General features: G+C 43.2%; 3 protein-coding genes across 6 annotated transcripts; 2 read left to right on the forward strand and 1 right to left on the reverse strand.

Moving 5' to 3' along the window:
- The first annotated feature begins 25,777 nt into the window (after nucleotides 1-25,777).
- Mettl24 (methyltransferase like 24) lies at nucleotides 25,778-150,848 on the forward strand. Of its 2 annotated transcripts, XM_041654650.1 has the most exons (5): nucleotides 25,778-26,163; nucleotides 69,223-69,321; nucleotides 79,341-79,480; nucleotides 91,296-91,524; nucleotides 150,238-150,848. In XM_041654650.1, exons 1-5 carry the CDS (start codon nucleotides 25,858-25,860, stop codon nucleotides 150,550-150,552), a joined length of 1,089 nt encoding a protein of 362 aa, XP_041510584.1. In that variant the 5' UTR covers nucleotides 25,778-25,857; the 3' UTR covers nucleotides 150,553-150,848. The 2 variants fall into 2 exon arrangements, with proteins under 2 accessions (XP_041510584.1, XP_041510585.1); XM_041654651.1 differs by lacking the exon at nucleotides 79,341-79,480 and having other exon boundaries at nucleotides 26,132-26,163.
- A 15,523-nt stretch (nucleotides 150,849-166,371) lies between these two features.
- Cdc40 (cell division cycle 40) lies at nucleotides 166,372-218,042 on the reverse strand. Of its 2 annotated transcripts, XM_041654619.1 has the most exons (16): nucleotides 217,991-218,042; nucleotides 217,536-217,787; nucleotides 200,668-200,754; nucleotides 191,548-191,677; nucleotides 187,732-187,815; nucleotides 185,640-185,779; nucleotides 184,676-184,772; nucleotides 182,304-182,443; nucleotides 181,477-181,551; nucleotides 179,548-179,593; nucleotides 177,492-177,593; nucleotides 175,602-175,717; nucleotides 175,252-175,385; nucleotides 170,749-170,825; nucleotides 168,703-168,847; nucleotides 166,372-167,859 (listed from the first exon to the last, which is right to left on the reverse strand). In XM_041654619.1, the coding sequence occupies exons 2-16, from the start codon at nucleotides 217,722-217,724 to the stop codon at nucleotides 167,682-167,684; spliced, it is 1,740 nt and encodes a 579-aa protein (XP_041510553.1). In that variant the 5' UTR covers nucleotides 217,725-217,787; nucleotides 217,991-218,042; the 3' UTR covers nucleotides 166,372-167,681. The 2 variants fall into 2 exon arrangements, with proteins under 2 accessions (XP_041510553.1, XP_041510554.1); XM_041654620.1 differs by lacking the exon at nucleotides 217,991-218,042 and having other exon boundaries at nucleotides 217,536-217,979.
- Nucleotides 218,043-218,194: 152 nt separating this feature from the next.
- Wasf1 (WASP family member 1) lies at nucleotides 218,195-265,020 on the forward strand. Of its 2 annotated transcripts, none has more exons than XM_041654181.1 (9): nucleotides 218,195-218,728; nucleotides 249,812-249,972; nucleotides 253,415-253,549; nucleotides 257,486-257,639; nucleotides 258,742-258,859; nucleotides 259,991-260,160; nucleotides 261,156-261,335; nucleotides 262,484-263,112; nucleotides 264,161-265,020. In XM_041654181.1, exons 2-9 carry the CDS (start codon nucleotides 249,840-249,842, stop codon nucleotides 264,316-264,318), a joined length of 1,677 nt encoding a protein of 558 aa, XP_041510115.1. In that variant the 5' UTR covers nucleotides 218,195-218,728; nucleotides 249,812-249,839; the 3' UTR covers nucleotides 264,319-265,020. The 2 variants fall into 2 exon arrangements, with proteins under 2 accessions (XP_041510115.1, XP_041510114.1); XM_041654180.1 differs by having other exon boundaries at nucleotides 218,197-218,728; nucleotides 259,988-260,160.
- The last annotated feature ends 23,338 nt before the right edge of the window (nucleotides 265,021-288,358 follow it).

A 288,358-nucleotide genomic window follows, 5' to 3' on the forward strand; every position in this document is an offset into this window, starting at 1 on the left:
CAAGGAGCCCGTTGCAATAATGCAGAGGGAAGTGTGGTGGGAGTGGTAAGGAGTAGTGGTATTCCGCATCTATTTTGAAGGTAGTCTAGGATTTGCTAGGGATTGGATGTGGAGTGTGCAGATTAAAAAAGAGGTGATGCTGACTCCAAGGAGTTTGGTCTGAGCAGCTGCATGGATGAAACTGCTGTGTTCTGAGGCAGAGAGGAGAACATTGAGCAGCAGGGCAGGGGTAATGGCTAATCAGAAGTTTGGGGTATAGTATATTTGAGAATCAGTGGGTATGTGGAACATGCAGGCAGACAGGGGCAGGGTGGAGGTATACATTTTAGAACTGTCAGAATACTTGATGTTATGGGATTTTATGGGCCACTTGGGAAGTGTAGTAAAAAAGGAAAAGAAGATGCCTGAGAAGGCACCTGAGGTTAGTCAGTGATGTGGGACGTCTTTCTGAACACTGTGAATATGCGTTGCTCTCATTGGTTGATAAATAATGCTGCTTTGGCCTTTGGCAAGGCAGGATAGAGCCAGGTGGGAAATCCAAGCAAAGATACAGGAGAGGAAGGGTGGAGTCTGGGAGATGCCAGCAGCCTCCCAAGGAGCAGCAAGTCAGATCGCCACCAGTAAGCCACGGGCCATGTGGCGATACATAGATTAATAAATATTGGTTAATTTAAGATGCAAGAGCTAGCTAATAATAAACTTGAGCCACTAGTCAAACAATTTTAATTAATATTAAGTCTCTAAGTGGTTATTTTAAAAGCAACCGTGGACCAGGTAGGACAAAAGGCCTCTGGCTACAAATGGTGTACCAATGTGGAACTCTCAAAATCCATAAGGCCTGAAGAAGCTTATAAAAGGGCTCTAGTCACACATAAATGAAGCCAAAGCCACGTTCCTAGTTGTTTCTCTCATGCAGGCCAGGGTACAGAGATGCCACAGCATGCCGGCTTGAGCATGGCATGGCAGATTTCTGCCATGATACACAGAGATGTCTCCAAGCTGGCAGCATGCTGCATGTAAGGTTTAGCTTTTGCTCATGTAGACAAAAAAAGGCTACAAGTTACACAGTAAAAAGATGTCCAGACAGAAAAACCTCTAAACAGGTTTCAATGTGTTTTACTAATGTACACAGGCTTAAGAAAGGAAGAAAATAGGTACAGGCAGTTATAGAAAGAAAGAAATAATTTTATTTATTTTTTTTTTTTTGGTTTTTTGAGACAGGGTTTCTCTGTGGTTTTGGAGCCTGTCCTGGAACTAGCTCTTGTAGACCAGGCTGGTCTCAAACTCACAGAGATCCGCCTGCCTCTGCCTCCCGAGTGCTGGGATTAAAGGCGTGCGCCACCACCGCCCGGCGAAAGAAATAATTTTTAAAAATAAAATAAAGTCTATAAATAGACAGTAAAATTAATATAAAAGGAAAAAGCCACATAAAGATTAGAAACACACAAGGAGTCTGGGTCCTATATGTTATTGTGTTGATTTTGAATTTTTTGATGGTTCATGGACAAGAGACATCTTCTGGGAGACTTAGGATTGAAAGAGAGTCTCAAAAAATATATCAGCCAAAATATTTTAAAAATGTCTTAACATTAAAACGGAAGTGAAAAATGCATGTTCATAAAATGGAACTTAAAAGATGCACTGCTTAGAAAAGCAGTTTTGCTTTTGTTTTCATGGGAAACAAGAGGCTGTGGATTCCTTCCAGGTTAAGAGGGACCAGTTTTGATCAAGGTAGACCTCCGGATACTTAACAGGTGATATATTTCAGTAAAGATTACCACTTGTCTTCCCAGGACATGGGTCATTATCTCAGAGACCCTAAAGATAACTTTGTCCACAAACAACAGGAAGCAGTTTGGAGAAAACAACATTCACATTCCCAAGAGTTGGGAGGTATGGATGGTCTTTGGTTATTTGGTGGGTTATAGAATATGGGAAGGTATAATGATACAAAATTATATTTAATTTTGTTACACTGTGTTTATCTTTCTATTCTTGTTTAAAGGACTTTTGTATATTATTATAAATTTAAGGTTATTTTTTGTTATACTGTATATATGTTTCTACTTCTGTTTAAGATATTTTTGTATATTGATACAAATTTAGGGTTATTGTCTCTATACCACACACCTGTTTCTATTTTTGCTTAAGATATTACCTATACAGCTCATACCTAGACAGATTGTTTAATTATGCAAAATGAAGTTTTAGTCCTTAGAAGCTATTCAGGATAATAAAGAATACAGGCTAATAGTCACCCATTATCTATCAAACTTACAGTCATGCTAGTTAAATCTTCAAGGTAATACAGAGATATATTTCAGATAGATAGTCTTCAAATACTTCAAAGACCTACAGAATATGGCATTTAAAGTGTTTAAAGAACTTAGATTGTTCTTGACAGTGAGACACATCTGCTCCTGGCATCATCAATTACTTCAAAGATGATGATGAGCATCAAAGAAAGTTCTTATGGAATTGTGTTCATTGTGGCAAGATTAGCCACTTGGCAAAGAAATTGTTCCTGCCTTTGACTGTTGACAGTGTGCTGTATGAACTGGACACACAGGACCCACAGGAAAATGACTGCTGAACTTTGTCAAAACAAGGTGGGGTGGCCCTTCAGGGTTTTTGCTTCATGGAAGAAACTACCAGACATTCTGCAGGACACAGAGGAAAGTGACAGACAAACTGCCAATGTTGGTGGGACAGTGTTTCAAATTTCCTGCTTCATTGAAAAGTCTGCCAGATACTATGGGCCTGTAGGCAAAAGATGTGTGCCCCAATGTTACAGAAGAACTTTGGGTGGCTGTCCAGGCAGTGAGATGCCTCTGTTAATTCTAGAGTTTTAGAAGTTGTTTACAGTGCACTTCCTGTTAACTTAAGTAATATTGTATCCTTCTGGGGTCTTTGATGGAGTTGAAGACTAGATAGTTATAATTATAGTTTTCTTTAGTTATGATAAAAGATAAATTAGATAAAAAACTTTAGACTTACAAAGATAGCATAGATGAGAGTATTTTCTTTAATATTGTCAAATAGAAATAGAATAAATATTGTAACTGTAATTCTCGCTTGATAACTGTTTTGTTATATGTAATTTTACTGTGGTAAAGTTAAAACCTTCCTTTTTGATTAGACAGAAAGGGGGAAATGATATGGGATGTCTTTCTGTATGATGTGAATATGTGTTGCTCTCATTGGTTGATTTAAAAAAAAAAGCTGCTTTGGCCTATGGCAAGGCAGGATAAAATCAGGTAGGAAATCCAAGCTGAGATACAGGAGAGGAAAGGTGGAGTCTGGGAGACTCTGTCCAGCCTCCCAAGAGATAACATGCCAGAATACCACCAGTAAGCCACAGGCCATGTGGTGATACACAGAATAATAGAAAATGGTTAAGTTAAATATAAGAGTTAGCTAGTAATAAGCTTGAGCTATCAGCCAAACATTTATAATTAATATTAAGCCTCTGAATGGTTATTTTAAAAGTGGTTGCAGGACTGGGTGGGATGAAAAGCCTCTGGTTACAGGTCAACACTTAAATGTGGGATGAGAAAATGGCAACAGAATAGAAGAGAGAGTAAGATGCTTCCATGGGTTGAGGAAAGCCTGGGAATTGGTTCTCTAGAGCTGAATGAAGAAGTGTGTGGCCACTTGTGTGGAACACTATTGGCAAATGAGGCCTCAGGATTTGGTAGGCGAAATCACTGGTCATGAGAACCATTTCTTTCAAGTGTTAGGGGAAGATTCTGACTGGAGTGGGTTTAAGAGACAGCAAGGAGAGAGGAAGTGAAAACATCAAATGTGAGACAACTCCTAAGGGGTTTGCAATGACCAGGGTCAGCGAGAAAAACAGGCATCCTGAAGAGGTAGCTCAGAGAGCCAGTGAGCTGTTTCCCAACATGAAGGATGTGGAAAGTGGCAACTAGGGCAGTTCCTGGCTGAGGGACGGTGGGGTGAGTACGGTATGAGTGTGTGTGTGTGTGTGTGTGTGTGTGTGTGTGTGTGTGTAGTGTGTACATGTGCGTGTGTGAGTGTGTGTGTATGTGTGTGCATGCGTGCATGTACATCTGTAGGCAAAACTGCCTGGGGCACTGCTCAGAGTCCCCAAACTGGGTCCCCAAAGAGGGGTTGGATGGGATGGCCAAGGAGAAGAGTTTGTGTTCCTTGGGAAGAGGGAAACAATGGAAACAAAGACAGGATGTTGGGGGGCTGGAGAGATGGCTCAGTGGTTAAGAGCATTGCCTGCTCTTCCAAAGGTCCTGAGTTCAATTCCCAGCAACCACATGGTGGCTCACAACCATCTGGAATGAGGTCTGGTGCCCTCTTCTGGCCTGCAGGCATAGACACAGAACATTGTACACATAATAAATAAATCTTAAAAAAAAATTTAAAAAAAATTTAAAAAAAAAGGGCTGGTGAGATGGCTCAGTGGTTAAGAGCACTGACTGCTCCTCCAGAGGACCCGGGTTCAATTCCCAGCACCCACATGGCAGCTCACAGCTGTCTGTAGCTCCAGTTCCAGGAGATCTGACATTGTTCTACCAATGCGCATGAAATAAAGTTAAAAAAAGAATATTCTTTAAAAAAAAAAAAAGACAGGATGTTGTTTCTGTACACCTTAGCCTATTTCAAGTTCCTGTAGTTTCTTGAAGTGTGGGTGCCCTGCAGTTTCAAGTGATTGACTGTTAGATAGTGAATCCACGATGGCCTATGCCAGATTCTGCCCGTGAGGCTGTTAGATGTTGGAGGTTTGGGAAGTTCGGGGCTTACACACTTGTCTTCATTCCCTCACAGTTTAAGATTCTGGCAAATATCGTGGGAGGAAGACCGCACACTCAAGGAGCCACCCTTTAGCTGTAGGCCTTTGACTTTTAAGGACCAAGATTATAAGAGAGTTCTCACTGCCTTGTAACTTTCTGTGTAGCCTCCTGGGCATACTCCAGCACACAGCAAACTCCTTGTAAGGGAAACGAGCTACCACTGAGGCTGACAATTGTTTCCCTCAGTCTCGGAGGGTCCCCGGAAATGTCACTTAACACCCCTGGTCTTAAGTGACACACCAAACCACTGACAAATGTTTCCAGGGGAAGAAAATCTCCCAGAAGTTTGCCTTTTGTCTGGAATTCAGCTTTTCCTTTCTTCAGTCTTTAAAGCTCCTACAGGTCTCATCTGATGTCTTTTAGAAGTTTTTTTGGTTACTATAACATACTATGAGCCATGCACAGGGAATGAATAAGACAAAAGAATATGAACAAAATGTACCTGAACAGAAAAGAGAGAAGGGGAGGGAGAGATAGAGAGCGAGCGATGCTTCTGCTCTGTCTCTTGCCCTTTGTTCTTGGACAGAGCAAAAGCATCACGCTCTCTCTTTGGTTATACTAATGAAATTTGAACCCAGGACCTTGTAGCACAAATTCTAATTGGTCTTAATAATAAAAATCCAGAGTCAGATATTAGGGGGTGAAAGCTGAAAGAACAGAGAAGCAGAGCATCCAGTCACTAAAGTTCTTACCTCTATGGAATCTTCAGACCGAAAGGGGCTAGAACTTCTGCCTCCTCCTGCCTTATATTTCTTCCTCTGCCTAGCCACATCACTTCCTTTCTGTCTGTACAGACCTCCAGACCTCTATGGTTAACTAGTGGATAGCTCCACTCTCTGATTTTCAGGCAAGCTTTATTTTTTAGAGTATAAACAAGATATCACCACAGAACTTCACACATTTTAGGCAAGAGCTTCACTACTGAGTTCTATTCCCAGATGACTTTTTCCCCCTTACTCTTGAGACTGGGTCTAAGTTTGGCTAGGCTGGCCTCGAACTCATGAGCTTCTGAATAGCTGGGATTGTAAACTTATGCCACCGAATCTGGCTTCTAAGTATCACTGAGCATGATTCAGGAACTGCTACACTGTGAACCTTTCGAGGATGGGTCTGTGTGACACCTACTTCCTATTGTGTGGGAGGAGGGCATGCGCAGAAGCTAACCAGCCTATGTTATACCCTATGTGGGTTGAGCCCTCTGAGCTAGGAAGGCTGGTTTGGAACTTAATTAAGCTCTTGCTACTGATTTTCTGGTTGGCAACACAAAACAAATGGGGTTTCTGTCTGAGATGGAACTGGAATGAGAAGATCTCTTGATATTTTATGAAGAACACTCTTCTGTGTCTTCTAAGGGTTCTGGTGCCAATTTCTGGCAGGTGAGATGTAAGCTAGTGGCCATACACTCTAGTGACTAAGGCAGAAATATTCAACTGTGAGAGAAGAAGGGAAATGAGGGTGACGATGCTGTTTACCCCTTGGGGCTAGATTGTGATTTTCTAGATTTGGAAAGTTTGAAATTCACAAGATCTTACCTGTGATAGCTGTCCTTGGTTGTCAACTTGACTACATCTGAAACTAACTAAAGACGCAAGCAGCTGGACACACCCGTGAAGGGTTTTTAGTTCACTGGATCATGGGAGTTCTGAGGACCCACCTTCCATCCCAATCATTTGAAACTGGAAGACCTGCCCCAAATCTGGCCTACACCTTCTCTGGCCACAGCCTATAGAAAGGACAGGGAGGGATGCTGGTTTTTGCCTTTTTCCTGCTTGTCCTTACTCTCAGTGGCAGGTGCATCCATCCTGCTGCTGAGATGTTCCTTCACTGGTGGCAGAGCCTGCTTCTTTGGGACACTGACATACACCGAAGACCACCTGAGCCATCCAGCCGTGAGGACAAAACAGCACTGGGTTCTTAGATTTTTCTGTCAGAAGGCAGTCATTATCGGGCTAGCTGGGCCACGACCTACAGTCGGTCTAATAGGTGTCTCTCTTGCTCACGCTGTTGTCCTATCACTTCTGGTCCTTTAGAGAGCCCTGACTAAAACGCTACCTCTCCTGACTTTAAAACCAGACTCGTGTAATTTGGAAACTAGAGCAGTTTTGTGCTCTAACTACTCTTTAGTCTGTCTTAGTTTTCTGTTAGTGATACTTGAAACAACAAGTTATTAAGGCTACACCAAGAAAACCCAAAGAGGGTTGCTTGACACTCAGAGAAAAATACTGTGAACATTGGCAAACTCTGGGAGAGGATCGGGAAAGGAAGAAAGACAAGGGAGAGGTGAAGTGGGGGGGAAAGAGAGGGAAGGGGGAGGGAATTAGACTACTGTGCCTTCCCCTTTGCCTGCTCTCTCTCTGTCTGCTGGGGAGCAAACCCCGGGCCTTTGGCGTACTAGACAAGCGCTCTATGACTAAGCTACATTCCCAGCCAATCTTCTTTTCTTTTTAATGAGAAGCTTGATAGACAACTGGCCTATAGTCCTCAGAGAAACCCTGGGTAGCCAACCATCTGTGAGGGAAGAGAGAGGAAACTAACTCAGTACTTGCAGGATGTGCAGCTGAGGGGACTCTGTCCCTCCCTATCTCAACAGTTATCAAGGACATGGCCATTTTGTACCACAGTGAAATACCTGATGTTTATGGATATGATCTAGGGGCTATCCAGGGAAAATAAAACACACTGTCTTTGCTTTCTTAAATGAATCCAGAAGGAGTAGAAGGTGTAGTAGGCCACACTCCAGTTTCCATCTGGAGTCCAGTCTGACCTAAATGTCCACTTGAGTCCAAGCTTGCCTGCTCTGCCTGCATCTTTGGGGGCTGCGAGAACGTTTTGATTAAGTCCATGGGAATGAGCATTGCACCTACGAGAAGTAACACAGTATGTACTAAAACTCAGGCTGGTGAATGCCAGCTGGGGGCACATCCAGACAGAAGGAGAAGATGTTTGCTCAAGGACAGGGATAGGTTTGTGGTTAGATATACTGACTGCCTAGGCTGTACTTTGTTCTGCTTCTGTGTATAAGCAGGCTCTGAAATAAACTTGGGGCTGTTCAGAGTAAGCTGGCAGTCCCCCCCAGAGTCTTCGCTGTGTTTTCTGTCTCAGTTTCTCTCCATCTAACATTTCTTTAGCCTCAGCGTCCCCTTCCAGGTACCCTGGCTGACTCTGTCGGAGCAGGCTCTGACAAGAAGGAACTTGAAATAGTCCACAGTTAAAGTGTTTAAATACTTTGACTGGTCTTCAGTTTAACTGAAACTTTACTAGCTAGAAATACTACACAGAAGACCCTGTGAATTGCGGGACACTTATTTCAAACTCTGTATTATGGGTGCTTTCTATAGAGTCTTGAAAACTGAAACATTTCCTAAGTTTCCTTGTGGCTAAGACTCCATTTATGACTTAGGTTCCCTTGGACTAATGCCTTAGCCTGAGGCTGTATTTGGAACTGAGTGAAGCCTGGGAAGAGATGGAGCTAGAACCCTCTACTCCTACTGATGCAGAACGGGACAGAGGGCCACTGTTCAACCTCAGCCACTTCGTAGTTCTGCTGCATGCTTAAGGCTGGGAGAAGCTGTAATAATACGCAGTGCGAGGTGGGACCACGGATTCCCATGGTGGGGGTCAAACACGCCATCAGGCAGAACTTATGTGGAAAGTTTATTGAGGGACAAAGAGAGGGAAGAAAAAGACAGAGAGTCAGAGAGAGACAGTGATCTGCCTCCTCAGAGAATGGGCAGAAAGAAGAGAGGGGGAGTAGGCGGGGCTTGTCTCTTAAAGGGACAGGGTACTGTCTGCCTTGTCAGCAGGCTTGGTGCAGGGTGTAGGGTGTGATGCACTGTGCCAGGTTCCCAAGGGACACAGCCAAGGTGGGCCTGGATGCTATCAGATGTAAATGTTTGGGAAACTCACATGCATGGGGTATCTGCCGGAGCTAGAAGCTTTGTTGCTAAGGGTGATGGTACTTGAAACACGGAGGTTTATGAAGACAGGTTCAGCTGAAGGAAGGCCACACCACTAGTAACCAAGGCTTCAGTGACAGAATAGAAGGTAATGATATGGACAGATGTGAAAAGGGTTCATGAATGGTGGGCAGTGCATTTGCTAGTTCTTATATTTGGAGGCGACAAAACGGCTTGCCTTGTGAGAATAGGAATGAAAGGGTGGAAGGGATTAACTCCCTTTCAGTCCAGGCAAGGCTGGTGGGGATGCTCTCCTGAGGAATCTGGGTGGGAAGGGCTTAGAGAGCCGGTGCGCCCCTCTCCCTGGCTACCTGTCATGTATTTTTTTTTTTTTTTTTGGTTTTTCGAGACAGGGTTTCTCTGTAGCTTTGGAGCCTGTCCTGGAACTAGCTCTTGTAGACCAGACTGGTCTCGAACTCACAGAGATCCGCCTGCCTCTGCCTCCCGAGTGCTGGGATTAAAGGCGTGCGCCACCACCGCGCAGCCGTATTTAATTCTTTTAGGGTATGGATGGGAAGATTTAAAGAGCTATTCAGAGACCAGGGAAGCAGCTTCTCGGTCAGCAGAACTGAGAACTTTTAATGTCTGAGACGGAATCAGTAGAATCCTTTGAAGGTTACAATGAGACGTTCATCCACAACGCTCTTCTTCAGTCTTTCCTAGGAGACTTTGGAGTGATTTCACAACTATCTAATTTTAATTTCTCCAACAGTCTTGTGAGGTAGGTAAGAACTCTACTTACACTTTTTTTTTACAGTTCATAAAATTTCAAGACAAGTATTTTTCAAAGAAAGCACAGGGGGCCAAAGTGTGAAGTTAGCCGGAGAAGTTTGTCTCCTCTCTGCAAGCCGTGATTCCTGCTGCTGGAGGTGGTTTTACTCTGTGCTGTCCTATTTCCATTCCGACCCCTGGGCCACCAACGGCCTTCGGTGTAGTCACACAGGGCTTGGTGCTGACTGTAGACCCTAGGAACATTAATCATAAAGACTTTCCTATGGCACCAGCCATGGTCTGTGCAAAGAGAATGCTTTCTTTAGCTGGGCGTTTAGAGAGGTCTCAGAGTTGAAACATAAAACTCTGGACCCTTTAGGGTGGTCTTTGTTGGGCAACTAAAAAAGGCCTTCTCAGAGTGGGAACTACTCAAAAAAGGCAGGTTGTTTTAATGATGTTTGTCATTGCCTGCTAGAGAGAAAATGGTCTGTCAGTTACGCTAGGCCATAGCCAAAGTTGGTTGCTTCAACAATCGTCTTCTTACTACTTCTATTGTCTGAGGAGAGAAATAATTCTGCTGCTCCGCTCAGCTAAATTTACTCCCATCAGCAGCAAAAGCTGGCAAAATTTCTAGCAAACTTTAAACAAAATTTCTAACACTGGTGATGACTAGCAGACGCAGTCAGTGTGTCTGAGATGGGTAAGGCCGGAAAGAGAATGGAACTTCTTCCTCTTTTTTTTTTTTTTTATTGAGAAAAGGAGATAAAAAAACAAGTTTCCACCTCCTCCCAGCCTCCCATTTCCCTCCCCCTCCTCCCACCCTTCTCCCCCTCCCCCCACTCCTTTCCCCCTCCCTCTCCAGTCCAAAGAGCAGTCAGGGCTGATGAGACGCCAAGGACAATGGCACGGGGTTTTGATCCTACTTAATGTGCTGGCTTTGTGGGAGCATAGCCAGTTTGGATGTTCACCTTCTTAGATATGGACGGAGGTGGGAGGACCTAGAACTTCTTCCTCTTTTTAGCCCAGGATTTGAAAGAGGCTACATGGAAACAGCTGTATTTCATGAAAGCAGGCAGCTTTGTGTGAGACTGAATTTCTGTGTTAAAGAGGTCAGGTTGCGACGGGCTATGGATTTAGTTTTGATTTTATTTCTTATCGATGAATGCTTAAGGCATCTCCTTTTCATATGTGATCGCTAAGACGAGCTTAGGGCTGGAGTCCTCTTGGGAAGTTAATTATGTCTTTGCTTTTAATCTAGAATTGGCGAAATGAAGGGTTTAAGAGGGCGTGTGTAATGCCCAACGCTTGCTGGAAGGGAACTCTGGAAAAGGTTGATGTGGCTTCCAAACAGTTTTCTTTATATTGTCCACAAAACTTAGCAAGTAAGTAATCTACTAATACTAAACATACACACGTGAGACTCTCTTACAATTTCATCAGGAGGGGTTGGGGAGGAGCCCTTGGGTGCGCAGCAGGGGGTGTGGTGTTATTGATCCTTCTTTGTGGATGCTGAAAAGCTGAGAGGATTTAGGTGGCAATAATTGCACTAGATCATGATCTAACTTTGTGCTGAAAAGGTGGGCAATGACCACACTATTTTGTTAAATCCTTATGATCAAACCTTATGAATTTATGGCAGGATACTCTGCACTAAAGGGAAGAATTCAGCCTTGTGTGCTAATGTAAAGTCCCTGTCTACAGCCATATTCTTTCCCCAGAGGATCCAGAATCAAGTTGCCATTTCCCCATACAGCCATCGTAGCTAATGTTGTGTGCTCTCAGCAGTTTGGTGCTGCTGTTATTTTGGAGTCTGAAGGACAGGGCTTTGGAAAAGTCGTTGCCTGCACATTTAGGTCAATGAAGGTCTTTGTCGGTGTCTATTCCACGTCATGCCAAAGTATTCTGCTTAACCATCAGTGGCTGGGGCTGGAAGGATGGCCCTGAGCTAAGAGCACCTGCTGCTCTCTCAGAGGACCTGGGCTTGGTTCCCAGCACCTACATTGTACCTCACACGATCATTTGTAACTTCAGTTTCTGGGGATCTGGAGCTCTTTTCTGGCCTCCCTGGGCACTGGGCACCCATGTGAAACACAATGATGCATGTAGGCAGAATGCTCATATACATCAAATAAAAATTAACCCCCCCGCCCCGAAACCAACAGTGACTCCCTGTGCCCAGAGTAAACCCACACTCCCCAGAACATCCTTTTTCAAACCGACTGTGACCATCTCACTTCTGACACAGGGCTTTTTAGTGTTTTGTTTCAGGCACAGAAAGTGACCAGAGCAAAGGCTTAGAGGCAGGAAATCACAGTGAGTGTTGGGATAGAATGAATGAAGGGGCCTGAAGATTGGTCCTGGTGTCACGTGTGGCATTGAAAAGCCCCTGAAATTCTCTGTTGCATGTACTGTACTGAGTTACTGCCAGGGATAGGGAGGCAAAAACAATGATTCCACCATGCTTAGGCCAGGCCCTATATGCTGTGGGTTTAGGGCTGGTGAACAGTAGGCATAAATGCAGTTAACGGTTTTGAGAGATGTCAGGTCATGGTCTTAGCAATGATAAGAATTGTTTCCTTGATTAAATAAATATATAATATATATTTATTATATATTAAATATATATATATATAATTTTCTCATATTATGGCAGGATTTAAAAACCACAAAGACCTTAAGATACTTGGCCATTAGAAACTTAGAGGTGACCCACACTTCAGTGGCTGAAGCAGCACACACACAAACACACACAGGCACACATGGACACACACACACACACACACACACACACACACACACACACACACCCCTCTGCTCTCTTTGCCGCCCAGTCCAGATTGCTAGCTTTTCTCCTGGCTATCATTGTGACAGGAGTGATTTCTCCTCTCTCCTAGCAACAGCAGAAATCTTTCAGAAGGCTTTTGTCTCCTCTTCTGAGCGACTAGCTCAGTCGTTGGGGAAGGTGGAGGAGCGGGAGATGAGGAATGGGAAGCTCCTGCTCTCTCTTGGTGGAAGCTGCTCTCAGCAGTCTTAAGATTTGGAAAATTCCAGAGGGAAGGATTGGAGGTTGTGTGCTCTGCAAGTGGTTTGCATCTGATAATGAAGACGTAAGCTCTAGTCCAGTGATCTTTGCCAAGGCCTCTCAGGGAGGCAGGTGGAAGGCACGCAGAGGTGATGAGGCTAGAAGTGCAAAGTGTCTGGGGAGTGAGCCTCAAAGAGGGAGGAAGTGTGCTGTGAGCCCAAGAGCAGGAGGGGCAAAGGAAGGAGAGAGGTGAGGCTTTGTGGCTGCAGGGCACACAACAGCCCCAGGGATGGAAATGAATGAGACCTCTACTACCACAGTTCAGATCAAAGGGGAAGGGAGGATCTGCGAGTCAAGTCTGGATCAATACACTTTCTCAGAAATTTTTGAGAGTCATCCCCTGGCAGAGGGCAAAGCCCCCACAAGGAGAAAGACCACAGGCTCAAGGTTGGGGGGCAATACCCTCTTCTTACGTCAGGCCAGCTGAGACCCAGGGAGTCCAAGCTCCAAATAATTCAACTGAAGGCAAGGGAAGGAAAACATAAATTGCTGCAAAACACAATGTCAGTAACAAATCACACAACATTAGCACCGTGGCCAGGCACAGTCCTCAAATCTCTATAAATATAAGAACTCACACAGGCTCAGAAGCGCTAAGCAGTTGTCTCGTCAATAGATGAGCTCATTTCATCATCACAACGACCCCGTGAAGTCATTTTTGTTATTCTCTTTTCTAGATGGGGGTGCTGAGGGGCTAGAGGAAGGCAAACTTCTGAGCTGCGGGGTATTCCATCTCACTCAGCCAGGGTGGGCTGATGTCCTGTGCAAGTGCCGGGGGATATTTGCACACTGTGTGAAGGTGTGTTGCTGTGATTGGTGTAACCAAAACTGAATGGCCAATAGCTAGTCAGGAGGTTATAGGCGGGACTTCTGGCAGAGAGAGGAAGTAAGAGGAGGAATCTGGGAGAAGGAGAGAGGGAGGGAGGGAGAGGGAGGGAGAGAGGGAGAGGGCGAGGGAGAGAGGAGCAAGGAGGCATGGAGGAAGCAGGTTGGGCAGATTGGTACAGAATTGCCTACTTCACAACTCTTGGGAAATCTGAGGGCAAATTGGGAAAGGAAAAATGGGGGGATGGAGGCAGGGAAAGGAGACAAGAAGGGAGTGAGGGGGGTCTCATTTTTGGCAATCTCTTCACCTCCCCATGAGAAGAGATGGAGAAGGGAAAGCTGCCCAGCGACCTCCAGAACTTTCAGACATGAAGGCACCCTGTTGATGCTGGGAACTTTGTTAGTGTTTGTACTTAGGGGACTCGATGGAGGACATTTGTACCCACGGATACAAAGGAACCTTGTAAAAACCACTTCTACATGTTCTGCCACCACAGTGGGGAACAGAGTGCCAAGGCAGCTATAGATTTGACCCTGGACCACTTGCCGCTTGTTTAAAAGGACATCCCCTGGGACTTGCCTCCGACTGGAACTCCCTGAGGTGGGGCTTTTGAAGCTGCAGTTGAGCAATGCCCCAGCGTGATTCTGAAGCATTCCTGGGTTTGAGAGCCTGTGCATTCTGTTCTGAAAATAATACAGTTCTTATGTTTTCCCTAGGGCTACTTTTGCCTTAATGTGGGGAGAAAATGAAATGGCCTTTGACCTCAGGATTTTTAATATATTCACAAGCCGAGCTGAAACGACAGAAGCCTGAAATTTTTGCTTTTGAGCAGGCTGTGCCTCTCTTTATCCTGTCGGTTTCCTGGTGATCTTTTCTGACCTTGAAAGGTTTGGTGAGCCCTTCCGTTTGGGAACGTTTAAATCAGGAATATTTTTTACTTCAGAGTGATCTATAGCTGGGAGATTATCTTTGGTGTGTGTTATAATGATAAGATTTGTGGAGGGTGTGGGAGGGAAGCGCTCCCTAGGTGGTCCTATGGAAAAGGATGTATTTTGTTCATTCTTAACCCAAGTTCCTTTATTGAAATCTAGGAATGTCTCATTGTGGAAGCTAATTTATAGAAATCAAATTTTCTAAGAATGCTTTTTTTCTAGAATGTATCTAGAAAGTGTGTGTGTATGTATATATGTTGGCCTCTTTTGTAGGCAGAGACTGCTTTTTTGTTCCTGGCTGCCCAGACTCAAAATAAGCACACAGAAACTATATCAATCACAGCACTGCTCTGTCAGTAGCTGAGACATATTCCTGGCTAACTCATATTTTAAATTAACCCATTTCTATTAATCTGTGTATCGCCACGTGGTTGTGGCCTATTGGCAAGGTTCCATTCAGTGCTTGTCTCCTGCGGTGGCTATATGGCATCTAGTTGATTCTGCCTTCTTTCCTCCTCTATCTGCTTGGAATTCCCGCCTTATTCTGTGCTGTAATAGGCCCAAATTAGCTTCTTTATTAACCAATGGTAATAAAACGTATTCACAGCATACAGAGGGGAATCCCATATCAAGCTTTGTCAGTAAAACTTCCTGTCAGAAACTCAGGAGCTAGCACTGACTTAGCAGCCACTGGCCACTGTGCCTTCCACCCTTCCAGAGCTCTGTATTGCTGCAGTTTCTTTGATCTTTGCCTGTTTTCCTCCTAGTGACTTCCATGAGGACATCTCCGATTCTTCCCCAGGTTCTGCAGTGCAAGAGGTAGGGTCTAGAAGTGTAGTCTGTGAGTAGGCAGGCTAGGTTTGGCTGGGATTCTTATTTGGTTGAGATGGATATGATCTACATGATAGAAGAGATTTGGTGTGCTGCATCCAATCCCTCCACAGTGTGGTTGTGGGAAGATGCGCTGGAGATAAAATCTTTACCCCTAAGTTTGAGAAACATCTCAGAGGAAGGCTACAGCATGTCTCCAGGTGTTAGACCAACACCAATAATGTGAGAACACAATGTAAGAGGTTGCAAAAGAGACAAGCAGGTTCTTGTCAAGCAGACTGGGGTACCCAGACACACTGCCCAGGTGTTTCCTAAGGCCAGCTCATAACCAGCTTCCTTAGGTTGAAACCTAGGCTGTGGTACGATATTAGGCAGGGCTCTGGGTCTCAAATGGGTCCAGGAACAGTCAATCTGTTACAACTTTAGTTTTTGTCTTGAGAGCTTTCAACTTGGTGGGTTTGACCTTGAACATGGATGCTTCTGATGCATGTGTGAGTCATGTTAATATGTAGGTATGACTCCGGAAGATGTTGTGACGAGGAAGCTAATTGATGAGCAGTGAACACAAATCCCGTCTGAAATGTGGCCTTGGGGAGGCATTTGAAGGGAGTTTAAGTGAAGAATCGGAGGAAGTAGCTGTCAGCACTGCTGATGTCATTCTTCTGTTGGGGGATGGCTCAAGGCTGGCTACTCCTTGATGTCTCTAAATCATAACAGAGAAATATTTTATGGTATTTAAATAGGATTAGTACAGTCTTTTGTGGTATGCTTAAAATTAATAAAGCATATTTCACCAAAAGACAAATTTCCCTAAATTAGCACTCTACTCTTAGGATTTAAGTATGACAAAATAATTATAAATGCCCAAAGACTTGATGCTTTATTTGCTTTTTATTTCAACACTTATTTCTCAAGTTACTAAGCAGCTGTTCTAACTATTGGGGTTATAGAAATAACTAAAATAGATAAAGTTCTTGAGTTCATGGAGCTTCTACTCTGGCTTGGGAAGACAAAGGAAAAGACATCACACTGTTAATTCTCGTGGGCAGTTTTCCGTCTACCTCCTAATAGACCCCTCAGCTTCTTCACTCTACAAATACGTTTTCCGCTTTGTGTCACTGTGGGCAGGCTTTGAGGTTTCAAAAGTCCGTGTCAACCCCAGTTATCTCTGCCTTGTGCTTGTGGATCAAGATGTAAGCGCTCAGTTACTGACCAATACCATGCTCACCGCCATCATGGCCATAGACTTTAACCCTCTGAAACTGTAAGCCCTCAATGGACTCTTTCGTTTATAAGTTGCCTTGGTCATGGTGTCTTATGACAGCAATAGAAAAGTAGCTAAGACAGTGGCTTCTGGGACCCATATTTTCTTATCATATTGCTTATCTATCTCAGGGCCTAGATTGAACTCTCCTTATGTTTCTGCCTTTTAATTGGTGAATATCAGAGCTAAATTCTCAAAAACATCTTACTTTCTTTCTGCTCTATGCTGATGGTGTAAAGTCATGTTACTGCTTCTAGGAATTTTAATTTCAAATCCAACTGCTTTTTACTCTGTTTCTTCACTTTAATTTATAGATAGGCTTTCCAAACTGTATAATCAACCTCTTGGTTTTCTTCCTCAAGAGTCTTTCCCTTTTCAGTCAACGGAAACTTCATTCTTATAGTTACTCAAGAAAAACCTTGGAATCATTCTTGACTTCTTTTTCTCATACTCTATATCCAATTCTTCAGATTTAGCTGCAAAAGTATTCACCATTGTGTTGTCTTAAAATGTAGAAACTTGAAAATAATAAAACTTCCACAACAATAGAAGAATAGATAAATCATGGTACTTCTAGCCATTAAAATGATATTGCAATAACTAAGCCCAGAAGGCACATTAAAAACTGCTATGTGATCCACAAAGATGCTGTTAAAAGATGAAAAGAGATAAAGTCTGTTGATAACAACTGTAGGCAATGATGTGGGAATCCCAGGCTACTGCTGGTGAGATTATAGACTGGTACACTGACTATGGAAACTGTAGGTAGAGACTGCTTGTTCACTTCTTGGCAGCCCAGACTGGAAATAATTATACAGAAACTATATTAATAACAACATTGCTTGGCCTATTAGCTCAGGCTTCTTATTAACTAGCTATTACATCTTGAATTAACCCATTTCTATTATTTTGTATTTTACCACAAGGCTCATAGTTTTCTGGGAAGGTTCCTGGGGCGTCTGTCTCCTTTGGCGGCTACATAGCGTCCCTCTGATTCTGCTTTTTTCCCCTTCTCTATCTGCTTGGAATTCCTGCCTTACTCTATTCTGCCCTTTTGTAGGCCAAAGCAGCTTTATTCATTAACCAATAAAAACAATACATATATAGAAAGACTATGAACACCAGAAAACTATGGCAAATTTTTTTGCAGAAATTAAAAGCGAAATTTACTAACCTCAACCCCTCTTCTGGGTATATACCTAAAGAATACAAAAGCACCACCTTGAAAAGATACTTTATCTCCATGTTTTCTGCTGTATTGTTCACAATAGCCAAGGAACATAAATGCCCACCAACAAACATGTATAAAGAAAATGTAACGTATTGATCAGATGGGATGATATTGCCCTTAATAAAGGATGAGATTCTGTTATTTTTCCACAGCATAGACGGTCCAGAAGACATTATGCTAAGTGAAAAAAGCCACAGGCAGTCATAAAAATGCTACATGATTTTTACTACAGCAGAGTTCAAGTACACAGATAATGAAATAATGGTTACTATTAGTGGAAGAAGAGAGAAAAGAAAGTGGGGAGAAGCAGGTCAAAAGACACAAAATACAGAGATGTGTGGTGACCAGCTTTCGAGACCTAATGTCCAGTGTGAAAACTGATGAAAGGACTTGCACTGACTGCATCGTGTTAGGCATTCTTGCTAGATAAACACACTATCTCTCCCTTACCTGACTTTTGATTCCACAGTTTCAGTTTCCTGAAGACAGTGTAGGTGGGAAAATATTTAGTGGAAAATTCCAGAAGTAACCACTTCATAAGTTGTCAGTAACATGCTGTTTTGGTAGCATAATGAATTGGTCATTGTTTTCCTGAATACTCTCTCACCAGTCATGGTGATGTCTCAGTAATCAGACTGACCGTTGTGCGTCAGCAGTGTTAGTATAGAGCTTGGGTCTATCCAGTTTGAGTATTCATTGCACGTTTTTGGAACAGGTCTTCTGTGGGTGAAGGGCATCTGGACTATACCGTAAATTTTAGACACTCTTGGTCTCCCCATGTAGGAACTATGAGAGAGAACAGATGTCTCAATCTTCTTTACTATACTGACAATATAGCCATCCAAATCCTCTCAAGTGTTATAAATACAAACTGTCAATTTTGTTTTTGAGAGATGTAGCTAATATCTCACAATTTAAAACATTTGTTGCACATAACTTTAAACAAACTCAGTGATAAAGAACTGTGAGTTCATTACCCAGCTTTAACAATGATCTACTTACAGTTTTATACCCCAATTCATCCCCTACCTCGCTCCATGGGATTATTTTTAAAGCAAATCTTATATGTATTATTTACAAGGTGGTGGTTTTTGTCTTCTTTGGATATATATAATAATTTGGGTATATAATAATATAAATACTATGCTACAAAAGAAGATCACAGTAGGAAGTACGTGGCTTCCCTTTGGTAAACAGGGAAGTCTGTCAGGATACGCACCTCTGAATAGGAAATGACAGCTTGCATCTTCTTTGGCTTGTATATATTTCTCACAGTGTACATGTGGAGAAAAGATGACAGCAGTTGGAGGAAGATGTTGATGCCAACACTCCAGCTATTTTCCTCTTGAAAATCTAATTTCTGTGGTTCAGCGCGGGTGCTTTTTGTGGTAGAGCAGGCATAGCCCTCTACAAAGGCAAGGATGGTTTCTGTTGGTCTCTCTTTTCTCCTTGGCATGTCAGTAACTTAAAATTTCGATATCAGCATCTATTATGACAGTGTGGTTTCTCATAGTCAGCTCTCCTGACATCTTGTGCTGGAACATTCTTTCCTGTGGAAGGTTGTCTTTTCCAATGGAGAATGTTTAGTGGCATCCGGCTTTTTACCCTATTAGGTGCTAGCATTATCTTCCCATACCAGCTGCAATAGTCAAAAGTGCTTTAGACATTGACAAGTGTGTCTTTGTATGATAAAGTTACCCCTGGCTGGAAATCACTGCACTCCTATGTGTGTGTGTGTGTGTGTGTGTGTGTGTGTGTGTGTAATGCATATATGAATTAAAATACATAGTGTTGGAGATCAGCAATAAAAACTTTTTCATTCATTTTATTGGCTAAAACCCCACGGAGAATATAGTTTATGACCTGAAAAAGGTTACTGTTGTGTTTTGCTGATACCCACATCTAATTAACAAACCTACGACACAATGGCTAACAGTCATCTGCCTATTTGAGATATCCAGGGACAACCTTGACCAGGTCAACTTTGAGATAAGCAAAGGTCATGAATGAAAGATCTCTTGTCAGCTATGACAGTGGTGTCTCCAGCTTACCAATGAACGGTTTCATTATCATTCACAACACAGGGAAATATTGTGTGGAAGTTAAAAGTGGGAGATTTCTGCCTAGAAAATTAATGATGTTACATACATACCATAGGTCTTTTGATTAGTAATTAACACATAAACATGGTTGCCAAATATAAAGGAAAAGTGTATTTATACATCGCACATAATTTGGAAGATTCCCCCCATAATGGAAACATTTAATTAGAGAAGCATTAGTGTGATAAGTCCTTCTGTATATGTGCTGCTTTTATTGGTTAATGAATTAAGCTGTTCAGCCAGTGACTTAGCAGAATAGAGCTAGGTGGGAAAACTAAACTGAATGCTGGGAGAAAGAAGGCAGAGTCTAAGAGAAGCCATGTAACTGCTGATGGAGACAGATGTACTGGAACCTTGCTGGTAGGCCACGAGCCTCATGGTAAAATATAAAATAATGGAAATGGGTTAGTTTAAGATATAGGCACTAGCTAGAAGTATGCTTAAGTTATTGGCCAAACACTATCGCAAATAAAATAGTTTCTGAGTGATTATTTCATGGTCTTGGCAGCTGGGAATGAAGAAGAGGTCTCCTACTACAGATTAGCACACCAATGTGTTCTAACTAAATCCACATAAAACCTGAGAAGGCTTGGAAAGAAATTCTAGACACACAAAAAAACAAATTTTAGCTGTGTGTGTGTGTTTTTTTTTTTCCCAGATGGGCTCTGTTTGCTGGCAGTGTGCCACAGCTCCTTTAAGAGAGGTATTCCTGATTTAGTGGTTGCAGAAAAAAAAAAGGCAGGGCCTCAAAAAGGCAGCTTCCTAGTCCATGCTGCCAGCATGAACTCTGGCTCTTTCAGGAGCCTGAGCACTTGAAGGAGATTTGTGAGCAGAGTGCTACAGCTTCCATAATGGCAACATAGACCCACTGTTTGCCTAAAATGGGGCAATGTGCATGGCTCTCAGAGACAGCGAACATGCCTCCACCATGCTAGACTAGGCCAAGCGAGCAAGCAGGATGGAGGAGCTGGTCCTAATCAGTCCTGCTTAGCATTAAAAAAAAAGTGGTCCTGATCAGAAAAGAATTGCAATTATACAATAAAGACAGATTCAGATGAAAAAGAACTCTAAATGTGTCAGGGTGTTGGATAAATGTATGTAGGCTTGGAAGAGAGAAGAAAAAGAATATAGATAGTTATAAAAAAGAAGTAAATGATTTTAAAAAATAAAGTCTTCAAAGAGACAGAGTACAGACAATCATAGATTAAAGGAATAAAGAAAAATAAGCCACATAAAGATGAAAAATACACAAAGAATCTGGATTATGTTTATTATTGTGTCTTCTTTGAATTTTTTTTTACTGTAAATGAGCTAAGTACAGAGAGACATTTCATTGTTTGGGCTGCTAAGCTAAACCAACATATATACTTTAAAGGTATTTTGACTTCAAAATTTGGGTCTAAGGATAAGTTGCTTTGGAAAAGAGGTTCTGCTTGTATTTTCACTGAAGGTGAGAACCTGTGGAGTCCTTCTAGACTAATGTGGTTTGATGGACCAAGACCATCTGAAAGGTCTCCAATGAAAACCCCCCATAAGGAAATAATTTGCCCAATGAAAAGCAAGAAGCAGTTTGGAGAGAACTACACCAAAATTCCACAAATGATTGTTTATAAATGTTTGTTTATGTTTAAAGGGGGATATGATATAGAGATGGATATGTTACATTGGTCTGGATCTTGGTTTATTGATGTAAATTTTAGGTCAGTTTTGTTATATGTATATTTCTGGTCTTGATTAAGGTGTTGCATTTGTGCATCTCATTTGTAAATGTAATGTATAATTAAGAAATATAGGTTAATAGATAGTCATCTATAATAGTCAAGCTTCTAGTCATGTTAGATTTTCTAGATATATAGAGATATATTTCAGTTAGATAGGTATTCTTCAATTCTTTCAGAAACCTTCAGAATACAGCATTTAAAATGTTTTAATAACTTAAGTCTTTCCATGACAATGAGACTCGTCTGCTTCTGGCAGCACCAATCTACTTCAAGAGGATGATGAGCACTGAAGAGGCTCCTTATGGAGTTTGTTAGCCATTTGGGGGGGGGGGAACCTGTTCTTGTCTGGTCTGCTTGTTGTTATGCTGAATGAACTGGACATGTAGGACCCACAGAGAATTGACTGCTGAACTTGTCTAAAGGTAAGATTATCTTTTGGGGTTCCTGCTTCATGAAAGAGTCTGCCAGATATTCTGCAGGACACAGAAGAAAGCGACTGACAAACTGCCAATATGGATAGAACTGTCTTTGAAATTTCCTGTTTCATGGAAAAGTCTGCAAGATACTATGGGCCTGTAGGCTAAAGATGGATGCCCCAATGTTACAAAACAACTGCGGGTGACTATCCAGGGAGCAAGATGTCTCTATCAATTCTAGAGTTTTGGAAGTTGCTTACAATGTACTTTCTGTTTACTTAGGTAATATTATATCCTTCTGGAGTCTTTGATGGAGTTGAAGAATAGTTACAGTTATAGTTTTCCTTAGTTATGATAAAAAATAAAGTAGATATGAATATTGTAACTAATTCTTTCTTGATACCTGTTTTGTTATATGCAATTTTACTATGTTAAAGTTAAAACCTTCCTTTTTATTTTAACAAAAAGGGGAAAACAATGTGATAAATCCTTCTGTATATGTGTTGCTTTTATTGGTTAATAAAGAAGCTACTTTTGGTCAACGGCTTAACAGAATTTAGCCAGGCTGGAAGAGATATATAGGGAGAGAGTAGGTGGAGTCAAAGAGAACCCATGGAGCTGCCAGAGGAAAAAGATGCAAGCCGCCAGCTAGAACCTTGTTGGTAGGCCATGAGCCTTGTGGTACAATATAAAATAATAGAAATGAGTTAATTTAAGATATAAGAGCTACCTAGCAATACTCTTAAGCTATTGGCCAAACAGTATTGTAATTAGTACAGATTTCTGTGTGATTATTTCAGGGGTCTGAGCAGCCGGGAATGAACTAACAGCTTCCCCTAACAAAGCATAAAATGAGAGAAGGGAAAATATGAGATCATCTTCCCCATTTTCTTCAAGGGCTACACTGTTCTGAGTGTATCCATGCCTGTGCTGTGTTCTCCTCCCAGCTTATTAAATACCCCATTCTAGTAATAGAGGGGCATCTTCCTGAGTCCTCTTTGTAGAGAAACTTGCAGAGGGCATGTGTTAGTGGCGCCGTGATCTTGAGAAGATTGCTTCTTTACTTTACGCAATATGTAGACATTGTGTTAACTGCTCAGAAAAAAAAAAAAACAAAAAACACTAAACTAAACTAAACTACTTCTAGTGAAATCCACAGCAGACATTGCTGAACCATGTTTAACAAACACTATACACGTTGTTTTAAATAGTGCTGTGTAAGTATATAACTCGTTAAAGAGCGTTTGTAGAATCTTGAGTCTGGGGATGGAGCACAGGGTTTGCATGTTCTAGGCAAATGCTCTTCCATTGAGCTACAGCCCCAGCCTCAGGATCATGAGTCTTACATGTTCTTGAAAGCGCTGGTGTTTTAGTCGGGTTCTCTACGGGAACAGAACCAAGTGTATAAATACATTATCAAGCAAGCTTTAAAATAATGTAGTCAAGTCACATCTGAGACTCTGAGAACCCAGTATTCGGTTCTTGAGGCTGGGTGCCTTAACAGTGGGAGTAGTTCCAGATAGAAGTCTCATACTGACAGCGTAGTTACCCAGTCCCCAGGACAGGGACCTCAATAGTACCAGTCTGATGCTGGAGGCTTGCGAAGTCCCTGGAGAGCACTGTCCTTATTCCACAAGGAAAGCTTGGGAATGCTGGTTCAGCCCCTCTGCCCTGGGAGCACAGCGGGGTAGATCAACTCAGAGGAAGGTCAAGGAAGCAAAAGGTGGGAAATCACGCATTCTGAAATACTGTCATTTAATCTGGGCCACTACCCAAAGGTGTCACCCACAGTTTGGGTGGGCCATTCCACATCAATGGAGACAATCAGAGTTCTTCAGGTGAGGCTCCCTGCCGAAGTGATTCTAATCTGTGGCAAGATGACATTAAAACCAACCATAATACTTAGCATATGCTGGTTATACATAACAACGGGTGTCAGATGGTGTTTTCATACATATAAAGAATGTATTTTTATCATATAATTTGGAGTTCCTAAGTCAAGAGAAGATATTTATAAACCTCAAGTCAATGGTGTTTATAGATCACCTTGTCTTTTCTTGTATTTTCCATTTTTAAAAAATGCATACTGTTTTATAACAATATCCAGAATTTTCTTTATTGGTAAATGATAAATAAAATAGCTCCTGAGGGCTAGGTATTACTCAGGCACGGAATATATAATAGTTATGTGATGTTTGTAACCTTCAATATAGGTCTGTCTCCCCACAGGAAGCAGAAGCTCAGACAAGCCAAATTCTTTATTTAATGTCTCCTGTCGCTCAATGAGAAGGTTGTGATTCAAACTCAGTTCATGTAAATAATTACAGGATGTAAGACTGTCTCTTACAGTTTGTGTGAATAAAATGGTATTTGTTTATATTCCTTAAAATAGACTTTATCTGAAAGTTTTCTGGAGGTAAGCAAGTGGATATCTGGTGGATATCTGTTCGGTTGTTTGCCTGCCTATCTATCTATCTATCTATCTATCTATCTATCTATCTATCTATCTATCTATCATCTATATCTGTTTGCCTACCCACCTAATCTATCTATCTATCTATCTATCTATCTATCTGTATCTGTTTGCCTACCCACCTAACATATCTATCTATCTATCTATCTATCTATCTATCTATCTATCCATCTGTCTATCTTCCAATCATGTGTGTATGTCTTCAAGCATAATGAAACCTTCAGGAGCCTGAGGACTGGATTGGCCAGGGAATGGTCAAGATTGGGTTGCGAAGTTCTGTGGCTGGAGGAAAACAAGTTAAGTGCTCTGTGACAAAGAATAAATTAAATCTTCAGCTAAAAATGGATGGGCATTTCAGAGAGCAGAGCGCCCTATGGAAAAATCCCAAAATTCAAATGGGGCAGGGGTGGGAGCAGACTTCATACTAGGTCTCTGTTTTCTATGTTGCAGGCTGGGGGAGAGAACAGACAACAGAGACGGTCTGCAGAGCAACATGGGAACTATATATGTGCATGTGTGTGTGTGCGTGTGTGTGTACCTGACCATAGTTTAGAAAAGCAAAGGACCCAAAAGAACCCAAATGTAAGTCTAGAAATCAAACTCACCCCCACACAGGTGGAGGAAAAGAACCCTAACAACTGAAAGTGGAACATCAACCCCGGGCTTCTAACTGTGAGCATTGAGGTCAAGGTGATGATGGCAGTACCAGCTGGGGAGCATTTTTGCCCAGAGACAAATTTGTCCTTCTGCCTTTCTGCCAGGCAGCGGGGAAGTGTGTGTGTGTGTGTGTGTGTGTGTGTGTGTGTGTGTGTAGCTAAATTAATTTGATTTGCATCATGCCACGGTAACTTCTGTTCCCTCTTCCCCGGCTGTCAGATGTCTCAGCTGGCTTTCCCCTTCCCTTCTCCCCCACACATTTCATAACACACAGAGAAAGCACGGATTGGCTTCGGGCAGATTTTAGAAACGGAATAATTCTAATTTGATTCTTCTGCAGTGCTATTCTCTCTCTCTCTCTCTCTCTCTCTCTCTCTCTCTCTCTCTCTCTCTCTCTCCCCCCTCCTTCCTTGAGGGAGAGAAGTTGTAGACCCGAGCATAAGTATGCTTTATTTTTATATCAAGCTTAATGGCACCAAACCGCTTGATAGAACTTTTTCTTTGCTGCAAAACCTGGCAGCTCACCTTTTCCCCCTCCTCTGTGTCTAATAGTAACACTAGCAAATGAAACCAGAGCCCAGCACCTCAGGAATGTGTCCTTGCTGTCTCTCTGCAGGGTGCGTGCCTAGCCCTCCGCCCGTCGCTCTTCCTGCTGGGCAGGATAAGGTTACGGCCCGGGCCTCCTCTGTGACAGAGTGGAAGGCGGGCCGACACCCGGCCCGCTGGGGAGTTGCCACAGTTGGCAGCCCGGGGCCAGTGGGGACGCTTCTGTGCTGGCGTCCCGGAGCTGAGGGTGGGACCCAGATTGCAGCCTGAGGCCGGGGTCCTCGTCATGGCCACAGCCAGGCCTCCCGGGCGCGGCTGCGGAGTCGTGCCCCGGTGGCTGCTCGGTGCTGCCCTGCTGCTGGGCCTGCGGCTCTGCATGGAGTTGCACCGGGCGGGTTCCGGACTCCCGGGTCTCCGTGTTCCCCCGGAGCTGCCCCGGTCGCACCTGCTGCCAGCACCCGACCCTCCGCGCGGCACCAGAAGGAGGCAGGTGACCTACGTGCGCAGCGGGCGCCGAGCACTGCCCCGGAGTGGCGGGAGCACAACGCCTGAGCTGAGCTGTTGCGCCCCAAGCGGGCTTTCCCGCAGGAAGGTCAGTTGCAAACGGTGCAGACCTGGACTTTGGTGTTGAGCTGGCACCCTGACGGCGCTGGGGAGCCTTTGGCGCAGGCCGGTGGACCTCCCCACTGGGCCCTAGAGACTCTTCCACTTCCTTTTTAGTCTGTTCAATGGCCCCATTGACTGAAGTGGAATTGAGCAGAGTCCATCCACACCCAACCACTGCTAAGCGCCCAGTTTGGCAGGCCTCCTTCCAGGAACAGAGCACCCAGCAACCATACCCATCCCAGTGAGGGAGGGGGTGCTGCGTAGCAGTAAGGGAAAGCAAAGGAAGCATGGATACCCTTGTGTTTTCCCACCCAGGCCTGGACAAATCGGATGAGTGGATTCTGTGAATGGCCCTTCCACCAGGTCTAGGTGATGGTGAGGATCTGCCCTCCAGCTGCGTTCCCACCAGTCCCTACCCAGGGGTTGGGACTGGCACAGGGTGAGAAGACAAGGCCCCAGCACCACTTAGTGGAAAAATAATTAGACTCTCCAGGGTCAAACCTAGGTTTGTCTTGCATCGCTGGCTAGGCTCTCTCTTCCTTGCCTCGCTAACTTCCTGCCTCACGCTTCATCGAGTAGGTCAGTTTTAAGCTCTGATTGTTGAAGCCTGAACTTCCCACCTTCTTTTGGGAGCTCATCATTTACGTGGTACTTAAGAGTGGAAAGACTGGGAACTGAATGCTGGAGCTTGCCAGACGCTTACGCCCATCGCCCATCACTCCTGCTTCCGGCCGCATCCTCTGAAGCAATGCTGAATGTGCTGGCTAGAGTCATTTCTTTTTCTTGATGACATCTGTCCCGCCCCCACTTCTACCAATCTACTCCTACCTCCCCCTTGGTTCTGCTGCCCCCTCTCCAATTCTAATACCCTCCCCATTTTTTCAGGGCTTTCCTTCCCCCACTTCCTCTACGTGCCTTGCCCTTCGTCTTCCCACACGGCTGTAGTTACTCAATAGGCTACCCTGTTATCTTCTGGGAGAAGCACAGATCTGTTTTCTGTCTCTAGAATGTGCCTCCTAGAAAGACTTACTTAGCGAGGCTTACCCTAAAAGATCCACTCCCTTCTCACGCTGCCCATGCAGTTCCTGTGATGCCGCGTTAAGCATTCACAACTCTTGTCAGGGACTTCCACTAGATGTGGGGTCAAATGTTGTGAGCACAAACTGAATTCTAAGTGGTTGGGGGCCCAGCAAAGGAGTTCTATATGATGCAGGCCTTGAACCTGTGAAGGAAGATCAGAAAAAGAACAAAGGGGGCATTTGGAGCTGGGACGATGTTTTTGAAGAGCCTGGCTTCCTTTGTCCCTCTGCGAATGTCCTGAAACACCCTGTCTTTGATACTCCTTTCCCTTTCGGAACCTTTCTCCATGCCGGTTGTCTGTTGTTCAAGGAGTCCCAAGGTTTTGTCTCCATAGTTGTTGGTGACTAGAGCCTGTTTTACAGCGTCAAGGTTTGGAATGCATAGACTCAGGTCACTGTGTGTGTGTGTGTGTGTGTGTGTGTGTGTGTGTGTGTGTGTAATGGGGTTCACCTCTGTGCCCTATAGGAGGCTGGAGCAGAGACCCGTTCTGGAAATGGAGGTGGGAAGTAGATGTGGGGGTGGCAAGAAGAGGAGGACATTGGCTGTGTTTGGAAGGCACATGGAGAGGCAAGTGGATTCCGTTTGCCTTTGGTGGACTATAGAAAGGAGGTCCCGACTCCAGACAGCTTCAAATATCCTTTAGATAGTCAGTTGGAAGTGTCAAATAGATAGTCAAACACTGGAGGCAGTGTCCAGGCTGAATTAGTCATTTGGGATCATTGCATGCAAGTGGTACTACAGCTATAAGATTGTGTGAGGTCAGCTGGGGGTGAGTGTGGCTCACGGGATAGGGGTCTGAGCGCCGGTGTTCAGTCATTATAACTAAATCAAAAAGAAAATGTTAGCATAGTGTCTAGCATAATATAAACACAATATAACAGCCTTTATTTTCTCTAGGTTGTCCCAAGTCTTCAGCCTTAGCTCTTTCTCAGTTGTGAACGATCATAACTTGCTTGCATTCCTTTGCCATACCCCGAGTCCCGTTCTGTGTGGCCCATTTTGCCAATCTTCTGCTCTTTCCTACTACAAACATTCAGGTCAAGGGTCATTTCTATCCATGACCATTCAGGTCAAGGTTCATCTAGAATCTACTGCTATTTCCATGCTGATCTCTCCGCAGTCTGCAGTGACAACAGCGATGCCTTCTGTGAGACTGAGTTGCTGTGTTCATGTCAAGACCTGAGAATCCATCTCAGGTGGAAGTGTTCTCAAGTGGGAGGGATTTAATTACCCACAGTGACACTGGGAAACTCCAGAGACACTAACATATGAAAAATGAATACCGTTACATCTTGTTTCTCAAGGGTGATTCTAAATAAATGTCATTGGTTAAATGATATAAGAAGTAGACTTATCACTGTTGTACATATTAAGTTCTTAGCCTCCTATGGAATCATTGTCCTTAAATTATCGTCTCCATGGTCATTTACTTATTTTAAGAATATATATCTCATCTTGCCTGCTTCCTAGGCAGGATTATGGATTATTTCACTTTGCTAGTCTTTTACAGCTGAGTTAAAATTGTCCTCAAAACTGGAAAGGCCAATTATTTGTTTTCTGACTTCTGTGTAACTAGAGGTTTCTCTCCCACCTGCCAGTTCCTGAATAACCACTCAGAGGCTTAATATTAATTACAAACTGTTGGTCTATTAGCTCAGGCTTATTATTAACTAGCTCTTAAAACTTAAATTGATCCATTTCTATTGTTCTATATTTTACCACAAGGCTCATGGCTTGTTACTTCACATCTTGCTTCTCTGACAGCTATTGGCATCTCTCAAACTCTTTTTGTTCTTTTTCTTTGTATTCAGTTTGACTTTCCCGCTTTGCTATATTCTTCCCTGCCATAGGCCAAAGAAGCTTCTTTATTAACCAATGATAATAAAACATATTCACAGCATACAGAGGGGCGTCCCACATCACTTCTGGTAACAGAGTTCACCATCTTACACCCCTTTGGGGATAAACCTTATTCCTTTTGAGCATTACAAGACACAGTATAATTCAAGGTGAATGCACCATTGATAAACTAAAATTGAGTTTGGAAGTTACCTGTTGAACTTTTATGTTTTATTTTTACTATTTTAATTTAATTGCTTGAGAATACCAATTAACAGTTTGGCTCTGGGCAACTTCCATGTTAGTTAAAGGAGAGCACATTCTGTTCTGTGGGCAGCTTTCTGGGTGGTGAGAGCCTGCATGGAATGCTCACAGTGTTGCAGAGTGTTTCTTGCCACCAAGCTTTCTTTGCAGGAGCAAGAGATGTAAACATTCAGCAATTATATTGTCACCTTAATCAGAGCTTATGCTACCTTTAAAGGAAACAATCGAGAGAGACAGACAGACAGAGACACAGGGAGATGGCATAGTCTTCCTGTAATTTGCTCCCTCTTCCTATACCCCCTTTACCAGACTGTAGAACCATATAGATGTCCTCTTGCACACCAGGAGTTCCAGCCTTAGAGCAATGGGAGGTGAGGATGGATAAGAGGGGTGGGTAAGCACCGCCCCTTTTGATTGTGGCAATCTTGGAACCTGCCTATTTCTGTGAGTTACAGACTCCGAGCATCTCATCAGTGCTCGCAACCTCTCAACTTTGCACAGTGCGCCTTTATCAAAACATCTCTGACGCCCCTTTCTCTGCTTTCTGTTTCCTGCGTGTTTCTGGATTCTGTTGTTGCTTTCTTATGATTCTCGTGGGTGAAGTTCTCGGGGAAATTTATTTACAGAGGATTATATGTGGTTTCTGTGATGTAGGCTTCTTATGTACTCTTGGGTGTATATGGGACCCCTTAGAGGTTGGCAGCCCATCTACAAGGAAGCAGCTTTTTAACATCTAAGCCTTGCTTGTTCAGGAGAACTTCACTCAGGACCAGGCTTCCAGGAGAAATGTCTTTTCAGAGCGATGTCACTTGACATTTAATATTCTGGCAAGCAAAGTGACTTCTGAGTCACTGGGCTACGGAACCCAGCAATGTGCTGCCGTCTTGGCTGATGAGTTACAGATCCTTTGGAGGAGTGTGCGTGTGTGTGTGGGGGGGTACTGTTTCCTCTTCTGAAAAACCATATGGCAAATGTGGGCTTATTTCTTGTCATCTTAGTTTTCTAATTCTGTAGCTGTCAGCAAGAAGATGGGGAAGTGTGTGTAGGTTCTCCCCTGTTTACGCATTCACCTAAAGAGCCTTATTGTCCTCAGATTCCTTGACGGGTGGGTTGAGTTGCCTGTGGCACTAAGAGAAGGCATGTTTCTCCTGTAATCGCTCCCTCTTCTTGTATTCCCTTTACCACGCTGTATAGAACTAGCTCTAAATTTGACGTCCTCTTGCTCATCAGGACTTCCAATCCTCAAGCCCTGGGAGATGAGGACAGATGACAGATGGGGGGTAAGCACCAACTCTTTTGATGGTGACAATCTTCGAACTCAGCAGTCATATCCAGCCCTTTTGGTTTTGCATATGTACCCATACTTCTGATGTACAGGGAGCAGCATGAATCAGCCCTCTCCCACTACCCAGGAAGCTGAACATTTTCATTTGAAACAAGGTTGGCGGAGAGGATTTGAATGGGTTCCAGCAGAATGTGGGTGTGAAATAGCAGTTGCTTAGTTTCATTCCAAAAAGCAGGGTTTTATTACAGTTTTGATGTGCCTTCAGTGGGGACCAGGGCTCTGCTTCCACCCAAATCCTGCAGTTAGTTTCTTGGAGAGTGTTCTGTGGGCTGAGGGCTGCTGATGGAGCCTCTATTGTTTCTCAACAGCCAGTGGTGGAGATATTAGGTTTTTGGGTATAATTTGTGCGGTCCATTTTCTCTAAGGAGAAAAATGACCTGCCAGTTTTCTCAAATAGAATTGGATTTCCTTTTTCAGTCTGTGAAGAGAATCAGGGCCTCATAGTTAAACGGGAGACTGTCAAGGGTGGAGGGCCCTTGAGTTTTTCCATCTGTGCAATGATAGCCTTACAGGCCTGTTTCTGAGAAGTTGGACTCTTTGTTCTGCTATACAGGGGAAGTCACAGGAGCCTGCTTCATTTACCATCAGACAAGTCTCAGCATAGCAATCTGCCAGCAGTGATAAGCATCTTTTTCAAACAGCACCTGGGTCCTCTAGATATGTCACAGTGGACCCCTCAGTGTCCTGTGGAGGTTTCTGGAAAAGGAGGATGGGGAAATTTGCTCTTCAACAAGCATTTTTATCCTACTCAAGTGATTGAAGGAAAATTGAATTTTAGAAGCCTTGCAATCTAGGGGCATATGTAATTTAAACTAATAGCAAGCGAGGCTGTTAGTTACTCAGAAGGTAAATCTAGCCAATGATTTTGAATCACAGCTTTTTTTTTTCTGGTAGTGGGAACTGAACTCAGAACTCATACATTATAGGCAAGTGCTCTATTACTGAGCCCCACCTATACCCTCGTGTAAATGTTTTAGGTGAGTTATCCAGTGGGCTCCAGCACTGAGCCCCACTTATGTCCTAATGTAAACTTCTTTAGATGGGGTACCCCGTGGGAGCCCACTTAGCATCCTCTCTATTCTTTTTATCTTTATAACCTCAGAAAGCATTTGAAGTCACAACCTTGAGCCAAATGCTTGCAAAATGAGCAGGTGTTTTTCCTAAAAAGTGACAAGAAAAGTTAATACTTCTTAGCTCCGTGACAGTACGGCATATCCATACCATCTACAACAAAGGAAAAGGTCCCTTTGCACTGTCATTATTAAGAAAGATGTCGTGATGATGGTTGACCTTCAAAGTAAACTGGACTGGATTTCGAGTTATGGAGGAGGCATAGCTGTAATACTGACCCATATTGACACAGGATTTTCTGAGGTGGGAAGACCCACTCTGAATGTGGGGGGCACTGTTCCATGGGCTGGGAACTAAGAAAGACAGACAAATCAAGTACCCTAGTTACCTTTCTGTTGCTGTGATTAAAACACCACAGCCAAGACAACTTGCAGAAGAAAGATTTTATTTGAGCTTATGGTCCTGGAGGGTTCGAGTCCATCTTAGAGGGGAGGAGAACGCAGCAGACTCGGTGGCCGGAGTAGAATGCTGGGAGCCCACCTCCATTATGGTAAGCACCGAACAGGGAGAACAAAGTGCAGGTAAGTGAGGCTTCTTACACTCAAAGCCTGCCTCAGAAATAAAATTCCTTCAGCCAGGCCTTGTCTCCTTAATGTCCCCAAAGAGCACCACCAACTGGGGACCAAGAGTTCAAATGCCCAAGACTATGGTAGCTAGCATTCCTTCCTCTCTGTTTCCTGTTCCTGATCTTCAGAGATGTGAGGAGTCCAAATTCATGATCCTGTCACCATAAACTCCTCCATCCCGTCCTCTGTGCTTTCCTCATCACATTGGGTGGTACCCACGAAGGATGATACCCAAGAATGATGGTACTCATGATGGGTGGTACCTATGATGATGGATGGTGTCTGTGATGGATGATACCCATGACAGATGGTATCAACAGTGGATGGTACTCTTTGAAACCATAGCCAGAGTGAATGAATGCTTCTTGTGTTAACTTGTCTCTGTTGTTATTTTGCCCTAAGAAAATGAATGGATATAGATGAATTATTGAATCATCCAGGGCCAGAAGTGGATATTGGGGAGGATGTTCATAAGAAAATATATTTAACCAGTGTAGCACTGTTTGGGTTTTATAACACTACCCTCCAGTTTTATTTTTTTTTTGTTTGTTTGTTTTTTTTTTTTGTTTTTGTTTTTTTTTTTTTGGCCTAACTTAAAATAAAACAGGACGGGAAACAAAAGAGAAGTAAGGAAATGCTGGAGATTTCTCACTGGGTTGGAAGAAGAGTTCAGTCACCTCATTTTGGAGGAGGGGGCTGTTCAGCAGACCCCAGTTTTCAGAGCCTATTGTCTGTCTTTCTGAAGGGCCACCAGAAGGCTCCCCTTGCTCCACTCTGGGGCTAGCTCCCAGATGTCCACTTAGAATCAGGCCATTCTGAGCACTTGCTCTAAGCACAAGGTTCTCTCCTGTCCTGAAAGCCAAGCTTAGAGTAAGTTGCCCTAAACAGCTGAGCCCTTGCTCCTCCCTAACGACTCAGTATCATTTTTGCAGCTTTCCCTTAGGCTATTTGTTTCTCATATTTTATATTATTCCAATTGACCCATTTTGGAAATCTTGAACCTGGGACCTAGAAAGAGATTGTAGGGATTTTGTTTTTACTGAACCCAGACATTGTCCTCTATATATGTCCTGAGAGTTTATATAGCTATGAATGTCTCTAGCTATCTTCATTGTTTAATTATTTACCTGTTAATGGTATTCTTTAGTGTGTATGTGTTGTGTGTCCCTATATGGAAACCAGAAGTTGATGTCTTATGTCTTCCTCTATTGCTTTGCCTTTTTGAAAAATAAAGATTTATTTATTTTTATTTTCTGTGTATGAGTGTTTTGCCTGCATGGATATATGCATCACTTGCAGACTGGGTGCCTGAGGAAGCCAAAGGCATCGGATCCCCTGGAACTGGGGTAACAGACAGTTGTGAACTGCTAGGTTGTGGGTGCTGGAAGTTGAACCTGGGTCCTCTAGAAGAGCAGTTAGTGTTCTTAACTATTGAGCAACCTCACTGTCCCTGGTCTCCCACCACAGTTTTGAGACAGGGTCTCTTACTAAACTTGATGTTCATCCATTGGCTAGACTGCCTGGACATAAAGCTTCAGGGATCCTTCTGTCTCTGGCTCCCTAGGCTGGAATTATGGTATGTGATGCTCAGCTTTCTGCATGAGTGTGGGGATATGAACTCGGGTTCTCATGCTTGAATAGCAAGCATTTTACCCACGGAACCATCTCCCCAGCCCCTGTCCACTATTATCCTATTTCCAGGTAGTATTCGGCAGAAAGCTGGCATCTGGTGCACAAGATTTTTCAGCCAATGGGTTGAAAAACACACAAGATTCATATGTTGTGTTCCATTCGTTCTTCTATCCCCCACCTCTCATTTTCTCCTTCCCTTTATTTTTTTTTCTTTTTGCAAAAAGTTACTCGTGAGGATTTGTGGTAGAAAAGTAAATAGCAATAGTTGGCTCATTACCTCAGTTCAGGTTCTCAGACCAAAACTAGAGTCTTATGATATTGTTTTCTGTTGTTGCTGTTGTTAATGCAGTTACTTTTCAAAAAACATCCAAATTATTGCTCAGCACATCTGGTCTGCATCTTTACAGCCTCCGTTTCCACTGGCTACTGTAGGATTCCTTAGTGTTATGCTGCTTCTGCATCAGTTAGGACTCTGGGATTGTGAGTGACAGGCCCAGTTGAAACTAGTAAAACCAGAGACTGTTTGGAATGGTCTGAGAAGACAAAGAAGAGCTACAGAACCCAGGAGGGCTCTGGAAAACCAAGCAGGAGCTAAAGCAAGCCTGAATACCCCTGCCATCCAGATGACCCCTACCACAGACGTGGTGGGTACCAACCTTTGTTTTGGTTGTATCTTTTCCTCCTCCTCATCCTGTGTTTGCAGAACTATCTAGTTTTCTAAGAAAATGTTTCCCTTTGCATCTGATATTCCTTTACGGGACCCCAGTGTCACCTCTCACACATAACTGTGAGGGAGTTTGAATGGTAACTTACAGATGACGTGAGGATTACAGAGTAGCTCTGCAGACATGAATCTGGTGACGGAGATGTGGGAGGTGCGGGGCTCCTCTACTCAGTCTGTCCTAGTGTGGACTGCACCATGATACCCTAGTGTCGACTGCATCTCTACACCTAGTGTGCAATCTACACTAGTATGTCTGAAGTGGTGCTCCCACCCTTGGATAGCTGTAAGCCAATAAATCTTTAATCAATTCCCTTTCTGCTTAACTAGCTAGAGTGGTTTCTGTTGTTTACGACGAAGAACCTTGACAGGACAGTAAATTAGAGCTGGCTCTTTGGAGGGTTAGAACTATAACTTTCCCTTTTCAGTTTTGCCTGGGTCTGTTGAATTCAGGGCTTGAAACATAATGGGCGGAGTGAACTATGTGTGGAGGGATTTCTCCCTGACAAGATGATGACATTTAGTTTCAGATAATCAATTACGCAGATCTGCGGCTCATCTCCAGAGACACCAAACCGTGTTTCATAGCACCATTTGCCTGCGGTAGCAGGGAGGAGGGTTCAAGTGCATGTGGCTGCCACAAACAACACCCCAGGCTCAGGGCTCACACTATTGCAAGTTCATTTCCAGAGGGGCCACATAGCCCTTGTGGGTTGGATGGGTATGTGCTGTGCTGCCCTGTACTGTAATTGTCCCTTCCTCTGGACTCCAGGCTGAAAGTGCGGCCACCATCTCTCCATTCACCTGATAGAGGGATGGGGGCTCTAGTGAGTCTTGCCTGGCATCATCGAAAGCCCAGCCTGGGGCCTGGAAAGATGTCTCAGCAGTTAATAACCAAGTGCTCTTTGAGGACCTGGGTTCAGTTCCCAGCAGTCTCAAGGCAGTTCACAATTACTAGTGACTTCAGTTCTCGGGGTTCTGATGCCCTCTTTGGCTTCCCTGAAGTCTTGCATGCACACAGTGCACACAAACATATGCAGGCATACATACATACATACATACATACATAAAAACATATGCAGGCATGCATACATACATACACAGAAACATATGCAGGCATACATACATAGAAACATCATATGAAGGCATACAAATATACACATAAATATGTTGAAAGGAACCCAGCCTGGAAGTGACATATCTTTCTCTTGCACACAAAACCATGTCCAGAGTCACCCAAGGCTAGCAGTACCATCTTACCATATAGCAGAAGACAGCTGGAATGTTTGATGAACAGGACAATGTCGTCACAGAATGTAACTCTCAATCATGCATGTCTATGTGGACACAGTCTAGGCATGTTTTGTGTCTCTGTTTTAAGCTGCTGGCTGATTGGTTGTTTGACAGTACTGAAGGAAGCACAATTATTGGTTTCCAGGGGCTGAGATCTGAAATGAAGCAGCCGTCTATATTTAGTAGCACTCTTCAATACAAACAGACTCACTGTGTAACTTAGGAACTGTGCTGGAGCCAGTCCTGGAATCTGTTAGACACAGTGATTCATGTTGACATTGCTATGCTCACTCTGCTCAGGGCCTATGGACGAAGCCAATTATTAAAATCGCCGTGAAAGCAAAGGAGTGAAGGGATGGCTCAGCAGTGATGAGTGCTTGCTGCTCTTCTAGAGGACTGGAGTTTGCTTCCCAGCACCCATGGCAGGCAGCTCACAACTGTCTGTAGCTCTGGCTCCAGGGGAATCTGATTCTTTCTTATGACTTCCAAGAGTATTAGCATGCATGTGCTCATAGTCACACACAGACACAGACACAGACACACATAAGCACACGAAGACAGACACACAGACTGACATATACATAGAGACAGGCACACAGACAGACATATACATAGAGACAGGCACACAGATAAACACACACGCATACACACACACACACATAAACACACACAGACAGACACACAGACTGACACACACATACAAACACACAGACAGATAGACACAAACAGACGCACAGACACACAGACACACACACACACTGAATCTATAAAATAAAAAGCCATGAATATAAAAGAGTGGAAGGCCTGTAGAGTCAAATGTCATGTCTAAAACCAACATCACAGTGATCATTTTCTCATTTTTACTTGGAATTAAGGGAATGACTTCCCAGTGGAGTTCTAGAATATGGGCACAGGTCAGTGGCCATATTTGAAGCTTGTATGCACAATATGACAGCAAGCAATTTAGTTCATTTCTCATCTACTCTGAGTGTAGAACAGAGAATCACTTAAACATCCTGCTTAGTAAAATGCATGGCCACTCAGAGCTCAGAGTGATGAGGTTCTAGAAGTGGTCTCTCTGTCAGCTCTCTTGAGAGTGACATATGGAAGAAGAAGAAGAATACACGAGATCCCAGGATTCCTGCGGCATAGATTTATTCAAATGTCATACAAATACTCTGATAAACGTAGCTTGCCTGGGAGATGGACTTATGGATTCTCTGGACTTCTGTGTTTGAAGTCTAACCCAGAGACCTGTATATGTTAGGCCTAAAGATCCTATTTTTATGCTTGAAATCAGAAGGTTGAATTCTGCTACCATACATGTTGAATGTGTGGAAACACAAATACATACATTGAACAAGAGATGTATGTTTTCTGAATTTCAGTTTCTTTTTTTTTTAAAAAAAAAGTTGAAATTTAGTATTTTTAATTATGTATGGGTGTGCATGTCTAACTGTCGGTGTGTGCACACAAGTGCAGGTGCCTTCCAAGGCCAGGGACAATGGACCCTCTGGAGTTACAAACCACTGTGACTGCAAGTTGTTGGCAGAGGCTACTTGTCCATTTCCCGGTTGCCTAGACCCAAAATAATCACACAAAAACTTTTTTAATTAAAACACTGCTTGGCCTATTAGCTCAGGCTTCTTATTAACTAACTCTTACATCTTAAATTAACCCATTCCTATTATTTTGTATTTTACCATGTGCTGTGGGACAATGGTCTTGTACTCTGTCACTTGCATTGTTTTAATAAAATGCTGATTGGCCAGTAGCTAGGCAGGAAGTATAGGTGAAATGACCAGGCAGGAAGTAGAGGCAGGGCAATGAGAACAGAAGAATTCTGGGAAGAGGAAAGACTCAGTTTGCAGTCATCATCCAACCGCAGAGAAGCAAGATGAGAATCCCTCACTGACAAAGGTACCAAGCCATGCGGTTAACACAGACAAGAATTACGGGCTAATTTAAGATGTAAGAATTAGTTATAATTAATGTAAGACCTCTGTGTGTGTCTTTGAGATGAATTGCTCTGGGACTGGGTGGGACAGAAACCTCTGTCAACAAATGGTGACAGTGTGGACAACTGCATCCACATAAAACCTGGGAGAGTTTGAGAAGTGATGGAGGAGGGTCATCTGTCTATGTGTTACTCTCGTTGGTTAATAAAGAAAACTGCTTGGCCTGTTAGGGCAGAATTTAGATAGGCAGAGTAGACCAAACAGAATGCTGGGAAGAAGGGAAGTGAGGTAGACGCTATAGCTCTCCTCTCCAAGATGGATGCAAGTTAAGATCCTTCCCGATAAGCCACCAGCTTGTGGTGCTACACAGATTGTTAGAAATTGGTTAATCAAGATGTGAGAATTAGCCAGTAAGAGGCTAGAGCTAATGAGCCAAGCAGTGTTTAAAAGAATACAGTTTCCATGTAATTATTTTGAGTAAAGCTAGCCGCTGGCCAGGTGGCGGGAAGCAGCCTGCTGCCTCATCACTACAGAGAAGGAATTCTAGACACAAAAGGACATGGTTAAGCATGGCTTCTTGGTAGCAGCATTTTCTCGGGTGGCTCTGTTTGCTAGAGGCAAACGCACCTCATTTAAGAGAAGCTTCCTGACTCAGCTTTAGCTGCAAAATCTTTGCAGCTCTTTTAAGAGGTCCCAACACCAAATATATAAATGGTGTTTATAAATAGCTGACAGCATGCTTCTTGGCAGTGACAGGAACCTTGACACTCCATAGAGTTTTGGCAATAAACATGGCTCCAACCAGTACTTCCACCATGAGGCTAGATGCTCAGAAAGCTAAGAAATGGAATGGATCCAGCTGTTAAAGTCATGTCTTTAATCCTAGTCCCATTGCTTAGCAAATTAAAGATTCATGCAGTCAGAAAAAGAGATATATAGTAGAGATAGACTCAAAGATGAAGAAAACCTCTAAACAGTTTACAGTGTGTTTAAAAATATATAGATCAGCCGGGCGGTGGTGGCGCACGCCTTTAATCCCAGCACTCGGGAGGCAGAGGCAGGCGGATCTCTGTGAGTTCGAGACCAGCATGGTCTACAGAGCTAGTTCCAGGACAGGCTCCAAAGCCACAGAGAAACCCTGTCTCGAAAAAAACAAAACAAAACAAAACAACAACAACAACAAAAAAAAGATTTGCCGGGCGGTGGTGGCGCACGCCTTTAATCCCAGCACTCGGGAGGCAGAGGCAGGCGGATCTCTGTGAGTTCGAGACCAGCCTGGTCTACAAGAGCTAGTGCCAGGACAGGCTCCAAAGCCACAGAGAAACCCTGTCTCAAAAAACCAAAAAAAAAAAAAATATATATATATATATATATATATATATAGATCAAAATCCATATAAATGCAAAGTATTCATCTCTATATCATATCCCCCTCTAAATGTAAACAAACATTTACAGACGATATTTAGGAATTTAGGCACGGATCTCTCAAACTGCTTCCTGCTTTTTGTTGGGCAAAGTATTTTGGTGGGGTTATGGAGACCTTTTGTAGGATCTTGGTCCATAAACTATATTAGTCTAGAAGGAATCCACAGGTTCTTATTCTCTGTGGAAAAAAAAGCAGAACCTCTTTTCTAAAACAATACATCCTTAGACCCAAATTTAAGTCAAGAGACCTTTAAAACATTGATGTTTGTTTAGCTTAGCAGCCCCTACAATGAAATGTCTCTCTGTACTTAGCTCATTCACAGTCAAAAAATTTACAGAAAACACAATAATGTGCATAATAAGACTCTCTGTGTACATTTAATCTTTATGTGGCCTATTATTCTTACTCTATTAGTTTTTCTATAAGTTTAATGTTTATTTTATTATCTTTACTCCTTTAATCTCTGACTGTACTCTTTTATGTTATAACCATCTATACTCTTTTCCTCTCTCTCTCTCTCTCTCTCTCTCTCTCTCTCTTTCTCAAGCCTATGTACATTTCTCTAACACTGTGACCCACTCAGAGGCCTTTTTAATCTGAATTTGTCTTTATTGCATGGATATCTACAATTATTTTCTGACCAGGAGTGCTTTTGTAAAAATGCAAAGCTGGCCTGACTAGGACCAACTCTGCATCCCTGCCTACTGACTCTGCCCAGTCCAACATGGCTGAGGAATGTTCACTCCCTCTGAGAGTTATGTATACTGCCCCAACTCCAGGGTCATAGGGGGTCTATTAAGAAGTTTGTAACAGGCTGCTCACAGACCCCATTTAAGTGCTGGGCTTCTCGAAAGAGCCAGAGCTGTTCATGCAACTAGCACTAGCTAGGAATCCCTACCCTAAAGAAGCTGTGCAGCTTTGCTGCCAATGCTGGGTCAGGAAGGCTTCTCTTAAAGGAGATGTGGCAACCCTGCTTGCCTCCAGCAAATAGAGCCCATCTGAAAAAAAATATGGCTACCAAGAAGCTGTGCTAAACCCTGTTCTTTTGTGTCTAGAATTCCTTTTTAAGCTCTCTCAGGTTTTATGTGAACATAGTTGCCTCACGTTGGTGCTATTTTGTTGGCAGAGGCTGCTTGTTTGCTTCCCAGCTGCCCAGACTCAAAACAATCACACAAAACTATATTAATTAAAACACTGATTGACCTATTAGCTCAAGCTTCTTATTAAGTAACTCTTGGGTCTTAAATCAGCCCATTCCTATTACTTTGTATTTTACCACAAGGCTAATGGTTTATCAGTAAGGTTCTGGGGCAGGTGTCTTTCTCCTTTGGCAGCTACATGGCATCTCCTCAATTCTGCCTACTTCTCTCCTCCATCTCTGCTTGGAATTTTTGCCTTACTCTATTCAGCCCTGTCATAGGCCCAGTGGTAACAAAACATATTCACAGCATGCATAGGGGAATCCCACATCAGTGAGCTGCCCAAATGTGGGTGCTGGGAACTGAAGGAGAAGTTTGGGTCCCCTGCAGGAGCAGTGAACACTCTTTAACTACTGAGCCATCTCTGCAGCCCCTGCTTCCTTTCTTTGTAAAAGAAGATTACTAGTATATTGTAGTTAGTTTTTTTTTTTTTTTGGTATTCCAGCTCAAAAAAGAAACAACATGGAGACTTACTAATTATGAAAACTGGGTCTTAGCCTCGGCTTGTTTCTGACTAACTCTTAGGACTTAAATGAACCCATTTCTAGTCATCTACGTGCTGTGTTGTAGCTTGTGGCTTTTACCTGCATGTCCTGCTGCATGTCCTGCTGCTTGTCCTGCTGCTTGTCCTGCTGCATGTCCTGCTGCTTGTCCTGCTGCATGTCCTGCTGCATGTCCTGCTGCTTGCCCTGCTGCTTGTCCTGCTGCTTGTCCTGCTGCATGTCCTGCTGCATGTCCTGCTGCATGTCCTGCTTGCCCTGCATGTCCTCCTGCATGTCCTGCTTCCTCTGCATCCAGCTGGAAACTCTTCATTTCTTCCTCTCTGGGTCCTCCCTGTCCCCAGAAGTCCCACCTAACCTCTTCCTGCCTGGCTATTGGTCAGTTGGCTCTTTATTAAGTCAATCACAGTGACACATCTTCACACAGTGTAAAGGAATATCCCGCAGCAGTGCATACCTCACAGGGCTTCTGCGAGGATGAAATGAGAGCACGGAGGCAGAAACACCAGCAGGCATCCTGCAGGGCACAGGGACACACTTCTGAAATAGTCACTGCTCTGCGCTGGCAGAAAGTTTCAGGTGTGGCTACTGAGGCCCAGTGTTTGCTGTAATTTTGTTTCCTCAAAACTAAGCATAAGTTTTTTTAAAAACTTACAACAAAGTGCTATTGAATAATTTTGGTTTGTAGTAGTGTTGTAATGTGATTCTAAGTTTTGGCAATGTAATTTTTCCTCAAAAGTATTTATAAGTCAATTAGCTGCTATATAAGCATTCTACTACTCCCTTAGTTCAAGGGAGGTCGACTGGAGCACTCAGGTTAAAGAGTTAATTGATAGATTGTTTTTCTGGCTGAATCGTCCATATTTTAGCCAAGCTGAGTGAATATTATTATACTCAGTACTTTATATGCCTTTTAAAGATAAGCTCAGTCTAGTCTATCAAACAACACGAACACATGAACTTTCTGCCTGGCATTGTGGGGAATACAATTCCTTCAAGCAGCACATACTTTAAATGAACTGGGAAGAGTCCGTTGTGCTCAGTAGGAATGGTCCTCATTCTGCACACAAGGAAGCCAATGCTAGTTAGAGGAACTAGATCACTGCGGGCCCTAGGGGCCTCTGTTTTGCCTTGGTCTCTTCCCATCTGCTCCTTTTCCCTACATTCTGGTACCATGATGGGAATTATGTAGCCCAGCCACATCCTCTTTAGATTGACACCTTTGAAACAAGGAGCAGCAGGGACATCAATCCTTCAATTGCTTCAGCCCGGTACTTGGATGCAGTCATGCAAAGTCAGCTATCCACCAAGAGGAAGAAAGGGGAGAAATGAAAAACAAGCAAGGGTTTGGCAGGGGTTATCACTGGAAGAAATGCCTGCGGAGGCAGCTCAGGGACAGAGGGCTCACTCAGGGCAAGTAACGCCCAACTCTGCCAGAAAGATTTCTTTATCACAAAAAAATCCCCAAAGTACAAAAGAACGAAACGACAGAAATAATGCACACATAGCTAAAGGTGGTCCGTTCTACTAATATGCCGGGCAGGCAGATCAAAATAAATGAGAATCTAGTTCACCCCTATTTATTTGGGAAAAAATATGACACATCTGATGAAACCTGGACCGATGATTATGTGAAGAAGAGCACATTGTATCCCTTGCTTTACTCAGGGTGAGCCCAGCTCCCACTCTTAGTACATTTATTGTCTCTATAACACCACCACGCTCTCTCTGTGTGTCTCTGTATCTCTCTGTCTCTGTCTCTGTCTCTGTCTCTCTCTCTCTGCCTTGCCTCTCTCTGTGTGTCTCCGTTTCTCTCTGGGTGTCTGTCTGTCTCTGTCTGTTTCTGTCTATCTCTCTCTGCCTTGCCTCTCTCTCTGTCTCTGTTTTTCTCTGTGTGTCTGTTGTCTCTGTCTTTATGTCTCTCTCTGTCTCTGTCTCTCTCTCATTCTTGTTTGTAGTTTCACCCCCATAAATTTAGAGGGCTCTTCTGACTTGCTCACAGATCTACAAACTGACTGTGATCGTATTAGCACATAGTAGGCACTCAGTAATACTGGCTGCAAAAATGCTTTTCTTTATTGCTCCTGGCACTAGCCATTGGGTTTGAAACCACCTGAATCTGTTCAGTGCTGCTCTGCATTCCCTTTGAGGTCACTCATTTTCAAGACAGGGTGAAACACTGCAGATTTTGGCACAAAGCAACCAGCATTTACTTGCTTCAGACTGCAAGAACAGGCTGGGAGCCACATCCTCCCTGTACCTGTCCTTGTGTGGTCTGTGAGCTTGGAATTACTTCTACAGGCAGACATTTGCAGACATTTTAATGTTAGAAACATCAATCCTGAATACCCTTGAGACAAAATAAATAATAAAAGTTCTAGTTTTTTCATTAGTATGTCTGCTTTACTAAAAACAGTGTCTAATTGCTGTTATGGCTTGCATTCTTCACTAGAAATGTAAAATGGTTCTTTTATCTTGTCTAATAAGCACCTAAGTAATATCCTTAATTTTGCTCTTGGCTCATGAAGTGTTTGTTCCTGACTTTTTAAATTTTTTTTAAAAGAAAACAAATTATCCTTTTCTCATTATACATACAAATCCAAGTTTCCACTCCCTCTCCTCCTCCCATTCCCTCCACATATCCGACCCCTATTGCTTTGGGAAGGTCCAAGGCCCTTCCTACTGAGCAAAGTATCCCTCCAGAGAGAACAGGTTTCCAAAAAGCCAGTACACAGAGTAGAAATAAATCCTGGTGCCACTGCCGGTGGCCCCTCAGTCTGCTTCAGCCATGTAACTGTCACCCACATTCAGAGGGACTAGTTTGGTCCTATGCTTGTGCCTTCCCAGTCCGGCTGGTGTTGGTGAACTCCCACTAGCTCAGGTAGATTATTTCATTGGTGTATCCATCATGGTGTTGACCTCTTTGCTCATATTCTCATTCCTCTCACTCTTCAACTGGACTTTGGGAGCTCAGTCCAGTGCTCCAATGCAGGTCTCTGCCTCTGTTTCTGTCAGCTGCTGGATGTAGGTTCTATGGTGACATTTAAAATATTCATCAGTCTGACTACAGGGCAAGACCAATTTGGGCACCCTCTCTTCTATTGCTTAGGGTCTTAGCTGGGGTCATCTTTGTGGATTCCTTGGAATTTCTCTAGATCCAGGTTTCTTGCTAGCCCCATAATGGCTCCCTCAATCAAGATATCTCTTTCCTTGCTCTCAGCTCTGTCCTTCCTCCATCTTTGCTATCCTGTTCCCTCAAGTTCTCCTAGCCCCTCCCCTTCTCCCCTCTTCTTCCCCTTCCATTCTCCTTTCTCCCCCCATCCCTATACTCAGGTGATCTTGTCTACTTCAATTTTCCTAGTGGATCTATAAATGTTTTTCTTAGAGTTCACCTTATTACTTAGCTTCTCTAGGATTATGAACTATAGGCCCAATATCCTTTATTTATGGCTAGTATCCATTTATGAATGAGTACACACCATATTCATCTTTTTGAGTATGGGTTTCCTCACTCAGGATGGTATTCCATCCATTTGAATGCAAAATTCAAGGTGTTAGTTTTTTTTTCTAACCTTTGACTAGTACTCTAATATGTAAATGTGCCATATTTTCTTTATCCATTCTTCAGGTGTTTCCATGTTCTGGTTATTACAAATAATGCTGCTATGAACATAGTTGAACAAATGTCTTTGTAGTTAGATTGAACATCTTTTGGGTATATGCCCAAGAGTGGTTTTGCTGGATCCTGAAGTAGATTGATTTCGGATTTTCTGAGAAACTGCCATACAGATTTCCAAAGTGGCTTTACAAGTTTGCATTCCCTCCAGCAATGGGTTCCCATTACTTCATATCTTCTCCAGCATAAGCTATCATTGGTGTTTTTGATTTTGGTCATTCTGACAGGTGTAAGACGGTATTTCAGAGTTGTTTTGATTTGCATTTCCATGATGGCTATGGATGTTGAACATTTCCTTAAGTGTCTTTTGGCCATTTGAAATTCTTCCATTGAGAATTCTCTGTTTAGCTCTGTTCCCCATTTTTTAAATTGGCTTATTTAGAATTTTGATATCTAATTTCTTGAGTTCTTTATATTTTCAAGACCAGTTCTTTGTCTGATGTGGGGTTGGTAAAGACCTTTTCCCATTCAGTAGGCTGCCTTTTTGTCATATTGACTGTGTCCTTTGCTTCACAGAAGTTTCTCAGTTTCAGGAGGTCTCATTTATTCACTGTTGCTCTCAGTGTCTGTGCTACTGGGGTTATATTTAGGAAGTGGTCTCCTGTATCCATGCGTTGAAGACTACTTCCCACTTTCTCTTCTATCAGATTCAGTGTTCTCGGATTTATATTGAGCTCTTTAATCCATTTGGACTTGAGTTTTGTGCATGGGGATAGATATGAATCTATTTTCATTCTTCTACATGTTGACATCAGTTATGCCAGCACCATTTGCTGAAGATGCTTTCTTTTTGCCATTGTATAATTTTAGCTTCTTTGTCAAAAATCAGTTGTTCATAGGTGTGTGGATTAATATCTGGGTCTTTGATTAAATTCTATTGGTCAACTTCTCTAATTTTATGCCAGTAACAAACTGTTTTTATTACTGTAGCTCTGAAATAGTACTTGATGTCAGGGATGGTGATGCCTCTGAAAGTTTCTTTATTGTACAGGATTGTTTTGGCTATTCTGGGTATTTTTTTCCATATGAAGTTGACTATTGTTCTTTCAATGTCTGTGAAGAATTGTGTTGGGATTTTGATGAGGATTGCATTGAATTTATAGATTGCTTTTGGTAGGTATGCCATTTTTTATTGTGTTGATCCTACCTATGCAAGAGCATGGGAGAGCTTTCCATTTTCTGGTATCTTCTTTAATTTTTTTCTTCAAAGACTTAAAGTTCTTGTTGAATTAGTATTCAACTTCTTTGGTTCATGTTACCTCTAGATAGTTAATGCTATTTGTGGCTATTGTGAAAGGTGATGCTTCTCTGATTTCTTTCTCAGCTTCTTTATCATTAGTATATAAGAAGGCTACTGATTTTTTGAGTTGATCTTGTATCCTTCCACATCACTGAAGGTATTTATCAGCTGTAGGAGTTCCCTGGTAGATTTCTGGGGTAACTTATATATACTATCATATCATTTGCAAATAACGAAAGTTTGACTTCTTCCTTTCCAATGTGAATCTCCTTGATTTCCTTTTGTTGTCTCATTGCCCCAGCAAGAACTTAAAGAACTATGTTGAATGGATATGGAGAGAGTGGATAACCTTGTCTTGTTCCTGGTTTTAGTTGAATCACTTTGAGTTTCTCCCCATTTAATTTGATGTTTGCTGTCGGCTTGCTGTAAATAGCTTTTATTATATTTAGATATATACCTTGTATCCCTGATCTCTTCAACACCTTTATCATGAAGGGATGTTGGATTTTATCAAATGCTTTTTCAGCATCTAATGAGATGATCATATGATTTTTTTCTGTCAGTTTATTCATATGATGGATTACATTGATAGATTTTCATATGCTGAACCATTTCTGCATCTCTGGAATGAAGCTAACTTGACCATAGTGGATGATTTTTTTATGTGTTCTTGGATTCCGTTTGCCAGTATTTTATTGAGTATTTTTGCATCCATGTTCATGAGTGAGATTAGTCTGTAATTCTCTTTCTTGATTGAGTCTTTGTGTGGCTTTGGTATCAGGGTAATTGCAGCCTCATCAAAACAGTTTGCCAGTGTCCCTTCTGTTTCTATTATGTGGAACACTTTGAGGAGTATAGGTATTAGCTTTTCTTGAAAGCTCTGGTAGAATTCACACTAAAACCATCCAGCCCTGGGCTTTTTTTTTTTTTGGTTGGGAGTTTTTTATGACAGCTTCTATTTCCTTGCTGTTTATAGGTCTATTTAAATTGCTAACCTGGTCTTGATTTAATTTTGGTATATGATATCTTTTTCCAATTTTGTGGCATACAGGTTTTAGTAGTATGATCTAATGATTCTCTGAATTTCCTCATTGTCTGTTGTTACATCCCCCTTTTCATTTCTGATTTTGTTAATTTGGATGTCCTGTCTCTGCCTTTTGGTTAGTTTGTCTAAGGGTTTGTCTATATTTTTGATTTTCTCAAAGAACTAGCTCTTTGTCTCAATGAGTCTTTGTATTGTTTTTGTTGTTTCTATTTTGTTGATTCAGCCCTCAATTTGATTATTTCCTGTCTTCTACTTCTCCTGGGTGCATCTGTTTCTTTTTGTTCTAGAAATTTCAGATGTGCTGTTAAGTCATCTTAACAGATGTGACTTTCTTCACTTTCTTTATGTGGGCACTTAGTGCTATGAAATTTTCTCTTAGGACTGATTTCATAGTGTTTCATAGGTTTGGGTATGCTGTGCCTTCATTTTTGCTGAATTCTAGGTAGTATTTAATTTATTTTTTCCTTGACCCAGGGATGGTTCAATAGTTCGCTGTTCAGTTTTCTTAAGTTTGTAGGCTTTCTGAGGATAGTGTTGTTCAATTCTAACTTTAAACCATGGTGATCCAATAAGATATAGGGGATTACTCCAATTTTTTTGTATCTTTGGAGGTTTGCCTTGTTATCGAGTATATGGTCAATTTTAGAGAAGGTTCCATGAGGTGCTGAGAAAAAGGTATATTCTTTTGTGTTTGGGTGAAATATTCTATAGATATCTGTTAAGTCCATTGATTCATGACATCTGTTAGTTCTCTTATTTCTCTGTTAAGTTTCTGTCTGGTTGATCTAGCCATTGGTGAGAGTAGAGTGTTGAAGTCTTCTACTATTAGTGTGTGGGGTTTGATGTGTGACTTAAACTTTAGTAATATTTCTTTTACATATGTGGGTGCTCTTGTATTGGGGCATAGACATTCAGGATTGAGACTTCATCTTGATGAATTGTTCCTGTTATGAGTACAAAGTGTTCTCCATTTCTTTTGATTGGTTTTAGTTTGAAGTCTATTTTATCAGATATTAGGATAGCTACACCCGCTTGTTTCTTGGATCCATTTGATTGAAAAACCTTTTTCCAACCCTTTAATCTGAGGTAATATCTGTCTTTGAGGTTGAGGTGTGTTTCCTGTATACAGCAGAAGGCTGGATCCTGTTTTAATATCCATTCTCTTAGCCTGTGTCTTTTTATAGGTAAATTGAGTCCATTGATATCTAGAGGTATTAATGACTAGTGGTTGTTAATTCTTATTATTTTTTGGTAGTAGTGTTTTTTTTTCCCCCTTCTTTGGGTTTTGCTGGTGGGAGGTTATCTGTTGCCTGTGTTTTTGTGGGTGCAGTTAGCTTCCGTGGGTTGGGGTTTTCAGTCTAGTACTTTCTGTAGGGCTGGATTTGTGGTTATGTGTATTGTTTAAATCTGATTTTGTCATGGAACATCTTGTTTTCTCCATCAATAGTGATTGAAAGCTTTGCTGAGTATAGTAGTCTGGGCTTACATCCGTGTTCTCTTAGTGTCTACAGCACATCTTCCCAGGACCGTATGGCCTTTATGGTTTCCATTGAGAAGTCAGGTGTAATTCTGATAGGTTTATCTTAATATGTTACTTGACCTTTTTCCTTTGCAGCCCTTAATATTCTTTCCTTATTCTGTATGTTTTGCATTTTGATTATTATATGGCAAGGGGACTTTTTTTTTATCCAGTCTATTTGGTGATTTGTAATCTTCTTCTACCTTCATGGGGATATCCTTCTTTAGGTTGGGAAAGTTTTCTTCTATAATTTTATCAAATATATTTTCTGTTCCTTTGAGCTGGCGTTCTTCTCCTTTTTCTATCCCTATTATTCTTAGGTTTGGTCTTTTCATGATTCCCAGATTTCCTGAATGTTTTGTGTTAATAATTTGTTGGATTTAATGTTTTCTTTGACCAATGAATCTATTTCCTCTATAGTATCTTCAACACCTGAGATTCTTTCTTCTATCTCTTGTATTCTGTTGGTTATACTTGCCTCTGTAGTTCCTGTCTGTTTACCCAGATTTTCCATATCCAGAATTCCCTCAGTTTATGTTTTCTTTATTGCCTCTATTTCAGTCTTCAAGTCTTGAACTGTTTGCTTTACCTGTTTGATTATTTTTGTCTTGGTTTTATTGGGTTTCTGTGAGGGATTTATTAATAAAAACAACTCTTTGTTTGTCTTTTCCTTTATTCTTTAAGGGAGTTTTTCATATCCTCTTTAAAGGCCTCCATAATCTTCATAAAGTTACATTTAATGTCATTTTCTTCTGCTTTTTCTGGGTTAGGATGGTCAAGTCTTCCTCCACTGGGTTCTGGTGTTCCCATGTTGCTTCTTAGGTTGTTGGGTGAATTTTTGCATTGACACCTACCCATCTCTTCCTTCAAATGAGGCTAACAGTATCTTTTCATCTTGGTCCAATTCTTTCAGTGGCTGTCTGAGTCTTTTGGAATTATTCTTGGTCTGCTCTGTACTGTCAATGTCTGTGTTTCAGGGAGCCACTGAGGTCTCTCTAAGCCTGCTCTCCTGGTCTTTTCTCCTGGGTCACTCTTTTGGTCCTCTCTCTTGGTCTCCTCAGTGTTGTAGCAAGGTGTGTTTCAGAGTTCCACTAAGATTACAAGAGGACAAGTAAATTTGGGGGCTGGGTGGGACTAGTAGCTTGTGGGGTCCAGTGGATGGGAATGGGTATTGGGGCAGCCTCCCTGCAGGAAACTCTCCTGCTGGCTGGCTAGAGAAGCCGAGGCAGTTGGGAGAGGGGTTGGGGTTTTGGGGAGGTCCTAGAGAGTCGGGTGTCCCGCTGCATTATACCTGGCTTTTTAAAGAATAATTTTTGCCCGCCTTTATTGTGGCAGTGGCCTCAAGCCACCTGAGTATGACTGTTTTGTGTGGGTGTGAAAACACAATTTCAAGGGTCCCACCAAGTCTTGGAGACACTCACCCCAGAGTTGTGTCATCTGCTAAATGAAGAAAATGGTCCTGCTGAGAATTCATGAGACCACCTCCATAAAGTCTTGAGGGTCTTTCTCACGTGGCCATAGCTCTGTTGTGAGCATCAAGTGGTTTACAACAGGTTTGGCCTACTGGGACCTGCTCTTGACTTCTAACATAACTGTAGGGTTGTCAGACAGAGTCTGGGGCTACTGTTCCCTTAATACTTAATACGCAAATGGCAGGAGCCACGCAATCGGAAGTTGGTATCTTTCCTTCTGTTATAATATTCTGATAAGGTCTGGATTACATTTTCTGGCCGCATCTCTAATTCCTATGGCTAGTTCAGTTTCTCTTCTCTGACCTGCATGGCCCATTTCTTATACCAATGCAGGCCTAGAGAGACCAATCAGTTCAAACCAAGCACCATTCTAAAATCAATTCTTCACAGTTTTCCTGGTTGTGGGGTCTTAGTGGCTGTCCTTTCTTCTCAGGCTCCTACTAACAGTTCTTGCCTTCTCTCATAAACCCACCAGTTCTTTTCTTCCATTGTCAAGCTTTCAGTCTCTCACAACCCCCTCTACTCTGAGCTTCTAACAAACAAATTTCCAGCATATGCCCTTTTTGGTCTTATTGAGCTTGTGTGATTTATATCCCTCCTTCCCCTCCCCTTGCAGGCCTGGCCTAGTGATGAACTATGCTGCCTCAGTGGCAGTAGGCAGAACGGTGTTTATTCTTTGGTGGTAATGGGGATCGAACCCAGAACTTGTGTGCTAGACAAGGGTTCGACTGTTAGACTAGACCCCTGCTCTAGCAAGCATGTGGCGGTGGCGGGAAATACTCGTGTCTAGCTTTGCTTCCCATCTCTTTTGAGATAGAGTCTCCTGCTGTTGGGCACTGCATCTGCCAGGCTCACGGACCCATGACCTTCTGGGGATTCTCCTGCACCCATCTCCCATGTGTCCACGGGAGCATGGGGGTTACAAAGTGTGCCACCACGCCTGGCTTTACACGGTTTATGGGGCCTTGAGCACAGGTCCTATGCATGCAAGGCAGTGCTCTGCCCACTGAATAATCTCCCAAGCCTATAAAATGTACTTTTTTTTTTTACACAAAGCTTGTGCAGAAAGAGAGCAATATTATAATATCCAGAAATAAGAAACCACCAGCGTGTCTCTCAACTGATAAACGAATAAGTAAAATGTGGTTTAGCCAACCAGTATTATCAGTATTGATGTGTGCTAAAATGCAGATAAACCGTGAAACACTGTGTTAAGTGAATGAAAACAGTCACACGAAGATCATGTATCCCATCCAATGACAAATGTACAGTCAGGAGCTATGCGCAGGGAGGGATAGAAATGATGGCCCTTGGGAATGGTTTCTTCTTGAGAAGATGAAAACAGTCTGGCAGTGGCCATGGTGGTGTTCGCACAACTTGTATACATACACACTCTGTTGGAATGCACGCTTCAAAACGGCACATTTTGTGCTATGTGACTTAGAAAGATTCCTAGGAACCCACAAGTGAATAACAGATGTGAGGCCTCATGATCTCTTCCGTTCAGATAAAGATAAGTGAACCGTGAGCCGGCTCTGGTACCCCAGCCACTGGTACTCACTGATTGGTATGACCAAGTTCAGCAGGGATGTGCAGTCCGTGTGTTTGCCAAGCTACACGGCTCCTGGCATGGCCTCTCAGAAGTTCCCAAAGCTTTTCAGGCCTAGCAATGCATTGCAGAGTCTGGCACACCCAGCCCTGTGTTTGGAGATGAAGGAGACCTCAAGGTACCATTATGAACTTGCTGGCGCTAATTTATTCAGTTTTGGTGGAAAGGATGGCACAGAGCACCGGGTTTTGCTACAGACAAATAAACAAGTGTCTGCGTGTTGCATCTCTTAGACCAGCGGCTTCTCACTCGGCTTACACCGGCTTAGGATTTCTGCTACACTGACTTCTTCCTCATTCTTTCTCACCTAAATGACTTCTTGTGTTTGCAGTGGGTTTTGTGTAGAGGCCCAGCCAGCCCTTCCTACCTTACAAAGGTTTGCACTGTTGTTACCCCACCGGGGCTTACGTAGGCTTTTGTGTGTGGTGGTCATTGTTCCCCTTCCATCAATGGGGAGCCTGGCTGCATTCCTGGTTCAGGATGAAATGAGCGTGTGACCGAGCCTGGCCGAGGTCAGACGGTGTCATTTCTACTCTCTGCTATCGGTTATTACTGTTGAAATCTAGTTTGCAGAGAACTATGTTGATTCCTGTAGATTTCAGGTTCTGTACTGAAGTGGGCCATCTAAGATACTTTCCAAGTCAACTAACATATTTTAGAGTTTGGCGTTAGCTATTTCTGTAAGGTAGAATTTCAAGTGTGCCTTACATTGCTTAAAAACAAATTTGAGCTGATTATGTAATCATGATGGGGAATGTTCTTTTGAGTAGCGAATATTCATTTTGCACAAAAATAGGGGGGGATAACCTAGCTTCTTTAAGTAATGTGCTCTTAGAGGTCCCTCAATCAGGAGCAGGCAGCTACGTGAGCTTTGAAACTGAAATGGCTTAAATTTATTTGGGTACCCTGGATACAGAGATGGTTTTGGAAAACCTGACGCCTGGATCTTATTCTTGGACAAGGAATGTTCTTATTTACAAAAATGGAGCCAGAGAAGATTGGCATTATTTAACACACACAGCATCAATTTCTTCCTTGTGATGCACGGAGACAAAAAGCATGAGAAGATGTACTGTGTGCTTGCAGAAATTGTATTTTGAAATAGAGGAAAGACCCAGTCTTGAGAGTTAAAATAGCACACATGTGCAGTCCATAAGTTCACAGTAAAACCAGAGAGTACTGTGTTTTTCTTTCTAATGCTTTAATAACAAAACCATACAGACATGGAAGGAGTGGGGTAAGGGACATTGGAAATTCAATTTTCTATGTCTTTTATCCAAGGATTTCTTAGGTTAGAGCTATTTTCAAACCAAAAATTTCAGTTTAAAAATAGAAGTGAAGAAGTAGGAACAGATTGCAGTCTGCAACAAAAATGAGAGGTGGGGGGAGGGAGAGAGAGAGAGAGAGAAGGGGCAATGGAGTGGGGAAACTGTCTGGGGACACTTGTCTGGTCCCCCTCAGATGTCCTCAGGGCATTGCCGATACATGGGTGATAAAGACATGGACTGATGTGGTCCACAGCACAGCAGTGGTCCTTCACTTTTTTTTTTTTTGAATTACAAAAATACAATGAAGAGAATTTCATGCTATGGAAAGTGTTGAAGAATATTGAAGTCATACACAAATTCACATGCATTCACATATGCATATATACATACATACCTCACACATACATTACACACACATCTACAGTCACACGCACACACACTCATACATACACACTCTCACTCACGGGCACTCAGGCAGACCAACAGACACACACCCAGGCACACTCCACACTCACACACACTCAAATCCACACCCGCTCACACACAATCTCTTATGTACAGCTCACATGCACAACCACACTCACACACTTATACACACTCACTTGCTGCTCAACCGTGACTGTCCATGTTTTAACCTAACACTCACGTCCCCAAGGAGTGACCCTTCACAGAAACCCCTGACTAGGTGAAGCAGTTAGTTCCACTGTGCAGGCGTGAAGGCAGCTGTGGCCCTCTTGATGCTGTCAACTCTCAATGTGGAAGAGGTTCAGAGTGACTCATGGGACTTCCAGAGCAAAGATGTTTCGCCTGGTCAGGGATTTCTGTGAAGGGTCACTCGTCAGGAAGGTGGGTGCCAGGCTAAGACACAGGCAGACGGGGTTCAGAAGGCTGGTTCCCTTCGCTGAGAGTGGCCTCCATACGACCGCTGTTTCTCTTCAGGACTCTCTTCCCTGTGGGCTGGGTTTAACTAAATGAAACTCCAGAGAGGTGAAGCGCGCTGCTGTGGACCACAGACTGTAGGGGTGGGGGCCATTCCCTGCCAGGCTGGGCTCAACTTATGGCTTTCTAACCCTGAGATCCTCATCCTACAGAGAGCCAGGTCTGTGTGCCTTGGCCTCTGGATGCTATACCAGGAAGAAGAACTGTATTTCCTTTTTCTTGTCAGAATAGAAGCCCGTGCTCAGCCAACCCAATGCGATTGATTTTCGTGTTATTTCATTTGTAAACGAGCGCTTGTTTCTATGCTGTAAAACTAGTCAATGCTCAGCAAATCTTTGAAGGTTGACAATTTCAGTTCTTGTGAAAGTAAATAAAGGAAGTCATGGGCCATCTCTTCCATCTCGCGTCCATGTTGATTTATGGTTCTGTTTCTCCGGTCACACATTCACACTGGGCTGGCATCTTCCTGGGTGGGTCAATAGCGCTGCAGCATATCTGGCTAGCATGTGTGCAGTCTCCACGGCTATCCTGTTAACAAGCTGGTCAGAGCCTTGTAGCTACAGTCACCCACTTGCAGTAATTAGGCCGGTTATGGAAAAGGTAGCGAAAGGTAGGTAGATCACAGAGGCATGAGGTCTACTCTAGCTGAAGAGGGGCAGGCATATTTATTTGCCAATATCGCCTTACAACCTCTCTTGCAAAAACCCATTGAAACTATATCTCCCCACCCGTTCCAGTTTCCAGTTGGTTTCTTCAAACAGAGCAATGGCTTGGCACTTGTGAGGCAGTGTAAGTGCAGACTGCTTTGAGATTGTAGTGATTAAGGTACATTTTCACGGTCCGTTCACCCATACCTAATACAGCATTTTAGAATGGGCACTGTGAGAAAATACCTGCCAGGAGCAGCTTAAGGAAGGAAAGGGCTGTCTTGGCCTGTGCCTCGGGGGTTGCAGACCTTCATAGTGGGAAAGACCTGATGGAAGTCCATGGCAGTGGGGAACCTACTGGAGATACGATGGAGGCCCATGGCAGCCAACTAGAGATACAACTGAGGTCCATGGCAGTGGAGCCTACTGGCGATGCTGCATACAAGGCACCAGCCAGGAAGCAGAGAGCTGGGCTAGAGCAGGCAGCTATGACCTATAGCACAATATCCCAGTGACCCCACTTCCCCAAACAGCACCTCAAACTGGAAGCCAAGTATCCAAACACACAAGTCTGTCGGGGACATCTCAGAAACTGTCAGGAGTACCTACCTTCACTGACTCCATTTTTATGAACACACAGGCCTGTGGGAGTCATCTCAGAAACCGTCAGGAGTACATACCTTCACTGACTTCATTTTTATGAGCACACAAGTCTGTGGGGGTCATCTCAGAAACCGTCAGGAGTACCTACCTTCACTGACTCTATTTTCACCAGAACCGAACCTGTTCTTTTCTGTGCACACACTTTATGGACTTGCCTAAGGTTCAATTAAGTTGTCATTCAAAAAACTCATGAAATTGATGTGAGCCGGTATGGGGATGAACCAGATGATTGCAGGAGAAAATAAACTAAGCTGTTTGCAGCAGGAGCTCACAGCAGAGATACTCCAAATGTCAGGTAACTGATGTGGAGACCGGCTGGAGTGTTTCCACATTGCTGTAAGCCTAAAGCTCCAGCACTCTGGAGGCCAAGGAAGAAGGATCGGAGGTCAGCCTTCAACTACATATGCACAGCTGAGACTGACTCATCCTCCCAAAGTGTTCCCACTATAATATATAATGACCAGTATATAAAGGTTTAACCTCTAAACATTTGTGAAATTAATTTCTGGTTTTGGTGATGCTGAAGGTTCAAACTTCAGCATCCTCGGAAATCAGTGCACCCGAGCTAAAGCCTCAAACCCAGAAATCCCTTGTTTGTATTCATGTGTGTGCATGTTTGCATGTGTGTGGTTACATATGTGTGTGTGTGTGAGTGTGGAGGCCCAAGGTTGACCTCAGGAGTTTTTTTTTTTTTTTGATTGCTCTCCATTGAGGCAGGGTCTCTCACTTGAGTTCAGAGCTTGACAATATGGCTAGTCTAGTTAGTGAGCTTGCTTCTCGGATCCTCTGTACAAAGCAGCTGCCACACCCACTTGTCATTTCTCTATGTTCTGGGGATTCGAACTCCAATATTCATGGCAGCAAGCGCTTTAGTTACTGAGCCATCTCCTCAGCTCATGCATGCTAATCTTTCATGGTCTGTTTTAAGTTCTACAAATTGGCTTTCTTGAAGTCTCCTCAAGGTTTGGGCTAATCTATTTGTCATCTTGAACTTTTTAAAAAATATTATTTATTTGTTTGTTTATTTTTATGCGTGCCTGCATGTGTGTCTGGGCACGATGCTCCTGTCTGGTCCTGAGGAGGCTAGAAGAGGGTGTTGGATCCCCTGGATCTGGAGTTACAGACAACTGTGAGCCGTCACACGGATGCAAGAATCGGGTCAGCGTTCTCTGGAAGAACAGCCAGTGATCTTTATAACCGCTGAGCCATTTCTCCAGCCCATGATTTTTACTTTTATGTGAACAGAACTGAATCAGAGACTTCCGGAATTCATAACAACTTATTTCTGTCTGAGTAAAGAACAGTTATGCTTAGCTACTTTAAGGTATTCCTACAAAGCCCAGTTAGTGAATTTTCCTATCCTGTCCCCAATTAATAAAAAAGCTGTTCTTGACTCCAAGAGATGTACCATGGTCTTTCCTTTCTGGCATTTAAACCAATGCAAAAATGTCTCTTGGAACCAGTTCTGTGGGGGATTGTACGGGAAGCAGGACATGTGGTATCTTCATAAGGCTCATAGCCTAGTCAAGTTGACTCCCGTGCATCAGATCATCACAAGCAGTAAGTACAAAGTGAGAGGATTAAAATAACACATTTTAATTTCTCACTCTTGTGACATGCCCAGTATGGATTGGTGGAGGTGGGGAAGAACAAAGTCTCATTTGTTGCTGTTATTCAGGGGCTCATGTGACCCTGATGTTACCACCCATCAGCCTACGTAGGTCCTTTCAGTGGACAGTTTAACCCTCCTTAACTACTGAGCATTAACTATCCATGACATTGTCAGATCCACTACTGAGTTTCTTAGTATGTCCCCTATCTTATGGATAAACAGTTTTATAAATTTGTTCCTATTGCACCAAGGAGTCTCTCGGTGCAGGCTAGACATTGTGGTTTTACTTGCGAGGCTCTTCTGGAGTTGCTATTAGTACGTTCTGTCAATAGGACCAAGAAAATCGTGTGTGGGAAAGAGAATAGGCTGGAAAGGGGGCAGCATAGAGAACAAGCGTGGTGTTAGTGTCCAAGTGTCACCCCTGCCACCTCCTGCGTGTGACTTTGGTTTGTCACTTCACCTCTTTGAGCTTCATTTCATTTGTAATATGAGAGTTGATTTAGGTAATGTGTGATGCTCCTTTCAAGACAAGACAATTATCCTTTATATGCATAAGACAAGTAAAATTTAAAGCCAGAAGTAGACTGTGTTCTCTAGATTTACAAACACACTTATACTCATATAGTCTGTGTTTTTGGTTTTTAAGTTCTTCCTTGTGAAAGAAAGCTATTGTTTTCTTCTTTAATAGTTCTAATTTTCAAGAGCCTTGTGCATGAACCGTCCTTTTCTCCCCTCTCCAATTCCCCCAGGGTCCTCTCCTCCCAAATACATGATCTCCATTTTAATTATTATTACTTATGTGTGTGTGTGTGTGTGTGTGTGCATGCACACATGTTTATATGACCTACTGAGCCCACTTAGCTTTGCTCATACGTACATGCGTCTAGGGCTGAGCACTTGGGATTGGACAGCCTGTGTGGGCGCCCCTGCAGGAGACTAGTTCTCACTCTCCCAGCAAGCATCGACAGTTTCATCTAGACGAAGTTACTCTTTGTCTAGACGTGGGGCCATGTGGAACTTCTCCTGCCCGTGTTGGCATGTCAACTAGTATTATTATTCTATTAGTCTTCTTCAGGCAACCGATTTGTTGGGAGTTCGTGGGTTTGGCTCCCCTGTCATATATAGAAGACACAATCTTGAAGCAGAGGACACTGTTAAAATGCTTACAGAATCTCCTCGGCTGCAATCTGATCTCTTCATTTGCACAGTCTGTCCCCTCTGCTCTTGTCTGCAGTGGGGAAAAGGTCTGGGAAAGTCATTGCCACTGGTAGCATCACCTCCAACTTTAGAGAGCCTCATTCTCTTGCAGCAAAGAACCCCAAATCCAGAGAGTTACACAGCGGCAAGCCAATTCTAGCTGACCCCAGAAAGGTCTGCTTCCTTTGGCAATTCCTCATGGTCAGAAAAAGAGGCACTTAGTGAGAAAGATGGCAGATTTTTCTTTCCATTTAGGTTTGAGGCTTAAGTGCTGTGGGTTCCCGGGGCATGCTGCCAGCCCTGCCTGCCTTGCTTCACACTCTTGGCAGCTGCCCACAGACAACCTTCTCTGGGCTTTTTCTAATGTGTCAGGCACTATAATTTATAGTGCATTCAGGAAGAAAAATGTCCGACAAATATAGAATCATGCAAAGAATGTCCTGGAACCAGAGCCTTATCTCCAAGTGGCAGGATGGATTTCCCGAGTCTCCCACATACCCTCTCCGTATCTAAGGGGCAGAAAGCGATGATGTGAATGCTACAAAATGTGGACAATATAAAATGAAAGCTAATGGGAAGGAGTGTACATTTAACCCTGAGAGATGCACACATGTGTCCTTACACAGCTATGTGCATCTGGCGACATTTTCAATGCACACATGTGTCCTTACACAGCTATGTGCATCTGGCGACATTTTCAATGCACACATGTGTCCTTACACAGCTATGTGCATCTGGCGACATTTTCAATGCACACATGTGTCCTTACACAGCTATGTGCATCTGGCGACATTTTCAATGCACACATGTGTCCTTACACAGCTATGTGCATCTGGCGACATTTTCAATGCACACATGTGTCCTTACACAGCTATGTGCATCTGGCGACATTTTCAATGCGCACATGTGTCCTTACACAGCTATGTGCATCTGGCGACATTTTCAATGCACACATGCGTCCTTACACAGCTATGTGCATCTGGCGACATTTTCAATGCACACATGTGTCCTTACACAGCTATGTGCATCTGGCGACATTTTCAATGCACACATGTGTCCTTACACAGCTATGTGCATCTGGCGACATTTTCAATGCACACATGTGTCTTTACACAGCTATGTGCATCTGGCGACATTTCCAGTGGGATGTGTGGGATATGGCAGTTTTGTCGGGAAACTAGTGATGCTCCTAACCACGTGGAGAATGGTATGGGCTTGGCTGGGGTTCTGGGTACTTTGGATCTTTTCCTCGTACCTGCCTGAGCTGCCCTCCTCGTGCCCTTCCTTGTGGAACATTGCTCAAGCATCGTTCCAACGGACTGCCAGTGAGGGCTTTGCCTCCCCTCAGTGTGTGCACACGTCCCACTTCTCAGCTATGGCAGTGGCTGTCGGGTGACTCTGCCACTCTGTGTCTCGGGGATTCTGTCTGTACTTGGCTGCGTTCTTTCTGCCGCATTCCGTACTCCTGGCGGCTGGGCCAAAGCTTGCTTCTTGTATAAAGTCTAGAATGTCAACACTCTTCCTTCTTTGGCTGAGGTTTGAGGACTGATGTGGTTGAGAGCTAACAAAGAGACCCTAGCTCCCGTGTGGACCACTGTGGGTCCTCACTGAACCTGTGGGGGAGGGGCAGGGGTTGAGAGTTAGCTCCCCTTCCTTCTCTGCTCAGACCCCCTCCTGTTTCCTTCTCCATGCTCACTCCACACATTGGCTTTCCTGCCCTGCCCCCTTATCAGCTCATTGGCAGCTACTTGGATACCTTGGAAATGGTCTTATAGGGTTGTTGTCCTAAGATGCCCATGTTTTAAGGAAATGTCTTTGTTTGGGGTGCTGATGGTTTTTTTTTTTTTTTTCTTTCTGTCTGAGTCAAGTCTATGGACTTAGCAGATGGACGTTGATTTAGATGATGTTAAGCTCCTAGAATTCTGGTACCTGGCATGTTATGATGAGTTTATATATGTATGTAGAAAAGGATGTTTATGTCTCTATGTGTGTGAGACAGACAGACAGCAAAACAGTTATGAAAATATGGCTAATACTTTCCTAAGTTTTTCCTTGCGTTCCTAGGCAAACGTTTGTATATGAACTTACTTCTAAAAGAAACGAAACGCCTCTCTTTTCCCAGCAGCTATGTGGCCTCAGTGAAATCTCTAATTTGACATTTGAACCCCCATTGTGTACGCTGATAATGTATAGCATCTGGATTATGCAAACTAATGGAGACCTCTGCCTCCCTCTGGATCTATTCCAGGTATCTGGCTTCTCTTTTTATTGCCTGTGATAAAATCCAAAAATACATGGCGTTTCATTCTCTTAGCTCTCCCTTGGGGTGTTCAATCTCAACCAGACTAGAGCCATTTCAACACGCACAGAAAATGTGGGGAATTTAAAGATGTCATTTTAAGAACACACAAAAAAACCCTACTATAATTTGCTTGGCTTCTCTTTCTAACTTAGCAGAATAACTTTGAAAATAAACCTAGAGTGTTTATTTCTTCTTGTCCTTCCTTCCATCCTTCCTAAACGTTATCAGGGCCTGCTCGGATCATCGTGCATTTTTTCCTGTCAGAGATGATTTGATTTCCCTTGTCCCTTGCCCAGCACATACTCCGTGCAATGACGCTGCGGTGGCAGATTGATGGGAAGAGGGTTCAAAATGCCTCTCTGGTTGTGGCTTTCAGTATGTCTGCTGCTGCTGCTGCTGCTGCCGCCACCACCACCAGAGGCAGTTGGCAGATGGACTTGGTAGAAATGAGAGAGGCCTGGAGCTTGACCGAGAGCATCCCAGGGAAGAGCTACCCCATGGCCTGAGGTGCTTCTGTCCTTTCTCACCCAGCCCTGCTGGTTACAACATTAACAGAGACTCAGCCTTTTTCTTGTGATTTTCTTTAGTGTTAGTAGTGGTTTGATCATGATGTGTATGGAAGTCAAATCATTCATTTTGTGGTTTTCTGGTAGTGTGGGGATTGAACCTAAAGCCTCACACACGCAAGGCAAGCTCTACCACTGGGTTGTAGCCTCCAGCCCCACATGCGAAATTCTGTGAGTGTTTCTCCTAGGGGTATGCTGAGCCCCTTGTTTTTTTAGATTTAAGTATTTTGTCCAAATTGGGGGTCTTTCAACTATGATTTCTTTGAATGTTACTTTGTATGTTGTGCTCTTCTCCTAACTCCCTGGGATATCAGGGCTATGAATGTTAGACCTCTTAGTATTGACATACAGGTCCCTAAACCTCTTTTAAAAGATTTACTTTTAATTCTCTTTCTCTCTCTCTCTCCCTCTCTCTCTCTCTCTCTCTCTCTCTCTCTCTCTCTCTCTCTCTCTCTCTGTGTGTGTGTGTGTGTGTGTGTTGTGAGTGCCAGTGCCCTCAAGGCATGGGATTCCCTGGAGCTGGAGATACAGGCAGTTGCAAGCTGCCCATTATGGGTGCTGGAAACAGAACTTGGGATCTCTGCAAGGGTAGTATAAACTCCTAACTGGCGATCCAGTGTCCCCCACCTCAAGCTCTTTCCATCCAATGCCCCAGTCATTTTCTTCCTCTCAGTTTTACTTTCTATTGCTCCATCTGCACCCACTGACTCTTATGTCATATTCTTTCTGCCACTGCATCCATCCACTGAGATTTTATGCTAGTTGCTATATTTTTATAGTCCAAAAATGTCCATTCTTTTTAGCACCCAGGTCTTGGCTGTGTCTTTTTTCCTTCTCATTGGTTTCAGAAGTGTATAATTTTGCTTTATGCAAAGGATTTCTATAATTGTTGCTTGTCAGTCTTGGTCAAAATATTTCCTTGAGTTTTGTGCCTTTGTTGGAGTCCATTGATTGTCCTTTGTCATCCCAGCTGGGAGTTTTCTGATTCTTCACATACTTAGTAGTTAGGGATTGCATCCTGGACATTGTGAGTATAATCAAGAAGCCTCTGGGTTTAAACACGATGGATAATAATGTTATTTTTTTATATGGGACTCCTCTCAGTGGGCTCAGGCATGAAGTTCTAGCCAGTTTTCTATGGTGTTATGGTTTAAATATGGAATGTGTCCCCCAAGTTCATATGTTGAGGGTCCTAAGCTGGTGGCTTTTGTTTTGGAGGTGAGGCCTGTTTGGAGAAAGTAGGTTACTGGGTGCAAGTCTTTAAAGGCTAATCTTAACCTGGCCCCTTCCTTTTGCTCTACTTTTTGGCCACCGTGAGAGGAGCATTCTGGCCTCTCCATCATTGTGTTCTGCCTCACCTGATTCCACAGATACAGAAACACAGACCCAACTGTCCCCAGACTGAAAGTCAGAGACCTGTGAGCCAAGGCAAGTCTTTTGAATGAAAATGAACTTCATGCCCTGGCAATGCTGAAGCATGCATGGGCAGCCCGTATATGGCGCTTCTGTTGAACTTGTCCATATTGGGTTTCATGGTCTAAGTTGATGAGGACAACTGACCAGGTCTCTTCCTCAAGAGGGCACCAGATCCCACTACAGATGGTTGTGAGTCACCATGTGGTTGCTGAGAATTGAACTCAGGACCTTTGGAAGAGCAGGCAGTGCTCCTAACCACTGAGTCATCTCTCCTTCTAGATTGTTCTTGCTCAGGCAATTGGTTCTGGGATGGCAAACTGTGTGGGTGGTGAGTTTTATGTCAGTCACGTTTGGAATGTGTCTGTAGTGTTTTAGGTCCGCTCCTTGGCATGTGCCGCAGTAGCTAGTTTGGGTCAGATCTGAGCATGCGCAGTTTGGGAGTGGGCTGTCTTGGTAAACAACTGTGGCATTTCCTCAGCTGCTATTTCTTCCCGGTGGCCCTAGTGTCACCTACTTTCCCATGGCTTCTGACTCTCTGAACAGACAGAGGTTTGGATATTAAGAAGCCACACTCTGCCCATGCTTTCTTTGGTGCACATATCCTAAGGCTGAAGCTCGGCCCAGGGCTAACGGGATCAGGAGACAGACACACCAGTCTCTGGAGCTACAGCTTCCACTCAAACCACGAGCAGTCTTTTCCTCTGACTAGTAAACGTCCTTTGGGTTCCACTCTCGCTTTCAGCAGTTTAGTGGGATTGCCTTGGAGTTGGGATACAAGAATGGAGAGCTGGGAAAGTTGGGGGATGGGAAGTTTTCCTGTTCTCCCTGGGGAACAGCAGTTGCCTTCCCTCACTTAGACTGAACCGGGAGGTCTGCACTGGGCTTTCTCTCTGTGCTAGCAGTCCTGAGTGGGGACACACCAAGGCAGAGAATGAAAGGTTACATTTGACTCCATGAGTTCTAGGCCCCCTTCCCCAGGCCCTCCTGATCTGCCTGCAAGTGTTTCCTCGTCTTCTTTTAGAGGTCCCTCTGCCTCCCATCCAGGTTTCATTGCTGTGCTCAGGGGCGAGACAATGTGCTCAGCCATTTGACCCAGACTCGAGACTCAACTCTCACTTCAATAAGTTGTGATAAGGTACCAGCATGTGAGAAATCACTACAAAACACGTGACCGATTTTTGCTGTTTCTAAGTCAGGCCTGAGTCTGAGAACCAAGACAGGAACAGAAGTCCTGGAAACTCTGGTGTCTAAGGGCAGCCTAGGATGTAGGGGCTGGTGCACACAAACCCTTCTGCGAGGCTGGATTTATGTTCTGTCCAGATACACTGTGTGGCTCCCCTCCCCCACAGCTCCCATCCCGTCACCCTCTCCTTCTTCCGAAGAGAGATAAACAGCTGCCTTCGTCATTGTTCCCTGCCCACCCACAGATGCTCTCAATTACCACAAAATTGCTAAATAAATCTATTTTACTTGTTTTGGTTTGTTTTTCCCAGAAAGCCTTGGCTTCCCTGATCAACACATCAACACACACTCAGCTCCGTGTCCTGTTTAGTTTGAATCAAGGATGTCCAACTGGGTCCCTTTCCTTGGACACAGCCAAGGTTCCAAGAACCCGTTGTTGGCCACCTCTCCTGGTGTAAAATGATTGGTTCGAAAGCCTTCCAGGGGCTTGGGAATGTGCTTTAGAGAGTTCATTGATAAAAAGATGACTCCAAATGTTCTATCATGGCCAAAACTCCTGATTGTTTAAATCACCCATTACACGTGACTTTCCAAAGGAACTGGGTTGAACATGAATGGATGGGCCCATAAGATGCTCCTCTTTGTTTGCTTTGTCTTCAAGTTCTCTTTCCCCTACCTGTCCTAGTATAAAAAGAACTCAGGCAGAACTTGTTTGTGCTGCCATGCCTGCTGGTGCATGCTTATATATCCTATCACTTGGGAAGCCGAGGCAGGAGCATCTCAAGTTGGAGGTTAGTATGAGTTAGTGAGTTTTAAAACCAGCCTGGGCAATAGAGTGAAGCCATACAGTAAAGTTCACAGAGGAGCCTTATCTACCCCAAGGCTCACGGTGCAGCAGTGTCTACCCCACGGCTCACGGTGCAGCCATATCTACCCCCAGGCTCACGGTGCAGCCGTGTTTACCCCAAGGCTCACGGTGCAGCCATATCTACCCCACGGCTCACGGTGCAGCCATATCTACCCCACAGCTCACGGTGCAGCCGTGTTTACCCCAAGGCTCACGGTGCAGCCATATCTACCCCACGGCTCACGGTGCAGCAGTGTCTACCCCAAGGCCCACAGCGCCCCTGTTTTTGGTTTGACAACTTTCTCACAGGCTGCATGAGATCATTTGTGAAGATGAGGAAACTGCTTGAGAGGAAGGGAACTGTTATTCTAAATTTCCAGACAAAGAAAGCGTTTGCAAGGCAGCATTGATGATTTTTTTTCTAGGTCATGGGTGGGCCTGCTTAAAAAATTTTTATTTTTTGATTAACACCACTTTAGTGTGAGGCTTTTGTCTTGAATTAATGAGTCTAGGCTGGCAGGCAAGAAGAATTTTAAAAGATTGCTTTAATTATTTGTCGTTATCTTTTAGGAATAAAATCTTAGAATCCAGCTTCCTGGCTTTGAGAGATTCAGTTCCTTTTTCTTTTTTTTTAAAGAACCATAATGTGATGCAGAGATAATAAACGATAAAAATATCCCCAAACCTCACGTCTGTGCTTGGTGCAGTCATGAGTTAGCCCCCTTGCTTGCATGGGATCAGCTTTTACCCTTTGGAAAGCAGAACCTCCAATGTCTGCAACATAGCAGGAGGTGATGGGAGCTAGTTCTGCAGAGGACCAACTGCTGTCCTGGACCTTAATGTTTGGAGTTCTGAGTAAAAAAAGCTGTCTGCTTCCCTTTCACGATACAGACCCCAGAGTAAGTGCTAGGTAAGGTCTCATACAGGTTTCTGAAGAGTCCAGAAACTTGCCCTCCCAAGAAGCTCTGTGTTAGGAGGAGATACCCCCCTCCCCCGCCCCCACGGCATTCTGGCTCCATGGGAAGGCCTGGGTCTTAGTAAGCGTGGATTTCAAAAGCCTAGAGGGGTTCCCCTCCCTTGGTGGTGGGGAGGCGGGGTCCTCTGTGTGACAACTCATTGTAAAGCTGCACTTGACATTTCCAAACAGGCCGGTGGGGAGCGGACAAACCAATACAAAGTGATTCTCCTCTCAGCCACCTGCCGCTAAGCGACTGCTCTCTGCCTGCCTGAGAGTCCTCTGATGGACAGATGGGTCTGGGAATCCACAACCCCACCACCTGGGAGTGCTGGAGATGGTGTTGTTATGGTCACTTGATATTTGAGGCACATGGATAATAGGCACACAGTGCACCCTGGCATTTGGGAAATTATGTGGAGCGAAACCATCATCATTTTTTTTTTCAAAGAAAATTATGGGTTTTACTCTTTTCTGTTAAACTTGCTGGGGTATTTGAAGGTGCTCATAGAATTCTGTTTGTGGGAATTTGGGAAGGACATTATGTTGACGTGTGCAGTGGAGAATTAAGACAAATGATAATTGAAAGAGATGATAAAAGCTAGTGGTTTTCATGGGGAAACAATCACGACCTGCTGTCAGATTGATTCCAATAAGAACATTGCTTTATGTGAAATGTTTTTTAAACAGCAGAACCAAAGCAGCAAGCCAGAGCACTTCTGAGGGCTTTTTATCGTGGTCTGTTTCTATTAGCCCTCCATCTGAGATTCCTCGACTTACATTATCCACCAGCACAGCCGTGTTTAGCTTCTTTGTGGTCAACATTTAGCTGGAAATGAGAAGTATCAGGTTGCAGAAAGATGAGCCTACATGTAACCAGAGGGATTCGTAGTTACTGATGTGCAGAGTCACTCCGGGGTGCTAGCCTGGGCTCAACGTTGCTGCTGGGTTGAATATGTTTCTTTAACAGTTCTAGAAAGCCATTGCTGTGTTTGGGGGGCTTGTAGCCGTAGCAACCCTTCCCCACGATCCGCATCCACATTTCTGTGCATTGGTCGTGAACAGTCCTCAAGGACCCCGTTTCCTCGCGCCCCTATTATACACCGTAGAGAACTCCTAGCATTTGTTGTGTGACACAGCTGTGCCCTGCATTGAATCGGAACAAAGAGCCTGGCGTGAGAGGCACAAATGCTCACAGAATGAATGAGCAAACGAATGAATGACTCTTTGCTCAAATCATGCTTCTGTGTCTCCTGGACTGTACTGCACCAGCTTGGACCCCTGGGGGCAGTGGGGACTCACTGCAGGGGCCAGCCTCAGTTTCCTTCCCTGTGGATTTGGCTAATAGGAGACAGGAGACTGGAGGACGGGTCAGATAAGGTGGCTTCTGTAAAAGGATCGACTGTGTTCCTCTCTTACAGACGGTCTCCATACCATTTATTCCCCGGGGGGTTCTCTGGTGTCACCAGTAGAGGCAGAGTTTCTTTGTGCCTTGGCAGCCACTCCCAAATAACCATTCAGAGACTTATTATTAATTATAAATGCTCAGCCGATCACTTAGGCTTGTCTCCAGCCAACTCTTACAACTTAAATTATCCCGTTTCTATTCATCTCTGTGCTGTCCCAAGGCTCATTTTCCTTGTTTATGAACTTCCACTGTGGCTTCTTCTTAATCTGGCTTGAAAATCCTCAGACTCCGCTCTTCTTCCCAGCTTTCTCCCTGCCCTGAAAATCCAGCCTGCTTATCAGTCAGCCCGGTTTTCATATTTGCGGTGTACCGAGATTGTTCCACGGCATGCGCGTCATCCGAGTCATAGGCATCACAGTTTTTCCTATGCGTCCTTAAACCCTGCCCACACATTTGTAAACAGCCTCCCTGAGAAATCCTCTTCAGTTCCTCAGTGCAGAGGCTCCCAGTGTCCTGCTGAGGCCCTGGCTGATGTTTGCCCAAGCCACGTACTTGACAAAGTTGATGGATGTTTGTCTTTCTTGCATTCCTGCAAGTGAATGCTCGAGAAGAGACCACTGAAAACGCTCTGTCTCCTCCATTCAAAAAAGAACGTGACACAGGCAACATTTATCCCTGTCTGGTCCATGCTAGTGCTTGATAAATACTGATTGAATGGATGGTTATCAGACCATTATGGTGGGAAAGTCACAGCAGCGGGGGATGGAAGCCCCGGAACACATGGCGTTCATAGTCAAGAAGCAGACAGCAATGGAAGCTGTCTTCAGAGCCCCTTCTTCGTTTTATGCACTCAGCGACCACAGCCTTGCGAGTCATGCTACACAGGGCAGGCTGGTCCTCCCATCTTGGTCTAACCAAGATAACCTCACACAGGTATGCCCGGAAGCCCAGCAGCCATAGTCCAAGACCTCATCAAGCTGACAATTGAAATTAACCATCACAGTAATCTGCTGTGTGCTATCTTCCTGCCTCAGCATGGGCCAGTGTTGAGATTACAGATGAATGCCACCATGCCCTGTTGAGTGGATACATCATTGGTGAGGACTCTGAAAAACCACCAAGGGTTTTCAGGAAAAAGTCAGCAGGATGATAAACTAAGCAACACCCTGCTAAGCCTTCAGAGGCCAAAGTCTCTCGAACGGACCCCCCAGAAAGAGGCAGCCTGCAGGAGATCAGAGCAGCTGGTTCACTCTTGAGCAACTTCATGATCTTAAGCTTCAAGATGGGACGGTCTATCAGGGAACTGTTGAGCCTGTGGGCTGTGCAACGATAAACATTTAATACGGCCCAACCCTGGCCAGTATTTCATCACTTCCAAAGTGTTTACATGTATCTCAGATGCTCACACAGAAAGAAGCTGCTCTTCTAAACCCAGAAATCTGCTTCACGCTGACGACCCTGCTTACCTTGCTCCTTCTCATTTTCAATTTCATCTAGAGTCCCCTAGGCCGACCCATCTAAGGAAGACAATCATATTTGTGTTAATGTGTCTCATGACTTTTTCAAATGTTTCTCTTGGTTGGGGTGGTGGTAGTGACGCTCTTGCCACAGTCCCTGCCTGGAGAGTCATGCATGTATATAATGGTATTCTTCTCTGGTCCTAAGGCCTTCCTGTGACCCTTCCTCACCATGCAATGAGCTTGGGGCCACCCTGACTATCTTGCAGGAACCCCTGCAAGAAGTCTCTCTGGGTCCTTGTCTCCATTTGGAATCATGAAGTTATCTGGAGGTCTCCAAATGGTGACCCTCTGAGACAGGAGCTATGAGCTTCAGCAAAGACTTCTTACTAAAGCTTCCTTTTCCCCACAGGCGTTCCCACTTGTGTTTCTCCCAGACTGCTGCCTTACTAGCCTTTCCATCACCCACCCTTGCTGTAACTGAGGCTCAGGATCACCACTAACCACCTAGTCAGTACTCTAGTCAAGTCCTCTGCGGACAGGTATAGGCTGCCACCCCGAATAGAAAGCCACCCTCCACAGTTCAGCACCCTTGTCCCCCCGACATGAGCTCAGGAGAAGTTGCTACTGTCCGTCTTTCCCCGTGCTAGGGAAGGTGACCTGTGTGTTTCTTCTCCATGAGGTTAGCACTTCAGCTTGGTGGTGCTGTGAACCCCAGAACTGCCCTTTAGGATGCAGAACCTTAAAGTTTTAACCTTAGAAATCAGTAAATGCTCAGGACCTTTCCCCTCTGCATGAGAAGTGGTGTCATGGGTACTCTGCCACAGTTAAGGTACCATCGGATGGAGTCAGCTGGAGTTTGTCTATGATCAGACAGTCCCCAGGGGTCATTGTCACCAGCTGCTTGACTTGGACCCTGGACTTTTTTACAATGACCTCCTGTGGCTTAGGTGGCCTTAAATGACAGCGGCTCTGTGTCCACATGCTGGTCACCTGGCCCCAATATTCCTCCTGCACGGCCCAGAGCCCCAATCTTCACACTCTGACTGTGTTCTCTGTCCCTCACAGGGTCCCCGGTGGCACATAGAGCTTCAGCCTTGGGCAGGCCCTGCTCAGTCCCTGGATGAAGAAGCCTCAAGGTTCCTGAGCTACATCAGCACCACTCAGGTTGGGTTTTAAGATGAAATGGATTTGGGAATAATGTCAAAGGTACTGAGCAACCCCTGCAAGAAGTTTGCCCTCTAGGGCCAGGAGATTGTGAGGACCTCCTGACAGGAACAGGGTAGGGGCCCCGGGTATTTCCCCCATTCTGTGGAGGCAGAGAAAATGGCTTCCATTTGCTGTCATCTTCTTCCTTCCTTCATGGCTTCTCATCAACCTGGAATGTTCTAATGACTCATCCTTGAGTGTTTTAAAGAGTCACTTTAGAAAACTGCTTTCAAAAACCACTGGGAGAGACAGATTTGTCCCTGTGAGTAGGCAGTCAAGCGTGTCACAAAGCAGAGCCATCGTCTGGAGGTTCAGCTCCTTTCCCACTTGGAAGCATCTGCCTATGTGCTTCCCAGCCACGGGCACTTGGCAGCCAAGCCATGAAGGGCGAGGAAGTCAGAGGCTCTGAGGGGTACTGCAAGAAGTTAATGACCCCAATGCTCACTCCCCTCTCCTTGGAGGGCCCCAAGTCATTACTGAATAGGGCCTTTATTAGTGGCTTAACACACAGTGGCAGCTCTTGCCCAGCTCCAGGAGTGAGGCAGTCAGGGGCTCTGGGAAGGCAGGAGAATGTTCATTAAAGAGACGCCAGGGCTCTTGACACGTTAATCCAAAGGCTCACTCTCATGTTGCCTGATCCGAGGGAAAAGACAGACATAAGAGGAAATGAGCCTGAGGATGCTTAGTTCTAGACTGAGAGGTGGCAGAATGTAGGACATTTTGAGCCTGGGAACTGAGCACAGGTTCACTGTAGGATGCTCCCGGGGCAGGAGTAGTGGAGAGAGAGGCCTTGGATGCTTATATCCATAAATCCACTGTACCGTTACATCCACGGTCCCTTAACACTGTACTGAGCCTCACTGGCAGCGAAGCCCCTTAGAAAGGATGGGAAAGAATAGTCTGGTTTCCCCTACCTTCCTTTGAGAGAGGCTCTTGCTCTGCAGCCCCGGCTAGCCTTGAACCCCTCCTGAGTGCTGCACTCACAGAAAGGCATATGCCACTGGTCCTGGCTCGTTTCCAGAGCTTCAGGGAGACAAGTTCAGGTTACAAATCTTATTTCCGACTTGATGCAGTCAGACACACATAGGAATTTTAATACTTGCCACCCAAACATGGAAATAAAAACCCACAGAATTAATTGTGGTTGATAGAATGATAAATCAGTCCCCGTGATTTACAGAAATTTATCATATTTAGCTGCTTCAAATTAATTGGGTGACCTTACACAGGCTTAATTAAAGTACTGAAATTTTAATTTTATAATTTGGCTTTACATGGGGGATAGGAGACGAAATCTCTTAATTATAACTTAAAAATGCTCTGAACAGCCTGAAGAAAAACTAGAGATATTTAATATATAAACTGAATTTGAAAATGATGAGCTCCATCCTCCAAAATTAATTTATTGAGTGTGAGCCTCCAAATTCCATCTTACATGTATTTTAGGTTAATGTTCTACAACTTACAGAAGGGGTCTTTACTTAGGAGATGTATTGGGGCATTCAGTGATCATTTCAGACTTCTCTGGTGTCTTTTTCGTGAGCCATGAGGAGGGGGGAAAGCCTAGAAAAAGAAAAAGGAAGCATGTTTGATGGGGGAGTGTCATATATCAATCTGTTGATTTCATTGGTTAAGCAATAAAGAAATTGCTAGGCCCATTTGATAGGCCCACCCTTAGGTGGGTGGAGTAAACAGAACAGAAGGCTGGGAGAAAGCAGCTGAGTCAGTGAGTCGCCATGATTCTCACACTCCAGACAGATGCAGGTTAAGATCATTCCTGGTAAGCCAGCTCGTGGGATACAGAAGATTATTAGAAATGGGCTAGTCCAGGTGAGAGAGCTAGCCTAGAAGAGGCTAGATAGAAATGGGCCAAGCGGTGTTTAAAAGAATACAGTTTCCGTGTAATTATTTCGGGTAAAGCTAGCCATGCGGAGCTGGGTTCCCACCCAGCTCCTTCAACAGAGTGGCGCCCAGACATGATGGCCTAAATCCACTTAAAAACCTGAGAGGGCTTTAAAAAGGAGAGAGAGAGTTTAACACAGTTTTTTTCTGGCTTGTGGGTGGCGTGCTGCCGAGAGAATTTCCTGACTCAGCAGCTGCAACAGGAAAAAAGCTGCAGTTTTAAACCTCAGCTTTCTGGGCTGTGCCGCCATTGCGATCTCTGTCTGGCCCCTGTGGGAGACAGAGCTTTTGAATGGAGTGTTTGGAGTAAAGCTCTACGGCTTGGTTGATGGCAATGTGGACTGCTGTGTGCCTGGAACTGTGTGTGGCTCAGAGGCACCAAATGGCTTTGAGGCAGGAGCTGCTCAGCTCCACCATGCTGAACTGTGCTGGGCAGGAACTACCGTAATTACCATAATAACAGTGCAGTTAAGGTTTAGACAGGGCAGGAAACAGGCTGTACCTTATTACCGTATTACCTGTACATGGTGCAACTTAAGTTTTTAGGCACTGCTTAACATTTTAAGATATGCTCCTGGATAGTAAAAAAATGTTACAGATTCACAATAAAACAGATTCAGACATAAAAGACCACACTGTTGGATGAATGTACGTAGGCTTGAGAAAGAAAAAAAGAATATAGAGAATAAAGTTAATGATTTAAAAAAAAAGGTAAAGTCTTTAAAGAGACAGTACAGATAGTTAAGAGATTAAAAGAAATAAAGAAAAATAAGCCACGTAAAAATAGAAAATTCACAGAGAGTATGGATTATGTACATTGTGCTTTCTTTAAAATTTTTGACTGTAAAGGAGCTAAGTACAGAGAGACATTTCATTCTATGGGCTGCCAAATGGAACCCAAACAGATATCATGAGGGTATGACTTCAGAATTTGGGTCTAAGGATATGATGCTTTGGAGAGGGTCTTCTTTTGTTTTCACAGAGGACCAGACCCTGTGGATTTCTTCTATTCCAATTTGGTATGGTCTCCCTCCTGAAAGGTTGTTGTGAACATCTTCAGAAAATTGCTTCGCTCAACTGCCAACTGAGATGAAACTAGCACACAGGTTATACCATGAAAGACCTAATTAACAACGCCCCCATTCAGCAGGAAGCAGTTTGAAGAGAAAAAACTGCGCCCATGTTCCCAAAATATTGTTTATAAATGTTCTTTTACATTTAAAGGGGGATATGATATAGGTATGAATAATTTGCATTGGTATGGATTTTAAGGCCAATTTTGTTATATGTATATGTATTTCTGATCTTGAATAAGGTGTTGTGATTGTGTAGTTCATTTTTAAAATGTAATGTATAATTAGGAAATAGAGGTTGCTAATGGATAATCATCGATGATAGTAAAGTTTGTAGTCATGTTACTTAGATTTTCTAGATATATATAGATATATTTCAGATAGGCATTCTTCATATCTTTCAAAGACTGCAGAATATGGCATTTTAAATGTTTTAATAACTTAGGACTTTTCATGACAATGAGACACTCTGCTCCTGGCAGCACCAATCTACTTTAAGAAGAAGATGGGCATTGAAGAGGATCCTTATGGAGTTTGATAGCCATTTGGGCAAGAAACTGTTCTTGCCTGGACTGTTGCATAAACTGGACAAAGAGAACCCGCAGAGAGAGGACTGCTGAACTTGCCTAAAGGTGAGATGGTCTTTCGGGGTTCCTGACTCATGAAAGAGTCTGCGAGACATTCTGCAGGATACAGCAGAAAATGACTAAACTGTCTTTGGAATTTCCTGCTTGATGAAAATGTCTCCTGGATACTTTGGGCCTGAAGGCTGAAGATGGATGCCCCAACAGTACAAAAGAACTTTGGGTGACTGTCCAGGCAGTGAGATGTCTCTGTTGTTTCTAGAGTTTTCTTATTTCTTGTTAGGTTATTTCTTGTTATATCCTTCTGGAGTCTTTAATGGAGTTGAAGAATGGATAGGTAGTTATAGTTTTCCATTGTTATGATAAAAGACAAAGTAGATATAAATATTGTAACTGTAATTCTTGCTTGATAACTATTTTGCTATGTGTAATTTTACTATGTTAAACTTAAAGCCTTTCTTTTTTGTTTAAACAGAAAAAGGGGAAGTGATGGGGGAGTGTCATATATCAATCTGTTGATTTCATTGCTTAAGCAATAAAGAAACTGCCAGGCCCATTTGATAGGCCCATCCTTAGGTGGGTGGAGTAAACAGAACGGAAGGCTGGGAGAAAGAAGCTGAGTCAGAGAGTTGCCATGGTTCTCCCACTCCAGACAGATGCAGGTTAAGATCATTCCTGGTAAGCCAGCTCGTGGGCTACACAGATTAATAGAAATGGGTTAGATCAATATGTAAAAGCTAGCCAATAAGAAACTGAAACTAATGGGTCAGGCAGTGTTTAAAAGAATACAGTTTCCGTGTAACTATTTTGGGTAAAGCTAGCCGGGTGGCGGGACACAGCCCGCCGCTCCGTATTTCAACACATGTTCTTATGTGATGTGGGCTAGTGCTGGAACCTGGACAGTTGACTTTGCTTTGATGGTTGTGACCATTCTGATCCTGAAAAGTGTGAGGTTAGACCAAATGCCGCTATTCTGAAAAGCATGAGGTTAGACCAAATGCCTCCCAGATTTCCCCTGTGGCTGGGTGTTGTACAGAAAGTAGGTCAGGGTTGCTACCAGCCTAGTATTTCTGAGCAGCTATGTGGCCAGGGAATTTGGCAGGCTTTGGGCCTAAAGCCTCGGCCTTGAGGAACCCCGAAATGAGTGGTTGTATAATCACTGACAGCTTGAGATGCGCCATATTCGAGACCTGGCGTTTGAAGCTGTAGAAGAAAGACTCCACCACGGGGTGGTGCGGGCTCTTCATCTGGATCCGGGATCCTAATGAACCCAAGAGTTAAGAGCAAAGTGACAGTGTTTCTGCTGAACTTCCTGGGAGTCTTCATAAGGCAGTGACGTCCTGAGAAATGGCCAGAGCGTGAAGCTTTCACACTTTTCAGATGAAGGAAAATGAACCTGTGGAGGAACAAAAGCACAAATGGACCTCCAGACTCAGGCAGTCAACTCTAACATTGCTGCCTGAGTTGCTGCCTGATCTGTGGTGGGGACCTCGGTGGGGTGGGCTAGGGGCGGTGAACCTGGGGGCTGGAGGCTGATGAAGTTGACTTTGAAGTTTGTTTCTTGGGTCTTACTGCGATTCCAATGGCCCGGGGAAATCAAGTCTATATTTCAATCTTTGTATGGGAAGGCCACCCCACCCAAAAGAATCTGTATAGCTTATTATATATAGGAAGAATCTGGCCAATGGTTCGCTCTGAAGTTACGGTTCCCAAGTGGCTGCGGCTTGACGTGATGATTGTACCAGGTGGGAATATTTTGAAATGAGATGTCCCGAGTCCCTTCCAAACTCAGTGGAAGGCTTTTCAGCCTTCAGAAAATGTGAAGGATTGCAGACCGCACAATGGTTTTGTAATCAGGAGCCATTTATCCAGGTGAAACTCTGGGCTCTGATGGCTTCCAGGTGGGAGCCATCATGGATGACACGGATGTCATCAGATCCTTTGACTAACCATCGCTCCCGCCCCGTCTCTGCGCAGCGAGGAGCTGTGGGGATGCTTTTGTGACTTATGCCTCATTTAGAAAGCGTCTTAACAATGGAAGCCTGCAAAACTTGCAGAATATGAAAGCCACCGCTGCCTAACATTTGCAGTTAGCAGCCGTGAGTCACTAAGCGAATTCCTCCCCCAGCTTCTTATGCTGCTTAAAAAATATCCCTCAAATCTGTGTTCAAGCTGACACAGTCAGGCACAGCACTGGATAAGTTCACAGCTGAGGTTTCCATGTGTCGGTACAAAAGGCGTTTGTTGATCACCTGCCTAGGGTGGTCTGGGCTCTGAGATCTCAAGCCTTAATAAAATGCCCCTCTGTAATGCTAAGTAGGACGTGAGGGGCATCTAACTGAGGGCGAGCACGTAAGTGGGCCTCAGACAGCATGGGTGTGGTGCCCTGTGCATAGTGATGACCTGGATGGGCATTAGACAGCCACGGGTGTGGTGCCCTGTTCTCCACAATGACTGGGGTGGCATAATTAGGGCCCCTAGAATTTTATTTATTTATTATTTTGGTGGAACACAAGAGGATACACTATTTGACTAGAGTATGCAGGATGTCAGGCCCAGTTTGATTAGCAATGTTGTTTTTCTTGATATGGGAGGCCCTGATGACAACAGGCTCTGCAGTCAATGACAGAGCGAGCTGCTAACAGGAAATGGTTAACTCCGAAGCACTTGCCTGTGCTGATGGAAGGCTTCCGAGCCAGCTCTGTATGGCAACCCCCATACCATATGCTTTAGGAAGCAAGCATCTCAGCACCGCGTTCATCTAAGCAGCAGTGGCTGTTCTAAAGAAGAAAGAAAAATGTTTTAAATTCTCATTTTCTATCAGTTACTGCCCATCTGTAATCTGTTACTTATCCAATTATCTACACATCTACGTGTAAAAATATCCAAGAAGTCAGACTCTGGGGACCCAGATTATAGCTTTGCAGCATTATATCAATAGTATGCCTTGTGTTTGTGCTCTCTCTCTCTCTCTCTCTCTCTCTTTCTCTCTCACTTCTTTCCTCTCTCTCACACACATAAACACATGCAGAGGGGTGGGCAGAGAACAAAATTTTCAATTCTGCCTTTGAGCTTTTCAAAATAATGTAACCATATAAATACACATTTAATTTTTCGGGATTTCTTGCTCAAATTCCCCAAATTCTAAGGACTCTTCCCCCCCCCCACATTCTACTCATTGGTTGGTAGAATTGCTATTCACACTTTTGGGATGCAAAATAAAATGGAAAGGAATTAGATCCCTTTAAGCTAAATAAATAAAAATCATCTCACAAAACATTTTTCCCTCTGGAGTTTGTTTGCCTTTGTCCAGACCTAATTCACTTTATACGGCTGAGATTACAAGGGGAATTAGGCAGGCAGAGGGTGTAATTACCTCGGCTGGGGCTGAGCTTGCAGTTGCTCTCCTCAATTATTCTGCTTGCAAGAGACTTTATTGAAACCTCGGCTATAAATCTCAACCAGAAAGTTTGAAAAAAAAATCAATATTTAATTAATTTTTTAGAGCAGATTTTACGGACGACTTCTAGTTATTTTCCAAAAGAAAAAAATGCTTATCAATAAGATGGTTAATGAATGGTTAAAACTGGATAATTCCTGTACTGTATGTTTTAGCTAAGAGGGGAAGCGGGGTGGAAAAGAGTGTCTCTCTGATTGCAGAATATTGGCGTAGGATGAAATCTTAGAATAAGAAAAGAGTCTCTATTAGAGAAAGTGCTATGGTAACAGAGAAGACCCAGGACCATGACTATGGCTATGGCTCAGGCTCAGCAGGCGCCACTGCACAGTAACCCTGACTTGGGCCCTGAGTTCCTTCCTTTGAGAGACCTTTGGTTAACTGGTGGTGCCAACTTCTCCGTTCTTTGTGAGGGGTCAAAGCTGGATGCTGGTTTTGCTTGAGAACTCTGGCCCAGGTCCATTCATTTTCATTCACTTTCTAAGGTACAGTTGAGGAGATTATGTTGGGTCCTTTTCCGGGGACTTTCCAAAAGGCCAAACCCTCCAGGAAGCTCAAAGGAGCACCTGCCTAAGAGCCCACTGCGTAGCTCCTTAGACTGCGAGTTCCCTGGGGTCATGACACCTTGTGTCCCTGGAGTGGAACCCAGAACCTGCTTTTTACTGCAAACCAACCTCTAGGAGATTCCGTAGCAGCGACCCACCCCTTATGCAATGTTATGGAAGAGGCCAGAGTAGACTTTGGATGCCACCAGAAAGGCAATAGGAATGTATCCCGTGTGCCACCGTGGAAGGTTGTAGGGAGAAGTGTTCAATCCTCAGAGCAGGGCACTGCCCTGGAGCAAAAGGCTCAGGCTTAGGCAGCCTGGGACCCGCAGAAGTGCCTTGGTGGAACCAGCCTCCTGAGGAGGCACAGGGTAGAGTACCGTGTGCCCCGTTTCAAGACACAGCCATTTTCCCGTCAGTAGATCAGCTCTGGCCAATTAGATTGGCACTTCCCTGTCCCTGGGTGGGTGAGGAAGAGCAGGTGGGCAGAGAGAGGCAGGAAGTACTTTTCTCTCTGGCCAAACAGTAGCCGACGAACTCTACAAGCTAGCTTGTTTATGTTAACACGTGTTCTGTAGTCGTTGCTTGAGAGAGGACTCAGTTTCCCGGAAATAATTTCCCCTTTGAACAGTGGTTAGAGACAGAGAGATGGAAAGACACTGGGCCGAACGGGAAGAAAAGCGAATGATGTTTTGTGGTTTTCTTGTTGCTTTTTTGAGACCAGATCTCATGCAACTTAAGCTGGCCCCGAACTCCTTATGTACCCAAGGAAGCCTTGAACTCTGAGTGTTCCTTCCTCTACATCCTCAGCGCTGAAATGACAAGCGTGTGCCACACACCTGGTTGTTTATACTTTTGCTTATTTATTTTGATGTTTAACTTGTTTTTATTCTATGTGTTCGAGTGTTTACCTGTATATGTCTGTGCACTGTGTGTGTGTAGTACCCACCAAGGTCAGAAGAGAGCGCTGGATCCTCTGTAACTGGGTTTACAATTGTGAGCCATCGTGTGGGTGCTGGGAATCGAACCCTGATCCTCTGGAAGAGCAGCCAGTGCTCTTCACCACCAAGGCATCACTCTAGCCCCGCTTTTAGTTGTAATTGCATTTGGGGATGTGTGTGCATGTGTCAGTCCGTGCGCACGCTTCATGTTTGTTATATGTATCACGTGGAGGCGGAGATAAGCACCAAATGCCTTCTTCCATTGCTTCCCACCTTTTAATTTTATTTAGTTATTGAGACAGGGTCTTTTATCAAACCTGGAGCTCACAATTCAGCTAGACTGGCCATGGAGGCCCCAGGATCCACATGTCTCTGCTCCTGAGTGCTTGAGTTACAGACACCATTGCAGTTAAACAACTCAAGCACTGCTGAGAATATTGCTGCAATTTCTTAACACACCGAGCCATCTTGCCAGCCCTAGAATATCTTCTCAAGAAGAAAAAAAATCACCTGCTATGGTTTTCCCATGAACAGAAGCCGTGAGCCCCTGAGCTCCTTTGTATCTGGAGGGATCTATTGTCTCAGATGTGAATGCTCCTGAGAGTTTGGGGGGGATGAGGAGGAGAGGGCCTTTTGCTCACTCAGTAAGGCCAATGTCTGGGACTCATAACTGCTTTCTTCTATTCCATCAGCCTCGGTCATGAACAGTACGAGCCTTCAACTCAAGCCATCCTCCCTTACTGTGCACCGGAATTAGGCTTCTTTCTGCTTAACTCCAACAGCATTCCCTTTGGTTTCCGACTCTAATTTTGATGCATACATTTGGAGAAGAGCTTGGGTTAGCTGGGCAGCCTTTTCTGCTCCGGGGCTCTAGCCCTTCTCTCCCGGGAGGCAGCTCGTTAGAGATTATTATTAGAATAATTATCTCATTAAAGAGTATCACCAAGAACCCTGCCTTCTCAGCAGACACTTCACTCGTCCCGGGATCAGCTCTGAACCTGGATAGCACAGGTTACGTTTCTGGCCTCGGTGGGCCCACCTAACCTCTCTGTAATAAGGCACAGGTGACCTTGTGACCATCTTACTCAGCACTGTGTCACACTCATGCGGTAGCCACATGCCCAGTTCTCAGACAGACACCCTTCTGCATCTGCTCCTCCGTCAACTTCTGCTCACCCCAGATGCACAGCGCTCTGACCCTCTTCCTTCCCGTCCGGGCAGCTGGCTACTGCAGCCCATTTCCCTTCAAGCCCTCACTGAGTCTTCATGAGGTTGCTTCTTATCCGGCATGTAATTGAAATGCCTCTGAACATTTTCCAGCGCTCTTGTGGTTCCCTGGGGGAGGAGAGTAGTTAGCAGCAGAGGACATAACTCTCCCATCACTGTTTCCAGGAGCGGGGAAAGCAGTTAAGTCTCTACCTGCCATTCATCATCCAGCGTTTTAAATTATTCATATTGATTTCCAATCCTTACAGATTGCATGCGATCACATGGGTACAGACAGCTTGGCTACTGACTCCAGCCCCGCAACGAAGCCCTGGCTGGTGTGTCTTGATGACAGGTTTGGCTTAGCTCATCAAATCCGCAGCAAGCGGTGCCGCCTCTACTCCTTAGGGTAAGACATGTTTTATAGCTGAGGAGAGCACAGACATTCACGCGGGCAGCCAAGGCCTTTTCAGTGATATGGGGTGGTGGGGGCAGTGTGTGCAGGTGATGGGATCTGTCTCGTGCCTCAGCTGCAGGCTGACCTGCTGTGTATATCACTAACTCGGGGTACCTTGGCAGGAGCCACCTTGCCTCCCGTCCCACTAGCAAGGCAGCAGCTTCAGTTTTCAGCACCAGGACAGTCCCCTTGGAGAAAGCAGAGGTGTCCAGTGTGACTTAGAGCACCTTTGTTAGAGAGAGAGAGAAATGTCAACGGTTGTATCAAGGAAGAGCGTGCTGGGAATACTACACGCAGTTATGAATGAGCCAAGACCAATTAGAGCCACTACTGTGTGTGTGTATGTGTGTGTGTGTGTGTGTGTGTGAGAGAGAGAGAGAGAGAGAGAGAGAGAGAGAGAGATCAATCCATGTGTAGTTTTGTATTTAGATAAAAAGAAAATAAAGGGAATTGTCTTTTAAAAAATGTGCATTTTTGCCAAAACACAACTTGGTTTGACAGGTTGAAAGTGACCTTGATGTATCAACAGATTTCGAGAGGTTCTGTAAAACGATAGGCATCAATTAACGAGACTGTTTCGCCAAGTCTGTCAGCACTTGTGTAAACCGTCTGAACTTACCAATGTGTCTTCGGTTTCTGTCACATGGAACACCATGACCTAAAGCACCGTGGGGAGGAAAGGGTTTATTTACACTCTCAGGGACTCATCCCAGTTCACCCAGAGAAGCTAGGGAAGGAGCTTAAGGCAGGCATGGGAGCAGAGGCCACGGAGGGATACAGCTTACGGTGCTGCCGTGGCTTACTCAGCCTGCTTTCTTGCAGAGCCCAGGACCGTCAGCCCAGGGATGGCACCGCCCACCATGGACTGGGTCCTCCCACAACAGTCATTAATTAAGAACATGTCCCACAGGCCTGCCTACAGCCTGTTCCTAGGGAGGCTTTTTCTCATCTGTGGTTCCCTCCCTTAGACAACTCTAGCTCGTGCCAAGTTGACAAAAATAAAACAAAGCTCATTAAAAAAAAAGACAAAACAGAGCAAACAACCAGGACAAAATGATACATCTCAAAACGAAGAGGAGAGAATTATTTCTATCTGGAACATTCTGCTCAGGAGACTATTTATAGAAGCCAAGTAGGTTCTCAGGTTAGACCACGGTAGTATTTTTGAAAGCAGTTAAGATCCTAAACAATGTCACACATGCCTGCCTCTCGGCTATAAGTTTCCCTTACTTCATCCGACTGTCCACATGTAGACATCTGCTGGACTCTGTGGTCGTGGGTAAGGACAGGTGTCGGGGTGTTGTGGGGACCTCCCCAAAGGAGCTGGTTATTGCTTTCAAACTGCTACAAGCAGTCTGTGGGCAGGGGTGTAGCTCTGTGGGTAGACTGTTGGCCCACATGCATGTGGCCCTGGCCTTGATTCTCAACACCACAAAATGGTGGCATTCATACCTATCCCACCACTCAGGAGGTAGAGGCAGGAGAATCGGAAGTTCAAAGTCATCCTCCGCTATAGAATGAGGTCAAGGCCAACCTGGGTTGGGAGATCCTGGGTCCAAAATAAAGGATTACAAGTCATTGTGGATTTTTATAAAACAAAAGAAGAATTCAGATAAAAGTAAGAAGTTAATTAATATACTCATACATGAGTCAAGTGAAGACATAGTGCAGGTGTCTCCGAGTGCGGCTTGGCATGATGGCATTGGCTGTCTCGAGTGGCTTAAGAAGGGGACACAGGCTGTGTGTTGAATGGCTCTTAAGTCAGACAGGAGCTGCGCAGCCCATTGGTTAGAACTGAGCTTTTCTTGGAAGGCCCCAGCTATGCTTCAAGAACATAGGAAGGATGCTAAGTCATGACAGCGGCGTTTATTTTGTCACATTAAAATTTTGTGAAAGTAGGTCAAAAAATAATTGCATCGTGTAGCATGCAAATTGGCAATGCCATCTTGATTCTATTTCCTGGTTCCAAACTTTACGTCCTGCTTAGCATTTTATGTTCCACAACAAATTCATTTAAGGATATAACTGAATAAAAGAAAACTTGCGAAGTGATTTAGGAGATGCTTTGAAATCCTCCCCCTCTTATGCTTCCAAGCTGTTCGATAAGATGGCTCTGCAGCGAGGTTTCAGATTATTACAGGGAGAAAAAGATTGATTTTCTTTCATTTACATTCAAAATCAGCTCTGCAAAAAAGCAAATGAGAACTTCTGAATTACACTGGAAACAGAACTGAATAGATTATAGGGTCAATATTTGATGAGAAAACATGAAAGCTTTCATTACAAACTGCAATCTAGCCGAGCCTGATGGCGCACACCTTTAATCCAAGCACTCGGGGGCAGAGGCAGGTGGATCTTTGTGAACTGGAGGTCAGTCGGTCCTTGACCACAGTGAGACCCTGTCCCCAAAAACAAAACACAAACAAACAACTCCGAAACCAAAACAAACAATCACAAAGAAACAAGGAAAAAGAAAAGAAATGATAGGACACTTGAATCTAAAGAAAGGGTTTGTGATAGCAAATCATAAAACTTGGATTACGGGCAATGGGTCAGGATGATGGTTAGGCCGTGACTTGGGGTCTGGGATCTAGATGCCCCTCCTGTTCTGACAAACCGTTTGTTGAGGACAAGTAGATTGCCGTTTGCCTTCTCAAGAGATGCTGAGAGGAGGTACACAAGTCGTGGTTCTGAAACCAGGAACCACTGAAGGGAGCCTTGGCCCTGGGTTACCAGTGTCTGGGAGAGCTGGGGCAGCTGTGTGGTAGTGGGAGGATGGACGGAGAATCTGTGGCCTCTACGTACAAGTATATGTGTGAGCTCCTGAGAAGACAATAACAAAACTGTGCCTCTGCTGGGCCCAGTGATTCCCAGGCAAAGCAAAGGTGCAGATGCAACTGGGGGGACCCCAGCCTGACAATTCAGATATGAGACGACAAAGGTTGAAGGCCCTGTGTCTGATCTGCCCCGTCCTGTCTCCTCCACCCTTGTAACTGACCCAGGTGGTGTCTCACTGTCTCTCCCCGAGTTGCCATTTCTCTGTTGGGAGTCAAAGTCCCCTATTCCACGGTAGATGTAAAAAGACATCTATCTGACTGCTACAATCTATTCTATCAAAACTTAAGCTCAGTTTTTCACTTTTCAAACGGTGTACAGGAGACCAGTGAACATACAGGAAGGGACAAGAAAGGAAGGCAAATGTTGAAGGGAAGAAAAAGAAGAGAAATTGAAAAGTAAGAAAAGGCCCTGGGCTCGGAGGATAGTATGTGCATATCTTGCCACTTGACGCAGGCAGCCAGGTCTGTTGGCGCACACCTTTAATCCCAGCACTTGGGAGGCAGAGGCAGGAGGATCTCTGAGTTCAAGGTCAGCCTGGTCTACAGAGTTCCAAGACAGCCAAGGTGACAAACAAAACAAAAACAAAACAATTTCAGACAGACTCTTGCCGGTAAGTCTTCCAATATAGACAGCGGTGAGGGTACTGTCCAGATACGGTGGGGGGATACAGGGTGAGTGCAGCAGAGAGAGAAGTCTCCTCATTCACTCTCCTGGCAGAGCTGTGTTTTAGGGGTGCATGGATAGGAAGACGAGCCAAACACGGCAGAGGCCCGCCGTCCTCATCCCCTCCTGCTCGGCGTTACATTATGCTATTCGGTTTCAAGACATGGTTTCTCGGTGTAAGACGGAAGATTTCCCAAGTCACACATGGTGAGGCAACTCGAGCTTCAGTGTGGCTGGGAGCATTTCAAGAAGAATGAATGAAATCACAGACAAACATGTTTGCTTCCCAAGAGCTTGAATGAAGGCAGCAGGAGCAGTGTTAGCACAGGATAAAATGAATGGGGAAGGAGAAGACTGTGGTCCTCGATGTCTCTAGATAGTTTCTCCCTGATCGCCCAGCTGTGGTCTGGTAATACCATAGATGCACCGTAGAGCAGTTTATGCAATGTTTACTATATATGCTTTATCTGTAAGAAGAGGAAGTGTGTGTGTGTGTGTTCCCTAAAATCCATTTCATTGCTTTGGGAATGACACTGTCCTGAAAATATATGGATTTTGTTTGTTTTTAAGGTAGGGTTTCACTGTGTAGCCCTGGCGGTTCTGGAACACCCTTTGCAGACCAAGCTAGCCCCAAACTCACAAAAATCCTCCTTCCTCGAGTACCTCTTGAGCACATGCAGGCTTATACCAGCATGCCTGACTTCATGTTTTAAATGAAACTTTGGAGTTTCATGCAATGTTACTAATACAAGAATCAATAATTATAAAATATCTTCCTCTATCCTTTGAGAACCTCCATTTCTCCTCTGCTCCCTCCCTCCCTCCCTCCCTCCTTTTCTCCTTCCCTCTCCCTCCCCCCCCTCTCTCTTACACACACACACAGTTGGCAGTTTACAGTTCTAGCCTAGCAGCTGACCAGCATGCCTTCCTTGATCCTGCTGGATCACAGTCGGGAGGAAAACCCTTCTCACGGCTTCTAGACCTCTTCTCTCGGTGATAAGGGCTACACGCTCCGAATTTATTTTTATAGTTTTTAGCTCCTGAACAATTTTATATGCATATAAATATACTAATATACTATATGTAAATATACTCACATACTTAAATATACAAACTGGGTTTCTTTTATTCATTACACTTAAACTTAAAACATTTTATCTCCCTCTCCTTCTCCAAAGCCCTGGACACAACATACAGCACTCCCAGTTTCCCTCTGATCTTTAGCTCCCTCACTACTTGCCAACCACCCCTGACCTTAAGCAAATACTAGCTTGACTCTCTGTCTAAAAAGTCACCTACGCTGAACAGTTCTCAACTCTCTGTCTAGAGTCACCTATGCTGAGCATGCCATGCACACAGAATCGTATAATATATGACGTTTTATGGCCGTTGATGCCTAGCGTCATGTTTGCAGAGTTCATCTACAGCACCAGGACTCCACTGCTCTTCATGTCTGAGTCTTCACCCATCGCGTGGAAGTACCACGTTCTGCTTCTTCCCTCATCAGGGGATGGACAGTCCATTGGTTCCCCTTGTTAGTTATTATCAGTGTTGAGATGAGCATTGACGTGTACGTTTTGAGCCTATGTCTTATCACTTATCTTGACTGTGTACCATTTTACATCCCCACTGATAATCTATGACTCTTCCAATTTCCCCACCTGTCCACACCATGTTGGCTTTTTCAATTATATGCCTCCTGGTGGTTGGGATGGGGTATCTCACTGTGGCTTCAATTGTCCTTCCCTGCCCAGTAATGGATCCTGAGTTTCTTTTCATATCCTTATGTTCTAAGCTTTTGGTTCCCAGGGGACATAAAACCCACTTATTGTGATACACTCAAGCCTGCTTTACAAAATGCTAACCAAAGGTCGCCACAATCCACTCCTTTTCCCTTCTGTGGTACCCAAGGCCACATAGCTGCTGATACATGTGGTTCACATGCTTGGATGGTCTAAAGAACACTTATGGGCTACTTTGAAAACAAGCCCTCCTCTCCCAAGAGCTCTCAGTGATGTGCACCGGGAAATCGGAATGGTGGGCACTCCGTAGGAAAAACACATCCAATAGTTGTTTAGTGCACATCCCAGCTGATGTAGGTTACCTGGCTGCTTGGCTCTGAGACAACGTGTTTGTTCTGATACTCTAGTCCAGTCTACTTTTGGAAATTTGGCTCTCTGGCTTTCCCTTCGTAGTTCTTCAAAACCTTTTAGATTTAATAGTCTTTTTTATGCTGAAGAAATTGTTGTGCCCCCAAACCCCAGCACTGATGTGATATTTGTTCGTGAATCTTCTAACTTCACCTCCTTCTTGTAGAGGGAAGGTGGCAGGCTTAGCTAGAAGCTTTTGAATATGCATCCTAACTACTGGAGCATTTTTGGGAGAGAGCTGTAGAAGCTGCTAATTGTCCCCTACTGTTCATTCTCTTGGTCTTCTTTGGGTAACATAACTCCTGAAGTTAGCCAGACACATGGCCACTCTGGATTCCCTGGCTTTCCCTCCAGCTTCAGTAGCCTCGTGACCGAGGTCGTGAGCAGTGGTCATGAGAGGAGCTGTGTGCAGCCTTCAGGATGTGGCCTCACACGGAAAGACTGTAGCCACTGCTTCTCTTTCTAGCTTTCTGGGTGATGACCACACAGACAGGAGAAGGGAAAAATGGACTAGTCACCCCAGACCTTGAGAAGGAAGTCACTCATGTGATCCAGGTTGCTTGCTCTATGGCCTAAACCTAAAGAAAATATTTCTAGCAAGTAAAATTTTCCATAGTAAATTTTCTCTGCATTAAATAGCAGTAGAAGATGGTTTCATTCCGATTTTTATATTAATAGTAGGTATTGTTATAATTAATTGCTCAGAATGCTCCTCCCTCATCACTGCCTTGTGAGCTCCCTCAGTTGAAGGATTTAAGCTGTCTTTGTCCTCATGCGCGGTGGATGCCTTGCTCACATGTAGCATCCTATAAATACTCACATACAGGAGTAGTCGGTGAACTGGAACCTGCTGCGCACTGTATCTGGACACTGTTGTGTATCCTAGGAGTGTCAGACCTTACATAACGCTTTTTGTCACTTAGGGCAGCATTACAGGTCTATCTGTGGCCACGGTCTGGAGCACAGGAGAGTCAGGAGCAAGCAAGCTCAACACAGTTTCATTCTCTAAAACATGACAACTTTCCAGGCTTTGAGAGGAATGTTCGTCCAGACGCTCCTGTCCCAGGTCACCTGCTGTGTCCAGGTCACCTGCTGTGTTCCAGGTCACCTGCTGTGTCCCAGGTCACCTGCTGTGTCCCAGGTCACCTGCTGTGTCTCGGGTCATATGCTGTGTCCCAGGTCACCTGCTGTGTCCCAGGTCACCTGCTATGAAGGAGCATGTGGAGGGCACACCCATACATGTGCGTTGGAGGTGCCAGATGTGGATTCCTCTCCTGCTTCTATTACCTTGGGATATATTGTGCAATATCTTGAGTCTTCCTAATGCTTTTTGTGTCTGCCTTGAAACTTGATAAATTTAAACTAAGCCTCAAAAAAGCATTATTTTAAGTACACAAAAGGCAGAATTGTACATACTAGGTAAACAAGCATAGCTTATTGCTTCCCAAAACAGTGCGTATTTATATATTAAGATTAAATCATGCGGAAATGTCACTGTGAGACCCCATTATTCTATAATCTATATACACTGATTGTTATGTTAATCTCATCAGCTTTAGTGGGTTGAAACATGCCTAGGGGTTTACCACAGCAAATTTCTAGGGGTATATGTGGTGGGGGGGGGTAACATATCACTGCTCTAGGGGTATCTATGTGTGTATGGGGGAACACAGCACATCTCTGGGGTATCTGTGTGTATGGGGGTAGCTCAGCACATCTTTGGGGTATCTCTGTGTGTATGGGGGTAGCACAGCTCATCTCTAGGGGTATCTGCATGTATGGGGGTAGCACAGCTCATCTCTGGGGTATCTCTGTGTGTATGGGGGTAGCACAGTTCATCTCTAGGGTATCTGTGTGTCTTTGGGGGAGCACAGCTCATCTCTAGGGGTATCTGTGTGTTTATGGGGTGACAAGCTCATCTCTAGGGGTATCTATGTGTGTATGGGGGTGACAAGCTCATCTCTAGGGTATCTGTGTGTATGGATGGGGGTAACAAGCTCATCTCTAGGGGTATCTGTGTCTATGGAAGTAGCACAGCTCATCTCTAGGGTATCTGTGTGTATGGGGGTAACAAGCTCATCTCTAGGGGTATCTGTGTCTATGGAAGTAGCACAGCTCATCTCTAGGGTATCTGTGTGTATATGGGGGTAGCACAGCTCATCTCTAGGTATCTGTGAGGGATTTTAGATGATGACATCTCTGTCCCGAGTGGATTAAGTCATGATGGATTCAAGACGTGAATAAAACATGTGGAGGGGTTAGCTCTGTGGAAGGTGGGACCCCGTTGGAGGAAATAGCCCTTGGGGCATCCTGGGGGACTCTGTTTTGTCCTGGTCCTTCCTGTTACTGCCCCCCTCTGCTTATTGCCTGCCATTTTGTGAGCTGTTCCCCCATACCTTTGGGTGGGATGAAACCAGGAGTCAGAATTCATACTTCCTTCCTTTAACTTATTCTGCTAACTGTTATTTCTCTGCCATTACAGGCTGACACACTACTCAGAAGTGAAGAGGATTGATTAGATTGAGTAAAACACAACATTAGTTAACAAAAATCACCAATTACAGTCTCAGGTCATTTGGTATAACATATAAAATATCTCTATTATGTCATGCTTAGCTTACATGTGTAGGCATGCACTTCGAATAATTTATGATAGAGTCTTCCTTTGTATAGGTGTAGAAAACTTCTGCAAAGATAGAGAAAAACTATTAAACATATTCATCTCTAGAAGTTATGGCTACAATTTCTGGTGTTGAAAGACTTGCTTTTCATTTTCTCTGCTTCTAACTTTTTGATTCTTTTTTACTTGTAGAAACTACAGTTATAAGAAACTAGTTGAAGGGTAGGGTTTGAGCTCAGTGAGCAGAGTGCTTACGTAGTAACCTAAGGGCCTATATCTGATTTCAGCATAAAGACATGAGGGAGGAAGGAGGGAGCGAGAAAGGGAGAGGGAAAGAGAAAGGGGGAACGAGGGAGGAGGAAGGGAGTTTCTGAAGCGGGCTTTATAGAAGAAAGAAATAGGCAACCAGACCTCTCAGGCAAATGCTGAGTCTCACTAAAGTGGATGAAGGAGATCTGGTTGAAGGACGTCATGGGCCGAATAACTCGTCAGGGCGTCTGGTGATGAAGAGAGCAACATCGTGGGGTGAAGGGCAAGAGTAAGGCAAACAGGGCTACCGTGAAGTTTTACGTAGATGAAAGATGATCTTGGATAAGTAAAACCTGCAGAACAGTTGTTAGCTCTTATTTTTGTGTGTGCCCAGATTGTGCGGCAGCCTGAAATAGTAACCCAAGAGAATCAAGGTCTTCTGTACTAGTTTGGATTTGGTCAGTGTATTACAGACATTCTGGGCTTTGCTATCATCAATCACAAGTAAGCATAGGACTTTGGAAATAAGCATGATTATACGTACTTGTATTTCATGCAGTAGGAAGCTGAGGCAGGAGGATTGTGAGTTCAAGACTATGGACTGCATAGCAATGCTCTCTCTCCCTCCCCCCCCCCTCAAAAAAGCATAGAGGTTTTGGCAGAGAAATCTTAATTATCATGAAAAAAATAACTCTCTTCTGGTTAATTTCATGTTTTCCATTTAAATCTGTGTTTGAATCAATGTGGTGATTCTTACCCTAAACAAGAATTTTTTCTTAGTAGCTTAGTGTTCATAAGCATACGAACTGTTTACGTGACATACTGCCTTCTAGGTACTTAGGTATAATGTGTTCATAATTTTTCCCCTTATTGTTGCAGACTAGGGTATAGATTGTCTCCTTGCTCTGGATCTAAGTAGAGTGCATATATTTGCCCTTTTTTCTTTAACTGCACTACTTTAAAAGAACACAGCAGCTGCCCACAAGTCCAGCATCACGCTTAGTACCATGGAGATAAATTAGCGCAAATTATTAGAACGCAGCTCCCCTCGAGGGAATCCTAGGCTTTTCTTAGCCTTTACTGAGAAAGTTCTCTTGAGACTAGTGGGTATTCTTATTCTTAGTGAAAATAAATTTTGTTTCATACAATGTTTTCTCCTCTCCCAACTCCTCCTAGATCATCCCCACCTCTCCACTCATTCCACATCTTCTTCTCTCTCTTGGGAAAACAGGCAAATAAAAATGAACAATAACAATGATAACAACAACAAGGAAAGAGCAATAGAAGCCCAGAAACACAACACAAAAACAAAACCCATAAAAATACAAGATCGGAAACCATAATATACAAGCAAAAGATCAGTAAGGGTTAAGAATTCCCAAACAAAGCAATATAAAACAACAGCAAAATCCCACTGAGTTAGTTTTACATTGCTCATCTACCGCTGGGCATGAGGCTTCTTTTAAGTGTGACTTATATACCCTGTTGAGCCTCTGTTGGAGAAAATAAATTTTTCTTTTGTAAGTGGTTGTGTGGGCACTCATGACCATTTCCCATTTCAGTGCTGGGACCCCTTCTGACTTAGACTTGGGCAAGCCCTGTGATGCTGCCACAGTCTCTGTGAGTTCCTATGTACGTCAGTCCTGTTGTGTCTAGAAGATACTGTTTCCTTGGTGTCCTCCATCTCGATCTTCCCACCCCCTTTTCTGCATCGTTCCTGGTATCCCGAGAGGATGCCGCTCACTCTCTGCACATTGTCTAGTCTTGGCTCTCGGTGCTGATTGCCATCTACTGCTGAAGGGAGCTTCTCTGGTGGTGGCTGAGTGAAACACTGAACTTTGTGTAGAGCAGAAGGTCAGTAGGAGTCATTTGGTTGCTACGAGCCTTTAACAGAGCAAGAGTACTTGGTTTTCCCATGGGTTCGTGGCCTATCCAGTCTCAGGTTCTAGGCCGCCTAAGAAATACTGAGAATGGGTTCCATCTCAAGGAGTGGCCTCAAGTCCAAAGAGATAGTGTTTGGTGATTCTCACAACATCTGTGCTACCATTGCACAAGCGTATGACGCAGACAGGTCACCATTGTAGATCATAGCGTTTGTAGCTGGATTTTTGTTTGCCTTTCCCCTCTGGTAGCATGCAGAGAACCTTCAGTACCATGAACACTAGTTAGGAAGGGTTAAGATAGTTAGGAACTGGCTCAACTTCTCTGCGTTCAATGAGATGTTTAAGTGTCTTCAGCCTGACAGTCTGTTTGTGCAGAGCAACTAATGATCTGACAATAGCCAAATTGTTTGGGGTTTCCATGGGATCCTTTTGGCCAACAACCCAATTAGACGTAACCCTCTTCTGGAACTGGAGGTTTCACTTGATGGCAAATGATGTCTAGTTGGGGCTTTGTCTCCTCCATTATTTAGTGACTCCATTTAGATTTATTTCACATATGTATATGGTTTTTGAAGATTCTACTATAGTAGGATTTCATATGATCTCTCAAATAACTCTTAATGTTATTGTCCATATTTTCTCCCCTACTCCCCTCTTCCTTCCCCCTCTCTGCTTAATCCTGTTCCAGTTTCCCCATTTCTCCATTACTCTCTATTCTGTTTTTCTTTCCTCGGGAGACCACCGCCCAGTCTCTTAATCTATCCCTAGCCTCCATGATTATGTAGCTTGTAGTCTGCATATTGAAGCTAGTGGGTAGTCTCCTTTTCCCCCTTGCTAATATAATATAATATAATATAATATAATATAATATAACAATTCTTTATATGAGCCTACATGTTTAGCTAGTGATTTTGTGATCTGTGCTTAACAGATTAGTTTTCTTTTATCCAGAAGTTTTGGTCTATAGTACATGAGTGTATGTGTGTGTGTAGAGCAAGTGTATATGTGTGAATGACATTCATATGTGTGTGAGAACATGTGATGTGTATGTGTGTATAGAGCACGCATATGTGTGTGAAGAGCATGTGTATGTGTGTATAGATCAGCATATGTGTGTAGGGCATATGTATGTATGTATAGAGCATGCATGTGTGTGTAGTGCATGTGTATGTGTGTGTAGGGAATGTGTGTGTATAGTACATGCATATGTGTGTAGAGTATGTGTATGTGAAGTTCATTAAATGTGTACATTAGACATGTTCTAAAGCAGAAACTAAGAAAACTGCCATTAGAGTTGTCAATTTATTCATCTAACTTTTCTTCACCCTATTTTTTTGTTTTTATTTTCTTCCTCTGGTCTCTAGGCTGGGGAATGACGACACGGACTTTGAGGTGAGCATGGCCAATGATGGGTGTGAGGTGCATCGTTTTGATCCTAGTGTCAAATCAGCCCACGTTCTGGAGAGCCAGCGCCTCTGGCATCACCGTTTGTCCATCGACTGGAGGGATCCACATCCAGCTGTGGCTGCTCAAAAGCCACGTAGCAACACCAGAAAACTGGGAAGCATTTTGAATGAATTTGGGCATCACAAGGTGAGACTTCCCGTTTTAATTCACAATTAAATAAAGCGAATAAACCCATCAATTAGGAAAATGAAAAGCATGGCTAATAATGCTGGGAAGCTGCAGGTCCCATTTCCAATATTGCTGGTCGCTGTCCATTGTTCATAGAGCTGACCTGTAGCCACGCTGGGGAATTCTAGAGCTGTTGACACTGAACTGCAGAGTTTCGTTGCTCCTAAGGAATGCTAAGAATGGCCAAGTTGAGACAAGAGACTAAGAAGCTACTTCTCACAGAGACTTCAGCATACTTGGGAGTTTATCTAAAATTTCCAGAAAACTAAACTGCTTATTTCAACCTTGAATATACAAAAATAATCCTTCTTATGTTTATGTTTGGAAAAACACTGGCTTTTACATTTCTCAAGTTACTGGCTATTTTGAGACATTTTGGCTCTTAAAGTACAAAACCCACTTGTAGCTCTGAGTAAAATCTACTTTCCAAAAATGAATGGACATCGTGTACATTGCAATTTATATAATTATGCCAAAGCATGTGAAATATCTGCAAATACCCCATTGTGGAGGAACAGCATAAAGAAACTCAATCTTTGAACAATGTTCCTTGAGCCCAAGTTTTAGCTTCAGATACCCCAGCTAATGCATCTTTGAAGCAGACTCTAAAGGGGTGGTTCTGGGTGCAATTGCCTTCTTTTGTCTCCATCTCTCCTTAAGTGAATTTGACCTGTCCTAGCCTATGGTGCCATGAGGTGTCATGTAATTTAAAACATGTCAAAATAAGAGCCCATCTGTGAGACAAAGTGTGGGGGATTTTAAGTTTGAATTGACTTCTTGATCTTTAATAAAAGGACTTGCCCTGTGGATTACCCCTTTCCTCTCTCCGCCTCCTCTTTCTCCTCTCCTTTGAAAAAAAAAAAAACTGTCTTAGTTAGGGTTTAATTGCCATAATAAAACATAATGATCAAAAACAAGTTGGGGAGGAAAGGGTTTATTTCCTCTTATGGCTTGGAGTTCATCATTTAGGGGAGTTGGGGTAGAAATGCAAGGTAGGAGCCTGGAGGTAGGAGGTGATGTGAACAGAGGCCATGGAGGGATGCTGCTTACTGGCCTGCTCCCTAAGCCTTTCTCAGCCCACTTTTCTATAGAACCCAGGACCACCAGCCCAGCCGTGGCACTACCCATAGTGTACTGGACCCTCCCACAGCAACGTCAATCAAGAAAATGCACACTGGCTTGCCTAGAGGTCATTGTGGGGACATATTCTCAGTTGTGGTTTCCTTTTCCCAAATGACCTGTGTTGAGTTGACCCAAAATTAGCCAGCACACTCCCTTTAATCAGACAGTCAAAACTTTTCCAAGAACAGTCTTGAGGAAGTTATTGCTCTTCTAACACAGGACTAGCTAGCCATTTGTACTTTTTTTCTGCCACTAAGAGCAACCAGCATCCAACAGTGAGAAACCTTAATGCTTCCTGGCTACAATATTTCAAGTAAGATCTCTGAATAGAACTTTTTTCCATGGGCTACTAAATTTTTAATAAGTGTGAGAAGTGGAGGCATTTTTCAGAATTCACTTCCAGCTTATTCTTGTTTGCCACTCCTACTTTTGCAAACCTGTTTTTCTTTACTGATGAAAATCACAAACCAGTTTCCCAATCTGTCAAGTCTAGATTCTCCTCAGAGTGGAACCTCTCTGTGTTCAGAAAAGAGCTTTATTGCTGCTCTCTGTGGCTCACTTGCTAGTCCTGCCCACCCTTGCTCTTCTGAGACAAGACTGAGTAGGCAAAGGAGGTTAAGGTCAAAGCCCTTTGTGCATTCTTCAATACATTTTAGCAAAAGACTTGCTAGAGAAGAGGATAAAATGAGGCTTTGGAAAAAATTATGTGTGCATGTAATTCATCCAAGCACATTTCCTACAGAGAGTATATTTTAGGATAATGAGACACAGAGTTGAACTGGATGCAACCAGCTCTGTGGGAGCTGTAGCGGGCCAACCTTTAGGTTGGGGGTATCATGGAGCATTTTGCCCCTGGATAGCAGACGCATTTACAAGGATACTTAAAGAGGAGAGATCAAGGGTTGCTTTTGTTCCTACAGTGGTTTATTTTTTCTTAAAAGCAGTAATAATAATGAAAGGAATCTGCCTCAGAATTGCCAGGTATGGATTTGATGCTTCAAGGAAAATTCACTGTTGAGGGATGGAAGAGCCATCAGTTTCCTTCACAGAGATTCTTTGGCTGAATACTTTCAAACAGAAACAACAAAAACTAAGCCACCATTGAATGATTGCTTCCCTTGGAAACACTCTGCGAGGGCTACGCAGTGCCAGATGAAAGGAAACCTCATTTGCGGCTGGAGAAAGCATGGCCTGTTTTCGTTCCTCCCCGTGTGTGCAGACATTGATAAAGAGGGCATGACTGTGGCAGGGGAGGCAGAGAGCAAAACACTCGAAAGATCGGTATTCCCACCCCTTTGTCTCTTGATTCTGAAAGCGGCAGTAGAAGCCACACAGGGCTTTGATGACTTTAAAATATCTCATATGGTTCTGTGATGATTTTTATATTTGCCTGTTTTCCTTCTTTTTTCCTTCCTGCATCCAAACCTGCTTTCTAGTCAAGTGAGGGACGTGAGAGCAAATGTCGGCAGTATTTGGAGAGAGTGACAGAAAGATGCATATGGCTCGTGTGCTGCTGTAGAAACTCTTTGCTAATTTTAACTTCAAACTATAAATCAACAAAGCCTTTGAAAGGCATCATGCAGAAGCAGCTGCATCAGCAAGGCAGCCCTAGACCAGAAGCCCTGTCTGCCAGGGAGTAACATCACCTAGACCCAGGCTCACTGGGGATGATTTACTGTCTAGCCCATGCTGCAGTGGTTGTTGATGCTAAGTCTGTGAATTTTTCAAGAGCGGATGAAGATTAAACTCGAGGATTCTGCTCTTATTAATTTTACTGTGTGGTTTTTCTCCCCCAAACTCTTCATCGCATACTCAGCATTTCCTACATGATCCGGGCTTGGAAATGATAAATTACGATCCTTATTGTTAGCAGCCAGCTAAAGGTTCTTCTGCCAAGTTTGGGTGGGAGATGTGGTTGTTAAACTGCAGCTCTCTTGGTGCCAGCAGCTCTGGGCTTCAGGGATAGGGAGCCTCTGCTCTTTGCATCCAGCTCTGCTTCCCCGCAGCAACCAGGGGTACTGCACTCCCTGGCTGTGGGCTGCAGTGACTGGGGCCGGAAGTGCTTCCAGTTCTCAGTTTTCCATAGTCTTTCTCTTGCCCCACCTTGAGTCTTGTCCCCAGGGTCTCAGTTCTCCATAGAGACACTTCTGCAGTCTGCCCTTGTCTCAGTCTGCTCCAGCCTAGGTTCCCGGCCATCCTCTGGAACTCATCTGCTGCCCCTAGTTACTACTGGGGACGCCTGAGGCTGAGCCCAGGGAGTTGCTGCTTTTCATGCCGCCAGCTCAACGCATTCTCTCCAACGTAAAGACCACAAGGTAGGCAATGTGACTCTTCAGGAAAGGCGCTTTGTGGATGCCTAGTATTGCAGCGTGGGAGGACCGTACATGGGGGAGATCTCATCAGAAGAGCGAGAGGCGGGCTGCTAACACAGCCTGACACGCATGCTCACTGCCCTCTGTCCACAGCACCCTCTGTCATACAGTCTGCGAAAATCGTACTGGGCCTGTCACGGAGGCAATCAGTGCCCAACCTGACTGCAGGAGTTGGGAGACTTCTGGAGTGGCTGTGACCGTTCATCTGATGCTGTCATGGCTGAAACAACATTTCCAAGGTGCCTGGAGTGGCTCTTAATAAATGAAGCATTTTTTTTTTTCAAAGCAAAAAGCCATGGTTGGGGTAGTGGCCCTGAAAGCTACTGTTGGTTTATATTGCTGGAAGGAGACCTCCTCGGGACACCAGTGGCTGGACAGGAGCCTCCCTGAGCGCCAGGAGGTTGTCAAAACAGAGCTGTCATGACAACAGTCGGAGAAATCATACAAGTAAGAGCTATTTGATTGACAGCTCCCATGACTGCCATGACAATCGGGCTGAAGCTGGAGTTGCCGCCATCTCTGGTGGGATGGTACCAATGTCGTTTCCAGTCCCACTGGATCTGAGAACGGTGGAGACAGCAGCACTGGTTCCCATTCAGACTCAGTTCTTTATGCTCCTGGAGTCATCTCCTACTGGGCTTCTTAGCAACTGCAGTAGCAACAGAAAAGGGCTGACGGCTGTCAGTCATGCAGCTGATCAGCTCACTCCTGACAGCTCCAGTCATTTGAACAACAAAAAAAAAAAAAAAAAAAAAAAACAAGCAAACAAATCAAGCCTATGACAAAGATCTCATACAAAATTTCATTCTTTGGTGTACTTTATCCAACAATTCATAACCCCCAGAGGGCGGGATGGCTTCTCCTGGTCTGTATCTTCCCTATTATGACCGTCAGTCTTGACCCCACTGCTGATAGGAAGGAAAGGCAGCTTCCTGGGTGCTTACCTCAACGAAGGCCTTAATCAAGACTTGACCCACAAGTTAGCTTGTTAGCATTTGGCCCTGGAAAAGTCAGCTGGTCTTTGATCATCTTAAACAACACCGGCTTTCATTAAGTGTGTCTTGTTTGGAGAATTAGATCTGAGAACACAGTGTGGAAGTCTCCAGTCGAAAGCCTGGCAAGGGGTTGTCACTTCATCTCTTGCAGTGAATTTAAAGAATCGTGATCCACATTGCCTGTGACTTTTAACCAAATATTACAGAGAATGCCGGCTTTTCTTTCTTTGTTCTCAGGGAGACTATGCCGTAGATGCATCTGGACGTTGCTAACTACAACTAATTTCAGGCAAGAGTTATTCGCGAAAGCTTTGTGTGAAGCTAAAGGGCACTTGGTCCTTCAGACGTGGTTGAAAGAGAATTCGTTCCTGCCTTGGGGCACGGAACAGCTTTGCTGGTGACTGTGTAGAAAGTAAATACTGCGCCGCAGAGAGAATAAATAAGCCGCTGAGAATTAATTGGAATCTGTTTCCCATGAGCAGATGTCCACCCCCGGGCTGGGCTGTCTGGTCAGGTAGCTCTGAGGGACTCGGCCTCCTCCCTGTCAGCTCAGGTCTCTGCCCCTGCTTCCACCTGCCACTATTCATCCAGCCCAGTGTTCCCTTGGACTCTCAGAGAACCATAGTTTCTGCTTGCCCAAGCGAGAGCTTTCTAGAACATCAGTGTTTGTCTATGGTTTGTGTTGTTTGAGGGAACATGGGCTCTGAAATCAAACAGCACTTCTTCTCCTCTGTGCTGTGCACGCAGCTTCTGAATGGCTCTGAGGACCGTAGAAAGGGTCACTGATGTGAGTAGACTTTGAATCTGGTAATTTTTGATATGTAATATTTTTATTGGCAAGTTTTTGCAAATGAAGTTTATTGAAATGGTTTAGAAGATTTTTTTTAATGAAATAAAGAAACATTTGAAGGGCTAGTATACTTAGTGGTCGAGAGCTTACCAAGTAAGCACAAGGCTCAAGATTGGATCCACTGGGGGGGGAAATGTTATAAAAACTAAAGACAAAAATAATAGAGAAAACAGCGACGAGAAACAGTTCACAGCAAAGAAGAGGTACAGAGGCTTGATTTGTTTGCACAGACATACATGCAGGCAAAAAGAAGGAAGTCTTCTGTCTGCTCTTCTGTGATGTTCCCTGAGCCTTGGAGGCAGGGAGGTTAATAGATGTGATTTATCCACAGCTAAGCACTCACAGTCATGTGTACTTGACACTCCAGCCAGTTATGGGTCTGCATTAGCCATCACCTATTGTGAAAGGAGGTCTCTCTAGTCAAAGCTGAGACGTTAACTTAAAAAAAATAGAACTAAACATGGAAGGAAAAGTTATGAAAAATTTGGGAAAAATGTTTAAGACTTTGAGATTGGTAAATATTTCTTCTCTTTCTCTCTCTTCCTCTCTCTCCTTCTCTCTCTCTCCTTCCTTCCTTCTTTCTTTCTCTTTCTTTTTTTTGGGGGTGGGTGGGTGGGTGGGTTGTTGTTTGTTTTTTTAAAGACAGGGTTTCTCTGAGTAGTAGTCCTGGCTGTTCTGGATGCTCTTTGTAGATCAAGCTAGCTTTGAACTCACAGAGATCTACTTGCTTCTGCCTCCCAAGTGCTGGGATTAAAGGTGTGCCACCAAGCCCTGCTAGACAAATATATCTTTAAATTTTGGGAGGCATGAGTTTTTGCCTACATGTATGTCTGTGCTCCATGTGCATGCCTGGTACCCAAGGAAGACAGAAGAAGGTGCCAGATCCCCTAGAACTGAAGTTATGGGTGGTTATGATCTGCCATGTGGGTGCTGGGAATTAAACCTGCATCCTCTGGAGAGCATCCAAGTCTTCTAAACACTGAACCATCTCAGGCAAGCAGTTCTTAAAGATCAAAAAAAAAAACACTTTAAAAAGATAGTATTTCATCAAGATAAAATATTCTACTCATCCAGTGATGTTGTTAAGAACATAAATCCTGAGATAGAATATTCAACACAGCAGATTAGATTTTAAAACTTTCATCCAGAATGTGCAAAGAATATTTACACTGAAAGTTGGGGGTGGGGTTATCAGCAACCCAGTTCAGAACTGGACAAAAGATCTGAACTGACACTTTCCCAAAGACGATACGGAGAGGCAAAAACACATGAGAAGATGCTCAACTCCACTAGGCACCAGGGGGAAGAAAAGCTGGAGTCAAAACAGATGCTACTGTAACATCCACCAACCACCAAACCGCCACCAAACCGCCACCAAAGCTACACAGTGAAAAGATGGACGAGAGCAGTAGTGAGGGCGACACTGGACCGCTCAAGCATTCTTGGTGGGAATGGGAGCGCTTTGGAAGGGTTTGGCAATTTTGTGTTAAATCAGTGCTACAGTGTAGATCTGGAATGGTACCCAAAGGCCCAGGTCTTACAGCTTGATCTCCAGCCTGTGGCACAATTAGAAGATGATGCAACTAGTGGGAGGTATTTAGGGAGTTAGGGGTGGGCCCTTGGTGTCACTGCTGGGACCGTAGGCCCTTCTCCCTCTTTCATGCTCTTGCCGTGAAGTACACAGCTTCACCTGCCATGACCTGCTAGGACCCAACCAGGCCACTCAACCCTGCATGAAAACCTCTAAAACAAACCCTTCTTTACAAAGGTGGCTATCTCAGACATGTGTAAAGTCATGGAAAGTTGGTGATGCAGTTGAACCAGTATTTACTAATAGACCCAGAGGCCCACTTCTAGGTGTTTATGCAAGAGAACTGAGCACAGATGTCCACACAGCGACTTGTGTTTGAAAGTTCATGTAACCCCTAACCAAGGCAGTCCAGATGTGTATCAATCTTCATTGTGAACATGCTCTGATTTAAAAATCATGTAGTAGGCACACCTTTGGCATCCTCCCAGAAAGAATTACTGAGGAAGGAAGGTCTACCCTGATGTGGGTAGTGCCATCCCATGAGCTGGAGACCCAGATGGAATACAAGGGGAGGAAGTAGAAAGTCAGATGAAGGCCAGCATGGCACTCTAACCTGCCCCAGATGTGAGCAAACCATCATGAGTCCACCATCATGCCCTCCCTACCACGAAGGGCTACACCTGCTACTACTGTAAGTCTAAAGCACTTTCTCTATTAAGTCCCCTCTTGTCAGGTGTTTCATAACAGCAACAAGAAAAATAACTAATACAACATTTGAATAAATAGGTTACGGTTGGACTATATTGACAAAAAAACAATATGCCATTTGCCTTACCACCCATATAGGCGGAATACAGCTCAAAAATAAAAAAAAAAGAATAAGCTTAGTAATGTATAGGATATGAACCCATCTTGCAGACTCCATACTAGATAAAAGGGTACAAAGTGAGTTCTCTGCTCATTCAGATTCTAGAAAAGAAAAACCCTAAGAGCTTGCAGCAGAAAGTGACCAGTCATGACCTGGAGTCATTGATAAAGGAACTGAGATGGATGGAGGGGATCACAGGGGACTTTCAGATGTGTAAATGCTCTGTGTTGGAGTGTGTTGGTGGCTTAAATGGTATTCACAAATGTCACAAGTCTTTGGTTTGCACACTTGAAATGTATGGCTTTATTGTACGTAAATTATGCCCCACAGAAGGAAAAGTACAGAAGAATATGGAGGTTGTTGCCATTCCACCGTTCTCACAGTGGTTTTGTTTTCCTAGCCTCTCCCTGAAAGAAATGAAAACCTGGGGAGGTCTTCTGCCTCCATGGAGGATGAGTCACCTGGGAAGAGACGCTATACTGCATCCTTTGAAATTTGTGCCTTGTGAATATTTAAGAAGTTAAAACAGGTTCAGAGGCTTCTTGCTGTGGTTTAGATCTTGGTGTTCTCCCAAAGACTCATGTGCTGAAGGCTTAGTACTCAGCTTGACACTCTGGGAGGCATCTTCACTGCTTGGTCCTCAGGTTGACACTCTCGAAGGCATCTTCACTGCTTGGTCCTCAGGTTGACATGACTGGGAGTTGTCCTCACTGCTTGGTCCTTAGGTTGACTGGGCAGGACCTCATTGCTTGGTTCTCAGGTTGACACTCTCGAAGGCATCCTCATTGCTTGGTCCTTAGGTTGACATGACTGGGAGGCATCTTCACTGCTTGGTCCTCAGGTTGACATGACTGGGAGTTGTCCTCACTGCTTGGTTCTCAGGTTGACATGACTTGGAGTTGTCCTCACTGCTTGGTTCTCAGGTTGACACTCTAGAAGGCATCCTCACTGCTTGGTCCTCAGGTTGACATGACTGGGAGTTGTCCTCACTGCTTGGTTCTCAGGTTGACATGACTGGGAAACATCCTCACTGCTTGGTTCTCGGCTTGACCTCTGAGAGGTGGTACCTAGCAGAAGAAAGTTAAACCACTGAGAACTTGCCCTCAAAGGACTATTAGGATGCTGGTCTGTTTCTGTCTTTCTCTTTTGCTTCCTGGCTGCCACAGGACAGCCTTCTCAGCTACATTCTCTTTCCTTGGTGTTCTGTCTCACTATAGGCCTAAAAGCAAGGGAATTGATCGCCATACATGAGAACTCTTGAAACTGAACCCAAACAATCTTTCCTCCCTATGTCTTTTGTCTCAGGCATTTTGTCCCAGTAACAGAATGACAGCTAACACACTTCTTCATTTCCTTTATTTCTACTTCTGGAGCTACTTAGGGATGCATCCTGGAGACTTTCAATCTCCCCTCTTTCTCCCTTAGTTGCTTTTTCATATTTTAAAATACAATTTATTCTCATACTTTGAGTAAATGCCTTAGTATTAGCTTCCAGCTCTTTCTTTTAAAACTGTGTACTGAGCAAAGTTTATACCATTTATTGATATTTTTACTAGAAAAAAAACTAACTTTTTTACTTTCAAGATTTTAATTGGGTTCTTTCCTGTCCATCTGTTCTTTCATAGTTGTGCATGTTTTATTTAAAAATGCATTGCCACTGCTTACATCTTGTGAAAGCAGATCTTATTTTTGAGTCCTCTGAGCATCCTAAACATACCAATTCTAAGCAGACTGTTCAATAGCATTAATCTTGAACGAATAGCAGTCCATTTGGTGTTGGGGTTGTCTTTGCTCCTATCCTTTGACTCTTGTGTGTAATTTGGAATTTTAATTTGCTGACTCATTTTCAGTGGAAGATTTTGGGTTTGGCTTTTCTTTTTTTCTTTCCTTATTGGCTCATCCTTCACTGCTTAGTGCTTTTGCAGTAGCCTCCAGGACCTAGTCTTATGCAAGCATTGAGGGGCTACTACTCCCCTCAATGATGCTGGGAATATCCCACCACTGAACCATCTGAAATCTGCCTCATTTGCTGTTTACTAGGGTGTCTTTATTCTCCTGAACTCTCCTTAGGGCAATGGCCAGATCTTCAGCCAGTGGTATTTGGAAATTTATTTCAGATTCTTTTTCTAGAGCTAGGGAGCTCCACCCTGGCCCTGGCTTTAATCAGTGACAGTGGCTCTGGCTTTTATCTTGGAGGCCCTGCCTGGGCTTCTTCTCAGGGTAGAAGAGCAGTCTCAAGATCACTGCCACCTGCTTGGAAACGGAAGGCGGCGGACCCTGCCCTCAGTCCTGCTTGTGATGTGAATGAGATGCTCTTCTCGCTTTCGAGGTCTCATTTGTTCTTCCCTTTTCTCTCCTTGAGGTCATCTCACTCCTTTTTGCTTTGTGGATAGAATGGGGCATGAGTATATCTCACTTCTGAATCTTCATTCCTGTGTGCTTTAAATAAATCCAACCTCTTGGAGTTATCTAGATTATGCCCATGGATTGCCTTTATTAGGTATCTTTCCTATCACGTATTTAAAATACCAGGAATGAATGATTTTGAGATGTTTACATTGCCTACGAATCATATTCCATGCTATGCTTTCTCAAATGGAATGTATGTATTAACCACCTGGAATCTGACTGAATCGACGATGTTGGAGGAGGTCAGAGGAGGACCTGGGTGCTCTATTTCTAGCATGTTCTGAGACGGTGCCGGGACTCCTAGTTGGGAAGCTATGCTTTCTGTATCATAGCTCTGTAACACATTGAGCAAAACACAGCGCCCGAGGAACCCTCACAGCAATGGACAACGCTGGGACTTGAACCCAGGAGACGTTCCCAGGAGCCTGAGCACCGAGCCACGTAGCACACTGCTCATGTTGTCTTCCACACTCAGTGCAAGTTCTTATCAAGGTGGGACGAGGGACACATGCTATAGCATGGGTCATGTTTGACCCCCAAGCTTGTGGGTTTCTTTCTGAGCTGCCATCCTTGGACAAATCCTCCCAAGTTGGCCCACCCCATTAGCTCAAGGCCCAGGCATGCCTGGGTTCTAAGTGACTACTGATTTACCCTTGAGCTAAAAAACCTTGATCTGAGCTGTGTCTTCCCAAGTGAGCCGTGCTGCTGACCGGTAGATCCCTTTCTGTAGGGTCTCCTGACCTGTGCAAAGTCTAGGAAGCTTGCCAACCTGAGTGCTCTCCCGCACGGTGCGGATGAGGAGGGCACTAAGACTTCAGTCTTATTTTTTGACCCAACCTGGTGCAGTCCTAGTGGGTACCGCTTCAGTAAGCAGTGGACACAAGCCTGCAGATCTCTACCGGAGGTTGCTAATGTCTCAGATGAGCTTTGGGTGAGACAGCTTACCAAAAACCAGCTATGGTGCAATGAAGGTTATTTTAGGCTCCAATGCATTCGTTGATCTAAATTTTCTTAGCTTCCTTTTTCAAAGGGAGCCGCCTGCCATTTGTCATTCAGTGTGTTTGACGGCAGCTTCGTCTAGTGGAATTACTATCTAATCATGAAGATTCGGTGTTTCTGTGAAATCAGCCGGTGGTGATGTAGCAGTAATGAGTCATTGGAGGCTCGGAATCGCAATTGGAAAAGCTGAGCTGTCTTTTCACCCCCCGTCAGTCTGCAGTGGACCCCGCGGGTATGGTGTCTTGGAACGTGAGCCCAGAACTTCTCAAGTCCACGCTTAAGAAATGAGGGGGTTTTCTTTTTCCTTTTTTAAGGTTTGCTCACTCATCTATAATAGTGAGTTTTCCCTGCAGGGCACAATGCCTTGCCTCTTACTGTTTTCAAACCATCCTGTGTTTAACTCCTAGCACAGGCCTACAAAAGGCTAGAAAAGCCCCAGAGAGAGAACTAAGTGCATCTGGATTAAGCTGTGGGTTCCGTGACTGTGTTCTCCTTGCTGCTCTCTGCGGGCAGAAGTTCTGATGGACAAGCTTGTGTGGGAACAGCACTCTGGGTCTGGGGGTTCTGCTGTCACCCGCAGGTGGCCAAGCAGTCCACAGATTCTGCTGTTACGATGGGACAGAGCAGGAAATAAATCCAAACAGTAGCAAAGCTCAAGATAATCAAATAATCCCAACCACAAAAAACACTTGATTGAAATGGCAAGCCAAGACCAAGCCTAGAGAGGGGAAGGAAGTTAGGTCCCTGGGAATAGCACCTTAGAGAGGTTATGGGGACACTCACTCTCTCTTCCCCCAGCCATCACAGGGTAAGTAAATCGGACCATACACGGAAACCTTTGACCTAAGAGCCAACATAAATCATTTCGCCCTTTCACTGGCTCATGGCAGGTATTTTGTCACGGCTGCGGAGCGCATTTACTGCTCGGAGAAAGGAGCCTCTCGTATAGAAGGCTCTTGAACAGTCAGGCTTTCATTGTTACTTCCCACCTCTTGCTGTGAATAAGGCCCTGGAAGCAGAAAGAAGTCCTGGAACCTGGTTGCCTTCTGCAGCATCCTCTCTGTTTCCTCACCGCTTCCTCACCGACTCGCTGAGTCTGTTGTGCCTTAGTTTCCCTATTATAAGACACGCCACGGCTTTATATATGCTACGACATACACCGCTGGAGAATGTGGTTCAGTGAACAACTCACACAAGATAGGAAAAGAAACAAGGGGTAGTCACAGGACACGCTGTGATTGTATTTTATAGAGAAGAAGGGCTGGTGTGGCTCTGGGAATGCGGAGGGCGCCCGTCTTACTACAAATGGGTACAATGTCACGTGCGGCAGGATTGAGACTCCCGGTGCGTCCTCCTGCTTTCCTTGGTTTCCGTGTACCAGGAGTGGGCGCATCTGTCTCAATCTTACCGTTTTGGCAGGGTTTGCAGAATGAGAACCAAATGAACCTGGAGAGATTACAGGCACTCTAGACATTTCCTTGCTTTCTATTTGTATGCTGTGCTCTTCTGAAGGAGACTCTGGGTCTGCTGTGCAGCTTCGATTAGGAGAGTCACGCGGCTCTGCATTTGCTTTGTGTGTGTTTAAAAAAAGCCAAAAGCCTTTGAGAGCAGAAGGCAGAGAACTTGCAAGTCCTGTGAGGGCGTGTACCCTTGAACGAGTTCTAAGATTTTATATTTTGTTTTTATTTACTTATTTCTTTGTTATTAGTGTACCCCTGTGTAGACACATGTGCATATGCTTGTGTGTGTGTGCATGTGTGTATGTGTGTGTGTTATGTGTATGTGTGTGTGTTATGTGTATGTGTGCATGTGTGTATGTGTGTGTGTTATGTGTATGTGTGTGTGTGCATGTGTGTACGTGTGTGTGTTATGTGTATGTGTGTGTGCATGTATGTATGTGTGTGTTATGTGTATGTGTGTGTGTGTGCCTGTGTGTAGGAGGTGAGAGGACAGTTCTGTGGAAATGGCTCTCTCTTTCCACCTTCGAGTGAGTGCTGGGGATGAAGCACAGGAGGCCAGACTTATTCAAGTTCACTGCTGAGCCTGCCCCAGACCTGAGCAAATTCTTCCAGGTCCCACCTGTACTGGCCACGTTTGCCTCTGAAACTCAGTCCGGGCTGAGCAGGGCCCACGAGCTGGGCTCCAGGTCTTTGAGAAGGGGTGGACAATGTTGCATTTGGACCTAAAATCTGGTTTCTTTTCCACCCAGTGAAAATACCAGGAAAGGAAGTTTCATCTGCTACGATTTAGTTTAAAACATAAAGACCCTTAAAAACCCCCACAGATTTCCCAGCATGGAGTGGCATTCGGCAGTTTTGCAATTAAAACGATAATGAAACTTTTCTCCCTAGAACTTCTCTTTAAAATCAGTGCGATGGGTACGCAGCACACCATTAGGAGGAATTATGCAAAGTGGCCTCCCTGTTCCAAGTTTTATTTTAAGATTTAATTTATTCCAGATTCTGCAGGAAAAAAAAAACGCCCATGTGACAAGCCTGCTAACAGATGTCAATTTAGTTTTATAGCACATGCCTGAATTTCAGAGCCAGAGAATGGAGGTTTTTCTCTCTGCCTGCTGTTTATTGCACACCGCAGCCTCCGAGAGCTGTGCTCCTGAGGGGGGGTGATTAGTGCGCATGCGGTTTGCCCTGTTTGGCCGTTGGCACTGTCAAGCGTAAGCTTCAGTCTACACCCTGTTAGATGAAGGCTCTAGAGAGAGCAGTGGGGATTGGAAGCGGAGTTTCCTCCATTTTCTAAGCCAAAAGATAGGTTGGGTTATGGTATAGTGTAAGAGCAACAAGGAATAAAAAAAGAGAGAGAACTGTGTATTTATATAGAGAATAAATTTTTAAATAATAGCTGCTAATAAATAGGTCACCTTTTAGTATTTAGTTTATTATTTTCTCTTTCTCTTTTGTGTTTTCGGGACACATTTTCATATTCTAGTCCTGCTGGCCTAAAACATGGGCCAGGCTGGTCTTGAACTCACAGCAGAGTTACTGCCAGTGCCTCTCGTGTGCTCAGATGACAGGCACATGCGACTTTGCCTGGCCTTGCTACTTTCAATTGTGTTCAGTGAACCTAAAATAAGACTCTATAGACGAATCATCTTAGGTGGCTCAGCAGTGTTAAGTCCAACGATGCCATGTTTCCGGTCTCTAAACATTTTATAATGCAAAACAGAGAGCCAACACCCATTGAGCAGAAGCTCGCTTCCTCCATCCCTGACTCCCCGCAACTGTCCCTCTATTGCTGTCTTTGTAAATTGCCTGTTCTAGGTATTGCACACAAGTGGACTCTCTCACGATGTTTGTTCTTATTTGTACCTGGTTCTTTTCTCTTAAAATGTTGTCACTTTTCTGTTGCTGCACAAACACCATGACCAAAAAGGACTGTGGAAGAAGGAGTTGATTTTGGCTTATGGCAGCAGAGGGGTAAGAGTCCACCAGACAGGCAAGCAGCAGGCATGGCAGCAGGAATGGAGAGCAGAAAGCCTAAACCTCAGCAGCAAGCACAGAGCAAAGAGAGCGAACTGGGAGTGGGGCAAAGCTGTGAACGCCTTAAGCCCACCTCGAGGGATGCAGTCCCTCCAGTGAGGTCAGACTTCCCAAGCCTTCCCAAAGGACACACCTCCAGCTGTCAGGCCGGCAAGTATTCAAATGTTCAGCCTATGAGGCATATGTTTCTCATATGAAACACCACACGCCTTTCAGGGTTCCTTCACATTGTAGATTGATTTCCTTTGCATGATCAGAATGTCCTGCCTTATTTGTTTATTTTGACATAGTGTCCTTCTGTGTAGCCCTGATTGTCCTGGAACTCTCTGTGTAGGCCAGGCTGGCCTTGAACCCATAGAGATCCATCTGCCTCTGCCTCCTGAGTGCTGGGATTAGAGTTGTGTGCCACTGTACCAACTATCCTTCCTTTTTAAAGCTGAATAATATCTTACTGTATGTATAACATATTAGCTTATCGATTCATCTGTCACTTGACTTGCTCCCAGCTCTTGCCTGTTATGGTCAATATGACTAGGAACATAAGTGTAGCGAGTCTGCTTTCAACTCTTTTGGATGTATATGGACCATGGCTATTATTGCTGTTATTAGTATTATTATTATTTTGGTGGTGCTGGGAATGAACCTTGGGCATGCTATGCTATGCAGATGTTCTGCCCCTGGGCTGGATTCCCAACCCCTATTATCGTTTCTTTTTCTTTCTTTCTTTCTTTCTTTCTTTCTTTCTTTCTTTCGGAGGAACCATCATACATTTCTCATAGTGTGTTTATCATTTTATATTCTCATAAACAAATCATTTAAGATTAAAATGTATTGGAAAAGACAGAAGTCCTGTGATGAGCTACAAAGAGGAAATGTGGTGTGCCCTGAGGGTTTATAGAGAAATCCAGTCTAATCTGTGATTTGTCTTGTGCTTCAGGCCACAGTGAGAACTGGGTAAGTGATGGGTGGGTCAAGGGACCACATTCAGATTGTCTCCTCCCTGTTATCCAGTACCCTCTGTTCTACAGTCCGGTACTAGAGAATGATTGGAGAGTTTACTAATGGGCCTGCCTTTCCCTTGGTTTTCTCTGTATATCTCTCTGTAGATCTAACATGTTTTCAGTTAGGTTCTTTTTCTTGTTCTATGCTCCATCTAATAGAGGTAGAGGTATTTCTGCCAGAGATGCCCCTCCCTTGCCTTGTGGGTGTGAGGAGGAAGTTGCCCATGGATGTGAGAGGGTGTTAGGAAGGGAGGGGATGAAGGAGAGACTGCTCTTTCTAGTCTTAGAAAATTCCCTTCATTCTCCAACTCTCTAAGGAATTGTTCTATAAAGAGCAGAAAGTCCTTTTAGTTATTTCCTCATTTGGCTTAAATCAGTACTGTTTGGCTCAATTACATGCTGTTCATAGCTGTTTCAGTGTTGAGACAGCAAGAGAACTTGAGATATTAAGAATATATAGACATTACATTAGAAGACAACTTCTTGTTTTTGATTTTATAAAAGAATCATGTTTATTTGATTCCAAAACTAGGAGGGGATACAGTTATTATTCTAAGTTTTGTTGTCATTGTTAACAATCGAGACTAAGAAAGAGGCTGGCCGCAAAAGCATCCGGCTCAGCTCTTCCCTTAGAAAGTTTTCTTCTTTGTATTTGCCATGCTGTTACCATTCTGATTAACTCAGGATATTGGTTATCGCTCTGAAGGGACTTCTGAATTCCTCCAAGTTGCTCTGGTCTTGATATTGTCATGAGAGAGTCAAATGGATGCTATATTCAGGATGCCACTGGAACAGTTAGCAGATGCTGGGCCACAATATCCCAGGAGAGATGCTGCTGCCTTTCGATCAAAGAGATCAAAATGCAGGCTTGGCCTTCAGCTCAGCGCTGGAACACTTCACCTAATGTGCACAAGGCCCTGGGTTTAATCTCTAGTACCACCCTGCCCCCACCACCAAAACAGATGGACAACAACAACAAACCCCAAAACCAAACCAATCCAAAGCAAACAAAAACCAGCAGAAACCCAGAGAGGCTCCAATACCAGCTTTCCTATCAGCTGTGTGACTAGCACAGACGAAACCCTCAGGGCCACATTGCCTTGTTTCTGCAGAATGAGAGAAGTTGAGGAATTAAAGACTGAAGTCTGTAAAGCATGGGCACAGCGCCCTTTACTTCCTATAGCGCTGTCCATTGGCTTAGATTGATCTAATGACCTTAGGACAATGTTCTAATATAATATTGATAACTAATATATCAATATCTAATATAATATTGATATGGCGCATTATGACATGTCTGACTGTGTATTTCTTTGCTTTTTTACTTTCTTAATGATCATGGAGCGTTTCTTTCAGGTCAATCACTTACTCAGATACTGTTAAAGGGGGAGGGTCAGTGGTATTCTGGATTGGACCTTGGAAGTGTCTGGAACAGAAACAGTGCAGGTCTGAGGTCCAGGCATCCCTTCCGTGTCCTCCAGACTGATTTTGCCACGGTGACAGATATGGCCATAATTGGTGTGTGCTCCAGAGCATCTGCCTGCTTCAGGATATCAATTGACATCTTTTAACTCTGAGCTTCCCTTGGGCAACTCCTGGAACACTAATGTGAAGTCGTCTGGATTCTTTTGACATCTTTGATGGTGTTTAACACAGAGTGGGGCTGTACTTTCCACGCTTTTTGCCCCATGACATTCATTTCCTCTGGTCCCACTGACACCCATTCTCTGTCTTTGTATCTTGTCTGAAACCCCCTGTTAGGTAATTTTGACATCTTTTGGGGAGATATAGCAGGTATAGTACTAAATTTAATGTTCTGGAATTTTCTGGATAGCTTAAATTATCTGACTAAATCAGAGAGTGGCTGCTACCTATCCCTAGCATCATACCCATGCTGTGTTGAATAAAATCATCTCACTTGTCAAGAAAGCTCTGAATTCATTGTGTGTGTGTGTGTGTGTCTGAGAGAGATAGAGACAGAGAGAGGATGAATGAATGTGTGTGTGTGTGAGAGAGAGAGTCTGTGTGAGAGACTCATATACATATTCTCTCTCTCTCTCTTTCTCTCTCTCTCTCTCTCTCTCTCTCTCTCTCTCTCTCACTCACTCACTCTTGCACCACCCTGCCTGTCTGGGGATCAGAACTCTGATCCTGTGCTTGTGTAGAAAATATTTTGCCCACTGAGCATCTTCCCAGACTCCCAATTCAATTCCTAACCTGTAAATTTTCCCTAATATATCCTTACAGATATCTTGCATTTTTTTTTTCTTTTGAGGCAGGGTCTCACATATTACAATCTGGCCTTGAACTCACTATGTTTGGCTACAGGGATGATCTTGAGTTTTTCAGGTGTGCACCACCGTGCCCAATCTGTGTGGTGCTGGGATAGACCAGGACTGTGTACTATCTTGGCAAGCACGGTCCCAACTGAACAACTTTCCAGGCCCCAGATATCCCACCACCCATCTGGATGGCCTTTCTTCTGATTTTCTAGGCAGCTTTGATGATAATCACTAATCTTTCTATTGTTTTTTTTCCTGTATTTAAACAATCAAAAATAATCTCACTCAGCTTTCAGGTCTTATTCCAAATGTCACTTCTTCCACAAAGCCTTTCTCACAGCCTTTTCGTTTTAATTGCATAAATGATGCGTGTTCACTGTCAGAGATGTAGATGACAGAGAACACAGGAGGGAGAAGGGTGAGAATTAAAGTCACGTTAATTCTGACACTGGTGATGCCTGCTGCTAGCATATGTAGTCTTTCAGTCCAGATTTTTCTTTCCTATTAGTATAATGCATTTTAACAAAATCACATCACTATCCCACTATATATGTGATCTTATAACCGATTTTCTTTTTACTTAAAATATCTTGAACCTCTCTGTGTTCATTAAGTATTTCATTTAGGAATGTGGCAGTATCACATGTAATAGCAAAAATCTGGAAGCAACACAGTTCTCTTGTTGAAGGATGATCAAATATTCAGTGGCTATTAAAATACCTACCATTTATCTGTATTTTGCTAATATGGAAAATGTGTGAGCTAAATTGCTAAGAATTGAAAGCAAAGTGTCAGCTGTGGGGGTATTCCGTGACACCCACAGTTTGAATAAAAATAAGTCTGCATCAACTCTATGCTTGTACATGTACTTTTAAATGTCCGTCTTTATGTGAGCATGCTGGGGATTCTTTAGGAAAAGGTACTTACTGTCTTTGGATACCCTTGGATAAAGCAATAGGTTTGAGGATTTAGCATAAAGGGAGTGGGGATTTTGGGGTGGGAAAAAATGCCTCATTGACATTTTGAGGGGTATGAACATTTTAAATGTCTGTGTTTTATGTGCTTTTCCCTATACTCATACTACATATTTATCTGCAATGTACTCTTTAATGCTACATATGTTCTAGTGAATGATTGCACCCTAATGTATGGGATCACTTCTCAACTGATGTGGTTATAGGTTACTTCAAGCTTGGACTACCCTACCCCATATGGTGGCAGCCTTTCTGTAGGTATCACTAAAAGACCTCAAGAGGTTTTGCACTATTTTTTTTTTTTTTTTTTTTTACTGAGGTCTTCCAGTGAATGTGATCGCTGAGGACTTTGAATTCCCCCGCACAGCTTCATTTGCATATCCGTGCTGGTGAAAGGTGGCTGGGATTTCTTCCACCATCACAGCACACGAGATGCCCGCCTCACATCCCTGAGTCCTTACTGCATCTCTAGCTATATAAACTATAACGTCCATTCAGTAGACACTTGGAAATGCCAGGGACAGTGGTTGTCACACTTGCTTCCCTTTCCCCACATCAGCACAGAGCTGCAGGGAACCGTCTCACACAGCGAGTGCCCTGAATGAGCATCTTTCTAAAATGATGGTAGTGAAATTTATCCCGCTGAATGTCCTGAGATGGCTCTCTTTGTAGATCACTATAAACTACACTCTGTAGAATCTTATGAAATACCAATAGCTTTGACGATTTGAGCTAAGGCAATTTCTCTCTCTCTCTCTCTCTCTCTCTCTCTCTCTCTCTCTCTCTCTCGATAAAGTCGTGTAACCAAGCCACAGAACTAAACAATACTGACTGCTTCTGGCTTCCTCAGTAATAATTAGTTGCCACTTGTCATTTATTTTTCTTCTATTGGCGCGTGGTGGCAGACAATTAGCAGTCAGTGTGGAGGTAAGGAACACTGATGGGTTCGGTCATGTGGGAAATTACCTTGATCCAAATAGCCTCTGCATAAACTGCGAGGGAAGCCATCCCGGAGGTTATGGATCACAAATTAAGATGCCTGAGTTACATGGCTTATTGAATCAATTAAAAGCACACAGTGGGAAGTAGGGGGAGGGAGGTGGAGTTCACTCATGTGCCGGTGGGGTAGAAGGACAATTCTGTATGAATCCCAATCAGCCACCAGCCTCCCTCTTCCTCTCCTCCCTCTCCATCTCCCTGAAGCTTCTCCTTTCCCTGAGCTCTCTCTCATCAGTCAGCCTTCCCTGCAGTGGCAGGGCAATGAGGACCAGAGTTGAGGTTGGGAGGAAGGAGACTCCGCCCTAGGGATGCAGGTAGAGGTGTTTTTGCCATGGCCGCGAGCTCACTTATTTAGTTGGTAATTGATGATTTCGTGAATACTGATCGACTCATGCACACTTGATGCTCATCAACCCCTCAAATGTTTAATGAACGTTTCTATCCCTTTCTAATTCTTAGCACATACTCTCTGTAACCATCCCGACAGGAGGGAAGATATTCTAAAAGGACATTTGTACCCTTCTCTTTGCTTATCAGACAAGACCCAAAAGGAACAATAATTCTCCCAGGAATCTCGAAAAAGCTGGGAGCCTGGTGCCAGTCAGAGCAGAGCGTGTCTCCCAGAGAGAGATTTATAATTGTCAGACAACTGTGGGAGAGACAAAGATGGGACACCCTGGACTAAAACTATTTAGCTGTGCGTGCCTCTTTCACTTCTATTTAAACCTAAACCTTATGCCAGGACCCTGAAGAGGGACTTGAAGGGGTCACTGGGCTTCCGTTCCTTTTCCCAACATGGCCAGATTGAGTGAATCTTGTTTTTCTGCGTTTCGCTATTATTATTTATCTATTTGGTCTATTAAAAGCGGTAGTCCAGCCTGACTTGTCATGGCTGTCAAGGCCCAGGCTTTAACCCTAACAACTGGATCCTAAGTTACTTGTTGACAGTAACTTCATAGTTTCCATTCGCTGTCTCCATCTTCCATAGAACTAAATATTCTTAAGGAAACAAATGACCACTGCCAGTTTAAAACCTAAGGTGGATAAAATTGAGTAGAGTAGCTTCTTTTTCACCCTTAACCCACTTCGGTGTTCCAACACACGCCTCTGCAGTCCTTGTGGGAACCAGAGTCAACTGTCCACAGGTCATCATGAAGAAAAAGAACAGAGTGGGGTATTCCACAACTCTGAACAGCCATCCTGAGCTCCCTTCTTTCAATTTAATTTAATTAAAATTATTTTTCATTTATTTTACATATTGACCACATTTTCCCCTTCCTCCTCCCCTCCCACACCCTCCCCCTGCCTCCCATCTACCCCCTTCCCATCTACTCCCTCTCCAGTCTCCTTCAGAAAGGGGCAGGCCTCCCATGGGCTTGAGCAAAGCATGGTATATCAAACATATGAAACAGGTCCAGGCTCCTTCCCCTGCATCAAGGCTGAGCGAGGTAATCCAGCACGGGGAACAGGTTCCCAAAAACCAGTTAAGCACTAGGGACAGGTCCTGAACTCATTGCTAGGAGTCTTACAAACAGACCAAGCTACACGACTGTCATACATACGCAGAGGGTCTAGGTCAGTCCCACGTAGGCTCCCTAACTCCAGAGTTCATGCGCTTCCATGAGAGTTCCCATCATGGCCTTGACTCCTCTGGTTCATATAACAACTCCTCCCTTTCTTCAGCAGGACTCCTAGAACTGAGCCCAGGGCTTGACTGTGGATCTCTGCATCTCTGGACTTCACTCTTACAATGGCTTAACAGTCATAAGAGATAAACTCAGCTACGTGCTCTAATGAGGGCCTGCTTTATAAACATTTTGCTTTTAAAATTACGTGTGTGTGTGTGTGTGTGTGTACATGTGTGTGTGCAAATGTGTGTGCATATGTGTATGTTAGGGTTGGTTCATGTGGAGGGCCTGCAGGAGGCAGTTCATCTCTTCCACCAGTAGGGGGAATCAGTGCTGGTCATCAGGCTTGCTGGCAAGTGTCTCCACCCTAAGAGCTAGCTCACTGGCTCAGAAACTTTCCAGAAAAAAAATATGTTGGCATTTTTTTTTTTTAAAAAAAAAAAGTCCCATAGTACCCAAGACAGTGTTTTATGACAAGTAGGGATTTTTCTTTTATGATTGTATTCTAATTAGCTGAGATTTAGAGCTGGTCTATCGAGGACATATATTCGAGGAACGAAGTCTCTGGACTTAGGCATAGTCCAAGTGAGCTCTTACCATTTCACAGAAATTAATGCACTAATCACTGTAACTCCCAGGTTAGTCCCCGGTCTTTCCTTTATGTAGGTTTCAACACACACTGTTTTCTTTTTTTTTTTTTTAATTTATTTATTTATTAAGGATTTCTGCCTCGTCCCCACAACCGCTTCCCATTTCCCTCCCCCTCCCCCGATCAAGTCCCCCCCCCTCATCTGCTCGAAGAGCAATCAGGGTTCCCTGACCTGTGGGAAGCCCAAGGACTGCCCACCTCTATCCAGGTCTCGTAAGGTGAGCATTCAAACTGCCTAGGCTCCCACAAAGCCAGTACGTGCAGTAGGATCACACTCTGTTTTCTAAGAGGAACGTACATAGATAGTGTTTAGCACTGTCTTTCTTCCTTGTAAAGAGTGATACGGTGTAGAAAACCCAAAAGCACCAGCAAGGAACAGAAGCAAAAAGAATGGTCTACCTGCCAAAGAGCTGGCTCTTGGGGCATCCTGTACTCTCTGAGCACAAGGGAATCAGAGATGAAAGGGTTAGCATGCTCATGAAATCATTACCGTGGCCTGGAAAAGCTCATAGGAAGTAGAATGGATAGGGATTTGGCTGGCAGTGCCATACATGTTCTGAATCAACATGTATATGAACAACACACTCATGCACATATGCTCACACACACTACACATATGCATATCTGTGGACACACAGGTCCAAGCATGCAAATGCCACTGACAACATGTCTGGGAACTCTTCTCTCATGGCTGGGCTTATCACAGGCGAGAGTTGAAGAAAACTTGTCCTGTGAAGGAAGAAGCATTCTTTCTCTTGCTTCTTCCACATTCTGTTTTCAGTAGTGTCCTTTTTTGAGTGTTAGGAGGAAGCTCAGAATAATAAGTTTAGTTCATATATAATACCCCTACTTGGGTTTTTTATGTGCTAAGTGCTTTTAAGCGAGATGGAAGAATGTTACTTTATCTAGATAGCAAAATATATTAAAGGAGTTTAAGCTTTCTGTGACATTTTTTTTCCTGATAGTTTCTTTACTATAATTCAAACTGCATATTTTTGAAAGCTCTTTCCATTTAGAGTGAATTTAACATCCACAGATATAATGTAGGATAGCAACTTCTTAGAAATTATTGGGCAGTGAACGACAAATGAATCCTGTTCCCTAGGCAACCGCGTGGAAGGATGTAACATCCCCCAAACTCTTAAAATGAAGTTTAAGGTTGCAACTATTTTGGGTTTCAGCTTCCTCCGTAAGTGGTTTTTATTTCTCGGAATTATTCTCTGATCGAGTGAAGTCTGCGCCCTTCCCGCTCCTCTTCATAAGGCGCCCTGTGTGTGGCAGCCTCTCCTTCCTTTGATCTCAGCATGCTCGGCTGGTAGAGGAATGGACGCCCTGGAAATGAGATCAAATTGAGGATGGGACAGAGTGGAGCAGCGTCATCTCCAGTCATTTGTTAAGATGGTGCCTCTCCACCAAGAAAAGCGCCTGCCGTTTCCTGGCCCGCTCACTCTCCTGTGATTTTTCTTTTTTCCTTTTTTAGCAAATGTGGTATGGTGTACCAGGCTTTAGATGGAAACCATTTTAATGGAAGAATGAGCACTCTTCCGGTTCTTTTAGTAGACCTTTCTGGGGGAGTGTCACGTGCTACGTGCTGTCTGGAGCGTGGACTCTTCTATGGTGAAGTGGCGTCCTTTCTTATCAACCAACTTGGCCCCAGGTTTCTACTCTCCTTCCCCTGGTCTTTGTGTCTTTTGGTGGTTTTGTTTCCGCATGCACAGGCGACTGTGACCTGAGCACTGATCATTTCACCGTGGGGAACCCCTACAGAGGCCTGGCATCAGGGCCTTTCCGGAATGCGAGGACTAGTCCTTGGCACTTTCTCTCCAAGGTGCTGTTCTGGCTGGGCACACCTTGTGACCCAAGGGGCTCAAGCGACTACTAGAAAGCCTCGCAATAAGAATCTCTCTTTAGCATATTCCAGTGGCTAGAATTTACATTAATTAGTAATATTTGAAAGACGTTTCTTTGGAAGGCCGAGCTCATTTCTGCTCAGCTATCAACTACTGAAATTATGGGATCCAATTGGTTCCTCCCTTGTCATGTGGTAGTTAGCTGAGGGCATGGGAGTCGACTAACACGGAAAAGGAGAAATCGCCTATGGTTTTCTATATGCCATAATAAAAAGCTCTCTGGCTATCAGGGACATCTGTAGGTAAAGCTGTGGGTAAGTAAAGTCACAGGGAGTGAGGCAGGAACCCGGAAAAGAAGGCTGACAAGAGATGGAAGCACTGAGCACCGTTGGCTGCCTTTTCCGTTTTGACTGCCCTGTGGGGCTATGGAGGCACCCACTGTAGAGTGCAGTGGTGCAATTTTCCTGCGTGGGCCAGTGTACGCTAGACATGTTGCTTGTCTGTATTGACTACCATGTGTCTATCCTGGGAGGCAGGAGGGGCGTGCCTGAGAGAGATTGGATTTGGGTTATTGACTGAACTTGAAAACTGCTTAGTAGTCTAAGAATACTTTTTGAAGGTCTCTGTGCATCAAGAACCAAGGACAGAGGGTCAGTGTCAAAGATCATTGCCCTCACAGATAGTACCAACTATAAAGACTGCACAAAAATTATATAACCTGTACGCAGTAGCTCCATATTGTCAGGGGCTTGGGGAGTCAAGGGTGGGAAGGGGTAACAGGAGAGAGTCTGTGTCAGGTGGCTCTCGGCAATTATGGAGGAGTTTGATTTTTGTTTATTTATTTATTTATTTGGTTTTTATTTATTTTTGTAGTGCTTAGGATTCAGCCCAAGGCCTTGTGCATGAGAGGCAAGCACTCTACCACTGAGCTACATCCTCAGGTTTGAGAGGAGGGAGGAAAATAGTAGACACAAGGATGTAGACATAAAAAAAGACCAGGAAATTCTGAAAGAGACTGGAGACTCAGCGTGTATTGGGGACACAAAGGTCCTTGAGTTCACAGATAAGCATTAGAGAAACCAGGGGTGTTAAACACACAGCGTTGTCTCTGCAAAGGAAGAAATGGATAACTTACCTTCTGCCCAGAAGGCTGGGGATGGAGGTGGTTAAAAGCCTGGTGACCTCTGCACTCTCTGTGGGCCAGGCCACAACTGGCTCCCCAAAGTTACCACAAACAGAACCAGAGGTGATTAATAAGTGACCTCTGCACTATCTGTAGGCCCAGGCCATACCTGCCCTTTCTCCCCAGATCCTTACAAACAGAACCAGAGTTGGTTGCTAGCCTGGCGACCTTTGCACTATCAGTATGCCTGAGACCATGCCAGATCCTCCTCCAGACCATTAAGATGACACGTGTAATCTACTATAGAATCCGTCCTCATAGAAGACATGGCGTGCACTTTGAAAAGAGTTTCAATGTAATTATGCCTTAAGCTGTATGGTACACATGGGAATGAGTTTCACCAGGAAACTTCTTTCCAAATTGTACTGCACTTAAGAATGCCTAAAATAAACAGAAGTCTGAACACGGAGTCACGTTGAACCAAACTCCCTTCTTGCTTCACTTGCATGGACCCGATGCTGGGGGCTGCGCTGCAGGTTGGGAGGCAAACTCTGGAAACCAACCCAGTCCTTCTGTAGCTGAAGAAAGCTAGCAAAGACCTGGAAGCAGGGCTTCATTGATGGGCTTAAAATTACCTCAGTTCTGGGGTCTGGCAGAAGCTGGATGATTCAAGGCTCCGATCTTGCGAGAGAGTAGCCAGAGTTCGCTAAAATACACCGGACAACGTCAACATTAGAATGGTTGATCACAATCAGTGTTGAGGGAGTTGACATCAATCAAGCCTGGCATTTTAGCAGTAGCTGTCATATCTGTCAACAGACAGCAGAATTGAAAGTGTAGACAGGTGTAACATTTCTCCCTTAGTTATATTTTTAGGACCAACTTTCATATGTAACAAATTTGTTTTTGAAAGAGAGAAGGATCAAACCCCACTGCAATAAAGTTGAAACATCAGAACATTCAAACTCATTAATAATTCATTTTCAAAAGAAATGCTCATTTTTAAAACACTAAAAAATTCCTCTAGGGCTTTCTGTAAACAGATTTAAACTTTGTTGTTTTGTTTTGTTTGTGAGGAAAACAAAATATGTCACATTTCCCGGAATCAATGAGAGCTGATTCTGCACTGTCAGCAAGTTACTGTGTTCTGCCAAGGATCCCATTAATACAAACTGTAGGCAACCCCAAAGATTTGATATTTACTGTGAACTGTGCATGTGCCCTACTTTGAGCCTGGAAATCTCTCCATAGATGACTGAGAATTGAATTTTCTGTGAAATATACTTAGAGAGCTTCTTCATGTGGCCTACTCACGGATGCTTATGTATGCTCTTTTGTTGACACTTCCCGGTCAATTGGACTTTTGTTGCTGCTGCTGCTTCTCCTCCTCTTCCTCCTGTCCCTCCTCCTCCTCTTCTTCCTTCTCCTTCTTCTCTTCCTCCTTTTCCTCCTTTTTCTCCTTCTACTTCCGCTTCTTCTTGTTTTTTATTGTTTTTATTGAGCCCCTGGGATGCTCTTAACCACTGAGCTATCTCTCCTGCCTTTCCCTTCTGTTGTCAGTAGAGGGCACCAGACCTCACTGCAGATGGTTGTGAGCCATTATGTGGTTGTCAGGAATCGAACTTCTGACCTTTGGAAGGGCAGCCAATGCTCTTAACCACTTAGCTATCTCTCCAACATAAGTTGTCATCAGTGTTTTTGATCTTGGCCATTCTTACAGGTGTAATGTAAGATGGAATCTCAGAGTTGTTTTGATTTGCATTTCTCTGATGGCAAAGGATGGTGAGCATTTCCTTATGTATCTTTCAGCCATTTTAGATTCCTCTGTTGAGAGGTCTGTACTCCATTTTTTTTTATTGGATTATGTGTTTTTTTTTTTGATGACCAATTTCCTGAGTTCTTTATATATATATATTTGGAGATCAGTCCTCTGTCTGATGTGGGGTTGGTGAAGATCTTTTCCCATTCTGTAGGCTGCCGTTTTGTCTTGTTGATCGTGTCCTTTGCTTTACAGAAGCTTCTCAATTTCAGGAGATCCCATTTATTGTTTATCTCAGTGTCTGTGTTACTGGGGTTATATTTAGGAAGTGGTCTCCTGTGCCAATGCGTTTAAGTGTACATCCTACTTTCTTTTCTATGAGGTTCAGTGTGACTGGCTTTATGTTGAGGTCTTTGAACCACTTGTTCTTGAGTTTTGTGCATGGTGATAGATATGGACTATTTTCATTCTTCTACATGTTGATATCCAGTTATTCCAGCACCATTTGTTAAATATGCTTTCTTTTTTCCATTTTGTATTTTTTTGCTTCTTTGTCAAAAATCAGGTGTTCACATGTGTGTGGATTAATATCTGGGTCTTTGATTTGGTTCCATTGGTCCTCCTGTCTGTTTTTATGCCAATACCAGACTGTTTTCAGTACTGTAGCTCTGTAGTAGAGTTTGAAGTCAGGGATTGTGAATCCTCCAGAAGTTCTGTTATTGTATAGATTTGTTTTGGGTATCCTGGGTTTTTTGCTTTTCCATATGCAGTTGAGTACTGCTCTTTCGAGGTCTGTGAAGAATTTTGCTGGGCATTGCATTGAATCTGTAGATTGCTTTTGGTAAGATTGCCATTTTTATTATGTTAATTTTACCTATTCAAGAGCATGGGAGATCTTTCCATTTTCAGGCCTACTCCCTCAGAGGTTCCACACCCAGACCTGCAGAGGTCTCTGGTTCCATCCTACTCCCTCAGCAGTTGCTCCCTTGTACCTACTTCTGTGGAGTTCGCTGTCTCAGGCCTGCTCTGGCTTAGGTCACTGGCTCAGATATGTTTCCATAAATGTCCCTGGTCTGGGCCCACTCCCATGGATGTCCCTGGCTTGGACCCTGCCCCACAAAAGTCTCTGGCTCTGGTCTACTCCCTCGGAGGTCCCAGATTTGTGAAACCATCTTTTTAGTCCCTTTCTTTGGTGTTCCTGGAGCCTTGAGTGGGTAGGGTGGGCCGGGGAAGGGTGGAGTTGTGTGATGCAGCTGTCCTGTTTAAGTCAGCAATCACCTGTGTTCAGCACTTTGGCCAGTTATGAGTCCCTGTATCAACTGTCACTCACTAGTGTCAGGACCTTGGAGACACACTAGGAGCAGACCACTAATGGCAGTAGTTCTTGTTCCCAGCAACCTTGCCCCCAGCCCTTTCCTAGTGCACTTCCACATGGGTTTGTTGAGCTCTGTGGTTCATTCCTCACTGCCACAGCCACCTAGGGTGTGGAGACATTGGTGGAACATGCTGGAATGTTTATTAATCTTTTTAGAAGAGGGACAGAAAGAGAACCCTCCTTTTCTTCTCCTTCTTTGTTTTAGTTCAAACGCATATCTGAGTGAAATATTCCAGCACACAGATCACAGCCTCATAATTAATCCAAATAGTTCATCACACTCAGCATTTAGGAAACAGCAATTTGAAAAGGTTGGCTTTTGACTGAAAATATGAAAAGGTGTGTTCTGCACAAATTCAGGAGCTAACTCACCTAATCACTGGGATTAAGTCATCAGATTTGGCAGTTCTATTTCAGAAGATGGCATTGTTTTCTCTTCCTCAATGTTGGGCAAGGTGAATGAACATGTCTGTCCCTTCAAAGGCACAGAGAATGCCAGCATGAGGATCACAGAAACCATGAACTTAGAGGAACTTAAAGTTACTGGTGTAAACCTTCAAAAAAGACTTGCCTCTTCAAATGTTATAAGTCCTAGGAAAAGTACCACTTGACACCATTCTATTTAACATGATTCAGAGTCACCATTGGTGCCTAAATTATGTCTACCTGAAATGACCCACTTTCTGGAATATGGAACACACATCATATTTGGAGAAGGTTTTCATGGTGATAGCTTCAGTGAATTCCTGACTTCCAAAAACTGTGTCTGCACCCTGGGAGGCTGTATTTTGCCCTGTTTCCATTGATAAAATGCCAATTAAAACTCCTCAAGCTCCAGAACTACTGCATTGCCTCATGACTGAAACCTCCAGGCATCAGCAGTTCCTCTTATGAAGGAGCATAAGCAAGAGGATAGAGATTCTTGGGGCTTCTTTTACAGAAACTGAGGAACTACAACCCCCAGCATAGAATGGGCTGTGGAACTACAACTCCCAGCATCAAATGAAATGATGACACTCTTGGCTGGCAACACACAGAATGCTGCTGCCTACCTCCAGCCTCTCCTTTGGGCCAACACACACTTTAAAAATCTATCATATATTTTTATTGCTCTCTTTGATTCTATTAGAAGACTCTATTTTGGGGTCATTTTCAGAGGATAGCTTTGCACATTGGCAGCTGTCCTGCAAGCTTCTGTGCTGTACAATTGGGAAAGGAGAAGTAGACATTCAGAGCAAAGAGAACTCTCAGCTTGAAGTCCCTTGAAAGGTTTTCCCCCATCCCTCGCAGCCTCCTCTTCTGCCTCCCTCATGGCAAATGGAGGTCTGTTTCCATCATACGAATGCCTGGGATGGGTCCTCTGTTCCTCCAGGGTGCTGACTCCCTTTTCTGCTTCCAGATTTGCAATCTTCCCAGCGTGTGCAGTTCAGAGATCACCAGGTGTGGAACGAGGGGTGCTGTGAAACATTAAGAATAAAATGTCTCGCTAAATTCTGATTACTACCAGACTACACTTGCAATCAGGTTTTCCAGGAAGGTTGGCTCTATTGTTGCTGTGAGACTCCTGGAAGGTCAAATCATGCAACTAGATCATCACTACTATGAGACCAGCCCCCTCCCAAGATACATTACTGAATTTCACTCCTGAGAAGCACAGGCTGTCTGCACATGCCTCCAGAGTGTTCAAGTTAAGATGCTGAAATGTCCTTTGCCTGAAATATAAGGGAGTTGTCTATAAATTAAACAGATGGCCTTCAAAATAAAGCAACCATGGAGCCCATAAGAGACAGCTCTCAGGGTCACACACACTATGTGAGGTCAGTTATTTTCCAGATTGATGAGCTGCTGCAAGAAACACAGCAAAGTACTGGAAGGAAGGCAGTCGTCTCTTTTGGGGAGGCGGCTGGGAGACCTAAAGGGTAGAGCACTTGCCTCGAGTATCTCCTAATACTGAGGAGGAGAGGGATGAGGGGACAGGAGTGTGGGGGAGGAGCCCTGGGAGGAAGAGGATGCAGAAAAGGGACTTGTTTGTGGAGCAGGGCATTGACTGAGTTTTTCTTCTCTTCTATATACCTTTTGGTGTTTTCCTAAGTGTTAATAAATATCACATCTTATTTTTTAAAAAAGAAAACAGACTCACACTTTTCCGAATCGCTGTCCCTTTCTGGGGCATAGAAAGGCCTCACATAGCTTTTAGATAATGTTGAGTCTTAAGTGGCTTTCTTTTTTTGACAGTTTAATACCTAACATAATGGTGGCGGCAGACTTGACTCCTTCCAAATTAGACCCAGACCTGAATTTAGGCATTGAAGAGTAACATAACCTATTTTTTTTCTGGTTTGCGAAGGGGTAAATTACTTGGAGAAAATTCCTCTATAGCAGGAACAAGGGACTTCGTAACACTTAATTCAGCTTCTATTGAGGAAAATAATGGCCTTCTTGTTAATAGAAAATCAAGTACCCTTACGTGGACTTTTATAAAACATGAAATGGCAAAAATTGTCCTGTCCCCAAATTATGCCATTTGGTGATAGGGAGACCAAGATAGCAATATGAATAACTACAGTGCTGTCTTATAGAAGAACAAGAACAGGGAGGCCAGGAGACACCCGTTCCTATGATAAAATTGGGTTCAGTGTACGTGCTAACAAGTGTGCCTTGTGTAAAGCCAGGATGGGCAGCTACTCCCTCCCCAGCACCCCATCCCAGGGTCAGCAGCAAGGGATCGTGCATGCGAGAAGCTCACCGGGATTCACCACTGACAGACTGCGCTTGCTTTGCTTGTGTCTGTCATCTGTGTAAGGGGAGGAACGGTCAGAAATCCTCAACAACACCCCCACTTTGTACTTGCGTCCCTTCCTAGTCCAACTCTGTAAGGACATAAGGGAAGAATACTTTGAAGTCAGATTCCTTGTGACCCTGACTCTGCTAAGTAGTTGTGCGAATCTGGCTGGTTGTCTTGCTCCTCTGAAGCTTAGATGTCTTTGTATTTGCTTGAACTTGGCCTTGATTGCATGTCTCACAAGCTTAGACCTTTCTAGGCCTCGTCTATGACATAGATATGACCACATAGATATCACATAGATATAAACAATGCTAATTTGAGAATTGAGTCACTTCATATGGAGTGCTCAGCTGTATGACAAATGGCTTGAGCTTGATTGCTATTAATTCTGCAATTGGCAAGATAAAAAGAAGCACGTATATCCTGGGGACAGTAGAGCTTGTAAACACCAGGCAGCGAGAGCCTGTGGTGAGGATTTCTGCCAATTCTCCTCTAAACATTTTGAGGAAGGTGAAGTTTTTCAATCAGCTCTGTGTCTGAGGAGCTAACACATTGTTTGTGCGAAGACCAGGTGTTGATATTTTGAATTTTTTGTATAATCGCACCCTGCACTATAGCTGCTATGAAAATATAACAGGAAGATCAAATTCTGCTACTTAACTTTTTCTTACCTATATTTTCTCATTTGGCTTTCAGCCATGTGTCTAGTAATTCTCTTCTCTTGGACAGAGTTTGGTGTGTGTATGTCTTTTTTTGTTGTTGTTGTTGTTGGTTTTTTCGAGACAGGGTTTCTCTGTGGCTTTGGAGCCTGTCCTGGAACTAGCTCTGTAGACCAGGTTGGTCTCGAACTCCCAGAGATCCGCCTGCCTCTGCCTCCCGAGTGCTGGGATTAAAGGCGTGCGCCACCACCGCCCGGCGTGTGTGTATGTCTTAATGACAAACAGAGATGATTTTACCACAAGTTGATGAAACCTGAGTGCTAGATCCTGCCATATGTATATGTCACAGGCCCCTTAAAAAAAGACCCGTACCTGGTTCTATACTACGTATAGTGTCATATGCCACCTTTTGGGGGTGACTTCTGCCGCGGTCCTGCCACCAAGGGTTTGTACATGTCAGGATAGGTGCATGAGGATTAGAAACATTAGGTAGGAGTGAAATGGATTATTAAAAATGCTGCTGGATCCCCAGTGGTGGTAGGCAGCAGAAATGCTGCAGGTCCCGAAGTGGTGGCTGGTCCAGGGCAGAGAGACACATGATGGCAGGCGAGAGAGAGAGAGATATGGATAGGCACGCCATGCAGAGTAAGATTGGATATTTATTAAGTGGGTTATGGGAGGGAAGGGGGAGAAGGAGAAGAGCAGAGAGAGGGGGTGGGAGAGAAGAGAGAAGAGAGAGAGAGAGAGAGAGAGAGAGAGAGAAGAGAAGAGAAGGGAGAGATGGAAGCTGCCTTTCTGAGAGGGAGATGGAAAAGAGAGAGCTCAGACTGGAAGCTGAAGATCCGCCTGTCTCAGCAGATGGAGGGAGGGAGTGGGCATGGCTTGTCTCTTAAAGAGACAGAATAGATCATTACATTCCCATTTCTTTTTTTATAATAAAAAGGCAGGAGGTTAGGCACCATAGGCTAAAGGAATTGGGGTGATGAATTCTCAAGACTTCTTCCTGCTTATTTGTGGGCATCATCTTTAGGGAAACCTGAGAAGGCTGGGTACTAGCCACATTCTGGCATAGCCGGTCTCTTTGCTTCTGTCCCGTGTTTGTGGTATGGAAACGTCTGGTGTCTCTTACACCTGTTTAAGGTATTGGCAAAACAGAGGACAAGCACTGGACAGGAGCAAAGACTGCCAGCCTAATCCCCAATACTATCCTCATTTCCAACAGAAACCTCAGGATTCAACCTTCACTGCCTTTTATCTTGGTAGCCTAGTCTTCTATACTCCTACCAGAACCACCCACTAAGCTCTGCTTTTCCAAGTATCTCTGAATCTTTCTTTAAATTCTCTCTGATGTCTCTGAGACACATAGTCAGTGTGATGGTTTGAAAGAGAATGCACCTCATAGGCTCATATATTTGAATCCCAGGTCCCCAGTTGGTGGAACTCTTTGAAAAGGATTAGTAGGTGTGGCCTTTTAAAAGGGGGTGTGGCCTTGTTGAAGGAGGTGTGGCCTTGTTGAAGGAGGTGTGTCACTGGAGCCTGGCTTTAAGGTTTCAAAAGCCCACAGCAGGACTAATCTTACCCTCTCTCTCTCTCCCTCCATCTTGTGGACGGATATAAGCTTTTAGCTACTGTTCCAATGTCATGCCTGCCTGCCACCATGCTCCCCATGATGCTGGAAATGGAGTAACCCTCTGAAACTGTAAGCAAGACCCAAATTAAATGCTTCCTGTTATAAGCTGCTATGATCATCGTCTCTTCATAGCACTAGAATGGTAACTAAGACAGGAATAGCTGCTAGGTGAGGAGCAAGCTTCCAATTCATGGGCCTTCTAAGAGAACACTTTGTATTCAAAGTATCTTAGAGAGGGGCCTGTTAATAGATATCAATCATTGCACCGCCATTCACCACTTCCTCATGGAAGTTTTCAGGTCTGAACAATTTTTAAAATATGAACCCCACTCTTTGTAAGTAGACAAGAATATATGATTCATATATGTAAAATTATGTTGTGCTGCATTTAGAAAGAAAACAAAACAGAACAGTTGCTGTTGACTGGCCTTTTCTTTTCTTTTTATTCATTTGGGAGGCCCACCACCCATCTCCCAAATAAATTCACACACTGAGGTTTATTGCTACTTAAGAATACCCACCCTTAACTTGCTTATTTCTGATCAGCTTTCCTTAACTTAAATTAACCCGTCTATTTTTTGCCTCTGGGATTTTTCTTTTTCTTATTTCTGTACATCTTACGTTCACTCTTACTCCTGAAAGGCTGGCCCCTAGTGTCCTCTTCTCCCTGTTTTCTTGCTCCTTCTCCTCTTTCAGATTTCTCCTCCTATTTATTCTCTCTGATGTCAGCCCTGCCTATCCTTTCTCCTGCCTACCAGCTATTGGCTGTTTAGCTCTTTATTAGACCAATCAGGTGTTTTAGACAGGCAGAGTAACACAGTTTCACAGAGTTTTTAAAAAGGGACATAAAAGAATGCATCACATCTTTGCATCATTAAACAAATGATCTACAGCATGAAAAAATGTAACACATCTTAAAATAATATTCCACAACCTACAGTGGCTTAAAGGGCAGAAAAATTCCTTCCTCCTGCAGGAAAGAAGCCCTGGGTGGTAGAGAAACCAAATCATCAGGGTCACATTGTATCTAGCTTTCCCCCTCTTTCATCTTAAGACATAGCCCTTCTTCTCTTGGTCTAGAAATGCTGCTGAAGGTCCAGCCATGACAACCTCACACAGAGCAAAGATGTGGAAAATATATCAAGTAGGGAAACTCACTAGAAATCTCATGGGGCAATTTTATCTCAATGCATAGACTTTGCACAACTACAGAGAAATTTGAAAACAGAGCCTTTACCCAGGGCATAGACAGACACATAAATACAAAATAAAAGTCGGTGTTCGAATTTTTAAATGTGCCAAGAGATCTCTCAGCAGTTAAAAGAACATGATGCTCCTGCAGAGGACCCGAGTTAGAATCATCTGTCAATCAGAGGTTTGTTACTGAGGAAGAAAAACAAATGTGGATGTGTGGGCAAGCAACAGCTCTCATGGGACACTTAACTTTTGAAATATATTTTTACATATGTTACATATGAAATATATCAAACAGCTGCTATTTCTCCCATTTTGTAAATGTATTTCTTAGAGATTTGTATTAATATAAGGACTTGTATTGATCAGAAATAGATTTAGAAAATGCCAGATTGTGCTTTTGCTTCAAAGAGATCCCTGGCAGAGAGGGGTGATGGGAGGAGAGAGAAGGTGATGCACATCTTACTAAAATACGACTGTCGTTAAGGTAACCACCTGGCTAGTCTTTCAATCTCCCCTGCTTCCTCCTCTCCTTTCTCTTCATGCCTCTTTCCCTACCTCCCTCCTTCCTTATCTCTCGGTTCCTTCTCTCCCCTCTCTCCTCTCTGAGCCATGTTTGAGGCATAGGCTTCATCACTGAATAAATAGTTTTTGGGTTTTTTTTTTTTGGTTTTTTTTTGAGACAAAGTTTCTCTGTAGCTTTGGTGCCTGTCCTGGAACTAGCTCTTGTAGACCTGGCTGGCCTTGAACTCACAGAGATCCGCCTGCCTCTGCCTCCCGAAGTGCTGGGATTAAAGGCATGTGCCACCACCGCCCGGCTGGACCTTGTCTTTTAAATGTTCACAAAGCCTGGAATAGCGTACTCTAATCTGAAATACAGAATACAGGAGAAGTATTGGTCATTTAGTTATCCATCCATCACCCATTTACACATCCACTCATTCTTCCACCCAACCCATTCATCTCGAGGATATTGTTGAGCTCCTTCCAGCTTCCTGGGAATGTGCTAGAGGCTGGAGATTCAAACCCAAGCCATTAGCTCTTCCAAGCTTACACTTTAGTTCAGGGTTTGTCTCTCTTGTCAGATGAAAATGTAATTGAATCCTTAGTAGCACCTGCCAGTGGCTGTCATGTTTAAAATACCCCTGTAAAATTCCCATAGCAAAGTTTAGTGCTGATTCTGAGCTATCTCCCCAAACGTGGGCATTGAGAAGCATAGAAAACACATTTTGATGTTGGCTTACATTAGACACTCATTTAAAACTTTATTTTTAATTTTTAAGTATGTGATTACAGTTGTGTCTCTGTGTGGGTCTGAGAATGTGTGAGTGTAGATGCCCAGAAGGCCAGGAAAGGGAGTCAGATCCCCTGAAGGTACGTGTGGTTGTGAGCAGCTTGGTGTGGGTGCTGGGAATCAAACTCGGGCCCTGTGGAAGGGCAGTATGTGTCCCTAACCACTGAGAAATCTGTCCATTACCCAAAAAATCACACTCCTAATGCTGTTTGGATTATAGATTTTATGAAGAACTAGTAAAAATAGCAATTGTTGTCATTGATGGACCTGATTCTGCTCCAGGTGCTCATGGCTCATGTTGTATCTCATGTGCACTTCTTGCTTAGCTTCAAATGGTCCTCTAGTATGAACTCTGTTCTTCTCCCAGTCTTAGAGAGTCCCAGACCCTTTTCTTCGACAATCTGCCTCAGATCCCTGTTCCCCAGCCATTACACTCGTCATAGGAAAAGGTTCATGTGGCAAATATGTTTTTGTCCCCAGTTTCAGGGAATACAACTCTCTCTCACTGAAGGGCTCTGAGTTTAGGGGTCTTTGTCCTGATGAAATCACAACTTTAGAAAGCAATTGATTGTAAAACAAAACAAAACAAAAAACACCAATCTTCCACAGCCTAGTGTCACTTACGTGCAGACAGATTTCTGCATCTGCTGATCAGCCTGAGCTGAGGGTGACTCCTGGACATGCACCATATGAACAGCTCAGCCAGTGTCATCACCAATGCCTCTCCAAGTCTGGTCCTTGGACCGGCAGCATTACCATCAGCTGGGCTCCAAATAGAAACACAAACACCCAGATCACACCATATCTGCCAAGTCAGAACTGTTCACAGAAGCCCTGCAGATGTGATCAGGATGTATGCAGGACTCCACACAGCACCACCAGTGATCCACTGTGTGAAAACAGAGCATGTAGCCACGGTAGCCACCTGCCAGGTACAGTTACAGAGCACTTGAGATGCTGAGGAGCAACTGGGACATTGGCACATACAATGAATGGTTATTCACAACGCAGCACAGATGAGCAGCATCCCTGAGTCCTTTATCTCTTCTACCGAGCCCAGAGGAAATAATCTTGAGGTGATTTTCCCATGTGGTGTTATTTAATTGTGTGTTTGTACACATGTTTGTGTGCAGGCATGTGCACATACTCACATCCATTCATATTTTCTGCATTTGACTCTAGCTAATCTCTTTCTCATTTTCATCCAAAGGATGTTTCTCCTTAGATTTCAAAATGACCTTTTAAACAATTTTTTTATTAAAAATTTCCACCTCCTCCCCGCCTCCCATTTCCCTCCCCACTCCTCTCCCCCTCCCTCTCCAGTCCAAAGAGCAGTCAGGGTTCCCTGTCCTGTGGGAAATCCAAGGTCCTCTCCCCTCCATCCGGGTCTAGGAAGGTGAGCATCCAAACTGGCTAGGCTTCCACAAAGCCAGCACATTAAGTAGGATCAAAACCCAGTGCCATTGTCCTTGGCTACTCATCAGCCCTCATTATCCACCATGCTCAGAGAGTCCGGTTTTATCCCATGCTTTTTCAGTCCCAGTCCAGCTGGCCTTGGTGAGCTTCCAATAGATCAGCCCCACTGTCTCCGTGGGTGAGTGCACCCCTCGTGGTCCTGACTTCCTTGCTCATGTTCTCCCTCCTTCTGCTCCTCATTTGGACCTTGGGAGCTCAGTCTGGTGCTCCAATGTGGGTCTCTGTCTCTATCTCCATCCATCGCCAGATGAAGGTTCCCACTGATGGATCTTCTGGTACCAAGGTCAGATCTCCTTGCTGGCTAGCCCTTTTTAACAATCTTAATACTCAGTAAGTTCATTTTGTTTTCCTCTGAATTAGTTCTGGGCATTTCTTGCATTTGGGCCACGTTTGGTGTCCATAGACCCAAGCATGTTCTGGGGTCTGCACAGATCCAACAAGCAAAGAATATCTTTCTGGAGAGTATTTTTAATAGGTTATTAAAGATAACCTATTAATAACCTAACTTGGTTATTTATTTGATCATCTATTCATTTAAGCTCAGCTTGAAATCTTAGTAAAGCTTACTTACCTGGCCAAGTAAGTGCTTGTAAACATTTAGCCTTATTTCCTTTTAAATTCCAGGAACTTACTTCTATGGATGAGTGCTTCCTCATATTAGAAATAATTTATAATGTTTGCATCAATGCAATACATCAGAAGAATAGAAGAACCAGGGGGATGTAACTTTTAGGCATTGAGTTCTGATCTTACAGACCTCCGCGCTGTTATCAGCATCCTAAGGAGACAGGCAGGAAGAAGTTACCTAGCTCTGTCCTTGGTTCTGCAGCTACCTTCTGCCTGATTTTGTCTTGCCTGATAGCCTCAGGTTGGATCCTTCCATCAAGCTGGACATCAGGGGAAACCTTTGTAAATGTTGTCTTCATTTCCTTTTAAATTGCCAGTGTGCTGCTCGCTGCAGGGGTTGTTGCTGAGAGCGGCTTACCACGTGGAAATATTTTCCTTTATTATTAGTTCAGAATTGGTCTCAGATTAGCTTAGAGTGACCCTCAGTGCTTCTCATTATGAGCAGGGCAAACCTTGCCTCGCTTTTCCTAGTGGCAGCAGAGATTTTGCGGAGTTACATCTCGGGTGGCTGGCAGTGCTAATTGGACTAGATTTAGTGGGTTTGAAGCTCCAGAGGAGACTTTTAATTCTCTTGCTTATATAAAAAAAAAATAAAGGATAGCTTGTTCTGTTTTTCTACAATACAATCCTGTTCTCGTGTGTCTAGCATCGGTTTTCTAGGTGTGTATTTATCTTCCTTTTAGTAGACTTGATATATAGAAGCTTTGGTTTATTTTATCATTAAACAGCTACTTTTTAAAATTAAACTAAAAAGGAAGAAGAATTCATACTTGTAAATTCTGATTGAATATTGACCCAAACTGTAATAATTATAGAGAATTAGTATATCTTGATTTCCTAGGATGGTAAATGGTTGATGATAATTTAAGTTTTAAAATATTCATAAGTAGAGTCAAATGGCAATTAAAATATGAGATTAATTACAATCAATTTGTACACTTCTTTCAGGAATCTTTTACAAAATGAAGAATTCTGTAAGTATCACATTGTGTATGCTCTAAGCCTCAAGTGCAGGCAGTGGCTGATGAAGTCAGAATTGTGCTGACCGGAGTGGACCACCCCTTGACTTAGCTAGGTGGTGGGAAGCTGGGGTACATATGGACAATTTGTTGGGGTTACTTATGTAGCTTCAGCTCCTAGTCACAGACTTTGATTAATGAATAATCCTCTTTATTATTGATGGGAGTGGCCAATTTTAAATTGCACGTACACTTTCCAGGCGGAAGTAAAATGTACCCTTGAAATTTAGTATATAGGAAGAAATTTATGTATATAGGAAGCATCTTTATTCAAATAATTCAAATCAAAAGAAACGAATAGATAGCTCATCAAATATTTAGTTAAAGTTGACCTATTTTGCTTGTTCTTTCTATAAAAGACATTCAAATTTCGGTGTGACCCAGTGACATGCAGACACGGGGGGGGGGGAGGTGGTTAGAATGCTGCAGAGAGGAGTTGGGGTGTAAGCCAGTGGTAGAGCATACACAGCATGCCTGAGATCCTTGGTACCACATTTGGGGGGAAAGTGTCACATGGCCTCACAGGAAGACAATGAGCCGTGTGTTGACTGGTTACAGTGACGAGCCTCTAGGTCTGGTCTGTTTGCTCTGAGTCTCAGCACAAGCTGGTGTCTCCCAATGTCCCAAGTGCAGAACTAGAGGGAGCAACAGGCTAATCCTCTACTTCTGGAGAATCACACCAAGAACATCATTGAACATGTCTGAAATCTTAGCTCGTTGATCATATCCATTTGTAATATTAACAATTTTGAAATAAAACTTAAATGTGCGTCCAAAGGGTAACTGGTTAAGTAAGTGAAGCTGTAGTAAGAAGGTCACTTGTTGGTTCCCGACCACTTAGCCCCAAAATAACCACACAGAAACTGTATTAATTAAATCACTGCTTGACCCATTAGCTCTAGCTTCTTATTGGTTGACTCTTACATCTTAATTTAACCCATTTCTAGTAATCTGTGTATCGCCACGTGGCTGAGTATTACTGGCTAAAGCTCAGGTGTCTGTCTCCAGCGGAGCTACACGGAGTCTCTCTGACTCCGCCTTCCTTCTATCTTGTTATAGGCCAAGCCAGTTTCTTTATTTATTAACCAATAAAAGCAGCACATAGTCAGAAGGACCTCCCACAACATGAAGCCATTATAAAGCCCATCCTAAAAAGAGTATAAGTGGGGGCTTCAAACTTAAGAACAATCAGGTGTACTCTTTTTCCACATGGGTTTCTTCTTCCCTTTGGATTGAAAATGTTAGATTAGAAATAAAAGGGGCGTGGCTCTCAATGAGGGGGTGTGACTAGCTCACCTATTGATTTCTATCATAGCCCTCATTGCCTCAGTTCAGTCAGGGGGTGTGAACAGCTCACCTATGGATTTCTACTGTAACCCTCATCACCCCGGTTCAGACAGAGGGTGTGACTATCTCACCCACTGATTTCTATTGTAACCCTCATCACCCCAGTCTGAGTCTGATGAGGGACTCAGAGGCTTAGCTGGAGAAAACATTTCAGACAAAAATTCACTCATGTGGAAATCCATTCATGATCTGTCACATTACGAAGCAATTTTGAGGCTGGAGGTGGACCTCAAGAGTACCACATTAACCTAACATACGAACTCTGGGTCCAATCCCCAGCACAGCAGATATCAAAACAGGTAAAGCATTAATTCCAGTTTTGTGTAAAAATATCATGTTTCAGCCATGCTCACATAGGTTGTACTCTTTAATGTGTGGGCACTTATAGTTCTGGAGAAATTTTAAGCTCATGAAACATTTTTTTTAAAAAATCTGCTTCTTTCGCTTGATTGAGTTGAACTTTTAAAATGATTATAATTTATTATTTAATAATTTTGTAAAATACATATTAAATTTCTAGAAATTGCAGATTTGAAGTATATAGAATTTTAATAGTGCTACTAACCATCAAGTTTCAAAAGGATATCTGTGAGTAGCATTTGCATTCTCTTTTAGTTGCTGATGGTGGTATAAATGAAAGAGCTCACAAACTCTACAACCTAATCAGTTAACAACTCTCACCATTCATGTGGGCCAAAGTTTTGGAAGCATTCTGCTGGATGCCTCTGGCTCAGGATCTTGTGGTCAGGAGTCAGGTATCTGACTCTTTTTGAAGCGGTTCTCTCTCTCCAAATGATGTCTTTGCTAGGGCCAGTCATGTGAACATTCTCAGAACTTTCTCAGTGAAGGGCAGACACTGTGCACAGTGGCTAGTCTTTCTTCCTTTCTATTTGTTTTTTTTAAAACACTATCTTTTCTCATTTTGCATACCAATCAATCCCAGTTCCCACTCCCTCCCCTCCTCTTGCTCCCTCCACTTTCCTCCCCACCCCCACGCACTCCTCAGAGTGAGTAAGGATTCCCATTGAAAGTCAATAAAGTCTAGCACATTGCTTTGATACTGGACCAAGGCCCTCCCCACTATATCTAGGCTGGGCCAGGTATCCCTCCAAAGAGAATATGTTCCAAAAAGCCAGTACAAGCAGTAGGGATGAATCCTGGTCTCACTGCCAGTGGTCCCACAGTCTGCCCCAGCCATACAACTGTCACCCACATTCAGACGGCCTATTTTGATCCTATGCTGGTTCCCCAGCTGTCAGGCAGAAATCAGTGAGTGCCCATTAGCTCAGGTAAGCTGTTTCAGTGGGTATCCCCATCATGGTCTTGACTCCTTTGCTCATATTCTCATTCACTCCACTGGACTTTGGGAGCTCAGCCCAATGCTCTTCTGTGGATGTCTGCATCTGCTTCATTCACTTGCTGGTTGAAGGTTCTCACAGTGGCTGTTTTCTAAGAATAAAAGTATCGGCGAGTGAGGTAGAAGTTGCGTTATCTTCTGTGGCCCTGGCAGGGGCTCCAGCAAGATATATGAGCCCATCCTGTCACAAGGTCAGCAGGACTCAAGGGTGTCAGTTACAAGATGTGAGCAGCAGTGAGATGAAGAGTCTCTTGTTCGAATGAATTAAGGCTTTCCAGGAAGCCATAGCCGAGCACAGAGCAAGCTTAGGACACTTTGTGTGTGAGGTCCATGTGACTGCATGGACTGCCGGTCTATGACGTTCACCGTGGGGAACAAACCTGGCATTGCCTCTATTTGAAGGGAGCGTCGAGGCCTCATTCATATGAGGCTGAAATGAATATCTCCCACAGTCTCTGCACTCACCTTCAATTCCTTTGTGACTTGGATGTGTAAGACCTAGAATCAGAGCTGGCCATTAACAATGGAGGAGAAACAGTTGCTGACTAAAACAGAAACAAGGGTATAGTTGACTTGTCTGTGAAGACAATGGTTGCCTCTAGATAAAGCACTTCAAAGAACACATATTTTATATATTACGCCTAAAACTGTGCCTTTCTCTACGTTTATAGATTGAAGTCCTGAATTCCCAGTGCATTTGAACATAGGCCTTTAAGGAGGTGAAAGGGTCAAATGAGTTCTTAAGGGGGCAAGGAGCCAGTCCAATATGACCGGCTTCTTTATAAGAAAGCAAGAGCTGCTAGGAGTCCCAGAAGAAAAGCAGCGTGTCAGGGCAGCTATCTGTAAGCCAACCAGAGAGGTTTTAGGAAGAAACTGGCCCTCCTGACACCTCCACCCCAGGGCCTTGAGGACGTGTTTCTACTGTTCAAGCCACCTAGTCAGTGGGATTTTCATAGAAACCCTGGCAGTCTAAGGCAAAGTGTATGTTAGTCAGGGTCATCAAGGCTGTGATGAAACACCATGACCAAAGCAACTTAGGGAGGGAAGACTTTATTTGGCTTCCAATTCCATACCAGTATTGTAGTGAAGAAAGTCAGGACAGCAATTCAAAACAGGCAGGAACTTGGATGCAGGAGCAGATGCAGAGGTCATGGAGGGGTGCTGCTTACTGGCTTGTTCTTCATGCTTGCTCAGCCTGCTTTCTTATAGAACCACCAGCCCAGGGATGGCACCACCCACAATGGGTTGGCCCTCCCCATCAACCACTAATTCAGAAAATTCCCTATAGGCTTGCCTGCAGCCTTATTTTACAGAGAATTTTTTTCTCAACTGAAGTTCTGTTGCAAAGATGAGTGGCAAGCGGGCCGTGTACCGCCCAGTTCCCAGCCGCCTGGCTAATCATCAAAATAATTACATGAAAACTGTATTCATTTAAACACTGCCTGGCCCATTATCTCTAGCCTCTTCTTGGCTAACTCTCACATCTTGATTCAACCTATTTCTAATAATCTGTATGTCACCACGAGGCTGTGGCTTACCGGGAAAGATCCTAACCTACATCCGTTTCGGGTTGGAGATGCATGGCGTCTGCCTGACTCTGCTTCTTTCTCCCAGCATTCTGTTTGGTCTACTCCACCTATTTAATCTGCTGTCCTATCAAAAGGCCAAGGCAGTCTCTTTATTTATCCAATGAAAGCAACACATAGAAAGAAGACCCTGCTTCCTCCTTTCTGATGATTTTAGTTTGTGTCAAGTTGACATAAAACTAGCCAGCACAGTGTATAAACATATACTATAGAAGGTGATCCGGAGACACTGGAGAACAGGTAATTGTATCATTCCCCTGTGTCTTGTGTGCAAAAGGGTGCCATGTCCACTGAAGTCACGAAGATAGTCTCAGCAGAGAAATGAATAGGGATGTAAGTAAGGACTGTAGACAGCTCTACTACTCACTCAGCTGGTATGGTGCTTGCCTTCCATGAAGCTCCGGGTTCAGTCTCCAACAGGACACAAAACCTGGCATGGGAGTGCTTGCTTATGGCAGTGTTCAGGGAGCGGAGGAAGGAGGATCAGGACAAGGTCATCCCCACTGCCTACACAGAGAGTTTGAAGCCATCCTGATCTAAAAGAGCATGGGGCAAACATATCAGTTTCTGGGAATTAAAACATGCCTAAAGTAAAGATTAAAACCAGTAATCCCCTGCTGTGGCGCAATGAGGCAGAGGCTTCTGGAAATCACATTTTCACTCCTCAGGCCCTTCCTCCATGGTAAACATCCTCGGTTGCTAGGGAGCTACTGGCTTATTTTATTTTATGTATGTGAGTGTTTTGCCTGCTTCTATGTAAGCGCACCATGCTTGTGCCTGGTGGTCACAGAGGCCATCAGATGGTCCCAATCTTGAGCAACAGATGGTTGAGCTGCCATGTGGATGTTAGAAGCTGAACTTGGGTCCTTTGGAAGAACAGCCATTGCTTGTGACTGCTGAGCCATCACCCCCTGCCCCAAGTTTTGCAGTTTTAATGTTTTGGCTTTCCTTCATTGTGATTATACCTTCATATGGTACTCTTTTTTGATATACCTTCTGCTGTATTTATTTCTTTTGTATTTGCTAAAACAGAAGTCCACAAGTTAGAAGAAAGATCCATTATTCAAACACAAAAAAAATAAAATAAAAAAGAATGGCCTTAAAGACATCTCAGCTTTAATAGTAGGTTCACTTGGGAGCCACTTGCCCATTGGATATGCAGAATGTATGTCAGGGTGTGAAGGGCATTGTTAGCTACTGTCTCCCACCGGCTCTTCACTTTAGGATAGTTCTCACTATTGCAGATGTGAATGGGATTTCCATGTGAATGGACTGTTGTGCTCTCTTCTGTGCCATTTTTGTAAATCCAATAGTTCTGTACAAAACTCTTTTAAAATGCCTATATTTATTTCACATGTTAGAAAGTAGATCACGTGCCAACCAGAGACACAAGAGTTCCTGTGCAGTATACCATTGCAGCTTCTGGAATAGCAACAGTTTTGTGGGGTGGGAGATGGCTCAGCAGGTAGAGGTTTTTGTCAAACAAGCCTGGAGACCTGAGTTTGATCCCAGGGACCGACATAAAAGTGGAAGGAGAGAACCAACTCCACAAATTTGTACTCTGACTGCCACATATGTGCATATGGCATACATGCTCATACATATACATCGTGCATACACATACACACACAATTAAAATATAATAGTTTATAATGGGTTTATATAATACAAAATACCCTAGTGTGCTTTCTGTTGCTGTGATAAGTGCAAATGACCAAAACAGCATGGTTTAGGGAAGGCTTTATTTGGCTTACATTTTCTGATCGTGAAGGGAATTCCTCTAAGGCAGGAACTGGAGCAAAGACCACAGGGGGAATGCTGCTTCCTGGCTCCTCCAGCTTGCTCAGTTTGCTTTCTTATACAACCCGAGACCAACCCCAGGGGTGGCTCTCCCTACAGGTGGGCTGGGTTCTCCCAGATCTGTCATTGATCAGGAAATGCACCATGGACTTGCTACAGGCCAATTTGATGGGAGCTGCTTCTCAGCTGAAGTTTGCTCTTCACAGCTGACTCAAACTTGTACCACACTGACAGAAAAGCTAACCTGCACTCCACACTTTGTTCAGTCAGCCGCAGGGCTGGGGTCTTTCCTCTGCTGCTGATACTCATGGTTCTTTATGGCCTTGTGCATGTATGAAATGGTGCTTAGACATCATTTGTTATACACACAGCATTGCATTTTGACTTTTAGGAAAGTTGCAATTCCTATAGTTTATGAAAATACTCTAAATGCAGGATCTTTTTACTTCCATGCTTAACTTTAGGGATGTTGGAGTAAAATTCTCTAGATTTTGCCTACCTCTTTTACCATACACTTTTCTTTTCTTTTGTTTTAATTATTTTTAGGGGGGGTGTTGTTCTATTTGTCTGTTAGAGTAGGTTCTCACTGTGTAGCCCAGGCCAGTCTGAAACTCATATATTTCAGGGATGTCTTGGACTTAAATTAATCCTCCTGCCTCAAATTCCTTAGTGCTGGAATTACAACCACTATCTCTGTCTCTTTTCGCCTTTGCCTCATAATTTTGGGTATTCACTTTATAAAGCATACACATCTACACCTTTAATCTTTGAATTTGCTTAAGTGAAAGGATTTCTGTAGGTTTCTTGTGATGCTGAGGATCAAGCCTCTGGACTCACCCACACTAACCAAGCGCTCTGGCCCTGAGTCACACTCTAATCCCTAAGGAAAATGTAATGAAACAAGTAATTGAAAGGCTCGCCCAGGAAGCTATGTCAAGATGAAGTCTGGTAAATAATCTTAAGTAATTATGGTGAGTTAAGATAATTACAATTACAGTAATTTGTATGATAGGTAAAAAATTTCATTCCTATTAAAATATATAGGTATTTATTTCTATAAGTTTCATGTAAATGAAACACAAATTTAAGTTCCCTTGTAGTTGTAGCAGATGAAATGTTCACAGACTTTATTGGGCAGAATTGCCATTCCCTTCCAGTTCTTTCTTCACGTTGACAGGGTACAGCACACTGGGGTCAGCAGCCTCTGCTGCTGCTACTGTGAGCTTCATTTTGACTTCTATGAGGCCTCCCCTTGTTTGGACCAGGCACCATCTTAAGAACGTGGTTCCATATAGTTTAGCGCCTTGTCCACAGCCCTATGCCATAAAGCTGATGGTTGTCCTGCTTACCCACTGTAAAGGCAGAAGAGTGACTTAGTACTGTGCTCATCTGTAATTCCACAATTCTATTACATGCACACAAATCTGCACTGAAGGCAAGTAGATTACACTAAGGTGGATATAACTCATCATAGGATTGATTGTAGAATTTAAAATATTCCCGAGTAGAATTTCTGTGTTTAGTGAGTGTTTTTGTTTAGTTTTCTATTTCTGTGATGAAACTCCATGATCAAAGTAAGTTTATTTGGCTTACACTTCCATATCACTGTTCATCGTTGAAAGAAGTCAGGACAGAACCTCAAACAGGGCAGAATCCTGGAGGCAGGAGCTGATGCAGAGGCCATGAAAGGATGCTGCTTACTGGCTTGCTCCCCATGGCTTGCTCAGCCTGCTTTCTTACAGAACCTAGAACCAACAGCCTAGGGATGCCACCACCCACAATGAGCTGGGCCCTCCCCATCAATCACTAACTAAGAAAATGCTCAATGGGCTTGTCTCTGAGCCCCTCTTATAGAAGCATTTTCTTAACCGAGGTTCCCTTCTCTCAGACGACTCTAGCTTGTGTTGAGTGGACATGAAACTGTCAAGCACAGTGTCGTTTGTTTTTCATGGGTACTGTGAACTTTCATATGGCATATGTATCTGAAGATTAATCTGAAAGATCAGAGGCCACGCCATTGCTGACCATGACACTGACTCCCGTCGGCTGTGACAAATATGACAAGCGCTTGGGTTTTAATTTGTAGAAACAAAATGCTAGCATTTAACCTACCTCCTACTTACTAAATGGTGTTTAGTCTGAAGAATTTTTCAAGTTTAGCATCCTTTCCCCTATGCCACAATTTAGGACATGAAAATTGGCCAAAGCCTACACTTAACTGTCTCATGCTTAGTAGTTCCTGCTTGCAATTGTGTAGTTAGGAGAAATATTTCTTCTTGAAAGATACATCTAACTATCAGAATTCTTGGCAAGCTGGAGCAAGACTGTTTGATGACTTGGAATTAGCATGCTCATAGCCTCCAAATTGTTGAAGAGACCAATGTTGCTGGTTTAAGATTACTTCTAAAGTACTTAAGACAAAGAGGGACAATGGCGGTGCACGCCTTTAATCCCAGCACTCAGGAGGCAGAGGCAGACAGATCTCTGTGAGTTTGAGGCCAGCCTGGTCTACAAGAGCTAGTTCCAGGACAGCTAGGGCTGTTACATGGAAAAACCCTGTCTTAGAAAACCCCCCAAAAAATAAAAAATAAAAGACAAAGTAAGTCAATGTGGCTTCCACCTGTTGCTTCAACACACAGAGTTCATTTTAAATTTGTATAATAGAAGTGCTATCTCTGAATATTTATTGAGATCTTTTAATAAATCAGATTTGCATTATTAATATAAATATAATGAAGCTTTATCAAAGCAGAAATGTAATGTCCACTTAAGAAGTGCTCTCCACTTGGTGCCTAGAGGCCAGAAGCTGGTGACTGTGGTGGAACATCTCAGAGTGGCTCTGAAAGGCCCTTCTCTGGAGGCCCCAGCACAGTCTCCATCAATCACATGTATCCCTCACACTTAGTTGTTGTTTTTCATCTCATCTGATTTTCACTGTGTTTGCCCAAAGCCCGCCTCTGCCACTTACTAAATGGCACTTAGACTAACAAATTATTCATGTTTAATATTCTTTCCCTTGTGTCACAATTTAGGACAATCTAATTTTTCTAAAAGATCATCTTGATTGGGATAATGCGTTCCACTGTCCCGACTCTAACTCAGCATGCACAGCCACCCTCCCTTGTGTCCCTGTCCCAACTCTCTTCTGTACCTATCGTAAAGCCTTGATCAAAGAAGCCCCAGAGAAGAGCACTGATTGGCATATTGTTTCATCATCTTTGCTCTCCCTGGAGCTAGAGCTGCAGGGTTTATTCTACAAATCCCTTACAGTTGCAATAGCCATTAAAATGTTTGCATGGTGTTGTTTATCAAGCAAGTGGTAATTTAAAGATAACAATTTATTCCTCCAAGTATGATGTTTTCCAAATCTGCCTCTATTTGCTATGCAACAGGACACTTGGCCTAGATTATAAGGGCCACCAGCGGATGCTTTTGTTTTTATTAAAAATGTCTGTAGCATTGGCAGATGATACTAGTTTGTCAAATAGCCCTTCCAACATTTTACTTGTGAAATACAGAAAATAAATTAACCACTTAAGAAATAAAAACATGCTTTGGTTGCCTTTCTTAGGTTTCTTTCTTTTTTTAAAAAAATCAAAATAGGGTCTTGCTAATGTAGCATAGCTGTATATTCAAGCCTCCAATCTTCATGCCTGAGCCTTTAGAGTGATGGGGAATGCAGCAGTGTGTTACCATGTCTCCGTCTCTCCTCCATGTTTTATCAGTTATCCTAATTCGTTGGGTATCCCAGGTTCTCTGTTAAGGTCCAAGAAAAGTTGATTCTATGAGCAAATGTCACTTATAATTAATGTTACTTCCTTAACAATAATTGTGCTAGTTTGCCACTTGTCACTTTGATAAAATACTGACCAAGAGGAATTTGGGGAAAGAGAGGGTTTATTTGGGTTACAGGTTATCCGCCATCATTGAGGGAAGTCAGGGAAGGAGCTGGAGGCAGGAACTGAAGGAGACACTGATGGAGGAAGGTCATTGGCTAATAAAGAAACTGTCTTGGCCCATTTTATTGGTTAGAACATAGGTGGGTGGAGTAAACAGAACAGACTGCTGGGAGGAAGAGGAAGTGAGCTTAGACTTGATAGCTCTGCTCTCTGGAGCAGATGCGATGCAACTCCGACCCAGGATGGACGTAGGCTAGAATCTTCCTGGTAAGCGCATCTTGGGGTGATACACACATTATTAGAAATGGGCTAGTCCAGGTACAAGAGATAGCCAAGAAGAGGCTAGATATAATGGGCCAAGCAGTGTTTAAAAGAATACAGTTTGTGTGTTGTTATTTCGGGGCATAAGCTAGGCAGGAACACAGCCCGCAGCTCCTACTACAAGACACCATGGAGGCTCACTGCTTACTGGCTTGTACACAGGCTTATATTCAGCTACCTTTCTTACTTAGCTCAGGTACACCTGCATAGGGATGGTACTGCCCACAGTGGACTGGGTATCCCACATCAATAGCCATCAAGAAAATACTCCACATGCATGCCAACAGACCTTGTTTCCAGGTGTGATACTGAACACCTTGATTGCGCATGTCTATTAAATATCTGTATCTACGCCAACATTGACAATACCATAGTTCATTTATGGATTTGCATAAAGTACAATTGCTTTTAATCACTGAGGCCAATCATCTGCAAAGGTGGCCATGAACAGCTCCTCCCTCCCCGCCCCTCCTCATGCTTGTTCCTTCTTCCCTCTGTGGCTAGACTCTATTGTCTTTTCTAACCTCTGAGTTGGCTTTGTGGTTTGTTTTGACTGATAGAATGCAAAGGAATTTTGACATCCAGACTAGGCTTTTACTTGAAAGGCATAGCTCCCATTATTGCCCTCTTCAAAGGTAGCCAGCATGAGCCAAATCTGCTCATCCTACTGGGAGACCTGTTAAAAATAAGCTTAGTCGAAGACCTGTAGATAAAAGGATGCTGTGAACCTGAAGGGTTACTTACAGAGGGACAGGGAGGGATGTCTTCGGGGAGTGGGAAAGTGCCCCAAGCAGGTTGTACTTGCTTGCATGGCAAAAAGAACCAGGGAAATGAGATATGGGCATGTTTCCATGGTGATTTTGGTTGGCCTTCAAGATTGTTTGATTTGCCTGGTTTGCAAGGATGAAGCTGCCAGTGTTGGCTGATGTTGTGACTGGCAGAGTGACAGTCATGATTGCCTTAGATAGTTGCTACCTTTGGCTGACTTTAACAGGCCCTGCTGTCTAAGCAGTGACTCCTGAGTCCATACTGTCTAGCAAAAGCACCGTTGCTGTGGCTGCCTTGAGCAATGTTACCAGTTAAATCCTGCTTCTCTGGCACTTCAGAACCTGGCCTTGTTTGGAAATATGGTTGTTGCAGATGTATTGCCTAAAATGAAATCATAAGAGAGCATGCTTGACTCGAATCCAAAATGGCTGAAGCCTCTATGAAAGGGAAAATTTGGACCCAGACACGGATACAGGCACACAGAGACTGTCATGAGAAGGTACAGGCAGAGACCAGGTGATGCAGATGCTAAGAATGCCACATTGCCAAGCCTGGAGAGAGGTAGGACCAGTTTCTCCTCTAGGGAGAAACATGGACTTTCAGATGCTGTGACGATGAGATGACAAACATCAAATTTTAGGTTACCGGTCTGTTGCTCTTTGCTATGGCAACCTACAAAGCTCACTCAGGTGCACAGCCCACTTCCTCTCCCTTCATGTCATCCTGGAGAGGGATCATGGATCAGCAGTGATCCGGGTGGATCAGCCCAGGCATAGGCTTGTACCCTTAGTGAGGATGTTGCCAGAAGGTATCACATTTCAATCCAGTTAAAATTAAAACTCTCAGTTCTTCAGAAAGTTGTGTGAAAAGCAACTTATTGGATATTTGAGGTGTTAGGAAAGGAGATGATTTTTGACACTAGGACCTCTTCAATACCTTTGAAATGATACCAGACAGATTGTTTCTTCCAACCTCTTTGAGACCCTCCTACCAAAAATATGTCATTACTTATTCCAGAGTTTCCTAGACATTGTCACTTACTTGTTTTTCACAAGAAACATTATTTAACCCAACTATGTTAGGCTTGGCTCTTGGATTATCCAAATACAATCATTTGCATGATTTGGGGTGCCATAATTGTTCCAAGCTGGTATTAGAATCTTAAATGTGGCATATCTTACCCAGAAACCTTTAGTGCTTTATAATAACAATAATATTGTCTGCATTTTGCGGTGATAATGAAAATTACATTTGCAAAACTGTTCATGGTAACGGGACATTCTGAAATGCCAGCAAAAGGAAGTGCATGATGGGAGAGGAGATACGGCTTTACTCACTGGGCTTCTGCTGGCTGTGCTCTCAGGAAGGAGGCCGGGAAGAGCGGTGGGCAACTGCAGGCCACACCGCTGGAAGGCTGAGTTAGCAGGGACTCTGCATCACTGGGGCAGAGAAGGTAAGGGTGTTGTCATACTTAGCATACGGTTTGCTTTTAGAAGACATTTTTATCAAGTGAATAAGAACTGCATTTCGGAAGCAAGTATATATTGCTACAATTTAACTGTATTTGGTTCTGTTCTGGTTGCCTATAACTTCTGGTGGATAATTTATTTAAAATATGTTGGGGTGAGGGGTAGAAAGATTGTTCAGCAGTAAAAAGAACTCGCTGCTCTTGTAGAGGACCCAGGTTTGGTCCCCAGCATCCCTGTTCACGACCATCCTCATATCCAGTTCCAAGGGCTCTAATTTTCTCTTCTGACCTCTATGGTGCACATAGATAATGCAGCCAAAACACCCATACACATGTTAAATACACCTCTAGAATTTGTCTGGAAAATATATGATATATTCTGTTGTATCTTTACCAGTAGAGTTTTCAGCTCAATGTCAAGGTAATGAACTTTAGCCTGCCTCCCCATGCACCCACTCCTGACTTCCTTGTTTGTTTTTTTGTTTTTGTTTGGTTTTGTTTTTTCCTCCTCCTGTTTGCTAAGCAGTCGACTCTATTGTGCTGTGCTGCCTCCCTACCCTACCCTGTCCTTTTCACATTCTGATTTGTGTTTGTTGTTCATCGTATCCAAACTCGCAGAAAACCTAAGTCTGTGGGGGAAATATGTCCGCAAGGAAGCTAAGAAATTCTTGGCTTGTGTGACTCAGTACAACACATGCTGATCAATGAATTTTGAGTGCATTCTCTACCCATTAGGACATTTTGTGAAATTTTGATTAAATATTTCTTTTGACAACTTAATTACTCTTAATCCAGGAAGATTCTGCCCCAAACTGGCAAGTTAACTAACCAAGGCTATAGGAGTACCAGTGCAATTGAAATGTAAAATAGAGGGAATTAATTCCCTTGGGTCCAATTCATTAGAATTAATTTATCCTGGACCGTATTCCCGTGGACCTATCTTTGCTCAGCTACTTTCAGGAAGAAAATGTCGTTTTTCACCTTTTCCATTTGTTTTGAAACCACTGACCACAGGCAGTTTGCAGACATTGACTTTCCTAAGACCTCTCTGTTCTTGGTTCCAGTACATCTAATCAAGAGTGCCAAGTGTAGCCGGTCAAAGGTGGAACTCCTTTAATCCTAGGACTCGGGAGACAGAGGCAGGTGGATCTCTGTGGGTTGGAGGCTAGCCTGGTCTAAAGATCTAGTTCCAGGATAGCTAGGGCTATTACACAGAGAAAACCCTGTCTCGAAAAACAAAACAAAATAGAACCAAAGAGTGCTAAGCGTGTGTTGCAGGTCTCATGCCCACTTTTTTGTGGCAATTACATGTGATGTCTATGCTCCTTCTCCTCCGTGCAATTCTGAGAGCACTCAAAGAACGCCTACCTCCAAGGCTGTGGGACTCGCACATGGTAACACCATCTGGAAAACCTACCGTTCAGACGGCGCTGGCAGGAAAGGGTGAACATGTCTGGATTTGGTGTTGTCCACCCACGTTTATAAAGCCGCAAAGACAGTCTCAATTCTGCAGAGCCAGATCGTAGTGACTCTGGCCAGCAGCCTCCTGGGGAGCCAAAGTGCCTGGGACTCCAGCCTCTGTTCCTTTGAATGTTTCCTTCCATTCCAGCAAGCATTGTGTCTGATGTCGTCAGACTTCCATGGGGCGAAATTACCCATTTTACAAAGTGCTCTGAAAATCCAATGATACTGATTCAAGCACCTCACTGACCCACATTCAGTCTCCCAGCAGCGCTTGGTTTTCTAAGGCCAAGGCTCCTTGGAATGTTGTTACTCTTTCCTGTTGTGGCTTACTGGAAGGATAGTGCTCTTTAATGCTTAGAACATACGGGAAGCTAGAGATGGTTTTGTTGCAAAAGTGCCTGCCTTGCAAGCTTGAGGACCTGAGTCGAGAACCCCAGCACCCATATAAATACTGGGTGTGGTGGCATCTATAATCCCAGTTCTGGGTGAAGGGGATCCTTGGGGTGCAGATAGGATGATTCCTGGGCTCACTGGCCAGCCAGTTTAGCCCCAAACATGAACTCTAGCTTTAACAAGCAAGCTCATCTTAAAAATTAATAAGATAGAGAAAAAAGTAAGATGCAGAGACACCAGATGACCTCTGACTTCCACATATATGTTTATAGGCATACATACACGTGTGCACACACACACATACATGCATTCACATTCGCTTGCATGCATAAATGCACACACATACACACATGTGCATGCTATGTTTAGCCCCAAACATGAACTCTAGCTTTAACAAGCAAGCTCATCTTAAAAATTAATAAGATAGAGAAAAAAGTAAGATGCAGAGACACCAGATGACCTCTGACTTCCACATATATGTTTATAGGCATACATACACGTGTGCACACACACACATACATGCATTCACATTCGCTTGCATGCATAAATGCACACACATACACACATGTGCATGCTATGATACACAGACTTCATATTTTACCACTGCCTCTCCAAGCTGTGTGACTGAGTCTGTTTTCATTAATGGTAACTAAGGTCATTGTCTTAGTCAGTGTTCTATTGCTCTGAAGAAACACCATGACCATGGCAACTCTTACAAAGGAAGTATTTAATGGGGACTGGCTTACAGTTTCCGAGGTTTAGTCCGTTCTCATTATGGCAGGAAGCGTGGTGGCACGCAGGCTGACATGGTGCTGGAGGAGCTGAGAGTTCTACCTCTGGATAGGCAAACATCAGGGAGAGACACTAGGCCGGGCTTGCACTTTTGAACCCTCAAAGCCCACCCCCAGTGACATACTTCCTCCAACATGGCCACACCTCCTAATCTATCTCAAGGAGCGCCACTCCCTGATGGCCAAGCATTCAAATATACGAGCCTATGGGGCCATTCTCATTCCAACCACCACAGTCACTAACAGAATTACTCTTCCATTAGTGTTGACATGTAATTAAATGAACATTGCAAACAGAAGTACTTAGCTTGGGGTCAGGCACGTATTAGTAGCTTGGTAACATTTTTTTTTTGTGGTGCTGGGCATGAGAACCAGGGGTCTCATGTTTCCTAGGAAAGCACTCTGCCACAGAGCCACACCCATTTATTTCTGGTGATGGAGATTCTGTAATTCCAATGGATTTTGTGCAAAGACAGCAGAAAGGAGCTGATTCATAACTTAATTGTAAAAATAATCCTTCCCATCCCATCTTCCTTTATTCCATCTTACGTGGGAAGTAAATGTTATTTAATAAATAGGAGACATTTCATGGCTTGTTGTTGTTGTTTGTTTTGTTTTAGAATGCTATTCTAGGCTGTAATTTTTTAAAGAAACCGTGAAATGATGATTTCAATACTCAGAAACCCTAAATCTCTTTCTTAGGCTTCAAATTCTAATGAAGACTCCAGGGGTTAACACCTGTAGGAATGATCCTGCAGGCATGGCCCTCTGTCCTTCCCTCTGTATGACCACCATGCTAGCAGACTTGACTGGGCTCCTTGGAGTGGCATGCAGATTATGGGGAAAGACTGTAGGACATGGGGCACCATGGTGAATGCACCCTGGCTGTTCTTCCTTAGGCATCTGCTGGCACTGGGCAGAAAGCACAAGAGTCCATTGTAATCAGAAGTTTCCTATCCCAGAGCCACTCAGTCCCAAATATCCAGCAGCTGCTTTCCAAATTACCACACAGAAGCTTATATCATTTATAAATACCCAAGCTTATTATTAACTAGCTCTTACATTTTAAGTTAACCCATACTTCTTACTTATGCTCTGACACATGGTGGTGATTTTTCTCAGTATGGTAAGCCCATCTTGCTTTCTCTGCATCTGGCCAACGTCTCCAGACTCTGCCCTTCCTCTTCCCAGAATTCTCCTAGTCTGTCTTTCTCACTCAATCTCTTCTTGCCCAGCTATCGTCCAATCAGCTTTTATTTAACAATGAGCAAATCCACAGCATTTCCCCTTTTGTCTAATTAAAAAGGAAGGTTTTAGCCTTAACGTAGCAAAATTATATGCAACAAAACAGTTATTAAGTAAGACGATTGAGTCCATTTGTATTTGACAAAATTAGAAAAAAATATTCTATTATCTATCCTATCTTGGCAAGTTTAAAGTTTCACATCTAATTTATCTTTTACCATAATTAAGAAAAATTATAATTTTGACTACCTAGTCTTCAACTTCATCAAAGACCTCAGAAGGGTGAACTGTTGTCTAATGGGAGGGACTTCAGCTGCCTGGGTAGTCACCCAAGGTTCCTCTGCAAAGTTGGGGCATCCAACTCTGGCCTACAGGCTTAGCATATCTGACAGACTTTTCTGTGAAGCACAATTTTTGAAGGACTGTCCTTCCTTGTCTTGGCAAAGTGATCAGTTACTTTCCTTTGTGTCCTACTTGTCCAGTTTGGCCAGTGTACTGTCAGCAGCTGAGGCAAGGGCAGTTTCTTGCCCAGTGCCTAACTTTTGCCATGAAGAAAGTAAACTCCATATGGAGTTTTTTCAATACACATCATCTTCTCTGAAGTGGATTGGTGTTGCCAGGATCAGACATGTCTCATGTTCATGGAAAGTCTTAGGTTATTAAACATGTTAAATGCCATATTCTGTAGGTCTTTGAAGTGTTTGAAGATCATCTATCTAAATATATCTGTGTATGACCTTGAAAACATACCTAACAAAATTTGAATATTTAGATGACTATTAATTTTTATTTCTGAATTATACATTACATTTTTAAAGGAGTTGCATAAACCCTAATACCTTAAACAAGAGTAGAAATATGTATATATATATATATAGTATAATGAAATTGACTTTAAATTCGTATCAATAAACTAAAATTCATACCAATGTAAAATATTTTGAGATCAACAGTTGCTTTTTTGGGTTAAAGTAGACTCAAAATTCTACCCCTTTTTCCATCATTTCTGTATCATATCCCCCTTTTTCGTTTATAAAAAATTTGACTATGACCAATAACAACTTGTAACTAACCTCCTTTAAATGAAAACCAACATTCTTAAACAATATTTTAGAATTTGGGCATAGTTCTCTAGACTGTTCCCTGTTGACTGGGGGCACTGGCAATCTTATATGGACTCTGAGGAAACTTAGAATTATGTTCAAGTCCTGACTGGGATATTTTGTGTGACTGATCCATCTCAGTCAGTAGCCTTGAAACTGTTCTGGATGTAGAACTCAGAGGAAACTATGACAGAGGTGCTCTGAAATGTTGGGTCATCTGGGCCATCCATTCCCATAAGAGATTTCTTGGGGGTCTTCCTTAGTCAAACCTGATTTTTCTTAACTCAGAATGAATCTGCAGCCTCTCATTTCCTGTGGAATAAAAGTAGAGCCTCTTTACCAATGTAACATGTCAGGAGCTATTTCCCTCCAAAATTATTGCAGGGACCATTGCCCTGGGGAGTTTGCAGAGAGCCTCACACCCAACTATCTTGAGAGCTATCTGTTAGCGGAACCTGCCCCACATTTCAACTATCTAGAGAACTAGGTGTGTCAACTTGTGACTTCCTGACCGAGGAATTGTGACCTGACCAATCGTAACCTCCTGAACAACGACCGGCTGGAACCATCATTGCAAGATTCCTTCCTGGCCATGCCCCTGCCCCCTATCTCATCCCCAGATTCCTCATCCAGGGGCTGTATAAGCTGTAACCATGACTCTAATAAACAGAGGCTCTGACAAACCTAGCTTGGCCTCCTTCCTCTCTCCCGCCCATGTCTTTCAGATAGCGCCTCTCCAGGACCCTGGAATAACTGACCAGCCAGGTGGGTTACAACCCCTAGACTAACTGACCCACCAGGCAGTCTACAGTGGCGCCCGAACAGAGACCTGAACCCTGGACCCAACTCTGGGAAGTTTCTGATTCCATGTTGCCACCAAGTAACATGCCACTAGCTGCTCATAAAACCCAGTTAAGTGTTTGGTAGCAGGGTCTCTTTTTTCTGTTTGTTTGTTTGGTTGGTTATTTTTGTTTTTTTCTTAATGTATTTTTTAATTGATTTTATTGAACTATACATTTTTTTCTCTGCTCCTCTCCCTTCTCCCCCTTCCCTTCAACCCTCTCCCATGGTTCCCATGCTCCCAATTTACTCAGGAGATCTTGTGTTTTTCTCTTTCCTATGTAGATCCATGTATGTCTCTCTTAGGGTCCTCAGTATTGTCTAGGTGTTGTCTAGGTTCTCTGGGATTGTGGGTTGTAGGCTAATTTTCTTTGCTTTATGTCTAAAAGCCACTTGTGAATGAGTATATATGCTATTTGTCTTTCTGGGTATGGATTACCTCACTCAATATGATGTTTTCTAGATCCATCCATTTGCCTGCAAATTTCATGATGTCATTATTATTTTCTGCTGTGTAGTACTCCATTGTGTAAATGTACCACATTTTCCTTATCCATTCTTTGTTGAGGAGCATTTAGGTTGTTTCCAGGTTCTGGGTACAGCAAACAATGCTGGTAGCAGGGTCTTAAAAGAGCCTCATGGTTTTTGCCACTATCACTGAGTCAGGAAGTTCCTTAAAGGAGCTGCGCCTCTGCTTGCCGCTAGCAAACAGAGCCTACCCCAGAAGAAGTGGTAACCAAGAAGCCAAGTTTGACTCCGTCTATTACAATGTTTCATTGTTTGTTCATTAACAATATGAAGTAAAGTTGGAAATTTATGTCATTGATGGCTACTTGGTTATTCAGATTGAAACACACACATCTAAAACTTAAAAACTAGCATCAACATATAAGAGAAAACATGTGATACTTGTCTTTTTTGGATCTTGAGTAGAAAGTGGGGAGAATCTTGGAGGAATTGAGGGAGGAGACAGAATATGATCAAAATATATTCTGTGAAAAATATTTAATAAAAATTTTTAAAGCAGACACTTGGAATTGACTTCCAACTCTGAAAATTTAAAAATTCTGCTGCCTTTGGAGGTTGATAAGATGATAAGGTATGATATGATATGATGACATGATATGATGTGGTGTAATAATATGGTATGGTATGATATTATATGATATGGTATATGATATGATATGATGATATGGTATGATATGATGACATGATATGATGTGGTATAATAATATGGTATGGTATGAAATTATATGATATGATATGGAGGTGGTATAGTTCGTAACCAAGGCTGAGCATCCCATTTTATTGCTTTGTTACAGATTGACGTTCTCAAGGCAGATCTGGAAAGTGCAGAATGGAAAGTTCTAGAAAATCTTATTCTGGAAGATGTCCTTGAGCAGATTGGCCAGCTCATCTTTGAGATTCATCTCCACTGGCCAGGCTTTGAGGTCAGTGGTAGCGAGAGCAGTGTGGTGAGGTTTTGGTACAGCCTCCTGAAGGAGTTGGAGCAGAAGGACTTCCGGCTTTTCTACACCTATAAGGACTTATCAAAGCCTCAGCTCTTCCTGAAGAAGGACATTTTCAATGCCAGCAGCTGTTATACGCTGAGCTGGGTGAACACAAGGTGGAAGTAGAACAATACAAAGCAGTGTTTGCAGATAGCGGCGTCTGTGCTTCCGGTCATGGAGCTACGTGTCCAGCTTCCACTAGCGTGTTACCTGCGCGGGGCAGGGGCCGTGTTACTGTCTCTGCAGTACATGAAGCCTTGAGCTTGACAACAACAGCAGCAGGAAGAACACCTCTGCGTTCCCAGACTGAGACTTTTCTGTTTTGCCTTTGACAGATTGAGGGTGTGTCCTCTTCACTCTCACTGGGAGGGTAGAAATATCCTGCCTGTGCAGGTTTCTGGTTTCCTTAAAATTCATTATGTGTCTATAGCTCACAAGTTTACATTAAAATGAAATTTTATTCATTTCCACTTTTACTCGGTTGATCAGATTTTAAAACGCACTGTTCATTTTAAGTTGGGACCCTCATTTAACCTTAGCTCGCCTCCCTCAAGGTTTCTCTTGTCCAGCCAGTTAAAACTGTTCTTTATGCCCTGCGGATTTCGGCCATTCTTTCTCAACCTTGACTGAGGCCATGCTCTGGCTTCCTAAGAACTGCTGATTCCAGTTCCTGGGAACTCAGATACCCCAAGTTCTATCAGAGAACTTCAAGGACTTTGGTCCCTTCTTTCATGCTCCGCCGTAAACACCCTTTGCATCCTGAGGAACTAAGCACAAAGCAGAATCTCGGTGTTTTCGTTGTTGCCCTGCCAGCCTTCAAATGTGGCTTTTGCACCACAGACTTGCCTATGCTGTCAAATACACTGTTTTCGGGCTGAGGAGATGACTCAGTGAGGTGCCTGGCATACAGGCATGAGGGCCTGAGTTTGCATTCCTTGCACCTAACAGTCACGTGCCAGGCATGCCTCTGTGACCACGGTGCAGGATGATGGTGGGCTGGAGACAGGCTGGGCTCACTAGCCAAGCTAGCCTGGCTGAATCAGTGCCGTTTAGGTTCAGTGAGAGACCCTGTCTCAAAAGATAAGTTGGCATGGAGGCACACACCATCATTAATCTTGGCACTAAGGAGGCAGAGACAGGTGAACCTCTGTGAGTTCAAGGCCAGCCTGGTTTACATAGTAAGTTCAAGGACAGCCTGAGCTACACAGTGAGATCTTTTCTGAGAAAACAGAAGGTAAGCTATACAGAGATAGAGGAAGACCCCAGTGTCAACCAACTGATTCCCTCCTCTCTCTTGCTTGCTTACTCGATCTTGCTGTGTAGTCCCGGGTGGACCAGAGCTCACTAGATGTCTCAGGCTGATTAGGACTTTGATCCTCCTGCTTCGGCCTCTGGGTTCACTTTTTAAAAAGATTCAGCAGAACAGGTAGGTTCTCAATGGTTCAAGTACCATCTATAATTCTTATTTATAGACTATCCTGTGGAGGATCTTCAAAAATTTTATGCTAATTAAGCAGTATGAAAAACAAGTCAAGTCAAGGGTTTGGGGCATATTTTTACATACAGAGTGTGACCAGTGTGTCTTTATTGTTTAAAGCGTTGTTGGAGGCAGAGGAATTCCACCCACTGTCACGTTTCATCATTTGTCCCAGGCCTGGCTTTCCTATCTGTGTCTTCCTTCAGATATCACGGATGTGGCTTTTGGGTTTTGAAAATATCACTTTTTCAATTGAGAATCTGACAGATATTAGAATAGGATGATCTCGCTAGTGAACTAAAAGGAGACCAGTCTTTCTGAAATACTTGTGGTAATTTTTAAAAGTCTGAGGTTTTGATTTTTAAACTCACAGTACCTGGTGGGGAGGAAGGTGTTGGGTTGAGAAAACAGCTGTGATAATTGCGGTCGGTGACATTGGTTTGGTCTCATTGGTGTATTTCAACTGTCCATGAATATAGAAGGATCCATTGGGTCGTCTAAAATGGTTTTGTATTGTGAGTTTGTGTGGTGTTGTCTCTGAAGAAAGGTGACCTTAGTCTGGCTTTGTTTGGATTTTGTCACAGATTTTTTTATTATAGTTTTATGCACTGAAGTATATGCACAGCAAACATTCTTATATGCCAATGTATAAAGTGTACTATATTGTAAGAGTCCAATATGATCAACCCCTACATGTATACCTATAGCAAGGTTTGCAGTGCATGGAGTTTTAAGGCGCTGGAGGTTCTCGACAAGTGAGGTAGAATATTGGCTTCCTCACACCATAAATGAAGAAAGCAAGAAAGGATGTACTGCTGAAAACAACCCAGAACCACCACCCAGACCCACTTAACAGGCAGCCTGTGCAATGGCTCTGATATTTATGCTTCATTTTCTTCATGGATAGTTTAATACTTACAATGGATTTTTGATGGTTGCTATGGCTTCCCTGTCTCTAGAACTGATTGTACTTATGTAGGTCAGAGTCTCTGCAGTGTTAGCATTTGTAGCAGGATCAATCCTCCAGTGTGGGAAGACTGGCCTGTCCTGTAGGATGCTTAACAGCATCTCTGGATGCTAGCCACCCCCCAAGTTGTCACACCCAGATGCGACTGCAGTGCCAAACGTCCACTCGGGAGCAACCTACTGCCTACAACCTCACCTCCAGCGTGGGGGAAGTACTGGTGTTGGCTCTGAGAAGTAGGGCAGGCTACTGAAGCCTTGGTGTTTGATTTCAGAGGAGGGGTAACACAGCGACTTGTGAGGGACAGATAAAACAAAGCCACCACTACCACCAATGCAACACAGACAAAATACATCAAACAAGCAAAGCAGCAAAATCAAGTGTTATGTTTAGTGGGGGCTTTACAGAGGGGCCAGTCACTGTACATATCAGTCATTTCCCTTTCCTTCAACAATCCAATGAGGAAGTAGCGTTTTCCAGGTATAAGGGTAAAGAAGCCGAGAGGTTACACAGCCTGTATTCTGATAACTCACCTCATAGATGGAATGTGAATCTCCAGTCCCCGTCAGCCCCCATGGGGAGCATGCGCCACTCCCTGCACAGTGCAGCAGATACCAGAACCGGAAAGCTGGTTCTTGCCCTGGTTAGCTGAAGGAGGAGACCCAGCAAACACATGCAGGTGTGCTTAACTGGGACTTAATTTAAATAAACATGTGAAGGTTTACTGAGGGAGTATGGGGACCCAGTGACTTCTCTGTCAGTGTAAGTCAGGCAGCCAGAAAGGCTTCCACTAGGCCGGGTGGCGCTCTTGCTCCTGTTTGTCGCAAGGCATAGTTCTCTCCTCCCAGCTGTGGTGACTGCAACTGCAGCGGGCTTCTCTGGTGCTTAAAGCTTGTCTCTCACCCACAAATAAATGAGCCGGGATATGAACATCTGTGATATGCAGCCCCTAATCAACACCAGCATAGTGTTGCATAAGTGATCCAGAAAACATGAATTCCATAAATATCAAATTACTTCAAAAAGCCTGCACTTTTTCAGGTGAAGAATGTAGGAGGATGTGAGACTCAGACGCTGCCTTTTAGCATGAACTGTGTATGTGTTGAAGAGAAGCATTCGCCTCGTCCTGCACGTTATATGTCGCTGTAACAGGCTACTGGATAAATAGTTGCCAACTGTTTGGTGCGCTTAGATGAATGGAGCCAGGGAAAAGGCGGCAACCTACACAAGAATTGACTGACACTCCGGTAATATTTACAACAGGGTAGAAGAAAAGTAATTTCACGGATTTATGGGCTGTCCAAATCTGTGGTTCACTTCAGCGTTCCTGCCTTGGATATACGGTCTTGGTAGATGTGGTCCAAGATGTAACTTTCCTCCATGTTAAATGCTGGGGTTTTGCAAAGCTGGCTGAAGCTAGCTTTAGAGTTTAAACAACAAGGGGACCTCCATGCTCGGCCAGAGCAGCTGTCCTCTGGGGATAAACTCAGGTTTGCTTTATTTAGGCAGTGTGCTGACTGTTGTATTGTCGACACATTTGGGGAGAGGGAACCTCATCTGAGAAAATGGCCTATCAGGTCAGTCCATGGGCAAGTCCGTAGTGTGTTTTCTTGACTGTTTGAAGGGGGAGGGCCAGCATGGTGCATGGCTCCATCCCTGGGCTGGTGGTCCTTGGTAAGTAAGAAGGTTGAGCCAGCCATGAGGAGCAAGCCAGTGAGTGTCACTCCTCCATGGCCTTTGTCTCAATTCCTGCCTCCAGGTTCCTGTCCTGACATTGCTCAGAGATGGAATGTGACCTGAGAGCTGTAAGCTGAGATTAAACCTTTTCCTCCCCAAGTCGCTTTTAAGATAGGCAATAATTGTTCATACTAGCTGACTGCCGGCATATTCTTATGCTAAGTAGCTTACACTGGGAGAGGTACCTGAACTTTGTGAGGCCGTCACCCAGAGTCTTAAAACTTCCTAGATTTGGGAGTTATTTTAAAAATTGGGATACTTTTATTGTATTTGTGTTCTTAAGAAAAATAAATCAAGAAGGCCTAATGCCATACTTGGCCAATTATGACAAATGCTACATTATCAATGTATTTTTAAAAATGCTCAGAGCCAGAGTGATGTTAAAAGCACATATCTACACTGGCACCTGCACGCACACACACATAGTCACATACAACACATACATAAAAAGATAAAAATAAATCCTAACAAGGCATGGTGGCCCATGTCTTTAATCCCAGAACTCAGGATGCAGAGGCAGGCAGATTTCTGTGAGTCTGAGGCCAGCCTAGTTTACAGAGCAAGTTCTAGGATAGCCAGGGCTATACACAGAGAGACTCTGTCTCAAAAAGCAAACAAACAAATAAACAAAAAAATCTTAAAATAAATATTAAAAAAAAACTAAGTAGCTTTATATTCATCTCATGTAAAGTTTCTTGGTGGCGGGTTTGTAAATTTAAGGGATTATACTTGGCCAAATTTAAATTAAAATGGATTCTACACAGGCCCTAGTGTACACAGGATGATATTCCATCACCGCGAACCAATAGATCTGCTGTACACATGTATACATATATGTGTGTATATACATATGTGTGTATATGTATATATGTATGCCACTGTCCTTGATAGGAAGGATGTACAAGTGCTTGCGCACGCGTGTGTGCATACACACACACACACACACACACACCACACATCTCCCTATCCTTGATAGAAATGACTTCATATCACCTAACTTTCCTTCTCTTACAAGATAAAAACTGCTCCTGCACAACTATGGATTGCATGCACTATATTGTAGTTTTCATACTTGTAGGAATTCCTATCGCCAGTAGCCCTTAAGTTACCCGCCCACTTGGGTGTGGCCTCTTATACTATATATGCTGATGTAAAGTGTGCATCTGGCCTCTCAATGATGGAGGTGGGTCTTGTATCTTATCCGTTGCTTTCATTGGTAAACTAATAAAGAAAACTGCTTGGCCTGATAGGACAGAAAATTAGGTAGGTGGAGTAGACAGAACAGAATGCTGGGAGAAAGAAGCTGAGTCAGGCAGTTGCCATGATTCTCCCATTCCAGACAGATGCAGGTTAAGATCTTTCCTGGTAAGCCACACCTCAGGGGGCTATCCACATTATTAGAAATGGGTTAAAGCAAGGTGTGAGAGCTAGCCAATAAGAGGCTAAAGCTAATGGGCCAAGCAGTGTTTAAAAGAATACAATTTGTGTGTAATTATTTCAGGTAAAGCTAGCTGGGTGGCAGGACGCAGTCCCGCCATTTCTTACTACATATCGACAGTAGCCTTTAAGTTACCGGCCCACTTGGGCATGGCCTCTTATACTATATATGCCGATGTAAAGTGTGCATCTGGCCTCTTTTCCGGTTCCTCGTTCCAGCAGAGGATTCTGATCTGTGAGTCTACCCCTAAATAAATAACCCTCTATTATACTCAATTCTGAGCTAGTGTGGGATTTCTTTTAAGCGTCCTTCTTCACATACTGACTCAGAAATGATGGGCTCTTGGGAGTTAGTACAAAGGAAGAAAAGTGATGGGAAAGGAGGAAGACTGTGTTGACTATCCCAGTTCTTAGACCAGTCTTCGAATAACTGAACCTCCATTATTGCCATATTTATCCAATTCAGCCATTAATCAGCTCTCAGTTTCCCAAGGTCAAAGCTAAGAAGGTCTCCAAGTTAGGTCTTTCAACCAGGAACGAAAACTACAAATTCAGTATAACAAACAGCAAAAGGACAGATGTGTCCAAATATAAAGTAACAGGATGAAAACAATGCTGGAGAACCTCATGCAGCCAATGGCCTGTGAGAGGCCGGACCAGGCTGGGCATGGCCTTGGGTACCAAAAAGGTGCACACTCACACACCCTCTTAATCTCTCCTCTCTTGCCTGGCTGTTGGATTCGGTTCCTGTTCCCGTTTGTGCAGAGGACTGTGATCTGTGAGTCAGCCCCCCTAAATAGAACCTTTCATTATACTCAGTTCTGAACAAGTGTAGGACTATTTTATTTGCGTTTATTCTCTTACAACTCACCTAATTTCCAAAAGTATTGAAAATAATTTTAATGACAGAAATCTTCAATAAGAAATGATGAAGTGGCCAGGCTGTGGTGGTGCATGCCTTTAATCCCAGCACTCGGGAGGTAGAGGCAGGAGAATCCCTGTGAGTTCGAGGCCAGCCTAGTCTATGAGAGCTAGTTCCAGGACAGCTAGGACTGTTACACAGGGAAACCCTGTCTCGAAAAAAAATAAAATAAAAAAAGAAAGGAAGGAAGGAAGGAAGGAAGAAGAACCTTTGAAATTTACATCCAATGAATACCTATTGACCAGGTTCCAGGCTCAAGATAGGCACTGGAGCTCAGGCTGCGGATGTGGCCCTTACTCTCCTGGAGCGTACTGTCTTCTGGGAGAGACAGACATTACACAGCAAGTAATAAGATGCAGGGTAAAGGCAGAAGAGCAGTCATGGGAGACACAAAGCCAGAGGCCTTACCTGGGTTGGGGGTTTCCTTGATTTCACCTCAATCCTATAGAAATACTTTCTTATGCATTTAATAACATTGCAATTGCTACATCTCTGGTTTCTCAGGGGCTGCACTTGGGCTTTCATTTTTCTCATATGCCCACCCGGGAGTGGTTATAGGACTTTCATATCTTAGGCTCCCAATACCCAGTCACAAGTAAGCTAGAAGACAAATGGAAGAGAAGCTAGCCAGTGTTGAGGCAGGTCCTGAGGCTGCCTGTCATAACTGTGTTGGGACCTGTCACTGGTCCATGGTAAGGAAGTTGAGGCGTTTGGGAGGTGAGTAGGTTATGAGGGTAGAGCCTTCATGATTGCAATTAGGGTGCTTAGAAAAGAAGCCTCTGGGAGAATGCTTCCCCTTTCCACCACGAGGATGCAGCAGGAAGGTGCTGTGTCTGAGGCTGAGAACGATTCCGCACCAGACGCTCGTGCTTGTTCTTGAGCAATAAATCTGCTGTTTATGAATTATTCAGCCTAATGCATTTTGTTACAGAAGCTTGACTGGACTGAGGCATTTGCCAGGAAAGGAAGTTATAGGATAGAGTATGCTTATGCAATAAGAAAAGCCAGATAAGAGGGAACCAATTCTGAGGGTTCCTCAGCAAGCAAAAGTGCCCTGAGGAGAAATGCCTGCCTTTCTGGGGCACATAAACTCAGGGTTCTAAGAGTAGGACGTGGGCTTTATAGGAGCTACTAGTTTATTATTTCTGCTTCCAGACTGTCTTGGTAACGTGACAGTATGCTAAACAGAACTATGAACAGCCCCAAAGATCCTTTCACATACACTCAAGCATGTATATGCGTGTGCATTTGTGTAGGAGGTGTGAGTATGGGACAAGTATGGCTGAATGTCCAAGGATGAAATCTTCAGACACACGAACACCAGAGAGCCTGGAATGAGAGGTAGGACAGGACCTCGCACTAGACACACCTCTCAGAATTTCACTTATCTGGGATGGCTGGAGGCTGAGAGCAGTGGAGACAGTTTCAGGAGGACCAGATTCTTGGAGGGCTCGACTTCAATGAAGAAATGGCCACAAGACTTCATACCCACCAGCCCCAGGAAGCCCACCTCGTGCTGTGGCTGAGTGCAAATAGAATATTCCCATGAGAAATAAAGATGAAGCTTGTGCAAGGAGTGCAACAGTGGAATTTACCTTAATCGCACATGAACAAATCTATAAGCTGAGGGATTACAATAGCTACTTGGTCCTAGGGGTGACACTTCCCGGGGGACATGGTAAAGGTAGATGCAAAATGCTTTGAAGGGATTCTTCAGTAGCCCCGGCTACTAAAAATTTCCTCAGAGAACAAGACCCATTCACAATAAAGGAAATGAATGGGTCACTATGAAGGTAGAGTTAACAGACAACAAAACCCTGGGAGTTTTAGCTCAGATACTTGAGATAATGGAATGGCAATCCTTTTTGGAGGAGGCAGTGCAGACGGGTGGGACAAGGTCTCCTCTAGCCCAGGCTGAGGATGACCGAGAATTCTCATCCTTCTGTAGAATATTGGCTGGAGAGATGGCTCAGTGGTTAAGAGTATACGCTGCTCTTCCAGAGAACCTGAGTTCAGCTCAGGGCACTCACATAGGGTAGATCACAACTATCTGTACACAAGCAGAATGCACACACACATGTAAACAAACACAGAAATAAAATAAATCTTAAAAGACTGAATAATATAAACCGTTCATGATTGAAAACATAAGACTATATAAACCTCAAGAAAACAAGAGACTATGGGGGGAAAAAAACCCAGGCGTATGAACAAGTGCAAACAGACCTCTCAGAAAAGGAAAATAGGAGCTGAATTGAGAAATTTTACGGGTTTAAAAGATCAGATATAACCAAAGAGAATTTAAAGTTATCTGGAGATGGATCTGAGGAAATACCCAACATGTAACACAGGACAGTATGTATGAACATCAAAATTCCTTATATGAATTCCATTATGAGCAATTTGGACCTTAGAACATCTTTTAGAAGATGAGGCAGTGACATTGGATATCTGAACTCTTTATGGGAATGGTTCAGGGCCATACTGTGCAGGATGGAGCCAGCGGGCATACTGTTACCGAGCACTTACAAAGTGCCTGATTGAGACACACGTTCATCCCTGTTCATTGCCCCTCTAGTCACAAACACAAAGACATGGAAACCGCCAAAATGCCCAGCCCAATTGCTGCATAAAAGTGTGGTTCCTACATACAGCAGGATTTCACTCAGCTTTAAAGAAAAATGAAATCATGAAATTTGCAGGTAAATAGAAGGGATTGGAAACCATGCTGAGCGAAAGATAAATATCGCATGAGTTCTCACTCATATGCTGATCATAGTGTCTAATCTTGAGATTTGTGTTTAGTAATTTGGAAGACCAGCAGAAACCAGGCAACTAGAGAGGAACTATTGGTAGGAAGGGGAAGAGAGACCTTAAGGGAGGGGAGGTCGTAGAACACAGGTGACATAGGGAAGAAATAATACAGAGGGGGCTTTACATGTGGAGAGGGATGAGAGAGGAGGGCAAAGGAGAGGGTGAAGAAAAGGATAAGTAACCGTAAGGGTGCCTGGAAAATTGTACTAACCTGTATGGGGAACCTGAGAAGCTGAGGATTTGTCTAAATGACTGTGGGAAGATCTGTCACAAACACGGGCAGCAGACACAAAGGGGAATGGCAGAAGGAAGACATTGTCCTCTGGTGTTGGCCTTGTCTCTCCCTGCTGAGTGAATTTATCCTGTGCTGCTGAGGCTGCTATGATGATTCCCTCACTGATATCAAAACCACTGTTCCAGGCTTCCATGGGTGACTTTTAGGCTCTGGGTGAGATTTGGACTGCTGAGTCACTCAGCTTCAAAGATCAAGCAATTTAGGAGTTCTCAGTCTCCCGGGTATGATTCAGCTGTTGTTATGATTTCAGAGCTGACTTAATAATAAAATCTTTTAATATTTACGCTCATTCTTTTGCTTCTGTTCCTCTAGAGCAGTGGTTCTCAACCTGTGGATCGCAACCCCTTTGGGGGTCAAATGACCATTTCACAGGGGTTGCCTAAGAGCGTCTGTAAACAGATATTTACACTATGATTCATAAAAGTAGCAAAATTGCAGTTATGAAGTGGCAATGAAAATACTTTTATGCTTAGGGGTCATTACAACATGAAGGTTGAATATTGAAAGGTTGCAGCATTAGGAAGGTTGAGAACCAGTGCTCTAGAGAAAACTGGTTAATATACATTGTCCTTGATTTGTTCGCCAGGGATGTCCTGTAGCCTCCCCAAACAATACAGGTTATCGTCATTGCTCTTTGTTGCCCAAAAGAACTTGGTGGTAAGACCCTATTGCTGCAAACACCACACATTTTGGTCACAGGACATGAGAAGATGGTACTGACAGGGAACTTCCTCCCTGCTGTCATCTTTCATAGTACTGGAAAGTGTTATCCAGGCTTACGTGTGTGTGTGTGGGGGGGGGTCACCAAATTTTAATTGTAACCTCTGTGAACTACAATAATGGCCAAGATACACCTATGGGTGCAATAGTGGCACTAGCATTGTAGGGGTAACAACCCAATTCCTGATTGGATTTAAGGCCTGTTCCACATGAGGGAAAAAAAAAATCAATGCTGGGTACTCCAAACTCATAGCTGGAGAATTCATAGGTCCCAGGAGTGAACCTACTGCTAGGATTTTGGTAAATGGGTGATATCAAACTGCCCCCTAAATTTGTATCTCTGCATCTGTAGAACATGCAGCTCTCAGACCTTGACAGAGAAGTTGCTTTGTGCACTGAAGGATGGTTAATGCAGAAACTCAGCAGATGGAAGTGCAGAGTGTCAGTGGAGAGCTTAGCCACAAATAGGAAGTCAGTGTCACCCCCTCGCTGGAAGGCTTGGCAACTGCTGTGGAAGAAAGGATGGGAAGGTTCTAGGCCTAGAGGTGAGGAGGACCAGCCCTGGACATGATAAGATCACTCAATCATGAATTCACAGCACCCGTAGTCACCTATACAAGACCTGCAAAAAGTCAAGCCAATCAGCATTCCAGCATGGAGCTTCCATCCCTGAGAAGCTATTGCTGGTTAGTGACTTCTCAGGGAAGAAGAGTCAGGTTTTCCAAAAAGGGTGTGACCCCTAGTAGGTCAACAACCCTCTACTGAGTGGCCCTATGCTCAGGAGTATACAGGTTGCTCAAATCTGACCCATAGCTCTAAACAAAATGAGGCGAAGCTGAGAAGGGGAGCTGAGGTGGGGGGGTGGATCTGGAAGGAGTTAGGAGAAGAGTGGGGGAGAATAGTATTGAAATTATTTGAAATTCTTAAACAATAAACATATATTTTAAAATGACTGAGGAATTCAAAACAACTGAATTTCTTCTTGTTAGGTTGGGAGCATAGGCCCCAGTCCCTGGCACCTAGCTCAGCCCCCAGGCCTGATCTGGACTTCAAATCCCAGCAGGCCAGGTCCTGACCCCTCCCTGGGGGTGGGGTCAGGACCACTCCCCAGGGTACTTAAGTGATCCCCTAAAGAAAAACACGTGGTCCCCCTTTCTTCCTCCTGGGGGTTGCATTCCCGCGGCTTCCCATTTCCCCCTGGGGGCCACCTGAGAGCACAGATTTTCCATTAAACCTGGATATTTCTTAATTTGGCTTGTTTTGATTTGGCTTGATTGGGAATTTTTGCGTAGTCAGAGAGCTCACTTAGGAAATATTCCTAACACTTCTAATTTAAAACAATGTTTGGACCCTGGAGAGATGGCTTAGTGCTTACGAGTACATATTGCTCTTGTCAAGGATCCGAGTTCAGGTTTCAGTATTCATATTTGACTGACTGTAACTTCAGCTTTAGACATCCTCTTCCAGCATCTGTGAGCACGGGCACACACACACACACACACACACACACACACACACACACCTTTTAAAAAGTGTTTTGTGTTGGGGTAGATCTCAGCGTCTCATATACACAAGGTACATGCTCTTTCGCTGAACTCATTTCTAGTCCAAGAACTGACTTTTAAGTGATACTTATTTTTATAATTAGAAACTATAAAATTTACATTTGGTTCAGCAATTGAAAAAATTTAAAAATTTAAATGTAAAGAATACTTCTAATAACATGGTAGGCAAATTTACTTTGTATGAGATTTTTTTAAAATGAAAATTTAGTTGTTTGAATTGAAACATGTTATCAGTGTAAAATACTATGTTTCAAGGTCTTAGGATACAAAAATAAAATACTAAATTTCAAAACTGAATATGTTTAAATAAAAATTTAGATATGTCAAATAAAATATAAGGTTAACTGCCCACTTTAACCTGGGAGAAAGTTAAAACTAATGTAAGACTCATATATTTCTGTTGGAATATAATATACACATATATAAAACATTATAACAGAATCTCTTTGTACAGTGCTCTGTACATGAACTTAAAAGTATTTCTATAATACGATTCCTGAACCTAAGGCTCAGGGATCTATGTGGAAGAGGGGCGGAAAGATTGATTTTAAGAACCAGAGGCACATGGAATCTACTGTGAGATTGTGTCTCCTAGGAATGTCAGAATTCTCTAAGAGGTCTGCCTAAACACCAGCTAAACAAGGATGCCAGCCACAGACATGCTAATGTGAAGAGAGAGCCTCTGGAGGCTGCAACCTTGGACAAAGAACCACAGGCATCTTCCCCAGGGAAGAGCACACCAACAGGTTACCCAGTTCCAAATACTCAGCCCTGAGAATATAAACACAGGTAACAGCACACGGACTGAACAGGTTGTACTTCTGCATTAGGAATACACACACACCAATAATTAATAAAAGAGGAGACAATGAATTTGAAAGAGAGCAGGGAGGGGTACATGAAAGGACTTGGAGGGAAGAAAGAGAAGGGATAAATGATAATAGTTATAATCTCCAAAATAATTTTGAAAAGAACATAAATTCTAAAATGCTTAATCTAGGCATGGTGGCACACGCCTTTAACCCCAGCACTAGGCAGGCACAGGCAGAGGGAGCTCTTGTGAGTTCAAGGCCAGCCTGGTCTAGAAAACAAACAAACAAACAAACGTTTGAGATTTGAGTTAAACCCCTGAGATTTAAAACGTTGGCAGTAAGAGAGCAGGGAGCTAAAACATGATTTAAAGGCAGCCAAGGCAGGTGTGTGTGCTCATTAGATCTCGGGAGATTGACATAAGCCTAGACATGGCTGGGAAGAGGGATTCTTAACTGAGGAATGGCCTCCTTCAGGTTGGTCGGTAGGCGTGTCTGTGGGACAGATTCTTGATTGTGAACCCAGGCTGGAGGGGCCAAACCCACTGTGGACAGTGCCATCACCGGGACAGGTGAGCCTGAACCCTGTAAGACTAAAGGAAGTAGTTGGGCAGAGTAAGCCAGTAAGCAGCTGTGGTTCCTGCTTCAGGCTTGTGCCTCGGCTTCAGTTGACCAGAGGCTATAACCTGTCAGGTGGAAACAGCCTTCTGCTCCTGAGTTGCTTTAGGCTATGGTGTTTATCACAGCCACAGAAGGCAGACCAGGACAATAGTGCATGCACGTCACTGAAAATGAAGCCATTTCAAGACTTTTGGTTGAAAGTGTGCATTTCCTTTTCCTTAAGTTCTGGGTAAAACAAGGAAAGTTGCTTCCATGATTACTGAAGTAACGGTGCACATAAAAGGTGTAATACCGAGCACATGTTCTATGTACCTACATGCATACAGGTAGCCACATGGCTATCCAATTTCTTTATCCCAAATAGCCTAGATTTTTGAGTGTCCTAGATAAATTTGTGATTCTAATTTCATGGTTCTCCCCATTAGTGCAATCTTGCTGGAAGATCCTTTGGAGAGCTTGCCTAAAGTTTTAGTCTGAGTTAGAAACAAGAATACTCCATTTTAAGGAAAGGTTCCCAGGAATTTTATGTGTGTCTATATTTTCACTGTAATTCAATCTTCCATTAGTTCATTCTGTTTATTTACCCACTGATCATGTATTTCATGACATGAATTTTGTTCTGATGTGTGATAGATATGGTCCCCAACTGGCTCCTTTGCACCTGCCTTGTTTATACGATTATGTCAGCTACTTTATGACTCACTGCCCATGGATGCTGCCAGTAAAACTATGGCACAACACTGCTTTCAACTGCAGCCTGAGACACTAAAATGTGACCATTATGTATGGCAGCTGTATTCCCCAGGTCTCACGCTGAGATCCACATTTAAGACTGCTGGCAGGACACGGGTGCAGTGCACGGTGGTGGTGTGCGCCTTTAATCCCAGCACCCAGGAGGCAGAAGCAGGTGGGATCTTTCTTGGTGCGGCAGAATTGTGAATCATGTTTTAAATAGATGCTGATTGGCCAGGCAAGAAGTATAGGTGGGTCAACCAGACAGGAAGTAGAGGCGGGGTGATGATAACAGGAGTATTCTAGGAAGAAGGAAGCTCTTCTCCTGAGTCCTGCCCAGACCACCAAAGAAACAGGATGTGACCTACCCTGCTGAAAAAGGTACTGAGCCATGTGGCTAACAAAGATAAGAATAATGGGTTAATATAGGTTAGAAGAGCTAATATGAAGCCTGAGCTAATGGGCCAATCAGTTTATATCTAATGTGTAGACTTTCTGTGTGATTTTCTTTGGGGCTTAACGACTGTGGGAAATGGGCAGGACAGAAACCCCACAACAAGCCAGGCCCCTCATGTTACATCTCTGAGTTCAAGGCTAGCCTGGTCTACAATAGCTAGTTCCAGGATAGGCTCCAAAGCTACAGAGAAAACCTGTCTTGAAAAACCAAAACCCAAAAACAACCAACCAACCAAACAACAACAAAAGACTGCTGATGGGTCTGGCTGGCATTTTATATTCCGTTCTGGCACGAGAACTTAACGTGGCTCCCTCAACTATCCACTATTGTCTATCACAGCAAGCAATACAATCCAAAGGTACAGTTCAGTCAGCTGATCTTCAAGGAATGTCTGCAATTGGTGCTGGTATTAGGATCTCAATGGCTGTCGCTCAGAGAGTGACAGTTCACTGTCAAAATTCCCTTTTTGGTAGTTTATAAACAATTTAAGGTTATTGGCCAGCCCCATAATGTGTTTCTCAGGAGTCACTTCTTGCCAGATATGGTACATCCCTGTAATCTACGCAGTTGGGAGACAGAGGCCGGAGAATTAATTCAAGCACATCCTTGGCTAGACAGTGAGTCTGAGGTCAGCCTGAGGTACATGAGACTCGAAAGAGCTTGTTTGCCTGAACTTCCTGTCAGTCCAGCCTCTGCTTCAGTGTTTAAATATTAATCCAGTTCAACAATTCTAACGTTCAGGGTGCAATAAAAATCTTGCAGTAAGGATGAGGCAGAAGGCAAGCACTCACAGTGTGCAAGTGTGCAAGGACTCACAGTGTGCAAGTGTGCAAGTACTCACAGTGTGTAAGTGTGCAAGGACTCACAGTGTGTAAGTGTGCAAGGACTCATGGTGTGCAAGGACTCACAGCGTGCAAGTGTGCAAGGACTCACAGTGTGTAAGTGTGCAAGGACTCACAGTGTGCAAGGACTCACAGCGTGCAAGTGTGCGAGCACTCACAGTGTGCAGCAGTGCGCGAGCACTCACAGTGTATGAGCACTCAGTGTGTGAGCACTCACAGTGTGTGAGCACTCACAGTGTGTGAGCACTCACAGTGTGCAGCAGTGTGTGAGCACTCAGTGTGTGAGCACTCAGAGTGTGTGAGCACTCAGTGTGTGAGCACTCACAGTGTGCAGCAGTGTGTGAGCGCTCAGTGTGTGAGCACTCACAGTGTGTGAGCACTCACAGTGTGCAACACTGTGCTTTCAGGTTTCCTATGCTGGGAAAGAACCCGACGGCCTGTGCACTGTCTGTGCACTCTAATCCCACATGTCTATACACCCTAAATGCTTCAAGGGTCTGACCTGGTATCTACACACTTAGGACTAAAAAGGACACAATGGACATTTCAGTAGCACTTTCTATAAAAAGAATGCTTTATTCAAAAATAGGGTCTTTTCAAAAAAGAGAAAACTCTTATGTACAGTTCCTCGGCTTAGAAACAGTCAACGACACAGTAAGAGAGATGGGGATTCTAAAATTATGATTCTGAACATGCGGTACTGCAGTCTTTCCCCACCACACTCCGCGCGTTTTTAAGGTCGTGGATTCCTTCCTCCCGTATGCCACCCTTCCCGGAAGATACAGACATGGCGATGGCTTGGCAGTGCAAAGTTCACGATGTGATTTAAAGAAAACAACATGGTTACTGCCTCTTAAATTGGGGACTCTAGGTATTTTCTTACAGAGTCAATGTTTTTACAAAGATCTGAAAGGAAATTTAATATTTTCTAACATTCAAAAGTTTTACTGTTTGTATTCACAAGCAAAATCAGAGTAATTAAAAAAACAAAACCAAAACGTGACTTCAAAGAAATTGCAAGGCAGTATTTTGGACCATGCCTTCATGCTCGGCCAGAGGGGAGTCGCTGGTAGGGTGGTGGAGGAGAGCCCTCGGACCCTGGTTTCTGGGAGCGCAGCCAGGTCCGTCCGTACTGACAGTGATTTCAGGAAAATCCAAAGCCTTGGCTCCTTCACCAGAGTTCCACCTTCAGAGACACCTCACTTTCTGCTTTCATCTATACAGTCCTGGCCACCCTGATCAGGAAGAGAGCCAAGGGAGGAACTGTGGGCTGCTTTTTAATTTTACATTGCTTAATAATCAGAGAAATGCTGCAGCCAATAAAGGTCACTCATTTACAAGTAAAACTATACAACACAGGCCATAAAAATAATGGAACTCGTGAAACCGAAAGCCTCGAACTTGATTCAATGAAAATGATAGGAGCAGTAATTCTGAGTGTTTCCCGCCTTCTTGAGTAATCAAACTGCACCAGTCCTTTCTTTCCTTCCATTCCGGGTGGACTGGTAAGGGCTGGTGCCTGAGTCATCAACTACGTCATTTCCTCTAGGGTCCCCTATCCAGTAGGCCCCGAAATGGTCCTTTCGGTGATACCTCAGGGACCAATGCAAACTGCCTGCCAAGAGTAACTATCTGTCATTCTTCACATAAATAGCATCTGTAAAGAATAAAATGAAGTTGCCAACGGACTTATATGAGGCAAATTTACAGCGCTCTTAACAAAAACCATTGGCCAACTTCATAAGGCCATATATGGAAAGATTACCTATAAATCAAATTGTCATCCAACACATTTTAATAATTAAATAGTTAAATATGACACTGGATCAAAAATGATCCCAGACTGTGAAAGGACTAATCCCATTAGTCCCACAGTTTGATGAGGCCATCCCAGCCACACGTGATGACCTTGGACGTCTCATGGGGGTGCCACACCGCACCTATGCACACTTTATCGTGGGCTTTAAACCGACTGTAGAGTTTTGTGGTCTTCCAGTCCCAAATGTTTAGTTTTCCATTTCCGTCTCCTGAAATCACATAGCTGCAACAGAACGAAAACATATCACAATTATTCGCCCACCTTAACCTGGTGAAACGATGGAAAGACACGGCGCCCGTGTTTTCACCCTAAGAAATGTGAAGGTACAGAGTTCAGAAGAACAAGCACACGCGCAGTTTGCCGCTGGCCATCACCAGTCCCTCCCTCCGATAAGCTGCCAGCCTAAGAGCTAGGAAGTTATTTTTCACCAAGGAGACAGGACGAGCGCACAGAGGAACGTGTTTCTCAGGCAGCCAGTGAGCATGTTAGGTACACTGTGCTGCAGTGAACTCTCAACAGTTTCAGCTTCAATATGCTCTGAACATGTCGAAGGCTGAGTCAGAAATAGGAATCTGAGGCCTAATTACCAAGCTAAATATAGAAAGTCACAGGATATCTGAATTCCTCTACCTATATATTTTTAACTAAGAGGAGGAAAGTGAATGCAGAAATTTCACTCTTGTGACCTAGAAATATCCAAAAGCTACATTTCTGTTTTCAGTGTAGACAAATTGAAGTCTGTCCAACACTAATGGGGAATTCTCCTGGTATCCATTCAACCACAGTGACACAGAAAAACAGAGAGAAAATCACGGTGATGCAGGCAGGAATGGATTAGGTAACAGTTAAAGGCATAGGCCTAAGCAGTATTATAGACTGATGAAGACCCTGCAGAAAAGTCAAAGTGTAATTTCCATAGCTTGTTCTTCCCTTTATGACTGCCCTGTCAGTTTGAAAGAGTACCCAGTCCTCGAGCACTGACACAGGTCCCAGTGGTTTGTGAAGTACTGCTACTGAACAGCACTGTACCATCCCATCACATGTGAACAGGAAGGCTTAACTTACCTCATGTCCGGCGAGAAGTCGACCTGACAAGCGTAGCCTGCTACCATGTGACCTTTGAAAATTTTCTTCTTATTTAATCTGAATCTGTTCTGGGCTCCAAAAATTAAGATTTGGTTATCCATTGACTGGCATGCGAGCCATTTCCCTGTAAAATGCAGTAAGTGGCATATTTTAGAGGAAGATTTAACTATTTATTTAACTATTTTAACTATTTATTTTACATATATTAGCTTTCATTACTTTTGTGCTCAAGTGCTTTCTAATAGCAGAAAAGCAATTCCTCTGGCACCGGGAGAGTGCACCAGTCAGGTATTGGCAAGAGCCATTTTTACCTACAGCACTGGACCCCACTCCCGTGTTCCCATTGTCTTGGAGAACTCCTCACATGGAGCTTTGACTGCTTAAGAACAAGGAAACAATTCCAGATCTTGGTGCCAACAGAACTAAGTTAAAATAAAACATGCTAAGTGGAATTATTTTATAATAACTCCAGACAACAGAACTACAGAATAGAATACATCTATGGGAAGCATCAAATCAAAGAGGGTTAGCAAGACCGCAGCGACTGTTTCTCAGAGGGTGTGTTGCCTTATCTACCCTGGAGTCTGGAGCCACAGACCCTAAATACCATTTCCTAGCATCTTAGACACTTGTAAGGATTACCCAGGGGACAGTCCCAGCACTGCCTATGTGAGGGGAAGACATGTCCAAGACTGGAATCCTAACGACAAAGGTACATACGGGGACTGACAAAGTGCTATGTAGGGCTTGTTGTGTCTCTAAGAATGACAGGGTTCTTGCCAACCGTCACCAAAGAGGGGCAGACAGAGGGGCGGGTTCTTCCTGTCCTGGGTCTGCCCCCAGAATAGCTCTGAAAACACTCACTTTACATCCCCATCAGAGCTAGACAGTATCAGTACGCCTGCAGCACAATTACCTGCTACTTAAAAGACAATGGATTATCCAATAGGAAACTGTATTTGATTTTTTTGTTTTGTTTTGCTGAAGAAAATCTTTTGGAGATGCAGTTTTCCCTCCCACAATCCCCTGTATCCTTTCTTTTCAACTTGGGCCCTGCAAAATGGCTCTCACAAAGAGGAGTGGAGAGAAGGGCCTCTGCCATCAACAAGAATCCATCATTAGGGCTGGAGAGACCACTTGGTGGTCAAGAGCACTGCATGCTAAAGGCCCCGGTTCATTTCCCAGCACCCACATGGCAGCTCACAGCTGTCTGCAATTCCAGTTTCAGACATCCTCACACAGACATACATGTAGACAAAACACTAATACACACACACACATACACACACACACACACGAACACACCATCAACACCCACAAGTGCATCCATGCAGTGAGTGGGCTGCATCAAGTGTGACCCCCTGGGCAGTCAAAGACAGAAACTTGCCATGAAGGAGACGGGGTTCCAGATGTGAGCCCCGATAGACACCAGCTCAACAAGGCCGTCTGAGCCAGAGGGATGAAGTTCTGTATCATATCTGCGCATGTTTATCCAGAGTGGAATGAGGACAAGGGCTCAGACAAGCTATCTACTGTGATAACCTATTTCTGCTACCCCAGTCAAACCCTAAAGGAAATGAGCATGAGAACTAACCCTGAGTGTCAAATAGGGCTGTAAAACTGCTTTAAAAGCCCTATTATAGGAAAATCACTAAAATGTTCTCATTTTGAAGAATCAGACCAAAATTTCCTATTCCCTTGAAAGAAAAGTTCTTATTAAATGATTTATTGAACCTGATTTGTGTTGGAAGGAAAATTATTAAAAACTAACAAACAAAAAACAACTGTCAGAAATCCTTAATGTTAACTGTAAATCACTGACTCTTTTATTTTTTCAAAACAAGAGAGTGGGTGAGGTGATTCACATATGAAAACCAGTAATTACTCCTGCTACAGAAAAGGTTTCCTTACACAAGTACGGCAACATCCTGATTCCCTGCACAGAGTTCTCCAGTTCCTATGAATCCAGCAATTACTCCGTGTCTTAGAAGCTCATTTTAGAACGCATTCTGTGTTCCAACTCACCATTTGGAGACAAAGTCACTGCAGGCATTGAGTGCATGCTGGGCTCTGCTATGTACTTAAAATCCACAGGGATATCCCTAAAAATTGAAAATAGCATACATGTTAGAATGAGTAATTCACCAAAGCACATTTAGAAGAATTACCCAAATGTACCCAAATACAAGCAACTTGCTTTTCATTGAACTTCCAGGATGGAGTTTATTATGAAAAAGTTTTTATTTTACAAATGACTTTCCATGAAAATTATAATGCTGTCAGTTCTAGTTTCTAGTTATGAGACTTAAACTTTGGCCCTTATTACTAAATATCCCTTAGTGATGTACTCATCTTAAAAGGTACCACGGGAGGCAGAAGAGGGTGTCTGAGCAAGCCTATGAAGAGCGTTTTCATCTGCCAGCTGACCTCACCTCATTACCTCGTGAGCAGGTGGGAGTGAGTGTGGACGACAGACAGAGCTGTAGGGACCCGTGTGCTACCTTCATCCACCCAGAAAAATGACCCAGGCCGCAGAGATTAAGTGCTTGGTACCAAGCCTCTTTTCAGTTTACATGTAAAGTATTTCTAAAGTGTACAGTCCAGGACAAAAAGCAGAGTATAGAACAGTGAAAACCTCATCTGATAAAAATGCCCCAATATAAAACAAAATTCTTAAGTATTCACTTAAATTGAGAACCAAATTGTACTAAGTACCTTTTCGTTTTCATTATTTTTTTTTTAATAAAAATGACTTGGAAATTCTGAAAGGGGTTTTGGCATGGCTGCTCCCTCTGCGTGTGGAGTAAACCGACTGGGACATGGAATCTGACGAGCAGCACGGGTGAAGAGCGAGTGCAGTCTTAGGGTACGACTCAATACTGCCAATACTTTGCTTAACTGGAAAATAATCACACTTCACTTCATGTATGAATTTCTCTGTCATTTACCCAACATCCAGAAGGAACAGATGACCAGAGGAAAAGGCTCTCCTGTAACCACGGAAGGACGGGAAGTGACATCACGTTTCTAAGCGCAGTGAGAAGCAACTTTCAGAATAATCCTCCACGTTTTTAAAGACAATTCATGTCCCCCACCTTTGTATTTATCACTAGTATGTAGTGACTTTTATAAGATGGATTGAAAGAGCACTTTCTAAATTAATCAACCATATTTTAGGTCCACATCTTTAGTAAACACAGCAAAAGTACTCATGCCCTATTTCAGGGACTCCAGGTACAATCAGCTCTAGAGCAGCAGCTCCCAAGGGTCGGAGAGCAAGTGACCCTTCACAGGGCCACATATCAGATATTTACATTATGATTCATATCAGCAGCAGAACTGCAGTGATGGGGTGGCAATGAAATAATTTTATGGTTGGGTCAGTACCACATGAGGAGCTGGGTTAAAGGGTCACAGCATTAGGAAGGTTGAGAACCACTGCTCAAGAACAGAACTGAATCTATACTACCCTTGGAACTTCATATTTCTGCAAAAATTCCTGCTAGGCATAGTTAAATGTCATAAACACAGAATCACTTTCCTACTGATACCGTGACTCAACTGTAACAAAGATGGAGCTGATTTCAGATCATCTGGTTTGGAAATGAACAGAGCAATACAGCTAACAAGTTTGGCATTTTAAAACTAAAAGATAAACAGCAATACAAAACATTTTACCAAAATAAATACTTTTCATTAAAGACAAAAACAAAGCCGCCGTGCCTACTATCAAGCTTTCAACTGATTCTCAGGCCACAGTTGCTGGTATCTACCATACCCCCAATTCTCCTTCTCAAGGACATTAGCGGTTGTTTGTATAGCACTGTGAAAGAAAGCCCAGCTTCCTTTGGTTGTTGTCTTTTAGGTCTTTATTTTTATGTGTGTGGGCGTCTTGTCTGCATGTATGTCTAAGCACCACATGTGTGCTTGGTGCCTATGGAAGACAGAAGAGGGCATCCAATCCCCTGGATCTAGATATAGACTATTCTGAGCTGCCATGTAGGCAGTGGGAATTGAACCTGGGTCCTCTGGAAGAGCAGCTGGTGCTCTCAACCACTGACCCATCCATCTGGTTCTTATACTCTATTACGGTGCTGTTCTACAATGAGGTGGAGGACATGTAAGTTTGGGAAAATGCCTCTTGTATAGAAAGCCCCAGTGCTGGGAACTTCCTGCGCCTGGGCTCAGTCCTGCTGTGAGCTTAAGGCCCTTTCTCCTGTGCTAGCGCCAGAATCCCCTGCGATTACTGCAGCAGAGGCTGCAGGAGATCCCGAGAGCCCCGAGTTGTTGGCTCTCTGTAGGCAGATGCAAGTTACTCCTCTCCGCAAGTCTTCCCAGTCACTCTCCCAGCCACAGAGTCACAAATCCAAGTTCTGGAATCAGTCTGACCTGTCGTTTGAGTTTTCACGTCCTGTACCACCTTAGGCAGATCACTTAAGCCATCTTAGTGTACAGAAGGAAGGAGAAAAAGGCTCCCACCCCACATAAACACACCTATCTCATGAGACGGCTTTGCACAGGAAAGAGGTTGTATGACATGCGTATCCTAGTGACTGACACAAAGGAAGCGCTAGCTCCACACCTGTACTGTCACTAATGATAGTAACATTAATGTATAGTCAATATGATAACAGCTGGTGCCACACGGACACGTGCTGCACGGCATCACTGGCAACAAGAGAGCAGTGTGCCTTTCAGCAGAGCTTCCTAGGAGTTCAGAGGGAAACAAGATGCTAACATGGCCACCTTAAGTTAATCAAAGCATTTTGAGAAAATACAAGTACCCAAAGCCCTCTAACTGGTACAGCACCTCAATATTAACCACCTTCTTACACCACTCTGCTTTCAATGATGGCGCTGGAACAGCATCTAGAGATACAAATGTCTGATTTTGTATCTGTTATTATTATTATTAAATGTTTGTTTAAGCAAAATCAAACCACTGACATCTCTGTCTCTGTCTATCACACACCACACACACAGACACACACAGACACACACACAGACACACACACACACACAATTTGGTATCAGGCTGGGGAGACTGTTACTAAGAGTGCTTGCTGTACGGTGTGAGGACCTGAGTTCAAATCCCCAGCACCCATGTAATACAAGGCGTGACTGAGAGGAAGACAACCTGGCATCCTTCTCTGACCTCTGCACACAAGTGGACAGGATGTGCAAGTGCGCACACACCATGTGCATCTGCCCCAAACCAAGCTAAACCATCCAAACAAGAACACTGGTGTTTACATCATATTTTCTGTAGAAAACAGCCTCCCTCCTCCTTTCTTTCATTGTGGGTGTTACACTCTCCCACTGAGAGCTAAATCTCTTAAAAAGCACCATTTCGGATGACAGACTTTAGCTTCAAACCATGACCCCTAAGGATGAAGCTGAAGGTTAAGATTAGATACAAAGTAGTCAATGTCCTTGGGGGTAATCTTGAAGGATATACTGCTGGTGTGCAAGTTGCATTAAATCTGAAATTATCTCGATTGTCTTAACAATGCCGAGGGCCTACTCAGCCCACTCCGGTTTCCATGGGAGTCAGTCTGAACAGGAAACCCTGGCTGGGGCTCAAGGCTGCAGGCTTTCTCTTAAATTACAACTTCTAGGGGTGGGTGCGAAGGTGCACTTTTGAGTCCTTGCAAGGCTGTGGTCTCCACTGAGCTGTGCTTTGTGTCTATAAAGACAAGCCGGGTTCTACCCAAGGACTTTCTTATTAAAAGGAAGATTACCACTTACTTATTTGCAACTAAATCATAAAAGAAACATAATACTTAATGAAATCAGCTTAAATATTTTTTTTTTTTACTTAAAACAAACTTTTTTTTTTGGATAAAAGGAAAAAGTATTCAATACATTCTGATTATATTCAATAATCCAAAGGCCTGTTTAAAGCTGATGAAAGGGGGCAACTTACAGCATGAATGATTACATGGCAGGCGGTAAAGCTCGGGTTTCTTCGGAGGCCAGGAGATTATGTGTGACCCTCATATCATACACCTGCCTGTCATTCTGCAAAGACCAGTACGCTACCTAATAAAGAGTGTGAGGCCAGCGAGAAGACCTGGCAGGAAATGCTGCTCTGCAAGCCTGAGTGTGAGCTCTAGACCCACCAGGGAAGAAGCCTCCGCAGAGCTGCCCTTGACCTGCAATGGATGCAGGGAAACGAAGCCAACACACACACACACACACACACACACACACACACACACACACACAAGAAATAAGAAATAAAACGAAAAAAGAATGTGTAAAGCCATGCTAAGACAGTTATCACGACCACAAAGCTGGCAGTTCAAATCCATGCACTTTGAAGGATTCTCCACAGACTGTGAAGGACAGTATGTTTAGATTTCAATTTCCAAATTGTTGGCACTTAAATAATCAAAACACTTTGGCTGGAAAAATAAGCAAATAGCTGCATATTATCAGGCTTTGACTTCGGCTATAAATTTTATTTTTTTATGTATTTATTTATTTGTTTTATGAAAGTCAGACATTTTACCGATGGAAACTCACCATTCCCAAACTCTTAGGCTCTTATCGTCAGATGTACTCACAAATCTTCGATTCTCATCAACAAACACAATGGTGTTGACAGCTCCCAAATGCCGGTCATACTCCTGGACAATCTCTCCGCTGCGGATGTCCCACTGCGCAGCGACAGCAGAGAAGGTACAGACAGGTGAGGACTCGTAACAACAGCAGACTATACTTGGGAACCTAAAGACTCTAGTGCCCCATGTTCATGAAATGACTGCTTCCTTCTAGGCACATGCAAGGACCCTCAAAGTGTAGCAAGCATCAGTGGTGGATGCTCCGTTCTCTTCACCAGTCCTAACAGATACACTAGAGAGAGGCGTACCTACCTGCACGATCTTTTTGTCAGACATCCCAGCTACAAAGAGATTTTGCTTGTCTTCATCAGGATTGAACTTGACACAATAGGGTACTTTTCGGTTTGTAAATCTTGATATACACTGCCCTAAACCAAAGAGTCAAATTAAACAAGAAAAATAAATTTCACTCCTAAAGGATGACAATGGTGTGAAGATCTACTTAGAAGTCATGACGTACTGAATTTTGAGGAAGTGCAGCTTGCTTGCTTGCTCTTAAAACCACTACAATGGTAGTTTTCATAGATTTTTAATGGTTAAAATTTCTTTTTTCAGGAGTTGGGGAGATGGCTCAATCGGTAAGAACACTTTCTGTGCAAGTGTAAGCGCTTGAGTGTTGATCACCAGCATCCTGTAAAGGAGCAGGCACGGCTCTGCACGTCTGTAAACCCAACACTGGGAGACAAGGACACGTGGATCCTGGGAGCTTGCCGGCCAGCCAGTGCGGCAAAACTGGCCAGCCCTCAGTTCAATTGAAAGAAATCAAAGAAATAAGGTGAACACACACATACACACACACACACACACACACACACTAGCATATACAATTTTCCCCAAAGTAATGTATCACTAGTTACAGAGATAGATCTAATTACATCAATGCATGGACTATTATGAGCAGCAGAAAACATTAAGGTAAAAGCCAGGAGAGTGTGTATCAGATGTGAAGTTGGGTGAAGAGTTAGAAATGAAGAGAGATTATGGTGTGATCCTATCTACAAGGTTAAGAACAGGCATGGGGCCTGTGGTGACAGACGCTCTGTGGTTGCTGGAAGTGGGTGCACACTAGGAAAGGGCATAAGACTCCACCACACGCTGCAGTGTTCTATGTCTTGATCTTGACGTGTCTAAAACAAATTTGCACAAGTTTATTATTTTAAAAAATTGCTGAACACCTGTGCACTTAACACTTCACGTGTATCTTAATTTTTAAGAGCTGTAGGATGGTTGCCATTTAGCCGTGAGGTCACTAGCTCAGTCTACACACTGACGCGAGGGGGGAGCCCAGGCAGGAGCAGCTCCAGAGGAGGGCAATGTGTAGTCAGAACTGAGAACCGCGACAAGCAAGGTGAGGAACCTGGGCTGGAGTCAGTGCGACCTTGGATCGAACCAATTCTGCCACTTACTCAACCTGCTTCTGAGAAGCCTATGTTCATGGGCAGTTCCTCACCTGTAATGCAAGACTAGCACATACCTCGTAGGGGTGTGCTAAAGTCAAATTACAGATACCAGCATATGCTCAGCACAGTCAGTGTCCAGTAAACATTATTTCTTATGATTAACTTGGCAAAAACCACAGGGTTTTTGTTTTTTTTGTTTTTTTTTTTTATTTCAGACTGGGTCATGCTCTGTAGCCCAGGCTGGTCTCTAACTCAAGGTCTTCCAGCCTTAGCCTCCTGAATGCTGGGATTGTAGCTATGCACCTTCATTCCTGGTTCTACAAGATGTTTCCTAGTAATACACAATTACACCACCACAAAATACCGACATAATTAATATCACTGTATTAAGTGAAACCGGCCCATATGAGTTCAAATCTACATTATCAATTTGGGCAATTAAATTAAATTTGCTTCTGATCTATGCAATGCCTATACTAGGAGATGTGGGGGAATAAGGAGATCATTAGACAGTGGACAGAACGGTTTGTGTTTGTCCATCAACATGTCTGCAGGTGAGGATAATGCGTCCCAGGGAAAGCACCGGTTATACAGACGAGCGTCAATCTACACACACACTTGTGCTATCAGCTGACTTCTCAATAACGAGAAGCAGCAGCTGGAGAAGGCACCATTTCACCAGAGGGCCAGTCGTCCGAGTCCACGGACTGTTAGTTCAGGAGAGTAAGCCGTGCGCACTTACCCGTCTCGGTGTCCCAGAGCTTCAGGTACCGGTCATAGGCCGCGCTGAGGAACTGGGTGCCTGCGGTGTTGAAGCAGATGTCTCTCACAGCCTTACTGTGACCTAGAAGCAGAACCACAGAAGCTGTGGTGAGATCAGTGCACCACCGAGGAGCACGAGGCAGTGACCTCATGGAAGCTGCCAGCCTGCACCCCAGCCCCGTCTGTGCACACAGCTCTGGGGTGACAGTTCGTCTTCCGTCACGAGGCTCTGCAGGTGGTTCTCACAGGTTACAATTTGCTAAGAACTCAGGGGAAAGGTGCAATTTTTAAAAATTTGTCGTGGCATCTTTTAATATGCAGTGCACACACTGACGACTAACCAGCCAAGAATTTATTGAGATCTAAAGTTCTAATTACTGCCAGTGAAAGAAATAGCTGAGATTTTTTTTGGGGGGGTCCCTTCCATATTGCTCACCATGTTAGAAGTAAAAACAAAGTGTTCCAAACCTCAAGTGCAGGAGGTTGCAGCTCTTATCCAGTAATTGCCTATTTCTGAGATCACATTACTTAATTCCATAAAAATTGATTCAAAACCATGATGTTACCTCTATTTTTTAAAAGATGTTATCCTGGCACTAAATTAATTTCAGGGCCCTAATTACGCTTTCCCTGGACGTCAAACCTTGCCAGACAAATGAATCTTTTCCAAGTTTTTGAGAGAACTAAGATGTCGTTAAACAAAAGCAGAAACATGCCCGTTTCTCACTATGACCAAGACACAAATGATTTCACACAATGTACAAGACTCAAACTGTCACCTGAGGGCTGCCTCCCAGAACCACCCCTTCCACAGAACTCCAGCTCTCCAGCTAGGCGGGTGCAGCGGAAGCGCCATGGCAACAAGCAAGTGTGAGCATGGCAACGAGCAGTCCCCTTCCCCACCCCCCCGGTCCCCTGCAGAGGATCCCTGTAGAGAATCCCAGTTTCCCCCTGAATTCTGGCAGTATGGGTGAGGCAGAGGAGAGGCATCTGAGGGGCATTTTATTCCCCTGGACACAAGTGACGGTTTCCCTCAAAGTCCTGGGTGCTGGCGCAGTGTCTCGGTATCTGTTTGCATAGAGAGCCCACACCGTAACAGAGCATGGGAGAACAGACTCCCACTTTAATCTAAAAACAGAGCCACTGTGGCCCACAGCACTTCAGTGTGGTACAGTTAAATCTGGAAAAAGTAACAAGAGGCGACAAGGACAGAAGAGATTGTCAGGCTCTGCTGGCACAGCTTGGCCTCCCTTTGGTTCACTTCTCATCCTCAGTCCCACTGTTCCTTATGCTTCCGCTGCTAGCTCCCAACATCCTTCTAAAGCGTCAGCTATGGCTACTGCGTACTGGACATCTTCACAGCTGCTCAGACTCAACAGTCCCAAACCTTACGTTCCCTTCCTTGCTGGACAGCGCTACCACTCATCTGGCCGGCCGGGAGGTGTCTAAGGTCCCCGCAGTCTTATCACTCATATCCTGTTGCTGAATCTTACTAAATTCTTTCTTCTGTCTCTGTGCTTTAGTTCAAACTCTCGCCATTTTGAAGAGAGACTAATAAAATAACTGTATAAATTTATTTTCTTACTTCTAGGCTTGCCTATCAAAGTCTACTCCAGATTGCCACATCATCTTTGTATAGTTCCGATCACATTACTTTCCAGAAAGGGCTGTCCAATGCTCTTCCCTGCCGTCAGGATTCACAGAAAGGGCTGTCCAATGCTCTTCCCTGCCGTCAGGATTCAGTTTCCTTCATTACTAGTTCAGCTGGTTCTCCACAGCCTGGCCCGCTTCCACTCTTGTCCACTCCTGTCCCTCTGCTCTACCCTGGAACAGTTACCACACGTGCTCCTCATACCACTCTCACTTCCTAGTCCTCTCTGCCTACCTAAGAGTTTACTCCTTCATGACTCAGCTCAGTAGACCTGAGAATGTTTGCCTTCACGTCAAGGCAGTAAAACTGCTGCTACTGATGTTATATCTCTCTTGCAAAAGCTTTCCTAAACAGATTTATAGACAGGGAGAAAAAGAAATATTACCGATAAATGTTCTTAGACAGCGCCGGTCTCCATAAACTTCCCATAGCTGGAGAAAATAAAAAACACATGTAAATGTAAATATTTTCTATACGATGTTAGAAATTGAACACATGACCTCATGTACTCTAAGCCACTAGCCCTGGGGATATCAGTCTTAACGCAAGTTTTTATCAATAACAACAGTCCTGTGCTAGCTATGTGTGTATATACATCTTTTGTAGGCACAATGGATTTAATTACTAAATATTGACTAGTTTGCCATTTTGAGTTATACTTTTGGGATACACACACACTTTCTTTATACTTGAAGAGGTATTTACATCAAAATATCAAGAGGATTTAGCTATATATGGAATTTATCTGGGTATTTTTATTTTCTTACTTTTTTCTGTACTTTACGTATTTTTCTAAGAAGAACAGCTTTTACTTTTGTAACAAACTAATTGTAAAGGAATTAAGTGTTGTAAGAACTGCTGTTATGTACCATTTTCATACTGAAGTATTTAAAAAGTACTATTCTGAAATAACATATAGAATCTATATGAAAATATTATCTATGGCTCATAATCCTCATCATATCTAAAGCAGATATATACAAAGACTTCAAAACTAGCATCACTCTTGTCTCCCTCAATTCACCAATGCTGTTAGTGCTCTAAAATCAAAAGCATTTTCTGGTCCCCCAATGCCAACCAGACAGAAGCCTCAGGTCCTGAACATGGCAGACAAGGACCTCTGGGACCTGCTCCCTTGCCTGGGGCTGGAATTATTTTTTTCCTCGTATATTTTATGCTCTGGCAACCACAACCCTGCTGTAGGTTTCAGAATTCATCATGCTGACTCCTTCTATTCATTTTCCCCAAGCAGACTCAACTCTCCCTGGCCCCTCCCTTCCTGGCCTTCCTGCTCAGGCATGCTTCTACTGAAGCCGGAATGTGCGCCTGTGCCTGCCTGCGTCACGGTTACTTACATCAACGTGAGACAGTCAGGACTTTCAAACCTTCTATATTATAATCCCCCTGCATATCATAGGTACCTACTAAATGCCTACAGGTGTGAGCTACATTCAATTTTGCTTTGTTTCTTGATCCAAGGGATGATCATAATCTCAATGAAAGTTAAAGAAAATTAGGAGTTTTCTGAGAAACTGCTTTAGTCAGAGACAAAGCGTTTCTATTACAGACAAATGTCTAAATGACTGCTCCCAACAAATGCAGCGACTTTATATACTGGTAATACTTATCACTGTTTAAAAAGGATAAATAAAGCCTTGATAATTTGACTCTCCAAGCTACAAGAATACTACAGGGCTGGGATTTACTGAACCACCACAATGATCCACAAAGATACCAACTATTCTTTAAACCGTAAGGTTTCAGAGAAGTTCCCTTTCTACTCGAGTTGACAAGAGGGGCAGCTTGTTGTTCCTGCCATGCACTCCACAGCAGGGAAGAGGCTAAGATGGACGCCCGAGAACAGGGCGGGAGAGGCTGAGGGCGGTGCTTCTAGCTGGTGTCCGGGCGGTCGGGAGAAAAGGGTAAATTACACTGTCTACTCTCTGGACATGGGGTTTCCATCGCAGCCTTTCTTTCCTCAGTCAGGCTGAGGAACAAACTCAGTTACATATCCATAACCTCGATAAAAAATGCATTATTCCTGATTCAATATTTATGTGCCCAGTGCCAAAGTGATTGGATTACATCCTAATCAGCTGTCTGAGCTTTAAAAAGAGCCCAGCCAATTGGACCACAGAGCCACGTCTGACTCTACAAGTTTGGAAGCAGGCCACAAATAGCTACATACATAGGGCTTAACAGAAAACAATTAGCTTCTAATTGCCTAATAATCCCAATTTATTTCTGATTACTCAGACAGACCTCCCCAAAGTTCTGGCTCTGCAGCATTCCCACTGGGTTCCTGAAAACTCACCTTAATTTTACAGTCCATGGAGCAAGACAGCAACAAATGTCCAGAAAGAGGAAACAGCCTGACCGCACTGACACCCTGGAAAAGAGACCTCATTACTGCTCTGAAGCATTCAAAGAGACAGGATAGTGCAAGCAACCTAATTTGTTATTTTTCTTTATTCCAAACATCATGTTCCAGAATAGCCTTTATCAGTGTTCCAAGAAGCCCTATCTTGACACTAAATTATTGAGGTCTTTTTATTTTAAACTTTAAATTTCACTTCCTTATGGTGAGCCAGTCAAAACTGCTACCTGCCCCACTTCTTGCCCTTCTTCTCTGAGGCTCCTTGTTCTTGGCAAAGCTCTGGAAACTGACACCTGGGACCCTGAAGCTGACAAAGAGTATCAGCCTCTAGAGTGTGCGAATATCCCACTTTGTGTTGTTCTAAAATAATTTAAATAAAATAATTTAAAATACAAACATTGCCTTGGATTAGGAAGCAAGGAGCATCTCTGGTCTGGTGCGGAGTCACTGGGGCTAAGCAGCAGACTCGCTGCCATCTGCCCTTCACTCACCGTGTGGTGCCAAGAGGAGGCAGATGGCACAGGAAGCTGGGGGAAGGAACAAGCAACAGGGTGGAGGATGGACACTGACCCACAGAGCTCACGTCACGAGCAACCTGGATGGCCTTGAAGACCGCTGGCTGGCCAATCCATGGAGGACTCTACCAAGCCAATCTCACATTGACCCTGAGTTTGAGGCTCCTGTCCTGACTTTCCTGACCGACAGCTGAAGTTCCACATCGGCTTCCCTTTGTGTTTTATTGTGGGAACACTCAGTTGCCTTACCTTTGTGTGTCCAGACCACACGTGAATTTGTTTTTTGGGAAGGTAACATTTTTCAGGTGGCACAGACGACCGTAGATTAACACCAACATCCTGAGGTATGTGAAGGTAGGACCTGCCTTGATAGTCATACATTTCTTTGACTAAAACAAAAAAAGTCAAAAGACAGCCATAAATAAACGTAAGTCATAGTCATGCAATCTGTACTCTTAAAGCAGTAGCAAATGCCAAGATCTAGCATTCTACTGAGACAGAGGGAATGCCACGCTGACGACGGTAAACACTAAGATCATGGGTTGGCGAAATCAAGCTCCTGTATTCCCTGCTATCATTACCATGAAAGGCAGTGTTTTAGTTTCTAGACACCCAGGAGGTATGAGATCTATAGCTCTCTTGCTTGGCTACACATTGCAGTAACAGAGACTTCACGGCAACACAATCACCACGAGGGATGGAAAGATAACCCTTAGGTCTTCAGAGTCACTGTTAAAGAACTGGAGCAAAAAAAGCCAAGGCAAAGCCAACAGAGAACAAGTGTTAGTTCTTCATTCTCCACCTTCCCACTTTACCACCTGCTTCTGTTCTATCTGCCTTTCTCCATTTTCACAGCAAACTTTATAAGAAAAGTTGCATGTGCGGCTTAGACCACTCATGGCCTGTTGTAAGGAGGGAAGCTGGGGTGTTTGCAGCTGAGCCTCCTGAGCTGCACTGTAGCACTCCAGCAGGTCCACTGCAGCCTGGGACGCACCACGTGAGCTCTGCATTGTGTATGCTGTCTCCCCGGAACATCACCGCGGCTGCAAGGACTCTCGGCTCCGATTTAACACTATCATATGCTATCATTGCAGTGTTTTTACTGCACGAAGCTTTGTGAGATTCTAGATACACAATAGTTTAATTTGGAAAACAAAGGTTTTCATTTTCCCTATGATCATCCTTATTGTGTATGCATCCAATTAGTATACCTTTGGATCATGTTTGTCTGGTTTAAAAAGCTGCTTTTCCGGTGGTTGGTTTGAGCTTCACTGGAAATTACTAAGTGACTTCTGGCTTAGAATTAGGACAGAATTTCAAATAATCTCTGCAATGGTCCTAAATATTCGCCTGTCATTTTGTACTAGGTATTCATGCAGAGTGGTGTTCTCAGCATTGATGACTATAAAGTTAAATATTGACCAAGTCTGAAAAACATTAAAATGCGTTCTACCTCCTGCAGTATCGTTCAACCAAGATTTATTTCTTATGTAAAAATAAAAGAGAACATTGATTTCATTACTATGAAAACTTGTTTTCATCTTAAAAGAATGGTAAAATTTATTTATATTTATATATTTATAAAATTTAAAATTTTCTGTAATGATCAGGTAAATGTTTCCTTTGTACGGCAGTCTCACATAACGACTGTATACACCACGGGTCACAGAGGGAGTTCTCAGGGAAAAAGGAGCCAGGAGTGGAACCAAATTTAAGTAGCCAACTTAAATTACAGAGTGTACCTACAGAAGCTGGCAGCGCGCCTGCACAGGCTAGGTGCTCAACAGCGCTGCCAGGCACTGCTTATGGTGGTCGTGGGATAAGCACACAGCACTACCAGACTCCTTAGACATAAAACCCAAGTCTGTGAAGCTAAATGTGGCCTCCTGAACCCTAAGCACTCGGTGTGGCAAAGCAGCATGGCCAGGACTGAATCGTTCTCTAAGCTGGTCAGCATTGTGGAATTCCCCAACTGAAACTAATTCTTAATGAACAGATAAGTTAGGGGACATTCATAAGTCTAGTAATCTCACATATACTCCTATGGAAAACAGTTTGTTCTATGACAGTGATGACACAGGGACATTTATTTGGCTTGGGTTAAACAACTGATGCACTTAAGGCATTATTTTAGGAAAAAAACTGACAGACCATTCAAGTTTATTCTTTACTCTTTTTTAAAATACCCACTGAGGGTCTGGAGAGATGGCTCAGAGTTTAAGAGCACTGACTGCTCTTCCAGAGGTCCTGAGTTCGATTCCCAGCAGCCACATGGTGGCTCACAGCCACCTATAATGAGATCTGGTGCCCTCTTCTGGCCAGCAAGCATACAGACAGACAGAACACTGTACACATAATATATAAATAAAATGTTTAAAAAAAATAAAAATAAAATAAAATACCCACTGATACTTATACAAAAATTATCTTTGCTTATCTTTAATCATACTACATTTTCTCTTTCATTCATATAAAGTCTATGCTAATTTCTGTAGGATGCAAATTATTCTTAATATAATAGTCACATAATAGCAGCCAACAGTGAGAAGAACCGGCATTATACGGAACAAAAATAAACACAGTAGATTTTCATGACAGTACAGACGTGAGAACTTCATTACCATGTAAGATTGTCTTCTCCTCCCCAGGTTTCTCCTCTTCCTGTTTGCCTTTCTTCTGCCTCTTCGCTGTGATTTCATCCAATTCCTTTTGTTCTTCCTAAGGAAACAAAGATGAGAACTTTTGAATGAATGCCTGAATATGACTGTTGGTCATACACTCCCTATAAGGAGGTTTACAAATACTTCTCCTAGGATAGAGATGGATTACCTCTTATACTGATCACAAGCTGACATTAGACACATGCCTAGCAATATTTTTAAACTGATTTTATACACATGCACATGTAAAGTTCATACTTCTGGAACACCCAGAAATAAATTTAATGTGTTATGCTAATTATGCAAATGAAAAGCCAAGCCATCAGAAAATCTGGTATCAGAGGTCATTGAGTTTAAGAAGACAGGGTTGTTTGCCGCGAGTTGCTTTTACATCGTCACGAGGACATAAGCAACATTACAGATTTCAGATCAACTTTTTTGGGGAGAGCTGGGAAGGGGAAGACAGGCAAACAGCAAATCCTATCTACATAAACAAGTCAAGATAAGGCACCTAAAGTAAGCTGGAAGGATACCCATGCTACTAATTTATAAACGGGCGTAAGCAACAGCCAGAATACAAATTCCTAAGGACAAGAGTTCCTTTATCTTGTCCACCACTGTGCTCCAGAACCAAGAACAGAGCCCAGCTCTCAGAGACTGGGCTACGGGCTAATTTTATTAAAAACTGGTTCCATAATCTATGTTAGTCAAAAGAGCACCGGGGAAAATATAGCAGAAAAAAAAGGCAGATACAAATATTGTTGCAAAGAAAAGCAAAGAAATTTTATATTTTCTCAGTCAGCTAAGGCTGAGAAATTTTGATGAGTCATGGTTCCTCTTGGGAATTCTCACATTTACCAACACAGATATGATTGACAAAAACAGAGCACACACTGGAACTGATGCTGAAAACATCAACGCTTACTTCTGAAGGTTTGGCCACATCTTTTTCATCCACATATTTTGCCCACGGTCCCAAGAAACCATCAATGTTAGATGCATCATTTTCTTTGAACTTTTTCCTCTTTTCTGTTTTCTTCTGACCAGTTTCAAATACAGTTAGACCTACATTAACAATAAACATGAACAGTAAGCGAGCAAGTCTATGTTCTTTAGAAATACCAGTATATAAGATTTTACTTGGCTAAAGTAATTATGAGCAACCCAAACCAAAATCTGTCTGAAACTGCCATAGAGACCCACTCTTGCTGACAAGAAGAAATTCAGTATTTTGGGAAAAGATATTGGGATGCCTTTCAAATTCTAACACTCTTTAAAGGACTTACAATGGTATAGCGACTCTTTTGGTTTTGGTTTTAGTTTCAGGGAGAAGTTTATCATCATTTAGCTTAAGAAGTAGAGAGAACAGCTCCTGCTTGGCAGGAGAGGTCCCAGGCAGTAGGGGACCACCAGGTTGCTGGTCTTGGGCTTTTAAAGACTCATGACAGATCTGGGGAGAGTGATGTGTGGGGGAATTGGGAAGTTGGGGAGTTGCTGGGTCCAAAAACCTTTTTTTTTCTTTATGGTTTTTTTCAAGACATAGTTTCTCTGTAGTTTTTGGAGCCTGTCTTGGAACTAGCTCTTGTAGACCAGGCAGGCCTCGAACTCAAGACATCCACTTGGCTCAGCCTCCCGAGTGCTGGGATTAAAAGAGTATGCCACCACCACCTGGCTCAGGCACCTTCTTAATAAATAAATAAATAAATAAACAAACCAATATTTTTTTTCAGTTTTGTTTTGTTAATGAACCAGTATTGTTTTGTTTTGTTTTTGTTCTCATGTAGCCCAGGATAGCCTTAATGGAATTATAAGTGTGCATCAATATGCCCAGCAACTCTAAAAACAAAAATAAACTTTGATTTATCATTTTAAAATGGAATTAAACTACCATAGACATTTAATACTTTACTTTTATTTCATGTGTATACAACAATACAAATTAAACGATGCTTCATAGAATCCGGTATTCTTGGCCTCTAATGTCATCAACCTTAAACAGACTTACAAAAGATGATGCTCTTGATTTCATCAGTAGGTGAAGGCTGCATACTGTTTGTACCCACTAAACAGAAAGAAACGTTTGAGTGTCGTGGTCAAAAGCTGACTAAGAATCTAATTGTGTGTGCACATGTGCACAGGGAGTAAAGGTCTAACTGAAGAAAAAGGTCCATCTATATGAACTCAAAGCAGTTTCCATTGGGCTTTGTGTTACAACAAAGCAAATTAAAATTCGACTACAGTACTAATTATCCCATACTAAGAAAGCAGCTTCATAATATAGGGTTATCCTCATGCAATGAGCACATTTTGTAAATAAGATATCAATAGTCTGATGAACTTTGTACTAAGGTGTCATTTAGGTTATAATGTTTGTCATGATTACTAAGTGAATAGAAACATAAATATATTTTAAAAGACATTAAAAATCTGCTATCACAGCAATTTGTCAAAAATTATTTCAACAAACATCTAGTATGGAATTTTCCTGTTAAAAAGTAGCTTGACAGCTGAGAGGCCAGTTGCCAAGTTTACCTATGCATTAATTGTAATAGAATGATTTTTGTTTTTTTTTTTTGTTTTTTTTTTTGGTTTTTTCGAGACAGGGTTTCTCTGTGGTTTTGGAGCCTGTCCTGGAACTAGCTCTTGTAGACCAGGCTGGCCTCGAACTCACAGAGATCCGCCTGCCTCTGCCTCCTGAGTGCTGGGATTAAAGGCGTGCGCCACCACCGCCCAGCTTTGCATTAATTGTAATAGAATGATTTCTAGTGGTTGGCATGGTGCCAAGCACTTAAAATAACCAAAAAAGGTAAGTACTGTCATATTCCTGACAAGACGACACAACCAATGAGTGGCAGGCGTGAGCGGTGAACAGTAGTGGTTCTGAACTAGTGCTCTAACCCCTATCGCTCTGCTACTTTGACCTTAAAAAAAATCAGGAACTATACAAAATACTAGTTTTCCCTACTGTTTGGTGACTGCAAGACACTCGTTATAATTACCTACTTTAAACATATTACCTTGATTCTTTTCAGCTTCTTCTACAGACCCGATGTATTTAGCAGACACTTGGTGGCTATCCAGTGAAGGGTCCAGTGCGTAGCCTGAAAGCAGAAAGTGCAAATGGCCAACTCCCCTTTTATAGCTCGTTCACTGTAAGCACCCACTTCCTAGTTTCCTTTCCCTAAGGACCAGGCCTTCCTTTCTGAGCTCCACTTCCATTTCCAACCCTTCCCCCACATGTCGGGCTGGATCACGAGAGACTAGAGCGAGCAGTATTTCACAGGGTGAATCTAGCAAACAATCATTGCAGAACTAAGAGCTTTTCTAGCTGTGAACTCATAGTTCAGTTCACATTCTCGCAGAGGTTAAATTACAGTGCATTCTGTGTCCAGAAAGTTAGAAGCTATTTCCTTTTCCTTCTTGATAGTGGACACTACCGTTAGAACATTACTTATTAAACCGAAAAGAAACAGGATAAGATGTTATATATAAGCTACAGCTATTATTTGGAAGATATCCTTCTTAGTAAGGGCAGTTTCCAATCTTAAAACACTACTTTTAAAAGCAATTCCTGACGTTCCTGGTGAGAGGAGTAAGGCTATCTGCTGGCATAGGAATACGACTCTTCACTCAGTTACACCATACACAGTTGCATGTATTTGTGTTCTTCATTGGTCAAAGGGGACCAAAAAAATATGCACACTCAAATTAGAATTTTCTTGAGTGGATGTGTTATTACAAAAAATGTTTGATAAAAATTGGTCTTCCTAATAATCCAGCATATTCATAAGGCCGAGCAAGATCATCAGGCTATGGCCTCCAACCACATCGGCAGCCATGAAAAAGCACCACGCACTTCTGAAAGGGTGCAGACTGGTGGATGTATTTAATGTTGATTTTTAACTTTGCAGCTGAAGACTAAATTTCTTTGGGGAAATATAAAAAAGAATTGTTATGAAGTATAACTTTAAAACAGGCCAAGGATGTAGGAGTTCAAATCATCCTTACAATATACCAGAATAGAACCAACCATCTGGCTATTAGCTCATTTGCATATAGTTTTCTTCTTCCACCATTATAGTCAGAGGAGAGAGCTTGACGTCTCAAGAGTGGCTTTGGAGTCGAATCTCTGAAACCACAGGCTCAAACGCCGCCGTAAGTGACTCCAGGTTTTTAAGGGCATAAGGATAACATCAGTGCTATATCCATTTCAAGAACGACTACCAATGGGAAAAAAGTAAACTCCATTGAAAACTCACAACGAAAAAGAAGCTTCAAGACCTACGAGAATACTAGAGAACTTTTTTGTTTGTATAATAATTTATTTGAACTATGGGGTAATAGAAGACGTTTTTGTAATCTTTGATATATAAAATGACTGTGAACACAGACTGATGATCTGGAATCTCCTGTGAATAAGATGGACTATTATGAAGACTGATTAGACCAAGCGTTTACTGTAGTAGTGAACTTGGGAAAACTAATGTGAGTGCGTTTGGGTAGACCTCTTTTCCTGGGTCGCACCGGACCATGGAAGACCATGGTACATGTGGTACATCAAGCATAAACTAAACGCACTATGGAGTAGAAACCTACCCCAGACATTCACTGAGATGGTAGGCCTGATACTGTTCTATATCCCAGTAGTAGCACTTCCTGTTTACTCAAGTAATATTGTTTCCCTTCTCAGATCTTTGATGGAGTTGAAGATTAGATAATTATAGTTACCTTCCTCATGATTTAGCCAAGCTTAATTTCAATACACTAGTTAGACTCCTTGAAATAGAAAGTTTAGTAAAACTTTTGTTATGTGTTCCTTGCTTAATATTGTTTACTGTTTTTCATTTTATATTTGGTATCTGTTCCTATTATATATAGTTATATTGGGTTTGGATCCATCTTGTTTAGACAAAAGGGGGAGATGATGGGGAAACTTTCTTAACCAATCACAGCTAATTGGGGTGTGGCGAACTGGACTAGGAAGAAAAACTGAGATCCAGGTGCACGATCTCTCTGCACGGTGCCAGCGGGACCGATTGGAAGTCGGACCTCCCACTCTTATAGTGTGAGTTTCCCCTCTTTAACCATTAAAGTATAACTGTTATTCTTGAGCTAGCCTGGTTTTTTATCGTACCGACCTAATTCCTTACACCTATCTGCTGTCTTAGTTTCCAGGCTTTTCCTATATTACAGCTGCACACCTTTTATGTCTTCAATGCTCTCACTAGCACAGTCTTTGACTTAATCCACTGCCTTCTCCACACAGAAGAAAACTTAATGCCCTCCCTGTTTTGAGACAGTGTTTCTCTCTATAGTGCTGGCTGTCCTGTCCTCACTCTGTAGACCAGGCTGCCCTTGAACTCAGAGAGATCCGCCTGCCTCTAATTCCCAAGGGCTGGGATTAAAGGCATGAACACACCACAATGGCTATTTATTTTCAAACAAGTTCATTTCCAAACTAGGCAAACTTAATGGCTGTAAATGCTTATGCTTCCTATAAAGAAACTTGAAAAGTAGATGTTAATAAAAGCATAATTTATTATTATTTTTAATCCTGCTTTACTTTAAGGAGACTAAGCTATTTAAATTATTGAAATGGCCCCTTCTAAAATTTATGAAAACAAAAACTTTAAGTCTGTCTTAGTATAGGCTAGAATATATAAATTCCTAAGTTTTTGGGTTTTGTGTGTGTGTGTGTGTGTGTGTGCGCGCGCGTGCGCGTGTTTTGCCTTCATGTATGTCTATGCACCATGTGAGTGCCTGGTGCACAAAGGCAACAAGAGGGTTGTGGATCCCCTGGAACTAGACTTACAGACACTGTGGCCCACCATGTGGGCGCTGGGAATTGAACCCAGGTCCTCTGGGAGAACAGCCAGTGCTCTTAGCTGAGCCATATCCCCATCTCTCATGACTTAGTTTTTAGGGTGCACACATTACTGTAGGCAAAGGGTACGAAGTGAATTTGTAACCCTTTACTGATACTAGAAGTATCAACGAAATCTTCTAGGTGATTATAGTAGTGTGCAGTCTTTTTGTTATTTTCTTGTTTGTTTTTGAGGCAGGATCTCATGGAACCCAGGTTGGCCTACACTCACTATGGGCCCAAGGATGCCCTTGAACTTCAGATTCTTAGGCCCTGTACTTCTCGGAATACTAAGATTACAGGCACAAGTCACCACCACGTCTGAGTTGCGCTGCACTGGTGATTGAACCCAGAGCCTATAGGCTCAGCCAGTAACCTATCACCTGAGCTACATCCCCAGCTAGTGTCAGTTTTCACTGACTGCATCCCTGGCATGGTGATATATAACCCAACAATATAGGACAAATCCTTTTCACAACTATCTCTGTAACTGCTTAATTTTTAAAAATTCTATTACTGAGAGAATGAAGTTATTTTATTCTATGGCTTTGTTACTATTCTACTGGCCTTTAGTAACTAAGAGAAAATATTTAAGAAATAAGATTTGAGAAACAGAATAAAGTTAAGTAGTATATAAAATAATGAATACAATTTTCATACATTATCTTTACTTATCAACTTAATAATTATCTGCATGTGATAGACATTTAATAACAAATGTTCATCTCCAAGTACAATAACAAGGAACATCCTAGTCTTAGGACCATAGACAATAGTATGAAAAAAATCATAGAGGATTAAAAATAAGAGTTCAATATTCAAAGTCACTTTCCATTCAGTACACTACCTCTTTGGTGAAATCCAGATCCATAAACTTAAAAAGCCGGAAGACAAAATGAATGACGGCATACACTACTCATGCTTTTTGTAAAGCCGAACCACGACTGCTGAAGTTTTATCCCCACCTTACCGTATGTAGCAAACGTTCTTCTCTGCTGTTCAAACATGAAGTCATTGATATGCGCCGGCTCGGCATATCCAGAAAGCATATTTCTAGGAGCAGCCATTTGCTGTGTTCTAAAGGGATTTTCTGGTCCAAACTGCAATGTTATAAGGAAGGGAGAGACAGTTACTGAAGTCACCATATAACGCATATTCAACTCTAAACCATCAGGGGCCATGCCAGCCTCACAGGCCAGGGGAATGAGGCAATGACTGATTAGCACTGTCTGTTAGCCCCTGGGACAGGAGGAGAGCGCAGCTCCTAGAAGTCCACATGTGTCTATTTATTTCAAGAGCTAGATGTTGGCACTGCAGGAAGTCTAACCTGAAGGCTTGTCTCTGGGTAACTGAGAATCATTATTGATTTTTCTAAATTGTGACTTGGGGTTTGGGGTGATCTTTTGTCAATGACTGCACTGGAAAACAATTTTTTTTTCTTTTAAAAGCATGTTTTTTCACTAATTATGAGTTCCTCAAAGGTAGAGACTCAGAATCCTCTACATTTGCCATCGTGCGTGGCAAACAGAAAATACAGATATCATTAATCAAATAAAGATCAATTAGAATTCTAGTGGAGGCACAGGATGGGAAACAAACTAAAAATGAAGTATTTGAAAGAGTCCCCCAGAAGACACACCACAAATGTAAATAGAACTTCTCCACTCAGAGAATTAACATTCTCAAACAAAACGGTGGCACTGTGACCTATTGGTTTAAAAGGCTGGGGTTTCCAGAATGATTTTCCAAATGTTGATTTGTTTTTGAAAAGTCAGGCACTCTGCTCAGCTATACATACAGAAGTCTACAGTGCTTATCAACCTACTAGAACCAAGGCTAGACCAAGCCTGAGGCAATGCCTCACTACCTTAAAACTTTCCCTACCCATGCAACTGTAAAGTCTAACTGTAAAATAGTTAAGAAATGCTACAATCTGTAGTGTTAACCCCTACTAAGTCATGCTATTATAAAAGATCCGGGAACATCAAACTCTGACACAAGTTTCACTCTGTAGCCCAAGATGCTCTGGAACTCTTGCCAATCTTTTCAAAGTTCTTACTTTTTGCTTGTTTTTATGAAGAGTCAAATGAGTGTTCACACTTAGGGAAGAATGAGTTTAATACTTTTCTCTTTATTATTCTTTTATTTGTTGCACAATATAGCCCAGGTTGACTTAGAACTTGCATGGAGCCCCACATTGACCTCAAATTAGCAATAATCCTGCCTTCACCTCCCAATTGCTGGGATTACCAGCACACACTATCACTCTCGGCACATAAAGGCATTTATCTGAACACTGGAACACTCAATTGATCCTGATGAAATATTTTGACATTAGAACATCAAGTTACTATCTTTAGAACCATCTTTTTCTATGATACATTTTCAAAGCCACAAATACAAATTCCTGCTTCTCCTTAACCAACACTGTGTCTTCTCTATACACCATGCATGAAAAACTATGAATTTAGCTGTCAGATTATTTGTCTAGTATATTTTTTTTGCATTAGAGGAAAATAAACCAACACAAGTTTGCCACAGAATGAAAACTTTCATTTCTGCTTAAAATACCCAAATTTTCAACCAAGTTTTAAATTGTACTCATTGCAAACTATAAAGAACAATTATATGCACAACACAGGACTTTGTAGCCACATCTGCAGATCGGCAGAACCACAGGGAAGACAATGCAGTCTGCCGGAAGTTGCTGATAACTCCATTTACTCATGAAATTATTATAATGCACAGAAATAGCCATAAAATTAGAGATAATAAAACGATTAAGAGCTCCAAAGATGCACCACCTGGACATTCCAGATACACCTCAAAGCGGCATGTGTGGGACAAGGGAATCTAAGACAGAATCCCACTGCCCTTGGTCCTCCAAGCATGTGATGAACATGGGCTTACAGGTGCTCCCATTAGAAAAAGAGCACCTACTTTATAGCAAGTGGGCTGAACTCAGTCCACTATATTTACAGACTGGCCTCAGCATCAACGAACAGGGATTTATTAAATATGGTGGTTCCTCAGAAAAATGGGAATCGATTACTTCAAGATCCAGCTATACCACTCTTGGGCATATGCCCAAAGGATGCTCCATCCTATCCCAAGGACACTTGCTCAACTATGTTCATAGTGGCTTTATTCATAATATCCAGAAACTGGAAACAACCTAGATGTCCCTCAACCAAAGACTAGATAAAGAAAATGTGGTACATTTACACAATGGAGTATTACTCAGCAGTTAAAAAAACAACATCATCAACAACAACAAAACAAAACCCCATGACATCATGAAATTTGCAGGCAAATGGATGGAAGTAGAAAAAATCACCCTGAGGTAACCCAGATCCAGAAACACAAACATGTGTGCACTCACTTGTAAGTAGATATTAGCTGTTAAGTAACTGATAATCATGCTACAGTCCACGGATCCAGAAAGGCTAAGTAACAAGGAGGGCTCAAAGGGGCATGCATGGCTCTCCCTGGGAAGGAAAGCAGGATAGACACAGGTGGAGGGGCAGGTAGAGGTGGGGATAGGAGGGGTCAGGCGGGGAAGCGGGACCACAGGGAGAGACTAGAATCGGAGGGCATTTGGAGGGTGATGTGGAACCTAATGCGGTGGAAACTACTGGAGTCTACAGGGGTGACCTTAACAAAGACTCCTAGTAACAGAGGATAAGGAGCCTGAGCCAGCCATCCTCTTGGGACTGGGACACTAACTCAGCCACAAAACCTTCGACTTACAATCTGTCCTGCCTGCAAGATGTGCTGGGGCAACGGTGGCATAGAACTTGTAGGAGTGGCCAACCAATGACTAGACTAATTTGAGGCCCATGCCCTGAGAAGAAGTCCATGCCCAACACTGCCTGGATGACTAGAAACTAGAAGCTAGATATCCCAGAGACTTAGGGAAGGACCAAATAGGACTGGCAAAAATAGGTAGGTAGGTAGACAGACAGATTCACTGAATGATTCCTAATGATGCCCTGCTATACTCAGAGCTCAGTCCAGTCATCCTCCAGAAATAGATGGGAGCAGAGGCAGATACCCATAGCCAAACATTAGGTGGAGAGAGAGCCCAGGCTGGAGATCTCTGTCAGGTCCCTCCCCTTGGGGTTCCTGGAGCCCCATGGAAGAGGGGGAGGAGGAACTGTGGGAGCCAGAGGGGTCGAGGACACTGGGGAAGCATGGCCTACGGAATCAACTAAGCAGGGTTTATGGGGGTTTACAGAACCCGAAGTGTCAATCACAGAGCTTGCATTGGTCTGCATTAGGCCCTCTCCATGTTATGGTTGTCGAGTTGGTGTTTTGGGGGAACTCCTGACAGTGGGAGCGGGGCTGTCTCTGACTCTTTCCCCTGCTCTTGGGGCCCTTTCCCTCCTACTGACTAGCCTCACCCAGCCTTAATGTGAAATTTTGTGTCTGGTCTTATTGTGTCATGTTTAGTTGTTTCTGTAACTTTGTTTGTTTATTTGAGACAGGGTTTCACTGTGTAGCCTTAGCTGTCCTCAAACTCAAGAGATTCAAGTGCTTCTACCTCCTGAGTTCTGGAATTAAGGGCATGGACCACCACTGCCTGGGACCGTCCATCACTGGCTCAGTTGATGACCCTGGGAGACCTGCTCTTTTCTGGGGAGAGACAGGGATGTTGGTAGTGTTGGTAGACAGTCTGGGGAAGGGGAGAGGTAGGGAGAACTCGAAGGAGTGGAGGGAAGGAAAGCACCAGTCGGGATGAACTGTATGAGAGGATAAATAAATTTTTTTAAAAGACTTAATATATTCAATTGACTTATAGTAATATATACTAGTGAATGTACAATAAACATCTGTACATGAATATGTAATAAATTCACACATCAGGTTAATTAACAACGAGGGTTAAGTTTTCAGTTAAAATTATTGGAGTACACTATAGTTAGCTACAATTGTACTCTCCCTATATAACATTTATAGATGTAGGCAAGATACTACTCATATCTGCAAACATACAGTGATAAGGTTTTAATATCCCAAATATATAGAGATTTCAAACAGATCAACAGCAAGAAAACAAGTGATTAAAGCAACGGACTATAACAGCCATTTTAAAAAAAAGACATAGCCAATAGGTAGATGAAAAAGTGTTCATCATCAGTAATCAGAGAAACGTAAATTAAAATCTCAATAAGAACCACCTCAGCGCTCTTTGCTCATCAAAAAGACAGGAGTTCCTGCATGTTGGAAGATATGGGGAAAATATTCATGCACACTGAAGGAAGTACACATCAGCACCGAGCCCATGCAATGCAACAAGGAGGGGCCTCAGACACCGAAAACTACAACTGTGGAGCGGTCTAGCAGAACTACTACTGGGCATGTATTCAAGAAAACGAATGAAATATGTCTCCCATGTTCACTGCAGGGTCACGCACAACAGCCAAAACATGGAATCAACTTAAGGGACCATCAGCTAGGCAGCACAAGAAAAAGGCTGTAGGCCAGAGAGTCGGGAGACAGAGGCAGAAGAATTAGAAGACTGGGGCCACTCTCTCATCTGTGTAGTGAGTTCCAGGCCAGGCAGGGTTACATAGTAAAACTCTCCCATCTAACCTCCCCACAAACAAAACAAAAGAAGAAAAGGTATTTATAAACAATAGAAAACAATCCAACCTTAAAAATATAATTGTGACAACACAGATGAACCTGGAGAATACTGTGTTAAATGAGATAAACCTGAGCCAGAAAAATACATACTGTATATCGCTAATGTGTGAAACTGAAGAGTTGAATATTATGTCAGAGTTCTCTAGAGGAACAGAACTTATAGAATGAACACACACACACACATGAATTATTAGGACGGCTTACAGGCTGTGGTCAAGCTAGTACAACAATGGCTTTCCATTGAAAGAAGGTCAAAGAATTAAAGAGTTGTCTCGATGTCACCAGTACGCACAACAATCCCACAAAAGTAGGCTCTAATGACAATGAAGGAATGGACTTGCCAGCCAAAGTGTGCACATAAGGAAAAGAGAGCAAGTTAAGAAAAGCAAAAAACCCTGACAGCCACTTGTGTTTTAGTTAATTCTGATGTAGTCAAGTTGACATCCAAGAGCAGCCACCACACCAAAGAGAGCAGGACACAGAACTAAGTACCAAGGGGAGCAGGGTGTGTGTGGGTGACTCACATCAGAGGTCAAGCACCCCATGGAGCTTTCTGAATGACAATGGCTTCTAAGAGAAGCAGCCTAACGTCTTCAACCACTGTGAGTGGTGACGCATAGAGTGGGGGAGAAACATTTTTAATAAGAAGATGTTGGCATATCAGTCTCAGAGATCTGCTTATTACAAGAAGAGGTTCTCGAGCTGGGTGGTGGTGGTGCACGCCTTTAACCCCAGTACTTAGGAGGCAGGGGCAGGCGAATCTCTGAGTTCAAGGCTAGCCTGGTCTGCAAAGCTAGTTCCAGGACAGCCAGGGCTATACAGAAAAACCCTGTCAAAAAAGCCAAAAACCAAACCAAAACCCAAAACCAAACAAACAAACAACATGCCCCACACCCTGCCCAGAAAAAAAAAAGAAAAAGAAAAGGAAGAGGTTCTCAGAAGTCTTCAGGAGACTCAATCACTGGAATTAAGAAAATGCATACTGGTAAAAATAGATTACATAAAGTCACAACTATAAGTATATATATACATAAGGAAAACCCACATCACTGAACTAATATAGCCATTGCTAAATTTTTCATTAATACTCATGGTGTCATTAATGCACAAAATTTATAAACATATTTTAAAGAATTTATTAACTGAATTGTTTTCTACAAATCTGGAAAAGATCATGACAGTTTTGTTGGCAGAATAATTTTGTGAGATGTAAGCGAAGTCTGACTACTACTTATATACACTTCGCTGCTGCTGCTGCTGACAACCTTGGCGCAATCTTCTCGGAAGAGTGGGAAGCTGCAGTATTTGTAAAGCATTAATATTTAAGTAGTTCCTATTGTTAGATTTTTTAAAATAGCAACTAGCATTTGTTCTCTGAATTTAGATGTATATTTCCCCTAAAAGCATGGCTAGTTTAGGGGTCTGGAATTCTTCCTGAGTCCGGTGAATTTAATATAATTTTAAAGAAACTAATAAATAATTTATCTCTAAGAAGCTAAAAAGGGATTTATCTAGCTCAAGGCAGGAAGCTGCTGATATAAAACACTGTCCACTACATTTCAACTTCAGTCTATAATTTGAGGAAACAATTCTGTATTAATAGGCAGACCAGCTAGGAGAAGGTGTTGGTTGCAATGGAGGAATGGTATTTTACAAAATCAGCAATTTGGTTAACGTTTAGAATTAACAAACTCATAGGGTATATCATGCAGATTACACGGGGGCCTTCAAATGGCTTCAAGGTACTGATGGACATTTAATAGAGAGCTGAGCTCGAGTCCCACAGAACGCTACATGGCAGCTGTATATCACAAACTGGTTTCTGTTCTAGAAAAAAATAACACTTCATAGGTTTAGTAAGAACAAAAGGAGCAGAAGTCTATTAATACTTCTGTATATGAAAAAAATAAATGGTAGTTTTATCTCATCCATTAGTCTCTTTCTGCTTTTTTTATCGTTCAAGCCCTAACCGGACATCTTCTCTTATAAATTCAATTTTCACACCATGCATTAACTCCTGTATTCTTATAATACAATAAAGTAGAGATAACATTTAACTGTGAGAAAACTAAGAACGTCCAAGGTCTTACAAAAGCTAATAAATACATAGTCTCATTTCAAATTTCACCTTCTAAACCTAGACTGTACTGTCCACTTCAAATTTAAATTCCACAGAAATCTACCCCCGCCCCCGTAAACTTGTGACAACACATTAGAGGCTCAGGACCATTCCAGTGTCTGTCTGGTTAAGAAAACACAGAACACACCCTCTGCCAAGCACTAGGTGGGGGAAGGGGTTATACACTGTTTCTACAACAGATCTTCAACATATAGGGACTTGAACTGAATCTAGCAAAGTCCTCGGTGACACCTTCCTAGACCTGGTCAAGTGATTCAGATTCCAGTCATAAAACAGTTCACATTTGTTATAGCACACACAGATTACCACTTTCTTGGAATTATTAAAAGATTCTAAATTTGTTTCCAAGCATCACTCCTTTCTTAAACCATAACATATGTGGTTTTCCTAATATCAACACATTTACATGTTAGTGGCAGCTCCTTAACACGAGGAAGGAAGGATGGATGTGTAAGACTTTAAGACAATCCTGAAGCCATTTTTGACAATTCTGAATCCTCTCAGCCTCTGTGCCATAGTGCTTCCCCTCCTCCCCTGGGAACCAAGGACCTAACAGCTACACTCGCACTTACTCAGTTCCTGAACAATTACCCATATACGTATGCTTTGGTTCGGTCCCCTGGGAAACGGGGTCAAAATGACCTCTTACCTCATCTGATCTGGCAACAGCTCTCCAGTCAATTATTGGTAATAGCCCTTTCAAATAAGCCAATCAGAATAGTCAAAGAACAACCCCCCCTTGCTTCTGTGGCCCCTTTAAAAGTAGACTGTACCAGCTATTCGAAGTCCCTCGGCTTCCCGAATGCTGGGCAACCCTGTCATGACAGAATTAATAAAATCCTCATGCTTTTGCATGGGCTGTGGTGTGTGAGATGGTCTCTGGGGGCGACTCCTTCTCGGTGTTTGGACGCTAGAGTCCAACAGATGGAAACAATGAGTTGCCAATATTATCACAAAACTAATTCACATTTAGTCTTTTGATTGAAACTTTCGAAAATATAATCATATAGCAATATTGCAGTTAATAATAACTCAGAATTCAGGAAACAGCAGATCTCATAGACAACAAACTGAGATCAAAACGGTACACACCACACTGCGCTCACATTTTCTCATCCTCTGAATGCAAAGAGCTCGACTTCACTGAGGTTCTTTTCATTTGCAAAACCACGAAGCATACATGAGCAGCACTTTAATGGGCCGCTGAGCGCCACTCACAGAGAGGAGACAGCTTACAGAGTTCAGGAGGGCAGGACGAAGAGACAACAGAAGAAGGTGCAGCACACACAAGGACCTGAACAGATGTTGGTGTACTGTGGTGTCTGAGGCAGACACCATGACACTGACTGTGCTACGCATCTCAAAGGCAATTGTTCCGATGCCATGGGAACCGAGACAGGTGAAGTATGACACAGCTCTGGCACACTGATGTGTCTGTGTGCCATGCAAAGAAAGCTACTAAAAGGACCTCATTTTCTACCAAGATACAAGAAGCTACAGCTCCCCATGTCTTCCTTTAAGATGTTTCTTCTTCTGTTTTGTTTTTTCAAGACAGGGTTTCTCTGTGTAGCTTTGGAGCCTGTCCTGGCACTAGCTCTGTAGACCAGGCTGGTCTCGAACTCACAGAGATCCGCCTGCCTCTGCCTCTCAAGTGCTAAGATTAGAGGCGTGCGCCTTAAAGATCCTGCTATTCAAGTCTTTTTAGCAGGGGTAGAGGGCATACCTTACAAAAAGAAGTCAATCAAATGCCTTTCCACTTTAATGTCTAAGGATATTAATTTTTAAAATAAGCTTTTCTTAATGGACATTGTTCAAAGACTTTGAGTGGACACAATGAATTCTTTCTTCGTTCTTCCCACTGTTTCTATTAGTATTTCTCACATTGCGAAAGGAGGAAGAATCCCGTCGAGCACGTGGCTTCCCTCAGCAGTGAGATGAGACTGTGACACTGGAGAGGCATTTGGGACAGTTTCAGGATACTCTGGGTATTAACGATAAACCTTATCACTGCTGGGGAAGGTTATCAAGTGCACAGTGAAGACTTAAATATTTTCAGATTCCCGTTTTCAAAAGACAGTTGTATGACCAGCCTTTTGCATGCAGGCAGATGTGCAGCCAGCAGACTTTTAAAAGAATTCTCAGAAAAACTACTTAGGTTTTTGGAGACTAGAAGGAAACATTCTCTAAAACTCAGAGTAGCATAGTTGGATAAGAAAAGTTTTTAAGAAGTCAACACCCACTTACCCATCTCTGCAAAATCGCAATACTCAACACAAGGGAGAGCCTAAGCTTGCTGCTTACCTCGGGAGCAAACATGGTCTCATAGGTAGGATTATACTGAACTTCTTTGACAGCAGGGTCAAGGTGAACTCCAGTTTCCAAATCTTCCTAAAAGAAAGCCAAATGAACGTTACAAACTTGCTAAGTGAGTATATATTTTGTATATTACAGCGAAGTCACATCAGCATTGTGAACACCTAAATATTGACTTTATGATTATTAGATTCACAGCATTAATAATCATAACAATCAAAGAGCAATGAAACATATACATAATATACACAATTTTAGACATAAAATACATAACTTTTCAACATACTAACTTTATTAACTAAATAAGTTAACACCACCCAAACACTTAACTAAGAAGATCTAGCTTTCCTGTGCCATCACCTTGTGTCAGCGCCAACACCCAGAGGCACTCTCTACTTCAGAACTCACTGGCCTCTGCAGCCTGGGAATCAGGTAGACCATCTTCTCACTCCTTCCTGTCCTCCGTTTCCAGTCCCTAGTCTCATCTCCAGTCTTGTAGGAGACCGCCTGCAAGGTAGCCTGTCCATTCTCTCTGCCTCTGCTTCCTCGGGACTATGTTAAATGTGGCAGATCCAGTTTTCCTAACAGTAGACCCTCTCAGTCCCCATTTCTAGCCCAGCCTCATTCCTTCTGGTTAGTCCCCAATATCTGGAAACACCTTCTATCCAGGACTCCCAGAGGCCATCAGAAAGGGTCTCAGAAGCACCCCTACCAATCAACCCACAGCTGCCATACTCTCCTCGAATCCAGAAAAGAAGGAATGGAACACCCACCTAGACTCCATTGAGAAGTCAGGTGTAATTCTAATAGCTCTGCCTTTACATTACATGGTCTTTTCCCCTTGCAGGTTTTAACATTCTTTTCTTGTTCTGGACATCTGGAGTTTTATTATGTGCAGATATTAACACCTAGAATCACAATTATTCCAAACCCAGTTGGGTAGGCATCAGAGTAAACACACACACACACACACACACACACACACAAACCAGCCAGTACAACGTCTCCACCAGAACCCAGCAACCCTACAACAGCAGCCCTAAGAAACTCAACAGAGCTGAAGCACAAGACAAGGACCTCAGAATAGCTTTTATGGATGTGTTAGAGGTCCTGAAAGACAATATGAAGAAATCGATTAATAAAATACATGAAAATACAACAAACACTGAATGAAATGAAGAAAGCACTACAAGACATGAAAGTAGAAATAGAATCACTAAAGAAAACTCAAACTGAAGTAAAACAGAAATGAAAAATTTAGGAACTCAAGCAAAAACCTCAGAGGTAGGCTTCACCAACAGCGTACAAGAGATGGAAGAGAGAATCTGAGATACTGAAGACAAGATAAAATAAATGGATACCTCAGTCAAAGAAAATGTTAAATCAAAAAAAAAAATCCAGGAAATCTAGGACACTAAGGAAAAGACCAATTCTATAAATAACAAACAGGAATCAAGGAAGAAGAAACCCAGGTCAAAGGCACAGATAATATTTTCAGCAAAACCAAAGAAAATTTCCTTAACATACAGAAGAAGGTACCTATCAAGGTAAACAAACCTATCAAGGTAGAACACAAAAAAGACTGAGCCAGAAAAAATCCTAATTATATACAATAATCAAAACATTAAGCATATTCTTTTTAGGAGGCCATAATTTCCCTTATACCTAAACCACATAAAGACCCAGCAAAGTGAATTACAAACTGATTTCCCTTATGAACAGAGATGCAAAAATTCTCAACAAAATACTTCCAAACCAAATACAAGAATACATAAAAAGATCATCTACCATGATAAAGTAGACTTCATACCAGAGATGCAGGGATGATTCAACATACACAAGCTGATAAATGTAATCCACAACATAAACAAACAGAAAGATAAAAATCTCATGATCATCTCATTAAATGCAGAAAAGGCCTTCAGTAAATTTCAACATCCCTTCATGATAAAAGTCCTGGAGAGAGTAGGGATACAAGGGACACACTTCAACATAATAAAAAGCAATTTATAGAAAGCCAGAAGCCAGCATCAACCTAAATGGAGAGAAACTCAAAGCAATTCCACTAAAATCAGGAACAAGAAAAGGTTGTCCACTCTCTCCATATCTACTCAATATAGTACTTGAAGTTCTAGCTAGAGAGCAATAAGGCAACCGAAGGAGATTATGGGGACAAAACCGGAAGGGAAGAAGTCAAAGTATCTTTGTTGGCAGATAATATGATTGTATACATAACTCTATCTACAGCTCATAAACACTTTCATAAACACTTTCAGCAAAGCAGCAGGGTACAAAACTAGTGCAAAAACCAGCTGGCCTTTGTACATACCAATGACAAATGGACCGAGAACGAGATCAGGGAAACAGTAGCTTTCACAAAAGCCTCAATAAAAACAGCTCGGGGTAACTCCAACTAAACTAATGAGAGACTAGTGTGATAGAAACTTTAAGACGTTAAATCAAGAAATTGAAGAAGATGTCAGAAAATGGAAAGATCTCCCATGCTCATGGGGGTAGCATTAACATAGTAAGAATAGCCGTTAGCATTACCAAAAGCAATCACTCTATAGATTCAATGCATCCCCATCAAAGACCAACCCAGTTCTTCACAGAAATTGAAAGGCCAATTTTCAGCTTCACATGGAAGCACAAAACACCCAGGACAGCTAAAACAGTCTGGACAATACAGAATGGCTGCAGGGGTCACCATCCCTGATTTCAAATTGTCCTGACAACTACAGTAATAACAATGGTATTAACATAAACAATAAAATGAAGACACAGATATGTATCCACGCATGCAGGAACACACCTGATTTTTGATAAAGAAGTCAGAAATACACACGGGGGGGGGGGGCGGCGGGGGAACAGCATCTTCAACAATTGGCGCTGGTCAGACTGTATTGAGGCATGTACAAGAACGCGGATAGATCCACACTTATCATCATGTACGAAACTCATTTCCAAAGGCATCAAAGACCTCAATGAAAGGCCAGATACACTGAATATGATAGAAGAGAAAATGGGAATAGTCTTGAACTCATTGGTACAGGAAAAAAACTTTCTGAAAACAATACCAGTAGCCCAGGCACTAAGAACAATTAATCAATGGGACTTCATAAAACTGAAAAGCTTCTTCTGTATGGCAAAGGGTACCATCATTAGGAGAGAGCAACAGCTTACAAAATGGGAAAAGATTCTTACCGACTACATATCCGCTAGAGGGTTAATAGTTAAACTATATAAAGAACTCAAAAAATTGAACATTAAGAAAACAACCCAATTAAAAATAAACAATGGGGTACAGACTTAAACAGAGTATTCTTAAAACACAAGACCTAAATTGCTAAGAATCATTGAAGAAATGTTCAGCATCTTGGTCATCAGGAAAATGCAAATCAAAATTACTCTGAGATTTCATCTTAGACCAGTCGGAATGGCCAATATCAATAAAGCAAATGACAGCCCTTGCTGGTGAGGATGTGAAGGGGAACACTCATTCATTGCTGGTGGGAGTACAAACCTGTACAGACACTATAGAAATTGGTATGGCGGTTCCTCAGGAAGCGGGGCATCTTAGCTACCTCCAGATGCAGCTACCCTTCTCTTGGACATATACTCAAAAGACTCAACATCCTATTACAGAGCCCCTTACTCAACCAGGCTCATTGCTGCTCTATTCATCATAGCCAAAAACTGGACACAGATAGATGACTGACAATACAGTACATTTGTACAATGGAATATTACTCAACTGTTAAAAAAAATCAAGAAATCCATAGGAAAACTCATGTAGCTAGAAAAAATTTAGACATCTCGAGCCACCAAAAGAAACCTCCAGTGCCAGGAATGGGCTAAATCTAATCAAGTTATTGGTGAAAGGAGCTTCATGAAATCCCCAAAAAACTCAGGCTATTGCCAAGACTACTGGTTGCTCTCCACAAACTGGTGTAAGGCCCTGTTGATGAAGACAACACCTATATAACTCACTGTAGCACAAATTCTAACTAGTTTTAATAATTAAAAACTCGGAGTCAGCTATTGGGAGTGAAAGCTCAGAGAGAGATTAGAGAAGCAGAGCAGCCAGCCACTAGAGAGGTCTTACTTCTACCAAAGTGCAGACCAAAGAGGCGATCCTGTCCTCACACTGCTTCAGATTAACTGACTGCTCTGAGCGCCTATTTCCTCCTGCCTTATATTCCTCTCTCTGCCCAGCCATCACTCCTGTCTCCACCTCCCAAGTGCTGGGATTAAAGGTGTGGGATTCCCAGTGCTGGGATCACCTTTGTGTGAACTCTGTTTCTCTTTTAGACTGGATCAATTTCATGTAGCCCAGGGTGGCCTTGAACTAACAGAGATCCTCTGCCTCTGTCTCCTGAGTGCGAGGATAAAAGGTGAGTACCACCACTGCCAGGCCTCTAAAGCTAATAGTGCCTCCGCACTCTGCACTTCAGGCAAGCTTTATTTGTTAGAGATCATAAACAAAATATCACCACAACTCACTGGACAGGGAGAAGCTGAGCTGGTGCTGACTTGGAGTCTTCACTCCTACTGGCTAGTGCTCATGGCATGGGAAGGTACTCCGCAAGCTACCAGAGGAGAAAGGTACACACCAACCTAGCTACAAATCCTTCAATCTACAATAGTGACCTGTCTACAAGATACACTGTGGAAGTGTATCTTAAGACCCCCCCCCCAATATTAAATCCTTCCTTTCATTCAAATGAAGGCTATAATAATTTTTTAATAACTTTTTCCCACAAAGGTTATGGGAGTAACCAACCACTATCTCCTTGGTATTAAGGCCACCCTATGAGATGGGACGCATGCCTGGCAAAGCTTTGATAGCCAAAAACCTGAGCCTAGATAGGCCATGGCCATAGGGGAAACCCAAATACTGCTGTTCTGCTAAAGGAATGTATCGGCATTCTGCTATACTCATAGACCAGTGTCTTGCTCAGTCAACAGAGAAGCTTCCTCTTGCAGTAGCTGGAACAAGTACAGAGACCCACGGCTGGACAATGTACAGATAGTGAGAAACCTTGGAACACTCAGTCCTAAATGTCTCCACCAAATCCCTCCCTTCAGGACTCAGAACGCTGAGGAAGAGGAGGTGGAAAGATAGGAAGAGCCAATGGGAATGGAAGACATCAAGGAATAATGGCCTTTTAGACACATCAGGATGGATGCACTATAAACTCACAGAGAGCGTGGCAGCATGTGAAGGGCCTGCCAGGTCTAAGCCAGAGGAGGCCCCAGTGCTGAGAAGGGACATGAGAAGCCCCCATCCCTAACCCAGATGCTATCTCCAACTGATAACCACTCACAAAAACTCGTTTTCTCCAATGAAGTCTCACTAGGCACACATGCCAATCTTAAGGGCAGGCCCATGCCCAGCAGTAGTTGGCCAACACAATAACAACAAAATCCTTACAGGTGTTTTACTTGTGTATTACAGTTTCTGATCTTGTTTTTATGGGATTTCTGTGTGTGTGAATGTGTGTTTCTGGGTCTGTATGTTTCTTGTGCTTTTATTTATTTCATCCTATTGTGGTTTGTTTTTATATTATTTTATCTAATCTTATTATTATTATTTTAGATGTATAGTGAGTCTTTCTCTGTTCCACCAGCCAGCTCCCAAATCATGACACAGAGATTTATTATTAATTCTGAAAGCTTGATCAATAGCCCAGGCTTGTTTCTAACTAGCTCTTTAACTTAAATTAACCTATTTCTTTTCTTCTGCGTGGTGCCGCATGGCTCGTGGCTGCTACTTCTCCTCCTGCATGTCTTGCTTCCTCTGCATCCTGTGGCAGCCCCTTCTTCTTCCCAGCACCCCTCTGCCCCCAGAAATTCTGCCTAGTTATTGGCCATTCAGCTTTTTATTAAACCAATCAGAGTGACACATATTTACTGTATATAAAAAGATTATTTCACAACGTAGATGCCTGTTTGTTTTTTAATGAGAGAGAGAGAAAGAAAGGGTGTGGATTTGAGTGGGTGGAGAGGGTCTGGGAAGAGTAACTATAATCCATATATTGTATGAAAACTATTTTCCAATAAATATAGAAAAGAGAAAAAAATTCTAACTCTTCTTGATTGTCTAGTTCCACATTCAAAAGAGACAAGAGACATACCTGTGGAATTTAGAAACCCTATTAGATGTGTAAACAAAGGAAACAATGTGGCTGTGTCTGGATTTTCCTAATGTAAAATTTTATAATCCACATCAATATTTCTACCTTCTTTAGTAATTCACAGGTTAATGAGAATCACTAATAGTCTTTCTTTTTTAACTCCTCCACTTAGAAACATATCAATTCTCACATTGCTACCTCTGCCTGGGCCCCCTCCCTTGAATTCTAGAGACTCGGTTTGGCATCTTTTCTCCTCAGGTGTCTTAACAGACATCTCCTGTAAATCCTGGCCCCCCTATCACAATGAGTCCTTCTCCTTCAGTTGTTCAGGAGTTACCCCAAACTCTCTACTGTGTTCCACCCTCTGTATATAAAAAGCCCATCAACAAACTTCCCTCCACACACACCAGAGTCCAAACAGCACCTTTCACCCACTTACCTGGGTGCTTCAACAGCCTCCACTTCCTGCCCTTGCCACTTACAGCCTCCATACAGAGGTCATACGGAGGAACTGCTGTTCCTCAAATTCGGGTCAGATTACTAGCCCATACTCCAGCAGCATCCACTCTTAGAGAAAGTCCAGTAAAAGCTCACGAGGGAGGCTGTGGATGTAGCTCAGTGGTAGGGCCTTGCTAGCACATGTAAGGCTCTCAGTTTTCCTCAGAAAGTTCCTCCCCTGGACGCCCACAAGGTTGTTCTCTTTTTTTTACATCCTTTCCCTTCCATTGCTTTATCCCTCCCCATTACAGCTGCCATCACCTGGCATAAGCTTTCTTGCCATCCGCAACTAAAACATAAGCTACGAGGTGACTCTGTACATACAAACGCACAGGCAACCTAGGACCACGTCAATAGCATCATTTTTGTTCGGCTGGCCTCTTGATGAGGGCAGGATACGTTCATTCCCAAAACACACAGACAACACAAAGTCACAGCATAAATTCTGCAAACAGTGGGATTTCCTGAAGCTAACAATTATACTGTAGAAAAAACAACACTACTAGTTTTCATTTGAAACTCTTTAGTTTCAAAGTCCAGTTCTTTACCTTACCATTCTCATGACTTGCAGTTGCCACCTCTCTATTTCCCCAGACCAGACCCCACTCCTGGCCTTCACAACCTCTTATCGAAGTGACTAGAGATTTTCATTAAGTATAGATGTCAGCACACTGAATGCTCTGCTAAAGAGGTTTCCCCATGACCCATCTTCACTAACCAATCAGGCACCTAGAGCTACTGTTCCTCCCAGCAGACACTTCTCCAGCCGTCCCTCCTCATAGCCCTATATATCTCACCTGGTCTAACGCCACCTAACAAACATATACCCCTCTTCTGCTGTATTTCATTTATGGGTGCCTTTAAAACACAGCAAGTACTTTGATGCTTCCGGTCACCTGCACTGTGACCACCTGGCATCAGAGGCATTGCCTTGGTCATGTGCTAACAAGTCACATTCTCGTTTACTCCCACCCATTCCCTCCTCCTGCCACAGGAAGGAAAATTGTCTTTTTCTGCCTGTAGTCTTATGGAACGTTTTATTTTTCACAGTATTTGTAATGCATTATTTATTGCAATTGGCTTTTAGCTACATTTTATACACTTACGGCCTTGTAAAAGTCCAGGGGAGGCAGCATATGTCAATAAATATTTGCTAAATTAAAATGATGAAAGAAAATGTAAATCCACAGAGAAATTATGTAGAATAAGGCTGAGTAACTGTCACTGGATCTGGCACCATCTCAGCCAGACAGAACATTGCTGAAGATGAGGGTTTACAAAGCAACACAGCCATCCGCTCACTCTTCTAGAGTTAAAAAAACAAAAGAAAACCCCAAACAAGCAAACAACAATAAACCCCACAAGAGATGGGATGTCAGGTGGAATGAGTTCCAGAAGACAATTTTTTTCCCTCCTTAAGAATAACCAAGTTGTTGGGTGGTAGTAGTGCACGCCTTTAATCCCAGCTCTTGGGAGGCAGAGACAGGAGTATCTCTGTGAGTTCAAGGCCAGCCTGGTCCACAAGAGCTAGTTCCAGGACAGGCTTCAAAGCTACAGAGAAACCTTGTCTTGAGAAACCTTGTCTCGAAAAACCAAACCAAACAAAAAGAATACCCAAGTCAAAAACAGTCCCAGTGCCAGAGGGAAGGAAGTGACAAAGGGGCCAGGCAGGACAATGCGGAATGGTGGGAGGGTGGAGGTAGCAGGACAATGAGGCAGCAGTAGGAGGTGGTGCAGCTCTCCTGGGCGCCCGCCACAGGGAAGCTGTGATGGCAGGATTGGGAGTTCAGTCTAAGAACAAGGGGATAATCAATGGTATGGCTATCCAAGAAAAGGTAAGAGGGAGGCAGAATCCAGGGTACGGCTGGAAGCATTAGTGTCTTTGTTATTTTGGGTAATAGGTAAGACCCCCAGGAGATGCTGGCAATCAAAAACAATCTTCTTAATGTCTTTATGTAGTTAAGGTGGTAAGGCATGGGCGGCAGCTTCAGATTTACACTCAGCAGATCCTGATCGTGTGCCTGTTCCGCATCAGACACAGTCTAGGCCTAAGGAAACAGACAGAGTTGCATGTCTATAGTTAAGAGTTTTACAAAGTTGCCTGACTTTATGTCTAGTGGGTAAGAAAGACAACAACCCATACAATAAACAAATACGCAGTTTGCTATAAGAAGACAAATACCATGAAAATGGAATTTAACAACATTAAGGTGCTAATAATGGGGTAGACACATTATTTTTATAATCTTTTGGGGTGGGAGGCAGAATGCAACCTCCAGTTTCATTTCTTAGGTGCTGCTCATCTTTCTGTTGTTTTGAGAAAGGGTCAAACAGGCCCACTGGCCTGGAGCTTGCCCATAGGCCAGGCTGGCGCTAGAGAGCCCCAGGGCCTCCTGTCTGTCCTTCCCTAGCCCTGTGCTTGACAGTGGCTTTTTTTGTGGTGAGTTCTGGGGCCCTAACTCAGGTCCTGTGCTTGTAAGGCAAGCACTTTACTAACTGAGCTGTTTCCCCAGCTTATTTCATATGATCTTCATATCAATCCTGTGAGCTAAGTCATAAGCAAGACTAAGTCTCTCCCTCCAACACATTACTAAAACTAACACGAATGGGGGTGGGGTGGGTTTACAGTAATCCTAGGGAGACCGGGAAATGGTTCAGAAGGCAAAGGTGAGCTGAAGACCTGAGTGTGATCCTGAGTGAGGCCCTAGGAGGTAGGAGGAGAGAACGGCGTCCCCAAGCCAAGTCCCCAAGCTATCCGTGTGTCTTCTCCACACGCACTTCCCCCAATGGACAGGCACAATAAACACCAATGTTAGTTAGAAAGAAAAAAGGGTAAAGTAACCATTAAAAACAAATCAACCCCCAGCCAAAAAGAAAGAAAAAGAAAAAGGAAGAAAGAAAAGTGACGGCTTACTAACTAGGTGTATTCGTCAGGGTTCTTAGCTGTAAGCAACAGAAATCTCAAACTAGAGAAACAGTACTGAATTCTTAGGAGTTTCTAAAAGTTTTAGGAATTTAGCTTTGAGGAGCAGGCAGATGGAATCACAGTCCAAAGCCAATCATATTACAGGACCGATCCAGGGCGCACAACAATTTCCCGAGACTGAACATCACTACGAAACAGCTGTGCTGTCACGGGATGCTGGCTGGTGAACCGCTGGCCTGAGAAGCTAAGCGTTGGCCACTACTGTCACTCAAAATCCTCACTCCTTGTTCTGTTGTGGATGAGTTTCCCCTTAGAAAGGTCGGGTGGACCTTGAGAGCTTGTTTGGAGGTTCTGGCAGGGAGCACAGCTACTCCTATAGCCTTGATCCAAGGCGGAGGGGGATCTCTCCGAGTGTGCAGCTGTGAGAGGGACAACTGCCTAGCCAGCCAGCTCAGCAGAGTCAACCCTGGCCATCAATGAACCAACAAAGGACAGTCAGATTGCCCTTGCACAAAAAAAAAAAAAAAAGAAGGAAAAAATTTAAATAATTAGAAGGTAGGTAGGTGGGTGCCTGTGGCTCAAGCCGGAGTCAGAGTGTTGACTGAAAGGGAGCTGGACGCTGGGGAGCTAGAAGTTCTCTTTTTGAAGGTGGGTGTGAGTGGGAATGTTCCTTACAACAAGACTCTTACAGGAGGGAGCTGAAGGCTAGAACTAAAGACATAACCATTTAATACCTGTGCTGGCTGTTTTTATGTCAACTTGACACAAGCTAAAGTTGTCAGAGAGGAGGAGCCTCAGTTGAGAAAATGCCTCTATAACATCTGTAGGCATTTTCTTAATTAGTGATTGATGTGGGAGGGCCCAGCCCATTGTGGGTCTGTCACCTCTGGGCTGGTGATCCTGGGTTCTATAAGAAAGCAGGTTGAAAAAGCCATGGGGAACAAGCCAGTAAGTAGCATCCCTCCATGGGCTCTGCATCAGCTCCTGCCCCAGGTTCCTGCTCTGAATGAGTTCCTGCCCTCAATGCTTTAGATGATGAACTGTTATGTGGGCCTATGAGTGAAATAAACCCTGTCCTCCTAAAGTTGCTTTCGGTCATGGTGTTTCATCAGAGCTCTAGTAACCGCAGCAAAGACAATACTTTAGAATGCATACCAGTCTTTTCCCTGATTAGACTAACACTGAGACAATGTCAAACCCATTACTGTAAAGGTAAGGACATTGCTTAAATTGCACAAAACCAAAATTAAATACCATCCCCTCTTAACATTCAACCCCTAGAACAAACTATCTAAAAGAACAAGTGGCTTAGGCACATTCCCATCTCCTCGCTGGGCTTTAAATGGTATAGTTATTAAGACCACTTAATAGAAGATCCTAAACTTTAATTATTTTGAACACGGTATGGTGAGACAGTACCTTTTAAATACAAAGTGCAATTTTAAAAATTAACCTTTTATAATAACAACAATAAACATCACAAGTTAAGATATAAGCTTTCATTATGGCTACGTTTACATTACAGAATGAACTGAACAATCCTCCAGAGGAAAAAAGGTTTAAATTTAACTAGAAAAATGTGGACGGTCCCTCGGCCTTGTTTAAACCTCAGGAGGAGCCCAGTGCCAATTAGGCATGCAATTAGAATTACCATAGGATCACAAAGGATTTCCATCCAGTTTCAATTAGTCACAAAGATTTAACGTCAGTAACTGAGGGTGCACTATGGGTCAATAAATTTAAACAGTTTATCACTGTTGACGTAAGCATTTCGGGCTAAACAAGTTTCCACTCATAGGTCCTCTTTACATTCCTTCCAGTGTATATGTAAGAAGTCAGACATGAAAACACTATGTAAACGCATCAGAAATTTTAGTCATTATTATGGAGCTCTTATCAATTTATGACATATTTCTCTCTCAGAAATCGGAAATAACTAAATTTCCCAAAATGAAGAGTTTGGAAGGATGAAGTAAAAGAAAAATTTAGATATACAGATTTTCTGAGCTTGGCCTTTAACAGATATAGAGGGAAGAGTAATTTAGTTGAAGTTCATGAATATAAGAAATTCTGCCTCAAAAGAAATTAAAGCTATGCTACAGATGTAAGAGGCAGAATTTGCATTTTACTCAAGTTGTCTATGCTAAACAGGGAGTCCACTTGGGAAAAGTAATAGTCATTGTCTGAAATGTCTGTTTTTAATTTTTTTTTTACTATAAAGTAAGTAAATAAATAATTTTGTTGTTTTTTTTCTGAAACTTGCCTCTGCCAGCATAATAATTCTCGCAATACCTTAAGGCTTATCACAATCTATGTTTTGTCTTTTGTCTGTCTATGAAGTCCAGGATGACCTTGAACCATGATTCTCCTATCTCGGTCTCAGATGTGGGAATTACAGATGTGTGCCACCATACCTAACCTAGCATAGCACATGTATAAAGTGGTGATTTCTAATATGCAAACAGAACAATGATATATTGGTTTTTCGAGACAGGGTTTCTCTGTAGCTTTGGAGCCTGTCCTGGAACTAGCTCTTGTAGACCAGGCTGGTCTCGAACTCACAGAGATCCGCCTGCCTCTGCCTCCCGAGTGCTGGGATTAAAGGCGTGCGCCACCACCGCCCAGCTTTAGAACAATGCTATATTAAAAGGAAAGTCTAACTGAAACAAACACTAAATCATTACTATATAATAGCGAACAAAAATATATGGAGATGGAGTTCCAGAACCAAAGGGGAATGCGGCTAAAGAAGTAAGTAACAAAGAGAGCTGTGAACTTCCCAGAAATACTGAAAGATTCACAATCTGAAGTAATCTATCTCCTGCTAAAGAAACTCAACAGAATTATAAGTGGAAAAGAAAGAAAGAAAAGCAATTCACATATCCATTCCACAAGAAACACAATGAGACTGTACTTTAAGTAGAATAAAAGGGGTGGTGGGTATCTACATGCTGTTAAAAGAAAGGGAAATCATTCTGGAAACCACTCTCAAGGAAAACTAGACTCGTTACAAAGAAAGGAAAATCGTTCTAGAAACCACTCTCAAGGAAAACTAGACTCGTTAGAAAGACAGCTGCTCTGTTACAACAACTGAGTAGGTAAAATGTCTTAAGTGAGGTAAGAGAAATTCCCAGCTAAGTAAACTAAACCTAGTAAAACACCCCCCAAGAAAGCATTAACTAGACGTGGACTCCCATGCCACCACCTGCCACTGTATTAGAAGACAGTCTAGCAGGGGATTTTTGCTGATAGGATGCAAGGACCACTGCCATCCAGGCTGCCCTGTGAGGTACATGTGTGCACACACCACACAACAGCATCTTAACAAGGGACGTGAGCAAAACTGAAGGTGTTGTGCTGCTTAGAAGGTGAGGGTGTAGCTCAGGTGATAAGAGTGCTTCCTTAGCACACACAAAGTCAAGGTGTGGGCAGAAGGGTGGTGTTAAAGTCTACAACCTCAGCACTGGGGGTCAGAAGTTCAAGGTCGTCCGTGGCTTCACAGCGAGACTGAGGTCGGCCTGGGATACTTGAGGCCCTGCCTACGACTAAACAAGCCCAAATATCTTATTGTAACTTTTTTCTTTGGCTCAAGGACAAGTTCATAGTTACATGAAAATTTTATCTCTGTGCCTAGCTTTTAATGAGGACGCACTAAAGTTAGGGACTGTTGTGTCATGTGACTTTGTTACTGAGCACTGTGGTGTGGTCTAGAACCGGGGCTGGCAAACTCCAGTATATGGGCTAAATTTAGCCTACAGGTTATATTTTGTACTAACAAAGAAAGAATGGCATTCACAGTCTTGAAGTGTTGATTACAAAGATGTGAAGGAAAAAGAAAGGCCTGTCAGAGAACATGTGGTCAATAATGTAAAAGACTTATAATTTGGCCCTTTATTGAAGTTTGTTAATCTCCAATTTATTACACGACTGTTTTTTTTTTAAACTTTAATTTCTTTGTGTGTGGTACATGTGAACACATTTGTGTGCAGGGGATCATGCCTGTGGAGACTAGAGGTTGGTGTCAAGTGTCTTCCTCAACCCTGCTTCACTTTATTTTCGGAGACAGGTTTTTCACTGAACCTGGAGCTTACTCGTTCAGCCAGAGTGGCGAGTTAGGGAGCTGGGGAATAAACTTGCTCTGATGTCACATGGGTTCTGTGATGTGCACCATCCTTCCCCTCCCTGGCCCAAAGAGGTGACACAGCAGGGCACACATTTATTTTTGGCCAAATACTCTCAGTCACCAGAAAAATCAGTCGAATGCAGATATGTGTATTTCATGCTTCCCAGTTCTTCCCTTGATCGTTTGCTAATCATTTGCAGTTACATTTCCTACACGTCACCTTTTCTTTCCCCTGCATATAAGCAAATGCTGGTCGACAGAGCTCATCTCTTACGACAGAACCCAGATAGCCGGGGATCTAGCCCAGCTCGGACTGAACCTCTGGCGCCTCTGAGGTTGAGTTCACCTGGTTTTTACTGAACCAGTTCCTTAGAGACTGAACTAAGCAAGCTCTCAAGACAACTTACTCCCTACCACTGCCTGCTCAACTCCGAATCCGATTCTCAATGTCTATACTTTGTCAAGACTTTTTTCTTTAGTTTTTATAGTCTCTTCCTAATTTCCCTTAATGCTATGTCTAAGGCATTGGGGATACAACATTCTCTGGGCCCCAGAAACAAATTTAGAAACATGTAAGTGATGCCAGTGGGATTAGGCAAAGGATATAGGACGATAAATCAATATACAGATTACAGACAGACAGACAGACAGACGAAGGAACATGTACACTGAGGCTGGGGGACCACAGTTCCGGAGATGAGAGGCCAGGGAATCTGGGAAAGAGAATTAGACTTGTGGGGCTTCCTGGAGAACCCAGAACGGGAGGATGGCAGGCTTTGCAGGCTGTATAAAGAATTCAGTATTTACCTAAGAGACAACACGATGCTTTCGGACAGGGATGTGACACAGTGAAATCAGAATTTAGAATGAACATTCTAACTGTACTGTGGAAGAAAGACGGGGGTGTGGAGCTAGAAGACAAAAAGAAAGAAGCACACAGAAAGTTATTCTTGTTTTAGAAGAAATGAGAATCTGAACGAAACGGTGGCATCGGCAGCAGAAAGAGAAATTTGATAAACATCACTCAGTTACAGTGGGGAAAGCAATGGCTGAAAAAGTCAAGGATGATTCCTAGGAGAAACAGGGGTGCTGTGGAGGCTGTGGAAGGAAATCAGAGAGGACGAAACTGATCTGAAAAACAGAACAGAAGCCTAATGAAGCGGAAGTACCAGCTGAACAACTAACCGGGATGTGGATCATCGAACTGAGAATGCAAAAGTGAACCCTTAACACACCATTCAAGAGGAGCCTGAGAACCATCTTGGATGAGGGTTTTTTTGTTTTTTGTTTTTTTTTTTTAATTTAGGTCTTAAGCTGGCAAGGAGTTTAGGATGGTTTACCAGGATGGCTGGCATTTAACCAGTGTGAATTTGGTACAGTTAAAATTGCTTCACATTCTTGAAAACTGGTAGCTAAAACTACTTGATAGATGAGTAATAACTGGCTCCGAGTTTTTAAGGAATGTATCCAAGTCGCCATGTGGATAGACATGAATAATGCTGGAGTCTTGATTCGTTTCATGCCTATGTCCTCTTCGTATTGGTTACCCATGAGCCGCAGGGAAGGAGCACATATTGTGGTTAAAAAAATATATGAGAGAATATGTGGAGTGAAACGTGAAATAAGGGCAGTAGAGCAGAAGGGGCTGGTGGAAGATCGGGGAGCCCAAAGGCTGAGGAGAGCATAGTGCAAACCACAGGGAAAAATGCATTGAGAGAGAGAGGGATTATAACAGTGTTACTGATGCAGAGATCCAAGCCCATAACAGGACCTGATGAATGGAAGGCCCAGGACATCATCCCAGCAAGTAGTTAATTAAGAAGCTGAGGCTAGATGGGTGCACTGAGCTGGGTGGGGGGTGGTGTGTGCACTGAGCTGCGGGGGGGGGGGGGGCAGTGCGACAAAGATGGGGAGAAGGCACAGCACCCACAGTTGAGTTTTCTAAGGAACAGACCGGGGAGGCTGAAAAGCCCTCAGGAGAGCTTTGTTTTGCTCTAAATATAGAATTCCCAGCATTTTTTCATGCCAGATGTCCTTATTAAAAAAAAAAAAAAACCAACCAAGTTTCATAAATGGTTTGTCAAAACTTGCAGAAGACTTAAGAGACAAACAAGACCTAGGGACATCTTATGAAGGAACTTTTGTACAGGTTCCCTCTCCCCACTTCGAGCATCCACATGGAGCTTACTACTGACTGACGGATGCTCTCACTGGGTTTAAGACACATCAACCTCAGACACACCAAGTCTCTGCCTTCCTAGGTTTGCAAGTCACCTAAGCTTGGAAACTCTTGCTGTAGCTCACTTTACTTCACTTTCTTGAACCGACCTCCCCCGCCCCCCGGACTTATCTGAGCATTCTACAAAAATCATATTTCTATCTTATTCTTTAAAATGTTTTTTTTTCCTTCCCAATGTTCAATTCAATCTGTAATGACTTTAATTTGCTCACATTTAATTGGCTGCTTCACCCACTAGAATAATTCCTGTGTGCACTGTTTTCTTGGCCTTTGGCGCTTTCAGGCCTGTTGTTTCTGGACAATAATACATACTCAGTCAAAAACTACATAGCTGGGTTTTTCCGTTTAGCTCTCCCTTCATTGTGCTCATCATGCATGCTACTTCCTAAAGTGTATGTCCTTTCCCCACTCACTGTATATCACAATAGCTAGCATGTATTGCCATTATCTTAGATCATTAGGCTCGGTGCTATATAACCTTTACCCTATAACTTAATCTTTACAATAATCTCTCAATATAGTTAAGTTTTTAAACAGCTACCTCCCAAGAGAGGAAGCTGTGTAATTTGCAAGTGGTGAAGCCAGGACTCGAGACTAGTTTCTCAAAACCAAAACAGTGCCTGATCACGGGCTCACTTCCAGTGAGGGCACAAATTCTAGTTAGAAGTCCTGACCCACTTTTAGCTATCTGAACTTACATCTGCTCTAACACGGCTACGTCCTAGCCTTAAATTCAAACTTCCCTCCTCTACCGGGACCACTTCTAAGTGATGGAGACACAAGAAGAAGAGGGTAAGTGGAGGAAGATGTGGGAAGACATGTAAGCGCTGGTAACTTACTTCTCAGCGCCCAGGTAAACCAGCACCTCGCCGGAGACAGGCCATTTGGAAGCTGAAACCAATTCCTGCACCCAGCAGTGGCTAAAACCCTTACCTTAACCGCCACCTCCGGAGCCGAGTCCACCGCCACTGTCAGAGAGGGCTTTGCTGAAGGTGATTTGGTCAAGTGCATGAGAGAGTCGGCGGCTGGCAGCGGACACCGACTGCCCTCACTGTCCGAGTCCGATTCGGACCCTGAACCCGAACCGTACGAAGCAGCTAGAGCAGCAATCGCAGTGGACATGACTGCAACAGATCCTCTGTGCTGTGGTCAGGCCAGGGCGGAAGAAGCAGCGACTCCCAGGTCCTGACAGATTGCCAAGAAACACGTTGTTTACCTTCTTTAATAAAAAAAATCACTTATAACCTCTTTGAAAAAAACTTAATGATTATTACTATCACTGGGGAAGGACTTGATCTTTGCAAACATTTATCTAGAGAAGCACAAGGAAATTACAACTACATATAACTTTCAGGACCTCGTTGATTAAAGACCCTGTTCAGGGATACCTTTGAAGCCTCGACGTCCTCCACTCCCGGCGTGCAGCGGGGCGGGAAGCGCAATGCACCATGGGAAATGTAGTTTGAAGGGAGGAGGCGGAGTCGGGCAGAGGGGGGTCAGCCTTCGACCCCGCCCCACAGAGGATGGTTCATTCAATTGGATAGCATCTTCCCCCGTTCCCTAACCCAGCATCGTTCTCTCCGGCCCCCTCCCCCAAAGTGCGGATTGGACAATACCACGGAGCCCGAGGACAGGGGGAAGCTCCGTCCTCTTGCCCACGGACGAGTAATTGCGCGGAGGGTGAATCTCCCGCCACGCCGCCCTACGACCTGCGGGGCTCAAGCGGAAAGTGCAAATCTTAAGTCCAGAGACCTGGGACCCGCCGGGCTCAGCTCCGGGGAAAGGTTGTGTGGCGAGGCGGAGAGCGCCCCGCGGCTCCCCCTGCTGCAGGCGCGGGTCTCCGCGCCCGGTTGTGGAGCGTCGCGCGGGGAGGGGGCGGCGCAGGGCAGCGGCGGCTCGCGGTGTTGTTCGCTCGCGCGTCGCGCGCACCGCGGCTCGGGCGACCAGTGGGCGCCCCCGGTGGCATTCCCGGCGGCCCGGCGTCTCAGCCAGTGCCCCGCGCGGCTTCCACCCCGCAGCCCGACGCTCCCGAGGGGCTCTCGGTGGAGTCCCAGCGCGGAGCGGGACCGGCGACCGCCGCCGAAGCATGAAGAAGGGGTAAGGCGCAAGCCCCCCACGGTTTCACGGTGAGCACGAGTCTGTCAGGATTTTGTCCCTTTTCTTCCCCGGGTCCTGGCAAGGGAACTGTTCTCCACCGGCCGGAGCCGAGAGGGGCGTGCGTGTGAGCCCGAGTCTGCGGCGGCGGTGGCGACGATGGGCGCGCCCCCCCCCGCCCCCGCCCCCGCCCCCGCCCCCATCCCGGGCTCCCCCGCGCCCGCCGCCCAGCAGCCCGGGCTGCGCGTGGAGGACGAGGCGTGGGATCTCGGGTGCGGGGACCAGCCCGAGGGTGCTCCGGGTGCAGCGGCTGCGGCTCTCACCTGCGGCGCGGGGCTCGCGGCTCCCACCCTGCCGCTCCGCCCTCGAGCCTCGGCGCCGGCCAAGGCTGCAGCCCACCGCGGAGCCCCGGCTCGCCCTGCGTGCCAGCCGTTCTGAAAAGCGAGCTCTGGCTGCCGGTCTTTGCGCCTCGGCTCCCTGTGCACGACCACGGCAAAGCGAGTGCAGGCATCCCTTTATTTTCCCGTTTGAAAAGGAAGGCAAAGCGGTTGCCGGCTCTTCTCGCTGGGAATCGGGAGGTTCCTCGGACAGAGTTAGGGAGACGCTCCCTGGGCTCTGATGTCGGCAGGACTCGCCCATTGTGCCACCCAGATAATTATTCAACTATGCAGCATCCATTGCACCTTTCCCATTTTTCTTTTCCCCTAGCTACAGCGTGCCCCCTAGCTTCCATACTCTGACACCTTCTCTTGCACTTGCGGATGATGAACTAGAATAATGTGAAAAGAAAGCTCATCCGATCCGAACACTCTCTGCTCTGTGAACGACTAATTGATTAATACCTAGCTGGGATAGGTACTTAAATACAATTCATTCTAACCTTGTCCTTTACTATACAAAACGTGCCTAAGTCTATTTACATATTTTTTCTTGACGTTCACGTATTAGCGAAATCTTGTTTCTGTTCAGTAATCGGTGTGATTAATTTAATTACTTGTTCGCTGCGTTGATGTTTGTAAATTTAATTTGGTAAACTTTCATTTTTCTAATTGCTGATAGCGGCATAACACAGTTACAAATGCAGTCCCGATTGGAACTCGCAGGAGCAGTTTATCCCTGGTGATCCAAGTTTCTGTTAAAAAGCATTTTTTATTTGTTCTGAATATTTTTAATAAAACACTTAATACAAAATTTTGTTTTGAATAATAAAAGTTTTGTATTTCATATTTGTGGAATATTTATTAACTATAGTCTTCATTTGAATGAAAGGAAGGATTTAAAATGGGGGGGAGTCTTAACTCCCTGACTTACTTGTATTTTACTTTTCAGTTAGCTATTTTTACAGTATATTTTATTGCTAGTTATAAATTTTTTCCTTATTTTTTTTCTAACTTTGATCATGGATAAGTAGATCCAGTTTTGCATACTTTACCTTAAGGATGAAATATGCTTTTTAAATGTAAGAAACAAACATTAGTTACCTTTTAAATGCTATTATTTAAAAATAAATTAGTTGCCAGAAACGTCTCTCTTTCCTTTTTTCTTTCCCATCTTTATGTGCTTAAGCTCATTTTGTTAATTCTTTTGATAAAACGGGGTTACACACAGACATGCAGGAATTTGAAGGTGCAGTGATTGTTTAATGGCACTTGCGATCAGCGGCATACATATATAAGTTGATGGTGTAGAATCATTACTTGACTAGAAAAGACCTTGCAGTTTACAAAATGGACATCTTTGCGTTGCTTTCCTTACATGTAGATGGGAGCAGTACTAAATCCCACAAGGTATTATGCATTAATTCGGAGTCGATATTTTCATCGTACTTTTAAACTCATTTTAAGTATTTTCATTGCTGAATCATGAAAATGCCTCAGTATGTTTTTCCATGGCACCTGAGAATGGCTGGTTTACATTTGATTTTGCTTTGGCAAGATGGCTTTAACTTGGAAGAATTTCTTATTTCTTCGTGGTCTTTAATTTTAGACTGCGTGCCTACATGTAATAATTACAGATGTACTGATAAAAGTGATTGGTAACAAGTAGAATATTGAATTAAATTCGCAGAGTCTAGGAAATGTTGACGATCTTTTGATTAGAAAATATTGGCTAACGGTTCATAATTGTGATCACTTGTAAGATAACCTCGTGTAGGGCAGCTTTTTCACTAGGGTTCATAAATCTCCGTATATCAAGAGACGGTGCGTTACTATGGTACAATCTCTAGTTTTTGTTTAGTTTTAAGAATAATTTATCTTTTCCAAGGCTTGATCTTCATTTTAATAGTAGAGAATATATTTGATTTCCTTATTAAACGATTGACTCTTTCATTTTCACAGCAAAAACTGCTGTGGAAAGACTGTATCCTTAAAGCCTTTACTCCCATTGAGACTTTTGGTTACTTTGTGGGAGGAAGTTATGTAGATGAAAAGTCTCTACAATCTTACAATTCATTTTACAGTTCATTGTATAGCTGATTTTATTTTTTGAAATTAATTTGATTTCATTTTTATCATGTTTTCTTAAATATAAAGAGCTGAAATTTAACTTTTTTCTTTTTTGAGGGGGGCTTTTTTTTTTTTTTTGGATAAAGAAAAGCTCTCGTCTTTTTTGAGCTCTGGGGATAAGAACTACTCTGTGGCTTACCGTCACAAATCCAAAGGTGGTGGCTCTGCGTTTAACAAATAGCAGGGGATTCATCTGTGTTCAGCAAGCAAAAGGAGCAGCCACCAAATGCAGGATTTAGCAAATACTTTATTTAATAAAGCGGTGTTATCTCTAAAGAGAAAGATATGTTTGGAGGGTTTTGTAACATCCGCTATAGTCCTGTACCACATGTTCCAGAGCTAGCACTAGACACCGGATGATGTAGATCTTGGCACCCTACATGAAAAGATGCTAATGATCTTGCAGTGTGCTTCCTGAAAATGGACATTAACACGTTCGTTTCTGAAATTATCTTTCTTTATGACTTCAGTTTTCCAGTGAGGCTTAATTAAAAAGATGTACATAAATGAAGTCTTGTGCTTGCTTATGTAACAGATTTTAAAAATAAATGGCTTCAAGAGAGAACCTCATAAAACTAAGCATTATATGTTTTTATTTATTCCATGCAGATTATAATTTTTAAATTTTCTCTCTTCTCCATTATTTTCTTTTCTTTTTTATTAGTGCTGAGGATAAAATCCAGGACCGCCTATGCGCCAGGCACTTCACTACTTCCTGTTCTTAATTTTGAATCTTGAATTTCTATGGGTTGATAGTGTTAACTTTTCCTTGCATTATAAAGTCATATCATGCGGTAGGACTTTGTAGTAGTTCTCCTTCTCATTCCTGAGATAAGAGTTTAAAGAATTAACCGAAAAAGCTTAAAAGAGGGGAAGATGTATTTTGCTTAGTTTGAAGGGATGCTGTCCATGCAGGTGGCGCGGTGGGGGCCAGACTGTGCAGCAGCTGACTGTAGGAACGAGAGGTGTAGAAGGAACCCCATATCAAAGAGGGAGGGAAATGTTGGTCTCCACTTCGTTTTTCTGTTTTATTCAGCCAGGATCTGAGTGCCTGGAATGGAGTCGCCATCATGCAGGGTGGGTCTCAGTTATCCGTCTCTGGACCCTCCAGAGGTTTGTGTCCTGGGTGCTTACACATCCAGTGAAGTTCCTGGTGAAGATTAATCACCACTGGCTTAACACGCCTTTCTCAGAAGCCGTGTGCTTAGTGATGAGACACAGCCCACTAAGAGCCTATTCAGCGCCTAATACACTGCAGTTACATGATTATGCCAGTAGTTAGAAATTTCTAGGAAATTATAAAAATTATGCTTACAGCTACTATCAATACACGAAAATGTTTAAAGTATTTATAGTGATATTTGGCGATTCTTTGGTCTTGTTGCCCGTGACAGCATTTTCAGGAGCTTGCCTTCTTTCGTCCACCGAACAGGAAGAGGAAGATGTTTCGTGATCTTCGTGTTGCTGCATCTCCTATGGGCCAGGATGTTAGGGCACGCGGAGGGGTGGAGGGTCTTCTCGAGAGTCCCTGCTGGTTTCTTCCCCAGAACAGAAGTCGGAGGTGCTTAAAAGAATCTGGGGAACCCCCCTTTCTCGTGAGACGTTTTCCCTTCCTAATATTTCTGCCTATGCTCTCGTCAGGGGCTTCTTCCTTCTAGACCTATTTCTGAAAATAACATAGTTCTAAACTTTTCTTCATACGCCTCCTTTTGGAAACACGATGTTTAGTTCTTACATTATTAATTTTGATAGGTTTTAAAGTAAGCTCTCAATATAATGGCATGGCATGCCTTAATAGAGGTTTGGTAGGGTTGGAGGCAGACGATGCATTCTGTTGTTTTGTCTGTCCGTCCCCACCACCCCTGCTTCATTCTTATGTTCCTAGTGCCTGTTTTTTGCGCTCAGCTCAGTGGAGTGAGTGGACGTGATTTCTGCAGACTGGTCTGCTGCGAGTGGAAAGCGCTGAGTGTTGTGAGAAAAGGAATCACAGAGGATCTGTTTGTCACTTAAATGGGAGTATTTGTAGATTTTTAGTGAATTTACTTCGAGATTAATGATATTCAAAGGTAATATATAGCGTTTTCTCCGAAGAGGGAAGGAAGAACTTTATGCTTGCTTTATATGCAAGTCACTTCATGGAGCCTCTTACATTTGCTTTCTTAGATTGGTGCTCGTGAGGATTTTGTGGAAGAGTGAAGTCAGCTGAATCCCAGGTTGTCTTGGGAACTGCCTTCTCCCCGTTCTTCCCAACAACGTCATTTGGACCTTTCTGCCTATCCTCTGCTCACTTGCAGTTGGTTAATCTGGTAGTGGCTGTCAGCCTTCTGCTAAACCAGTTACTTCTTCTTTATGTAAAACAAGGGCCGAGGGAGTGCTAAGCCCAGGCGTGTTGCTTGGTAGGAGCTAGTCTACAAGAGCCTGGTTCTACAAAGTAATGGACCTGGGGTCTGTTAAACCCGAGGAAGGTTTAAGGCAGTCTGATGGCTGGATCCGACCTGACTGTTGAAGGAGGCCCTCGGAACACCAGTCACACACGATCTGTTGACTTTGTTATCTAGTTACTTAGACCAGGTCACTTAGAGGTTTTTTTCCTCTGTCCCTGATGCCCAAAGGGAGAACAAATTTGTTTTCTCTCCAATTGTCCAGGCTATAAGATACAAACTCTTGGGACTCTTAATGACCGTTTTCTTGCCATGTAGACCAGGTAAGGCTGCTCAGGACCCAGGTCTTACAGGGGGCAGCTAGTTTCCTGTAGGAAAGTGTATTTGTCCATGGTCCTGAGATTAAATTCACCAAAGATGCTGTTTTTGTTCCGTGTCTTTGTTATAGGTCTTCATTTTTGCATGAATTGGTTGGACTTGTACTTTAGATAGTTGCCAACTACCCAAGTGTTCTGTCTTAGATAAGGTAGTTCGTTCGAGGTCACATGACTAATAAAAATGGAGTGGATTTCAACACAATGTGATTTCCAGTCCCTTTCTTCCTACAACTCTAGACTGTCAGGAGTATCATTTCTTAGAGCAACTCTGCAGCGTGGAGCTAGATGTTTATGTCTCTTGAATTTGAATAATGAAGTCAGCAAAGCTCTTTTTCTTCTTTCTTTTCCCTCCCTCCCTCCCTCTCTCTCTCTTTCTTTCTTTTTTTTTTTTTTTTTTTTTTTTTTTGTTGTTGTTGTTGTTGTTGTTTTTCGAGACGGGGTTTCTCTGTAGCTTTGGAGCCTGTCCTGGAACTAGCTCTTGTAGACCAGGCTGGCCTCGAACTCACAGGGTTCCACCTGCCTCTGCCTCCAGAGTGCTGGGATTAAGGGTGTGGGCTACCACCACCCAGCAACAGATCTTTTTGAATGAATCAAATAGTCACCTGACTTCTTGCTATTCTTTTTCTTGAGTACTCTAATTGACTGATGCTTCTGCATTGATTAAATCAGCTGAAAAGAAACAGCTTTTGTGTCAGAACATAGATTAGCTAGTTTAGTTCTTCTCACAGAGGTTAAGAAGGCTCTTGGGATTTTTGCTTGTTTGTTAGTTTTCAGATTTGTCTACGAAAATAAGGAGTTTTGTGTTTTAATTCTTAACAGAAATGTCTTCTTCCATTTATTATATTTGTCCATGTTTGGTAATTTTTATAACATGCTTATGCCAAAAAACTAAGTAGAAAGTGAAAAGAAGTGAAGCATTTGTATCCTAGTGGAGAATAAAGACTAACCATTTCCTGAAACCAAAATAAAATTTTTCTGATAGAGTTGGAAATCGACCAGGTTCATTGATGTTTTCAGACCGCGCTTCTGTGACCTCGCTGATTCCTGTCTCTTTGGTTTCCAGTTTTTAATTGTATTGATTTCTGTCCTTTTCACTAGTTTCTTTCCCTTTACTGCAGGCACGTTTACTTAGTTGCCAGAGTTGGAAGTTTGAGTTAAGATCCTCCTTTCCCACTTCTCCTTCTCCCTGAGTTCCCAACCCTCCTGCCTCCTCTTCTAAGATGTTAGAATTACGGGTGTAGCCTCCAGGCCGGACTCCCTGTATTTCCCGGTTATCATTGTTTGGGGGGTCTCAAAAGATTTTTGAAAACATAGTTTCCTTTAGTTCCTAATATTTAAAGACTTCATTTGAGACTTGAACTACGGTATCCAATCTCCAAATATTTTTGTATTTTCTGTCTATCTTTATGCTCTCTTTAATCTGATTTGTTTTCTGAGAACATATATTGTGTAGTTCAGATTTGAAGTTTTCCCAAGTGTACTTACGACCTAAAACATTATCTCTCTCAGTGAATGAACCACGTGAGCTAGAGAAGAATGTATATTCTGTTCGCAAATCGAAGTACTTTACACATGACATTTCGATCCAGTTGATTGATGTTATTTATTTAGTTTAACCATATCTTGACTTATTTTTCTGCCTATTGGGTCTGTTCATGACTAAGTGAGGCATTCTGAAGTTCCTACTATGCTGGTATATCCAACCATTTCTGCTGGCTTTCTGTCAGTTTTGCTACATGTATTTTGATGGTCTGTTCTGAAGAACATGTACATTAAAAAGATCGTTGTATTGTTTTAGTAAAGGTACCCCTTTATCTTATGATGGTACATTTTAGAATTCCGGAGGGTCCCCCTCATGCAGAGGTGTCCTTTGTTAAGTCTAGCACTTCGTCCAGGCCATGCTTAGTGCTTTCCTTCCCCCAAAGAACTTGTCCTGTCACGTCTATCAAGTCTATCATGGGGACCAGATTCCATTCGTCTTTATTTGTCTGAAAAAGTCCTTTGTTCACTTTTGAATAAGTAAATACAAAATTTTAGGTTGGTGAGTTTGTTTCTCTTCCAAATTTTTCTCCATCCTTCCATTTTTAACCTATGCCTTTCTATCTAAAGTACATTGCTTGTTGAGAGTTTGTAGTTGGACCTTACTTTTTATTCTGTGAACATCTCCTTGAGTTGGTGTATTTGAAGCATTCATGTTAACTTAAAGTAATTAGTGACCGTTGGATTAATGGCTATCATATTTTTAGCTTATGTTCATTGCTCTTATACTTTGCTTTTTAAAAATCTTACTCTTTATTTTTCCTGACATTAATTGAACATTTTATTTGGTTCTATTTTTCTCTCCATTCTTAACATATCAGTTATATTTTTTAAAGCTTTCTTTTAATGGTTGCCGAGATTTTTTGGATACATCTACGGGTACTCTAAGTCGACATATAAATACAATTATGCTACTTAACAGTTGGTTTAGATACCTTCTGTTTCCAGTTCCTCTCTCCTATCTTTTATAATGGTGGTGCCATTCATTTCCTCTAATGAGATTGCATGATATCTTGATGTATTATTTTGAAAGAATAATTATCTTTATAAAGATTTTATTTTGCCGGGCAGTGGTGGCACACACCTTTAATCTCAGCACTCAGGAGGTAGAGGCAGACAAATCTCTGTGAGTTTGAGGTCAGCTTTACAAGAGCTAATTCCAAGACAGCTAGTACTGTTACACAGAGAAACCCTGCCTGGAAAAAAAAACAAGATATAAATAAAGATTTATCTATTCCTATAGTCTCTCACACCCTTTCTATCTATGTAAATCTGGCCTGTTTTAATGTTTTCTTTCCCTCTGCAGAAATGCTTTGTCATTTCTTGATGGGCATGTTCACTGGTGGCATATTCCCTTGGTTTTTATTTGTCTGAGAAAATAATGATTCACTTTGGAATGACTGAATACAAAGTTTCAAGTTGGTAGCTTTGTTCTTTCAGAACTTGAGGTGTGTGATTCTGCCCCTTGTTTGAATGGCTAACAATGAAACATGTCCAGTGTAAGTCGAACCTGTCTGTCTAAAGTCAAATAGCTTTCCTCTTCAGGATTTTTTTCCATGCCTTTCAGATTTTAATTTAGTTAATTAATGAGTGCTCAGGGTCCACCCGAAGGCTTGTCCGGGGTAGGTAAGCGCTCTAGCACTGAGCTGCGCTCTGGCTTCCTGTTGCCTTCTGCAGTTTGAGGACCACATGCTTAGGTGTAGATTTCCTGGTACCTGGTGTTCTTCATGGGTCTGCATTTGGTCCCCGCCACTGATTCTAGAAAACTTGTGTTTTGATATGTGCTGAATATCTTACATGGCTGATGTAATCCTCACAACAACTTTGAAAAGATAGAACTCTTACCTTTCCAGGCAGGAACTAAATTTTAAATATAGACCATGACAGAAGTTTCATAATTCTTGCCAAATATCAATGTCTTATATCTATTTCTGACTCAGGCTTTCTGTCAACATAGAGAAGAAAACAGAATTATTTTAATTCCCTTACTCAGTTGCAATATTGGAAATGGTTGTTAGGAGTTAGTTCCAGAGTTTAGGTTATATGCAGCATACCAGGTCAGTTTACCATTAAAAGATTTAAATGAGAATGTCACTTGAGTTCTGGAGAAATGTAAACAGTTATTCACCCCAGGAGAGCCCTGACAGACCAAAGAATGGGTTCCAATTAAATTCCCTTTCTGTGATCGTTGGGGTTACTTACTGGAAAGTGGGTGACAAACCGTAAGTATGAAACTGATCCCCAGTCCCAGTGCCCAGTCGGCCTTCCATTTCCTATATACTCCAGGACACCCAGGACCAACCGCAGCTAGGGAAGGAAGAAGTGGTGACTGGCGTCTCTCAGGTGAGGGTCTTCTGAGTTTCTCCCCGCAAGTTTCCTCCCCCCAAGATGACGCCAACAGCTTCTTTATTGTAGCCTAGCATGCATGGGCCATCACCATTGTTCTCCGTATTTTGTTGACCTGACTGTGGGCTCAGGTGTTCTGTAGATCATCAGAGCAACTCCAGTTCACTCTGTGATGGCAGTAATCCCGTCACAGAGGAAATACCGTCACAGTGACAGACTGCAGCTATTTTACCAGTGGTTTGCACACAGTCAGGAGCTGACTGACGGCCGGCCGGTGTGACAGTTCGGTGGGAAAGTCCTTGCCTTGTGAGCCTGACAGCCTGAGTTTGATCTGGACTCTGCACTGGAAGGAGAGAACCCACTCCCAGAAGTTGTTCTCTGACTTTCACGTGTGCTGTACACACATGCCAGCCCTGTCTCTCTCACATACACATCACAGACCGAAAGCTTGAGTGAATTGATCTAATATTTGCTTTAATTTAAATTTGCTTTAGTTTAAAGATAATCATAGCCTAAACGATATGGTATTGTTACTGTAAATAGTTAATGCCAAAGGAAGAATAGTAAGTTTCCTTTGGGGAAAGAGTGGAAAGTCATGGGTGGTGAATTTGGAATTTGGTTTGGGGTCTATTCATTTGGAATAATGGCATGTCTTTTTTTGAGCTGTTTGTTTGAGTTTCTACAAATAATTTAGAGCTGGTAGTTCAAGATCTGGGAGCAGATGGACTCACAGAGAGAAGGGAAGAGGATGAAGACCTGGCATGTAATAAAATTAGCCTCCGGGAGTAAATGGTTAAAACACGGGAGGAGGAGGGAAAAAGGATCTTGAAGAGGTTGGAGAAGATGTGACGTGTTACGTTGTGATTGACTGCTCTCACGTAAACCCAGGCGAAGGCCCCATGTCCATCTTTGAAGAGAACCCCAGAAGTAGGGAGTAGGAAGCAAAGCAGAGGAAACTCTGCCGGTGTTTTGAAAACGAGAATGAAAGGAGCACAGGAAAGCCAGATGTTTAACGACGAGGAAACAGGGATAGTGTAGAATATTTAGGTTGAAGGGCGCCAGTTCTAAGATGGAAATCTGGAAAGTAGAATTGTTCAAGAGTGTACACGGGAACTTGGCTCGCTGAGTGGGGGAAAGGTGCTATTCTGTCTTTAGAACTGAAAGTGGTGCTCATAGAGCCGTAGGGAGAAGGGTTACACTTGTGGAAGCCTTGTCTCGTCTGAATGCTAAAACGTGTGCTCTAGTCAGCAAATAGCACCAGCCGTGTTGAGGTGTGAGAGTCATGGAGGATGAAGAGCACCGCGCATTGCTATGGATTGCTAGAAATATATTCTCCCTGCTTGTAAAAATAAACTTTGAATATCATATATAGTAATCGAGTATCATAAAAGTCACCGTTTTATTGTCACAGAAGGACATGAACCAGAGTGTGTCTCTTAGTAGATTCCTCCCTCCCTCCCTCCCTCCTTCCCTCTCTCCCTCGCTCTCTCTCTCTTTCTTTTTTGTTTGTTTTTCGAGACAGGGTTTCTCTGTGGTTTTGGTTCCTGTCCTGGAACTAGCTCTTGCAGAGCAGGCTGGCCTTGAACTCACAGAGATCCGCCTGCCTCTGCCTCCCGAGTGCTGGGATTAAAGGTGTGTGCCACCACCACCACCCAGCTCTCAGTAGATTTCTACATAAAGACTTTTGTTTCTTTCTTATCATTAAAAAGAAAATGTACAAGCTGGAAAGATGACTTAGCACGGGTCTTGCAGACGACCTAGTTCATGAGTTTGGTTCCCAGCATCCATAGACCCAGTAGGATCCAAGGCCTTTAGCCCCTCTGGGCACCTGCACTCATGTGCACATATTCCTACAGATCACATTTTTTTAAGTGTTAAAAAAAAAGGTTAAAATTAAAAAAAAAATGTTGTTAAGTACAGACAAATGATATTACTCTTTCATAAATTAAACATGAAATTTAGCATATATTTCATATAATAGAGATAGATTTCTGAATTCTCTAATTATGTGTGCCGTGTGTGTGTGTGTGTGTGTGTGTGTGTGTGTGGTCTTGCTTGCCCTTGTGTGCTCCTATGGAGACCAGATGTTGACATTGGGTATTTTCCTTTATCATTCCCAGCCTTTTGTGGAGGGAGTAGAGTCTCACTGGCCCTGGAACGAACCATTTCAGCCAGACTGGCTGGCTAGCTAGTACCATCACCTCCTGAACTTCCAGGCTTACAGACACACCTCCGTGCTTGGCTTTAGGGTCCTGGGGACCCGTCAGATGCAAGCACTTCACCCACGGAGCCATCACCCCAGTTCTCTAATTTTACTTTTCGACAGCCTGGCTGTGTTGCCAGACTCGCACCGGAACGCCTTGACTCCTCTTACCTCAACCTCCTGCGTAGGGGCAAGTGTGTGTGCCCACTCATTAAATTCCCTCTCTGAACACCTGCTATGGGCCGGGCATGTTGTCTCAAACCTGTAATTGCAACACGTGTAATCCCAGCCTCAGGCATAGCCACTGAAGTTGAGCGCTGGCTGGGCTGCTGTGAGAGGGTGGTGTGTGAGAACGACAAGACAGTAAGCCTGCGAGAGAGGATTAGGTCCAGAAACTATCGGTTTAAAAAGATTTTGCTTTTCATTACTTAACTGTAATATTTTAAATTTGTGTGACTTTGTACTAGTCATGTAAAACTTAAAAGAAAGGTGGTAATAGTATTGAAAGTTGTAATGGAATTTCATTTGTATCTTAATAAATAAAGATTACCCGAAGATCAGAGAGTAAAACAGCCCCAGTGGTCAGCCTTACAGACCAGGCAGTGGTGGTACCCACCTTTAATCCCAAAAACCACGCTAATTTTCCAAAGAAACCAGGTGGTGCATGCCTTTAATCCCAGCCCTGGAGAGGAATATAAAATGGAAAGAGACAGCTCTCAGTCTCATTCTGAGATTCCCGGAGGCAGGATCGCTACCAGTTTGGACTGAGGTAGAGGTAAGAGCCAGTGACTGACTTTGCTTTTCTGACCTTCGGGTTGAACCCCAGTTTCTCTCTCTGAGTTTTTTATTAATTGTGCTTCAGAAAATTAAGACACTTAATTTGATTTTTCTGTTTGTATTTGTACCTGATTTTCATTTTCATCTGTCTTACGAACACTACGTAAGATACCGTTAACTGATACTTGAGGATGAGCGGAAAACATGGAGGTCCTTTAATGTTGGGTTGAAGTGTATCTGATGGTAAGAAAACCGGGAAGTGGGTATTGCTAAGGATAAAATATCTAGATAATGTCTGAGGGATGGAGCCTTGAGACCGGGGTGGGAGGACAGCATGCAGTGTTCCGGAGGAGTGAGCAGCTACTCCTATCTCAAATGAGAAGAAGCTAAATCAGCTCGGTCATGATGGACCCCGCAACACGATCTCTTACAGTCCTGGGAATCAGAGTCGGAATGGACAGATTTAAGTCAGAACTGGAGAAGTCAAGTGATTTGCAAAGGAATTTTGCTGCTCAGGAGAACAGATGAGGTGTGGCTAGAGGGACAGATGTCAGCCTGAAAGAAATCTCGTTTTCTTGTTTTGAGATGGGTGAAATTATCACTTAAGCATTATGCTGATGGCAGTGATTCAGCAAAGGGGCAGCGGTGCAGAAGAAAGGATAATTAATCCTTACTGCTTAGATAGGTGTGGGGAACTGCCCTGGAATTTAATCACCACAAGAAATGGTGTCTGAGGAGAAATGTACTTTTGAAATAAGTGTGTCATGAGAGATCAGCAACTTCCCTACTATTTTATACATAGATTATTTTTAGTAATGACCGCCCTGTTTTCCACTGTCCAGCCACACTTGTTCTCAAGCCAGGCCTAGGATTGTAATGTGTCGACAGAAGGTGGAGAGCAGAGCTTTGGTTGGCTTGTGCTTCTCTGAGTTTGCTTTAGTCTGTTTGTGTCCAAGATTTTATGCTTGCATTTCTAGAGAGTTTCTTTAAAAACCGCTGTGCATCCTTATACACTGTCAACTTGACATTTAATAGTACTAACCTTAGATCACTTTTATTTGTAGGTAATAGGAAGTAGTATTTCATAGCATGAATGTTCTCCTTAGTTGGAGTGATTGACTGTATTTGATGAGACGGATTTTTGAGAGTTCTGCTGAAATGTAATTGACACAATAACTGAACAGTCAGATACGTTTTAGCTTAGAGATTCATGTACGAGTCCATCCTCATGATCGAGCTAAGGCACCGTCAGAATTTTGCAGTCTTTGTGATCTCCCTACTCTTCCCACCAGTCCCACCCCTTCCCTAAGCAGAGTTCACCTGTTTGCTGCTGCTACAGGCTCGATTATTTAGAAGAAATGCATAGCTTTGTGTTTGGCTTCTTTCATTTAACAAAACGATTAGAAGAGTTCCTGTGTTGTTACTCCTATCCTTAGTCCTTAGTTTGACTCTTTAAGGTGTATCTAACCTGGAATGGTGGCCTGTATATGTCTGAGGAGGTGGATGCAGGAGCAGTTCAGGCCCAGCCTGATCTAATTGGGGAGCTCTATCTAGGCCATTTTGAGCAACATGAGACCACACCTTCAAAGAAAACAAAAGAGATAAAGGTAGGATGTGTTGGGAGGTGGGGGATTGATGGAAGGTTGAAGTTTGGGGTGACTATGATCAGGTTATATTATATACTGATATAAAATTACCAAAGTTTAAAAGTATTCCAAAACAACCCCAAGATTCCCATGGAATACAAATATCTAAATAGTAATATAGCCAACCTACAACACTTGTCAGATAAAATGTAAACTATTAATCTCTGAGTTGCTAGAAATATGAGATGTTTTTACTTTTACTACATGTAAATGTATTTTCCAAAAAAGAAAATACATATAGAATCAACAGCAATCAATATTTCATAAGATTAAAAGATATACCTTTCTGAATAAAGTTAATAAAGTACCTCATTTTTCGAGAAAAATAGATATAATCAGTAATCAATAATATTTCAAGATTAAAAAATACACATTTCTGAATAAAGTTAGGGAAATACCCCATTTTATGCTATTTTTTGATAAGTTTCTAAAATTAGCTATTTTGGCTTATTAAACTAGTTTCATTTCATAAAAACTTGCTTTTCTTTCATAGACCTTAGAAATTCTCTCTTTTCACTCACTGCCTGGAAACAACCATTCTTAAAATTTTTGTTTTAGTATAGTTACTACTTTCCTGCTAGAAGTAGGATGTAACTCTGTCTTTGAAACTACACTTTCTGTCTTTAAATGATTGCGTCAATCCCATTTCTGCACACTGGAACAAACTCTGTGGAGAAGCATCAGGATGAGCCCCAGGTCTCAGGAGCGAACTGCTATTCGGATGCCTCAGTCAGGTCATTGCCCAGACCGACAGGCGCAGGCACTTGTAATAAATAGCTTCATGGTTGCAATTTAACCCGGTAACTTTCCTTTTCATTTTCTTTGATAAATTTAGTTTTCTCTTCTTTCGCTGTGCGCTCTTCTTGGAGAATAAACTATGTGATGCTGTCCAAAAAGTGAATGCGAATTATTTTTACACTATCCATTGTACACACAGAAAGACACAGCGCACACAGTCAAACTGTGCTTCACTGTTGGGATAGGAATGAATGAGACGTGGTTTCTACCCGTTTAGAACTTACACTCTAATGAAGATAGAACAACAAAGAAAGCACATAACAACAACAACAACAACAAAGGATTACATTCACGTTAACAATGCAGCCAAGAGCTGTATAATTTTAAACACAGGTCTTAGGGTTACCATTGCTGTAATTAAACATCATGACCGAAAGCAGCTTGGGGAGGAAAAGGTTCCTTACATACACCCTGAATCACTGCCCATTGAGAGAAGCCAAGATGTGAACCTGGAGGCAGGAGCTGATGCAGAGGCAATGGAGGGGTGCTGCTTACTGGCTTGCCTTTCTTGGCTTGCTCAGCCTGCTTTCTTAACAGCGCCCAGGACCACCAGCTGAGGGGTGTCCTTACCCACAATGAGCTGGGTGCTCATTTAGTTGAGTCACTAAATAGAAAGTGCACTATAGGCTTTTTTCAGTTGAGATTCCCTCCTTGCAGATGACTTTGGCTTGTGCCACGTTGGCATAAAATTAGCCAGGACAACAGGGAAAACACGATCAAACTAGCATGTTAAGACTACTAGTAGCCACTCTAGGAAGGCAAGAATGGACTCAGGGAGGCCAAATGGGCACTGACTCTAGTCTGAGCAAGAAATAGTGACTTGATCCAGGGTAGTTGATTGTGGCGATAAGAGAGAGTAATAAAGGAATTTGATACTGACTTTGAAGGTACAGTCAACCTAAGGGTACCTAAATGAGTAGAAGGAAGAATCAAGAATAACTAGTATGTCCCCACAGGTAATACATTTGTGGATTATGTTATATATACAGGTGATTAAATGTTTTTAGATTGCTGTTCTTGATGGCTCAGTGGTTGAGAGCACTTACTTACTGTTCTTGCAGAGGTCCCGAGTTTGGTTCCTAGCACCCACCCAGTGGCTCACATTAATCTGTAACTCTGTATTGAGGGATCTAGCACCCTCTCTGGCCTCCATGGGCACCACATGATGGGGTGCACATGCATACATGTAGGTAAGACACTTAAAAAAAGTAAATAAATCAAGTTAAAATGGCTATTGTTATTAGCATTTACAGATTTTAAATGCACAAATAAAATACTTCAACTAAAATATTAGAATCCGGAAATTGTTCTGGAATTATATTATTAATATTTCCTTATATTATGATTTAAGGAGGCAGTCTTGTGAAAAAAATTTTCATGAGACAAGATTATCCTTTTGCGTCTTCAGTATTTAGCAGTGACTAACACAATAGGCATTCAGTGGAGATTTGCTGAATTATACTCACTGAAAAGCCAGTACACTTTCCATAGTCGGGCTTGGGCAAGGTGATTCCTGTGGCATATAAGCAGCTTCTCATTTAAGTTGATCATGTGTGGTTTGTAAGACAAGGAGACTACTCCAAACTAATCAAGCAAATTTGATTTAAACTTATCTCCCAAAGTAACATTGAGAAGCTGCTTTATGGAATTACTAAAAGAATTGAATTGCAAAGCTAAGGTATATGACTGCCAGGATCTTGCAGAAATAAATTGATGTCATGGACAAATACTGACCTAAGTAAGACCTAGAAAATACAATTTTCAGTTTTAATTCTGATACATAATGTTATTTGGGGGTTAGTTACTAGCTTTAGAAACGTCCATTTCTAGCCTGGCAGGTTGGGTCACATCTTTAATCGTAGCACTCAGGAGGAAGAGGCAGGCAGATCTCTGTGAGTTTAAGGACAGCCTGGTCTACCTAGTGAGTTCCAGGATGGTCAGGGCTTTTGCACAGAGAAACCCTGTCTCAAAAATAGAAAAGAAACTCCCATTGCCCTACATGTAAAGTAGTAGGGATAGCCTTTCTTCTCATTCTTTTTTTCTCTCTCATGTAAGAGGAAGGATTTTATTGTAGGGATAGCCTTTCTTTCCTGAGCACTTTGTGTAACAATTAAATGTGATATAATAATTAAATGCATAAGATTACACAACCCTATGTATATAGTACAGTACTTAGAAGAGTGGCTGGGACATAATAAGAATTTTATTTTCCTTGTATATTAACGCAATACGTGATACAGACGTCTATGGAGATTGTAAAACCACAATAAGCAGATTGATGGCTGCTTCTCCGTTCTTTAAGTCTTGGTCCTTCCTGTCACAGGGCTTTGGTCAGCGGGCACAGTGAAGCTTACGTTTTCCGACTCTGAGCTTGGGCTTTATGCCTTACATGTTTTTACATGCTTCAGGTCTCAGCCAAGTAGATGATACACAGTCATGGAGAATGATAATGGCCATGCTACCTGGGCCATTATAGATTCTCCAGTTAACCACCTGCTTGGCAGCTGGCCGTGAGCACAAGCGGTCCCCACCAAAACTGTTGATCCGTAGAATCAGTTGTTACTCTACAACACATTTGGTAGTGGTTTTTGGTAGTGTTTTCTCGCATAACCATAAGAACTGGTGAAATAGGGGGCCATTATTAGAAGAAAAGAACTTTTAGAATGCTGTATTTATTACTTGTGATATTCTTTTGGTAAATCAGGATATCGTGTAGCCCAAACTGGCCTTAGCATTTCTTTTTCATAAAGAATGAAGTCATGTTATTTGTAGGGAAATATGAGCACTTGGAGACAATCACAAATGAAGTAAACAGTCTTGGAAAAAAATGCTGTGTTTTCTGATGGTCTTAGACAACCCAGGTTATTTGACCCTGAAAGGAGTCGCGGCCCACAGGTTGAGAACTGTTGCTCCAGGGACTCCCTGACTAATACAGTTATATTAGTATCCATAGTATGGTTTGTCATGAAATCTCTGTCTGGTGAATAGGTGTGTGTGTGTGTGTGTGTGTGTGTGTGTCCGTCCTTGGGAGAAGTTTCAGACGGTGCTTCTGGTTCATGAATGTAGTTTGTGGAATTAATGGGGTGGGGGAGACGCGGGGGGGCGGTAGTGTAGGTGGAGGCTAGAAAACAGTCTTGGGCATTGCTTCTTAGACATGCCTTTTTCCTAAAACATAGTTCCTCGCTGGCCCCAGCTTCCCCAGCACTGGGATTACAAAGTCACGCCACCACTCCTAGGTTGTTTGGCTCTTCTGCTCAAGCCCACTCCCATTGACACACTTTCTCCTACAAGGCTGCACCTAGCTCCTACGAGGCCACACCTCCTGATTCTTCTACTCTTTCTCAAATAGTGCCACTTCCCTGATGAGTAAGAATTCAGATATATTAACCTGTATGATGGAGGAAGGTCATTGGCTAATAAAGGAACTGCCTTGGCCCATTGTATTGGTTAGAAGATAGGTGGGAGGAGTAAACAGAACAGAACGCTGGGAGGAAGAGGAAGTGAGCTCAGACTCCACAGCTCTTCTCTCGGGAGCAGACGCCTCAGAGAGACACCATGCTCCGCTCTCCCAGACAGACGCAATGAAGCTCCGACCCAGGATGGACATAGGCTAGAATCTTCCTGGTAAGCGCACCTAGGGGCGCTACACAGATGATTAGAAATGGGCTAAATTAATATGTGAGAATTAGCCTAGAAGAGGCTAGATAGAAATGGGCCAAGCAGTGATTAAATGAATACAGTTTGTGTGTTGTTATTTCGGGCATAAGCTAGCCGAGCAGGCGGCTGGGGTGCTGGGAACGCAGCCCCGCCGCCCCTATTACTTACTACACCTGTAGGAGCCATTTCTTTCAAACCACTGCACATACATAGAGGGCTGCTCCCAGATGCCTGTGACCCATTAAAACAAGTCCCAGTACCAGTGTGTGTACCTCTCGGTAAGGCCCCCAAAATAATACAGGTTATTGCTATTGCTCTTGGTTATGCATCAGAACTGTGTAAGATCATATTGCTGACGACACTCTGTTTAAAGAAATAGACCCCTCCCCAAGTGTATGTGCCCTTGTAAATAATGGTACTTACTCACTTTGCTGGTCAGTACCATCTGGTGTCACTAGGAATCAATGTTTGAAATCCCTTATCAAGTGCCCAAAGGAACCGAGGCTGTGGAAAGGATCTTGTAATGTCACCACCCTTCACGGATAGCAGGCCTTCCCTGGGCTCTGGCGGTGGCCTGTGGCCGCCCCAGTATCAGCGGTTCTCATCTTCATCATGCAGCTCGGCCAAGAACTGGACAGGATTCCGTGGAGCCTAATCTAGCATCCTTACTCATTCATGTACTGTTTGTATTTCCCTCTTCCTCTCCCCCTCCCTCCGTGTGTATGTGTGTGTCTGTCTGTCTGTTGTGCTGCCCCCCCCCCCCGCCCCAGTGCACAGGCACTCCACCTTGGTTGCTCTTCTGCCTTACTAATTGAAACACTCTCGCAACCAAACTCAGACGTCGCTCACACAGCTAGTGCTTGCTAAGCAGATCCCGTCTCTTCCTTCCAAAGCTGGAATTACAAGTAGGTAGCCATGCTCACCGGTGTTTATATACACCAGTCCTTGTCCTCACTTGCTTAGTCACCGAGCCGTCTCCCCGGCCTGCAATAAAAGGCTTCTGCAGGCTAGGTGAAACTTCGTAAATAGGTGAAGTGGGCCTTGCTTGACTGGCCAGACTGTTAGCGTCCATCAGGTATGAGCAGGGGTGTCAGCAGACTCTTGCTGGGGTGCTGGTAGGATATAAACTGGTGATTTTTACTAAAACTGTGCGTATGTGTTCATGTGTACGGACCCTGTGACTCAGTGAGTCTCCCTCATTCTTCATTAATTCTGTAACTCTTCTAATTATTAGTTCTTCGTTGAAAGCCACAGATTACAGTGTACAGTTTCAGTACGTTTTTGTTTTTTCTTTTTCTTCCGCTTCTATGTTCCTTTTAAATAAATTTCTGTGTTTTACGTTTCTTTTTTTTTTTTTTTTTTTTTAAGCAGACTGGATGTGAGATTTATTACTGAACATGATTTGGTAGGGTACAGGAGAGCACCATGAAAGCCCTCAGGAGTGTAGGGCTCGCCACTTGTCCATGGGACCACGATTAGGAATATATTTGACCCCACAGCCATCAGGAATGAGTCAACCATGTCTTCAAATTCATCTGCATTAAACTTAGTAAAGCCCCATTTCTTTGAGATGTGGATCTTCTTGCTGCCAGGGAATTTGAACTTGGCTCTACGAAGAGCCTCAATCACATGTTCCTTATTCTGCAGCTTAGTGCGGATGGACATGATGACCTGGCCAATGTGAATCCTGGCCACTGTGCCCTGGGGCTTCCCAAAGGCACCACGCATGCCTGTCTGGAGCCTACATTGGAGACAGCATTGAGATCAGACTTGAATAAGTGTTTTACGTTTCTTGTGCTTGGTTTAAAATATCCTCCCCTCTGCCATTCTGCTACCATTAGACCTCAGTGCTGTCCCATGGAGCTTTCTCCAGAGAGTTCTGTAAGTACCAGGATGAGTGGCAGCCACAGTCATCTGTGAACTGGGAAGTGTTGTTTGCAGCTCCAAATACTGGAATCTTCAGGTGGGGGGGGGGCTGGCTTGTCAGAAATGCAAAGTGGGGCTGAACCGGTCGCCGGTTAAGAGCAGAACGACCAGATGTGCAGCCTGTGGAAACCTGTGTCTCAGCTCTGCCGCGCCTTTTATGAACTTTGACGATTTTCTTAACTTCCCCAGGAGAGTCTAGTAGTCTGCAGAAGTTAATTATCTGCCCTAGCTTTTCATGTTTCTTCCTGTCTTGAAAGAGATGGATATAATGGCTGGGCGGTGGTGGCGCACGCCTTTAATCCCAGCACTCGGGAGGCAGAGGCAGGCGGATCTCTGTGAGTTCGAGGCCAGCCTGGTCTACAAGAGCTAGTTCCAGGACAGGCTCCAACAGCTACAGAGAAACCCTGTCTCGAAAAACCAACCAACCAAGCAACAACAAAAAAAAAAAAAAAAAAAAAAAAAAAAAAAAAAAAAAGAAAAGAAAAGAAGAAAGAGAGAGAGAGAGAGAGATGGATGGACTTTTCTAAACTGAAAACTATTAACAGTGAGGATTATAGCTGGTAGTACTTTTCTCTTGTGTTTTGGAAGTGTCCAGAAAGAGAAGTGCATGTTGGAATGCCCAGACGTTTATAGGAGAAAATACTGTACTGTAGTGAAATGCCAAGGTGACAAATTATGTCAGGACATATAATAGGCAGGAAGATAGCGAAGGAGTGTCTCTGTAGCACTGCATAAAACCATCCTTACGTGATTATGTCTTCCTGGTAATTAGCAAGTCCAGGAATGACAATTAGGAGGAAGTCAGCATGGTTATAGTGAAATGAATCAACAGTGAGTTGGAATTTGGAGCAGAGAGCACGAACCCTGAAATGCCAATCATTAAATATGTTCTTTGTGTGCAATAAGGTTAGAGAGGGTGTTTATTGCCCTATCTATAGCGTGTACCTTTAGACCCTAACATAAACACGAGTATCCTTTTGCTGTCAAAAGATCCAGAAATAATTCTCGTGACTCATCTTACTGTTTATCTGAGTCAGCCAGCAGAACAAGCCTTTGCCTTCTACACTCATGAGTGCTCACTCCTTTGAGCCTCCTTATTTGACCTGTTTCTCCGGTCCCCCTAGACCCCTCTACTCTATTCTTGAGAATTTTCTGCCTCTGTGACCAGCAGGCATCCCTCACATGCAGTTATGTTCAATCTTTTCTCTGCAGTTTAGCCTTCCGTCATCTTGCCATAACTGAAATCTAACCTCAATTCCTTTTACCTCTGCCCTCTTCTGTGAGAGCTAAGTATACCCGTGTACACCCGACATGCTGCGTTTGGAAGCCATCTTTGCCCTGTGATGTGTCCACACATTTTCTCATTTAAGAACAGAGGTCAGAGAGACTACCAGTTCTATCTCCTAACATCAGGGTGACTCTTATTAGTGAGCGAGGAGACGGTGCTTACTGAGTTCCTACTGTGCGCTAAGGACTTTTCCTCATCTGTATGTGTGATAACTGTTTTAGTTGTCCTGTCAAATCCCTTGAGGGAGATGATGGCATCCTCATTTTGAAGGTAAGAAATGGAGTCCAAAGAAGTTAACTTGTCTTGGTTCTTAGAGAGCTGAGAAAACAGTAAAATGCTCTCACATGAGGGCTGAAAACTGTATTATCCCATAAGGACCTATTATGAAAACAAGTGTTTCAAAGGCTGGAGGGTTTTTGTTTGTTTTGTTTTGTTTTTGTTTTTTGGGGGCGGGGGTTGAGACAGGGTTTCTCTGTGGTTTTGGTTCCTGTCCTGGAACTCGCTCTGTAGACCAGGCTGGCCTCGAACTCACAGAGATCTGCCTGCCTCAGCTTCCAGAGTGCTGGGATTAAAGGCATGTGCCACCACCTCCCAGCCAAGTTTTTTTTTTATATATTTAAATCAATAGAAACTTGGGCTGTGGCAAAAGCATCTTTCAGTGTTAATTTTTGCGAAAGTATTTGAAAGTCGTAAATTTGTTCCACACTAGAGGAAAGTTAAATTACAACCTATAAAGCAGGGGTCAAAATGTGTTCCCAGTGTTTGTGAGGGAGGTGGGAATATAAATTTGTAGAAAATAGAAGATTGTCAGCTAAAAACAAAGTTTTGATGTGTGCACTTTGAGTACGCATGTAGGTCTGAGGACCTCAGGTGTCAGTTCTCACCTCCCACAGGGCCTTGGTGTGTAGTCCGCTGGCGGACCAGCAGCTTGTGGGGACTCCCTGCCTCTGCTCCTGTCTCACTCGAGGAGCACAGGGTGCAGAGGCACCAGCTCTGTGTGGGTTCTGGAGATTGGAACTCGGGTCCTCAGACTTGCACAGCAGGCGCCTTTCCCACTGAGCGCCTCTCCAGCCCTAGCTGTGGAAAAGTTATAAGGGCTGTGCCAGCTTTAATGCCACCAGTTCTAGAAAGGTGGAGAGTTTTGTACAAATCGGACACGGCATTTCTGCCTTGGCTGTTGTTTGACAGAGCTGTTAACAAAAGACCAACTTTTTGTTTTTTCTGGAGGAAAATAGGGCTCATGATATTGAGTTTTCTTAGTAGAGACTTGAAAGAAAAGACAGACAGCCAATATCTAGAAATATATCTCAAAAGCAAGAGGGGATCTGGCCTGAAGGTGACAGACTGTTTGGATCAAGTGTAAATTTCTCATGTCCAGGCAGAAGTCACGTGCCAGGAGTCTGTGGGCAGTCTGTACTCTGTGATATCGAGGGCACACTCTGCTGCTTTTAGAGTTACATGTTTTTCCATTTGGCTTGGGAAAAAGAATAATTATGTTTCTTCAGTGAAATTTGACTTATCCTCTGAATAAAGAATTGTGAAAAATGTCTTTGTAAAGCGCACACTGTATGAGTCATCTTACTATTAAGAACTGGAGCGTGGTCAGAAGAGCACAGAGAAGTGGATTGTGCTCCCGGCCCCTCCTCATCTCCAGGGGCGCAGCTCCTCTCTTTGAGCACATACACTTAGCTTGGCCTAGAATGGTTCTCATCCAGGACATCTTCGTAGATGCTCAAGGGTTTCTATTTTATTTATTGTTTTGTTTGAGTGTTTACTTTAACAGGAGTTGTAAAAGCGTATTCTGAACCTTTTGGAAGGCTGCATGTCACGTGACTGTAGTGTGTTTTATGATTATGGTAACGTACTTTGGTGGAATATGGTCTAACTGGAACCTTTCAGTTTGATGATGCTAGTATAGAGGCAAGCTTCCTATAAATGTTTTCGCACTGTAAGACTAGCTAGCATCAACTGGGTGTTGTATGAATCGAATTTCTTCAGAGAAATGACTGCGATCATACATCATCAACAAAGTAAAGCATATTTCTGAAGCAGTTAGCACACACTTCTTCTAGCAGGCAGTGCTTTAAGAGCTCAAGAATCTCTTCATACTAAGCAATATTAGTTAGAATTTCTTGGCTTTGCAGTTTCCTCCTTTTCATGTTGTATAAGGAGTTACAAAGATATATTTGCATACATCTAAGTTACATAAAATGTTAGTATCAGAAGTCTGAAAGACGTTTTTGCTCTTTAAAAGGTGATAATACACCATGCAGTTTTCTACCCTGGGGCAGATGAGATGGCTCCCAGGTTAAGAGCACTGGCTGCTCTTCCAGAGGTCCTGAGTTCAATTCCCAGCACCCACGCGGTGGATCACAAACGTCTGTAATGAGATCTGGTGCCCTCTTCTGGCCTGCAGGCAGAACTCTATATACATAATAAATAAATCTTTTTTAAAAAATTAGATCAGCCAGAGAGCAATCACGCACACCTGTAATCCCAGCACTCCTGAGGCAGAGACAGGCAGATATCTGTGAGTTCGAGACCAGCTTGGTCTACAAGAAGTAGCTCCAGAATAGCTAAGACTGTTACACAAAGAAACCCTGTCTCAAAATATCAAAAAGAAAGAAAGAAATAGATCTTACATAGCTAGATACTAGACCCTATCAATCCAAAGAGAGCCTGTGTTTTTCTTGCCCCTGAATCATTGGTGTTCAATAAACTGTGAATTGTTGAGCCATGTGCCGGTGCCATAATAAATAAATAAATTTACTCAGGTAAATCCTGACAAGGCTCATCTCTGAGAGAACTCTTTTTGTCCCTCAGGCTGGCCTTGAATTCACCATGGTCCTACCTGCCTTACCCTTTTTAGTGCAGGGGCTGCAATATCTCAAATGCCTCAAGATGCTACTTTTTAGTATAGAGTGCTTGATCTTGTTTCTCAGGTGGTGCAGACATCTCAAGTTTCTAAGTAACATCTCTTAAGCTACTGAAAATAACATTTCTGTAATAATATAGACTTGTAAAGTTTCGGTACTGGTTTATTAACCTAAGAAATACATGTTTTCTTGAAGAGTAACATGGAATCAATAAAGTTGGATCTGGTGATCTAATTGCTGCTTGTCTGCATTGCCTCTTTCAGCTCTCTTGAATTGGTTGAGACTGTCAGTGTTATGATTGCTGTGTAGCTTGTTTTATTTGCTTTTTCTTTATTTCATTTAACAAATTATTTAATTATTTTATTGCATATAATTAAATCCATTCTAATCTCCAGGTTTTCTTAGGTGGGGAGATGGCTCAGAGAAAAATAAAGCAAATTAAGTCTGTTTATAATGGTAATTTTTTTTTAACTAAGAAACACCTGAAATGGTCATTGCCTGTTTGACTGACATGATCACTGATGGAGTCCTAGAACTTAGTCGCTGACGGCTGATGCCATAGTAAAATGCTCGTGATCCTTATGCTCCACGTGTAATTGGGTTAGCAGGACGGGTTGGGTACTTTCTCATTGCTCTAACAAAGTATTTACAGACGTAACCTACAGGAGGTTGTTTTTGTCTGGTGGGGCAGGGAAGACAGCAGTTCTGTGGCTGCAGAAATACGTGGTGGAGGACTAAGAACAGAGAGGACCAGGATCAGGCAGACTATAGACCCACCTCTGCCAGCAGGGCCTGTTCCAATGTTCTGTGGCCTCCCAAATACTGTCACCAGCTGGGGGCTCTTTAAATATATGGGTATATGCATGACCTTTTGCATTTAAACTAAAAAATAGTTGTCGGTTCTAATTATTTTGTAGTCATTAAGCAGTGATATTTTTGCATTGTGCTCCTTGCAGCATTTTAAATAATTTTATGTTGGGGAATGTCATTTTAAGGTATGTGACTTTTGTTTATGCTGTGTTTGTTTAACGCTGCGAAGCCGCTGTGATTCTTTACCTGCCTAAAAACCCTGATGATTTAATAAAGAACTAAATGGCCAATAGCAAGGCAGGTGCAAGGATGGGTGGGGCTGGCAGGCAGAGAGGATAAATAGGAGAAACGAGGAAGAGGAGGAGCAAGAGAACAAGAAGAGGAGGATGTCAGGGGACAGACACCCACGCAGCCACAGAGTAAGAAGGAAGAAAGATAAGCACCCAGAGGGAAAATGTATCAGGATAATTTAAAGAAACGCTGACAAGAAACAAGCCAAGCTAAGGCCGGGCATTCATAACTAAGAATAAGCCTCTGTGTGATTTATTTGGGAACTGGGTGGTGGGCCCCTTAAAAATCCCAAAGAATGAAACAGTGCACAACAATTTTATAGGCTATTTTTAAATAATTTTTTAATTGATTCTTTGGGAATTTGACACCATGCACCCCAATCCTACTTATTTCCCAGTCCTTCCATGTCTGCCCTCCACTCTTGTAGCCTCCCCCCAAAAAAGAAAATTAAACAAAACACTTAGCTCCTCTGTCTTTCCCACCTCTCTCCCACGTATTCATTTGTCCTAATGGCCTTGGGAGCTGCAGTATGACCTGCAACATACCCTTTGGTCCAAACAGCTCTGCTTGCAAAGTTGTTGGTCTGGTTCAAGGCCTGTGACTTTTGGCACACCATAAATACTGGACCCTCATCAAAACTCCTCTTGGTTATCCTGTTGCTGCCCTGAGTCCTGTAGATCCTGTGGCTATGGTCCCACAGAACTGGTCCCTTCACGGGATCCAGCGGCTCATAGATGAGGTAGGTGTTGGGGTGTGCCAACCCAAACCCAGGATGTGGGCCTGGGTGCCAGTTGAGTTGGTCAGTTTGGGCCTCTGCTGGGACCACCCCTCAGGCAAGGGTCAGGACCAGCTCTCCCCAGAGGATGGGTCAGCTCTCCCATGTCCCATGGGCCCTGGTAAAAACATGTCCCACAGGCCTCAACACAGACCCAGGTTCCAGTAAAGCTACAGATCCACACATGGCCCTTGGCTGCAGCTTTAATGTCAGCATGGCCTCTGGTAGCAGCTCAGGCCACTCAGATCAGTGTGGCCCTAGCAGCAGCATGCTCCTTAGACATCACCGTGGCCATGTGCATCTGCATAGCCCTCAGAAGTATCACGGGCCATGGACATCAACACAGACCTGGTCTGCAGTAGGGCTACAGATCCAGACGACATCACATGAGCCCCAGGTGACAGCACCTATCAGCCAATTCTTCCCCAGTGTTGTATCTTCAGTTCTGCTTATCTCCACTGGGCTTGAATCGCTCTGCTCCTTCTTAGCTACCATTTCTCCACTATGTACCTGTTCACTGTAGTGACACCTGTTGGTGGAGGCTGCTCAGCTGTTCCCGGCCACCCAAACGCGAAATAATTACACAGAAACTAATTATTACAACACTGCTTGACCTATTAGCTCATGCTTCTTATTGGCTAGCTCTTACATGTTAAATTAACTCATTTCTTTTAATCTTTGTGTATCGCCATGTGTTTGTGGCCTACCAGTAAGGTTCTGTCTGGCGTCTGTCTCCTAAGGTGGCTACATGGTTTCTCTTTGACTCCACCTACTCTCTCCTCTATCTGCTTGAAATTCCCTCCTTGCCTTATTCTGCTAAGCCACTGATCAAAACAGCTTTATTCATTAACCAATAAAAGCAACACGTATACAGAAGGACTTCCCTTATCTTTTCCCCTTTTCTGTTCAAATTAAAAAGGAAGGTTTTAACTTTCAGCATCCATCTTCAGGCACCCGGCTGCCCGGCTGGGCCTGTGGCTGGCTTCTCTATAAGCTAGTTTTTTTGAATTCAGCGTTTGTATAGCTTGTTTTTGTGTTTTTTTTTTTCCCTAAAGTTTCACCATTATTGTGTTATCTCATCTTTGTATATTTCCATGCTTATATATTGCTTCATGCTTTTATACATAGGTGTGCCTCATTAAAAGTCAACAGAAAACAGACGTAAAAGAACTTAGTAAATTAGTAATGTAGTCACCAGAGTGCAGCTTTAGTTTTGAATGTTGTCAGACATTTTGCTGAGGTTGGGTTTCTGTAGTTGTGCTTTCTTTGATCAGTTTACTAAAGTAGTAACTTTAGTAAACCTGTTATCTTCAGCATTATTGCGGCTAAATTAAAATTTTAAATTACAGCCTACAACAAGGTTTAGAAACATGTCCATAAAAGGTGTGCTTTTCTGATTAAAAACATTGCTTAGATTTTAGCTAAAATTTCTATCTTAAAATTTTTTTGTTGTTTTTTTTTTTTGTTTTGTTTTGTTTTGTTTTTTCGAGACAGGGTTTCTCTGTGGTTTTGGAGCCTGTTCTGGCACTAGCTCTTGTAGACCAGGCTGGTCTCGAACTCACAGAGATCCGCCTGCCTCTGCCTCCCGAGTGCTGGGATTAAAGGCGTGCGCCACCACCGCCCGGCTTCTATCTTAAAATTTTAAGAAGTTAAGATTTTTAAGAATTTAAGAATTGGTCTATTTAGGTGTCATATCATTAAGTTTGCATCAGTAGTTGATAATTTATTTGCCAAGAACATTGGAGATATATCTGAAAAACCTGAGATTTGTTTTAGGTTTTTATATCTCCAATAGACTGATTATCTTTAGAACCGTGTGGGTTATATAATAGTGAGAAAGTAGGGGTTGCTATGGTAGTGTGTTTACCTGTGATGTAGGGGAATAGTGTAACAATTTCAGAAATGAATTGTTTTATGTTATTGCACAATGTATTTTGACTTTCTTGTTAGATAAAAGATCCCCTTCAGAGTCAAGTCAAACATTGTTAAAAGACGTTGTAGTCATTCTATGTAATTTTGTATTGCTTTTAAATAAAATATCTTTTGCAGTATATTAAAAACAAATAAATTTGATCTCATATTTGTTTGGTAATTAATGTTTTAATGAATATAATTTTTATTCTTTTTAATCTGACAGAAGGTGCTATGTTGAAAGTGGTGCAGGGATTTCTAAAACTAGGAATCTGACATTTTCATAGCCTTTATTTACATTTTTATCGCTACGATTCAGATAGCTGAATTAGATAGATGGTCAGTGCAGTTTAGACAGGGAAATGAAGAATGAGTATGGCGTGAAAAGTGCAGTAGAGGGAAGGGACAAGGCTTCTTCACTGTATGCAAAGACGCCGTTGTACACACACTGAACGCCATTTCCCTTGTATTATCACAGTAACGTTGGAAACTACTTCATAACCCTTCCTGCATCTTCCATCAGAAGGTATGTGTTTGTGGTCCCTCAGCCTCTGATCTGGAGTCTAAAGGTGTCTGAAAAATGAGTCACATCCCTGCTTTATTGCTGCCAAACAAGCAAACATTGATCCCATGGTACTTCTGTGGGACATTTTCCTCAATATATCCCTTTCCTATGCACATAAAACCCCTCAGCTCTTTAAATGGTAATTGCTGTAGGAAGGTCTGTGTGCTTGTGTGCCTTCGCAGTGACCTAAGGAGTTTATTGTTTCTGCACTTACGTGCCGTGACTTTGCTTTTTCTTCCAATCATATATTGATCATCCGATCATCACCTATTTAGATAGTAGGAATACAAGTTGGATAAGGCAAGATTTTGGTTCGCTCAAATTTTTCATTTAAGTTTTAATACGTAACCCAATCTAATAAATAGCATATACTTCATAGAATTCTGTGAAATGTAAATATGGGTCAAAGTTGAGGACACCAAAAGTAGGTGGTTACTTCCTGGGGAGTTCAGTGAGATTTCAGAGGAGGTGCTGTGAGGATGAGAGAGGAAAGGCACCCTAGTCAGAGGAACATATGAAGACAGGACTGTCAGAGGGTGGATAGAGTGTCAGGAATACAGTGAGGAGGGACCGAGGAGGAGAGTTGGGGGCTGAGTCATGTGTGCACGCACACACACACGCGCGCACACACACACACGTTTTAAAAAATGGGGCTGGAGAGATGTTCAGTCTGTAAAATTCTTTCTCGGTGAGCACAAGGACCTATGTTCAGCTCCCTGTCATCTCCTTAAAACAGTGTAGCAGGCACACCAGCTGGGAGCCACTGACAGGAGTCCCTGGGGCTAGATTACCTGGTGTCCTTGAGTCTTCAGGCTCTAGGTTTAGGGAGAGACCCTGTCTCAAAACTAAGGTGGAGAGTGATTAAGGAAGACAGTATTGACCTCTGGCCTACACGTACACACAGATAACACACAACAGAGACTACAGGAAATGATCTTAATCCGAGGGAGAATTAAAGAGTACTTTATGATGTTTTAATGTTCCCTGGTTTTTGTTTTTGTTTTCTTCAAAGCAGTATCTTGAAGGCAAGATGACTCAGCAGGTAAAAGTGCTTTGCCCTGAAAACCTGAACTTGATCTCCATAGCCCTTGCTTGAAGGAGCAAAGAGACTCCAAGAAGTTCTCTGCCGGCCACATGTGCACGTCTGCGTCCATACACACACATCACCCACACATTAAAAACAGCCAGAAAGCATTAAGAACTCTTTTGCTGTTTAAAAAGTATAAGGATTTTTTTACAAAGTAAAATTGACTGGATGTAAGTAAAGTGTAACTTAAACCATTAGAATCACTAAAGATTTCCTGCTAAAGAACGTGCGAGTGTTTTGAACAGTGCGAGCCTTGTGCAGCTCACAAAAGCACAGTTAGCAGAGTGAGCATCTCTGCGCCTTGGCAAACGCTCAGCTTCTCTCTGCTGCATTTGAATCAGCCTCCCGTGGATGATCCTTTCTCTCAGTGCCACAGCGCTGAGACCTCCCTTAATGTGAAATTCTTCTCCAGGAGTCTGCTCTCTGCAGAACATACTCCCCTTTGTCACAGGGACATTTCTCATTTGTGACCATAAATTGACCTTTGCTAAGTTCTTCCAGTTGCATAGTCTCAGGCAGTGGCAGTAGTGGCATTTCAAGTCGGCCATTTGTTCTTTTGTGCCATTTAGATTATATTTGAATTGCGTTTTCAGCATTATCTTCTTTCGTGTTGTTTGCTGCTCCTCTGTCTTTGTCACCTCCCCTTTTCCGCCACCGTTGTGTAAAACTTTGTGTGCTTTTAGGATGGCAGGCAAGAAGGCATCATAGTTAAAAGCTTTGCTGTCCATGAATGAACAATATTCACAGCGCAGCAAACTGGCTCCGGTGCTCACACTGATCACGATGCATCTCGTAGTGACTGATTTGTAACCTAGACCCTGCATAATGATGCTCGAGTTTTATACATTCATAGTTAATATTCTCTGGTCAGTGAAATATGAACCACGGTATCGGGAGACGCGATGTTTGACTAGCCCTTACATGCTAAATTTATGCGCCACATAGGAGTCAGCCAAGTGAGGACAGACTGTGATTCAAAGAAGCAGAACTTTGATTAAGATTTGGTAGGTTTGGTGAGATTTCAGGTGGTGAGCTGTTGAGCACAGCTGCAGTATGTAGAAATATAAACTTGGTGCTCCGTTCTCAGCTTTTTTAGACTTCCTTAGCAAAGACCTTATACAATTTACATAGTACAGATGGTAAATAACAACAGTATGAATTCCTGCGGGGCGGGCGTTGATCTGAGGATTTAAAAGGATGCTGTCTCTGTGTATGTGTTTGTTCTAGTTAACAGATGAGTTTGGTGTCTTCAGGTCAGGTGACCTATTACGTTGTCTTCATACAGTGCCTAACTTCATTCTTAAATGTGTCGCTTGCAGCTGAATAATACCAATTTCTGTTTCTGTGTTTCACAGGTGAGCTGGTACAGCGGTTGGTCTCAAAATGCCACTGGTGAAAAGAAACATTGATCCTAGGCACTTGTGCCATACAGCGCTGCCCAGGGGCATTAAGAATGAACTGGAATGTGTAACCAACATTTCCCTGGCAAATATAATTAGACAACTGAGCAGCCTAAGTAAGTATTTATATCAACTTCAAAACTGCAGACCAGAATTTGCTTCGGACTTACCATGTTAAGGAAATGTACTTGTGTAGGAAGGATGTTTCATAGAAAGATCCTAACGTTACTGTGAGAATTGAGTCACCGTGTAAAGTCAAGAGTTTTAATGGTAATTTCTTCTTCCTGTTAACAGAATCTCTCAAAACAACATATCACATGGTGATTAGAACTATTGAAAGTGATGTGAAAATGGGACTTGATGGGCTTGGAAGGTAGAGCCAGGGTCGGACTTTGCTTGGTTGTTGCTTCTGTTTCCTATTTCTGGGGCGTTCAGCTGTTTATGTTTTGGGACTTTAGAATCTCTTTTAAAATATATTTTGCTAACATAAGAAAATATTTTCGTGTTATCAGAGGTATAGAGAGCAAGGTAAGGCTGTCACCAGCGATAGGATTAGGCCAGTATTGTGAGTTTTGTGTTAGGGACGTCAGAATGTGGGACCAGGAGTCTAAACATGCCATGATGTGAAAACCGTGAGAGAACTCGGCTTCTGGTGGGCAGACAGACATACAAAAAGCATAAAATAGCTCTTGACAATTCTGATTTTCCATTTTACACCACTGATATCGCAAAAACTGCTTGTGAACACAGCAATGACCATAAATTACAGTGTTCCACGTGGTGTAGGGACATCCCCTGGCTTCTCAATGAAAGTACATCTCTATTCCAATAAACAGTGTATATTTTCCTATTAGAAAATAATTATGCTTTGTAATAGATAATTAATGAAAATTTAAAATTCACTTGTTCTCTGTTTTGCTGTCTCCTAGCCGTTGCCGTTCCAATCACCTAAGAGGTGTCTTGCTCTCCTTCCTGTGGTTCACTATAAACAGTCTGTCCATACTGCTGAGATGAGCTAATAAAGTCTAGATTTTGCTCTCACATGTAAATAAGTTAACAGAGTGTATTATTTCTTTTCCTGTTGCTATAACAAAATACTTGAATCTGGATACCTATAAGGAAAGATCTATTTAGGTCATACCTTTTAAAGTTGAAAGTTAAGTTTGAGCAGCCTTGTGCTCAGCCCCTGGTGAGGGTCCACTTGGTTGTGTCCGAATATGATGGAGAAACGGAAGGTACCAGCTGGCTGAAGAAGAGGTCGCTAACATGGGGTATTTATCTTACCCTGCTCTCTCAGAACTAATTCAGCCTTCTGAAAGATGACCCCATGACTTAATCACCTTGTGCTGGTCTCCACTTTGTAGTGTTCCACCATCTCACTGCCGCTGCACCAAAGGCCAGGCCTTCAGCACATAAACCTCCAGGGAGCCATCTGTCTAAACCACAGACTCTAGGTAGATAATAGGCTAGAAAGTAGGAGAGGGACTGGGTAGGCTGGATTTGTGAGACAAAGTAAGTAGACAGACATTGGAAGATAAAGTTGAATGCTCCGTTTAATGTTAAAGATTTGTGGCTGTTGTCCCAAAATAACATCTCATTTAGTTGAAGAATCTCAAATATGTATAGGAACCATTCTGAGTAGAAGGACCAGGCATATAATTAACGTTCAAATGAACTGTAGATTGCAGGAACTGTCTTTAAAAAGCAATCATAGGTGGGTTATGATTTAAGACGGCCTCCTAATTAAAGTACGGATTGAAATGGGTCGTTAAAGAATGAAATATTTTGAGAAGAAAAAGACTAGAGGCAAAAACCCTGTGTTCGTGGGGAGAGTTGAAGTGACTTGACATCGGTGACTGAAGACTGACTGGGGGCAGAGTCCAAGTTTGTGCTTAGTTTCCTAGATAATGACATTACAGAGACACATCAGCTTCACATCAGATCTGTCACCTCTTAGGAGCGGAAGGGACGTAGATACAAAATGTGAGGAATATAGAGAAGGAAGGGATGGGATGCTATCAACCAGTGTTACGGCATTTATGCTTCTCGGGGAGAGTGTCATGGACTCTTTAATGTTGAAAAGCTACGGATCCTTTCTCCAGGAAAATGTGAATGTATCTGTTGTAGTTGGGTTTTCTGTTGCTCTGGTAAAGCACCGTGGTCATAAGCAACTTTGGGGAAGAAAGGGTTCGTTGCAACCCGCAACTCTACCAGATAGCATCAGACTTTATCCATCACTCAAGGAAGCTGGAGGCAGGAGTCGATGCAGAGCCCCTAGAATTGCTCTCTTTGCTTGCCGAGCCCACGTTCTTAGAGCACCCAGGACCCCCAAGCCCACGGGTGGCACCACCCAGAGTGTGGCCCTCCCCTGTTGATCATCAGTCAAGAAAATGTCCCACAGCCAATCTGGTGTGTGTGGGGGGAGGCGTTTTGAGGCTCCCTCTTTCCAAATGACTGCCTTGCATCAAGCTAGCATGAAACTGGCCAGCATAACATCCAAAAACCTGCTTATAATTTCAGGCGTGTAATCTATGAAGTTCCTGGTTTTAAACTGATGGCTTTCAGAGATGAAGTAGTGAGTCACATCTCTGTGTCCCTAACATTTGCATCTCTATCCCATTGGTGATGCTTCTCTCACCTGCGGGACGCTGTCTGGAGACGCCTTGAGCATTGTCCCACCCCACAGTTAGCGGCCTTTCTCAGGCTAGGCTCTTAAACCAATGCCGCAGAATCTTACTTCTGCCGGGTCACTGTTGGTGCCTGTGTCGTTTTTCCTTAAAACTTCTTTGGAGCTAGATTTTTTTAATTTTATTTTTAATATTTATTTATACTTATGTACTTATAAATATAACTACTATGTAATACATATATCTTATTATTTATTATTACAATTTGACAGTTGAGGGAATTGATATGAGTGCCTCACTGTAAATGAAGGACAGATTTGAGCTTACTCTGCATTTTAAATTGCTTTTCATATTTGTTAAAATATCATCCTCTGTTTAAAATTTGTGAACTTCAGGGGATTTCTGGTTATCGTTTGGCCTCTAGTTTTTGGTAATAAGGATATATATGACTAGAAAAGTTAAAGTATTTCAGCTTTTTGCTGATTTTTAAAAGACTTTATAATAAGAGAAGATAACGTGTCTCTCCAAAGTGTTGCTTCTGTGTTGCCTAAGACTTGTATTCTGCCTCTGGCTTGAAATCCCACTCTAGCAGAGTGTGTATATTTACTCTGATTATGGAGTGAAAACATACCTTATTTGTATGTATTTTTGCATAATAGTCTTCCCTAACCCTCATCTGGAAGTTAAGTGTGAAGCATATAAAGTCTTCCTATTTTAGACTCAAATCACCAAGCATATGTAGTAAGGCCGGGTTTAGAATCAGTTGTCCCAGCCCCTCCCCCGCATTGCTGAGCCTTAGGGTAGGGTTGATGGTGTGAGGCAGCTCCAGATAAAGGCCCTGTGTCACAGGACAGCACTTTTAACTCTTAAACTGCTTGTTGTGAATGAGATCACAGTTTGTTACATTGCGGTGTGTTTCATATTTGCTTAGGTAAGTATGCGGAAGACATATTTGGAGAATTATTCAATGAAGCACATAGTTTTTCATTCAGAGTTAACTCGTTGCAAGAGCGCGTGGACCGTCTGTCTGTCAGTGTCACACAGCTGGACCCTAAAGAAGAAGAATGTAAGTCTGCTCTTGGTGCATTTTCCTTTACGTTGTATGGAAACAGAGGAGATGAGTGTGTGTTTATGAACAGTATTGAGTGTGAATCTATTAGTCTATCCCTGACCTTCACTGTCGCGCTGTCAGCTTGACTTCCATTTCTACAAATAAATAAGTAAATAAATAAAGATAAAACACTTTTTTGGGTATACTATTTATCTCTTGATTTTTGACACGAAACTATTTTGATCAGACTTTTCTTAAGTTCTTTCTCCCTTATTTTTTGTGTGCTTTTTGTCTGAGAAACTAAAATTATTTGAAAAGTATCTGAAATCTTTTTTTTTAAATTATTATTTGGCTTTGTGTTTTGAGACAGGGTTTCTCTGTGTAGCTTTGGAGCCTGTCCTGGCACTAGCTTCTTAGACTAGGCTGGCCTTGAGCTCACAGAGATCCACCTGCCTCTGTCCCCAAGGGCTGGGATTAAAGGTATACACCACCACCATCCGGCAAAAAGTTTCTGAAATCTAAAGGTTTAGATGTAACTTCTTTTACTGTGCCTTTTTGTAGGATTGCTGAACTATGACCTTGATATTTAGTTGGCTGCTACTGTCTGCTTTAAATGAACATTCCCCAAATTGTTCTATGCCAAGAATAAAATGGAAATATAGGTTTATTTTAAGAAAAAAAGACACATTGCTATTTAGTATGGTAGAAATTTTAGTGGTTTAACAGAAAACACTTTATGCTTCTGTAGATACCTTGCATGTTAATTTTTAAAATGCCTCAAAACACTGAAAATTCACAAGTTTCTTTGCTGGTGGTGGTTGTAGTTGTACACTCACTTTGTAGCCCAGGCTGGCCTTGAACTCAGCGCTCTGCCTGCCTCTGCCTCTTGAGTGCTGGGTTTAAAGGTATGCGCCACCACTGCACAGATTGCTCTTTTTTTAATCCATAAAAAGAAACGAAACTGAGATTATAATTTTCATTTATATACTAAAGAGAGTTGTTTATGTAAATTTTTCATAATATACTCATCAAATTTTTTGCTCAACAACATTTTTAGAATCAATTCAAGTTATAGATCTAAATGTAAACATTGGGAACATTAAATATTTTTAAAGCAAAGCGTAGGATGTTAGGATGAATATCTTGAACAACTCCTTTTGGCATACTGTAATGAGTATTTATTACTCTTAACACACATCATTCATTAAAACCGAGATACAGTTCAGCAAGGTCTGTTGAGCATATTTAACCAGGCTCTGGTACTGCAGCCAGTTTTAGGCCATTCTTACCTTCCATAAAGAGGCCCCACTCCACATCCCTTCTCCACACTGCCTGAGTCTCATCACTAATCTACCGTATCCGTGGATTCTCCTATTCCGGGCATGTCCTGTGAGTGGATGGCATAGTGAGTGGTCTCTAGTGACCAGCGTCTTCCGCTGTGTTCTTAGATCTGTTTGTATTCTGCTGAGGGCTGATGACACCGAGCTTAGAGCCCTGTGTGTATTTTCTTGGAGGAATAACCATTCATTTCTTTCCTCCTATTTGTTTTCCTTCAACTCCTCGTTTTAAAATTGGATGATCTTTTTATTGTGAAGTTGTAAGAGTGTTCCTATGTTCTTGGTTCAAATTCTCTGTCCCATGTGTAGGTTGTCTTTCTTAAGAGCTTTTTTTTTTAAAGTATATTTGTGTATATTAATCACACTTCATGAAATTCTTGAAATATATCTAATTGTTAGTGTAGAGAAATCCATTATAACCATACATACTTTCAAGTATAATTTATATCAACATTTTCTTTTTAGCATTTAGTTACAAATGTATGTCATGTAATAATTCCTGTATAAATTCTGTTTTCATGGGTAGCAAAAATTAACATTTAATTTCAAAATGCTATTTCTTTTTAAGTATAGCATTTATTGATTTTCTTCCCTGACAGTTTGTTGCATGTATTATTGCATTCTGGTTACTCCCCTGCTGTTAAATGTTAATAAATATCTGAACACCGTCATTAAGTAAAAGTCCCAATGCCAGTATGTGCCTGAAGGTGCGAGCATGGCAGGATTATACATGGCTTCCTTTATTTTTTCTGTAGCTCCTTTAAAATATGTGAAGCATGGCGAATAATTCTGAATCTAAAAGCCGAACACTTAACTGTTTTGAATGTGAAGAATTGGGATTGTTTTGTGGAGATTTGTGATTCAATCTGGGCTTTAAAATTCAATGGGAATTCAAAGAAAATAACATTATGAACATATAATTAAACTACAGAGTATGATAAAAAGTATTTTCAATTATCTTTAAGTGGTAGCAGCCATGAAACTGCCAAGTAATTAAGAAAATGTCTAAAAAGCTATAAAAATGAATGCAATTATATTTAATCCAATTTTGTTTATAAACACGTTGAGCTCACATACTTACTGTGTCTATAACACTGTTGAGGTAGTATAAGATACTGACATTGTCCCAGTGGAGTGTTTGTCAGTACGGTGTGACGGGGAAGAGTTGGGGGTAGGAAGGGACTTCCTGTTGTGCATGGTTTTTATAGCCCTTACCAGAATGGCTCTGGGCATTTGCCATCAGGCTCTGTTTGGTCGCTAGTTAGAACTGATGACTTGAGTGATGGAGCAGCAGCAATCGATCCCTGTTCCTTGCCCTGCTTGGAAACAGTGTGCGGATTGTGGGAAGTTAGCCTCGAAACCAGATCAGTCCTGTTTCTGCTTAGCCTCATTTGCTGAGCCTGTTGTGTGTTTTCTGGCTTTGGCTGTTTGTTTTTAAAGATGGAAAAGCAATTTTGGGTTCACTGAAATGGCAAGGTTGACTGAAATGAAGATTAGTGGTAGCCTCCATCCCACACAGGATCTACTCTCTGAGGCAGGAGGGGAAGCTTCTTTCCCCTGTCTCTAAATTGTATTCTGATGTTTATAAATGCGTCTGTCGCAAACTGGGACTGTGGACTTGGTGAAAACACAGTCCCTCTGTGACCGCAGACCGCTGCTGTACGAATCCAGATGTTCTTAGATTTTATTTGTAAGAAACGGTATGGTATTTTAGGGACGATAGTTGTAAATTGTGATTGCTTACTGGCATTGCTGTGGTGTACAGCATTTGTATACTCACGGTCACACATAATCAGTATATCAGATATCTTCATCTTTTGTTTCTAGTTTTGATTTGTGATAGAATCTCACTCTATAAACTACACTGTCTCGGAACTTGGGGCAAATCTCCTACCTTCACCTACCAAGTGCTGGGCGATATCATACTGGCTTTGCCCAGCTTTTTAATGTGAAGGAATCACCCTAAGTGTCAGAACTGCAGTATTTTGGTGCATACCTTATTTTAATATGCTGGACAGCACAAAAGTAAATGAAATTAGCTTTAAATCATCATGTGTGTGATTGTGCTGTACCAATTACTGGGGACACTAAGGTACAAGAGAGTCTTAAATCTTCCAAAAATTTATGCATAGGTAGAAATCATTATAGTACAAATAAGACTAAAGTCAAACTAATATAGACGACACACGTGTGATATTATAGTATACATAGCAAGAAGTCAACACCGTTCAGCCTGGACTGTCACTGGGTATTAGTTCCTTCACTAATTAGTACATCTGACTGTAAGCTAGTGAGGAATAGAACAGATGGGAAAGATGACAGAGAAAAGGAAAGAGTTTAAGTTGGGTGAGGGTGGGCAGGAACGGCCAGCAAAGAAAAAGAAATACTGGAAATTTATCATTAGGACTCTCCGAGCTTGAGAAAACAAAAGTTGTGTCCAGGCTCCCCTAGAAGATCAGGCAGAGCAAGCTATGGATAAATATAATGATAGAATATTTAGACTGACTCCTGACTGATGACGTCACTAAAGGCACACAATAAACATGCAGTATTGAGACGTCATTCAGCTGAGTTGTCTTAGGAAAGTAAAATGAATTTGGGATTTTTGTTTTAGTATCTTTGCAAGATATCACGATGAGAAAAGCTTTCCGAAGTTCCACAATTCAAGATCAGCAGCTTTTCGACCGCAAGACTTTGCCCATCCCATTGCAGGAGACTTACGATGTCTGTGAGCAGCCTCCACCGCTCAATATCCTCACTCCTTACAGGTCAGTAGAATATCAGTCAGAAGCCCCACCGTCTCTCTCCTACTTCAGATTTAAATGCTGGATTCTCACGGTTTTAATCTCACTTGGTTGGAGTCAACAGAATGGCCTCCCTACCTGTTACTTTCAGAAAACCTTTATTTATTCTTTAGATGAGCTTCACGGGCTCTGACATACAAAAGACAGGACCTGTTCAAGTAATTGTTATGAAGAGCTGCTAGCAAAGTGATTCCCGTGGAATTGTGTCAGTAAAGTTGCCGTTGTCTTTCTCGTTTTATTTTTAATCTTACGAAAAAGAAGCTAAAAATTCCGCAGTACTCACAACCATGCTTGTTACATTCCTTGTTCTTGAAATGTCTATCTTCACTTCCTGTATCTGTTTGATGCTTTCCACCACGTACTCCGGTGAAGTCCGCAATTAGTGTTTCTTGGGAATTCTCTCACAGGATTTTTTAACTCGGCAGTTTGAGATATACAGCATGTTCTGAGAAAATGACATTCGAGTTGTCATTTGAAGCGGTTCAGTAGGCAGGTTGACGGATATAAGTGAGTGCTCATGTCGAACTGAAAACTGAGAAGCAGCTTTTGGGTTTAGTAAGATGCTAACTTCGATAGAACACTGGCGGACACGCAGAGGTCTCTGTTCTAAGCGATGCGCCTGCTTTCCAGACTTAGCTTTCCGGCAGAACCATTTCTGATTATTAACCTTTCTCAAAGGACTTAGGAGTCTCTTACTCAGCAAAGGCGGCCTTGCTGTTGCACAGCAACACTTTAAACTACAGTATCAGCTCTGGAAAGCTCTGCTTTTTCATCTTCCGTGCTTTCGTTTCTGATTTATTTATAAAAAAAAAAATACAGTGCTCTGTTTTGGTAATGTTTATTCATTTTGAGACACGATCTCCTTGTGCAATTCAGAGTGGCCTTGAACTCGTGACCCTTTTGCCTCGAGTGTCAAGATCACTGCACCATGCCTAAGACAGAAACCTGCTATGTGTCACAGTCTGGATAATGGGTGTGGTGTGAGGGGAAGCACGTTTCAGTGATAAATTTGTTTCATTGTCTTCTCTCTCACCTAACACATGGTGTTGGACATATTGTATTTCAGGGACGATGGGAAGGAAGGGCTGAAGTTTTATACCAATCCTTCGTATTTCTTTGATCTGTGGAAAGAAAAGATGTTGCAAGATACAGAGGATAAGAGGAAGGAAAAGAGAAAGCAGAAGGTATTAAAGAGATTCAAAAGCTTGGCTTTACGTTTATGTATTCGTGTGTTGCTGCACATGGGAAACCTGGTTAACCCACACTTTGATGGCCTTATTTCGTTGGGCCCTTGCCTTAAGTCCTTCACCTCACAGGTAACAAAGGAATATTATGTAGATGTGAGTAAAGGCAGGAAATCAAGCCAGCACTTTCTGCAACACCATGTGTCCTGGCTGTTTTCAACAGGTTGTTGAGCCCTCACTAAATTCCTTTGCCAGGCTGTTTTGCTGCCGTCTTCCTGGTAAAATTTTCCTGAATCTGCCTTCTTTCCTGCTAATGACTTTTAAAGTAATAGAAGGAAGGAACAAGTTGTATTTTGGCACAGTGAAGGCACAGGCTGTCTTCATTATGCCTTTGTTTATCTCTGCTTTCCTCCGTCCCTATAATACTCTCTTGTTAGATTCTTATGTGCTGGACAGTGCCCTTGTGTTCAAGCTGGAGTTTGCAGTCCGGTGACTGGCAAACTAAAGTGCACCCAAACACAGGTTTTGTTTGCTAAGCACAAGGGTTGTGAATCATTGTTTGAAGTAGAATTCCTTAGACGGCCATGCTTATTCTGCTTCACAGCATGCCCCGTCTTACACCTGACAGGCTTCGTCATACATGTTACCTGCTTTGTCCCTTTGGGCGTTTGGTATTTGTTGTACCTTTTCCTGTGCTGTCTCCCCTGACTGTAATTTTTGTCCACTTCCCATAAAGATAATTTAGTGTCTTAGTTATTTGACCAGGAGTTGATAGTTCTGTCGTCCATGGTAAACTTTGACCCTTGTTAATGGTAGGTATGGGAGGAAGGGTTAGGGACTTGTCTGCACCCAGAGGATTTTCTGCCTTAAGTCTAGGCACACCATTTCGTATCTAATCCCTCGACTTGAAATTGAGTTGTAAAACCGTGGTGAGAAACTGGGATTACAGCAAAATCTGGTCAGTTTTCACTCATAACGTACATGTGGAACGGCTCTAGGTTTGCTATATCGTGTTGGCGTTGCCTTTTTAAGCATTGACCCTAGAATTTCGTCTGGATTACTATAACCCCCTTTTTTTAAGTATTTGGCATTTCACCACTTGGCTTTGTCTCATTACTTCTGTTATAGCAGAAAAATCTAGATCGTCCTCATGAACCCGAAAAAGTGCCAAGAGCTCCTCATGACAGGCGGAGAGAATGGCAGAAGCTGGCCCAGGGTCCAGAGCTGGCTGAAGACGATGCTGATCTCTTACACAAGCATATTGAAGTTGCAAATGGCCCAGCCTCTCATTTTGAGACAAGGTTTCTTTTATTTTGTTTCTGAATGAATGCTAAACATTGGATTTACTTATAATATCTCTCTGTATGTCTAAGTCTTGGCTCCCAAGCTGTGGAGTTGGAAGAAGGCCCTACCCCTGTCCACATTTGAACTTTGTGTTGCCATTTATAGAAAGAAATGTCTAAAGAAGATAGTTTTATGATTTGTTTTAGCTTTTATCTGAGACTTCCTCCCAATATTTCAGGTAGACTGTGTTGAATGCCATAGTAAAGTGTGTCTGCAATATTTCTGAAGTATTGATTTATCGCATATGAAACTTCTGTTTTTTTCCAAGTCCCCAAATTGAGATATATCAGGAATTTCAGACAGAATTGCTACCTTCTCTTACAGACATGTGCACTAGGTCCTGTTCCTTTCTCAGTAGCCAGGGGTCCTATCTAAGTGATGTGCTATAACACACTGCTTTCAGGTTTCAGAATTTATATATGTATTATCATTCTCATTTTATTAGATATGAGCAACACATGGACAGTATTAGAGGCATAACTGAAATATTAGCTATATTACTAAAAGACACTGAAAGAAAGGAAATTAAACAAACAAAAATCTGTATGTACACATTTCTGCTCCAGTTAAACATAGGCGTTTGTCTGGCCTGTTTACCAGTGTAAGTGGACTAATTTGTGACACTCTGCACATCTGTTAATCTAGTTCTGTTCCCAGAATGCTCTGCAGTTGGTACATACAGATCTTTGGTTGCTCAGCTAAGATTTTGTCTAAATCTCATGTTGCTGAATGCTAGAACCAGAGAAAGATTTTATTCACAAAACCTTTGGAAGCCATTAGTTTAAGAAAACCAGTGTCCAAGTGTTAATAAATTCCAGTTTTTATATTTTACTTGTCAGTCATTGGTTAAAAATTATTCACAGAAATAAACTACTGGCACTCCAAAGAAAAACCATTCGGGTAACATTTCATTTCTCTAACAGAGCACTGTTCTTATGTCTCTTTCTTTAAGGCCTCAGACATACGTGGATCACATGGATGGATCTTACTCACTCTCTGCCTTGCCATTCAGCCAAATGAGTGAACTTCTGACCAGAGCGGAGGAAAGGGTCTTAGTCAGACCCCATGAGCCACCTCCGCCTCCGCCAATGCATGGGGCAGGAGATGCAAAACCCATACCCACCTGTATCAGGTATGCAGGACAACCTCTTCATACTTTGTCTTGGACACCAGTGGCCCTTTTTCTTTAATGGATCAATGGTAAACATTTCGGGCTTTGTGGACAAGTAGTCTCTGTCACAAGAGCTCCAGTCTGCTGTCATTGGGTGGAAGCAGCCAGAGACTGGCCATAAATGACCGCTTGAAACAAAACAAGTCCATAAACAAGGAGCCTTTGGCATAGGAAATGTGTTTGCTTTCCTCTGATGAGAGCAGGTTCATTCTCCTGGGGACATTTAGCTAATTGCTTTAAAGATTCGTGTTTTCATGTAGTTGCAGCTTTGTTAACTAGCGTTATCTTACACAGTTTATTAAGAAAAAGGGAATTTTTACAACGTCATAAAATAAAGGTCTAAAATATGGAGGCCAAAGATGTTAGTTTGATATTAAGAAAAATATTTTATTAACTTCAGAGAGAATAGGCAGTTTCTTACAGCAATATCTCAGTAGAGCTATTTTGAACTTTAATGTGGTCAGTTAGACACTTAGACATTTTTAACATGGGCATATTAAAGAAGTTTTCTAATCGAAATACAGCCCAGCTTTACCATTTTTAGTTTAAAATAGAACAGACCACAAAAGCCTCATATCATCACTGACTTCTTTGGTATACCAGCCTCAGGAAGAAAAGGGACTGTAAATTTTCTTTTGTGGGTTTTAATGAGCTGGCATTGGCTTCAGTGAAATGACATACAATGAGCCTTAGCAGCTTCCGTACAAACGCACCATCATCACATTCGCCAATATTGCAGTATGCGTGCAGACCCCGAGCGTGGAAGGGTTGCATCATCGTAGACTCACAATGCTGTCACAGTGCAGCGTTGGACACTAGAGTAGGCATGAAACTCCCGAGTGGATGTGAAAGTCGCGTACAGTGTTGAGGTGTTCAGAAAGTTGGGTTATTATAAACTAAAACTCCATTTCTCTAATAGATACACTATGTACATTCTTGTACACTTTTAGCTCTCAGTCTTTAGAAATAATGTTAAATAGTGTAAAATTTCTGTAGGAACGTGAAAATGGGCCCATTAGTGGAGCTGCTGGTGTTCATGTACAGTTCCTACAGCTGTTTTCCTTTTAGCTTCCTGCTCAGTAACTTTGAGGATCTCTTTGTCATTTCAGCTCGGCCACAGGTCTTCTAGAGAATCGCCCCCAGTCACCAGCTGCAGGCAGAACACCCGTGTTTGTGAGCCCCACTCCCCCACCTCCTCCACCACCTCTTCCATCCGCCTTGTCAACTTCTTCCTTGAGAGCCTCGATGACCTCAACTCCTCCCCCGCCAGTCCCTCCCCCACCTCCACCTCCAGCCACTGCTCTGCCAGCCCCAGCAGTGCCCCCACCACCAGCTCCTCTACAGATCGCCCCTGGCGTTCTTCACCCAGCTCCTCCTCCTATTGCTCCTCCTCTAGTCCAGCCTTCTCCACCAGTAGCTAGAGCTGCCCCAGTATGTGAGACTGTACCGGTTCATCCACTCCCACAAGGCGAAGTCCAGGGGCTGCCTCCACCCCCACCACCGCCTCCTCTCCCACCACCTGGCATTCGGCCATCCTCACCTGTCACAGTTGCAGCTCTTGCCCATCCTCCCTCTGGGCTACATCCAGCTCCATCTACTGCCCCAGGTCCCCATGCTCCATTAATGCCCCCGTCTCCTCCATCACAAGTTATACCTGCTTCTGAGCCAAAGCGTCATCCATCCACCCTACCTGTGATCAGCGACGCAAGGAGTGTGCTCCTGGAAGCGATACGGAAAGGTAATCTCCTCAGAGCCATGGGAAGCATTGTTACGGTAGCACTGGAAATCTTCTGGATGCTTAGGACAATGTTGTGTTCCTCGTTTATACACTTTTAGGAGGCCGTGTTTTTGTACAAATGGGATTTTAGAAGCAGGACTTCCATATTTTAAGTGACTTTTCAGGATAAACAAAACATGTAACTATTTTATTTTGATACTTGGTGTAAGGTTTCTTAAGATGAATGAGAAGTAGAAAGCATGGAGTTGGGAATGTGGTTGGGTTGATAGAGGGCTTGCCTAGCGTGCACAGAGCCCTTGGCTTTAGTGCCACACAAGACTGAACACGGTGGCGCACACTTGTCCTCCAGCACTGGGGAGCTAGAGGTGTGAGGAGCGTCAGAAGTTCTAGGTCATTGTTGGCTGTGGCTAGTCCTGTGCCAGCCTGGCCTACATGAGGCTGTCTGAAAAAGAAAGAAGAAGAAGCTTACAGCACTGGACTTCTGTGATATAGAAATTTTAATAAATATTCCCCCTCTGTATATTAATAACTTCCCTAAAATATTCTCAGTGCAGAAGTTTTTTATTTGGGGTGTAATTGACATCTGTTTCGCCAGATACCGCTAAAGGATTAAGTGTCTTCACTTAGAAGCAAGAACGATCATGTTTATTCATTTGTTAATTCAGCATTTCCTAAGTGGGGAATCAAGAATAAGAGAATGATAGCACCTTTCCTTCAAGTACAGGGGATAGACTGCAGAAGACACATTCAGCAGGTGATTTGCCCCTCAAGGTGGTAGAAGTGTGTCATCTGGTTACAGATGAGCGTGAAGTACGACAGAGCATGATAGATAAATACAGCTATACCCAGGAATAGCTGGGGGTTCAGGACCTGATTTACAGATGAAGACTTAAAGCTCCAACCCAGTTCCTTCAGATTCATTTTCAGTGGAGTTTGCTTTTTCTTTTCCCGTTAGTATTCCTCAGCTGCCTTTAGTTTTAATGGCTAAGGACTGTGTCTGGTTTCCGCACTCTGATTTTAAATGACTGGTCCGGCTTTGCTGTTTCAGGTATTCAGCTACGCAAAGTCGAAGAACAGCGTGAGCAGGAAGCCAAGCATGAGCGGATTGAGAACGACGTCGCCACCATCCTGTCTCGCCGCATTGCTGTGGAGTACAGTGACTCGGAAGACGACTCGGAGTTCGACGAAGTAGACTGGCTGGAGTAAGAAGGTGGCGTTGCTGTGACTGCCGGACTGAATGCACATGTCCTTGTGGCGCCTGTTCTTTGAAAATGTTTGGTCATTCTAGTGTTTTGCTTCCCCTTCCTCATAATGAATAACCCTTTTCCTCCATAACTTTTGATTTTATGAAAAGTATTAGCATATATTTCAAACTAAATATTTTACAGTGGCTTATCTTCTTCCCCCCTCCCCCGGAAAAAATATAATTTGGTCCAATAAACCACTAAGTATTAAGCATGGGCAGCCGTTGTTAGAGTAGCTGATTCAGTTTTTGATATACCTTAATTGTGCACTTTGTGATTTGTTTTTTAAATTTGAAGAAAGCACCTGAGAAGGAAACCTCGGGGGCAGCTGTGTCTGCTGATGAGCCTTATTCCGTTTCCTGATGTTCTCAGTGAAGAACACTGCCTCGATTACATGGATACGCAGAAAGAACATTTAGCTTGTAGTCTTGAATTCTCTTAAGGAATGGTTAATTTTTTTTGTTATCATTTTATTGTTTTAAATACTTGCCTTATTTGAACGTTTAGCAGAACCCCTTTCCCACTTATATATTGTGTGGTACAGTTTTGCTTGCCTATAGAAGTTTAAATTTTTTCCATGTGAGATACTCAGAATAAGCATACGTGTAACTTACATAATGTGAGAATAACAATCTGATGTAATAAATGGTTCATTTTAAAGGTTCCCAGTGTCGCTCTGTGAATGCGTCTGTTGATAAATGCATAGGTGGTGTACGAAAGAGTTCACAGACAGTTTCAGCTGTGTACGTCCTCTGGGTTTTTTTAAAATATAACTTGTCTCTTACGCAAGGGCACTTTTATGCCATACTTTTCTGAAGCTATACAATTATATTTCAGCTCATTTTTACCGTAACATTCCTACCGCTGTTTGCCCCCTGCATGCCTTATTGGCGGTTTATCACCACGCTGGGTAGGTTTGTGTAAGGATGAGTTGCTTGTGTGTGCAGCAGTTCAAGGTGACAGGGAGGCACGGTAATGTCTTAAAGATGCTGAGAGAACCAGCTGTGACTGCTTGGCTGCAGCGCAGTCCAGCACTCGAAGACTGGCAAGGGTGAGGGTTTGAAGCCAGCCTGGGCTGCATGGTAAGGTCTGATCTCAAAAACACAAACAAACAAAACCAAACAGAAACTTTAAACTAATCGGAGTTAAGGCAAGTCAGTTATTTTGTTTAAATGGCCTCACTCTTTGGCCTTGCTTGTATCCACATTTTGCAGTTCAATTTCCAGAGCTTTATCCAGTGGTGCATTGTGTTCCTTGAGTCTGGGAGTCTCAAAGACTTGCTTTGACAAGGTGCATGTGGTTAAAGTGAAGTTACCTATCCTACACCTCGACCTCCTTCCCATGCCCGTCCCCCCCCCCCCCCTCCCAGGACATCTCTGGGCTGTCCTGCAGATCCGCAACCTTGTAGAGAATGACACCAAGGAGAGACCGTTGTAAAGCAGCTGAGCCCAGGGTCGCTTGCTTCCTGGCACATCGTAAGCAGGCAAACAAGCCTGACCGCAGACACGGGAGCTTGTGAGCAAACAGTGAGTGCTGATTGTCTCACATCTAAGTTTTGACGTGAGTTATTTCATGATGCACTTTGGGTGATTTTTTTTAGTAATAGAGTGGATACCATGCTTGTCAGTAAAGTCTAGAGGTATTTGATCATAGTTATAGAGTCTCCTCTTTTATTTTTGAGACTATTTCTGGGAGATACCCTGACAGAAGAAGCCAGGTATAGCTTCTGTTGTAGAGTCAAAGCAAACTTTTAGTGTAGAGCATTCGGCTTACTTAACTGAGAGAGTGTTTTAAGCAGATTGTCTGAGGTCAGCTCTGTCTCCATAAGAAGAGTGAAAACTACTCAGGACCACCTTGTTATGGCTGAACTGTTCTCCATATTCAGCAGGGCTATCCACAGACAGAATGAGGTGTGTTGGGGGCGCCCATTTCCCACAATGTCACCAAATCCAGCCAACAGTTTTAGTTACCTGCTTCAAACTTGAGCTCTCTTTGGCATCTGTGGGCTCTCCCTCCTCTTCCCAGGAATGGTGAGTCAGGAGGTGGGGAGAAATGCTGCCTTGCAGTGGTGACTTTGGCATGAGGGCAGCCATTGCCCGTAGAGCGGAGGGGGCTTCCCCTCTAGCTCTTCATAAGTGCAAAGGTACTAGCTTCAGGCTTACAAGGCATGTCAAGCTGTCACCGTAGTCCTCCATAACTTACAGTAACGTTAGCAGACGAGATGAATCCCAAGGACAAACGGTGTTGATGTGGGTTGTGTTGTGTGAGTGATGAAGTGCCTCCCCTGAGCTTCTCTTTGGGAAGTCCTACCCTTTCTTGCACATCCGTCTCACGTCCTGTTTCTATGAACTCTATGGTTGTCACGACTAGAGCTATATTCCTCTTTTGGTTCCTCTGATTCTTTAATTGTGGCTCTCCTCAACAGTCATTACATTTTGCATAGCAGGTTCTTACCTATTGAGCCTGTCAAATAGACTGCTCACAGGACAGCTGGGTGCCAATAGGCAACTCAAATTATTATTATAAACGATTTCAGAACTGCCCTCATTTTTGTTCTGTTACCCACGACTCTCAAAGTATTCCTTCCTGTTAAATTTTCTTTCTCTGTTAATCTCAGTAACAGTTGGTGGGAAACTGTGTCTTGATGTCATCAGTGTGTGTGTGTGTGTGTGTGTGTCTGTCTATGTGTGTGTGTCTATGTGTGTGTATTCTGGTAAATGGAAAGTATAGGAGTAGCTCTGGCCAAAAGCTGGCAGTCATTAATGTTTCTGAAGTCTTTTTTAAGTGTAGAAAGCAAAATTGATTGTGTTTTCATGGAAATTCTCTTGAGTTACTTTCAAAGTGCAGCTTTGAACTTCATCCTCAGTAAACGTGGCACTGTTGCTCTTGTTTTTTTTTAAAGATTTTTTTTTTATGCATATGGGCTTTTTGCCTGTAGTTTTGTATGTGTACCACTTGTGTGCATGGTGCCCACAGAGGACAGAAGAGGCCGTCGGATCCCCTGAAACTAGAGTTACAGTTGCGAGCTGCTATGTGGGTGCTGGGAACTGAGCCTGGATCTTCTGTAAGAACTTGAGGTGCCATCTCGCCAGCTCAAACCACTTAGCCGTCTCTGCCACCCCCACTACGTTTCCTTTTGATGATCCCAGCTGTTTTCAAGACCACCTTCCTAAAGTGAAGTAACTATAAGATAAATTCCTTCAAGCTTCTCTTTCAAATAGTTAAATTCCTTATTGAGCCCATTACCTGCTAAGTTTACTTGGTAAGAACTGCATATATCCCAGTGTGTGTATATATATATATATACACACACCAATAAAAACAACAAAAAAGCACTGTGCAAATCGATTGAAAGATAGGGTTTTGTGTTGCACTAATAAAATGCCAAATAGGGAATTTCTTAGTTGGATATAAATAATTGTAATTAATTAAAGGCAACTTAATGAAGTCAAGAATGCATAGGCCCTTGTAGTACATATAATGCACCCTATTTATTCACTGCTGTATGAAGAACACATTATTTATGTTCTCCATGACTGGACTGTAGAATGCGGCCATAATCGCTGCTGCTTTTCAGCCTGACAGCCAGGCTCCGAGTGAAGAATGAATAGAGTCTTGGATGAGCATTTGAGACCCTTTTTTAAGACTAGTTATCAATACCTTTTTCTCATTATTGTAAGGCCAGCTGCTCTGGCTTTTTTTTTTTTTTTTAAGAGGAAATACACACACACACAACTGAGCATGTCTTGAAGTCTCTTTTTTCGGGGGTATACTTTCTTTTTTGTAAACCTGTAATGATTTTGAATATTTTATTGTGTGTACGTGTGTGTCCTTATGGAATGCTGTGTCTGTGTTATACTCAGAAGACTTTGATAGTTTTCTTATTTATCCATCCTGCCTTTAGGCTAGCTTTTCTAATACTATGTTCTTTGATATGGAACACAGATATTTTCATGACTAATAAAATTCCCCATCTACCTCTCTGACCTGAAACGACAAAAAAGATACAAACAAGAGTTACTCAATCACAAGGTTTTCTATTTTAACATCTTCCAGTACTCCTTAGTGTATATTTTATTTGTATTCATTAAGGACATGAAGTATACTTCTAATTTTAATGAAAATACATAGGAGATACTTAGTCACTCTAAAAAGGAGCACATTCCTGTGAGAGATGTTTTTATTTTATATTATTTTCATTCTGTTTCTGTTTATTGAATGACTTATTTTTATGCAGCAGGGTTGATGCCTGGGTACTGGGGCCATAACTGAATAAACAGAGCCCTCCTTTCTGAGCATACGGATAAATTGACAAAGCACAATGAACATTATATTAGAGAAGCTTGCAGCACAGAGACTAGCTTACTTTTCAATTACTGTAGCAGAACACTATGACCAATGCAACTTGTAAAAGAAGTTTACTGGGGGCTTCTGTCTCAGAAGCGAGACCACAACCATCGTGGCAGTGAGTGGCTGCAGAAGGGCAAGGCATGATGCTGGAGCCGTAGCTGAAGCTTGTATCCCGATGTGCAAGAATGAGGCAGAGATAGCAAGACTGGGAGTGCTGTGGGCTTTTGAAACCACACAGCCCACCCCCAGAGACAGGCGTCCTCCAGTAAGGCCACACCTCCTAATCCTTCCTAAACAGTTTGACCGAGGGAGTACTTGAGTATTCAGACAGGAGCCTGTGGGTGCCCCCTGTAAAATAAAAAAAGCAGACCACATACTTCTAGCATACAATGGCATAGAATATACATTACCATTCCAAAAAGAAGGAAATGGAACCTAGTGAGGGAACACTGGATTAAAGCAAGACCAAACTCCAGTAGGCCAAACTCCAAATTCTGAAGCTCCATGTCTGATGTCGGGAAAGGGGGGTGGGGGGTTAGATACTTCCACCCTTGCAGTCATACTGACTGCAACATACTTTTCTTCCTTGGGCTGCTTCCATTCCCTGTCTGCAGCTCCTCTTGGCTGTCCCACCTCTCTAGCATCTCCAACATCTGGAGTTTGCAACGCAACCCAGGCTTCACTGTCACAGCATTACGTGGTGACCTCTCAGGGACTCCCCTGCCACAGGCCTGGCCTCAGAGGCTTTTCTTTAACATTGGAGGTGGTGGTGCACGCCTTTAATCCCAGCACTCAGGAGGCAGAAGCAGGCGGATCTCTGTGAGTTCGAGGCCAGCCTGGTCTACAAGAGCTAGTTCCAGGACAGGAACCAAAAAGCTACAGAGAAACCCTGTCTCGAAAATAAAAAAAAAAAAAAAAAAAAAAAAAAAAAACATTGGAGGAAGAGGTCACTACCCTTCTCCCTCTGCATCATGAGGCTAACTAAAGTCAGACCATGAAGCAGATGCTGCCCAGTTTATCTGCTGACTTGAGGGAGAAACTGAGCCCCCTCATTGTGTTACGATTTGCAAAAACTTTGATTTTTGTTGTTGTTGTTGCTTTTCTTTGTTGCATAAGGTTTCGTTTTTTGCAAGTTGGAAACTTAACTGGATGGAATCTTGCCCTGAAGGTGCCACCCCCTTTCTTCCTTTCTCTTTTTCTCTTTCATCACAAACCTTGATACAACATTAAAGTTCCTGGTGCTCTTTTTCTCCTCAAACTGTACGTTTTGTGTTTCTTTGTGCCCTGCTCACTCTTCACCTGTGTAAGGATGGTTACTAATAACCAAGTGACATAGTCAGTATTAGGCTATCTTGAAATCTCTTCTGCCAGCAAAATTAGTTCAAAGCTCTTCAGTTTAGCCTCAGGCAGATTCTTAGGACAAAAGCAAAAGGCAACCATATTCTTTGCCAGAATATCACAAGAATGGTCTCTGAGTTGCCAGTGTTCCCCTCTGAAACCTCTGTCTTAGCTGGGCCTCCATAGACCACATTAATCTTAGTACTGCTGTCTTCCAAGCTTCTACTAGGATGGCCCTTTAAGCCCCTACTTAACAGCATTCCAATACTTTTCCTAGAAAAAAGTCCCAAAGTTTTTGACATTCTTCCAAAAAGCCACATACATGATCAGGCCAGTTACAGTAATAGCCCACCCACTCGCTGGTCCCAACTTCTGTCTTTGCTACTTTACTTTTTTTTTTAATTTATTTATTTATTAAAGATTTCTGCCTCCTCCCCGCCACTGCCTCCCATTTCCCTCCCCCCATCAAGTCCCCCTCCCTCATCAGCCCGAAGAGCAGTCAGGGTTCCCTGACCTGTGGGAAGTCCAAGGACCACCCACCTCCATCCAGGTCTAGTAAGGTGAGCATCCAAACTGCCTAGGCTCCCACAAAGCCAGTACGTGCAGTAGGATCAAAAACCCATTGCCATTGTTCTTGAGTTCTCAGTAGTCCTCATTGTCCGCTATGTTCAAAGAGTCCAGTTTTATCCCATGCTTTTTCAGACCCAGGCCAGCTGGCCTTGGTGAGTTCCCGATAGAACATCCCCATTGTCTCAGTGTGTGGGTGCACCCCTCGCGGTCCTGAGTTCCTTGCTCGTACTCTCTCTCCTTCTGCTCCTGATTTGGACCTTTAGATTTCAGTCCGGTGCTCCAATGTGGGTCGCTGTCTCTGTCTCCTTTCATCGTCTGATGAAGGTTAATATTCAGGAGGATGCCTATATGTTTTTCTGTTGCTGTGACAAACCATCATAAAGAAGGCAGCTGTCTATCACTGTGAGGAAACACTATGAGCAAAAAGCAAGTACGGAAGGGAAGTGTTGATTTGACTTACACTTCCACAGCACTGTTGATCCAAGGAAGTCGGAACAGGAACCTGGAGGCAGGAGCTGATACAGAGACCACGGAGGGGTGCTGCTTACCGGCTTGCTCCTCATGGCTTGCTAGCCCACTTTCTTATAGCACCCAGGGCCACCAAACCAGGGATGGCACCACCATCTGCAATGGGCTGGCCCCTCCCCATTGATCTCTAATTGAGAAAATTCCCTGCTACTGAATCTTATTTTTTTAATTGAGGTTCCCTCCACTCAGGTGACTTTAGCTTTTGTCAAGTTGACATAAAACTATCCAGCTCAGCAACTTCTAAAAGAAAGCATTTAATTTGGTCCTCGTGGCTCCAGAGAGTTAGAGTCCATGTTCACCATGGCGGGTGGGGTATAGCAGTAGGTAGGCAAGCATGGCGCTGGAACCGTAACTAAGAGCTTACATCTGGTGCCACAAACAGGAAGCAGAGAGCTAACTGGGAATGGCTTTTAAAACCTCAAAGCCCTCGCCAGTGATACGCTTCCTCTAAGACCACACTTTGAGGTTCTTCTCAAACAGTTCCACCAACTGAGAACTTTGTAGTCAGTATGGGAACCGCCATTCAAACCACCAGAGAAACCAAACTAAAGAAGTCAGGACAAGCATCCAGAGAGATGAAAGAAAGCATTGAAGGTTGGAGGTATATCTTGGCAGACAAGTGTGGGAAGAAAGAGAGGGGTCTCCCCTGCACCTAAAAGGTCTCAGTGAATGGCAGGAAAGGTTTGGAGCATGGGATGCAATGGCCAAAACAGAGTAGGAGGGGTGAGCCATGAGGGGTCTTCAGAACGACTTCTCAGAAGAGTTTGTGTTTTGCTCCTTGGGCAATGAAACTGGAGAGGTGACATTAGAATATAATTTTAAAACCTGCCCGGTGACTACAAGTGTGAATGAGCTAGCAATGTGTGTGCAGATAACTCAAACCACTCCTGGTTAGCATAGATGACAGACAATGGGCTGTTGGCAGGAGAGATGGGGCTACTTAGAGCAGCGGTTCTCAACCTTCCTAACTCTGCGGCCCTTGAGTGCAGCTCCTCATGTTGTGGTGACCCCCCGCACCATAAAATTATTTTCATTGCTACTTCATAACTAATTTTGCTAGTTAGGAATCATAATGTAAATATGTGATATACAGGCTATCTGATATCTGTGAAAAGGCTCTCAGAGGTTTGTGACCCACAGGCTGAGAACTACAGGCTATACTAGACTGGTTTATTGAAGAGGAAAGAGTCAAGGCGACTTCTAAGGCCCAGGCTATAAGGGAGTATCAAGGGAGAGGCAGGTTTGGAGGGATGTGTAAGTTCCAGGTAGATCAGGGATTCATTCAGGATGGGTTTGAACAGAGAGAGCTTTGTAGAGAAATTATCAATATGAAGTTATCAGCAAGCAATTGTTGAGGTTGCTAGTCACCAGCGTATAGTGGCTCCAGTATGCAGCCTGTACAGGAGCTGGTTTGGTTGGTTGTTTTGCTTCCCATGGTTAAATTTCCACGTTGAAGCTTTCACACACTCTGCTGCAGTGCTGTGTTGATTTCCTCTCGTCACTGAGTGCATCCCCGGGCTCTTTGGAGTTGTCAGATCATGCCAGTCAATCATCTTCCATTGGAAGGCTTCGTTCCTGCCCAGTTCTGCATCGCCCCAGCTTCCTTCTCTTAAGTTAGGAGACAGACCCCCTTTTCCCGTCCACCTGCAGAATTTTCTTATTTTCAGATTAAACAGCTCTAACTGCCCTTTCCATGGTCATCTTTCCAGTCTAGAGTCTTCCTTCTCAGTCCTGTCGGAGACGATCCTGCTCTGATGATGTCATTTAGAAAAGAGCAGAGGGAAGCCCTTCAGGATTTGGCAGTTGCCTCTTTCCTGTTACCTTGTCTGCCCAATTTACTCTGTTTTCTCTGATGGCGTCTCCTTGGCTCGGGTAATAACTTAGGTGTGGTCCTATTAATTTTACCTTTTAGAGCCTTTTGAGATGGGACCAAAGTTTTAGCTGTTGAATTGGTTGGTTTTCCACAGTCCTTTGACAATAGACTTTATTTCAGAAAAGCAGAAGAATGTGGGTAATTCTATGTAAACTGCTTAGCATTACTTTTAAAATAGCTCAGAGTGAAGGGTCAACTAACCAGATTCCAGGCTTTCTCTCTGTAATATTTTCATTGTGAGCAACATATGTAGAAAATAAGTAACATATCATTTCAGCTCCATAATCTGTCAGCAACCCCCTTTCAGATCACAGAATAGCATACTGTCATTACTCCAAAGGCATTTCTCCTGATACCTCCGAATGCCAATTTCCTCCAAATTCCAAACTCGAGTTATCAAATTCCAATCTAGGTGTAAAAGATGAAAATCACAGTCGACTAATCAACATAGGACAATCATCCTAACCTTAGCATAAGAAAATTGTAAAGCAGAACACACACACAAAAGGATAAACTGAACTTCATTAAACAGAGTAACTGTTCCCCAATGGGAAGATTTAATCTAATTTTTGTTGTCTAATTTTGCCTGAATTTGGAGGTATGCATAAGTAAATGATACTTTTGTTATGCAGATATGCCCTGTGTATCTGACATCTTAAAATTTTGTGAGATTTAACCGTGTTTGTATGTGTCTGTGTATGTCACAGCTTATCCGTTCTGCTGTTGGGAACGTTTACAGATAAGTGGGACTGAGTCACAGGACGCTCATCCCCTTAGTCCGACAAGATAGTGCCAAACTCTTTGCCAAAACAGTTGGGTAAGTTGTTCTTATACCAGTAATCATGAGTCTGTTTCTTCACACCCTGGCTTGACCTTGAGGGGTCAAACTATTTCATTTCAGTCATTTGCGTGGATATGTGACAACGTGTCCTTGTAGTTTTAATAGATTTTCCTTTCCCTGACTTCTGAAAAGACTCAGGACGTTTTTATGTGGCTGCTTGCCATATCATCTTCTTTTTGTGGTGTATCTCTCTGATGGTGCCCATTGAGGGAAAGTTACTCATGTTAATGAAGTTTATTTGATCATTCTTTGTCTTTGTGTATGTGTGTTCTGTTTACGAATTTCTTATGACTATTTTCATTGATTACGTCTAGATTATAATCTGAGATTAATTATTATGTGTAGACTGTAGTGCTAAAAGTATAGATAGATGAATACCTGCGTATTTGTAGCCCACATCTTCATAATAGTATCAGTTTTCTTCTTTCTCTGTCTCTCTCTGTCTCTCTCTCTGTCTCTCTTTGGTTTTTTGAGACAGGGTTTTTCTATAGCTTTGGAGCCTGTCCTGGAACTAGCTCTTGTAGACCAGCCTGGTCTTGAACTCACAGAGATCTGCCTGGCTCTGCCTCCCAAGTGCTGGGGTTAAAGGCGTGCACCACTACTGCCCGGCTAGTATCAGTTTGCTAACCAGAATGCAGCCTGCTCCCCCTGTTTTCCCGTGAGATCATGTTCAGTGACCTTGGTCCTTTGCTTTTCTGTATCAATTTAGAATCAGGAGGACAGATAACAGACATTGAGAAGCAGCAGAATATGATCACTGTACGCCTTTCTGCTGCTGTTGTGTGCCTTGTGTGCTCCTGGCCCCTGGTGTAGCCCAAATGGCTCAGTTGTCTATCTCTGGGAGCCGGGCATGATGGCACACGCTCATCAGTAATCCTCAGCCTCCGGAGGCAGACAGCGGAGTCCCGAGTCTGCGTCCAGCTTGGTCCATAAGGAAGTACCACGATACATAACAAGACTTCTTCTTAAGACAGACACATAGTCTAGTGAGCAGATCTCAGTCTCTGGGAGCAGTTACCATGCTTTCGTTCTGACCTACGTGTCATCTGTTTCTCTTCCTTGCTAGAACTTTCAGTGCATCGTTGAGTAAGAGTGGTAAGGGCCTGAGAGTGAGCATCCATGGATTGGCCTCGTTAGTGGGAAAGCCCGTATTTCCCTCTAAGGCTATAACCTTCAGAGCTTTCATAGCGCCTTTTGCCACCTAAGGCGCTTTCTTCCAGAGTTTTCATCCTGGGATGGAGTTGAATTTTGTCAGATTTTTTTTTGTATCAACCCAATATGGTTTTCTCTTTATTTTAGTAATATTAAATGTGCATATCTCGAAGTAGATGATTGATCGTCACCTCTTTTATATGCTTTTTGATTTGATTTGTTAACATTTGGTTAAGAGATTATTGTATTTGCTGATCAAGAGAAATAACAGTTTCAAAATTCCTCGATGTTTTTCCATTGATTTTACACTGTCCTCTTAAATATGTTCTCAACTTGTGTAAGATTGACATTGTATCTTTCTTTTTTAAGTGTTTGAATCTATTTGGGTAAATAGATACCCCTGGCCACTCCCCCACAGGATTTTTTTTTAAGCAAAATCTTTCCGCCTTTGTTAATAGATAGTAGGTTGTTTCCTTAGACACCAGCTGTGTTCGTTTCACCTGCACTGAATTTGTTGGCCTACTTACTGTCCTTGAATGACAGAATCTGTTTCATACGATGGTTTCATTTTATTTGTGGTACTTGGGATCCAGCGGGCATCTTGGATCTGTGTTGTGGTGTCTTTAATCGGTTTGGGACATTTTCTGCCTGGTTTTCTTCATTCCCCCCTAGAATTCCAGCTACCTTTGTGTTGGATATCTCTACTGTCTCCAGTCTCTTAACCATTGTTTTATACTCCTGCCTGATTCATTTTAATTTAGTCTTCTGTCTTCCTTCGGAATTCATGAGCCTTTGTTAAACCTACAGTTGTATACAATTTTGCAGTGTTTGTCATTTGTAGACTTTATCATTTTTTAAAAGACCCCAATTTCCTGTCAACATTCTTTTTCCCCCAAGACAAGGTTTCTCTGTGTAACAGCTCTGACTGTTCTGAAACTCGCTTTGTAGACTAGGCTCGCCTCAAACTCACAGAGATCCACCTGCCTCTGCCTCCTGAGTGCTGGGATTAATGGTGTGTACCATGTCACCCGACTTCTGTCAGTACTTTTAATGCTGCTTTTTATTTTTTTGGATGTGGTAAGAATAGCCGTGTCACAGTCTGTTACTGGTGATTCCCCTACGAGAGGCTCATATTCAGTAAGGTTGCGTAGCCATCTTCGCAAGACCTATCTTCGGGATCAGTGGCATTCCCTTTGATTAGCCCTTTAGAGTCTCAGCCTAAAATAGGGAAGTTGGCTTGGCTTCCCCCTCAGCTGGCGCCTCCTCACACCATGAGGCTGGCAGAAGTACCGCTTTTTCTCACGACAGAGAAATGGCTCCTTTTAATGGCTCCTCAGGAGCCATTAGGGTCACTTTCCTTTACACTTTTATGCATGGAATCATCAACAACCCCCCACCTCCTGCCTTGACCTGATAATTCTTTATTATCCTACCTCCCAGGTAACTTCAAGTATTTTTAATGTTTTTTCCACCGTTTGTAGTTGTCCATAGCAAGAGGTTAGCACTCCCAACCCCACTATTATCCGAAGGCATTGACTAGCTCAGTTATCAACATTGAAATTAAAGTCAAGCCCATCTCATTACTTATAAAAACAGCCATTTTTCATCTTGAGTGCGAGTAACCCAAAATGCAGTTTCCACAGAGTTTTTTAAACATACAATTAAACTGTTTGTTGCATGCAGCTGCATTTTAAGACATGTCAAAACAACAGCAACAGAAAAGAGGCTGTGAACATCTAGGCTATTTTTAACTCGCGAAGGGGAATGCTCCAAAGCATAGATACGGAGTCTTACGTGAGAGATGGAGAGAGTGTGCCCAGTATTGTGAGGACTGAGAAAAATGTATAGTTCTGTCAGGTGACTAGTTTATTGTTGAGGTCTTCGAGGGCACTCTTTGGAGCTGTACAGCCTTATAACTAAATTCCGAAGGCACTTGTATGTTTGACACATGTTTTGGAGTTCAGTGCTATTTTAACTTGAGTAACGATAACATCTTTGGAGCTCACAAATGCTGTCCTCGTGGCCGTCCCCTCCAGTAATGTTCTGTTAACTCATCGACCATGTCTGTCCCATCTTTCTCCTACTTCCTGGTCCAGTGTATATTTGATACAGTATTAATGGTCTAGAATCCTTCCCCTTGCGGATATAGCTCCTTTAAGATTTCCGGAACCTAAAATTATACATGCTGTCCTCATGACCCACCAGCCAGCTCTTATTTTGGTGGCAGGTGCTGTTCTGAGCAGTTTGCATGACTTCTTTCTGTTGATTTGTCTCATGATAGAACAGGGTGGGACATTCATTATCCCCATGTCATAGATGAAGGAGTTGAGGCTCTGAGCTGCAACTTGGCCTGTGTTCATGTGCTGTAAGGACTAGGTTTGCACCTCATCCAGTTCCACAACTTGGCTAAAATCCTTGTTCTTGCTGGAAGCTACTATGCATTTACTTGCCCTTTAAGAAATGTGGACAACATCACATCCATTTGAAATATTAGCGTATCATCTGTCAGAGTGTACTATAATTACCTGCTTAGGTTACTATCCTTCTGTTGGACTCTGAGAATCTTAATCTGTGTGAGTGTATGTGTGTGCACCTGCCTGCATGCATGCGTGTGTGCAGTCATGCATGCTTCAAGGGACAACTTTAGGTATTGGTCTTCATCTTCCACTCTAAGGTGGGGCTCTCATTTTGCTGCTTTGTAAGACAGGCTATCTGATCCTCAAGCTTTTGGGGATTTTCCTGTCTCCACCTCCTGTCATCCCTTTCTGGGATTACAGATGTACACTATCATATCTTTGACACAATCATTAAAAACCTAGAGACAGATATTGGTGTTTGAGCTGAAGATCAAAAAAGCAAATCAACCAGCCACTAGAGAAGTCTTACCTCTACCAAGGCTGGGCAACTGCAGACTAAGCCCTGAGCCTCGGTCTCCTCCCATCTTAAATGTTTTATAGTCCCCTATGGTGCTGGGATTAAAGGCATGTGATACCCTAGTACTGGGATTAAAGATGTGAGCTGCCACCAGCTGGATCTGTTTCTGCATTGATCTTGTGTAGTCCATGGTGTCCTTGAATTCACAGAGATCCTTCTTCCTCTGTCTCCCAAATCCTGGGGTTGAAGGTGTGTAACACCACTGCCTGGTGGCTTTTTTTTTTTACCCTCTGATCTTCAGTCAAGCTTTATTAAAACATAAATAAAATACCACTATAATATCCAGTCTTCTTATTTGCCCTGCAGGCACCAGCTGAACCATCTCCCCACCCCAGAACCTTAAGAACTATATATCCTGTTAACTTTGGTATCCTGAGCCTCTCTAGATTGAAGTTCATAGGCTGTCAGTAAATGACTGCTAAAATAACTTTTTAAATGCATGAATTAACGTCATTATTATCAGAATTAGTTACTGTGAAATGCTGAAAGTACAGAAGCAGAAATCGAGGGGGCTTATTACACGATGAAGCTAACAGGACAGCGCTGGCGGGCCTTACACTTGAATGTTGTTTTCTTGTTCATTGTTCCATCGCCCAGTTAAGATTTACTGACATACCAGACAGAAGACAGCTTGTAGATGCAAAGAATGGCAGAGTTGAGGTAGCTCCCGTTTTCCCATGAAGTGTGTATAGCGAGCAGGTCCTTCTTTGGAAGGTCACTTCTGGAAGCTTCTGACACTGAACAAAGTATCTTTTATGCATCCTGTTTTCTGTTGCCCTCCAGTGTGATGTATCCCTTGATAGACTTGCCCCTCTCCAGGCTTTAGTTGCTTTCATTGTTGACGGAGTGAGGAAGAAGATCCTACCGATTACCCAGTGCTTATCAAATCTGGCTGGTCCTCGGTCCCTTCTGACACTTCACAACCTTCATCATCTCCTCAGATTTTTCTTCTTCGGTGTTCTCCTGGGATCGCAGTTGTCTGTATGCTCCAGAACAGGATGTGGTCTCGGTTTTAAATGCTCTGGTCTGCCTCTCGGCTCCATCCCACACCCCCTGTTCTCTGTTTCAGTTTGGGATGATTCCTGTTTCTGTCTCTGAAGCTCACTGGGGATCTTTTGTTTGTGTTTCGGCTGTAGCAAATCTACTTTCAGAAGTTCATTAGCTCTCTTGCTAGACTTCTTACTTGTAGCGATTCTGTTTCTTTCTTGCAGTTCTCTCTCTGCTGGAATTCCTTGTCTGTTCATGCATGCCGCCTGTCTTTTCTACTGGAGCCTTTAAACAGAAGTCCTTTTGAAAATTCCTTTCATGATAGTTCCCACAAATACAGGCACTGCCTGATAATCCTTACAAGTCTCTTGACCATGAAATAATCTGTCTTTATTTATTTTTCCACACGTTTGCTGGCCCCTTCAGTTTCCCTATGTTAATGTCCTTTGCCATTTTCTTACAGAACATTTCTTGTTCTTGCTGATTTATGTCGCCTAATGATACGAGCTGTAAATACAGTCTCCTAATCTGTAGCTTGCCTTTTCACTTTGAGCGTGATGAGTTTCATCATTGAATTCTAATAGTCAGATTTACTGTTATTTTCATTTCTGGCCTGTGCTTGGCATCTCTTATACCCCGAGGTCATAAAGATGCTCTTATCCAATTTCTCTAGGAAGCTCTACAGCTTAGCTTTGCATATGAAGTCGGCTAGGTCTTTAACCATCTGGAATTTAGTTTTGTGTGGGTATTAAGTAGGGAATCTAGCCCTTGTTCCTATGAATAAAAATAATCTCATCTCCAATGAATCATAATGCCACTCTCCCATCCGTCACATTCCCATGCGTGAATGTGCACTGGGGGTAGTTTCATATACTTCTGCAGCAGCAGAATGTTTTCCTCGTTATTATTTTACCTCATTGATGCATTGATGTAAACTGCATGGATAGTAACATATAAAGTTATCCGGGTCCATTAAAAAAACCTTAAGAAAGTTATTGCTCATGGTGTTTGTTAGGCTCCTCCTAAAATTCATTTCGAAAAATAAAGAACTAAGAATAGCCAAGGTTGGGTGGACGAGATGGTTGAGTGGGTGAAGGTGCCTGCTACCAGGCCTGAAAACCTGAGTTTAATTCCATGGCCCCTCATGAGGGAAGGAGAGAGCTGGGTCCTGCAGATCATCCTCTGACCTGCACGTTCGTGCCTTCGAGCAGTCAATAAATAGATAAACGCAATAAAGACATGTACATTCAAAGCATTATACTGTGGCTTGACTCTTAGAACCTTGGCATTTAAAGTGGTCTTTGTTTAAGTTTTGTCGACGTGGAACTGTCGGTAAAGCCTCGCATGCAATGGGAGGGGCGAGGTGTAAATGGCCACCCCCTAGCACAGGAAAACATATGAAGGAGAAGGGCAAGCAGCCCAACCAGCCAGGAGTGTGCCACGAGAGGGCAAGAGAAAAGGACAATCTGGGGAGGAAGACACAGCTGCAAGGGGGACACCAGACGACACCTTCAGGAGAGCCCTTCCCCATGCCCCATATTCCTTCGGGAGTCCAGTCTCATTTTGGAAGGGACCTGCTTATGCCTGTACCCTCTACTTAAGCAATAATGAGATTTTGAATGAGCTACTGTTCCCTACCCACCCATCTGTTCCTAACTGCTGTTTTCCTATGCAACCCGCCCACGTTAGATACATGCCCAAGTGTTTGGATTATGATTGGCAGCCTGCACGATACCGCTCGCTAGGAATGGCACTACCAGGACTCACCGGGTGAGTCCTCCCTGACTCCGGGTCTTGACCACTGTTCATTCTGGTCATTTTCCACTGATGTTTTTACAGCGGGTGACACGAGATAAGAATCTCCAGCCACAGCAAAGGATTTGCTAATTTCCTGCTCTAAGCAGCAGGTACCCAAAGCGTCATTCTCCTGTAACAGCTCGCTGGTGCGTGCAGCTCACTAACGTGCTAATCCGTCTGTATCTGTGTCCCCACTCATGTGCAGCCTGGAGCTCAGGAAACCATCACAGTCATCTGCCAGTAGCTGCTGCTTTTACTCTAAGTAGCCCTTTGCATCCCAGGTATCTCAGGATCTTCTTTTAGCTTGTGGAGTTCAGCCTGCAAGCAGAATAAAATCTCACACCCAGTTTGGGCAGACTGAATCTGAGCATGGTCAGATCTGTCCCACTGATCAGTTGTCTGGGGTTTTCCCTGCGCTGCATTCAGACTCTCAGTCTCGCGGGAGCGGGAGCGTTCCTTGTAATTCTGGATGTTGGGTGTGTCTTAGCAGGAGGCCTTGCTCTCAGAACCCAGACCAGAAAGGGGCACTTTCCGCTCTGGAAACACGGTATAATTAATGTACAGGACATTAACCAGTGTCAGAACTGAAACTTGTCCTAGGCCCTGGGGAGCTCCTGTGTGCTTGGCTAGGAATTTCACTTCTGCCCCTTTGATGCCCTGCCTTCTGCCCTCCATCAGTTCCAAACACTGACCACTGACTTTGCTTCTTAATGTTCCTTACAGGAAAGTTGACAGAATAGGAGAGACACCCAACCAGTCTGTTCCAAATATCCCAGTAACTTTCTGCTTTGTATCGTTTACTGTTTTCTCTGAGGTTGTATGTATATTGTAAATGTGCACTTTTTGATGTATGTGGTCATGTGATGTGTGTATGCATGTCTGTGCCTATAATCATTGTGTGTGTATGTGTATGTGGGGTGTACCTATGTGTATTCATATCCATGTGTATGTGGCCATGTGTTATGTATGTGTGTATGCATATCTGTGCATGTAATCGTGTGTGTGGTGTACCTGTGTGCATGCATATTCATGTGTATGTGGCCATGTGTTATGTATGTGTGTATGCATATCTGTGCATGTAATTGTGTGTGTGTGGTGTACCTGTGTGCATGCATATTCATGTGTATGTGGCCATGTGTTATGTATGTGTGTATGCATATATGTGCATGTAACTGTGTGTGTGTGGTGTTCATGTGTGCACGCATATCCATGTGTATTTAGCAGTGTGGGTTATGTGTACATATCTCTGTGTATATAGCAGTGTGGGTTATGTGTGGTGTACATATCCATATGTATATAGCAGTGTGGGTTATGTGTGGTGTACATATCCATGTGTATATAGCAGTGTGGGTTACGTGTGGTGTACATATCCCTGTGTATATAGCACTGTGGGTTATGTGTGGTGTACATATCCATGTGTATATAGCAGTGTGGGTTATGTGTGGTGTACATGTCCATGTGTATATAGCAGTGTGGGTTATGTGTGGTGTACATATCCATGTGTATATAGCAGTGTGGGTTATGTGTGGTGTACATATCCATGTGTATATAGCAGTGTGGGTTATGTGTGGTCTACATATCCATGTGTATATAGCAGTGTGGGTTATGTGTGGTGTACATATCCATGTGTATAGGCCTGAGGGAGATGTCAGTGTCTTCGTCAGCTGCTCTTCACCTTTCTGTATCAGAACTCCGGCTAGTCGCCTTGCTCTGGAGATGTGCTGTCTCCACCTCCTGCCCACTGGGATTATTAACAATCTGGTATACTCATGCAGCATCTATGTGGTACTGGGAATCCCAAGCCCTGGGGATTTGAACTCCTAGCATTTCCCTGCTGAGCCTTCTTGGCAGCCCTGCATGTACACTTTTAATCAAACTGTTGGAGAGCACCTGATGGACATTCAGTCCATCTGTTCTTAGGCATACGCCCGCACCAAGGTCCACCTTTCCCCATGTCCAGTTCTGTTGGGAATAACATTAGCCTGGAAGTGTGTGTACGTGATAGTTGAGAGTTTGAATGCCTGCTATTTTTCTAAGGAAATGGTTATTTCATCTCATGGGAATACTGATATATCACGATTCTGCATGAATATAATGTGTTACTATCTCCAAAGCGTGGCTATTAGAGACACAGTTTAAATTGTATTATTTTGCTCCTTCCCTGGTATAGGATATAATAAAGTTTTATGATTTCTATGGTTATTTGGAACAAATCATTTAAAAATATTGTCACAAAGACTTTATATATGTTGGTAATTGCCTTCATCACTGTTCTATTGCTGCGAAGAGACATCATGACCAAGGCAACTCTTATAAAGGAAAGCATTTAATCATGGGCCTTGCTTATAGTTTCAGAGGTTTGGTCCATTATCATCATGGCAGAGAAAATGGGGGCATGCAGGCAAGCATGGTACTGGAGCTTTTATATCCTGATCCCTGATCCACGGGCAGAGAGAGAGAGAGAGAGAGAGAGAGAGAGAGAGAGAGAGAGACCAGGCTTTTTGAAACCTCAAAGCCCACCCCAGTGACACACTCCTCCAACAAGGCCACACCTTCTAATCCTTCTAATCCTTGAAAACAGCTTCACTTCCTAGTGACTAAGCATTCAAATATGTGAGCTGCTTCAGGCCATTCTAATTCAGAAGTGACTTAAAAAAAGAAGTTGATAAAAGGTTTATTTTCCAATTATCTGAAATTCTTTGTGTGTGGTTTTGGTACCACTTTGATGCCAAGTAGATAAGGCAGAAGATACTTCTGAGTGTTTTAATAATAACAAAGTAAAAAAGTTCAAAACAGTACTGATAATTTACACTTGACTAGAACACAATTTTGTTATGGTTCAATCATAACTTCTAACAGTGAAACCTCAACAGAGGTGGTCAGAAATTGTAGTTCTCCTGTTTGTGCTGGTCTATAGGCGTCAGATCTACATGTCCCAGATCCACGGTTGATGTTTAAGGACATGAAGAGAACTGGTTTTCCTTAGGATTTCCCTTTCCTGTGGTAGGTCCTGAAGACAGTGTCAGGTTAATTGAGATCATGCAGAGACATCTTCCTCAGAACACTGAGCCTGCAGCCCCTTGCCGTAACTTTACCTGTGAGAAGGCAAGTGATGACAGGCTCTGTCATAGCTTAGCTTGCATAGAAGACCAGAATTACAGTTATAGAAATCTTTCAATTGGGTCTGTAGGGATTAAAGCTTATAATCACCCACATGTGTCTTCATTCCGAGAAATAAGTGCCAGCCAGTCCAGTCGGAGGTTCTTCCCAGCACTGGAAACAGCTTTTCAAATAGAATTCTCAAATTATGTTTTTATGTAGAGACCTGCATTTCAAGTTGTAGGGAAAAGAATAATTTCATAATCAAGATATTGTGATATATTTAAGTATTTATATTTGCATGATTTAGGTCATGCCTGTAAGGATTTTAAGACTGTTTTCTCGACTCCTAAAAAGAAATCATTATGTTGTCTAGGTAAGCAAGGGGTTTGTGGTCCTCCCCCGGGAGGGGTTTGAGGGCCTTCTCAAGGATTTTCTTTGCCTTGAGAGAAAAGTTCAGAGCTGTTTGCCTTGAGAGAAAAGTTCAGAGCTGCTGTCCACACAGCCTCCTTTCCCCAAGCCCCAGCCCTTGGCCACCACCTCTTCTTCCTACTTTCATTACTGTATTGATTATAACTAACCAGCCCCTCTCCCTCCTACAGAATGGAAACTTCCTCCACAGAAAGCTACCTTGGGCTCGTCTATCTTCCCTGAACCCCACCCTTTCTCTCACCTGTAACCCAGCAGAGGGTAAAGCTATGGTTAGTGTGCATGCTACTGCTGCCTCAGACAGTTTCCAGCTCTGTGGGTGGTGGTGCGAGAGAGCAGAGAGGCTGCTTGGTGGCCCTGATGGCTTTCTGGCCCTGTGCTGGGACCAGTCCCCCCTTCCAGACAGGCTCTTCCTTTCTCTGTAGAGGGAAAAAAAAGGATATTTATCTGTCTGGGCCCAAGTTCACCACCTTTGACATCAAAACTGTTCTAGGTTGTTAGACCTGCCTGCTGTCTTCTAGGCTCTGCTAGGAAATTAGGCAGTCTGACCCCTCCTGGCCCATGACCCCCAACTCCATGTCTAAGAACTATTAAAGCCACCCATCCTCCTTAGCAGATGCCAGCCCGTCCTGGCTATTCCATTCTGACAGTGGCGAGCTGAGTGTCCCTAGCCTCTCGGAGGGAATCCTTGGTCCACATCTCACTGCTGGGCATGCTGTCTCTGTCCTTGGAAGTTCTAAGGTGCACTGGGGAGGACATCCTGCACATCAGCTGAAAGATTTAGCTATACTTGAAAGTGTTAAGGAGCCTTTCCTGTTCCGGGAAGACAAAAATCTTCATATGTGCTATCTGGGAAATGCCATCAACAAGATGTTGAGAGAGTGGCAGGGCTGCGTCCCGCCACCCGGCCGCCCGCACGGCTAGCTTTATACCCAAAATAATTACACGGAAACTGTATTCTTTTAAACACTGCTTGGCCCATTAGTTTTAACCTCTTTTTGGCTAGCTCTTACATATTGATCTAACCAATTTCTAATAATCTGTGTAGCCCACGAGGTGGCTGACCAGGGAAGATCTTAACCTGCGTCTGTGTCGGATGGGAGAATCATGGCGACTGCCTGACTCAGCTTTCTTTCTTTCAGAATTCTGTTCTGTCTACTCCACCCACCTAAGGGTTGGCCTATCAAATGGGCCAAGGCAGTTTCTTTATTAATTAATCAATGAAAGCAACAGATTAGAAAGAAATCACTTGCACATCAACAAGAAACCAGGCAAGTCAGTTATATCTGTTCCCACACTGGAATAGGACTCTGGCAATAACAGGGCATCAGCTAAAGCAACACACACTATCGTGGCTGGAATTCACAAATACTGCATGGAGACGCACAAGCTGCAGAAAAATGGTATACCAAGTGTTTGCAGTCTGAAAGCTATAAAATGAGAGCACGTCATGTGCTTTTTAGGGATATATACATCTTCTGAACATATATGTACACATAAAACAAATATGAGTAGATATTATGTGTTCACATATACAGTTGTAATATAAATACAAATAAATTCACGGAAAAGATAAATACAAAATATATGGTAGTAGTTCCAATGGGCAAGTGCTGGCCTGTGAGGGGTAGACAAATTCTCTCAACTGAACTGTGCCCCTGGCTAGAGACCATAGTCATGCTAAGAGTCGCTAGCGAGGCCTAAACTAGGGTAAGAAGGAAGGAAAGAAAGCCAGACTGTACATGTACATATACTAGAATATATTTGTAGAAAGACGCCATCACGAGGAGATATTAATTTTGATGGTTGCTATTCTCCGCAATTGCTCCCTCACTCGTAGGACTTTCTCCTGTGACCCCCACATTTGCCTTTCCTCACTACCTAGTCTCTGTCCAAGGTGCTGGGAGAGTTTGTTGTCTGTGGCACCCCTGAACCCACCCCACCTCCTGCTTGTCTTTGCAGAGACAGATGCTTCATCCCATCTCATCAGCAGCATTCTCCATATCTCCAGGGCTTTGGTATATACCAGTGAGCTAATGAGCAAGCGCGGAAGAGCCTGTCTCTAGCCACCCATTCTGTTAGCTACAGGATCTGTTAGAGGCGATGTCCAAGATGTCCAAGATGGGAAGGCTTACACAAAGCGAGCGGTAAGGAGCAAGTGACTGGTCGTACTGAGAAGGTTTGGGCCCCCTGTTTCTTGGAGGACTTTATGATAAGCCTGAGGGTCTTGTCTGTACTGAGAGTCTGTAAACGGCCTCTGGACAAACTTGAAAGGCACATGTGTTTGTCCCTGCCTGCCGTGGGCCGGCTGAGCTCCTCCCGTCCCTTGCTGCATAGTCTCTGCCTCTGAAGAACCCTGTGCTTTTCTTTGCTAAGCTTACAGTATTCTAGATGTGGCCTTCAAGATCGTTAGAGAAATAGCACGTGGCAGGCCATTGCCTAAAGAGATCTGCTTCTTCCAGAGCTTGAGGAAAAGAACAGAAGAACCAGAAGTCAGGTGGCACAGGGTATGGAGCCATCCCCAGGCTGGCTCGAAGTTAATACTTCTATGGGTTTCTTGAAAAGTTGATTTAGAGAAGATTTACATACTAAATTATTAGTTTATTTATTTCCTGTATTTATTTATTTCCACTAATTTATTTCCTATATTTTAACATGAACTATCTTTCAGGCATTTGTGTTTCTGTGATTTGTCAATAGAGAGTTCATTAGGCTTGGTTTAGACCTTTTATCTCCAAGAAAGAGTTACTGTCTTTCAAGGAAAATGGACAGTCCACAGTTCTTTCAGAATACTATATTTTTAAAGCTATCAAAGTGAATTTTTTTTAGAAATCTTAGTAGCGACAACTGCCTTACGATAACCTGTGACTTTAGGCCAAAAGGCAGAAGTCCTAAACTCACTCTGCTCCTTTAATGGAATCTTTTATTTTATAACTTTTAAGTGATTCTCTGTGAATTTCACATCATGCATCCTAATCCCATTTACCTCCCTGTCCCCTCACTTCTGCCCTCTGCCCTTGCAAACCCCCCACCACACACACACACACAAAGAAACAAAATAAAATTTAATAGGAAAACCTAAAACCAAACCAAAGGGGGGGGGGGAGGAATCCTGTCACGGAAACTGTAGAGAGGCCCATTGAGTCACACAGTTTACCCTTTAGTCTCTTCTTGCAAGTGGTCATTGCTATGAGTCATTGATCTGGTTCGAGGCCTCTGGCTTCTGCTCCACCACCCATAATGAGCTCTCACTGGGGCTCCTCTTGGATATCCTGTTGTCCTGTGACATCGTGGAGATCCTGCAGTTTTGGCTCTGTAGGTTTGACCCCTTCACAGTGCATAGATTCGGTGGCTGTTGGGGCGGGTCAACTCATAGCCCTGGTTCTGGGCCTTGGCGGTACCTGAGTTGGTCAGCCTGCCAGCTTTCCCTCGTCATCACACCCAGGCAAGCTCTCCAGCACTGCCCTGGCATGCTTGCCCAATGCAGCCTGCAGCAAGGAGCAGGGTCAGTTCTCCTGCTCTCCGCTCCTCGGATCCCGCTCACTCACACCACCAGGGCCAGCTCTATTGTTTAGCCCAGGAGAGGTGCTGGGCCCTCTTTCCTGATTGCTGTAGGGGGTATCACGGGAGGGGTGGCATTAGCTCTCTTGCTCTCATTCCCTCAGAGTTGGACTCACCTGGATCCCCCACTACAGGGTTAGCTCTAGGGTGCTGCCCAGATGAGTTGCACACCCAAGGTGAATGGTAGGGCCATCTCTCCTGAACTCAGGAGCCAGCTCTTCCCTGAGATGCAGGGCCAGCTTGTCGGCTACAATTTCCAGCAAGGGACAGGACCATCTATCCAAGGGCCAGTGAAGGTGGGTCTGGCTCAGTGCAGCCTTTGGACTTCCACACATGTGGTTCCTATGACCTCCTGTGCTAACACCATCACAGACCCCAGTCACAGCCGGACCATGGACACAGACCTGGCTCTCAGCAGCAGCCTGGGCCCTCCCTGGATGTCGCCATGGCCCCCAAGACAGCACAGGCCACCCAGATCAGTATGGCCCCGATGGCAGCATGGTCAGACACCAACATGGTTATTTCTGCCCCAAACCCCAACCA

Source organism: Microtus oregoni, unplaced genomic scaffold (assembly GCF_018167655.1).
Source record: "Microtus oregoni isolate MIOR12 unplaced genomic scaffold, Mior012 000006F_ref0000085, whole genome shotgun sequence".
Taxonomy (NCBI): Eukaryota; Metazoa; Chordata; class Mammalia; order Rodentia; family Cricetidae; genus Microtus; species Microtus oregoni.

What these genes read in the sequence shown, in the direction of transcription:
- Mettl24 (XM_041654650.1), top strand. Translation starts at nt 25,858, where the DNA reads ATGGCCACAGCCAGGCCTCCCGGGCGCGGCTGCGGAGTCGTGCCCCGG. An exon ending in TGCCGCCTCTACTCCTTAGG is followed by an intron (nt 79,481 to 91,295) that starts GTAAGACATGTT and finishes TCTGGTCTCTAG; the next exon opens with GCTGGGGAATGACGACACGG. An exon ending in ATGAATTTGGGCATCACAAG is followed by an intron (nt 91,525 to 150,237) that starts GTGAGACTTCCC and finishes GCTTTGTTACAG; the next exon opens with ATTGACGTTCTCAAGGCAGA.
- Wasf1 (XM_041654180.1), top strand. Translation starts at nt 249,840, where the DNA reads ATGCCACTGGTGAAAAGAAACATTGATCCTAGGCACTTGTGCCATACA. An exon ending in TAGACAACTGAGCAGCCTAA is followed by an intron (nt 249,973 to 253,414) that starts GTAAGTATTTAT and finishes ATATTTGCTTAG; the next exon opens with GTAAGTATGCGGAAGACATA. An exon ending in CCTGGAAGCGATACGGAAAG is followed by an intron (nt 263,113 to 264,160) that starts GTAATCTCCTCA and finishes TTGCTGTTTCAG; the next exon opens with GTATTCAGCTACGCAAAGTC.
- Cdc40 (XM_041654619.1), bottom strand. Translation starts at nt 217,724, where the DNA reads ATGTCCACTGCGATTGCTGCTCTAGCTGCTTCGTACGGTTCGGGTTCA. An exon ending in AGAAGCTGAAAAGAATCAAG is followed by an intron (nt 185,780 to 187,731) that starts GTAATATGTTTA and finishes TTGTTAATGTAG; the next exon opens with GTCTAACTGTATTTGAAACT. An exon ending in CCATGGACTGTAAAATTAAG is followed by an intron (nt 179,594 to 181,476) that starts GTGAGTTTTCAG and finishes TATTTTCTCCAG; the next exon opens with CTATGGGAAGTTTATGGAGA.